The sequence below is a fragment of the Amia ocellicauda genome, chromosome 9, assembly GCF_036373705.1.
Source record: "Amia ocellicauda isolate fAmiCal2 chromosome 9, fAmiCal2.hap1, whole genome shotgun sequence".
NCBI classification, from domain to species: domain Eukaryota; kingdom Metazoa; phylum Chordata; class Actinopteri; order Amiiformes; family Amiidae; genus Amia; species Amia ocellicauda.
In genome coordinates, this window is record NC_089858.1 from 1,472,072 (window position 1) to 1,760,429 (window position 288,358).

At 42.0% G+C, this 288,358-nt stretch overlaps 1 protein-coding gene and 1 long non-coding RNA gene across 2 annotated transcripts; one reads left to right on the forward strand and one right to left on the reverse strand.

Moving 5' to 3' along the window:
• Nucleotides 1–263,804: 263,804 nt before the first annotated feature.
• LOC136758351 (uncharacterized) lies at nucleotides 263,805–270,947 on the reverse strand. Its single transcript, XR_010819960.1, has 3 exons — nucleotides 269,142–270,947; nucleotides 268,817–268,954; nucleotides 263,805–264,484 (listed from the first exon to the last, which is right to left on the reverse strand). It is a non-coding gene; the product is annotated as an uncharacterized LOC136758351 (long non-coding RNA).
• LOC136758350 (ankyrin repeat domain-containing protein 7-like) lies at nucleotides 270,741–273,176 on the forward strand. Its single transcript, XM_066712611.1, has 4 exons — nucleotides 270,741–270,903; nucleotides 272,054–272,168; nucleotides 272,363–272,536; nucleotides 272,700–273,176. Exons 1-4 carry the CDS (start codon nucleotides 270,767–270,769, stop codon nucleotides 273,027–273,029), a joined length of 756 nt encoding a protein of 251 aa, XP_066568708.1. The 5' UTR covers nucleotides 270,741–270,766; the 3' UTR covers nucleotides 273,030–273,176.
• The last annotated feature ends 15,182 nt before the right edge of the window (nucleotides 273,177–288,358 follow it).

A 288,358-nucleotide genomic window follows, 5' to 3' on the forward strand; every position in this document is an offset into this window, starting at 1 on the left:
CAGTGGAGTGTGCAGCTATTGTGCTTTATAAAATACAACAGATGATTCTCTGAGAAGTTGAGGAAAATTACCAAGAAATTAAGACCATTACTATATTATTTGTTCTACTTCCTCCTCTCCCTTCTTGCCTTCGCTTGTAAGTAATGGGTGTTATAGAGACTTCACTTGCACAACATCCCTCGGCCTCCTGTGTCTCTGTTTCTCTAGACCCCACCTACGTCAAGAGTCCAGCACATCATGCTCCATCCATCCACAGGTAGAGATACAAACAAAAGTCTCCTCAACATGACTGTAGGAACTTCTTCCTCCAAACCTTGATGCAAGAGAAGCACGTGATGATGGGGTTGTACGTGATGTGAAAATATTGGCGGCCATGATGGGAGAAATGGACGCAAATGTCATAAATGTGGCAATCCAACACAAAATGGAAATGCTATGCACACAAATTGAGCAATCCAAGGAAAATAAGGACAGGCAGGCTATTCACCTAACATTGCATTTGCTATTCACATCAGTAGGATCATGCTAGAGCTCCTTATCTGACCTGATTGTTTTGTAATCTGCAAACTACCTGCGAATGCCAATCTACATTCAGAATATATGCAGCAAAATTATCAGATCATGCACGAGTCAACAAAACACGTTCACTGCAGGCTGATCGGCGAAGAGAACAAACACACCTTGTCAGTCAAATACAGGAAGTGAACCGAACCGGCACTGCTTGATCCTTATCAAATGGTTGAAAAGCAAATGAATACAAACTATCAACAACCTCATCCTCTCCGGTTCCTGTCCTCGACACGAGACCCTGGAGAGGACGCCGTGGCAAAGTCCTTCCCATTCGCTTCTCCACACAACTGAAGCCTCCCCCTTGAATTGAAATCTCAGAACATTTCAGCCGAGACGTTTCTGCAGTACCCTTGGCCCAGCTGTCAGCAGACACCTACCTGGGCCAGCTGGAGGTCCGCTTATTTTAATGCGCGCCTCCTCCTGCAATCTACCAGCAAGAGATAATGCCCACTTAAACAGATGCTGCATTTACGATTGCATGAAGCCTGGCAGGTGGGTGATTTATCAAGCTAGGCAGGACATATTGCCTCCACAGTACCCCTCTCTTCTTTGTTTGCTTGGAACTAATAGCTGGACTTTGCAGTAGAGCATCTTTCTGGATTTCAACGCTATGCCTGCATTCTCCAGTTTTAATTCCCCTAATGCTTCCAAGCCCCATGTCACCCACCAGCGAGGCACAGTGTGGATCAGACTGGATTAAGCCCGTGGTGGCAGCGTGGTTTAGCAATCTCCCGTTCGAGGGGTTGACGAGTCTTTCTGCTGGTCTTTAAAGGGACAAACAGTGGCAAGAATATCTCTACTGCATATTCATTTCAAACACATGCACGCAGATATATATACATTGTAAAAGCACACACCAGGTTCTCGGTACTCAAGTGCACTTGAGGAAGCTATTGGAATTTAAATTTATTTTGAAAGAGCAACAGAAAACGCGCATCCACTGAAAGTTTCGGTATCTAAGGACTAGAAAACACACTTTTGAATATTGAACATCTGCGATAAACAAACATGAAAAGGAGCTTTGCTGTATTAAATATAATATTGTATCCAAGCTGCACGGTTGCTAAAGGCCTCTCCTGAAGAGCACAGGTTGAATGTTTACATCTGAGTGTGTAAAGGAGGATGAATGAATTAATGAATGAATGGGCCATTTTGGACAGTATAAATTCACCGAAAGCTATTTAATCAACATTATGAGGGAGAAAACAGTGCTTGCATCTGTACCAACATTCATACATGAATTAAGAATCACTGGGTAAACCGAAACTTAGACTTCACTTCCTGTTGACAGTAATAGATTTTCACAAGCTTCCCATCTGTATGAGGGCATTTCAGAAGCCCTGGGACTCGTATCCCCCGTACGTCTCTCTCATGAAACAGTACAGCTGAGGAGGAGAGTGTAGACAAACAGCAGAGAACAATCCTAGGGTGGATTATGATTCAACAGAGTCTGTACATGATCAACACACACTCTCGGAAGAGATTTGTCGACGATATTACAAGATGTCTAACTGTGTGCATTTCCTTCACTATTAGTGTCAGGCATGGCTCATTTGCATTCGGCACCAGCGGCCGACGCGATCACTCAGTCCGCAGAGTCAGAGCTCTACGGTGCACAACTCGGAGTGCAGGCTCTGTCACTGGGAGATTTTAACACACAGCCTCATTGCTGTTATGTCTGCGCTTCATTCAAAACACTGCATTAATCCCCATTAACGTAACAAGCTTCAGAGTCGGTCATTAGAGCAAATCAGAGCTCGGATAATCACGGCATCTTGGTTGGATTCCTGGTCTGACTGATTATCAGCCAAGTGCCTAATCTTGACTGACGTCACTCCATGCAGCCAATTCTGGGTGTTGACAGACATGGAAGAGGTGCCAGGACCCAGGCAGGGAACGGCAGGAGGACATTGTTGACGCTGATTGAAAGCCTGGACGCTCAGTGAAACACACAGCTCCCAGCAATCAAGTGTTCAAGTATCAGCCACTGTTTTCTCTTCCCACTTTAAAATCCGTTTAATCTTTTAAATGTGTTATAGTAGAATAGAAAGAAAGCATGAGAGAAGCCCACAGTTGTTTAATGTTATAAGAGTTGTCAATCGAGTTAATGGGGGTACGGGTAAAACTTGTCAAAAACGTCCCATTCTTACAAAGTGACTTTAATGGTTAAACAAGTGTAAGACCCTTTCTACAATCTGAAACATATTTAGAAGAAGATGGAAGGTATATTAAGATATTTGTGGATGTGCTGTCAGCTTTAAATGATGCAGAGACTTCTCGATGTTTTCTCAGATGAAAATTTGCTGTTGCCAATACGATCACCTTACCCTGGTAAGAAAATAATATACATATTTCAAAGGACATTAAACTTGCACCTTAAACTTTATGTTCCACTTCATCTCATCGTGCATCAACCTCTTAAAAATATATCCGTGTTAGTACAGTTTGTGTTTATCTAATCTAATGTATTACTGTAATAATAACAAATGGCCTAAAACAAGAAACTTGCTATTTTTATTACAGGGCATCCGTTGTACACATACGTCTCCCTTTAGTATCTATAGATTTCTGAGTTACAATATAAAAATAATACCAAATTCCCCGTTAGATTGCATGTGATAAACCACCAATTTCGAACAATCTGCCATCTGACATTTTCCCTCGTTGTTTTACTTTTTGTTTTTCATTGGCTTATATTCCTTGAATGTAAATAAACATACTATCCATGCAAGGCTTAAATTAATCTACGCAGAGAGCTGAGAGCCCCTCAGTGTTTCCAACAATGGTTACAGTTGTTTAGAGGCCCATCTGAAGTTTAATAGTTTCCCTCTTACACTTGACGGTTTCCTTTGAGTCTGGTGAACCCCGTGACATTGAAACAAAGAGGCGCCCATCTCTGTGCCATATGGGGGGATATCACATTGGGCTGTTATCACCCTCAAGACGACAGCTCCTGTAAAACAACATCAACACTAATTAAAACCTCGTTAAAACCTTCAAGTTCGGGTAATCAGTCTGCTGATCTGAATGACAGTTGTTGTTTTTTTCTTTCTCTCAAGCCAAGCCTTTGAAACTGCCTGTTTGACACCAATAAGGCAGAGCAAAGAGCCTGTCGTCCCCCCTGTTTAAAAAGCTCAATAATCGTGAGGAGGATGTCAAAGCCAGCACACGGACAGACGCGGCTCGGTCTCGCTGTCACTCAAAGCGCATGACAAAGAAACTGTGTGCTGGAGAGGTTGGGGGGGTGTTTCTCGCTTTCTTTAGGTTAAGTGGGCTGGCACTGATGAACAAGTGTCCTTCAACTGAAGTGAAAGAAAAAACACAACACAAAGTTTAATTTCATGCCCAGGATGTGTCTTCTCGCCCAGGTAAGGAGCGCTTATGAGCTTTACCATCAGGAAGAGGCTGGTGTTTATTATTCATCGCAAGCTGCCGATACCCCAGGTCTCATGCATAATGGATGAGATTTATTTGCTTGGAAGATTTCCAAGAGGTGGGACATGAAAATATCTCACCTCTCACAACAACCTTTGAACTCCTCGTGTTTCCACCGCAATGAGGATATTCTCAGCACAATTAGAAAAGATTCAGATAAGGAAGGCCTCGGCTGTTTGTCATTAGCGGCACGCTTCGCCCGGAACCGTAATAAATGATGACAGAAATACGGCGGTAGCAATAATCCCATGCCTCGGCACTTACAATTGGAAATACATTCAGAGGCACACCTTGAATTCACTTACGAGACCCTGTGGAAAGCGTCTCATTATCTCACCTGCAACCAGCACATCAGACGAGTCCCCGGATGTTTTCATTATGAGACGACTGCTGGAGAAATTGAACGTGGCTGAGTCTGTGCAATCCCCCCTACCCCTCAATTAGAATTAATTTGAGTCCAAGAATAATTATCTAATTCCTTATAATAATGATTATAAATCTCTGCCTCTTATATGAGAAACAAAAGTACATCTCAGTCTTAAGGACCTTAGATACTTTGGTATTGAACAGGTAAAACTTTCTAGGAGCGGCGGTGACTTAAAAGAGAGTTAATATGCTATTGAGACAATTAACAATTACTCAATTAACTTAATTAAAAGTGATATCCTTACTTCTTTATGGTCGGTTATATTCAGTATAATCATGTTCAAGAACGTCAGTAGTTTATTTTATGTTGGCTGAAATAACCATTGTTTATGTTGCTGTTCTTATGCACTTCAATTGTCATCTTTATTCAACAGTTCTTCGTCATCTACTTTTTACTGACTCAAATTACTGCTAATTAATTCTATACCAGACTAATTGAACTCACCTGTCAATTGGTATATTAGCTGTACGGTCTCAGCTTCAGTATGTCCTGATTATGTAGCCAAAATGTTGGTGGATTGCTTGTTTTTGCCTAATAAAATGTATTAATTTTAATCTTGGAGTGCTAAATGAGTGTGGGCTTTTCTTTTCTTTTGGGATTGATCCCCTTGGCTGGCACCTCCACACTTGGGTGTGCGTCCTCCTCTAGATGTATGGCCTTCATAAATCAAGCACTGTGTAGCATTATGTTGGGTGTATTTTGATAAGAGCATTTTAGCTCTGAGCTGAAGCACTGATCTAAAGAAGACCTCTCCCCCCCAAAGTTATCAGATTTCCTTAAAGTGTGGAACTGGTTTACATCAAAGTGACAGTTTTGGGAGGATGGCACCGAGAATAGGCCAAATAGTTTGGAATCCTGCTATGAGATGACTGGGAAAGGGGGCCTGTAGGTGAATTTTAATTAGTTTTTCCCTTTTGTATAATTAGTGTAGTGCTACATTTAGTCTTTGTTTTTGAATAAATTTGACAATTTATATCTTTGGAATTGGTGTCTGCGTCCAATTATTACAGAAATTGAGTTCTACAAGATTCCAGGATTCGTGATAAGGTGATACTATAAATTCACTTCTTTAATTGAAATTTATAAGTGTACCTTACGCTACAACTGGTTACAAAAAAATGGCTAAAAACCTAAGTATACCATTTACCACTATTAGGGCAACATTTAAGGACCAGTGCAATGGTGGTAATTCTGCCAAGTGCCTTGTATCGCAGTGAGGAAGATGGAATGAGGGGGAAAGATTAACCCAATGGACACAGCTGGAGAATTACAGAGCTGGGTGGCATCTTGGGGTCACTAAGTCTCCAAATTTACAATCAGAAACAGGCCTTAATTGAGAACAACCAATCAGTATAAACACCTGGAGTTTTCTCAACGGCATCATCTTAAATGACTAAACAGCCTCTGTCCTGGAGAGGGAAAACAAGGGTGTGAATCATTGTGACACTTATTTCTGGGGAAATAAATGTATAATTTGAGAAATTTGTAATTTTATTTGATTCCCTTCAATCATCAATAAAGTAGGATATATTCCCCATGTTTGAAAGTTACAGTATAGCTCATTATCTGTGTTGTTTATGTTTAACGGCCATTTTTGCTCCTCTTTTGAAGGGTGCCAGTAATTGCGGAGGTGACTTACATGGCCGTGTGCAGAAAGGCTTTGTTGTCTGTTTAGAACTCAATTATAAGAAGTCATTTTACAGACTCTTATCTAAAGCAACTTGCAGAGTCAAGGGTTGGACTTGATTCCACATCAGTCACTTACAATATCTCGATTTGAAATCTCATCTAAAGGACAGAGCTCAAGGTGCTTTCATAATTATGTCCTGTTTTAAAATAGAAGGTAATTCAGGGCTAGAGGTGGGGATTTACTGATAACAATGGCTGTTCTATAACCCGTAGACCACCGCGCTGTCTGGCTATGGTTAACGGCCACACGTGCAGCGTTGCAAGTAAAGGTGATCACCTCTCTGCCGTGATCTGGTTTCCCGCCACACAAATAAAGAGAGACTTTAGGGTTTAACTGCTGAACCTGACTGCAATCGAGTCCGAAGCACAGGGCGATGATCTGAACTGGGCCGCTGGTTTTAAGAGACAGGATTGCTATTCTCTGGGGGATTATTAATCTCTGCAACCATATTCCAGGGAGGAGAGGATAAAAAACAATAATTAATTAGCTGGACCAAGTAAAGAAGTGAGAGACAAAACTTTCCCTGAACAAATTAATTTTCACATTGGAATTGTTGAGATTCCTGGGGGACTTTTTATAAGCAGACATCTATTGAAGTAAAAAAAAAAAAAAAGAAAGAAAGCAAATGCTAAGAAAAAAAAACATCTCCAGTTTATCGTCTATCATGTACAGCGTGTGATTAGAGAGTCTCTCAAAAACCCTTTCCAGACGAGAACAGGACTTCAACTGCTGTGTGGCTACAATTATGTTTCAGCAGCTGAAGGAAGAATGTGATTGTGTTGGCGATTGCACCCTCAAGTCACACAGACCACAATCAAGCTGTGGGAAAAGAGTCAACTAAATACATACATGCATACATACATACATAATGAGCAAAACAAAAAACAAAAACAAACAAAAGATAAACTTTGGTCACTGGATAAACATCCCAATTTTACAGAATGTATGTGTTTTGTTAAAGCACCTCCATCAGCCAACACAACTCCTCAGGAAGTGGAATGAGTGATATTTAAAAACGCACAAACTTTCACACTCTGCCTTACTTTGGCTTTATGTCACCACAAGCCTCTGTTGTGTGTCATTTTATTCCACACAAGCTCCATTAGCAAACACAGCCTTTTTTCTGTGAATCTGCCCCTCCGGCTCTGCACCAACTTCCACAGTGCTGCTCAGAGCTCAAGGAGTGGGTCAGTTGCTATCGGTCTTGATCCCCCTACTAGATCTGCATGCAATCCTGAATCCCGTGCCGCGTCTCAAGGTCAAACACACTGCCAGCCGAGTTGCAGAGTCAATATGAGAGCTTGGAGCCACTGCGGTGCTGGACGCGCATGCTGAGTGCTCCCAGAGGCGATCATCGACGGGGCAACGGTTCCCATTATTGGAGGCATTTGAGCAAAACGCTTTTGGAGTGTGCGCTGAAATGAAAACAACAACAGCAACACACAACAATAGAGCAAGAGGATATTTGCATCCTTTGACGTTCCTGCCTTACTGCTTTTCACACCAACCCTTCGGCTTCCGTGTGCCATTCAACCTCCAGCGCCGGCCTTTCCCGTGTCTTCATGTCCGTGCGCCATTCAACCTGTGCCGCCCGCCCTGTCCCGTGTCTGCCGTGATGAAGCGCTGTCCTCCCACTACACTGCACAGTGGAGAGAGGAGTCAGCCAAGGTCTGGGAGCTGATATCAGCCATCGCCTCCACGCCACGCAACAGACTGAACAATTAACAAAGCTGCTGTCTAACTATTGATTACCTGGTATAGATTCGGAAAATAGCCCATTAACAAATGCCTTGGGATATGTAAACAGACATTTAACTTAACTGCTTAGAGAAGAAAAATGCAGTACATTGAATCTGGAAACACGTCCCTGGGGTCATTCCACAGCGGTGCACATGCCCCCAAACAGGGACACAGATACGGCCTAAACCCTAGAAACAGAAATGCACAATAATTAAATCTATCGTAGAGTTTAAATCCTTATTAGCAGGCTCTGCAGCTCAAAAGAGAAGGATGAAACTCTGCACTATAATCTGGGTGTTTTATTATCGACATCACTATTATAATTATTATTAAGATCTTGGTGGTATGCACATGGCATCTCATCTGCTTCGACTGATTTTGCCGTTGTCTCTAAGACTTACTTCTATCTGAAGATAAAACGCAGTGTTGAAATTACACGGCCACAGAGACCCAAAGAGCTCTCTTCTAACACTTTTTTATATACGAATATATCTAACGCGGCCTTTAAATGTGTCAACCTGTTTAGATAAAGCAATAAACGTCCAAACATTAGAACTGCTGAGAAATTTATGCTTTCTTTTGGTGCCTCCACTTAAAGATGCTCTGTAGTATTTCTCTCGGCTCTAAAAGCCCCCACTAGAAAACAGATAAATAAAAAAAACACACAGCAGACAATCAGCATTTACTGGTGTCAGCAAAGGCCGGCATAGTTTTCTTTTAATAGGCTCTGTAACTTGGTTGCCATCCGAGGGAACAGACAGTTTCTACGACCAGGATCTCCTGAAAGCGGGACAGTTCAGATTAAAAGAGTCACACTTTTAATTAACTGATGCAGTGCGATCAATAGCTAGATTAAACTTACTAACGATCTGGGCCTGCGGTGAACAGGCAGATCTACAGATAGCCCAGGTCACGTCACCAAGTCTTTTCGGCTTCTGATGTCATAGATCTTGGCGATTTGTGTTGTTATTGTTGTGTTCCAGTGACAGTGCACAATGCTTTGTCCCCACTGTCCTTTCTCCCCGCTCTGATTTCCTTCCCTAGATGATTTCCTTCGTACGCTCGTTACGGGTGGTCCTGCTCAGAAGGCCGGTTCCCAATCCCGTCCCCTCAGCTTTGCCACCTGTCACAAATCACACGTGGGCAAAGGATCAAAGCGTGGCATTCGAAAGGGAACAATACAGAGGACGACGCGATGGAGAAACAGACGCTTCTCTCCAAGTCAAATGGTTCTCTAGGCAACAACCACAGCCTGTCACTCATCTTCATATTTCAGGAGAATGTCTCACATTCTGCACAAGAAAAACAAATCCTTTATTTTTTTGAGTAAACTTGCATTCCCCCCCACCCTCATATGCCTCTTTCTGTGCAGTTTTCGAGTGGTATACCTCCTCAGCAACTGATGTTTCTGGTCGACAACACAAACTAGCATCAAATGTCTGCAGTTCCTTAAGGAAACAAACACACACACACACACACACAAGAAAAACATAAAGGATACACTAAGCTTGAATTCTACACATGTTCTTAAAAACCAAAAATGTGATTTTCCCAGTAACGTGTCAGGCCAGCTTGTGTTGAAATCTCCACATCACAGCACAGCCTTGTCTTTGTGTTGCAGGTGTGTGTGGTTTGGATTCAAATTGACTGTGCTCCCACTTTTGTGGCTACAGATGTAAAACCTCAGACAGCGCCAGCAGGGGGAGCCCTTCATTGCAGTTTTATTTCTCAGATGCAGCTTCACGCTGTACACAGACAAAATAAACGGCAACAGCCACAGAATGAAAAACGCGGCACAGTGATGAGGATTTGGCTGATCATATCATCCCAAGTTACAAATTACTCCTGATAAAATGAATGTAATTAAATTAGCATACCCGTCCCTTGGCTGGAAGATGCGGTGAAGGATAAATGTGAACACGGATCCCGCACTCACCGCATACATCAGAATAATTGTTTATTTGTTTATTTCTGCTCTCTCTACATTAATAACAAAATATTAGTGACTGATCATTCCGTCCAGCGACTTTTAATAAATGCAAGCGCATGAAAAGAAAACGTGTCGAACCGCGCTTTATCTTTTTTGAGATGAAAAGAGGCAGCGAACTTGTCAGGAGATGATACACCATCTCGGCGGCTCCCTGGGGTCACCCGGGGGATTTCTCAGTGTATTGAATTACCTCTGGAAGACACATCCAGCCCCGTTTCTGAAAGCTATCAGTCTGAGGCACTATTATCAACACATTAGTTTAAATATTAATATTACTGCTGACTAGTTCTTATCCCTTTCTCCGAGTGAGAAGTGTCACCCCACCCATGTATCACATAGAGTCAGATAACGGCTCCTGCAGTCTTAAAGTGCACTCTGTTTAATGACAGTTAGACTCATCAGCTGCTGCTTTTCTTTCCAGCTTTAACCAAACCTTAGGTACAGACAGGTGAAAGAACGTGGACACGAATATGGTTTACAAGCCCATGAGGCGGAACAGAGAGGACACAGATGGCTGTGTGGTTTCATCTTAAACACGGGATGTTGTAAATACTGATCAGAAACTGAATGTAGGCAGGTAATCATGATTGCAGTCAGGTGGCAGGGGCTTCAGGCGTACAATGACAGCCTTCAGTGGGAAAGATTTATAATTGGTGCCAAATCTGGGCTGCTGGACTTTGGGAAACTGGGGTCTCGTGTAGGAACAACACCACCATTCATCTGGGAAACAGATTATTTTGTCTTTTATGATTCTATTTGATTCCAGTATTTATCGCTGCTATTGGTATGTATTACAACACCAAAACAAAAACAAAGCTCCCCAGGATCTTCTTCAATATTTTTCAATCATGTACATGAGGTGAAGAAGAACTGATATATAGATTAAGGGCAGAAGAAAAAAAAACAGTGAACATCTATTATCTGGGTAGACATTCGGTCTGGTCAATAAAGGGTTTGTTCCCCGTATTAAAACCACGCACCTTCCAATATGGCAGGCCTGTGAGAATATGAAGCATGGAAAGTGTATTCATCACCAGGAAGAATAGTTGTTTTTTCATCTTCATTATTTATGTCTAGGTGAGAACCGGACAAATTGACGCAGTGACTGTGTTGGCCAATGTAGGGTCACTTCTTTGAACTCTCCCCATGACTCCACATTTCTCGGTTTCTGTGTGCGTCACAGCAGATACAACCTGCTTTGTTTTTAAAGAATGATGTTCAGGTGAGTTTTCTTCCTGCACCAAACTAAGCACCAAAAGAGCTGACAGACAGACACAGAAGCACCAAGACTGATGAACGCATACCAGCACGCACTGAACTGACACATGGTTTCGGCACTGCAGGCTTGTGCGGCACTCCACACATTTCAACGAGCTGAGGTGCTGAAAGACGGAGACGAGCTCAAAGGAAATCAAAGGCGGAATAACCCATAAATGAACCCAACATGCGATGTCAGTGTTCTTGGGTGAGACATAATCTGTCTTTGAAGCACTTTAAAATAAAAACAGCAAATTGCTTGAGACGTCCTAAGGAGAATAAGTACGCTGCATTACTAATGCCTGGAGCTGCAGATCATCATCATTTTGAAGACCCTACATTCATTAGTGCCTGCATTTTCATTGTCTTTCTAGAGGTAAAGCACATTGTTACCAATCTTGATCAACAGCTTCACAGATTTCCAGATATGGGTGAGAATAGTGAATATTCAATCACCAAAAATGTTTCTTTAGAGCTGGGTTTGTGTACGTAAGAAAATAACTCAAAAAACAAACCGTCACACAGATTAAAAAAATATCAATCCTGAAATTAGGAAGGATAAAAAACACAGAGGGTAAACTGCGAGTCTTTATCCATGGGACAAACTGTGTATTTAACTAGATTAAATTAAAAATCAAATATAAATTATTATTATTTTTCTGTTTGTAAGACATGATGTTCTGGTCTGTAAATGTCTTGCAGCCATTAGCCCCAGACTGGCTAAATCTCATCTGTTGTTTATTTATATAGATGTATGTCTTGAAAGTGCTCCCTGAGAAACTTGCAGTAAGGTAGGTGAGGGGTTACTTTAATGCAAAATGACAGAATGCACAAATATTTAATTTTATCGGGTCTCCTCAGCCTACATACACGAATTCACCATCAACAGACAACCGCGCTGTCAAAGCAGCCTGGAACGAACTTTAAAGGTCAAAACGAAAATGAACTCCCCAGAAAACAGTAAACAACATCCATTCTCGCCTATCCTGTGTCGAATGCCGAGCTTTCTCTCCATAGTATCATTAGGAAAGGTCTGGAAACAGAAGCGTGGAGTGAGATACATCATTATGAGTTCTCCATGTTGATTCCAATCTGCGGAAAGAGGAATATTTTAAACATTACACTGATGGTGGGGTTTATATGCACTTATACCTAACATAGCATTTACACAGCATGGACACCGGTCAGACAGAGCATGCTAAGGAACAGAATCCATGCTTTCTCACTTTAAATCACTCTATAAAGCCATGTAAACCTGAGTAGGAAACATACTTTGGTCTCATGATATTTAATCGGTTTAATCAGATCCTTGTTATCTGTAGATCCTTCTTGCCTGGTTATTCCCGTGAACACAAGCAGTGACGAAATACCCGGCCCCTCCACCTGCCAAAAAAAGCAAAACTGTCCTCATACTAAGAGTCCTTTCATTCCTGAATCACAAAGCAGACATGCACAGTTAAATATCGCATTGCGTATATGAGCAGGGATTGAGTCATTTTCCTTAATCGAATCACCTCATCAATTATTAGAAATAAAGATATTTCTTCCAATCATTTGTGAAATGAGTTGATTAGTTAACCAGCGCCACGTTACTGTAATTTGCTTTCGTACATACATCGACGTTTTGGGTTAATACGACTAATTAGCTATTTGTTAAATCCCACAGTTTATCAATGTTAAAGGTTTAACTACAAACATCTGTCACACTTAATACTTCAGCAGATTCTCTAACTATGATACCATAATGTTTTATTGATTGCCATCCTTTTACCTCTCTAACTCATCCCAGATTGTGTTTGAATACAAGTTTATTTTTATTTTCTCCGGTTCTCCCCCCCTCTGGCAAACTGTCACATGTTCTGTGATCAGTTTCAATTATTGTTCTCAGCACCTGCTTTTCTCCTCAGCGGACAGAGTAATGATGATGCACACGCTGTCAGTCTCTGTGCAGATATCTATGTGGACACACATCAGGAATTCTTATGGAGGCAGTTATTTGTAAAAGCAGGGGATGACTGCTAATAAAATAAATCTGGTCTCCATCACTTTTAATAGACGTTGAGTATTGTCAGTCAATCTACCCTTTCTACAAGAAAGGAGCCATCATTTTGTTTCACTTTAAAATGTCGCTTTGCATTGTGGGAAACTCCATCACCACTATTCTGCAGGAAGTACCGAGAAGATCGGACGGTACGACCCGATGGCAATTCCAGTGACAGACAGAAGCGGAGAAAGGACCTTGCAGTTTCAATATCTCTGACCTATGAACAGATGATTGACCAAAACACTACTTATTCACCAAATCCATGTCTCATATAATCACAGAAAACACCAAAGAGACTTAAGTATCCTTGAATAATATGTACCCTCCCAATCAATGTGCTATTGAAAACGTGTGCCCCAAACTGCTGAGATTAAATTGTAATGAGATGAATTAGGTAAAAAGTTATCCTAAAGACAACTCAGTCTGGAGGAAAGCTGGACTCTAGTATTGCCGTGCCTATTAGCGATGTGCAGAAGCAGATTTCTGCTGAAATAATGTCAACAACTGGGGGAGTTTCAGTTTGATGTGCCAGTCGCTACAAAGGGACGTTCAGCAGGGGTTGAAATGAATGCAAGCTCAAGGTTTTGTGCTTTCTTTTCCCAAGGAAGGCGCTTGTCCTTTCTAGTATTGATTTGGGAAGAAAGAGGAGGTTGTGTGGCTTCTGCAGCAGCATGGGGCTCCCCTTTTCAACAGCACTTCAAAGGTAAATACCTACTTTGTACATCTTCCATAATGAGACAGTGCAATATTGAGAGATTGGGAACTCAAACAGCCCCGAGAGGAGCCGAGGAGAAACGTGGTTCATGTTTCACTTCTCCTTCATGTGTCTGCTGTGGGTTGATCTCAGCGGGACCTCCCTCAAATTCCCCAAAATAAGGATTGCTATTAAAATTATGTTAAATAGATGTCTGCTTTTCATAGCAGTCGTATGCCTGCTGCCCATTCTACACATATAAGCACATACTCTCATGCCTGCTGCATGTTGCGTTCATATCAGCAAATATTTTAAATCTCACGCCAGCCTTGGCGGCCTCCAACTATCGGGGGTCTGCATCAAAGCACAGATCCCACCAGACAAGTCAGATAGGGAGTGTAAAAGTCTCTTAAATTCAAATAAAACTGTTTCATGTGTTACAGAAATGATCAGAAAGTATTTAAAAGCTTTAAACTTTCATGTTAAAAGTCCGTAAAAACAAATAAATGGGACCACTTTACATTAAGTGTCCTTAATAGCTGTGTATTTACACTGTAATTACTTGGTAATTGCTTTATTTACACTGTAATTGTGCATGGTTACAATGTTTTTACTGTGCTAGGGTGACACTTTACATTTAGTGTCCCTAATTACTGTGTATCTACTTGGTAACTACCAGTGTTATTATGTCTATTTACACTGTAACAAGTAATTAAAGCTTAAATACACGACAATTATGGACACAATGTAAAGTATTAAACTAATAAATAAACACATAAGTATATCTAAATAAATCATTCACAATTTGTAATCAGGTGAAGAAACTTATTACGCATTTTGTTCCAGACAAGACTTCAATAGGAAATGAAGGAATGTAACTTTCATGAACGCACATTCAAAGTAGCTAGGACTAAAGTAAAGGCCAAACAAGGAAAATAGCCTCACATTTTTTTATATAACAATACAGCTTAGCAAATGACCAAAAGAAGGACAAGCGGACGGAGGAGAGAACCTGCCAGGATTATTAACTGACACCCGCTATGCCCACGAGAGCTCCATGAAAACATCCCTTCAATTATAGTGTCTACACATTATTATGAATAATACATACAGAAGGATACAAACTTTAAATGCAAATACACTCCGCTATGTCTTGAATAAAGTTACATCAAATGTGGCAAAGAAAACAGCTTGCAATCTTTACATTTATTAAGTAAAGAAATGCACTATTGCACAATTATCAGAGTTGAGAAAGTCATGGCCACAAACGTGGGAATGTCTGTGTGAAACAAACAAAAACAATGACTGTACTCCCCGAACACCTAAAAAAATAAAGCTGTTTATGGAAAGATTTGCTAGACACTTTCTCTCTGAGGAATTGAGCACTGAACCCAACAATCATCTCAGATCTGAATCACTCACACCCATACAGGAGTCAAGCAAGCATTTTTCATAGCATAAAGCATCCAGTACAACTCTCAGCACCGAAGCTGTGTAATGATACACTCATCCACAATAATCGGCACATTTCAGCTCAGGAGTGAGATGTCACTGAGGGTTGTAAACGCAGACTTACAGACTTACAGACTCCATGTGTGCAGGAAAGCTAAAGACTGAGGCACGCAGAGGGGTGGTCTTGGCTCAAAGATTACTATGTTTAGTATTGATACAAATGAAAAGCCCACCTCCATCAATAAAACATTACATAAGAAATACACAACAAAGCATGATCATGACTTTTCAGATATTACAAAGTTTCCATTCTTGACCTGCTGTGATTAAATGGCTGCAGAGTTTCACCTCCTAAATGGCCGTTTCGATGCACTTCCATTGGCAAGGCAAGCGATACACCTCTGGATTTTCTTTGGCAATGAACATAAATATAATTTTATTGATCGTTTACCTTCTCTATATGGAATATTATGGACAATATGAACAATCCCAGGAGATCTCTGAGCAGCCCACTCTGCAGGGGAGTCTCTGGGTAACTTCAGAGAAAACACAGAACCTCTCTAAAGCACGAAGAACATTCATCGATGGCATCGCTAGCAAGAAACGCCAATTGTGAGGTCTACATTTAATGTAGCTGCACTGACATGTTTTTCTCCTTTCTCTTGTCACTGATGAGAGGGAAAAAAACCTGCAGCATTATTCTCTGCACAACAGAGAATGAGAAAACATGATACAATCTCAGTGTAGCTGATTTTGGGCAAAATAAAGCAGATAAGAGGCAATACAAATGGTGACATGAGAAACCACAGGCTGCCCCATTTCAGATCGCTTCATCACAATGCTCATGCCTGGAAAAGCGTGGAATCAAGGGAATGATTAACCCTCCTTTTGTGAAATACTTCAGTACTCCAATACTCCTTGAATCACGTAAGAATTACCTGAACAGTGCTGAGCTGTGTTAGAGCAAGGGCTCATGAGCTTAGCTGGAGTATTGTATTGTTACTGTACTCCCTTTGTAAATACTATGATTTTAAATGAGCGTGAAACTACTCAACTCAAAATGAGATGCAAAAGAAACCCGTTGTGTACCTTTTCTTTTATTTCTGGAGCAGCATGGCCCCTGAAAAATAAACGCACAAGATTTGTGCATTTTAAACAGGGTGCTGAAATGGAGAAACCTTCTCAGAGAAATGCATGGCTGGAATTTAAACATGCAAACTCCGCACGGGCAGACGCAGGTAGAACATGCAAACTCACAACAGGCAGACATGGGTAAAACATGCAAACACCACACAGGCCTGCATGGTACCAGTGTCTAAGAAGCCGTGAGGAAGCAGAGCTAACCACTGTGCCACCGTGCCACCCTAATTTATGCTTTCAATAATAAAAAATATCCAGCGCAATAAAACTCCTGTGTTTCCACCAGTTTTTTGGCTCCCCCTTCTCTTTATTTTTGTATTGTGGCCTCAGCCAAGGTCAGTTCGAATGAAATGAATTAAGCACTTTGATAAAAGCATGTTGTCTGAAAGTCCATGATCCTAACCTGAATTACGACAGGCAGCAATCTCAGCGTGGCTGGCCTCACAGAGATTTCATTGCAAGTCCTTCACAACATGAGAGACTGATGACTTTCTATGAATTTTTAGTCCAGCAATCCTAGAATGAAAGCCATAAAAATAAGTAAGAAGACAGAGAGCGATTATGATACGTTTTAGAGTAAAGAGTCATATGACATTGAAGGGAGGTCAGAGTGAAATGAGTTACACTGTGCTTGTAATTTTATTGTTCCCCACAACATTATAATATTTAAAATTTTCATTTTGAATAATAATCTTTAGCTTTTTTCTCCAGAGGTTATATTGAATCTCCAAGGTATTTACTAAGTGCAGTGTCTTAGCAGGTGCTTGTAAAATTTAAATCCAATCTTCTAATTTCTCAGGCTGTTTCGAACTGTATCTCGATGTGTATGGGCGAACACGGATAAGGAGAGTTGGGGGAAAAACATACATTAAATTAGTGGAACTAAATTAATTTAGGCCACTGAAAAATACACCACAACAGAAAGACTCTAGGTGGCCATGGGAGGAAAAAAAAAAAGTGAAAAAAAAGAAAATGTCTTCTAATGGGTAATTAACTCACTAGGCAATCATGTGTCAGACATTCCACCCCACTGTTCCGTTCATGTAGGATAATCCCAACATGATTAATACACCCACAGCTAAACAACTCAATTTTAAAATTCCTAAGAAACCATTTGCATAATATATTAAAAAGTAAGCATTAACAGATTCCCTGCTTATTTGTACGTCTCTTGTCCCAACTGAACGCCGTTTCCATCTGTTTTGTGTCAAGAGAAACAGGGGAAAAATTTGTCCTGTAACAGTTTGAACATATTAAAGTGTATTTAATTTGAATTATAGATTAAATGTATGTATTCAATTGGCAATGGTGAGTTTTCTTTCTTTTTAACCTGCATTAGCTACTAAATATTAACCGAAACTCACTGACTACTAATAATAGACCTTTAATTTGCTTGTGTTTAGGTGTGCAGTGCAGAGCGGAGGTGCTGTGGTTAGTTCTGCTGCCTCTCAGCTCCCGGGAGCCAGGTTTGAATCTGACCAATGGAGTCCGGCAGTGTGGGGTTTGGATGTTCTCCCCATGTGTGTAGACCCTTCACAACCGGAGGTCTTAAAGGAATCTATCCAGCACATGGAAGAATATCCACAGTTGTATTGTTGCTGTTATCATGGCAATAGTAGCAGTTTGTAGTCTATATTATTGCACCTGTCCCAAGCTGAATTAGTATGGAGGGATGAAGGGTCTCAAGTCAGGACACAAAAGTATCTACAGAAGGCAGGGAATCTGGTATGTAATTGAGAGGTTTGAAATGCTGCCGCTGAGCCACATGTATTTGCATACATCATTTCATACAAGGCCTCAGAATGTGAAAAATGTAAAAAACATTAAAGTTTAAATGTGCTCAGGAAACTGGTATGTTAGCCATTGTACTCCAGGTTTCTTGGAATGAGACCCTTAAGATCTGTTACAGAATTCAAAGACAAATAAAATCTGAACACAGAGAACATGGACGGGGTGATCGCAGTTTATTGTTCTTGAGTGCCAGGTAAGAGTTAATATGATGAGATGATCATCCGAGGGCAATTCCAAAGCCAATAAGATATTACAAATCTCTTTATGGAAATTATCATTTAATTATTCATTGGCAATTTGAATTCAATCATGCCAGGAGTCTGATAGGATCAACGGCCAGATTAACAGTTTTTACTCTTGTCAGTCGTTCAGGTAGCGCTGTGTTCCTACATCAGGATCTGAGGATGATACCGATGGGAATTATCACACAATGAACTGGGGTAGATTGGAAAGATAACAATGAGTTCTCATGTGGATTGTTTAGGGTTTATTCTTCAGTGGAAACACTTGGAAGAAGACTTCAAGGCACTGGGAAATATCTTTGTATAGGGTTGCATACCTTGCCTACTGTTATATAATAGGGTTAAATCTGCTATTTCTATATTTAATTTAGCTTATTCTTTACAGCCATGGATGTTACACTGTGTCCGATGGAAGCAGCACAAAACTGTTTAGAACGTAAGAACATAAGAAAGTGTCCAATCGAGAGGAGCCCATTCGCCCCATTGTGCTCATTTGGTGTCCATTAATAACTAAGTGATCAAGGATCCTATCCAGTCTGTTTTTGAATGTTCCCAAATTGTCTCTTCAGCCACATCACTGGGGAGTTTGTTCAGATTGTGACGCCTCTCTGTGTGAAGAAGTGTCTCCTGTTTTCTGTCTTGAATGCCTTGAAGCCCAATTTCCATTTGTGTCCCCGGGTCTATTCAGTATCTTTTCACTGAACACTGAATGACATCATAGATCATTGAGAAACACAGAGCAATTTTGAGTGAAAAAACTGCTACAAATAATATTAAAATCGTCTCGATTCAGAACGTTCACACATAAGAAGTTGTTGCCATAAACTGCAGAGTAAGCAGGATGTGGATTCTGAGCTACAAAAGATGTACTTTCCAATCACAGTGGCAGCTTCAGATTTCAGAAATTAATCTATATTTTACTGTCCCTCTTCATTTAGACTCCTTCGCAAAGCTTCTGCATCGCTCAATATTCATGCTTTTTTTTATCACCAAGTAAGGGTAGAGTCGGAGACAGAGAGAGCGAGCGAGAGAGGATAGCTACTCTTAAGTAAGCTTCGCAGATAGGAGGGGAGAGCAAGTAAATGTGTCCCTGTGGGCCAAACTCAAGCCGAGTGAAGCACAGACCGAAGACTTGCAATTCACTCTGAAATTAGATAAAGGGATTAAGGTTTGAGAATTCACACAAAGCTTTTGCATCCTGGCAGACTATTCCAGTGTGAGTCGCGACCAAAGTGTGGAGGAGTGTGTGTGTGTGTGTATTTGCTATTTCACTCTCTTCAACCAGCAACTCACATTTACAGACTGAACGCCGAGGAGGTGGATCTAATTAGACCTGAAAAACACATCACAAATGGGCCAGTTTGGTAGTAATTCTGTACCGGTTAATTAAAGGAAAAGTAGAAGCAGAAGACGACAGCAGTATTTGTTTGGGAAAGGCATCATATATAAGATGCAATTTTATACTAAAAAGTACTTTCTACACTTCCCATCTATAATTGTAATGATCATTTATTCTGTTACAACATAATGAATGTTAATATTTGTGTTATTATTGTTCAAGAATAATAATATTGTTGGTGCACATAATACCAAAATATTAGTTTCCAGAATCTGAAACTAGATGAAGATTGGTAAGGTATCAAATGCTATAATATATGTTTTTTATTTGATTACAATTGACATGTTTATTTGTGTCTGTATTTTATTTGATGAGAATGCAAACAGGGACACAAAGTAAAGAATGTATTTCCTAAATTACAGTGGCAAGGGCAGAGTAATGCAATTATTATTCTGATCTGAACTTGATTGCATTCAAACGAATGATTGGAGTTGCTGGACGTTGTCTTAAACTTAAGAATTAATCCTTTTTATCGAGTCGGTCATCAAATTGGCCTCTGACCGCTTTATGCCCCGAGTATGTGATGGACTTTTCCTGCATATGAGCTCTTTATTTTATTGACAGCGGCAGGTCAGCCAGGCTGGAACGAGACTCCTGTTCATGCCTCACGCCTCTCAGTTCATGCACAAGTTTGACACAACAAGTGACCTCTGACACAGAGCGAGTCAGACAGGCATCTAGGGACTGAAGAAAAACAACACACACAGGAGGGAATTACCATAATACACAGTGTTGACATTGAGATACAGCTGAACATGTTGGAATTGGGGCGACAACAACAACAAAAAAACTATTGAAACACCATACAAACATCTATAAGGGGTTAATATAGTCCAGAGAGCCTTTGGTTGTGTGGCGTGTTAAGTTGACGACTGCGGAGAGTTGTGCAGGAATTATACTCATATAAACAATGTCTGTTAACCTTCGCCAGCGTCTTCTCTCTGCATTGTCTCATAATTAGGATTAAAGTCCCAGATCTCAGTTCCTGGAGAATCAATGAGATGATTACATGAACTGGGGGTGAGACTTCAAAGACAAAACACAATTCGCAACGTTATGCTAAGAAGAAATGTAATAAAACTGGTTTCCCAGAGGTATAACTCAGAGTGCTGTTGTCCACTCTTGTCACGTTGTTATTATATCTTAGTCTGATAGAAAAAAAGAACATTTACATAATCAATGGCACATTGTTTCTTTAAATACCCGTGAGGAACATGATCAGAGGGAAACAGTCAACGTAAACGGCTACCGAAGCAGACACGACATCAGCGTCCAAAATGCAAATCATGCAAGTGTGCGTAGACTTCACCTCAAACTCAAACTAGACCAGCTCCTGTCACCATCACACCTGAGCACGGTCCTGCTTTAGCACAGCAGGGAGAGATATTGTCCTTTATTGTTCTGAATTATTGTTGATTATATATGATTCAATCAGTAGGACAGATTCTTGAGTGCTTATACAAACAATTTCATACTGTCTGGGTTATTTCCGGTCATTTTGAAGAATCCAGATAAAAGTAATAATTTTCTTTGGATTATTTTGTGATCTTGTCATTTATAAATAGATATGATATGGAACCTGGAGAAGAGGTGCTGAAGATTGAAACACGGGCAATATGATCTTGCGGAGGCCTGCATCCAGGCTGCTGCTCACAGTTAGACACAGTTAGACACAGTCAACTAAATTAACATAACATGCAATATTAATAGAACAGGCATTACATTACATGTTTCATATTATATGGAATATGTAAGATTCGGCTAAAAATAAACTTCCCAGCATCTATAATCACAAGCAGACCAGTATATCACTGTCTGAGCCCTGTTCACCCTGTTTACTGCACTATCTAAGGCCTAATTCCCAGCCAGTTTTCACTTTGACATCATCAACTGCTCTTTTTAATTCCTGTGTCTAAACACGCAGCCCGCCCCACGGCTCTTTAGTCCATGTGACTGAAGACGATGCGATGAGGGAAAAATAATGGTGGGCAGGAAAGCGCTCATAGGAGTTCTAATGAGTTAAACTGTGTTCAGTTCTGGGCTCCACACTTCAAGAAAGATATCGCTGCTCTAGAGGCAGTTCAGAGGAGAGCAACCAGACTTATTCCAGGTCTGAAGTGAATGTCCTACTGAGAGACTGAGGAACTGAACCTTTTCAGCCTGGAACAGAGGAGACTACGTGGGGACTTGATCCAAGTCTTCAAAATCATGAAAGGCATCGACCACATCAAACCAGAGGAGCTTTTCCAGATCAGCAGGGACACACGCACCCGGCGACACAAATGGAAATTGGGCTTCAAGGCATTCAAGACAGAAAACAGGAGACACTTCTTCACACAGAGAGGCGTCACAATCTGAACAAACTCCGCAGCGATGTGGCTGAAGAGACAATTTGGGAACATTCAAAAACAGACTGGATAGGATCCTTGATCACTTAGTTATTAATGGACACCAAACGAGCACAATGAGGTGAATGGGCTCCTCTCGATTGGACACTGTCTTATGTTCTTATGTTCTCAACATACACGTGTGATTCCTAACCATCACGGTTCTAGTGCTGTGTCTATTTTTCTTGAACTTTCTTTCTTGGTCACAGGTTTTTATTTTTTCCTGCTGAAGGGTCAGTAGTTGTGGTCATCTATCTGTGAAAGCACACACAGCTGACAGGCCCAGCTCCTCAGTGTCAACAGAGGAACATCGAGACGATTATTTACAACCAGGGCATGACAAAATGCTCACCGCGGCATTAACAGGAATCTGCAGAAACTACAAAACAAGGGCTTCCCTGAGTAAACCTATCAGGAGATTGGGCTGTCAGGGAAAAGGGCGGATTGCAGGTGACAGACGTCAATCCATCACTTCCTGTGAGCAAAACAAACATTTGAGAAAAATTACTACATCAATAAAGTCTTCTGCTGATGGTCTCTGGTAAACCATAAATAGAGAAGATCAAAAACATAAATTACAAAAAATACCTGAAACTAAAAAAACCTATGAATGTGTTTAGGTTCCTTCGCACCGGCAGCAGAGCAGAGCCAGTTTTTCTCCTCTCAGGGATACATTGTAGCTTGTGAGCAGCGCGTTTAGGAAGAGAAAACGCACTCCGAGGAGAGGGATCATAAATTGTCTTTAACTATCAGTGTGTCATATTCTCCCCAGAAGGACTGCATTATAAACCCGAGGCATTTACCTGCCCTTGACTAGCATTTAATATTTATCATGCGTCCTGCCCAGTGATTTATGGCATTCTCTCAGCCTGGCCCACAATAATTTGGGACCTATATTGTGCCGAGGATCCCCCTTCTCTGGCTCCTCCTGTAAGAGCTGCTGAAGAGCGGAGCTCGCTGGTGTCGGCGTGCCGCGGATCCACACGCATGCTAAATTGGGACGGTCACGTCACGGGGGAGGAGGTTAATTAGACCGTGGTTATTTTCAGAATAGCAGATCAAACAACTACGGTCTAACATGTGAAGTAATAAATTCAGATAAGGAATGAAAGGAACGAGAAAGAAAATATGTACGTGTGTTAAAACATCTTCATTTTTACATTGATGTGTTTTATATATTTGACAAGGATGTATGCTTCTGTTCTGTTTTAGTCCACAGAGATGTCCTGAACTGAACTAAACGATTGTGTTTCTTCTGCACTCTTTTCTCTGAAGAACACTCTCTTGTCCCTGAGCCGTCCTATGGATCCAGGAGCACATAAACATCATATACAGACAGATGGATATCCTGAGGAAGTGCCTCTTACAATATAATATAAGTGATTAAACAACACCTGAAAGTCAAATTTGTTGCACCAGGCCACTGTAATGCAGTCCTAAAAATTGACATACATTATATACAGACCACAGATGGACAAGAGAAGCTACGGAATGGATCCCAAGAGATGGGAAATGACCGATAAAAGACCATATGAAAGATGGGAAGATGAAATAAGACGTGCTGGTGTGACCTGGAAAAAAGACGCTGTACATTGAAGAAGGTGGAAACATCTTGGGGAGCCTTCATCAGACAGTGGATCGATATGGGCTGATGATGATGATTGAGATATGTATATATATTAGTGACACACTGTGGGGTGTCGAATGGGGTGTCCAAGGATTTGGGTGGCGAGCCAAGGACTTTGTAAGAGGATTGTTGGGTTGACAGCATGTTGGCCAGTGGAGACGCTATTAAAAAGTCGAGAAAAAGATAATTCTGTGTCAGGGTCTCAAAAAAAAGGGGGTCGTTAGCCGGAAGATCATTCCAAGTATTTGTCACTCTTGATAGCTCGCCTCTCGTCCTGCCGCCCTCAGGTGCCATGCGATGAGACGGTGCTTCCTTATATGGGTCTATGTGGCCCCGTGGCCCCAGGTGTGTATGATGTGCAGGTTGAGGATTATTATAGAGCAGTGACAGCAGGAGTAGAGAGTCGTTTCAGACTATGCCTCGTGGTGTCAATATATACAGCTCTGGAAAAAGACCACTCCAAGTTCAGAAATCAATGTTAAGCGGTCTCTAAATTTTTTCCAGAGCTGTATATATATACACTCACCTAAAGCATTATTAGGAACACCATACTAATACTGTGTTTGACCCCCTTTCGCCTTCAGAACTGCCTTAATTCTACATGGCATTGATTCAACAAGGTGCTGAAAGCATCCTTTAGAAATGTTGGCCCATATTGATAGGATAGCATCTTGCAGTTGATGGAGATTTGTGGGATGCACATTCAGGGCACGAAGCTCCCGTTCCACCACATCCCAAAGATGCTCTATTGGGTTGAGATCTGGTGACTGTGGGGGCCAGTTTAGTACAGTGAACTCATTGTCATGTTCAAGAAACCAATTTGAAATGATTCGACCTTTGTGACATGGTGCATTATCCTGCTGGAAGTAGCCATCAGAGGATGGGTACATGGTGGTCATAAAGGGATGGACATGGTCAGAAACAATGCTCAGGTAGGCCGTGGCATTTAAACGATGCCCAATTGGCACTAAGGGGCCTAAAGTGTGCCAAGAAAACATCCCCCACACCATTACACCACCACCACCAGCCTGCACAGTGGTAACAAGGCATGATGGATCCATGTTCTCATTCTGTTTACGTCAAATTCTGACTCTACCATCTGAATGTCTCAACAGAAATCGAGACTCATCAGACCAGGCAACATTTTTCCAGTCTTCAACTGTCCAATTTTGGTGAGCTTGTGCAAATTGTAGCCTCTTTTTCCTATTTGTAGTGGAGATGAGTGGTACCCGGTGGGGTCTTCTGCTGTTGTAGCCCATCTGCCTCAAGGTTGTACGTGTTGTGGCTTCACAAATGCTTTGCTGCATACCTCGGTTGTAACGACTGGTTATTTCAGTCAAAGTTGCTCTTCTATCTGCTTGAATCAGTCGGCCCATTCTCCTCTGACCTCTAGCATCAACAAGGCATTTTCGCCCACAGGACTGCCGCATACTGGATGTTTTTCCCTTTTCACACCATTCTTTGTAAACCCTAGAAATGGTTGTGCGTGAAAATCCCAGTAACTGAGCAGATTGTGAAATACTCAGACCGGCCCGTCTGGCACCAACAACCATGCCACGGTCAAAATTGCTTACATCACCTTTCTTTCCCATTCAGACATTCAGTTTGGAGTTCAGGAGATTGTCTTGACCAGGACCACACCCCTAAATACATTGAAGCAACTGCCATGTGATTGGTTGGTTAGATAATTGCATTAATGAGAAATTGAACAGGTGTTCCTAATAATCCTTTAGGTGAGTGTATATATTGTGAGAGAGTGAAGATGTTAAAATGGCAATGGGCTGGACACTCTGTGAGAAGAACAGATCAAAGGTGGACAAAGAAAAGCTCCCTCGATCCCTAGATCCCTAGAAGATGATCACGAAAGAGATGGGATCATGAAGTAATAAACATTGCACCCGTGATGTGGAAAAGAGAAGGTGTGGGTCAAAGCGAGTGGAAACATCTCGAGAAGTGGTACGATATGGGCTGGTGATGATGATGAATATGAAATAAATAAGCAGTTTGCACTCGTAAAGCTCACATCACTTTCAAATTGTAAATTAAAGATGCAGTCAGATTAAGCAAAGCTACTGCTGTATCACAAATTGCGTTATAGACTATGTCTCTGATTTTAATCAGCTTGAAAATTCTCCAAGCCTGATATTTGTGGAAATATATTTAAAAAAAAAAAAGTCATTCTATATTTCATTTCTTTCCCAGACGGTCTTCCCTGGCCTTTGATGTGTTTTTCTCGCTATGCTCGAGTGCTTGTTGAGTGAATCTCTGCTGCACTGTTTAATGGAGCCGCTGAAATTCCACTTTTAATGGCAACTGGGGGGTTTATACTGTGGCTTTGGCTTGAAGCTTCGTTTTTTTTTTTTTTATAGACTGGAACTCATGCAAGACTTGGATTCCATCAGAATACAAACAAAACAGGTCAAGGAAAAAGCGTTCCTAATGAATTCCCTTTGAATCTCTTGTAAACTACTGTGCATAGAGACCGAAAGGAGGTTTTGTAAGTTGGCCGATCGGGACCACAACTATCTGCTCACCGAGACTTTACAAATTGACCCTACTAGTGTTTCAAGTTGAAAACCCATCTTTAAAATGAATTATGAGTGAATAGCATCTAAAGGCAGTATATAAAAAAATCAACTCATCCATAGAGGAAAAATAAGACAAAAAATAAGAAGACGACCAAGACTAAGACTAAGACTAAAGACTTAAGACTTAAGACCAAGACCAAGACCAAGACCAAGACCGAAGACCAGGGCCGGCCCGTGGCATAGGTGGAATAGGCAAATGCTAGGGGCGCCGTCCATCCAGAGGGTCGTCCAAATGAGTTTTTTTTTTTTTTTTTTTACTTTTACAATTTTTTACTAATACTACTTTAACACTATTAATTCAAATATTACAAAAAAGCGAAAGCCCCCACAACAACATTTTCCATGTTGCCTGCAGCGTCACCCCGGTCCGGTGCATCAATCCCCCCCCGCTCTCATAATTAGACTGACCTGATTGTGGGGGAGCGAGTTCAGTTATCTGAAGCAGTGAGTGACACTGAACGCAAAACATGATACATGGAAAGACAATTCAGGTGTTTGGGGAATAACCTAACCTATAACAATTTTGAGAAATACACTTTTTCTTTCAAGGTGCTGCACGAACCATCCACTTTTTTATATTTCGTTTTATGTCACTTGTTTGCTGCAAGAAAGGCAAGGCGAGTAAGGCTGTAGAGCGATGCTACATTATGCATATTGCACTAAGGTGTCTGTAACATAGCTTTTTGTGCAATATTCTTATTTTTATTGCATTTATAATTTGTATTATGTCACTTGTTTGTTTAATACTGTTTTTTTATTTTTTGTTTCTAAAATAAGGAAAATCTCAAAGACATAAAGCTATGCAGTTTCTGTGTGAGTGTATGAACACAGTGATCAGTGGTGGAATTGGCTGCAATGCAGGGGGCACCAGCTAAAATCTTCCCAAGGCAGCAAATTGCTCAGGGCCGGCCCTGACTAAGACTAAGACAAAACATTGTCGGTAATCTGGAGGCTTATTTGATCAACACCAGCAATTTCAAATGGTCACCATGTAATCACTGTCCCCTATATTCTCCCAAGTCCAGTGAGAGCAATTAGTGCTGTGTTTGAATTTGTTTTTGTATGTATTAGCATGTTGGAATTATCAATATTAATAGAGTAATCAATTTCCCTCATCAAATTATTCACATTTTCTCCAACATCAAAGCTCATAATCTACCGTCCCTGGTGATGTTTTTGTGTGTTAACCATAGGTACAAGTGTACAAAAAGACACAGCAGAAAAACACTGTTGCTAATCTTCACTATAACTGATAACTCATTAAATAAAGTTGTATATGCACCTTACAAAACAAATTATGAATGAATAAACCCTCTAGAGTAAAGATAAGCTCCCACTCTCCCTCGTGAGTTAGTCTATTAGTATCAGTAGTTATGAAAGCAGTGTCAATACTAGACGCACGCATGGATGCTCACCAGTTCAGGGACTGTAATATTGCTCCACAAAACCTTTTCTTTTTTTAAATAAGAAAGGCACAGTAAATGCTTGAAGGGATATAGTCTCGCCAGGCACTATGAAACTGACTTAGAGTCCCATCAATGATTATAAAGTAGTACACCCTGCTCTAGAAGCTCGATTGTTCAAGGTCATTTCAGGCTGACTTGTGAAAATGACACCGTATTGATTATTCAGCCGCTGAACTGTATTTATAAAGCAGCTCTTGGCGGAGTCTTTGACAGCTATTTGTAGGGGGGCAGAAGCGATACAGTCTGAAAAGCCTCCACAATGGGGCATTACTCACTGTCAGGAGCAGAGCGCTGCCCGGGACGAATATTACGCCCGTCTTTTTGAGAAATGTTTATACAGCCGGTGCCGTTCCAAGCGCGAGGAGAGGCAGCTCCATTCATCACGGCGGCCTGACGCCCATCCTCGTGCGACTCACGCGCCCACACGGGATGATTTAGTGCTCGTTAATGCAACACACAATGTTCCTCCCTTCCCCTTTCACACGACAAACAAACCCAGCAGAAGCATTTGAAAACATTTGGATTAGCGGATAACGGAAGGAGGGTTTCTCATTCGATTGGATTTGCTCTGGGTGGCTGCGCGCAATACTAATTTGAATTTACTGCTGGTGGCAAACTGTAAAGTAATGAAATTGGCCAGCTCTCTGTAAGGAATTACAGTACTTCTGCACTGCCGGAGAGGAATTGGAGAGAGTGTAGCAGGCACCATTTCATTCGCAAATGAGCAGATACCCTTATTTATCATGTTAGCGCTCATTCTGCTAGTGGTTTGTGCATCACTGGGGTGAAAAAAGAAAAAGAAAAAGACAGTATATCAAATTGGAAAATTGGATGTGACTAAAAGTCTTGTAAGAAATCCCTTCCAACACATCATTCAGCGACAAAACAGTCATGTAAATCTCCTGGAGACGGAGAGATGGATGCGAGTCGATAACAATGGGATTTGCAGGCGACGCCGCACACATCCAATTCACTCTGCTTGGATTTCATTTCGTTTTCATAGCATTTTATTACTATTGAACAACAGAAATTGTTTCTTGGACCAAGAATTTAGTGTTTGCACAACAGACGACATGCACTGAGCAGCGAAACACAATTAGATAATAAAGCAATTCATTCCCACGCAGAGCTGGTTGAAAACAGCCCCCCCCACAGCCCCGAACAAAGAATTGACGAGGATTGATGCACACAAAACAAAATCAAAGCAAGCGACATTAGACAAACGTAACAACATATTGTGCACTTCATTCCGAAAGTGTATTACTGTGCGATTTCATTTTGAGACGTGTTCCCTGCTACCACCAAAGACAAGCCCCTTTCACACGTCCGCCAGGCACGTGACTCCTCTGAGAGCAACAGATCAATTAAACATTGTTCAATTAAGCATTCTCAATATTTATATTGGAGGACGACTTTTGAATTCCCCCAAATTTTTGTTTTTAGATGTTACTGCGACCAAATGTATATGAACTGCAGTAGCAATTTAAAACTTACGGTGAATGGAACATGGGTAGAACCTGTTTCTATGTCTGAAGGCGTTCTGTGTTACATGTCAACACAGGCATTTACAGGTAGTCAACACGTTCTGAGAGCATTAAGAAAAGTGAAGGGGAAGAAAAAAAAAAAGTGTCCGAAGACAATTGTCTGGGGGGCGAGAATCGAGTACCGGTGAAATCCAATCTTCGCTGTGACACCAAATACACTTTCCTCTACCTGAGTATAATCTTTATCTTGCCCTAGAGCATCCTCTTAGCCCTAGCAAGGCTTGACGTGACTTCATTGGTATTTCGAAATTATTTGTGGAGGAAGACGGAGGAGGAGGAGGAGCAGAACGGTGTGGGAGTAAAGTGGGAGGATTGCTAAAATGGCAACACAATGACTGTAGCAATTCAACATGTTAAGGTATCTCTGAATTATTGCGTCTGGCTTGTTGCTGGGTTTGGATTCAAATAAAACAAGTGGCGAACAAATTGCCAGCACCTTTTCAAATCAAAGTGCTTTTGTTTGCTAGGGTTTCACAGAAACAATCAGTTCTGATGGATCGGACACACAGTTGCAGATGTTTGAAAGAAAAACATAAATAAATACAACACAAACTAATAATAATAATAATAATAATAATAATAATAATAATAATAATAATAATAATAATAATAATAATAAAAGTTCTTCCCGGGGATAAGCGAGGTGTTCATCCAAGGTCGCTCGAATTCGTCTGTGTGGCCCTGAAACAGAAAAGCTTGGCGGCTGAACGAGGAAGATAATTCTCTGTACAAATCCAGTTGTCATAACAACAGGGGCGATTTACAATATAAACTTTCAGAGAAACTTTTGAAAGCAATCATTGTGGGCTGTCCTCCTGTTCAGCTGCCCATATTTTATTTCTGGAAGAGTAGATATTATGAAACAGTGGTTAAAGTAGGAGCCTTCAATCTACATTGTCTTCTGTTGAGCACAAATCACACTTACAGGTAATTACCTGCACAGAAAAGCCTGAATCGCACCAGACCCTTGTGTTAATGTAATGCACTTATCCTTCCACTTCACAGGGTGATGCCCCCTCCAATTCAAGCATTGACATCCACACCCTTAATTAGTTAATTAAATAGTAACAAATGTAACAATGACACAGCTACTCTCAAACATTTAATATTCTAAAGCAATCGAACACCTAAATTTTTAGCCACGTGTCGGGGGTTCCTGTTCAATTAAAATGAATCTTGATGTCACCTTTCAGAGAGTCAGAACCTTTCAATGACTTCCACACAAACTCCAAATGCCATTATCCTTCTCTATAGGTCCTTTATAATTGATTTATAATGAAGTATAAAGGAATGATCCAATTTCTCCAATATTATTTAATAACACTAATGTTTGTGTGTCACAGAGGGATGAAGGCCTTCATATTCAGACCACAACTCCCTAGAATCTCAATGAGCCTTGGCTGAAAAACCTGCCAGGGGCAGACTAAACAAACCCACGGAATAAAATAACGGCAACAACAAATCACATACAGGGCAGAAACACACATGAAGAGTTCCCATCCAGGTATTCAAATATGTTTTCTGCAGTTTGTTTCATCCATACAAGAACAGGAAATAAGAAACCAGTTTTTTCATCTGGTCTTGATGACAGTCCAACTGGAGCCCCTTCCTGGGTCTCCTCGAACAGATGACCCACAATCATACACACAACCGGACTCCCCAGGGCTACTCCACCCCACTTCCCTGCCAATAATCTGAGCATGGGACATCGAAACTTCAGCCATCTTGTAACAAATGCCAGGAAGAAGTATACTTAGCTTATGGAGCTTATCTTAGCTGTCTTCCTCAGCTAAGGACTGTGTGAATGTGTGGGTGTGTGTGTGTGTGTGTGTGTGTGTGTGGAGGGGGGGATCAAACACTTGGACCATGTCATGCTTTCCAGCAGACACTTTCAATAGCTATAGATACAACAACCTTTAGTTCAAAGAAGCCATCTCTACATAGTCTCTCAGCACCAAGAAGAGCTCGTTTTCTCTCTTTCAAGGGGACAGTCTCTGGGTTCCTCTAGCTGCGGGCAATCCTCCTCAGAGAGGTCTTTTGTAAAGAAAGATTACAAAGAGAGACGAGCAGGAAAAAAAAACTGTTGGGGCAACACACCACTCTTTCATCCTGATTTCAATCAAAATGCTACACAATCAGCTTTTCCACAACTCTGTGTCAGTTTGCTTCCCAGTCCCTCCTGTCTCTAGGGATGTCAATTGATCAAAATACTTGAGCTGTATTTTATCGGAAGAGGTCTGATATTTGCCTGATACTTCCAATGATGATATCCAAGATGTGCACACCACAGTAACAATGTTGTATTTCAACACCCCTGGTCATAAGAACATAAGACCATAAGACAGTGTCCAATGGAGAAGAGGACATTCACCCCATCGTGCTCGTTTGGTGTCCATTAATAACTAAGTGATCAAGGATCCTATCCAGTCTATTTTTTAATTTTCCCAAATTGTCTCTTCAGCCACATTGCTGGGGAGTTTGTTCAGATTGTGACGCCTCTCTGTGTGCAGAAGTGTCTCCTGTTTTCTGTCTTGAATGCCTTGAAGCCCAATTTCCATTTGTGTCCCCGGGTGCGTGTTTCCCTGATGATCTGGAAAAGCTCTTCTTGAAATGAAATGTCTAGTGCTTGTTTGTAAGTGGAGCTTTTCTGTCTGTCTGTGGGAACACTGTTTCTTATCCCACTGCACTGGATTCCCGAATACCAGAAACCAAGGACATCCAATCAGAGAGCTACTCAGAAAACAACATTGAGATACTCTTGTCTGTATAGATGCAGAGAAAATCTTCTCTTGCTGTAAGAGCTCGTCCATGTTGTTTCCTCGAGGCTGTGACAGAATGTAACTGGGACTCTTGCTTCTACCTCCCTGACAGGTGATAAGACTGATGGGGGCCATGATTAGCAGACTATTAGGCTTTTAAGAGGGAAATTTCGACCAACATAAAACATGTGGTCACCCACGTTCAGATCAATCCCACCGCTGATGGATATTATCAACTGGAAAGTTCACAAGCGCTGCCAGAACAGGGGAGAGAAATGCACCTCATCACCGGGAGTATTGTTAAGTGAAACAAAATGGCTCAAAATCACTGCAGATCTTCATGCCTTTCTTTCCGTGCATTTTGGGTGGTTCGCATATGTTTGCTTTATAAATCCCAGCGGACAGGAAGACCTTAAGAGTGATATACTGTGGTAAAATACCTTGCTCTTTAGAGTAACCCCTTCCTCTGCACAGCTTGAAATCTATCATCATCGGCAGCCGCAGCCTTTATCAATCCACTTTGGGATTGAAATATGTGGCCTATTCTGCACTAGGGTTTGTTACATTTATTATGTGCAAAATACTTCAGAGATAAGACAGGACTGTTCTGTGTTCTGCTTGTGTTGTTTTTCTACTATATGTGAAATGAAACCATTTGAAATACAGTCCATACTTCCTTACTGACACATTCTCAGCTGCACTCTCTCCGTTTTTTTTGTGTGTGTTTTTCGGGAGCAGAAGGTACTTGTTTGTAATGAATTCTAGTTCATTGATCCACAGATGCCAAAGCATATTGCAGCTCTACATGTGAAAAGAAAATTCCAAAACATTTCATTTTAATTCCTCAGATAAGATACCTTAAGGAATCCCAAATGCTGAATCGGTCTTTTGATTCCTGGATTATGAAAACTCTTCTACAGTTACATTTAAAGTCTCTGTCTGATTGTTTTATTATGCTTTAATTATGTTCACCTTCTATTTATAACACTATCTATAATGTTGTCTAAGTATCAATCAAATAAATAATACTACTACTGTGACTATAGTAATAATAATATATTGTCCTTTTCAGAATAAGATTGTCTGTAACACACATAACGTCCTTCACATTTCACTTTCTCAATGTATATATCATGATCTATCTAATTCAAATGAAAGAGAACTAAACTATTTCAAATATGGGACACCAACAAATCAAATATACGGATAGAAATTATACTGGACTTATATCTGGAACCTTTCTTTATTTGGCAGATTGTTAAATATATTGAACGGTCTTTGGAATTAGGAAGTCAGAGATCTGAGGTATGATAAAGCTGAGGGACACCAGTCTAAAGTATAATCAAAATATTTCATTATTTATAATTCTATGTATGTATTTATTATTATATTATTGGTAATCTGAATTCTAGTTTGTTTGGAAGATTGGTAATTAGCAATTAATGAAAACAATCAGCTTCAATCAAAAGTAAAACCCATTCAGCATGAATCACTTTAGTGTTTAAATAATTAGTTAATTGAAAAATGAATTCAGGTATAATGATATTCCTGTATACAAAGGAAAACTTCGGGGAAATCATGTATTTTCTCTATTTAGTAATGAAAACTGTGTTGCCTTTGTAATAATGTTGTATTATATTAATTATTATGTTATTTATTATATTATTATCCTCATCACTATTGAATCCAGCTTAATTAAACACCTTCTTTAAACGAGCAGTAATTAGGTGTCATTTGTGTAGTTTGAAAGTGAGATGTGTGTTAATCCTTGAGGGGTGTTAATTATGAAACTGGAGTTGATACAGAAATAAGTCTTATGACAGATGTCACTTCATAATCACACCTTCACAATCTTTCACACGGGAGAAAAAAACACCCAAAAATGACATCAATCTAATACATTGATGTGTTTTTAAATGTTTTTATCAGCATTTAAAAAAGTTACAATATCATGCAATAATCTATAATGAAAAATGTATGAATGTGATATGCCTGCACTGTACAAAATAAATAAATAATGCTTAATATGTGTGTTTATATCTAAAATGCGAGCTTGGGGAAAAAGCTGAATTGACCGAGTGTTTATATTCATGTTCACAGAATCAGACTGGCTCCCTGCGTACGGGTATCAGCCAGGTTTGGGATGTCTTGTGCGCAGAAACTGAGCCAAACGGGTGAAAATAAGTTACTGTATATGGCAACAATGTATACATTTCATTGAATTAAGTCTATTAAGAATATTGTTGATTTGACAATATGTCGTCTGTAAAGCCTCGCTGATTATCGTTAAAACCGTGTCCTGATTGCTTATTCCTGACACCTTGGCTGTGTTTGAATTGGCATGAACAGACTAATGAACATCACACGCACATTATTGTTAATCTGGAGAGTGTGTTATAAATATCCATATCACCAAAGGAAATGTAAACAGCAGCAGTGCTCACATCGAGGTGAACAGGAGAAAGCACACGCAATATGTATGAGAGCAATCCTCAGCCCCTATCTTCTATATCTGTCTTTCTGTGGGGAAAATGCAGTTCTTACAGAATCCATGATATGCATGATATCTCTCACTGTCATCCATTAAAGATCGCACAACCCGATGAATGGGCTCCTCTCGATTGGACACTCTCTTATGGTCTTCTAAGAGATACCTGGCGCCACATTCAAGACCAGTTAACACGACCCAATCATTTAAAGAAATGCCTACAAGTCCGGAACTTGAAAAATGTTTAGTTTGTAAGAGTTGTGATGTTCAGAATACAAATATACTGGCCTGAGTTTAAAAAGGTCGGAGTCAGCATCTGTGACGAAGTGCACTTTATTACACTTGATTCAAATAAGTCTCTCTAGTAAAGTGGTTGTAGGGACAAAATAAATAAACCTCACAGAAACTCCCCCCCAGGGTTAAATGATTGCACTGGCAGGTCCTTGTTTTTAAAGTACTGAAATAAAGAGTCCAGCTTCCAAAGACCTACAGCAATACTTCATGATGCTTTCCTGCTGTTCTCATAAGTAATATTTGCTGACAACTACTAAAACTTGACTGATACAATCAAAATTAATAAGTGGCACTTTTTTAATCACTTAAGGAGAAAAACAAACGTACAAAACAGATAAAAGAACAATTATAAGAGCAGTAAATCATTTATACGATTCAGCACATTGCACACACTAATGTGACTGTCGGGCCCTAGTTGACAGAGAAAAGAAAAAGCCCAGGTCCACAGATTTCCAGACTTGTTTCCCCATCCACGTCATGACAATTATGCCTCCCGAAAGCTGGAGGAATGCACCTTGGATCTCTGTCAGGGTCTTTTTCAATTGGAGTTGTTGAGCTTGTCTTGTAAATTACACTTCCTGCCCTGAGCTGTCACAATTCCCCCTCGATGGTCTCGTCAAGTTATGCAGAATTTCCCAGATCCGAGGCTTTTAATGCGAGGCCTGGTTTTCCGAGTGCCAGCGCCTGCTAAACCGTCTCCAGCTGTCCAGCGCGGTTGCAGTCACCGGGAGCCGGAGATTTAAATCTGTCACTCAATATGAAAGTCATAAAGAGCCGTAATCAAAGTGTGCTGGTGGGAATTCAATTTTTATCATTGATTGATGTCAGCCAACCCCCCACCCCCACTTCTTTTCCGAGACACACCAGTATCTCTCTCTCGGTGGATGGGGCTGAGAGGCACACGAGTAGGGGGGTGTACAGCTAATTAGGGCTTTAAAACTTACACCAAATTTCCAGCCCTCCAGGTATAAGAATAGTTTGACAGCCAGCACAGCATCAAGAAGAGGTTTTCAATACTTTACACAGACTTCAACATATCAAGAAATGACAAAGACATCAATAAATAAATAAATGCATCCACCCATCCATCCATCTATACATCAACATAAAAGAGCCACTGCTGAGTTTTGATGACTTATTGGCAGATTTTAGCAATGTACATATAGTAAATGTTCTGATCCATACAACATTGATAATACCTTATTTGTGATGTATCTATTCATACACATATATACATATATTATTTAAAAAAATAGTATAAAAAGTAAAAAGTAAAAAATTATGGTAACACTTTATGTCATTAATACATTATTAGTAAATGGTTTATAAAAGAGTTAGGAACCATTAATAATTCTATTTATAAATTATCCATTAAGATATTATTTATAATGTATAATAAATATTTGAAGCACAAGTGTTTTGGCAGCTCTCAAAACTTTATTTTGTTTGAGTTTTCTTTTTTTTAATGATGAATCACATCTTATAAAGGTTTATTGATCAATTATAAACAAAAAATTTCATGTTTTATAAACCATTTTCCAATCATTTATTACTGACACCTTAATCTAAAGTGTTACCAAAATAATTATACAAAGTTCAATTTACTTATCTTCGCCTGTAAATAAATACCAATTCAAACCTGTAATATTGTAGGTGGAAAAATGTATGTGTGGAGTTGTGTGATGTCCCTGGGGGTCTGTTCATATTAAGCACAAACCAGCTTCAGAATTGGGAGAAAAGACAGGATTTCTCACATCCCTGAGACACAGGATTTCTCACATCCCTGAGACACAGGATTCCTCACATCCCTGAGACAAAATGCCTGCCTGCCTGTTTGTAAAGTTACACAAGAAGTGCATGATCCCACAGAGCCATGTCTGAGAGCTGCCAGCCAACATACAACTGCAATCCTTAAATAACACAAACACCACTGGGTAAGACAACACTTGCTGGTTAATGTTTTTATTTCCCCTCACTTGCCTTTGGCCCCACTTGTGTACCCTGAGCGTCTAAAATAAATTGGATGCATGCTAACAGAGTCTTCCCAGAGGAGTTTAGGATCTCTAAGACCTTAACATGTTGGCATAAATGTAGTGCTCAGTGTTCTGTATATAACATGTACTAAAGTGTTTGATATCAAAACCACACCATCTCTTACTCGGTTCAACTAAATGGCAAAGAGGAATTGTTGTAAAAATAAAATAAATCAACGACCTGTTGTGGATTTGGGTTTTTCAAACCTCATCCATCTCTCTATTCCTTCCCCTGCAGAGGCCAAATTAATAGTAATACTGGAATAATATTTTGAAGGGTCCAGAAGCATGTTTCATGTTTCCCCTGTTCATACGCTTTCCCAGCCTCACAACAGCCTTGTATCACCAGAGATTACCTTGATTTCCTCTGCTTGCGATCTCTTATACTCTGCAGAGATTAGTTTTTCTGATGTATCTTTTTATGTATTCATGAATATAAAAAGGACCTTTGTGCAATCAATTTGCCTTATGGTTTGCCCGCCTAATATATATGCTCATAGGACCTTGTTTACTTATGTGGAACAGTTCTCTGAAGTATCCCTTTCAAGATGTAAGACGTTGCAGACTATTTGTGGAGTGTGTGCTGTTATTTGCCAAAGAACCTTTTTGACAAACTAGTCACACACAATCGACTCCATCAGCAGAATAAGAACGGATAAGTCAGGCAGTGAAAACTCCTATCTTCTACAGAATAAGCACTTAATTCTAAATTAAAGTACTTTAAAAAAAATCTGCACGTTGCCAAGAGTTTGAACACTCAGAAATGCTCGAGAAAACAAATTCAATTATTTTTTTTCCCAGAGATGCCTTTTACAAGACAAACTGTTTTCTCTTCATACCCCATATTGTCGCGAATCTGAGCTTTAGCAGTAGTCACATTTAACTGTAGATTAACTTTCACTAGGAAAAGCATTGATTTTATATTTCTGAGATCCAAAAGGTTAAAGAATGTTTACTAACTCAAAGTCGTCTAATCATAGGCAATCAGCAATTAGTTACATTAAAACTATAGATAATTTAAAATGTTACAATTCTGCACAATGTATAAGAACCAGACCAATTCTATGAACGGCAGGAAAACTGTCAACTCAGCAGGATCAGACGAAATGCCAAATATCTGTCAGGACACGAGTGTTGCGTCTCCTCTGGCAGGTCTAGTTGTAAAGCATGTGTTGAAATAACATGTAAACTCGGTAATGACAGGGATTTCTGGGTAAGAAGCACAAGTGCAATAAACACTGTCCGTGTCCCTGAAGGGAATTGAAAATAAAATGCCAAAGAAAACGACAACCTTGCAAGAAGATTAAGCTTAACTGCAGAGAGAGAGAGAGAGAGAGACAGGAGCAGGAAGTTTTGAATTCTCCCCTCAAAGAAGAAACAGCGTCTTGGACATTTGTATTACAAACTCTTCAATCCAAACCCTAAGTTACACTAAATAGTTTATTGATTTTCTCTACATGTTCCTCAGTGAATTGACACAATTAGCTTCATACTGCAATATGATTTGTTACATTGTTTTAATTGAATACAATTCAATTTCCAAGATAATAGTAATTATTTGTCAATTGGACTGGACTGTTGCTGTCAGTTTAATTACAATTGCTACATAAAAGACAACTATATCATTAAGATCTAAAAAATGGTAGACTGTGTATGCAACCCTGGTTATCTGAAAAAGGAAGCACTGCCCAAGGGGGAGGGGTTTCTGCGCACTTCGTAGGAACCCGATTGAAACGTCACTCTATCAAAGCTGCCATTGGCCCCTGCATTCGTCACTCAGAACAGGTCCTTCCACATCCTGTTCTATAAAACGTGACGTCAGTGCAGGTTCGTCCTCTTTTGCCGCGACCTTGCAACTCTTGGCAGTGCTTCTGACCCTGGTTATCTAAAAAAAGGAAGCACCACCCAAGGGTTGCAAGGTCGCGCGGGAGTCCTAGCTCCCGGCAAAAGAGGACTGCTAGGGGCCTCGGCAACATAACAGGGGCCACACCTGTGCTGAGGACAGCAGCAGCAGTCTCTTGCTCTAAGGCACACAGCCAGAGCGGCCACAGACCTGCCGACAAAGGAACGAACTATGTACACAGCGAGGCAGTGAAACTCGAGCGCTATCAGCTGGGAACAGCAGCACTGAGATCCAGTCTACACAGCTACAGTGGAGCCACAGTCCTGCTGTTTACACGTTATATATATATATATATATATATATATATATATATATATATATATGTAGCAGGGACAAGCCAGATGTCTGTACCACCGCAACACAGTGCAATAATGAACAAACTACAGTGCATCTGGAAAGTATTCACAGCGCTTCACTTTTTCCACATTTTGTTATGTTACAGCCTTATTCCAAAATGGATTAAATTCATTATTTTCGTCAAAATTCTACAAACAATACCCCATAAAAAAAAGCACATGTACATAAATATTCACAGCCTTTGCAATGACACTCAAAATTGAGCTCAGGTGCATCCTGTCTCCACTGATCATCCTTGAGATGTTTCTACAACTTGATTGGAGTACACCTGTGGTAAATTCAGTTGATTGGACATGATTTGGAAAGGCACACACCTGTCTATATAAGGTCCCACAGTTAACAGTGCATGTCAGAGCACAAACCAAGCCATGAAGTCCAAGGAATTGTCTGTAGACCTCCGAGACAGGATTGTATTGAGGCACAGATATGGGGAAGGGTACAGAAAAATGTCTGCAGCATTGAAGGTGCCAATGAGCACAGTGGCCTCCATCATACGTAAATGGAAGAAGTTTGGAACCACCAGGACTCTTCCTAGAGCTGGCCGCCTGGCCAAACTGAGCGATCGGGGGAGAAGGGCCTTAGTCAGGGAGGTGACCAAGAACCCGATGGTCACTCTGACAGAGCTCCAGCGTGTCTCTGTGAAGAGAGGAGAACCTTCCAGAAGAACAACCATCTCTGCAGCACTCCACCAATCAGGCCTGTATGGTAGAGTGGCCAGACGGAAGCCACTCTTCAGTAAAAGGCACATGACAGCCCACCTGGAGTTTGCCAAAAGGCACCTGAAGGACTCTCAGACCATGAGAAACAAAATTCTCTGGTCTGATGAAACAAAGATTGAACTCTTTGGCCTGAATTGCAAGCATTATGTCTGGAGGAAACCAGGCACCGCTCATCACCTGGCCAATACCATCCCTACAGTGAAGCATGGTGGTGGCAGCATCATGCTGTGTGGATGTTTTTCAGTGGCAGGAACTTGGAGACTAGTCAGGATCGAGGGAAAGATTAATGCAGCAATGTACAGAGACATCCTTGATGAAAACCTGTTCCAGAACGCTCTGGACCTCAGACTGGGGCGAAGGTTCATCTTCCAACAGGACAACAACCCTAAGCACACAGCCAAGATAACAAAGGAGTGGCTACAGGACAACTCTGTGAATGTCCTTGAGTGGCCCATCCAGTGCCCAGACTTGAACCCGATTGAACATCTCTGGAGAGATCTGAAAATGGCTGTGCACCGACGCTCCCCATCCAACCTGATGGAGCTTGAGAGGTCCTGCAAAGAAGAATGGGAGAAACTGCCCAAAAATAGGTGTGCCACGCTTGTATCATACTCAAAAAGACTTGAGGCTGTAATTGATGCCAAAGGTGCTGTGAATACTTATGTACATGTGCTTTCAAACAAACTTCTTTCACGTTGTCATTATGGGGTATTGTTTGTAGAATTTTGAGGAAAATAATGAATTTAATCCATTTTGGAATAAGGCTGTAACAAAATGTGGAAAAAGTGAAGCGCTGTGAATACTTTCCGGATGCACTGTATATACTTCACTTCACTGTATATACTTCACAAACGCAAAGTGCTGCAGTGCTACATTCCAGCCTGAAACTACAGGGAGTAGCCAACTGTTATAGTTTGGAGTTGCTGGGAGGTGTATGGGTGGGCCAGAGACTGCTGGAATGTCACAGGGCCGCAGCGCAGGGCGGGAAGTGGGCGGAAGTCCGCCAGCTGTCCTCCTGACACATGCCCTGCCGAGCCGCTGGGGGCCAGGACGTAAGGCCAGGTGCCGGGCTGCCGGTTCAAAGACTGGCAGGGGGGCGGGACTGCTGCCTGGGCTGTTGCCGGGGAGCCAAGGTCGGGACCCGTGGACGGTGGAGCGCAGCAGAACTCGGTCCCCAGCCCTGACACTATATTAACACGATTATTATTTTTAAATGTTCTATTCATGATCCGGAATAGAATATTAATATAATATCTATCGAAAACCAAGAACTATGGCTCAGCCATCTAAAGTGCCCCAATTGTTTCATATAACTTGGCTTATGGGTGTAATATCTCCACTTTAAATGTGTGAGCGATTTTTAATGCTGACAATGTTTTTGATATAGATCAATATGACATTAACATTCTATTGATATTGATTTAGCAATCAGTTGAATGATACTAGAGTATCAATTGAATATCTATTGCATATTAAATTGGGCCACATAATCTCAAGCATTACAATTTTTTAAATATAAAAATACAGCACAAATGTCTGCTCTCCTTTTCTTTAAATGATTGATGCTGCAGAATTAATTCAGGGTCTCTTTTTTCTGTTTTATGTGGTTTCATGCTGCTGGTTAAAATTCTAAATAAATGAATATCCAATTAAAGATTTATTCAACTATAGAGACCCTAGTTATACTTCCTAACAGGGAGAATGTGTGTTCTGTCTTCCCCACATAAGATTAATAATACAAATTGAGTTTGTGTTCCTTCAATGACATGGAATAGACGTATTTGCTTGCTTTCAGAAGTGCAAATTACTTGAAAGAAAACAGCCTAAATCTGAACAAAATTAAATAAAAACATCCAAAAATATGGCCTAGTTTCATAAATTCCTTTTCAATATTTTATATATCAATATAAATCTTATATTTATTATTGTAATGCAGGCACTGAACAAAATACAGTTGTGTGTCTAGGTGTTGAGGTTTATTAGGTTATTAGGTGTTGAGGTTTTGTAAGCTTTGCTGTTCACTAAAATTTAGAAAATAACCTGAATCAAATTCTAGCCAGTGTTGTCTCCCACCAGCTATGTAGGCCATTGTGTGGTTGTTTTTTGTTCGAGTTGTTTCTGAGAATTGGGAATTGCTTCCTCCAGCTCCTCAGCGTGTGTCAGAGAAATGTACATCCGGAAAAAAATAAAAATACACAGTCCGGCTTAGTTTAGTACCAGCAGTTTTGACAACTATCTCCTTTGGTCTTCTTCGGGAAACTTCTAAGCCCTGTTTGTTTCGAGCCATGTTTATTTCGCAGTGTAAAGCAGTACATGTCTCAAGCGTAGACTCGTCCCTTCTCTGAAAACCATACAATCCATCCCTTACCAAGACGCCTGTGTATCCCATGCATTCGCCATCACAGCCAGTTGTCCCAAAACAGCTCAATTAAAGAGTTAGAGATACACGCCAGTCATGTCTGTTATTAATGCCTGGAATAAAGTAGTCTATCAACAGGACGAGCTGATTCGTCTCCCTCTCCGGAGGAAGTGAATGCAGCATTGTGCGCGCACCTTTTCTTGCTAGCCATAGCAAAACTTTTCCTCTCCCTCGCCTCTTTTCTACAGAATCGCACTGAAGAGGGAATAGATTTAGGGCTGTCAGACGTTTTTATTCATTGGTGAAAGTTGCTCATCAGTATGTAGAACAGTGCAGAGCCAGCGTTTTCTCTCTCCCCACGCAGAAAGCAATAACTCAAGCACCGGCCCTCGATAAACATACTGTAGATGCACTGTTCCTGAACTGCGTTACTGCAGGAATCCTAATCAAACATTGCTTTCCACATTGACATTCACATAAACCTCCCGGAGACCTTGTTTGCCGAGCAGTCAGACCATGTACTTAAGAGACGGGAGAGGCGGTGGCGCGGCTCACACCTTGTAATGGGAGCACCGTGGACTGGGCTGGGAACAGAGTGCTTTTTAGATTGCTGTATTCAATCTTTATAGAGTCGAGGAGGCAAGGCTGGGCGCCGTTCACCTCGAAATCGAATTGGACCGCGAATCAAATCTCCTGTGGGGGAGGAGGAGGAAGAGGGGGAGGAAGACAATGTGGAAGAAGAAGGGCGTATTGACGGGTGTTTCCAGAATCCCATATTTTTTTCTCTTCCCTGTGGTTTTGGTTGTGTTTCTGTTTTTGCACAGTATCTTTATTGGAAATAAATGTGTGTTGCCGGTGACCTTTGGGAGCTTGACGAGATGCCGGGCTTGATGCTGCTGATGATGTATTCTGCCTTTGAAACCTGCTGGGAGATTTCCTGTCTCCTGAAGTACACAAGACCATTGCTTCCGCTGCGCCAAGTCCGGTTTCAGCCTCGGAGTGAGCTGAGAGCAACGAGGACGGTCGCTCCCGGATGAAAGCGCTGCACTTCAGCAACTGTGATTATTTATTTATTTTCCCCAACATGAAAACAGATTTATGTATTTATTTCTGATCAAAATGTCAGGTCTAATACTTTACACATGATTATTTGCAGGCTTTGACAAAATAGTTGCAGTTGAAAGCAGGAGCACATTTTGATTATTATTTATATACAGTTAGGTCCATAAATATTTGGACAGTGACACAATTGTCATCATTTTGTCTCTGTACGCCACCACAATGGATTTGAAAGGAAACAATCAAGATGTGCTTTAAGTGTAGACTTTCATCTTTAATGTGAGGGTAGTTACATCCAAATTGGGTGAACGGTGTAGGAATTACACCCATTGATGTATGTGGTCCCACAATTTTAGGGGCTCAGAAGTATTTGGACAAACTAACATAATCATGAATTAAATTGTGAGTTTCAATACTTGGTTGCAAATCGTTTGCAGTCAATGACTGCCTAAAGTCTGAACCCATAGACATCACCAGATGCTGGGTTTCTTCCCTTTACTTTTTTAAGGTGAAGAAGTGGAATGTTCTGCAATGGCCAAGTCAATCACCTGAACTGAATCCAATTGAGCAGCATTTCACTTGCTCAAGGCAAAACTGAAGGCAAAACGCCCCAAGAACAAGCAGGAGCTAAAGACACTGCAGTGCAGGCCTGGCAGAGCATCACCAGGGAAGAAACCCAGCATCTGGTGATGTCTATGGGTTCAGACTTCAGCCAGTCATTGACTGCAAACGATTTGCCACACAGTATTGAAACTCGCAATTGAATTCATGATTATATTAGTTTGTCCAAATACTTTTGAGCCCCTGTAATTCCTACACCGTTCACCCAATTTGGATGTATCTACCCTCAAGTTAAAGATGAAAGTCTACACTTAATGCAAATCTTGATTGTTTCCTTTCAAATCCATTGTGGTGGTGTCACTGTCTAAATATGTATGGACTTAACTGTATATATATATTTGTATATTTTACATAAATATAATTCTGTTTATGTATATGTATTTCTGAAGTTGCTGTTGTGGACTCAAGGTGGACTCTTTCACTGACGCCGGAGCACAGGGACACAAAGCCCAGAAATGAATGGTCTGCAGTTAACCTGCGCAGGAGTGACAAATGAACAGATCATTTTTTTGCCTTCAGACAAACTACAGTAACAGTAACATTTAGTAATGTTTTAAAAATGTGTATTAAAAGGTAATTCAAGGTCCAAACTAACACATAGGCTATTTATACTGTGGTGGCCAAAGGCACCAAAAGTCAGTCATGGGCAAAATTAAAGATGGAGCTGGTTGTGTTGTTGTGGGAGACCTAGAAGCCATGCTGGACTTTAGCTTCCCTCCTCCCTCACCACCTCTCTCTCTCTCTCTTTCTCTCTCTCTCTCTCTCTCTCTCTCTCTCTCTATCTCTCTCTTTTCAGCAACAATCCCATTCCAGTGAAACTGTAACGTCTCCTGGAGAAATAAATAAATCACCGCACAGTGCAGATGCTGTGTATTGTGGGAGACGGTGCACGAGCTGAGGGATGCAGGGTTGATGTTTGGGGTAGGGGGGGGGGCAGGACAAAGTGTGATCGTGGTTGGGAAGGCGGGCGTCTGGGATGCGATTGGGGTCGTCCTCCTCCCAAATATCCATATGGAAAATCGGCCACATTGGAGCTGTTAACAGAGGAGTGTAATAGGTGTGGTGCGTGGGTTGTGAGAGGTATCTGAGCAGATTGTAGAGGACACCCATGCTAGATGCTGCCTCTCCCCAGAGTGAGCATAACCAAACCCACATGCATCAGCCCCATGTCCCGGCACACAGGACCCCAGACTGTGTCGGTTTGCTTTCAGAGTTTCCTCGCTGCCCTTTCGAAAGCTTGTACGAGATGTGACTGCCACAGCGACATGTGTGTGTTACAGCACTAATGGAAGCTGAATGACAATAGACATGAAGGATATCAAATGCATTTCCTTTGACAACTATTTATATCTTACCTATTCTGTGTCTGAAGCTCCCCCAGGCCCGATTCACAACATGTCTTATACATTTTTTAACACTTTTTTCAGTTTCTGTACATCTTCACCATCAGTGCTAATTTGGACTTCACAATCAGCTGGAAAGAACCAAAGTATTATTTCTCCATCAATTAAACATTCCCTTCCTGTTGCTGATCAATTTTAGTCAGTTTCCCCAAACATAATGACAATTCAAGCTTTACAGATTATATATTTACAATTAATCAATCAAACTGAAATGAATCCAGAGTCAGAGACAGAATTCAGTCTTTGATTTCATTCGACAGTCCTCTGGAGTTCAGAGACGTGGGATTCAGGCTGCAGCACAAACCCACAGCCTCGGCCACATGTGGAGACCAGACAGGCCTTCACACGCTAGTCCACCAGCCTGATTATAAAAGAGGGCAGAAGACATGCGAGGTGAAGGCTTGTGCCTGGCCTCGAGGGGGTGTGGTAACGTTTCTGAGTGGTTATCAGGTAAACCTGTTTAGTATCAATCGAGTAACTGACTGTAGTGTAAAGTGCCTAGATTCCTAGTTTCACCTTTCATTTCGAAATGTTTTTATTTTCTATATCATTGAAGATGATTGTCCACAGTTTAATCTGCACATCCATATGTTTACTCCTGCTTCCCAGGCTCTCACTACTCCTGCCACTCGCTACTCGCCCACTCCTTCACATCACACACATGATGGCAGTGTATATAATACACAGGTGCACACACACATGCACACGCACACACACACACAAGGGTCTAACCGGTACGCCACCGTGCCGGCGCTGCACCACGAATAACGCCTTGCGTAGGAGAAAAAGGCCTTCCATTCTCGATCTCTGACAGCCTAATTGAAATCGTATCTGGTGATTTCTTCCTCTCCTCGGGGAAATGAAACTGCGCCAGCACTTCACTGGGCGCCTAATTTTGCAGCTAGAGCCGAAGGACTGTAATTTCTGAAGTGGAATTCACCAGAGGCTGGATTACCGAGGCTGCGGCAGAAAGGCATTGAGGGGATAGTTAAATCATTTGTAAAATTTAAGTGTAAAGGGGAGCATATATATATATATATATATATATATATATATATATATATATATATATATATATATATATAAATCTGTCCTGAAGGGACTAGGTTATATAAAAAGAGCAAGTAATGTCATTGCGATCATCTTTGATTACTCTTCTGAGCTCTCTCAGTCACCAAGGGAACGCGCGGCACGGATGGGGAGGCAGAAATAAGGCCTAACTCAGAAATTGTGCCCCGGAGCTAGGTCAGCTCCCACCTCCTCTGTATTTGTATTTACTGTGAAAGTCAGGAACACACCTCTGAGAGAACTGGAAGAAAGTGTATCAGACTCACGATGGCCGATAAAAGCCCATTGCCACCCCCACCCTCAATGAAATCATAGGGGTCAGGGGGGGTCACCTTGCGGCCGGACGCCAGTTATTGTTGATACATGGGTTTCGATACTCAATCAAAAGAGCGGAGACATTGCGGTTATATTTATTACTCAATATATACTGTAGTTTGCTCGGACGCTGTATGAAAGGCCTGCAGACAAAACACGTATTTCTTGTCATTCACTGCTGTGTATGAGGGGCTGGTAGTGTCTCGTCTCCTGCGGAGCTCTCTGGTCAGGGTGGGTGGGATGGATTAATGCAGCTTAGAGTTGTGCGACTGGATTTGCTTATTGACCAGCTTCGCACTGAAAGGAGTGCTCTTGTCAGTGTGCAGTCTAATCTAATTGACATTGGACTCGTCTGAGTTTCATTAGAATAAGTGCTCTTATAGTCGCACACATACAAATAGGCCCAAATTCCTCTGAGAGTCGCTGTGGAGGGCATCCGATGGTTTATCTTCATGTGAAGCTTGGATACGAACCCATCGTGAGTTGGAGGAGGATCCAATGCTTTCCACAACAATAATTCCTCATCCTATTCTCTGTCACATTTGCTCAGCGTGGTTTGCTCTACATAATGTACATTAGGTTTGAATGCACAATCTGCATCTCAAATAGCCAGTGAAGGTCTTCAAAAGCCTCAATAACTGACACAATGTACAATTGTGTGTTTTGACCAATTTAAAAGAAGATCAAGAGAAATCAGGCAGATAAGAAGTATGTGGAAAATGTGAGTTAAACAAATAACTTCTCAACGAGTCGAGCCACTTTCCTGTAAACTATTTAATTATTGAGATAAATGTGTGTAACTGTTATCTTGTTGTCAATAAATAAATGCTTCGCACCCCCAAGGCATCAGCAGTGCCTGCAGTGAAATACATTAGGAGACCTTGAAGAATATTGTGAACTCCTTACATATCAGATTTCAGTAATTTTATTTTGTTCTCGCAAAACAAGGCTGGGGAAGTAAGTGTGCTGAACATAAAGATGGATGTAAATACAATGATTGTCTTTCATTTGCATGCCGAATTTACTGTAAATAATAGAGATCACCATCAAAATAAACACATAAAAGCACAGGTATTCCTAGCAGTTGATTATTGAGTACAGGGTGAGATACGGACACAGTTCTTCATTTCAGATTCTCTTAAAACAGAGAATAAAATCTGCGTTTGACAAAATGGAGGTTCTCAAATGATCTCAATAGTATTACATTACACTTGACCAGAGATTGAAATAAAAAGGCCACAGATTAAATAAACAGAGAGCAGATGTCAATACACTGATAAAGCAAACCCCCTCGAAATTGCAGCATTATTCTGCTTGTACTTAAAACAAAAACAAGTGTTCAAATCTGGTAGAGAGTGGAAGCTGGGTCTCTGACTGAATGTATGCATATTTGTATTGATGAAAACAATAACTCCAAGGAAGAAATGGCATGCCTCCAACATGTGACAAATAGAAACAACTTCGAGCCACATTCATACTTTCCAGAAGGGTGCCAGAGTCAACTGCATCAAAAACAGCACTGAGATCTGAAATAATGAGCAAAAGGTAAGCTGCCAGACCCCAAATGTATGAACAATTCATGGCTCCAGGGATGAGGATTATAAGAAAAGATGCTGAAAGTTGTGAGTACAGAGGTTCAGTTCACACCATCTCACTGGACACGACCTGATGAAACATTGAGCGCCTGAAACGTCTCTGGGGGTCAAAAGAAAAGTGTGCATGTGCATGCGTGCATGTGCGTGTGCGTGTGTGTGTGTATGTAGGCACAGACTTAAAACAAAATACATAAATACAATTTAAAGAAAACTATAAGGGAGACACAGATCAAACCACAGAGAGACACTCTACAACAATTACAAAGATGGATTCTTGAACCTAAAATACAGCAGCTTCACAGAAACAACACTGTTATGGAAAGTTATAAATCAATTAAGACTCTGCAAGTATCTTATGCTCCTTATGCTTCCAAATTCCTCTTCTTAACAACAGGAATATTAAATATCTTCTGAAGGCAGGATGTTGCAATGCTAGAATTACTGCACTGGCTGGGAGATGCGATTAATACTAATATTATTTAAAATGATGTATAGATCTCACATCAAAACTAAATGTGGTAACAAAAACCACATGCAAAATAAAATAGTACAAAGGGGAAAAACCCATTTCCAATTAATATAAATATATCGGCAGTGTTGGTCAACATTTCAACTTCAAATCCTGCACTTGTTACAATATGTTCCCAGATATTGTTGATATTATGTTGATACGACTGGCATTGTAACTGTATTTAACCCTATTCTAGTCATTGTGCCTTTCTCAGGTGGCATTTGGGTTTAATACCATTCAATTCACACTCAATTCACCAGTTAGTAAAGTCTTCCTCATGACAACAGCTGGGCTGAGTGTATGGACTTCAGGAGACGTGGTTAATAATGGTAAATTGCAGGCGTTCACTTACTTTAAATGGTAATGGAGTGCTTTATGGAGGAATCCATCATCCACGCTGGATGGGGAAACGCAGAGTGTGAGTTAAAGGTCAGGAAAGATTTCACAAAACTCCTAGGGGGTGCTTTTAATAAGTTCACGGGTTTATGTCAATACAACTAATATTGATTTAAATTAATGAGGAGAAATCGATCGCAAAACCGCAGATTGAGTGTCTCTCTGAGATCATGGCAGTACAGAGATGAAAAGGTCAAGAAGAAATGTGAAGCTCAAAGCACTACTGAGAAGGCCATCACTGTCGCCCATAACTGTAGGACATTTACAATTCGCCTGTACTGATATAAGAACATAAGAACATAAGAAAGTGTCCAGTCGAGAGGAGGCCATTCGCCCCATCGTGCTCGTTTGGTGTCCATTAATAACTAAGTGATCAAGGATCCTATCCAGTCTGTTTTTGAATGTTCCCAAATTGTCTCTTCAGCCACATCGCTGGGGAGTTTGTTCAGATTGTGATGCCTCTCTGTGTGAAGAAGTGTCTCCTGTTTTCTGTCTTGAATGCCTTGAAGCCCAATTTCCATTTGTGTCCCTGCTGATCTGGAAAAGCTCCTCTGGGTTGATGTGTTCGATGCCTTTCATGATTTTGAAGACTTAATCATGAAAGGCATTGACCACATCAAACCAGAGGAGATTTTCCAGATCCGCCTTTAATAACACAAACAGGTCTGTCTATTGCTTTATTATCGTATCGCACACTTTCATCTGAATGCTCTGATAAGAACCTCTAGACAATCTGGTCTGACAATCGGATCAGTGGAACCCCCTTTGTCTGGGCCTTAGTCATGACTAAACACTTTTCTGAAAAAGTCACAGCATTACAAACCTCCCCTTTAAACCTCCCCATTTGCATACATTAAAAAAGGCTTTCTGAAGTACATGTTTAACTTGGTTTCTTCCATTTTAATTTCTGCCTGGTGGGAATTTGAGGTCAGAAATTCATGTTGTCAGCTTTCGGCTCCAGATTTTGCATATCTCTCCACTCGGCGATTCAAGGAACTAATCTGGATCAGCAGTGAAATTCAACAAAATGTTAAGTTACTGTTATCAAGTACTTACCTTCAAGAGAGATTATTGCTAATCACCCAGAGCAATCCCCCCATTGCCCAGGAGAACCTGAGGCTTAAACCTGCTGTAAGATTGCCTCTGTATTTTACTGCCTGCTTCCGTTGACTTCCATTTCTCCTACCAGTTAAAAATAATGTCTGTGGAGGATTAAGTAAGCACTCGCTTCTTTAAAAAAAAAAAGAAAGAGAGACATCTCTCCATTTATTTTTAATGGAAGAGCATCTGAAGGCTTCTATCTCACCGTATGCTGACCTTTCGGGTTTTCCAAGTGGACCTTATCTGTCCAACTTCAAAGTACTGATTTCAGGTTGTCAGGAGAACTTAAAAAAGAAAAAAGAGAGAAGGAGAAAAAAGAAAAAGTCTCAAATCACTTGAGCGAATGAGCAAATGAAGAAAAAAGAAAAGATAAAAAAGAAAGGCTGGAAGGACAAGATTTAATGACAACAATCTACTGGTGTTAAAGAGACTTCATATGATCTCCAATGCCATTCTGATTCCGGTGCACAAGGCCACATCTTATTGCTCATCATTTTATATCCTAAGGGTGGGGCGAGGGCGGGTGCAGTCCTCTTCTGAAGAAATTAAAATGCGCTTTTCTTTTCGTGTTGTTTTCCTCTGACAGAATTGCTTATGCATCTTCAATAACACAAACGATAAACCAAACAACACCAGCAGAACACAATTCAATAATGAATGAGAAACGCAGCATCGCTTGTCTTCGGTGGCAAACTTGTGTCTCCAGACAGCGCTGGGCACAGACCCATGAGGTGATGCTGCTTAACGCCAGCTGGTCTGCAGACAGAACCGTGGGCTGTGAAATGATCGATCTCTGCCCCTCGGTACCTTGGCAAGAGGAGAGACTTCAGAGGCTGACTGTGCCGCCCAGCATAATGTCCTACTGCAAAATAATGTCTCAGGGTCTGATAAACTTGCCTAGTCAAGCTGCATAATATTATACTGTCATTTGTGTTGGCAAATTGTCCATTTCCATTTAATTTCCCATTGCAAATTGTGTGTTGTGCTCAAACCCACTAGTTTAACCTATTCTAACATCCACACCTGCATCCTTTCAGCCCAAAAAAACAAATAGATGACCTTAAAAAGAGAGATGAGTTTATGATGCTACATAAATAACAAGGACATTATTTAAGAACCACTGAAAGATTAATGCGACAGGCTGACTGATCAATACTCTCAATTTGCATCGACAACAGCTATATTCATCAACACAATATTCTCAAACACAGAAACAAATCTATCACAACGCGCTGGATATTATGGATGTATTATCGTGCGCATCTTCAGAAACATAAACCTCTGTACAATAACATACGGCAAGCTCATCTCTGTGTCTGTTAGAATACAACATACATTTAATTATAAGTAAAAAAGCATTTTATAACAAGTAATTGTATCACACTCACTTCATATCACTGAGGTACAAATTAAATAACTTGTATCCACATTGCCTTTTGCTAAAATTAAGTATTTGCATTAAATAAACGGGTAGATAGATCAATGCTTTCAGACATAAATCAAGTCAACAGATTCCCTGGCTGTTAAAGTGTCATCTTTCAGTGAAGAGATGCTGTTTATTGAAATGTCTGTCTGCTGAGATAAAATGATACCAGAAGATGTGAACCTACATTAGAAGCATCACTATTGTGAAAACAAAACTTAATTCATAACGTTCCCTTTACCAGCAGTTTACTTCACCACAACCCGACAACAAATGTCTAATTATTATTATTATTATTATTATTATTATTATTATTATTATTATTATTATATTAAATAAATAAATTGGGACACAGAAAGCATCCTAGATCCCCAGGAATCCGAATTAATCAAACAATAGTCTCCCCTGTTTAATTGATTGCTTAATTGATTGATTGGTTTGTATGTAATGTTTTTAATTTAACCAGGCTCCGTGGATATTATACAATATGTCGACAACATGATTTGGATAGACACTCTTATGTAATTTATTTTGGTTCGCACAAAGGCCAATATGTTATTTACACAAAGATACATGAATACTAATGAATTCCCTGAGCGCTGATCCTGCGCAGTGTTGTTAGAAAGAGCGAACCGTCTGTTAGCAGTTCGAGATCCCTCTGTCAGCCACCCACCACCCCTCCCCCATATCCCTTGAAATTCAAATAAAATTAGGCCCCCTGTGTTCAATTTTTTAGCACCGAGCTATGCTAGACCTAAGGGTAATGTCATTTAAATAAGCACTCAATGCATATCCAATTACTGCAAATTGCCTGAAAGGAAAGTGTGTGCATTTGTGCTCCACAGAAAAACAGAGACGCTCTCCTCGAATCTCTCGCCTTTTGAACATTTTGCATAACAAACACTTTAACTGTGTTTTTCTTTATAACTTTTAAGCTGCCATTATCTTTGGTCCAACTTCCCTAAATGTAAATGAGTTCCTTCTTGCCCCCGGGAAATGATTCACTGTTGAATTGCGATGCTTTATTGTTTGTGTGTGTGTGTGTATGTGTGTGAGTGTTTTTTGTTTTGTTGTTTCATGTCATCAATAAATAGCAGAAGCAATTTGAATAAGGCGCAAACAGGGAAAAGTTGTTTCACTTGACAGGTTTTGTAACAGAAAACAAATAAACAAACAAACAAAGTAAAAACTGTATAGTAAACTAAAATGACTTGTTCTTTCTTTAAGTGGTATATTTTAAGCCTGGAGGGTCACTACACGCATCAAATGTTAATATTTTAGTTCTCTACACATCATTCACATGTGTCTGTATCATTAATGGTGTTTCTCCGACTCGTTCATGTCCCACTTCAATATCTGGCCGTGCGAGCATCGGAGACACTCTCACTGGGAAGACAATGTTAAATCCCATTAAATCCCAAACAGGCTCCCTGACACTTTGGAAAACTTTACCTGGAGCTGGAAAAAGGACGACCACCTCCTGCTTTGTCTTTTTAAGCCAAGCCTTCTTTCCATCCATCCGTTTCTCCCAAAATGGCAACTCATAAGGACTCGACTTATGGAGAGAATGTGAACTTGGCGTCCTGCAGCGTCTGCAAATATGTGTTACCTAATCGTGTTAATGGCACAGACGGTCTGTTTACACACACCAGAGCCCCATGGACGCCACACCACAGTAACACAGGGACAGTTTGAATCGCACAAGCTTTGAATCGGCACCATCATATCTGGGCACCAGACTGGAGGGCTGGCTCTTCACAACGTGCCACCGGGCTCTGGCCGTTGAGGTTGGTATTTCCCACTGAAAGTATGGCTTAAACATCGGAGCTTGTAGAGGTTCAAAGGATTTTAAAGGTGTGTGTTTAAATGAAGTACTTAAAATGAATAAGCTTATATTTCCCTTTTCAGTCAATTAGTATCTAAAACGCAAAACCAAACACAATGGCTTCAATGATACACAACTGTACAGGGCTGATCCGTGACATCGCGGCTCAAGAGCAAGTCCAAGGCGGAACTGACGCTTTGGCAGCGCATGTGTGGAGGCGTCTGACCCAAGTTGTTTAATTGGACGGATTTCCGTGCCTTGGCCCTGGGGAATTCCCCTGCACATGAAGGCTGGTCAGCCAGGGAATCACACGGTTTCAGGGAGATGCACTGCAGCCAATAAGTAGACATTAGCATCTTTATCATTTTGTACAAACAGAATGTAAACGTGTTATGTGGCTGTTTAATTATTTTCCATGTGCACTTCGAGAGAAAACAACAACACGAACCACATCGTTATTGACACTACTGAATTGTATAGTACTGGGCATTGTTATGCTAAAGGTCAGTGAAATCTCAAGATGATAAAAGGTAAACCTCACCATCCACAATCATTTCTGAACTTGTGAAAAGTGTATTTTCCCACACAACTCTGCACACAACTAAGCTGAGCCTCCCAGTTCAACCCTGTTTCCACATCTGCCTTGTTATTCACAGATTCACACAATGAAGGTCGTGCGAAAGGCTCAGATTATTACACCACGGACACGTAACTTATTGGGGAACAGCGACAATTAAAGACATCAGAATCAGTTACTTCCTTGACAGGCTGAGATGAGAGAGGGAGAGGCCATCAGCATAATGTGTTATCTTTTGTGATGCAGGTTAGAGATCTGAACAGTTTGTTGACATTCACATATCCTCAACACCCTACGGATACATCATTTATAAATCATTAAAATGTCTATTAAACCAAATCCTCGCCTTCACTTAATGACAAAATTAGGCCGAGATTGGAAACTCCGTCGCACTCCGTCTAAACAGTCACTTTAATCCTCGTTTAACCTCTTCCCTGCCAATACTCAGAACAATAGCAATGCCAGGCCACTGTCTGATACATGAGACACTGCATTGATGGTGGCAGAGACTGTTTTCCATGAAACTGGAAGTACAAAACATCTTCTAGTGCCTCTTGAACACCTGCCTGTTCAGATGCTGCACAAGACTTATGTTTCTTTCTTAACTATATTATGTTCTTAAGACACTATGATCTGTCCCTGCTGTACGTCTGTACCATACATAAGAACATAAGAACATAAGACAGTGTCCAGTGGAGAGGAGCCCATTCGCCCCATCATGCTCGTTTGGTGTCCATTAATAACTAAGTGATCAACGATCCTATCCAGTCTGTTGTTGAATGTTCCCAAATTGTCTCTTCAGACACATCGCTGGGGAGTTTGTTCAGATTGTGACGCCTCTCTGTGTGAAGAAGTGTCTCCTGTTTTCTGTCTTGAAGCCCAATTTCTATTTGTGTCCCTGGGTGTGTGTGTCCCTGCTGATCTGGAAAAGCTCCTCTGGTTTGATGTGGTCGATGATTGTAAACTTTCTAGCTGGGATTCTGCAGGGGTATTTCACAGTTTTTGTGTGTTTGTTTTTCAATGTATTCTTTTGTCATCAGTTTGATACGCAACACGTGCACGTCACCTTTGATAGAGACATCCAACCAGATTGATGTTTTACAAATTATACACATTTATGCATATCTGGCCTAAAGCAACAGCTTCTGATAGGTGTGGTCTACAGCTGTAAACACATGTATCTGCCAGTTCACAGGGGTGTATTTATATGTGAGTAGCTTTTACCGAGTGAGTTCAGTTGTTCAGAGAAGGCTTGGCTTTTCTAGTGGCTCAGTGTTACACTATCAAAACAAGCAGACAAGAAATGTGTGTAATGCATTCACACTGACCAACAAAGCTAATCGGGTGTGAGCATTCAAAGAAAATGAAATCAACCAAAACTTGAACCTTAAACATAAACACTTGCCCTTCAATTCTGCCACAAAAGTTGTTGTCAGTCCACAGACATCTGCTTTGTGTCTCTGAATGGAATGAAATGGCCATCATCATGCACCGCACACAGAAACGGGGAAACAATCACCGAAAGGGAGGAGCTCCGGATCAAGTCGTGGTTCGTGAGATATTTACAATAAGTGCTTTGTTTTCCGCTCATGATCTGAAAGTTACGCGATGGTGCGACGGAGCCGACGGGGGGGTTCACTTGCTGTCAATCATGGCCGTGTCAAGAGAGGAGAAAAGCCACAGGGGAGGTGGGGAGGAGGCCAGGAGTCCCATCGATAGGGTTGTTTGGCTGCTGTTGGAATCGAAAGCGACAGGCTAATTAGGGATATAAATGTCCCTGTGGGAAGTTTTGACACTGAGTGATAGGAAAAGTTAGCTGTAGTTAAACATTCTGAGAGGAAGATGTATTGGAGACGTTGGGAATCGGTTCAGTGAGGAAAGAGAAGAGGCTCAGAGCTGCTTTTCATTCAAACCTTGGAAGTGACGGCCAGTGGAACAAGCTGGGGAGGTGGGCGGGAGGGAGGTGAGGTATTTCCACTGGAGAAACTGAGCCATGCGGTTTGGAGAGCATTGTATAGGAACAGGCTTTTACAGAAATGAGCGAAACACCCCCAGTTGTGGCTCGTGACACAGCGGTGGAAATGTGATGAGATCGTGTGGCGAGACCTCGTTAGCATTGTAGCAGTCTGTAAATGTTGCTGTATCTCATGCAATTAGATCAGGATTAGCGCTTAATTTCTGAGCTCATTGCTAACAGAGACGTGGACGTGACATATTGTGAAAAATTACATTTCACTGATTTTCTCTACTTCCTTCTTTCTAGTTTTATGAAGTGTGTTATTGGGCGACGTGCTCTTTCCTCAACAATGCCTCTTAAGCCAAATTAAGCTTTGCTATCAAGAACTGGCAGACATACTGAAATATTCATTGTCCCGGCCTCCACCACACAATATAAATTAAACAAACAAACAAATACAATAGAAAGAATTTCTAGAATTTAATCAAAGTAATAAGAACATAAGACAGTGTCCAATCGAGAGGAGGCCATTCGACCCATCGTGCTCGTTTGGTGTCCATTAATAACTAAGTGATCAAGGATCCTATCCAGTCTGTTTTTGAATGTTCCCAAATTGTCTCTTCAGCCACATCGCTGGGGAGTTTGTTCAGATTGTGACGCCTCTCTGTGTGAAGAAGTGTCTCCTGTTTTCTGTCTTGAATGCCTTGAAGCCCAATTTCCATTTGTGTCCCCGGGTGCGTGTGTCCCTGCTGATCTGGAAAAGCTCCTCTGGTTTGATGTGGTTGATGCCTTTCATGATTTTGAAGACTTGGATCAAGTCCCCACGTAGTCTCCTCTGTTCCAGGGTGAAAAGGTTTAGTTCCTCAGTCTCTCAGTAGGACTCTCCCTTCAGACCTGGAATAAGTCTGGTTGCTCTCCTCTGAACTGCCTCTAGAGCAGCGATATCTTTCTTGAAATGTGGAGCCCAGAACTGTACACATCTTATAGTGACATGCACATGGGTTATGCATATAGTTGTAGTCATAATCTGAAGTTTGCAGGATGTTTACTTTGGTCAATATTTTATTTATTACTAGTAGGAATCCAAGTAGGAAAAAATATATATATTAAAAGTGGTTGTGATATTAATGAAATACATGTAATAGTCAGAAGTGCAATTATTGTATTGTACTGTATTGTATTGTATGTTTTATAAATGGCACAGATGTTTGTTTTGTTTCCAGTTTTGAATCAACTAATATACAAGTTGTGTGAAATCTCCTTTAAATATTTATGGTTTGCTTTCTTGTTTGCCTTTTTAGGTGTTAAAAATGTAAATGTGTCTTTAGTCATCAGGTTGTTTTTTCTCAGGGCATTCAATGTGAGTGACAAACTTATTCTGACCTTAAAGACATTTCAGTTGTGATTAACATTAGCATCTTCATCATGTTGTCCAAACAGCTATTTTTCAAGGACAATCTTGTGTTGTCTCTCCGGCTTGCCAGGCTTATGAGCTAATTTCACTCTGCTTTACAGTCCATTGAGTGAATAATATTATTGTGCATCTTTTCTCAAAGTCAAAGAGCTCCTTGCCTCAGCAAAACAGAGAGGTTTAAAACACTTGTCAACACACTAATTTCTTCCAAATGGAATGACGTTGTGCGATAACTTCAGTCTCCAAATTATAATAAGATATGCGTGGCACTCAATCTGCTGCTGGACAGTCACAGAGACAATCGGTCCACGAATATGATATCCTCATGGAGTTTCATCAGATTATGTGCTATTTCTTATTAGTTAGACCTCACACCTTCAAGGAGAACAAAGTTTTATTAACTTTATTGATGCTTTATTAACTCGAGTACTGGAACAGAGGAGACTACAGTGAGGGAAAAAAGTATTTGATCCCCTTCTGATTTTGTACGTTTGCCCACTGACAAATAAATGATCAGTCTGTAATTTTAATGGTAGGTGTATTTTAACAGTGAGAGACAGAATAACAACAAAAACATCCAGAAAAACGCATTTCAAAAAAGTTATAAATTGATTTGCATGTTAATGAGGGAAATAAGTATTTGATCCCCTATCAATCAGCAAGATTTCTGGCTCCCAGGTGTCTTATATACAGGTAACGAGCTGAGATTAGGAGCACTCTCTTAAAGGGAATGCTCCTAATCTCAGCTCGTTACCTGTATAAAAGACACCTGTCCACAGAAGCAATCAATCAATCAGATTCCAAACTCTCCACCATGGCCAAGACCAAAGAGCTGTCCAAGGATGTCAGGGACAAGATTGTAGACCTACACAAGGCTGGAATGGGCTACAAGACCATCGCCAAGCAGCTTGGTGAGAAGGTGACAACAGTTGGTGCGATTATTCACAAATGGAAGAAACACAAAATAACTGTCAGTCTCCCTCGATCTGGGGCTCCATGCAAGATCTCGCCTCGTGGAGTTTCAATGATCATGAGAACGGTGTGGAATCAGCCCAGAACTACACAGGAGGATCTTGTTAATGATCTCAAGGCAGCTGGGACCATAGTCACCAAGAAAACAATTGGTAACAGACTACGCCGTGAAGGACTGAAATCGTGCAGCGCCCGCAAGGCCCCCTGCTCAAGAAAGCACATGTACAGGCCCGTCTGAAGTTTGCCAATGAACATCTGAATGATTCAGAAGAGAACTGGGTGAAAGTGTCAGATGAGACCAAAATCGAGCTCTTCGGCATCAACTCAACTCGCCGTGTTTGGAGGAGGAGGAATGACCCCAAGAACACCATCCCCACCGTCAAACATGGAGGTGGAAACATTATGCTTTGGGGGTGTTTTTTTGCTGAGGGGACAGGACAACTGCACCGCATCAAAGGGACGATGGACGGGGCCATGTACCGTCAAATCTTGGGTGAGAACCTCCTTCCCTCAGCCAGGGCATTGAAAATGGGTCGTGGATGGGTATTCCAGCATGACAATGACCCAAAACACACAGCCAAGGCAACAAAGGAGTGGCTCAAGAAGAAGCACATTAAGGTCCTGGAGTGGCCTAGCCAGTCTCCAGACCTTAATCCCATAGAAAATCTGTGGAGGAAGCTGAAGGTTCGAGTTGCCAAACGTCAGCCTCGCAACCTTAATGACTTGGAGAGGATCTGCAAAGAGGAGTGGGACAAAATCCCTCCTGAGATGTGTGCAAACCTGGTGGCCAACTACAAGAAACGTCTGACCTCTGTGATTTCCAACAAGGGTTTTGCCACCAAGTACTAAGTCGAAGGGGTCAAATACTTATTTCCCTCATTAACATGCAAATCAATTTATAACTTTTTTGAAATGCATCTTTCTGGATTTTGTTGTTGTTATTCTGTCTCTCACTGTTAAAATACACCTACCATTAAAATTATAGACTGATCATTTCTTTGTCAGTGGGCAAACGTACAAAATCAGCAGGGGATCAAATACTTTTTTCCCTCACTGTATGTGGGGACTTGATTCAAGTCTTCAAAATCATGAAATGCATCGACCACATCAAACCAGAGGAGCTTTTCCAGATCAGGAGGGACACACGCACCCGGCGACACAAATGGAAATTGGGCTTCAAGGCATTCAAGACAGAAAACAGGAGACACTTCTTCACACAGAGAGGCATCACAATCTGAACAAACTCCCCAGCGATGTGGCTGAAGAGACAATTTGGGAACATTCAAAAACAGACTGGATAGGATCCTTGATCACTTAGTTATTAATGGACACCAAACGAGCACGATGGGGCGAATGGCCTCCTCTTGATTGGACACTTTCTTATGTTCTAATCACAGCATAGCATAATGTCATCATTTTACTACACTATGTATTGTTGTGTTTGTATTGTTTTCTTTGCAGTTGTATATAGTTCATGTTATGAACCCTTATGCATTTACTTCTACACTACTCACACAGCAGGGAAGCTGCACCTGTTCCACTAACAGCTCGTTTTCCTGTATTTCAACACAGCGTGAAGCTTTACTTTGACGTGTTCAGGTCTGCAAAGCCGAGTTCTCAGATGTCTGTTGTTCCTCCTCGGCCTCTTTGCGAAGATCACGTATCGAGTAGCGGTGCGGTTCTGACTGCTCTATAGATTCTTATTATGTTTAGGAAAGACCGGATGTTAACCTTTAAATAAAGTACAATATGATAGTGTGACCAGATAGCTGCAAATCCCTGATCAGGGAGTAGTGTACTACACAGCTGTACTAGTGAGTGTGTGAGTTTATTTCTTCCAGACTTTTCTGCACCGGCAGGACCTCACGTTCAAATAGCCGGTACTTTGAGCTTTGACTGTGTTCAGATCTCTCTCATCACTTTAGAACTAACCTCGGAGCTCACATCATCTGTTATGTACAGAATATCTCTCCTCGGCTGCTGAAGAAGGGATATACTGTAGCTCGTGGCTACAGGGTTCAAGAAGAGGCCAGAGCATCATCTTACAGTGTGTGTGTGACAGAAATGTACAGATATGGTCTGATTTATTGTGTGCCATGAGTTGGTTTGATGGTACAGAGAAGGAAAACAGAATTTTATTTAAAAACATAAACTGAAACTGGCCTGGAGAATTTGGCGTTGTGCTTCTTAAAGGTAATGTTCATTTCAATTTGTTTGTGCTGTGTCCCTGCACGTGTACAACACAACATGTTTTCAGTGTCTGTTGGGTCTGAAATCATTAAACACACTTTTCCCTTGCTGACATGCCCATGATATGGAGAGAGAAGCGTGTAAGCTAGAGACATCTCTCGCTGATGAATACAAGCACAGGTACGGTGAATAATCACACATTGTCAATCTGTTCATTGTTTCAAAATCATTGAATCTAATACCAAAGGAAAGCCGATGTTTCCAAGTACACTAACAAAGTGTTGTTGTGAGACCAGTTCACAGATTTTATCAAACAGGAATTATGCACTGTAATGAGTCAAATCATCTCTGTGTACTCTTCTGTCTCCCTCCAAGAGAAGAGTTTCCATGTCAGCCCTGAATCTGAAAGCTTAAAATATTAACCAGATGAATTTCAATGATTTTGCCCCAGTAATTCAGCGCCGCAGGCATTGGCAGTGTATTCAGAAGTGTGTAGATCGCTATAGGGAGATGGAATTCATTAAAGAAGTTCTCATTAGGATTCAAAGTGATGATCACAATGTTTCTTTTTTGGCAATAATACATCTAAATCAGGGCATTTCAGAAACCAAGGACAGGGAACAGAAAACAGTTACGACTAAACTAGAGTTCAGACGACACCGCGGTCCCGAGAAGCAACACGTGACACTTGTCTGTCTGCAAAATATTTCGAAAAAACATATTAAAATGTTAAAGATGGGAGAACATTACATTTTATGTCCAAGTCACTCAGCAGGCCTCTCAAAAATGATAAATTTTGGATAATAATTTGATGCCACCAGGAAGCCATTTTACTTTCCAGCTTTCTGGATTTCAGCTAGTTTGGGAATTTAAGGTGCGTTTCTAAATGTATCCTCCTTCCCACTAATATAAAGCAGTGAAGATTAGCCAAAAGAATATCCATAATTCATACAAAAAAAGGTGCAGCTTCAAACTTCTCATTTAAAATAAATTTCCGATGTGTTTGTATGACATATGACAGAGTTCAAAACATGTATTATCTGAGATTTATCTTCAATGCTGCGAGTTTGAGACTGAGGTATTAATGTAATCAGCTGAGTATATGACTATAACAGCAAACTGGAACTGGGGAAAAAGTTAATTGCTCAGCTGTTCAATATTCGTTACATAGTGACTCCTGACTCATTCTGCTCCATATTGTGTTCTTTCTATTGTGTTTCTTTACCCTCCCAGTAAGGATTTCAGTGCAACAGGTGAGACTGCATTCACTCACGCAAACACTACGAGTACAAGAGAGATTATAGCAGATGTGCGACGTGCCTGTTCTGCATTTACACAGCCACACGTATCCAATCAATACTGTATCAAACTGGGACTGGGAATATCACAGGGAATTATTTATGAAGAGATCAACCCCTTCTTGTGGAGGACCCTGAAACCGAAGTGACTAGCGCGTAACAAGATTCTAGTTTTACCTTCACTCAGAGAAATGTCACTCTTGCATATTGCATTTTACACATTTGTCACAGATAAGTGTTTATTGTAGCTGCGCTCTGTACAACTAAGTAACAGAAGGTGGTTTAAATCAGTCTCTTGCCAACAGTCGTCATTATGAATAGAAAGAAGAAGTAAAAATCTGTCAGTTGAGATGAGATTACTCAACTAAAACCCTTTTCTGTGGAATAAAGAAAAAATGAGAAAAGAATACAGATAATGCATCCATGAAGTCTGATGTCTTGCGGTATCCGAAGACTTCTAATATGCACATAAATGAGTTTGGCATCACACATTTCGAAGATCCACTCCACAAAAACACGATTTGTTCACATTTTATATTCTGTCGCTTTGCTTTGAATTCAAAACCAAAGCTGCAGCCAGCCTTTTACATATTTCCCTGCCTTTACCATTCAGAAACAGATAATTAAGATACACTGTGTGTAAGATTGGATGACTGTGTCTGTCTGCTCGTACCATCAGATTAAAAAACAGAACAATATTGACAATTAACCTGCATTGGTCAATCTCTTCTGTAAACAAAAACACCTCACATATATTATAATCTTGGAAAAGTATAAAGCCACCCAAAATATCCAGTTATAGCCTTTAAAAATTATAATAATTTGTATAATTGTACTACTACTACTGCAACTTCTACAAGTAAATCTTATTTCAACTTAAGTACTGTCCCAGCAAGCACGGGAATAAGACAAGGGGAGGGACAACTTGTTTAACAAGTTTTTGGTTGCCAGATGACTGTTCTACACAACTATTTGGGAAAACATAAAAACTATGACATCTGAAAGTGTGTCTTTGAAATAATACAGACATTTGCCTCCACAATCACATTTCCTCCTGAGTTCAGTCAGACCCAGGCTCCAACGCAATGTCTGAGAGTCGAGGCTTCAGTTGTGATGATTTTCTCTTTAGCCCATCTGTTAGTGAAGATAAGTGTTGTGTTGTTGTTGTTGTTAACAGGTTTCCAGCTTATTAGAGCAACGCAGGAACATCAAGAGCATAATTCCCTCATCAGAAACCACCTGTGTGTAATTCCACATTTTAGGTACACTTAAGGTATTTTGTGGAGTACGGTCTTTGAGCAATCATTACACACGGGAGGCAGCAAATCCCCAAAAAGCCTTGACTATTGTTGCTCTATCTGATGCCAGTCGTGGAATGAATGAGAAATCCAACCGGCTTAAGATCTACTGATTAAAACAAACACAAGAACAATAGTACTAGAAAGCACTGGTGGCTGAATGTGCTAATGATGTGTGATTATATTAACAGTGATGACACAATGGGGTCGCTTGCAAACAAAGCCTACACCTACGCACACACACACACACGTATGTATGTGAATACAATTATGGGCAAAACATTGGAAGTGTTAAGTAACAAGGAAACTTGGACGGAAGGAACTATTAAGACAGTAGGCATGCAGTCTCGTTCATGCCCCTTGCCTGTTGATACACAGTCAGTGCCCAGTGAAGAACATAATGTTCCTGTTGACTTCAGGGCTACAAGGTTCACAGCAGTCATGCCAAGTGTGGTAGGAAGTGTAACAAGCCTCTTCACACAGTCTGGAGAGCACTGTGGCAGGGCACCACAGATCATTGATTTGTGCTTGTGCTCCTTCATATGGGGTATGAGAGCAAGGATTGAAAATGATTGGGCCATTGTGTGGCTTCAAGAATTTATAATTATATCACTTTCTCCATCCAAACAATGTGGGGAAGCAATAAAAAAGGCAAACAGGATGTTAGGGTATATTGTCAAAAGTGTAGAATTGAGAACAAGGGCAGTGATGTTCAGACTGTACAATGCACTAGTTAGAGCTCATCTGGATACTGTGGACAGTTCTGGGCTCCACACTTCAAGAAAGATATCGCTGCTCTAGAGGCAGTTCAGAGGAGAGCAACCAGACTTATTCCAGGTCTGAAGGGAATGTCCTACTGAGAGACTGAGGACCTGAACCTTTTCACCCTGGAACAGAGGAGACTACGTGGGGACTTGATTCAAGTCTTCAAAATCATGAAAGGCATCAACCACATCAAACCAGAGGAGCTTTTCCAGATCAGCAGGGGCACACGCACCCGGGGACACAAATGGAAATTGGGCTTCAAGGCATTCAAGACAGAAAACAGGAGACACTTCTTCACACAGAGAGGCGTCACAATCTGAACAAACTCCACTGAACTACAGCCAGACCATGTATGGAAGATGTTGAATCTCCAGAGGCGTCTGCTGTCGACAGTAAGCGAACACAATAAAAAGAGAACAGGATTAAAGATCAAGGTTGTATCCCAAATGTCCCTTTATCTCAAAACAATGCTCCTCATCTAAACATATGTGTCTACAAGGTTCCATGGTGTCATCAAACACAAACCTTAAAAATGTATCTACACAAGCTCTGTTATCTCATGGTGGTTTGTCTCCACTGTCCCCTGTCCTGCCACGACGGTGCCGTTTTCTTCCCCCTCTCGTGCTCATCGCGTGACAGCAGGGGGTGACATTCCCCCATTGAGACGGGAGGTAATTGTGAAGCCGGCGTTTGGAGTCTGTTTCTCTTTCTCTTGCTCTCAGATTGATCTGTTTGCACGGGTTTAGATGGTGTCAGCAGAGAATAAAAGGTTGAGCTGATATACCCAACACCGCAGTGCAATCGCTCACGGAACAGAGAGGGCTGTGGCAATTAGAAGTGTAATTTGTTGTAATTTCTGTTCGGGCTCCTTCCTGACAGCTGATTTATCCTGCAAATGAGTTCTGCTGAATGTGTTGCATGTCACATTAGGAAGCTTGATACAGAACCATTGTTTTAGATCATACACGTAATTAGCTCTCGGACAGGATCTTACGGTGATGTCAGACCCTCCTGTGTCTCCCTGCCTCTATGAGAGTTGTCCCAGTGGCCCCTTCTCTCTGGGTTTGTGTTAGATACACAGTGGGAGGCAGAGACACCAGTGCTAGCATCGATATGCGACCTTCTCCAACTGCTGTCGCCCCGTTTGCATCGACACAGAATTCATGCGCTGCAGATTGTGTGGGAATTAATTACTTTGTTGTATAAATTAAATGTGACAGATCTGGAAGCATCTGATCAATAAAAATGGACACCAACTTGGCCGTGAAGACAGGTTTTGTGTTCTTTGGGTGTACGGCAACTCATGTTTATAAGCAGCAGGACTCAAAAACTCAAGTATTTTGTGTACCAGTACATGGGGTCATTAGTCCTGTGGACAAAATACATACATACATACAGAGAACATATCTACATACATAGGAGTTTTAGTACAGGCCTCTAAGTTACATCGGGAAGTGGAGAAACAGGTAATCAGGGAGTAAAAGGTTAACCACATATTTATTGTCCAGAAAGGTAAATCGAATGTCACAGGAAGCTGGGTTGTACATTAACATTTAAATTATAGTTGGCTGTTTATTTGCCCATTAAATAATTTATCTTTAGCTTAATTTCACTCCAGAGACGTGAAGCAAAAACGTTTTAACAGCCCGACCTTAAACAGCCTTAAATCGTAAAAAGTAAACATGGAATTGTTAATTACCATTCGGTTTTTACCTCATACCATGTAGTTAAACCTTTAAAGGATATGATCAGGGTGTTATAAACACGTTAGGTTATCGATCAGATATTTTCTGTTAAAGGAGGAAGAAGAAAATAAAAGTCGGACCATCACACCATGCAGTAAAACAAATCGTCCTGCGCGTGACTTTCCTATGCTGGTGATTAGCTGTCCTTCTTTCCTTCCTTTATTTATTGAATGATTCTTTCCTCAACTTTGTGTCTTTGAACCTGATGCTTCTTCTTTGTCATTGAGTTTTGAATTCTCATCCCCCTGGGCTTGCTGTCACCCCAGGCACCCTCTGTCATTTGAAGCAGAGGTTCTTATTTTGTATTTTTCGGGGGCTGAGAACACATCCTGCCGATCGCCTCTTCAGCAGGATCCACATTTCCAGCGCTGAGAGCCACTCTGCAGTTTTTTTTATTTTAAGTGCATGGAAGAAGCCCATTTGCAAACACAGCGTGACAAGCCAATCACCCCCCCCACTTTACTTTCTGCCCTTCGGGTATATGTGTTCTAATAGGCTAATTAGAGTAAAATACACCATTTAGATCACAACTGAAGTGTTTAATAAAAATGTCACCGCGACGCAGCGTGATCGCTAGTGGACCAGAACACTTTAATTCATCACTTTAATCTGAACGCAGAGTTTGACCACGGATAATGTATTGGCAAACAGGCCATTCGGTTCATCTCCAGTCGCTGTGATATCAGCGATACACGCTGTCTTGCCAAAAGTAATGGGACAAGCCTCCAACTACCCACAATGCACTGTGCCGGTGCTAAAATGTGCTTGTCAAGCTTTCATTTAATTTAGTTTTTTTACTGTTATATGTTTACATGTTTAGTTCCTGAGAAGATTTTAAAACACTTTATATTTCAGTGGTAAGCGCACTTCATTGGTACATAGAAAGAAATATGTAATATGCCATAGAAAACACGTATATGATCACTTTAAGAATTGGTGGGAAATGGTGTTGTTAAACTCTGGGAGGAAACAGAAATGGGTGGCTACTAAGACTTATAAACTAAAGCAAACGTATCCTCGGGCAAACCCACATATTGAGTCAGGAAAATATAAACCCATCCTGTACAAAATGCCTGTCTTTACTCTAAGAACAGTCCAGTGTAACGGCTCATAAACACAGAGCTGCACAGGCTGGGGCATCTGAAAGACTTGAATAATAGGACTGTTTCTCCTGTGAGGACCGTGTTACGATCCCTGTTACTCCACATGGGCTTCGTATGGCCAGCTGTGGGGCCGTCACTGTAGGAATAGTAGATACTAAGACATTAGGGATAGTTTGGCAGCTAATGATACATTGCACGTCATTCACAACAACGCTTCAGTTCAAAGTATTTGTAAAAGAGCAGTACAAATCCATGTCGCTTTTAACTAAAGTGCAGGATTACAGAGGCTGTTTCCACTGTAATCCAGGAATTTGACATAACTGATTGACATAACTGGGGTAAAACAAGGCTTGAGTATCTGGGGTACAGTGAACAGACATGCTTCCTCTGCAGCGTACATTAGGGAAGGAAGTCCTTATTGATCAGATTCAAGCACACACTTTAAATATAGATACACAAGAATATAAGAGCATAAGAGAGTGTCCAATCGAGAGGAGCCCATTCGCCCCATCGTGCTCGTTTGGTGCCCATTAATAACTCAGTGATCCAAGGATCCTATCCAGTCTGTTTTTGAATGTTCCCAAATTGTCTCTTCAGCCACATCACTAGGGAGTTTGTTCAGATTGTGACGCCTCTCTGTGTGAAGAAGTGTCTCCTGTTTTCTGTCTTGAATGCCTTGAAGCCCAATTTCCATTTGTGTCCTGGGTGCGTGTGTCCCTGCAGATCTACCAGGGATTTAGGGATTTGTACAAGTCACACTTCCACGGATACACCAGACTCGGTTTAACTTCCAAGGCAGAGAAACGTTATAGGGTATAGCCTCTTTTTGTGTTTTATTATGATTATAATAATTTGTTCTATATTGTATTTGCAGCTTGGTGGTATTCCTGCCCCAGGAGCTGAACATTTCACAGTCATTTCACTACATGAAGCAACACAGACACAAACACCGACTGTGACACAGCCGTTTTGTCAGCTCCTCTCAACGAGTGGTTTTAAGAACATAAAAGCATAAGAACATAAGAGAGTGTCCAATCGAGAGGAGGCCATTCGACCCATCGTGCTCGTTTGGTGTCCATTAATAACTAAGTGATCCAAGGATCCTAACCAGTCTGTTTTTGAATGTTCCCTACACAAGTTTGCTATCTTTATTTTAAACATTTCAAACAGTGCTAAAGGAAAAATAGTCAATTTTATCTAAATCCTCATTTCAAAACTGACTCCTAATTAAAACGGGTCCGGCTCGTCCTCGAGGAAAGGCAGAGTGTGGGAATGACATGAAAGCGTAGCGATTGCTTAGCTTGATTTGTTCATTAGCGTTGGGGAAACGACATCTCCATGTCATAATCAATCCGGCGAGTGCGGAGTAATCAGGGGACGGGGAAGTGACACTCGTTGGATTCACCCATTATTAGAGAGGCTGGTAATCAGAGACTCGAACTGGTTACGGCAAAATATGCAGCAGGACGGCTGGTTGTCATATGGAAATCTGACTCGGTTATTTGACTTTCATCAAAAGCGAAGATGGCATTGTGGTGATAAGAGACACCAGACTCACCCTGCAGGCTTTTGGGGGGCAATAACTCAGATGTAAAGTCACTTGTATATTATTTCACAGCCACCAGTGGACTCCATCTCTCCGGTTCATGTTGAACGCTGGTGCCTTTATTGCCAAGCTTATCAGTTATCAGAGTCTGCAGTTAATGGTTTTATCCTGTTGATCATTTGATAAAATATATACAGTGGCTATAGAAAGTATTCACCCCCTTGGACTTCTTCACATTTTGTTGTGTTACAAAATGATTTTTTGATTTTTCCCCCATGTGATTGACACAACCTACGCCGTACTTTGAAGAGGCGAGAGAATTGTTATTGTGAAACAGTAATTAATGAAAAATACAATACATGTCTTGGTTACGTAAGTTTTCACCCTCGAGTCAGTTCTCGAAGTGTCACAGCAAAGATGGTAAACACTTCTCTAATGAACACCTTTCAGGTTTGTGTTTTCAATTGACTATTTTTCCTTTAGCACTATGTTTGAAATGTTTAAAATAAAGATAGCAAACTTGTGTAGGTTTTTCTCCAAGAGACACATGTGAAGTACCAGGAACGACAAGTTTTGATGTAGAAGAAATCAGGAAGTTTCAACAAAGTATTTCCTTTTTTGCACTGAGCTGAAAAAGGAGAATTAAGAGAATTGAAATCAAAAGGACTGTATCTGTGAGTCAGAATGCATTTCAGATGCCCCTCTGACAGAGACGGGGCAGGAGATTAGCACGCTGGCACCTGAGCATGAGGTGCTGATTGTCCCTCTGTGACCGAGTCTCGTCCTGAAGAGCACGTCGGTAATAATGTCAGAGGCAGGCGTGTCATCATTTATCGCTTCCTGATAGCGAGGCGCACTACAACTGCACAAATCCCTACAGTGGCTCTTGTCTCATGAAAGACAATTTGATGTAGTGTCTTTCCCCCGAGAGCATCAATCACACCTGAGTCGAGAGGATATTACGTTCCTCGGAGGTAACGCAAACTGTGCCTTCGCCCAAAGCCCGACTTATCCTGACAGAGGCAGTGACGAGGGGCTCGGCCAACCTCGCCGCAGCTCACACAGACGTTTGAAGATGAGACAGATCGGGCTTTGATGCTCACAGTGATGGCCTGAGAGAGAGCGATAAGGATAAAGATGAATAAATAGCAGTCAGAACAAAGCGTATTTGTAATTGAAGTGACACCTGGATATGGATTGCTGTCCAGGATGACTGGCTAGACTTTACCCAGATTTCCAGTTACAACAAAATAGACAATTTCGTTCCATTGGCAGCTTAGAAAGACTTTAGAAAACGGAATAGACTTGTTAATAATGGTCTTTTGAACATCCATGCTGCTCCTGTTGATGTGGGTTTGCCATACATTGTGTAGAAGAGAAGCAGCACTCATTGTTTATTTGTGCATTTGTTTTCCTAGAAAAAAAAAAAGAAACATGCAAATTTTAAAGGGTTTGGTTATAATGATATTTTACAACTTGAGCGACTTTAGTTGATGTCTTCCAACAACACATCAAAAGTGGTTTCACTTCTGCTCTCTCTACAAGTAATTTCATATATACATATACACCGATCAGCCATAACATTATGACCACCTGTCTAATATTTTGTAGGTCCCCCTTTTGCCACCAAAACAGCCCTGACCCGTCGAGGCATTGACTCCACTAGACCTCTGAAGGTGTGCTGTGGTATCTGGCACCAAGACATTAGCAGCAGATCCTTTAAGTCCTGTAAGTTGCGAGGTGGGGCCTCCATGGACCGGACTTGTTTGTCCAGCACATCCCACAGATGCTTGATTGGATTGAGATCTGGGGAATTTGGAGGCCAAGTCAACACCTTGAACTCGTGATTTATCAGACCAGGCCACCTTCTTCCATTGCTCCGTGGTCCAGTTCTGATTCTCACGTGCCCATTGTAGGTGCTTTCGGCAGTGGACAGGGGTCAGCATGGGCACCCTGACTGGTCTGCGGCTACGCAGCCCCATACGCAACAAACTGCGATGCACTGTGTGTTCTGACACCTTTCTATCAGAACCAGCATTCACTTTTTCAGCAATTTGAGCTACAGTAGCTTGTCTGGATTGGACCACACGGGCCAGCCTTCGCTCCCCACGTGCATCAATGAGCCTTGGCAGACCATAACCCTGTCGCCGGTTCACCGCTTTTCCTTCCTTGGACACTTTTGATAGGTACTGACCACTGCAGACCGGGAACACCCCACAAGAGCTGCAGTTTTGGAGATGCTCTGACCCAGTCATCTAGCCATCACAATTTGGACCTTGTCAAAGTCGCTCAGATCCTTACGCTGCCCATTTTTCCTGCTTCTAACACATCAACTTTGAGGACAAAATGTTCACTTTCTGCCTAATATATCCCACCCACTGACAGCTGCCATGATAACGAGATTATCAGTGTTATTCACTTCACCTGTCAGTGGTCATAATGTTATGGCTGATCGGTATATACACACTTCTAAGAAACATAAGAACAAAAGAAAGTGTCCAAGTGAGAGGAGGCCATTCACCCCATCGTGCTCGTTTGGTGTCCATTAATAACTAAGTGATCAAGGATCCTATCCAGTCTGTTTTTGAATGTTCCCAAATTGTCTCTTTAGCCACATTGCTGGGGAGTTTGTTCAGATTGTGACGCCTCTCTGTGTGAAGAAGTGTCTCCTGTTTTCTGTCTTGAATGTCTTGAAGCCCAATTTCCATTTGTGTCCCCGGGTGTGTGTGTCCCTGCTGATCTGGAAAAGCTCCTCTGGTTTGAAGTGGTCGATGCCTTTCATGATTTTGAAGACTTGGATCAAGTCCCCACGTAGTCTCCTCTGTTCCTGGGTGAAAATGTTCAGGTCCTCAGTCTCTCAGTAGGACTTTCCCTTCAGACCTGGAATAAGTCTGGTTGCTCTCCTCTGAACTGCCTCACATGCAACACATTCAGCAGAACTCATTTGCAGGATAAATCAGCTGTCAGGAAGGAGCCCGAACAGAAATTACAACAAATTACACTTCTAATTGCCACAGCCCTCTCTGTTCCGTGAGCGATTGCACTGCGGTGTTGGGTATATCAGCTCAACCTTTTATTCTCTGCTGACACCATCTAAACCCATCGTGCGTGCAAACAGATCAATCTGAGAGCAAGAGAAAGAGAAACAGACTCCAAACGCCGGCTTCACAATTACCTCCCATCTCAATGGGGGAATGTCACCCCCTGCTGTCACACGATGAGCACGAGAGGGGGAAGAAAACGGCACCGTCGTGGCAGGACAGGGGACAGTGGAGACAAACCACCATGAGATAACAGAGCTTGTGTAGATACATTTTTAAGGTTTGTGTTTGATGACACCATGGAACCTTGTAGACACGTGTGTTTAGATGAGGAGCATTGTTTTGAGATAAAGGGACATTTGGGATACAACCTTGATCTTTAATCCTGTTCTCTTTTTATTGTGTTCACTTACTGTCGACAGCAGACGCCTCTGGAGATTCAACATCTTCCATACATGGTCTGGCTGTAGTTCAGTGGAGTTTGTTCAGATTGTGACGCCTCTCTGTGTGAAGAAGTGTCTCCTGTTTTCTGTCTTGAATGCATTGAAGCCCAATTTCCATTTGTGTCCCCGGGTGCGTGTGTCCCTGCTGATCTGGAAAAGCTCCTCTGGTTTGATGTGGTCGATGCCTTTCATGATTTTGAAGACTTGAATCAAGTCCCCACGTAGTCTCCTCTGTTCCAGGGTGAAAAGTTTCAGGTCCTCAGTCTCTCAGTAGGACATTCCTCTGAACTTCCTCTAGAGCAGCGATATCTTTCTTGAAGTGTGAAGCCCAGAACTGTCCACAGTATCCAGATGAGCTCTAACTAGTGCATTGTACAGTCTGAACATCACTGCCCTTGTTCTCAATTCTGCACTTTTGACAATATACCCTAACATCCTGTTTGCCTTTTTTATTGCTTCCCCACATTGTTTGGATGGAGAAAGTGAGGAGTCCACATAGACTCCTAGGTCTTTCTCATTCGTTACTTCATCTAGTTCTATTACTCCCATAGTGTAATTATAGTGGACATTTTTGTTACCTGCATGTATTACCTTGCACTTGTCCACATTGAATTTCATCTGCCAGGTGTCGGCCCATAACTGAATATTATCTAAGTCCCTTTGAATAGCCTGTGCTACCGAGATTGTATCTGCTGAGCCGTCTATTTTAGTATCATCTGCAAATTTGACAAGTTTGCTAACTATCCCAGAGTCCAGATCATTAATATAGATTAGAAAAAGCACAGGTCCTAGTACTCCTGGAGTCAGTCTTCTCGAGGACAAAGGGCAAATGTCAGGGCAGAGAGAAGATGATCTACAGGTTGTGCCAAAGGCTGGGTTTAGATGCTGCCTTATTTCAAGGTCATACAAATATATCACAATAATTGTACAGAGTTTGGTTTATAGTGTATTAATCTAAGTAAAGCTTTGGATCTTTCCATTTAGTTTTGTAAAGAAAAATGTAAAAACTAGCCTTACCTTATCCACCTTAGATTAGTCATGTACCTCCAAGGTACATATATTCTAGTATATACACACATTCACATAGACAGTAGAAGCCCTGTCAGGTTACTGTTTTCTCTGCTCTAAAATTACATCTCTTTCATTGATTTCCTATGACTCCTCCTCCTCTGTTTGGTCGAGCTCTTCCCATTATTGAGTGAGATATGAAGGCGATTGTTGTATAAGTATTTGACTTTAATCACAGAATATCTTTCAAGCAGACTAGGCGTGATCTTCCTTTGAAACTAGGCCGACCCCAGGGAGGCAGACCGTTGTTGGAAGGAAGAATTCTTCAAAACAGTGGAAGTTCGTGAATAAAGGGGTCATTGGTGATAACAGAGTTAATTCTCTCTGTGTACCAGAGAAAGATGATTAAAAAAAACTAAATAGATTTTGAAAGCAATATGTGACTTGCATGAATCTGCTGCACGTTACTCTTAATCGATTAACTACAAAGTCTTCTTCCACGTCTTTCTTTCTTTATTATTTTCTGTTTGTTCTTCTTTATTCAGATTTGTTTACATAAAGACCCGTGTCACACCCGGGCATTTTGAGCATTAAATATTAATTTTCTTTCTTTACATTGTTTGGTAGGAAGCAAGCATCCAGGCAGGAAATGGCACTTTTACAAGAGTGGATGCTTCTCAATACTTTTTAATTTCCTTTGACAAATACAAAAGATATTTGATGGAATTTCATATTGTTCTGCTGCATGAGAAATGTATTCTGAAGACGAATAACACAGAAGAATAAAACGTACCTGAAATATCATCTAGGCGCAGGAGTGGGAACTATACATCTATAATATATATGTATAAAAGTCTCTCTCTTTGTAAAGAAATCGGTAAAGATTTGATGGAGTCTCCTTTATTTAAAGTGCGATCATAAATAGACCGCAGAAATCAAACATAAACGATATTTCTAACTACAGATAAGCCAGCTGTCAAAAAGCAGAGATGTGTTGTTTTGTTTGTTTGATTTTATTTGAATATGCTTAGTTGTGTGCGTGCATGTGTGCAGGTAATGGTGTTTGTGTGTGTGTGTGTGTGTGTGTGTGTGTGCGTGTGTGTGTGTGTGTCTCTGTGTGTGTGTGTGTGTGTGTGTGATTAAGTCAAATATACAGCAGTGTACATCTTATAACTGCCTGTCTTAATTTCTGCTGTAAACCATCTAATGCCACATACAAGTGTCTTGGCCTTCTGGACCTTTTTCATCTCCTGAAACAGGCTTTGTGTGTTTGTTTTTCCCAGCTAGCTGTGCTTCGTTAAGATAAGCAGTGTATTAAGACTAGTTCAACTCCCCAACTGAGCCCACATCTTTTAAGAAGAAACTTAAAGGTCTACTGAGAAGTATCTCCTAAAAAAAAGTTGACACTAAGTACTCTGTTGGCTTACTGGTATGAAGACAATGTGAGATGTCATTGCTTGAATAGTGTCTCATGTCTGATGTAGTTGCATCCAGTTGTTACTCATAGCCTGTGCCAGTAGTTCTCAAACCTGTTCCCGGAGAACCCCTGTGATCCTTTGTTCTAGCTGTTTCACTGTCTTAATTAAATGCCGATCTGTACTATCTCTAATCTTTTTACAGCTGACAATAATTAAAAAAGTCAAATTAAGCAATCATCCCCTTCGGTCACTGTGCGCACAATTGTGTACACCACTTCTGTCAGGCGTAAATGCTGACTGTGTGTCTGAAGGGGTTATGGTTTAATTAATCTTCCAATTAACTAATTTAGAGCTCAACTGGAACACAAAAAGAAAACAATTGCAGAGGCAGGGGCAGGAGAGATGCTTCATTATACTATTGTCTGATAAACAATAAGATTATTATAATAAGGTGAATACTGTACGTTATATCTGGTAAGGAATAGGAGAGAAACAGTGCTTCAAAATAATAATAATAATAATAATAATAATAATAATGTTCTATGTTCTGTTATGAGTATTTGTTCTTTCTTCTGCCATTACTTTTGAAATCACTTGCAGGAAACACTTGTGTCTTTTCCTGGAAATGATCAGATGTAATCAGTTTCCTCCACAACTGTAATTTGGCAGATCACAGTAATTGTCATTTCTTACCCCAGGACAGCTTAGCAAGGTCATTCTTTTAACTAGCGATTGTGAAATGAGAGCCATGCCTAAACAGATATTAATCCTCGATAGATCTTATTGCATCGCTGAAGTTAAAAGAACAACAAAGAGCTTCGGTTTATTAACCCAGATCTTCACTTAGAAATCTTAAAACATTTTATTTTCTATTGATGTTTAGTGCTGAGGTTTTAAGGAATGATACATTATTAAATGACAAGGGCTTATAAAATACCTACCCCATTTTCCAGATTAAGTATTATATGTTATACTTTTGTTTTAGGAATAATTAAACAAACAAATAAAATCCATACATACGTAAATCACATTTCACGGTAACAGGCTGCTGTATATGTTAAAAGGTTTAAATTGTAGCCCCACCAATTTATTATTTATCATTAAAGGATTATTAGCAAAATATCTGAAGACTTTTTCTGTGGTTATGAGCTTCAATGAGGCTTAGAGTCCAATTAACGGTAAATAATAAAGCAATCAGACACGTGTGGGGGGTGGGGGGACGTCAATATGTGTAATAATCCCCAGCACTTTTTGTAGTTGCCTTTCATTTTGCCGACCAAAGTGGATATAGCACTTTGGCACAGTTCCCCAATCGGTGCCAAAGCTCAGGTCTGCTCTCCTCACCCCTGCCAACATATAGTTAATGCAAATTAATGATGATGGTTTAATACCTCAGTTGCAAAGAAGTGTGTGCTTTCTGTTGTGATAATAGGAAATAACCACAGCTGTGTGTACATGTAATTCATTAAACTGAAAAAGGCCAGGGAGACAAAGCGGATGGGTGTCATCTCATTTTGCCACAGAAGAGGAGACAAAAACGAACAAAAGCACAAGCAGCTTCACACACAACAGTAATGAGCTGCTGGAGGTGAGTACAGGGGAATAACAGTTTTGAAGAGCTGAGGACTGCACTAACACAAAGGCTAACCTCCTGATGAAGCGCACATCCACGAAGGTGACATTGTGCAGTTGTGCGGGATGCTGGGCTGGGCCTACGCTGCTCAGAGCACTTCCCCAGTGATCCACAACAAAGACAAAATCTGTGAGCAAAATAAATCAAAGAAAATGCAGAACAACAACAAAACAACACACAAGCCTATTTCTGAACAAACCGATGTAGGGATTGAATAAATATTATTTGTGAGAGAAGGCTTGTTGACCAAGTCTCAAGATCTCTGTGTAAGAACGGCCTCCTTATTCTCCTTTATATACACAAGGGATGTTGTAAACCTATAGTGGAAACAGCTGGGGGAGGCCTACATCCAGCTGTGCATCAATAAAGGCTGCTGCTGCCGATGTATATACACTATACATACTGTGAATAATTATATATCACCCCCAGTCTTTATCGATGCACTGCTGGATGGATGCCTCCCCCAGCTGTTTCCACTCGTGTCGATGCACAGTGTATATAATTTGCACTTAATAACGGTTTAAGCTGCGTTTATTGTCCTTCTCGTGCTGGATTCCTATTAAAGCATTAGAAGTTTTAATTCTTTTAGCATGTAAACATTTATAGTGTCCCAGCGGTAGAGAGAGGAGCGCCGGGTAATGTGGAGAAATGGGTCATCTCATTATCAAAGACAGATAATTCACCGATAACGCTTTAAATGATATCCCTAATTAAAAGGGGGGTCAATTAATTAATCTAAGAAAAAGAAGGATTAGACTACAAATTAAATGTTTTTTGAAGACGTAAAATAACATTTCATGCCCTGCGAGTGTTTATGAGAGAGGATGTGGTTATTATGAAGCGATTTTCACAACAGTATCCTCTCGTTACTTTAGATGATTTGTAGGCACGTTTTTAAAATACAATGCAGGTGATCAAAATGGACTGTGTGTGTTTTTCTGAGCCTTTATTAAGACCAAAACCACACAATGCAACAGAGAGTATCTACATATGCTGTAGATCTATAGAATATTGTATTAACCAGGTTGTATAGACAATAAAAAAACATTTAACAAGTATAACAACTGGGATCTGCAGGAACACATCTGGCAGATTTTACACATGGCATTACACAACAAACGCATTATGGGATGCCTCTAACTGTACAGCCAGAGCATAACATTATACAGAACAACAATGATGACCCTGTTGCACAATCCCCCCAGCTGAAAGCATCTGAATGTTGGGACGGCTCTCTGGGTGTCGTTGTGATCCCGTCGTTGTAATTGCCTGTGTGCAATTACTTTGTCTAAATTAATTCCATTGAACGTTTCCTTTTCTTTTTATTCAATAACCAGTGCGCTTCATTATTCTCATCAGTGCGGCAGTGTAATTGTGCCCCGCGGCGATCCGGCTTCCCTTTCAACCCTTAACTACAGAAAAACAACCCGGACAATTGAATTCGGACAATTCAATTTAGCACCATCGAATGCGTGCCTGCAGACAGGGCCTGTGAAGAGACTGCCAGACGAGTGAAACAAGGCAGCAAGGCAAGAGCAGTCGCTCTGTAACGCATGCAGTCATTTTTAATACCAAACATCACAGTTACACAGAAGCACACATCCTCGGAGTTTGCAGTCTCAGTTTTCATTCTAGAAATGAGTGACTGACAATACAACTCAACTCAACCTGAACGGCCATTAGTGTTGTTGTTAAGGTCAGGTCTAGAGCGCTGAAGATGTGTGACCATGATAAGGGAACAGAGGTTTTACTGCTTTTAAAATTGAAAAACATCGACAGGGATACAGTATTTCTGTGCTGGTTTAATAAAGTGGAAATGTTAGCATCAGAAGGGGGAGGGGGGAGGGGACAAGCTGTCTGTTCATCAGATTTCTCAACCAAATCTCTCACAATCCCATTTCAAATAATCCATCAGAGATCTCAGTATATTCATCGTCAGGGTAAGGAGATATGCAAGTGTCTCCCTTTGGCTTGCAGGGCTCTGTTCATCACCATGTAGCCCTCATTGATATTCCCACCCATTTCTTACTTGGAGTGTGATCTTTTTGTGGATGAACTGAGAATCAGCAATGAGAAAAACAACTACAAATAAGCAACACAGATTTAAGACTGAAGACAACAGTTCAGTAAAGGACTGGAATGAAAGGATCTGTAAGTGTAATAGTTGTCAAAGAAGAGTCAGACTCCCCTCTCTGTGCTCACTGTGTTTCCCGGTTCCTGGCACAGCATGATCTCTTATTAAACACAGTGTGAGCGGTGCAACAGCACCATCTCTTGTTTGCTTTTGTCAGACTCGAGTGCTTCTGCAGCCCAGGAACTCACAAACGCATCACTCAAACACACCGGCGTCCTCTACTCGAGAGACGCAGCAGCCCTTGCACACAGAATAAAATGTATAATGGACAGGCTGACCATTACATTTCATAGGTGGTGAGGATTTGGATGCAATTCATTCTTAGCTTTTATTTATAAAATACTATAAATTACATGTAGAGGAGTTGTAACTCTGTTCATACTATACTACATTGTAACACTACCCCTGGAAAACAACTCGCTCTTTTTCTCCCTGAGCACAGCATGGGAGTGAATAATGCAAGAGTCAAGAGAGAGAGGGGCGGAGAGAGCGAGCGAGAGAGAGAGAGAGACAGAGAGAGAAAGAGAGAGAGAGGGGCGGAGAGAGGGGGTCCAGGGGGTGGGTTAGATTTTGCCCCGTCCATGTGACGTATGAGATCGGTGATTCTTCAGTCATGCAGGAACCAGGGTTGACATGTCATATTGTTTATTAGAATCAGAGCCCCACAGTTCAGTAAAGCAGACAAGGGATACTTAACCTTCATACCCATCAGAAACTAGAGTGTTATTGTTAATTAGGTTTTCAAGAAACGTGGTTGCATTCAGGGGAAAACGCGTAAACAGATCAGTGTGAGATGGTCAGTGTGTGAATGTGGTCACTCCTTATCGACACATCTATAGAATAAACATTTAAAAGCCTCATTGGATACAAACATGCCATTCAAAATAAACTGTTCCTTTTGATTTCATTGACTGGCTTTGGGTTAGTTTTCTTGATGGACACATGAGAGAGTTCTTCCTTCCTGTGCACTGGATCGGTACTGTTCACTGCAGTTCCTGTTGTATAAAAACAGCAAGGTTTCTTGAGACCCTTGTGCTGTAAACTCAGCCTAAATATAATTTGCCAAGGTCAAAATGAAGATAGATGTCAGTAGGATCGGATCTTGCCAGGACACAGGACGAATTGCCATCCGTGTGGTGGTTTTCAGTTCCTTAGTGACCCCATGATTGTTGTGAATGATGGAATTGTCTCCTCGCGTTGCTTTAACTGAGGCAATCATTGGAAGAAAGGAAGGCCGGCTGCTGCAATTTTGTGTTGCACTTGATAAGTGTGGGGGGGGGGGGGGTGAATGAACATGAGAAAGCCCAGTGTTCAATTTCAGGAGCACTGATTTCTACTTCTGTCTCATGCAGAGCCCTGTTACCCTCTGGCAGATAACTTCAATCAGTCTCTGCTTTATTAATGCTGTATGGAAACCTGAAAAACTGAAACAAAAACTGAAAAATGGTGCCATACACAACAGCCATAAGAATGTAAGAAAGTGTCCAGTCGAGAGGAGGCCCTTCGACCCATTTCCATTTGTGTCACCAACTTGGTTCAAGTCTTCAAAATCATGAAAGGCATCGACCACATCAAACCAGAGGAGCTTTTCCAGATCAGCAGGGACACACGCACCCGGGGACACAAATGGAAATTGGGCTTCAAGGCATTCAAGACAGAAAACAGGAGACACTTCTTCACACAGAGAGGCATCACAATCTGAACAAACTCCCCAGTGATGTGGCTGAAGAGACAATTTGGGAACATTCAAAAACAGACTGGATAGGATCCTTGATCACTCAGTTATTAATGGACACCAAACGAGCAGGATGGGGCGAATGGGCTAAACTCGATTGGATACTTTCTTATGTTCTTATGCTTTCCTGTGGTTTCCATTAATCAATTCATTAGGAATTGGTGGCCATCATTGTAAAGTGTTACCATAAATACAAAGCGCTCGGCTATTTCATTTCATGTCAGCAATGTGTATTTGAAAAAGTGAATTGTATTTTTTTCCCCCACAAGCTCTTTGCAGTTTTTTCACCGATATTATGATAGATATACTGCTTCCTTACAGGTAAAAATGAATTGAACAAGGAAAACTGAACATGCTTTGAAAGTAACGCACGTGAAATGTCTCTGGTCAAATGACCTATGCTTGTTTCAAAGGATTACAGTCATAACTTCAGTACCGAACTGGGCTGTATTAATATTATAAGCAAATAAAAAAAAAAAAACTCGGGAGCCAGATCAAAACAGGCGCTGCAAGGTCAAAGAATAACAAATTAATTCAATCAAAAGTGTCCTTGAGCCGGGGAGTTGAAATTCAAAAAGGAAATCAGTTGCCTGCGTCCCTGAGTACAGGTCTCCTTTAAACATTTAAATAATAATAATAAGAAGAATGCATTGCTTTGTGAAGCTGTCACCGTTCTGGTAATGTACATTGACAGACCTCCAGCAATCACACTACAATACCGTCCTGCTTCCTCGGTTAAGTCCTTTTCATAAAGGAAGTTGGGGACGGGGGGGGAAGCTGTCCTCTTGTGAGATGAACCTAGGAGTTTGGAAAGCAACTGCGGTATTTATTAAATGGGGACAAGAAGCTTGGAAGTGTTCGTCCTTTTAGATGATAAAAAATATAATTATTATTATATCTTTGTGATCAGTAGCCAGAATACGGAACAAACCGACCTGTCAAACGGAGGCTTTTAAAGGCAGGCACTTCATCACGAGGGAACGTAATTCTGTCTAAAAGAGACATCTGCCTTCAGACTGAGAAGATATGAATTGGTGCCACAGAAAAAGGCAAGGAGGACAATCAGGCCGTTACCGATTCTACCGTCTGCTTCTGGCCAACGCTTATGAATATATAACGCTGGGAAGCAATCTGAATACAGGGGTGTAGCGATAACTCTAACTCGATAGCATTAACAAATTGTGTTTTACCCCCTAAAGAAGAAATACCAACACTGCCATGGCGTCTCTCAGCAACTTACTGCCGAGTGGGACAGGCCTAGTCTTCTTATCAGTACAACGGTTTCAGGTATTTCCAGATACGCTAGATCTTTCTCATCCCATCAGGGACTAGTTGTCTTGGCCATAGAGGAGTGCTAACCGTGTGTTGATAATGCCGACTACAAATCACACGACTCCTCACAGCTTCTTCCTACACAACATGTAAGGCATAAGCATGACTTCCTGCTACATGAGGCACGTCTCCTGGCAGGGAACATACGTCTCTCTGGTGTGAAGAGATGACACACGCGTTTAAACACCTTCCTGTCAGAAGTTCTTTCAGGTTTTGGAAGGAACTTTTTTGTTTTCTATTGCTACGGACCATTGATCGTGATCAATCCCCCCTTGACCGGGTCAGTCTTTTAGGTTGTGCAGTCACGTGGTCGCAGGGCTGTGTTGTGTACCTTTGAACGCTGTTTACACCACAGGTTGGGTGAATACTACAGTAAAGGCTCAGAGCAATAGTATGACCATGTACAGATTTAGTGGCAACTGCAGTAGTGTGATTGGAAGCCTCTCTCTCTCTCTCTAATTCATGGAATTTAATTAACAATTAATTAATCGATACTTAAAACTATACTGATGTATCAATTATAGATTTCCAAAGCTTGTTAAACACTGTTTGGCCTCGAGGAAACTGGAAATATGACAGCTGAAGAACGGGGTTTAGCTCCAATATCGGAGACTACTGCGGAAGAGGCGATACCATCAGGGCAGGATTGTATTTCATTAAAAGTCAAGGAGACCTGAAAATAAGTAAATTAAAGTAATGGGCAGTATACGAGAACTGGAATATGGCAAAGAGTTAAAAGCAGTGAAAAGGCATACGTGGCTCTGAAGCTTTCAAATGAATTACCAGCAACATTTGACTTCACCTGATTAGCACTTTTGTACGGGAATGTAAATCTATTATTTTATTAATGTTTCCAGAGCACAGAATTTCTCTCCGCTCGTCAAGTCATTTAGGTATAAACAAGTAGACAGACTCATTAAAACAGCAGCCAAACTGGGCTGTGCTTATAGCCAGATATAAATCTTAAATTATTAGCCTTACGTTTATTATAGGCGGAAAAACAAAGCAAAAAAAAAAAAACACTGTTTGTTAAATGTGGGCTCATTTGTAAAGTACTTCATAAGGTAGCAGTGAGTTTATGGTTTCCAACATTAACACATCATATGCCTTGATAATCTGCCCCGAGATATTCATAATCATTTATATCATTATGATTGGTGGCATTGGCTTTCTCCATTTCAGTTTGGCGCCCAGAGGGGAGAGAAGTACAAAAACAAATATTAAAAACATATTTTCTTGTCATTACCTGCTGGACTCAAAAGTTGAATTAGAAGATAAGGAAGGAGATATTGTTGCCTCCTAGCTAATAGATGCGACACCAGCCCATGTTTTTATTAGATATACTGGCCGTGTAAAGTATCGAACACTGGGCTTTGTTTTATTTATTTCTGTATGTTTTATATATTTATTGATTTAAACAAACATAAATAAATAAGTACCATTGTCATTGAGCCAACAGCACATTATTCTGATGTTTGCAACGGCCTTTGATTAAACAAGTACAATTTCTTAAAAATAAATACAAACGCCTAACCTTAATTAAATAACAAAAAAAAATTGTCAACTGATACTTTTTCTTTGTACATCAGTGGTTCCCAACCCTACCCTGCTGGTTTTTATTCCAGCCCAGCTCTCAATTACTTAATTGAACCTTAATTGCCCTAACAATCTGCTTAGATTTGACCTATTAAAATGTTTAATAAAATAGTTGGTTCTTTAGTAAGTTATTTATACAATTCTGTCCTTAAATTAAACCCCCCTACTGTTCAAAATAATTAAAAGGCTCTAATTTAGGACATTACTAGTACAATTAAGGGTTCAATTAATTAATTGAAAGCTCGGGTTGAAATAAAAACCAGCTGGCTCCTCCAGGACCAGGGTTGTGGATTCCTAATTATTCTAAAGGAGGAATAACAAATAAGACTATGATCTTTACTCTAACAGGTTTCTTAAGGTTAAGAATATGTTTTCTAAGATGCGCGCCAGATGGGTGAATAAATAGAAAGATGTTTGATTATAATTCTGCCTGTGAAAGACACAAATATCAGGCAAATTCTAAATACATGAAGATGAAAAATGTGAGTATTATATTAGGGCTGATATTCTGGTAACTACATGCTAATTAAACTGTCAATTTCCAATTCCTTGGACTACTAATTGAAAAAAGCAAAAGAAAGGTTACAACTTGTTCTCTTAGTTGGAAGATTTGTGAGAAATAAGAATAGCTTAATATGAGAGCGAAAAAAAAAAAGATGAAGGGCAATTTCCTTGCATTTCCTGAAAAGACTTTTCAATCAAATGTAGGCTTTGAAATTTCACTCAAATTGAAGGACTAATCAGAATGTGCTTGAGAGACAGAGTGTCGATATTAGTGTGACAGCCTAAAAACCATGAATACTTTGTTCTAAACAAGGACAAGTGAATTATTTATTCCGCTCGGTGTCGATGCTATGGCAGGAGGAAGGCTGTTTCCGCAGCGAGTGGACCACCGGGACGGGGCGTTATCAAACACAATCCATTCTCAATGTTGTGTTTGCTCAACTTGAGTGGCTCTCTTCCTCCTCAGGAGGGATCTCTCCCTTCAAGGTTTAATGTAATAGTTTTTAACCCCCCGATGCACAGGAATGTCACAACCGCTCAGCATCAAATCAATACAAATCAGAAGGAAATGTTAAATATTTATAAAGATTATCTCTTTGACCTTTTCAGAGAGAAAGCCCTTACTGCACAATATATGCTGTGATTGAACCGTTTGCAACACAATTGTCCCTGTAAATTCGCTGATTGTGTCGGAGTCGTCCCAGTAGAGAGGAATCTATAACAGGCCGCTCTTCCCAATTGCACCACTCTCCGGCAAAGTTCCATAAACAACGGCAGCCGCAAGTTGTAAACATCTCAATGTAAAAACAAAACCTGTCCCGTCATCCTGGAGGTCAGGGGGGATTGTGTATTGAGTGCCTGCAAAACAGACGTGTTGTATTTCGAATACCTTCACTTGATACGTTGTTATATAACTGCCTCCCCCCCCAAATAAATAATGAGATGTATATTATTGCTGCTACTCTGTTAAAGTAAGGCTTTACAATTGTGTTGCAGTATCATGTCTTCTTACTTTACTTCAAGACAAAGATGATTTAAAATAAAATAAAAGAGGAAATAAACTGAAAAAGTCTATTTGCAACAGACACACATAATTAGATTGCAAAACAAACCTTCAGAGGAATCCCACGGCTGATGCAGATGTAAATGTTACAAATAAAGTATGGAGAATTGTGTGCATGTTTAATATATTAGACAATTAATACCATTTCTCAACTCGCAGCCTGTGCTTTGGAGGAGCTATCTCTCACACTATCATGCATTAAGTTGATTTGCTCATTCAAACATGCAACATTATTTTTGCTTAGCTAGGCATGCAGTGTGAGGTCAATTTATTCAATACGCCCGCTTTAGGAACAGAAAAGCAGAACAGAAAAGGCAAATCTAATATACCAGGTGGTGTATTATTCGAGGTATACGAGTTCAACCAATGTTATTGGTACTATTAACTTAAATTAGGAAATGTAGCTCTGAACATGATTTCTATTTATATATATATTCTTGCAATTCAATCAGAAATCTGAAGATGAGTGAATTAACAAGAAAACTGTTTGCAGAATAATAATTTCAAATTCTTATATGAACAGTAAAATATATATGTGCACCATATTCACTTAGAGTAAATGAATGTCAGTATTTATTATTATGATGTGTATGAGAAGTTTCTAAATAAAGTTAAAGTAGGTAAATGTATTAGATGTTTTTGCAGAATCAAGAACAACAACAAAAAAACTTTCATATGTTAATCAGCCTAAACTAATTTTTGTCAAAAGTAATGCTTTCCATTGCAGTATAGTTATGCATATAGTAGTGTTGTACTGTAATGCTTATTGCAGAACTCAAACATTTCTAACCCTAGCAACACAGTAACACAAATCTCACGTCATTTTCAATACAGGCAAACATTTCACTTAGTTATAAACATTTTACGAAAACCAGAACCTATAACAGTGATAAATTACTCAATCAGGCGAAGCATACATTTATTGCACAGGCAATCAGACACACACAAAGCAATCTATTTTACACATTATGGCTTTCACGTACTTCAGCATAACTGTGAAGCTCAAAGAGTTAGAACGAAATGCTAAAACGCCAAGTCAGTCCTTTTCTTGGAAGGAATAAAACTCCAACTGAGATACCAACAGTGTGATGCTGCAAGTTTTAAAAGGAACAGCACCAGTTATTAAATTAATGTATCACAATACATAAGAGCATAAGTGTAAGCACTTACGATTGCTAAGAATTTAAAGTGCAGCACTTTTTTAGTGCAAACGCCAGTATGACATCATCTATTCCACTTTCGTTACAAAGCTATTTGTCGAGGAGTCATAGTAAAGATGTCTCTAGTTCATCATGTTTTTGACTTTGTGCCCAAATTAAGTGTTTTATATTGAAAAAAGCCCACTGGACTTCACACTACTGTGTTCTAGATCAAGTATCTGCAGAAGAAGAAAAGAAGATACAACATTTTTATGATTAAGTTTAGAAGGATTATGCTTGAAGTTAAATTGAAGAAAGAAGCCGTGGGCAGGGCAATTAAACCCCGAATTAAAGCTTCTACAATTAGAGCAGCTCCTTAATGAAATGGATTCAACGTCATCACTTCCAGGAGAAAGTAAACTCTCTGTTCATTGGTCTGCATCCGTGTTTCGCTACAACACTGACATGCCGGTGATGGATGCGTCTCCCATGTGACCACCTGGTCAGAAAGACTGACAGTGCCACCAGCTCTCCAAATCAGCATAGAGCTGCTTCCTATTGCTGATCTTCATTATTAAGAAAGGTTATTATTATTACTTATATTATTTCTACTATTATTATTGTAGTTATTCTGCAGTGTCACTTGTTTTAGCTTTATCTTGGTCTATACACACACAGCGCACAGGATCAGGATGCCATTTCTGTGTCTGTGCCAGGCTGGACTAAACTGTTGCTCCTTCAGATGGCTATCAGAGGGAGACTTCCTTGAAATGCTCTTGATTTTTGGGATTGCGGTGAAATGTTATCAGCGCCACTGTTTGTAAACTGGAGGAGAAACGCTGTGCTAGAGACTCACTGACACTGTGAGATTAAAACACCTTCGTTAAGAGCGCCGAAGAGGACCATTGGTGGTGAAAAGTCCAGAGAAAAGCTACTCTGCTTTTGCATGCTCTGGAGTTTGTTTTATTCTCTCCTTTATTGGCCATGTTTTATTAGTATTTAAAATATCTTTCTTGTGCAAGCTGGCCAGAGACATAGTAGACAATCATCTTAACTGCATGCACTAAGAGTATTTACAATTTAGTGCTCCTCAAATTCTGCAAAGCACATAACATGAGGACAATTGCGTTTTCTCTGTCACGTGTATTTTGGTCTGTAAATGAAATTGAATTGAAAAGCTGGTTGACGTTTCTACAGATTATGCCTGCCGGGCTACACGGTGTTCCCAGGTGTTCTGTCCTTTTTGCTCGCTGTATTTTCACCTCAGTATTGAGGCTCATTGGATTTACTGGCGAGAGAAGTTTATTTTTGTAGTCATCACTGATGGTGTTGCTGTGTCCTCAGGTGCACTACTGCAGATAAGTCACAGAGCAAGGTAGACATGACTTGGGTGAATTAAAGCAATAGACAGCACTTTGTCATTGCCTGTTCAATATAAAATCATGGAAGCAGACAGTGCCACACTCATGCATGACTGCAGAGTCAATTAAGAAATTCAGGATGAGGTGTCTGTGTTGGAGACCGATTATTTTATTCAAGCTGGATTATTTGACTCTTGGAGGAAATCTCAATGAGTTCAGACATTGCATAGGGTTAATAGCGAATATGATAACAAACCTCAAACCTGGTTTGGACTACACACCTTCCTACCTACTTTAGGGTACTCCAAGATTAGTGCTGATCAAGGTCTGTGAGATCAGATGCAAGACTCTCAAAGATCCCCAAGTCTATGTCTGGTAAATCCAACTCTGTCTGTTTGTGCATTGACTTCTATAAGGTCAGCTTTTACATTGACCAGTGGGTTATGAGAATATCAGGGTTACCTGATCCAACACAATGGCTCATACCAGCAAACTGCCAGTTAGTTTGAACAGTGTTTTAATCTTGACAACATTTACTTAGAGGCATAGCACCATGTGACTCCAGATGAATCTGCTACTGCCTGTCTGTTAAATAATCACTCTGTCAATACAGCCAGTTCATTAGAATAGCTAACAGTTACTTGTCCATTATTGGCATTAATATGTGGCTCTTGTTATTCTGATTGTGGCTGCGGCTCCTCTCTTTGATCCCAAGGCTAAACAAGGTACAGTTCATTCATATTCTGAGTATCGCACGCCCTGTGGTGCCAGTGTGTGGGACTTTTTGAAGTTGCCTCATTGATCACAGCACCCATTCCCTCTCTGCCACCCTTATGCTGCTCTTTATAGCTCTGGGAAAAGAGAGAGAATGACTCTTCCCTGACACTGAATATGAATGTGCGAGAAGCGAGGAGGGCTGCTGTTATGAAGTGTCAGTAGAGGGCTGAAATGAAACGATAAGCCATATTCATAAAACATTGAAGCACATCCACCTTTAAATTAAATGGCAAATGACAATACATTGAGCTGTGTATGTTTCTGAATAAAAGACCTACAGAAAGCAGCTGTAGTTTGACAGAAAGTAGTTGTAAATGATGGTGTAATGGATGCTCTGAGCAGCGGGTGTGATTCTCTTTGGCTCAGCATTAAGACTTTGAGTCTGATGAGCTGATGCCTCGCTGGCAGCCATTCTCCTATGAAGTCTGCTACTCTGCGATGTTAAAAGCACAACAGAGTTTGGCACATTCATACACAATGTAGACACCTTTCCCATGTAAGAGCTGCTGTCCTTGCCAGGCCTAATGTTTTAACTTAAAGTAACAACGTCTCACCATTTTCACAGAGTCTGAATTTAATTTTTTTATAAAAGTGGCAAGTATATCCAGTTGACCAGGATATTGTGGCACAGTGGGGGGTTGAGTTACATGCCAACGGGTTGTATGGGTGGTTGCAAGTAGGAGAAGTCCCCCGACTCAGGCTTCAAACTCTGGCTGCGTTTCATTTAAAAGTCAAGGTTTCTTTGTCTTTTGTCTTTGTCCTTCTCTTCCTGTTTTCCTCAGCTACCCTCCTTGTCCATGTCCACAATGGGTATGACACAAAGAACTTAATGTTTGGGTCCTCCCTTTTATTCAGGCAGCCCTGAGACACCTGTTTCTAGTGGTGGGTCAGCTGACGGCTGGAGTAGGTCAGCTGACACTCAACAGGAAGTTGAGTGCTGGGGTTTGTGGGCAATGTAGTTTTTCCCTGTGTTTGTAGGCCTAGCAGCCAAAAAATGAAAGACACGTGCAGGGATAGATCTGTTCTCTACAACCCTGCCCCACACTGTGTTACAATATTCTCTACCCCATTACTGATACACAAATGAAACACTAATGCTGGTTACTGTAAAGACTTTACAATACACAAATATGTTCCCATTGTGCAGACTACACTTTTAAGTGTAGGTGGTTCGAGCTGTAGCTTTGAGACATTAAGCTTTGTGTATTAAATGTACTGGCAATTGTTCATTTCCAAGATAACAAACATGACGGATTAAATTCACCACTAACTGTGTCTTACTGTGGAAAGTTAAAACTTGTGTTTAGTTTGTTTGGCTATACTAGAAAACACTGAGAAAGAACATTGAAGTAGAGCTCCTGCTAAATTACATTTTAGGTAAGAGCTGTCAGGGCAAATTATATTTGAGACAATTTCCAGAAAAGCAAAGAAATGGAAAGAAACAGAAAAACAGAGGGGGTGACCGTTCACTCATTTCCCAGCTGAAGGCTTTCTTTTGTATCGGCACAGGTCAGAAATGGAAGCACTTGCACTTAATACATTACAGGCATTAGTACACACAATAAAGAAAGAGCAAAAACACTTAGAGAAATGCTTTCAGTTTAGCAGGATCATATCTGGAAAGTCAAATGAAATGGCAACGGCATTCAAATCAAAATTGTAAATGCCCATTCAAAACAGTCAGCAGGAAAATGCCTTTTCTGTGTCTCATTATCACAAACATTAGTCTGCACCACTAACACCTCCAGACCGAGGAACACAGCGACACCAAACTTCTGTGAAAGACAGAAAAAACAATCCCACTAATAACCGTGCTACAGATTTTCCGCGGCATGCTAAACCGACTGAATTGCAATAATTCTGAACAAATGTATACAATCATTTGGTCCTCCACTTTAAATTGCAGCTGTTGACTGCTTTTTAAGAGCCATCATTTTTGCAATGAATGGAACAGAGTAGACTAGAATTAGTATTTAAAAGCATTAGGGGGGATAAAAGCCCCACTCAAGAAGCCATAGAATGACCTGAATGTTGCACACTACTTGATTCGTACTTTACGGCTTGCAATCAGAAAGGCTCTCAAGGTTACTGGGAATTTTTTATTCCTTTCACATTGCAAACTGCCTGTGTGTGTAAAACAATCTCGATAACCTCTCCAAACCTCGAGCTGTGTTGCCATTGGAAATGTTGTAAAAATGTTGCCACTATTATAATATAATTTTAAAACTATATGTTTTTTTTCTTTGTCCTGAAATTTCTTCTGAAGGTACAGGACAGCTTTCGTGTTGCTTTCTAATGATAATAAGAACATAAGAACATAAGAAAGTTTTCAAACGAGAGGAGGCCATTCGACCCATCGTGCTCGTTTGGTGTCCATTAATATCTAAGTGATCCAAGGATCCCATCCAGTCTATTTTTAAATGTTCCCAAATGACATCAACATGACGTTCAAAGGGCTGCATGATGTGAAAGGCTTCATCGCACTTTCACAGCTGCTTTTGCTCCAGTTGAGCCTCAGTCATTGACTCTTAACCTTCACAGTGTCTCCCACCATACGTGTACATCCCTACCCTGCAGGAAACGCGCTGGCCTACTTACCACAGACACTGCCGGCCTGCGTCTCAGCTCTGCGCTGAGGACTATTTCAGCACATAATGGCATTTTCAACTTTTCTAGGCCATACGTTTATATCTCAATAAGACGTCCATCCCACCAGTTGATCACGGTGCAGGTGTTTTAATTTGCAATTTGTTTGCCAGCTTCCCAGAAGACAACGCTGCCAGTAACATTACAGTGCAATTTACAGCTCAGATGCAAACAGTTCAGCAGCTACTTGTCTTCACCGGGTGCTCAGCGGCTCCCAGTCGATTCCATAGCTCATTATTTTGACAGACCCTTGGTTGGCCTTTGACCTGCGAACTTAAAAATTGATAGAGAGCAGAGACAGGAGCAGGGGGATGGAGGCACAAACAAACACTGGAATATGGAAAGCAAGAGTAATTGGGACAAGGTAAAATGTCTATAAATCCTACTGCATTCCTGTCACTTCTGCATTGTGTGTTTTGTTGTGGTTGTTTAAACTAACACTCATGATGTAACACTGCTACCTGTTTTGTGTGTGTGTTGATTGATTGATTGATTGATTGAAGCCAGGTGAACAACTGCTTCCATAAAACGTTTTAGGGGAAACAAAAGACATTCAAAATAAGTTACAAACAAATGAGAAGCCAATTAAGTGTCAGAGCATGACACTCTGTAAACATGAAAGCAACACTTTTCTCCAATAATGAACAAAATCTAAAACAGGATGCAATATCAAATTAGATATACAATAAAAGCCATAAAGAAATTTTCAATGCTAGCTTGAAAAAGCCTGGTAAATACACTCTAATTGCTTCATTTATGTTTCGAGATAAAGTCTCTAAAAATGGATATTCGCCAGTAATACATATTTATGAATATGCCTCATAATGGCAAACTACGCAGCCAACATGTGGATTGTTATGAATTAAACAGGGCATAAAATATCCCTCTGGCCACTCAAACACTAAAATTTTATGACTGAATAAAAGACTCTGATAATGGGAGGCCTGCGATAAAAGAGACGAACATTAATCTATGAAGGAAATCTGCTGCTGTTTGCATGATAAAGATACTGTGTTGGTAGTTCTTTAAGATCTAACCAGTCCTGTACTTTTCCCTGCTTGGACCTCAGATCTGATTAGTTTGTCTCACTGCCCCAGCGTTATTGTTTCTAATGAATCCTCAGCATTATTTTGAGGCCGATGTTGCTGTGGATTTAATTAAAGCCACAGAGCCAGCACATGAAAGCGAAATGTCCAGACAGCACAGGATCCCGGGAAATGGGCGTTCGGCTTCGGCCAGCTGATTGCATCGGTTAGTTGTCTCACGCCCGGCGTTGCTCCATATCGTTAAAATCCATGGGCTGCGCTCGAGCATGGAGAGCCCAGTCACCTGTTAAATTTAGATTTCTTAATTCTGCCAACTGTCTGACAAAATGATAAACAGCCCCAGTTTTTAGTAAAGGTTGTGGAAAGCTCACTCACTCCGTGTTAATTGCTTTGTGCAACTGAACCATAAAAAGTGCAGTGGCAGAGTACCTGAACGAACTCCCAATGACAGAGAACAGGAACGAGTCCCCCCCGTTTTCCCTCTGCTATATTCAGGAACCGAAGGAGGGATTCAATTGAATATTCTCACCCCGAGGTGCCGAACGCAGTCGAATTTCACTCACACCTTGATAAGAGTGAGCACTAATTAGACTGCAGACCTGTGGCAAATATTACTTCATATCTTCGGCGCTGCGCTGGATTGACATGTGGCTTTTCTTTTCTTTTTTAAAAGGCAGACTCTGTGAATTTAGTTCAAGGTTTCAAACCATGTCTCTTCAATTGCACCCGGAATTTCTCACCCGGGGTAAAAACTATGCTGTGCCCTTCTTTCCTCTGTCATTGAAATGCCTGTGATGTATTTTCAGGAAAAGTCACCTCAATGAGGCAGAAGGCAGGGCGTTTTTTTGGCCTAGTTTGATAACAGGCTGTGAAATATGCCTTGAAATATGTTCCTATCTCTAAATGGCATTGCAATACAGTTCAAACAGTCTAGACAGTCTCTGTGTTGAACAATAACATGTATGTATATGATTCCATTAGAATTCAGGCATCGTACGCATCCGTAAATATATTGAATTTGCACAAACATATGAGGTATTGCTTTCAGTTTTAAATGAAGTGCTACGGTGGGGTGATGGGGTCACCAAGGATGCTGGTCTTGCCGACTCAGGGATATTTCTCAATTAGCTTTTTTCTTCATCAGTTCAGCCACACATTAGAGAAACAATACATCAACATCTGGTATCATTTGGCTCAATCAATTGCCAGTTACATCTCATGTATCGGCAGTTTCCTCACAGCACTCTGTTACTCGGCATCCAGCTCTTATAAACTCTGGAGGTAAACAGAGGTTTATAATCGCCCTGCATTGTCCATATCGCAGAAAATACAGCTCAATGCACCCGCTGTCTCAGCTTCAGCTCTGATAATACAAGTCTAAATTCAGTCTTACAAGACAAGACACAGTACAATAATACTTTATGCAGAGTGAATTTGTCCATTAACATTTTCATATAACGATATCATAACTTCCCAAACACACTTTGGAATTAAACTTGGTAGTTTTCATATTTTAAAACATATACAACATTTATTTCTCTGTCTATATATGTAAATATACAATACATTCAAGTACACAACACTGTGTTTTGGACCTTATCAAACTCTTAAGGTACTGACACTCCAGGGCAAAAAGTAAAATAAAAAACAGCCAGATTTGCCACAGCTTTTTCATTCCCATTCTAGATGACAGGTTAAACTGAAACCCTTTTATTTCCTCGCTCTTGCTTTTTAGTCATTAAGTATCCCAGGGAACAATTCCAAAGAATAAACAGGTGTGTGAGCGACTGCTACCCTGTCTGGATCTGAACAAAGGTCAACCTGGTGCCAGCCAGCCTAAACTCCCTGTGATTAATCCTCATGAAAACAAATCCCCATTTCCCCTTCCCCTCCTCCCCGACTCCCCGAGCAATCGGTGCTGCTGTGAAGTGCGGCCGCACAAAAGGCCAGGGGGCCTCTCCCCCGGGCGCCGCTCTGGCAGCTGCTGGCGTGATTCGCTGCACCTGGTTTGCAAGAGAACTGTGGCGGCTGAAAGGTGCTATATAAATTTGAAAGCATCTGAATGTGTTATTCTTTTAGTTAAAGACGTTCCTTGTGTACTTTCTCGGGTCTTCGACTTTATACCGGCCCCGCTCAGGACCTGTTTGGATGCCCTCTAAGAGGACTGTTCTCTCTGTCCCAACCTGGGGAGAATTACAGGAGCTCTGGACTGGTTCGTCTGCAGCTGCTGGGATCCACTCAGGCTGTGATAAGAGTGGGTACTGCTGATCTGGAAAAGCTCCTCTGGTTTGATGTGGTTGATGCCTTTCATGATTTTGAAGACTTGAATCAAGTCTTCAAGTCTATCTGCTATTCCTCTAACTCACAGAATAGCAGATAAAGCCTGTATTGTCCGTGTCAAGGTCCAGCACCATTTCATATACCTATCTTCGCGCAGCATCCAACCATACGCTGAGCCCTGCACTCTGATGCCGATCTTCTGAACACCGCTCTCATAAAGCTACCATTATTGTCTGCTTGTTTCTTTAACTACTATAATAAATATTAAGCACAACCTGACTTTCCTGTTCAACAAACCCAATAATCTGTCTTCCGCTGACTCACTTCCTTGAAAAATGGCATGTATGCAGGGCACTATATATGTGTTAGATAAATCCATCGAAGGAGGAGAGCATTATATTCGCTTCATGAGCACAGCAGACCGCTTTGTGAAGTGGAAAAACATTCGCTGGTGGCGTCGATGACCTGAGATTGAACCCGATGCCCAGGCTTGCTCTCCGCAGGCTTTCCACAGAGTTTGAATACAAAATACAAAACCAAGGCAACAACCTATAAAATATATATAATATATATTTTCCATTGTGTGTGTGTGTACAGATTGATGTCCCTGTCCAAAGAGTAATACATCTGTCTGGATAGATGTCTGAGAGTCCATCACAGACGGCAGAAATAAGGCAACAGAGCTGCGGTTTCCGTTTGACCGGGTCCATGTGCTTTTTCACAGCTGTCCGCACAGGGCACTCAGATTTACTGACCAGCGGAGCCGCACGCTGCTCTGGGGATCAGGATCTGATTTCCCTCTTTGCTCGGCACAGGACAGCAACACAATAAACGCATACTTACATACCTATGTACATAAAGACATACATGAATACAAAAGAAGAAAGGACCAGCTTTAAACTGGAGAAATAGCAGCAGTGTATTATTTCTCTTATAGTCAAAGCCATGTTCCTACACGTTGCTTTGCTTTCTTTTTTTAGAAAAACTTCCCGCACTTTCTCCATTGTATATAACGGTGATATTTAAGGAGGGTACTGCTAATTCCATGAATAGCAGTGCAATACTGTAGACAGTTCTGGGCTCCACACTTCAAGAAAGATATCGCTGCTCTAGAGGCGGTTCAGAGGAGAGCAACCAGACTTATTCCAGGTCTGAAGGGAATGTCCTACTGAGAGACTGAGGAACTGAACCTTTTCACCCTGGAACAGAGGAGACTACGTGGGGACTTGATCCAAGTCTTCAAAATCATGAAAGGCTTCGACCACATCAAACCAGAGTTATTAATCATTTAGTTATTAATGGACACCAAACGGACACCAAATGGACACCAAACGATATTATGTTCTAATATAAACACTGGTCATGTGAGAGGATGTCATGCGCTACGTGCTTCTATGTAAATATTAAAATTGACATTTCATTTAGTCTCCTGTGAGTTATTACTGCACACACAGCAGTGGGGAATGACGGATGGCACAGTTCGAAAACTCAGCCCGGATAAATGACCCGAAAGTGCAGATAAGTTTAGCAATGTATAAATGTTGGGTGGAAACGTTATCATAATTTATGAAGTGCTTACCGTGACAACTTAATAACATGCTTACACAAGGAGGCTTCAACTTAATTTGCCTTAAATTAACTCTTCAGACCTGTATGGGTGCGGAGGACATTAATCAGGTCAGAGCTTTTTAATTCCACTCTTGACGTTTTTATTTGCGGATTTATTCTGGACTATTGTTAATCTCTCGAGTGTAACCCGATCAACCCCTCGCCTCGCCTCGGTTTCCAAATAAAACCAATCCATCACCTTCCAGACCGGACCGGCTCTGCTTGGTGGGGCTCAAGACAACAACACTAATGTCGCCTTTGATTTGGGATGGATTACTCTCCCCCACCTTGCTTTGCATGCGTTTCGTTTTCCTCGGCTCCGTCTCCGGACGTGGGGTGCAAATGCAATCTGCCCTTCACGGGTGAAAATATGAAACAAAGTGACCACACTAGTAAAGATTGCTTCACTTACATGGTTGTTGGCCTTCTGAAGTCTAAGGGCATTGTTGTGTTTGTTTCCTTCCTTATTAGAAAACTTAACAACCATGTATTTTCATCTTCGGTTGCGGTAAACACAGGCAGTTTGAAAGGTCAACTCTGTGAGGTTGAAGGGGCGACAGTGACTGTTTTGTGCCATTGCGGGGGGAGGACCGAGCCGAGAGAAACACAGAACACAAAAACAAACTGGATTGGACTGTGCCGGCTGCCTTCAAGCTGCCCCTCCTGGTTTTCAGGGGTTTATCTACTTATTGAAACGTATCCAGCCAATAAAATTAACCTTTTAATATTTTGAAGTTTATCTCATTTTTAAACTTCTGACGTGTGAATGAAATCTATCACTTACTAATTCTCTTTATATTCATATATAAGATCCCTTTGTCCAATTTTTCTAAAATAAAAAGAAATTTCATTACCATAGTGTTTGAACACACATTTTAGTCCAGTCAGTCAATTTGAACTCTAAACGTTAATGTTGAATCCTCGCCCAAATAGAAATATTCATATTACAAAATACAGGGAAACGCTCCGCTCTCTGACATGTGTGGTACCATGTAGTGTGTGTTCCCTGCTATACAATCTGCGTGAAACATGTAGTTGGTGATATGGCTTGTTGAGATACAAATGTGATTCACAGGTGTTGTGTCAGTACAAAATGTGAGTTTGTTTTTATACATATAAACAATCTGTCGATGTGTTTCGTTATTTATATATACAGTTATCGTGTATTATGTTTAGAACTATAACCCTAACCTTATCTATACATATGTGTGTGTGTGTCCTTTTAAAATTGTGAAAAAGGTGTTAAACGTTCAAAATTCTACTCGTCTCTCTCTATATTACCGTAAAACTTCAATTAAACGCCCCCGCCGTTTATTCCAAATAACTGCAAGAAGCCCCGGCGTCAATTGGAGACCAGCGTTTGTATTAAACATTCATAAATAAAAAGACATATAGTTAAAGTGAGAAATAAATTAATAAAAACATGTGATGGTGTTTTTTTTAAATTAATATACGGTATATATATTTACTGAAAACAAGAAAGATGCAAAAACTAAAAAGCTTATGTGAATATGTTGTGGAAGGTTCTTTCTAATGTGTTAATGCATCTTCAGAAACTGTATCGATTTCCTTTATTTATCAAACATGGTCAAGTCTGTTTTGTAACCCGGCGTTTATTAGAGACCGGCTGCTGTTTGAGACCCGGCGAGTATTGGAAGTTTTACAGTATTTACCCTTAATACATTGTAACAAAAATATGATTTTACAGAACAAATGCAAGTGTTTGGTTCAAATAAATGTAACATTATTCACATTATGATTAAATATTAACAAAACTGCACAAAGCAATATAATTTAAAACAAGTATTTGTACAAAACTTATTTGTATCAAAACGCCTTTGCTAAACTGTATCAAGGGTATGAATAAACATGGAGGCCACTATATATATATATATATATATATATATATATATATATATATATATATATATATATAAAATGCATTTCATCTTTCTCTGTCTGACATTGATGAATGTTCTATGTTCTCACATCCGACATGAACGATTTTCACTCATGAGGAAATGCCCGAGCTGCAAACACAAGGTGGCATTTGGAAACCAAAGCAGACATTGTGCTAGTGTTCCTGTGTGTCAGTTATATGGATAACTGGCTATAAAAATGAACAATGATCTCTCCAGACATCATTTTGAGCAAGTTCCTAATGTTTCATTGCAGTGCCACACAAGACAAATGGCAGTGCACCGTAGACAGACGACGAGGAACCGGTTTAAGAACACCATGGTCAGAGTCACCGGCGAACAGGAGACACCCAGCCATCACTGGCAGCAGAGGAACAACAGTGTGGTTGTTTTTTCCTTTTGAATATAAATGACTCCATATCAGACAGAAAGCATGATGGTGTTTACCATCTCTGACTCCGCGAAATGTCTTTTCTCACAGTTCTGCCAAGGACAGGAACATTCCACTGGTTATTGAAAGTGTGTGGTTTCTAAAAGAGCTAACATATGTTTATAGATATTTGTGTTGCTTTTTTAGTATTCATCATCAATACTTTAAATGATATATTGCTTTAACTCATTCATATATCTAAGCAAGATGATTGTATTTCCTTTATTTACCTGCCGTTTTATTAAAACGTTTTGTGGACTTCAGAGCAAAGTGCTGGCCGCTTGATTCCTGAGATGCTAAGACTGAAGCTCGTCTGGGAAAGCAGTTTTCTAACCTGACAAATGTAATTATTTAGTACTATGAATTTACCCCCCCCACCCCTTGCTTTACAGCATGTATTTTCGATAAAGCACCCCGTGTCACTGCCAAGACGGAATTCCATCAAACTGATGTGGTCTGCGTGCCAACGGCAGCCTAAAAGGTAATTACCAGCGGGCTCTTGAAAATGGGATCCTTGTCATTCACTGTCACAGTCTGGGTATTAGGCATCATTCATTCATACGCGGTATTTTCTATCAAGAAATCAGAACATTGGAAGCAAATTAAACATGTTGTCTGCGGGACGGCGGGAGCGAGGGAGACGGGAGACGAGAGTGATTGTCAGGAGGGCTAAGTCGGTCTGAAATGTGTTAGTGGCGAGGGCTTAGCGGTGAAATAATACCAGTAAAAAGAAAGGGAGGAAAAATAATGCTGATGGAGCAGATAAAAAAAAAGAACCACAACATAAACAAATGCGATATTCTTAAGACCCATAACAGTTGGTGATGCTTTTGTTATGACTATTATGTATGTATTCATATAACCTTAAGACTTTTAGGTCAAGCTTCTACGGCAGTGGTCTCCCACCCCTGAAAACCACGGGGTCTCGAGTGAACCTATCATTGGAAATTGAGCTTCAAGACATTCGAGACAGAAAACAGGAGACACTTCTGGGGTGAATGGCCTCCTCTCGATTGGACATTTTTTGATGTTCTTATGACTTTAATGTTTCTTTTCAGATAAAATATCCAGAGACCTAAAACACTGCATCCTCAGCCCCTTCAAGGACTTCTGAAATGAATATTCCCCTGCGGTCGCGCCTCGCTCCGATGAATAAACATTCCCAGCTGAAGCGATACTGACCGGAACATTGAGCATAATCTGGAGCGTGCGACAGTCCCGCACGAGCGCCGGGCTGCGAGTCTGCGAGTGCTTTACCTGCGAGGACACGGCAGAATTCATACCAACCTGCTGAAAATCAAGCTTTAAGTTGTTGTTTCATGAATTTCTCCTACACTAAAAGCAAAGTAAGAACGAGTGTAAAAAAGTATTCTGTGAGAATGTGAGGCACAGCTGACTATCTCTGAAGGGAATAAATGTCAGTGATTTGTGTAATAAAGGAAAGATGGACACACACCTCCACACACGCACACGCACACGAGGTGAGCCCTGCGTTTTCAGCGAGTCTCCTCCATGCCATGAGCTGCTCTCCAACAAGAAGATGACAAAGTCTCAATGATGAGCTCAATTGGGATTGGGGATCCAGGGAAATCAAAGCTGAGCAGAATTAGTTTCACCTCTTCCCGTTTGATTTATTCTCATTTGAAACGCGTAATGCCTTATGATGTCAAACAAATGGTCTAGAACTGCGACAGACCGCTTGGTTGAGGTTTAACATCAGGGAAATGATCTGTGTGACACTAAACAAAGTGCTCTGTACTCACAGCACATGGATGGCACTGTTTATTGTCATTAATCACTGGAACAGAGGGGCCGGTTAGTGATTATCATTGAAAGCATTGGTAAATAGCCCTGTGAATGAGTGTTTTTCACCAGGAAGTGTAACAGGCAGCAGTTCGCTTTTTAAAAACAGAAACAGCTGCTTCTGTGTGACGTCAGCTCGTATGAGAATGGATTTGGCTTCTCAGTTCTTGGCCTGTTGCTTCAATATTCATTATCTAGTTTCTCCGTCAGTTTACAGCCCTTTAAATCCGCTTCTGCACTGCAGCCTTGAGAGCCTGTCGCTGTGGCAGTGTGGGGCCCTGACTCGCTTCATCACAGACCTGCAGCCAGAGATGCTCTCCTCAGCGCTGTGCGACCGTGTGTTGTACCGCCAGCCAGACACTCATCAACAACCCGGCACACGTGTGGCACAACTCGGCAGCTTGACAACAAACCTGATTCTTGCATCATCTTCACATAAACAAAGAAAAGATCTCCCATCTGCGTAACCATTCTTAATGAATAAGAGCGTTATCCATGGTGACTAATGAGTCAGTTTGTCGAGCCCAGGCAATGGCGGAGTGGGTTGCGATGTTGGCACCGTGCTTCTGCTTCAACACCTGTGACTGCTGTCAGGAGGCTTTACAGGGATTTATACAACTGAATTCTGCACAGTGAGGAGAGATGCCAGCATATTTCCCCCAAAGAACACAGTTCCTGGGGCTTATTTCTACTCTTGATGAATTGTGACGAAGGACAGGCTTCTCACACAGCGCAGTCATCTGGCCGTGCCAAATAAAGACATGAACATTGTGATATTGGGTTAATTTAATGATTTATTGGTAGTTTGAGGCTATCACAATAATTTTAATTGGAGTAAAACTGCACAGAAGGTATGAAGATGACAAATACTCAAGAGTGATGCTTTTAAAAAGAGGAACATATCATGATATGGAGCTATAAGTAGTGTTTGTGTATGTGTGTGTCTGTGTGCTTCATCTTCTGAGAAATCAAGGAACATCACAGTCTGAATCTCCCTTAAGAGCCACTCGACAAAATCATTAATCAGACTCAGACTGACCACTTCAGGTTCTTGTTTTTTAAGCAACACACAAGTGGCAGACCAGCTTGTGAGATAATAATATAAATACAAGAAGTGTTTGATTTTTAGAGCTGAAATTCCAAAGCAGATTTGTGTGACACTGAGTGCTATGGAAGCATTTATAGAGAAGCAACTGTCTCTATCACAAGCAAAATATACATTTCATGTTTGCTAATTGGTTTAAATGACATCAGACTAAAGATCACATTTTATCTGCATTTACAAACTGTTAAAAACACATTAGACATTGTATATTAATTGAGTACATTACATTAACAAGATTATTAGATGCATCTTAATGGTATCTACTACTAATTCAATTTCAGCTGTTCAGACAACTCCAACAGACGTTTGTAGAAGGTCAATAGAGCGTGTTTTGGACTTGATCCACTTGACCAAGGGAACGATGAGCACCACCAGGTCATTGGGCTTAAAGAAACCCTTCCCTCGTTACTCAATACTGAACCGGTGTGAGCAGCCCGGTCGTAGCGGTCGTTTTAAGTGATGGAGCCTCACTGGCGTTTCTCCTTCCAAGTTGCAAACAAAGCACTTGATCAGGGCAGCTTCCTCTCCAGGGATGTGTAATTTATTCTTCTGTTTCTAAAAATAGACGCTGTACGATAATGATAAATTATCTACATTTAAGATAATAAGGTCAGGCATCTGTGAAGCTAAATGCTTGAGTGAGGGAAGGGGGGTGCAGTCCTTTTCCTGTTTATTGAAACCCAGATTGTAAATTATGTAGTTTTTTTTCTATGTTGAGTCTCTATTCATCATAGGAACGAATGTGGTTTATCCATACGTTGTGTCACTCTTCCTCGTTTCTCTACCGAAGTGCATGATGCGACACACACTGTTACAACCTTCTCACCCTGGAACAGAGGAGACTACGTGGGGACTTGATTCAAGTCTTCAAAATCATGAAAGGCATCGACCACATCAAACCAGAGGAGCTTTTCCAGATCAGCAGGGACACACGCACCCGGGGACACAAATGGAAACTGGGCTTCAAGGCATTCAAGACAGAAAACAGGAGACACTTCTTCACACAGAGAGGCGTCACAATCTGAACAAACTCCCCAGCGATGTGGCTGAAGAGACAATTTGGGAACATTCAAAAACAGACTGGATAGGATCCTTGATCACTTAGTTATTAATGGACACCAAACGAGCAGGATGGGGTGAATGGCCTCCTCTCGACTGGACACTTTCTTAAGTTCTTATGTTACTGAGTACTTAAGAGTCTCTGCTTGGAAATAATAGAGCTGTGTTTTGGATCTAGCTTTTTAGTTTTTCCCCCCGTGTTTATCTGAAAGTCCAGACCATCTCACCAAATGCAATATCAGAAGATGGTTTCTGTTTGACACGCTTCTTCTTCCTACTGAACACAAACTCACCGTCAAGCACCGTGTCTTTATTTTGTTACTTGCTGGTGGGTAATATTTCCTGCGAGGTCTTCTCGGATTGGTTTTTTCCTGTTTGTGACACAATATAAGCAGAACTCTGCCATATATTTCACTGATACAGACTGGAGGAAAACAACACAAAGTTATAGACCTGACATAGTGTTCCCATAAACTGTACACCTGGATTAATTTGCCTCAGAAGGGTTGAAGATTGGTCTTAAACTGACAGAGAAACTAGATGTATTGTTTTTAGAAATCTGTATCTGAAGATCCAGTCCTTGGCTTCATTTAAACTGAAGTGAAAATAATAATAATAATAATAATAATAATAATAATAATAATAATAATAATAATAATAATAATAATAATAAAAACACTGGTGTTTGTTCTGTGGTGGCCTCTGATATGGGTGTCAGCACAATTTCAAATCAGGCCTTGTTTTTACTTGGGCCATTGAAAGCATAGCGTTGCATTGTCACAGGTTTACAGCTGCGGACCTTGCGACGTTACACCAAACGAGCACAAAGGGTCGAATGGCCTCCTCTCGCTTTTAGACTTCCTTATGTACTGAGCCGAGGCACTCAGTCCCCAGCCAGATCGCACTGATGGCAGCGGCTACAGTCCGCATTGATAACCACAAACTGATAAACAGCTGATATCAAAAGGAAGTCATCCTAAATGAACACACTAAGATGTAAATGTCTCGGCAGCTTTGTGTTCTGCATCGTCTTCAGTTCTAATTAAACGTTGGCATTTTTAAACAATTCTCCAGTGGGAAACCACAGAATGTCAGATCCCCCCCCCGACACGCACCCCTATATCAGCTCCGACTTTGCTGCTCCCGTTTCTCTCCGCTCAGATCCGACTGCGCTTCTGCATCTCTCATTATCCTAACCAGGGCCATTGTGGTCTGCTGTTGTGATCACAATCGGCAGTGGTTGTACACGAAAATGTCCACATTATTACAAAGAGGATAGAGTTGAATAAGTGAACAGAACATATATTTTTAAAATCTGACATTTCGAGGAGATAAAACCAAATCTGAAATAAAGACAGCACATACTTTAGGGCAGCTATGCTTTGTTTTGATGTGCCACACATATAAAGTGAGCAATTTGGTCAGCTGGTCTTAAGTGTCACTGCTGTCCTGTTTTCGCGTCTGCTTTTGACATTTGCTGCCACCAACCTAAGCGACGGTCAAAGCTTCACCCTCACCAGAACCACAAATGAGGGAGGAGGGTGACCTTCACGCTTGCCCTCAATTATATCAGTCTTCCTTCCCACCAAAGAGCTTACGGCTGGAGTCACCAATGTCACGTGTGAGGTTGTGTTACCAGTGATGTCCCTAAAGAGTTTAAATCAATTTCCCATCCCTTATAAGTTCTGGTTCTGCTTGTCGGCACTTGTTCCTGCTTTTCTACGATTCAGAGAGGTTTTCTGAAGGAACAACAATGCAGAACCACCTGCTTCGACTCAATACGTTCTTCTGAAACTCAATCTGAACTGAAATCAGACCCCCGTGTTTCCCTCAGTGGGTCCCCTGTAGAGAACTGTATGTTACACACAGGCCCTTCCTGGCTTTTTCCTGCCTTTCCTATTTAAACCAAATAGGAAAAGTCACAAAATCTGAAAAGTACCCATTAGATGTCAAGTATGAAAAACAGAACTTAGCAGGCTTTCTGCGAAAAGGTGATTTCTTAAAACATTATGATGCTTTCATCAAGTCTGTGTATGAATGCAAGTAAATATATATGTATATACTTAATGTAAGACAAAATAATATATATGCATACAAGTTACTTTGTGAATCATACTGTCTTCCAACCGCACTAGTTCTCACCACACGGCTGTGTAATATGAATACAGATGCGCAGCTCAATAATTGCCCCTTGGCGCAGTTCTGGGTTTCGAGTAGCACAAATATGAATTTGGATGGCCATCGTCCTTGATTACAAACACAATTAGACTAAAACACATCCAATTGTTCAGGGAGATTATTTAATGAAACAGCAGCCCTATTTTCTTCTGAAGAGATTTTGGTTTTATTTAAATTGGTTGCATAACGTCGCATTTTTCTGCCTCAAGGGTAAAGTCGTTCTGCTGAGACAGCCGAGTCTTTATATGATACTGTCACTGTGGGGTTGTCTGGGGTCGACATGTACATGTTTTACTTACATTCTGCGTGAGCATGGTAAAGCTATCTAAGTGAACCCTATCTCTGACATCTATTTGGACTTTCTTGGGTGTTCGGTCTGCCGAATTGCATTTTGCATTGAAGAAACTAAAAACAAAAAAAACCTCTTAAATAATTATGAAATCCTTCACGCTGTAAAGTGAATCTTATGCTTGCTTGCTTTTGCATTTGCCTCATTAGGCTGCATAAAACAATTTGAATGAACACAAGCTCAGCATCCAAAGCAAGATTAAACACTCCAGTACCTTTTTTCAGTAGCGTTTGCCCACCGGTTTGTGTGGCCGACAAGGATGTTGTGTGAATGGCGGGTGTGGGGTGGGGGGGGTTGGGAGAGAGCTGACGAAATGGTCTGGATCTCTGCAGATACATTCGATATGATGCTTACAAATTCTTCAACACAGTTCACCAAACTGTACATGTTTAAAACACACATTTCCCCATTTTCCCTTTTCTCCTTTGTATGTGTCTTCTTAAATACTATTTTGTGCACTTTTACATACATATTGTTCCTATATTAAAAGACAGTACATCACACAGGAAACACACGGTATATTTGTGTAGCACCACAAACACAGACGGAATATGATACTTTTATACACCACCTAAAGAAAGTCAGTTTCAAGTTTAGGCGTATTTTGTTCATATTTCAAAGTATTTGTGGGAGTCTGTAGTATCTTTCTACCTAGACTCTCAGAGTAAGGCATGGCAGGAAGTCATACACATGTGTAATTAAAAAGCAAATGCAAAGCACTGAGGGCTTGCCAGTCATACAATGCACACATATTTCACACTGGCACACAGCCATCTCTGCTCGTCTTAAAATATAAATAAACTTGCCTTCCTGGTCATGTTGTTACATTTAAACTCTGTGGCTATGACTACTACTGTGACAACCACATTATATCAGATTAATTTACCATTCGTACGCTGCTTTGACCATTAATTCACTATTTAGCTAAGTAAGAAACCATAGAAATGTTAGTTTTTATCATGGGGTGGCAGTGGCTGATGATGGTTATGAAATACTGTGATTCACTGAGTTTGTAAATGTTATTCTTTGAGTAAAACAGCAAAGTGCCTTGAAAGCCTACAGATCCGCCTGTGGACTGTACTTCAGTGTATTAATTCAATGCAGTGTCCTTCTTATTCTAGCTATCAGGCAAATACAAATAACTGTACACTGGGCAAATAAGCAGCTAGTGACATTTCAGAATGATAATCAAGCCCTTATTGTTTAAACTTGGTCCGTCTGATCCTCGCACAAAGCCCGTCCTTCGCCACACGTCAAAAGCCCAACGCAAAACCAAAACATGGCGGTGCGATGGGAGGGGGTTGTGTTGAGATAAGAACAGGTTGTGGAGTCGCGCACTGTTATATCTCTTGTCGTGTTGTTGCCAATTTCCTTCTGGTTTCCCATCTGTTTTCTGCACAGTTTTCCAAAGCTGTTAAATTACTCAACTGCTTCGGTCACATCACAACAGAGCGAGTGCACGTTGTACTCAGCCTTGCCCGATGCCATGGATAATTTAGCCACTTACAATGTATATTTAATGCCTATTCACAAGTAATTGTATAAGCTGCATTAGGGGGGAAAAACCTAATGGTGCACCCATGTCTCGCTCAACAGCTGGTATGTCTTATTAGGTCATTATCATACATGTTGTAATTATCAACAGCAGATAATGTGGGGACTATCATTGCAAGGAAAAATCTACATTACAAAAGGCTTGGCTCAAGCAATACAGATATAATACAGCACAGAACATACAGTATCAATGGATTTATAGTTGGTCTCAGATACTTATCATCTATAAGTGTACAATATCATAAGTCAAAAGAAGTGCCATGATTGTATTGATCCAAAGGTACTAATTATAAGATGTGTATGTAAATTGATGAAAAAGCAGGTTGTACATAAAATGCAGACCCCAATGAACAGAAACAGAGTTTGTACAACTGCAAGTTTGTGTTTTTATGGTTATATCTTTCACACAATCGAACCATTGTGAACTATGGCACACACACACACACACACACACACACACACACGCACACACACACACTCTCTCTCTCTCACACACACACACCCAGGTTATATTAATCATGTGTAAACAGGTTGTGTGTCAACTGACTGCAGGTTTACCGAGTCAAGATATGGCTTGAAAACATGCCCATCACACGTCAAATGTAAATAGATGGCCCATGCAGTCCTCCCAGCAGTCTGGCACATGACAACACAGGTCCTACACACACCGAATGGCTCTGAAGGCATCCTTCAGCAACTGTCTAATGTTGACCAATTGTGTGTGAACACCAAAGGAAGATGGGACACGTCTAGTCTAAGGTCACAGAGGCAATGACTGCCTTGCTTCAATTAGTGAGGTGAAAACAAATTCAGATGAAAATGTGTCTCATTTCACATTTTAATATCAAGAGTAATTGACATGCTAGTTAGCTCTTATTGTGTGTAGTATTTGAAACAGACATACATACAAATGGTGGCGGTGTACAAACGACCGTCCTCTACACAGCAATATTAATTCTGCCGACGAACTGTGAAGAAAACTGACCAGGACTGACATGCTTTCTCATCTCTTATACATTTTAATTGGCTGCCCGCTTTTGTTTCCTGGCACTGAGCCGTGCGGATTAGGGTCCATCCCTTGAAAGATTATGTCAACAATGGCTAATCCTCTGATTTAAGTAATAAACAAACAATGATACCCAAGGCAGGCGGATACGCCAAAGCCAATTTGAGAAATGAGTTTGAAATGTACATTTTAAAGGAAATCTCTAATTAAACAATGTGTGTGAAATGTCTATGGCGTCCCGGTGTTTATACAGTCGAAAAAAAATGAGGTAGTTAACTAATTTGTGCTCATCCTTTCTACGTTTGTGACCACCGTTTAGCAAGACAAGTCCACAAATTACTAATTATCCTGAGATCTAATTCGTGGGCATGGTTTACAAAAGAGAAGCCACAGATTTGAAATGTGTTCACAAAGGCATAAACTGTACCCAGAAATTGCTCTCATGTATTTTTGTTTTTACAGCTTTGTCATCTCTGGGGCAAGATTTACAAAAATAATAATTGTAAATCCAGAGAAGTAAAAACTACACTTTACATTGCTCAAAGGATGTGAAAGTGGTAGGCATAGATATACAGCAAGCCAAATTATAATTTAGAGAAATCTTAATTGAATTTCAGATATCTTTAAACCATTTACAGATATCTAATTAAGGAGCTTTTTAAAGATATCTAAGTGATTTGCAGATATCTCTAAATTATTTAATTATATTTTTAAGCGATATCGGCAAATCATTTCGGGATATCTTCAAATGACTTCCTGTATGTTGGCTGAGATTATCACTTCCTGTTTCCTCTTTCAGTTACATAGACATGAATGAACAAGTGGACAGGAAGTGATGATCCTGGGCTACATACAGGAAGTGATTCGCAGATATCTTTAAATGATTTGCAGATATCTCTAAATGATAATTTGGCTTGCCATATAGATATAACAATAGTAATAGATAGATAGATAGATAGATATATAGATGTGTGTGTGTGTTTTGTTGTAAATCTTTGCATTTAACTGACCCTGAATAGTGAGGGATAAGTTGAGATGAGTTTGATCTAACCATAAAGAAGGCACATACTTAGGGAGCCCCATCACAGTTACATACATTTGGTGCAAGACCAGTATCTTGGTTTCCATTCTCTTAGCGTTTCCTTTCGAGGTCAGGCCTCTACCATGCAGTGGTCCTGAGATTCACTGAAGACTAAATTAAGACCTGGTTTGTCAGCCGAGTCAGATTCCAACTGTGCATCCCGGTCGAACAGGTCCAAATGATCGCGATTAAAAAGACAGCATCCCGATTCACCTAACGAGAAACTTTATTTGTGTGATGCGAGTGTGTCAGTCCTTACTGGAACTCCTGCAGCCAAATCAATATTACTCTCCTAGCCTCGCTGTGATGGACTAGCATTAAAGTAACAACATCTGAAGTGTGTTTCCAGATGATATAACTGCAAACCCCTCGTATATCTGCCTGGCAGCATTCAGGGAATGCTTTTCCATCTCTCAATGCGTCGACACACTGGTGGAGTTGTATTTTTAGTACGCTGCAGACGGTGAGGATTTTCTGTAGTGGGGACGCACTGCCGTGTAGGATTAATAATATTACGGCTACTCTTGTAAGATTGTTCTTGGAGCAGGCGAGATCAATTCCTGTGGCCTCTTTCTCCAGCAGGCCTATCTCTTCCAGAACAGATGTGCTTCGATCTTACAGCGGGACATCTTCTCCCACAGTGAGCCAGGTGAGAACCGGGAGGGTTTATAAGAGGGACGCGTAATTGTTTTCTCCTGCAGAGTAAGACCGACTCTGTGTGTCATATGATGGCCCGTCTCTATATTCGCTGCAGAGTCCTGCGTTTCCAGAGGAGTGGGTCCGCATCACCAACACTGAACTGTTGTGAAGTCCGATGTGTTTCGTGGGCAAGCATGCTCTTATGAAATGCTGCTTCTTCATGGTTTTGTAAGTAGATAAAAAGGACTTAATGTAGATGGTGAACCGGGTGAGAACTGACAGGACTGATAAGATGCTCGCTGTGACTCGGATCCTTGTATTCCTGCAATCATCAGGACAGGTCATTGTTTTCCGGTTAAGTCTACCAAGCCGTTAGACTTTTATTTAATAGATTGATTATCATTATTGTATTTCTTTACTTCCATTATTGTTTCTTCATTGACATGTGTGCCAAAAAATGGCAGTGTCCAGTGGAGAGGAGCCCATTCGCCCCATCATGCTCGTTTGGTGTCCATTAATAACTCAGTGATCAAGGATCCTATCCAGTCTGTTTTTTAATGTTCCCAAATTGTCTCTTCAGCCACATCGCTGGGGAGTGTGTGGAGCCCAGAACTGTCCACAGTATCCAGATGAGCTCTAACTAGTGCATTGTACAGTCTGAACATCACTGCCCTTGTTCTCAATTCTACACTTTTGACAATATACTCTAACATCCTGTTTGCCAGCTCCTCTGGTTTGATGTGGTAGATGCCTTTCATGATTTTGAAGTATAATTTTTTTTCTCATAGAAGTGTGGTCTGTAACTCTCTGGCCGTTTATATATTATGTAACGAATGCAAGAAGGTATTTTTGGTTCAGTCTAACTGGAAAATGAAACAAATAAGCAATATTCAATTTTCTCCATGAACATTTGAAGGGACAGGCAAAAGAGAACTGGCAGCCAAGATCCAATCTCACGGGCCACTTAAACATCACCGGTCGCAATAATCAAAAATCTTTGCAACAAAGAGATTACATTTTCAATACGAGTCATTCTCGATTAATCATTTCCCATTGATGTTTCTTTGTCATAATATCCAGCAGATTCTTGAAATCTGAAGCTGTGAAAGCAAAAGCAATTAAAAAAGAAAAAGGAAAAGCTGAGCCTAAAGATTGGTGTCTCAATAATTTCTAAAAGTCGGATCGTTTCGCTGATCAAACCGTCTCTCGCCCCAGTGATGACTAGGTGTTGGTGAAAGATTGCAATCGGTTTCAAACAGTCAGAGCTACAGTTTCTCAGCTCGCGTGTCCATGAGGAATCAATAATGTATGGAAAGCAATAGTTACGATAATGACATTCAATTAAGTCAAACTGCTTGGTGGAGTGAAGCCGAATTCTCCCCCTCGTTTGTCTTCTTAAATAATGCAGAACCAAACAGAACAGAGAGCGGTTACTGTGTTATAAACATGCCATGCAAACTGTGCCGAATAAATATTTTGAGAAATAATTCACAGTAGAATCTTAAACAAAAATGCAATATGGAGATAAAACTAAATAATAATACAAATATAAAAGCTATTACATCCCTTAGCTAATGGACTCCAGTCACTTCTTGGCACAGATTGTTGTTCTTTTTGTATTATTGTGAAATGGCCTTTATTCACTCAATACCAGCGTCAGTACTAATACAATATCAGAGTTTCTGTATCTGTGATTTGAATGCTGCAGTCGGTTCCCTTCGTTGATGAAGCTGATTGGACTCGGTGGATATTCGCAGAGCTGGCATCCGTAAGGCAAGTAAGATCAGCCAAAAAGATTCCTCTGGGAAGCGGCTGTTTTTTATTATCATTTAACTGTTTTTCTCTAGTTTTCTTATCATCGCTGATAACTGCAGTTGACACCAGGATGTTCAAGCAGACAAGAAATAAATACAATGAGCTTATCGGTAATTCAAAGCACATTGCTTTGGCCTCAGATTCATCTTTAAGAAAAAGAGACACTTGATTTGATGCATCAGAATAATCTGGCAGATTTGAGGTTGATTGGATTTACTGTGAGTCATTTGAATCAATAACCTTGTTCTGGATGCAGTATTTTGAGTCAGTCACCTTCACAAAGAGGAGGCCTGCGTACAAGCAAGCCTTCCAGGAAGTAAATAAGCACTTAATATTATCGAGGAGCGCATCTGCTTCAGTTGTTGGAGCAACTCTCTCTCTCTCTCTCTCTCTCTCTCTCTCTCTCTCTCTCTCTCTCTCTCTCTCTCTCTCTCTCTCTCTCTCTCTCTCTCTCTCTCTCTCTCTCTCTCTCTCTCTCTCTCTCTCTCTCTCTCTCTCTCTCTCTCTCTCTCTCTCTCTCTCTCTCTCTCTCTCTCTCTCTCTCAGAGGAAGGCAAAAGAGGGCAGGAGATCAGACAATGTCCTGTGGCCAGGTTTTCAGGGCATGTTCTCACACAAGGATCGAATCCATCTGCATTAAAAATTATACTATTCCAGAACTCATATACGACACAAGATACTTTTAAGACTAATGTATTAAATGGGAGAAATCGTAAATGATGGCAAACATTTTCTATCACTGCTGTACAGATACTGGCTTTGATCAACATCCAGTGTTGTCCTAGTCCTTCCCATCAGTGGAGCACTTGAGCTCCCTGGACAATATGAATAGAAGCCTATGTGTGTCTCAGTCCGAGAACTTCAAAATAGTTTGCAGCATGATATTGCAGACTAATATTCCTCATGCAGAGCCCCTTCTTTCTATATTACCCTAACCATGGAAAATGCAATCCATTGGATGTTCAGTTCAGTGAAAGCTGCAGGATTGTATCTCCAGGCCTGAAGACCCTTCCCTTCCTTCCCTTATTCCAATTAGACATTCTGAAAAGTGTACACATATCCACATGTACGCATTCACACGTACGGAGACTATCGATCATGTTTAAGGTAAACCTCTTTCTGCTGAACGCAGAGCTCCTCATCAATAGAGTGATCATCCCTAGTAAGAGGAGTTGCATGTAAGGTTTTCAAATTAATTTCCCTGCAGGACTGATCAATGATGCTGTGCCCCCCCATCACAGGAAACACCAGTCTTTAGTTATGAACAGCTGGCAGCCCTGTGCAGGTAAGTCTAGTGTACTTTTGAGTTCACACGATATTGCTCTTATTTCCCCCTGTAATAATTCAGTCTTTGACAATTAAGCAGCACTGATGTTTAGTGAATATCTTATGTCTGAGAAGGATCGATATATCAGTAAATAAACCATGTTAACAAGTACATTAGTCCTTATATTACTATTAAATATTTACCTTTCTACATAGTTAACCCCTTAATTTCTCTGATACTTGCTATTTGGACTTGTCGTTTTCACCTTGGCACCTCTGTAAGTTGTAGTGAATTATCGGTGCTGGATTTCATTGTCACCTGATGGAGATGCAAGCTCCCTGTGGTCCTCCTATCCCGGGTGACGTTGGTACATTTTATTCCCCCATTCCCTTCTTAATGGGTTTCTCGGCAAAGTGATATAATATTCAATTGTTGTGAGGTCCGCCACGGTTCATTTGCTGAGTTAATTGTGCGTTGTATCTCTTTGCTACATGTTTTGGATATCCTCTGTTGTGGAAAGCACCCCGGAGATTTCGCGACGGCTCAGCTCCATCTCCCTCTCTGCGCACATAATGCATATTTCAACCGCATGCTTGAGTGGCACTGTACTCCATCGTGGCCTGCCAAAGCTGGATAACAAATGTCTTGAGGGTTTCCTGTCCATCCACCATAAAGATTTATTGGAAAACTAAACCAGTTTACAAAGTTACACAAAGGTTCCTTAGAAGAGAGAGATTTTAGCCTGTATTTCCTCCGTCTCGTGTTCAGTGCTTCTCTGCGATATCCAGGCCACCCAACGACATCATCAATAATATTTAGAGATTTAACTTCCATCCGTTGATGACTGTACTCTCTCTCACTCTTAAAGTGCTGAGGCGATTATTTCTCAGTTTTGTTCTGCCTTATGCAAGTCTGTCATCATTAGTGTGCCGTTTTTTATCGTTGTAATACAACAACATCCAGTTATCTTTAACTCACAGTGTTTATCACTCCGGCCATGCAATAGATCTTTTTTTTATTTCATCATATCCAAAGCTCAAACATCTGTGATACAAAACTGTTCTACTCAAGCAATGTGTATGTTTTTTCTTTTTGTAGAACAGAAACATTTAAAATCGCTGTTAACCTCGTAGCTCACTTTCACTTTGACCAGTACGTTTGTGTGTTAATGTTGTCATGCATTCAAATGTGCAGGTACCTTATTATAAGCTACCATATATCCCCCCAAGTGGTAGCATCTCCAGACCCACGTTCTCCCATTTTACCCCACAAAAATATAGTTTTGGAGTAATCTGAACAGCTGAAGACAAAGCTAACTTGTGGAGGTGTTCTTTGGCAAAACAGAAGAGAATTGTGACTCAAAAGGGCAGGGGAGTAAAACATGGTGGCATATAACAGAATACATCTCACAACCCTGCTATTTTCCCTTTCAGATCTGTGTGTGTTACTGAACTGAAGCAAGCTATTCTGGAGAAACATATTTGAGTGGTTACAGTTAATTTTCCTCTCACTTTATATGTGATACAAATACATTTCCATAATCTGTTTATGTTTTCTGGATGGTTTTAATTTTCCTTCTAGTAAGTACATTTTCTGAGGCATGTTTTGTGGTGAAGTACAAATTTCTTATTGTGATGCTTTAGTACATTTGTAAGGTTATATTTATGGGGGGGAATGTCTCACTATTAAAATATACAAAAAGTAACTGGTTTACATGAGACAGAAGGTGATTTCAATTATTTAACATGTGCCACTGTACGAATTAAATCCACCCTCCAAAAAGATGTATTCTTCCATTTGTCAGACGTATGCATTTGAATATCTTGCACTAATACATGACTCTCTGTGTCCTGGTGCTTTCACCTGCAGCTCAATTTCACAACAAGCCGACTGGGAAATGAATAGAACAAACAAAAGCATTCGAAGAGAACGACAGAGACTCAATTCGCTCGGAGATTGTGGAAGGTTTTCTAGAAGAGTTCAGCCGAAGTGATTCTCGCTCGATGCCGTCAGTTGCTTTGGCATCTCCACAGACAAACCCCGTTTCTTATGCAGCTTGTGTCTCTGTTGAGTAGATTTAACCGTCGTTGCTTCCATACTTCCAATGCAAACTCCAACAGCCCCGCCTGTGCGCAGGAAGTATGTTAACACGTCATCTCTTCCCAGCCATGCTCTGCTCTGTGTGATGGCACCTGCGATTAGCTGTTTGGGTAAAGGATCCAGGGAGATGGGGGCTGAGCAGATGCACACACAATTACTTGATTACAGCGATGTGATTTATTCCCCCGACTCATAAACTGTCTTGAATAAATTGCATGCTTTCTATAACAGGCTATGCAGATTAGCTGGGAATACAAATACGCAATTCATCACTGGATCACAAGGCAGCGGAAAAAGTAAAGGCAGTCGTCGGTTCTGGGTCAGAACAACGTGTACAGACTGAACACTGTGAAAATGTTCTTACTTTAAGGGTAATCTGGCATGATTGCTTCTGCTATCTGGGCCGTAATCAGAGCCAGGTCGAGCGCAATCATTGACTGGATGCACGAACACACATGAGGGTTTGACTTGCCAGTGCTCTATGATGGAGGGCAGCCACACGCACTACTTATGTGACATGTTTCTCATTGCTGGAATTACTTTGCTCTGCATTTGCAGCTGCTCAACACAATGCAAGGAATGTCCTCTCTGGGATTAAAGTGCCCCCATCTCCCCGGCTTTTCACTGCATTCCTTGTGTGTTTCTCTCGTCTTCTCTGCACGTCTCTCTCCGTTGCCTCGGCACCCGTTTCCTGATGCTCGAGCCACATCGCCCACAGACACACCGACTCGCTTTTGAAACACACTAATAAATAAACCAAAGCTCGGCTGCTCTGTGAATAACGACGTCATGCATACGACCGCTTCCCACTGGACCCTAGAACAGAGCTGGACACGAGTGATCAGGGGGAACAGAACCAGGAAACACAGGCCGGCCATTTCTGAAAGGTTTCCCACAATCATTAATATATATTTGTCTTTCTTTTTTTCTTGTTTATTTTATTTGCACCTTTGGAATTGCAGACTTGAATTAACGTTGAAAGGATTCCCTGCCGAATAATGAGTCAGTTTGTTTAGCTGCTGCACATGTCCATCAATATCCCTGTATTTATTGATCCCAGTTTGGATATACAAAGGACTTATGATGGTAGGAGGGGACTGAGGGCAGAGCTAAACCCCTCATCATGCGATTGCTTCCTTTTGTTAGTTATTGTACGATATTCCCATTTGTTATTGTTTGTAACATTCAAGCAAAGTATCAGCTGATGGGGAAAAGCTACTCTGGTTCATCTGAAGTTCAAAAATAACGAATAGGTACGGAAATAATACGGGGATTGAATAATTAGGCAGTCGGCAAGCTCTGATTAACACCACAAAATAAAATGAACGGGCTGTGAGCACAAACAGTGACCAAGTAATTTTGGCGCCGGCAAATAGAATTGATTGTGGCAAGATGTTAATTGTGGAGTCCATGACAAAGGTCACGCAGGACTGAACTTTTACCTATTTTCGACGGTTATCTGCATTATTAAAGTACATGTTATTGAATTTTAAACACACACACTTCTGCATAAAAACACAGCTAAAGTCTCTGATATATATATTTTTAAATCCTTGTTTTTCCATGATTCAAATATAACATTAAAATGTGGTATTCAAAACATATTTGCAAAACAGTTTTCACTTATGCCATATTTTACGTACAAACCAAAATGGGTATAGTTTGTTGTGGCAAACCTTGACAATAACCAATAACAGTGTAAGACCAATACAGAGACCTGATGCATTTTGAATGATTTTCTTCATACGCCGATGGGTTTTTTACCTCTGGACCTGATATGAATGTGATCGGGGGCGGGACAGGATGTCAGCGCGAGCGTCCATGGGCCAGTGCACTACAGGGTCGACACAAACATGACGCTCACATTCAGAACGGGCGGGAGTGGGCTTTGTGTTTGGAAATCTAGTCTCACTTAAGGAGGTGTCAAAAGCTGTTAAGACTCTGGACCGTCTTAATCCTCACCACCGGCTCTACCCACCTCGGAAGGGCAGGCGAGGAGGAAGAGCAGGCCAGGGCAGTGGGGACCCCAGCGTGGCCGAAAGAAGGTCCCAGGAGAGACGAAGAATGTGAGAGGACAGACGGTGAGAGACAAGGGACGGGAAGTAGGGAAGAGCAAGGTGGCGAAGAGGAGTGTGAGGAGGACACGGGTCTTTTTGTCTTCTATATCTTACCCATGATACATCACGTTTGTACAGCAATGATCTAATATATTCATTGTCTCATCTTTATTTGGCTCCAAAGACTATGGCAAGAACCAGCATGGAATAGCAGTACTTTTTTTTTCTCTCTCATAGTGTTTCCTCGTCCTACAGAACCACATGATTAGCAGATGTATTTCTGTATCCTTAAAAACTAAATAAACAGACTATTTTAAAGCAGCTGACTTGAGCTCTTCCTTGCCATACTTAAATTATTGATTGATCTTCTTTATCAGGTTACTGCAAGGGTCCGGGGTGGCACGGGGAGCCCTGCACCTCACGTTTTAATCCTTACACCTGGCAGTGCCAGTGAATAATCACTCCTATTGCAAACATAGGACTGAGAGCGCACTTCTCCAGCGTGTGGCGACGCATATGTTCAATTCCACATCCTTTCAGATCCCGCCACAAAGAAGCGAGCTCCTCCATCCCGAATAGAAACGTCGTCATCAGCCCCTGCCATAAAGAATTAATACCAGAGTGACAAATGCAGGAGTCAGCTGCGACCTTCAGGATACTGCAGGCTTCATTTTGTTAAATAACAGCAAATTACTTTAGAAAAACAGAATCCAATAAATAACAACAATGGGAGGGTGAAGCGATCGAGACTCCCTCACACCGAACCTGCAGCGCCAAGAGACGCTCGGAGGAGGAATGGGGTGTGGACGTCGGGAACGCTGCCTCCCTCCCTCGAATGACTGCTGAGCTTAGTGTGTTGACTTGAAATGTTGTTGATGCGAGTGGATTGAATGGGTCCGCGACTGCTTGCCAAGTCGAGCACGTTTAGTATGCGGAGTGAAGCCCAGCTCGGCACGCTGTGCATCTGCAAAACAGCCACATCGCCGTTTCATTAAAAGGCTTTTCAAAGGTCAGGAGTATTAAGTTAAGGACTAGAGGTAAAACAGATGGATACGGTCTAATTAACAGAATATACACTGGCCGTGTTTGACTTGTTTGCACCACCACTAATGACCTTTGAAGGGTTCTGTGTGTGTGTACTTTGTTCTCGAACCAAGAGCTGTGGCCTTTGCAGACTTTGAGGAGAAGACCCCATTATTTATAAAAATGTCTGATAGAATCCCACACATCTCCTATTAGGGAAGAGGATAAACACTTACAAGAGGAAGGGCAAATCAATTTGTACGCTCCCCCACTCCCCTGGCCAGCTTCATTGTATATGCATTGACAGCATTTGATGCCGGCCTCTGTCTCCTCTTTAAACGAGGACGGTTATGATCTCTCCTCCTTCGCGGCATAAGGAATGAGGGAAATCACTCCAGAGCAGGTGGCCCGACACCACAACTGCCGAGATGGAAATGATCAGTATGTTCTCACTTACCAAACCTCATCCTCACGACGCGTCAATCTTACTCTAGCTCTACTGCTCTCGATTCACTTTGCATTTCCCACAACATTATCCCCCCCAGGTTGTTTTTGTCAGGAGAGAGGGGACGAGGGAAGAGAGGGAGACGGGGATGCAGCGTTTTAAATTCATAGAGCGGCAATGTGTTTCAGTCCCTTTCCTTCTGAGAAACAGTGTCACAGCAGCATCAATTCAATTAAAAAAGGAGACAAATGCCAAGCAAATAAAAAAATAAATACGCATGTGGATTATATTCTGAACACAGTTATTTCAAACTACATATTGGTTCAACAATCATGTTTCAGAGAAAGTTCCTCGGCCACACCAGGCCGTGTGAGAAATGCTATTAGACCTGACAGCAGGACAGAGACAGCATCTGCAGCTCCTGTGATAGAGACAGTTAGCTGACACAGCGAGAAACCTCGTCCTTCTGAAAACCAGGATAAGAAAACACACTTCATTCTGGTTACTTTTTTATAAGTAGGGCAAAGTAAATGTAGTCACAAGGCACCTATAAGCACTGTTAAAAAGTAACAATAATAAAGTGACAGAGGCAAGGCCACTCCTTCATATGTACAAACATTTTAATCTTTTTATTGCTAAGACTTAATGGTGTACATTATACAGTACAATAACAAATCAACTGCATCATAAGTATCAGCTTTTAAAACCATCTTTTAGTTTGAGAGTCTGAAAGAGAACTGCACTCCTGATCAATTCTGAACTTAAGACAAAGTGTGTGCCCTTCATTTGAACACATTGTGCACTTAAACAGATGCAAAGCTTAAAACACTTGAAGAATAAGTTCAGTTGAGCTTTGTTCTAAGCAGGGAAGGTATTAACCTCAAGCAAAGCTCATTTCTGGGGACAAATACGCTTTAATTTATTAAATATTCTGGTAATACATACAGTTTAACACAGTACACTGAACTGAAATCAAACTGTATTTGGATGTTTTTGTACTGTTGCAGAGACTTTCACTAACAGCTAGATATTGCATCTTAAGTAAATGGGTTAAAACTAAATTGGTGTCAAGGGATATTTCCCTCAGCCCTCGTATGTTCTCCCATGGACACGTAAACAGCATTTTATTCATTTCAGGGAGGAAACACGTCCTTCCACCAGCTTTACATTACCAGTCAAACGTGGATGAGGGTTATTCTGCCTCGGATACAAGTCAAGTGATTTTCCACCCTAGTGAAGGATATGATAGGAGACTAAGGTTAAGGTTTCTCCAGTGCCTTGGTCAGAAATACCTTTTCATCTGCCGACTGCAGTGTGCAAAGGATGCTGTGGACTTCCCTCCCTGGATATTGTGCTTTCAGGACCACGAACTCCATGTCACTTCATGCTCCAAATACCATCCCAGCTCTTGATCAGATTTATGTACTTGATACACAAATTGAATAAATAAATACAGCTTTGAATCAGTGGACATATCTTTAATACTGTTTCAACTACTATCACTTCTACTACTATTCTACTTAGATTATAACTAAGATCTAGCCTGATTGCATGTCACAGGCTCACAGTCATTTCAAAGTGTGTTTTGTTCAATTAAATTCAATTAAAACATTAGGTCAAAATAAATGTCTATTTATTTATTAGGTTTTATTTCAAATCCAATTTCCCAGGCTTGTGACTCAGGGCGCTATATTTGCTGTATAGAGTGCAATATTCTCTACCTTGGTTGAGAACGGTTTCTAATCCCACTGTACCTGTACTGATGTCTGTCAGACCTACACCAAGGGGAGTGTCCCTGACGGAGGAGCAGAGGACCGCGGATGTTTCTACTCCGTGTCTCGAGAGAAAGGAGCACTTCTTGTGGATCGTGTTTCCAGGGAGCCGAGACTTATTGGAACCCGGCCCTCAGGAGGCGCATGCGTCTGGTGAACGGATGTGACACCGTGCCTCGCTGCCGATCTCTGCTTCTGGGGAAGATCACAGTGCCATGTGTTTGACTCGGCAAGATGACCAGATCATTCAGATATATCTCAGCTGAAGCAAGGCTGAGGAACTGAGCATGTGTGCCTCAATATACCAGAGCGTCCGCCTGCTGTCCACCATTGGTGCGTTCGGCTGTTCTGTAATCAAGAGAGTGTGTCTGTGACCTGCCCTGGGGGGTATATTAACAAGAACATGAGACAGTGTCTAATTGAGAGGAGCCCATTCACCCCATCATGCTCGTTTGGTGTCCATTAATAACTAAGTGATCAAGGATCCTATCCAGTCTTTTTTTGAATGTTCCCAAATTGTCTCTTCAGCCACATCGCTGGGGAGTTTGTTCAGATTGTGACGCCTCTCTGTGTGAAGAAGTGTCTCCTGTTTTCTGTCTTGAATGCCTTGAAGCCCAATTTCCATTAGTGTCCCCGGGTGCGTGTGTCCCTGCTGATCTGGAAAAGCTCCTCTGGTTTGATGTGGTCGATGCCCTTCATGATTTTGAAGACTTGGATCAAGTCCCCACGTAGTCTCCTCTGTTCCAGGTGAAAAGGTTCAGTTCCTCAGTCTCTCAGTAGGACATTCCCTTCAGACCTGGAATAAGTCTGGTTGCTCTCCTCCGAACTGCCTGTAGAGCAGTGATATCTTTCTTGAAGTGTGGAGCCCAGAACTGTCCACAGTATCCAGATGAGCTCTAATTAGTGCATTGTACAGTCTGAACATCACTGCCCTTGTTCTAAATTCAATCACTGACTGAGACGTGATGCAGAATTAGTCACACCTAGCATCCTTCTCAGCCGTATACATCACCTCAATGCTGCCGAACCCTGCTTTGAGTCATCCTATACATAAATTACAGCACAGCACCGGGGCTACCGCAGCACGCTGGAGCACAACCGAGCGAGAGAGAATACGACAAATCTCCCCGGGCCCCACTCTGGAGGGGGAGGCCTGTGTGGTGTATTATACAAGCCTGTGCAGCTGAGGCGTCTATAAATCTCGCCCCGTGCACATTGACATGCAGAATGCAGGCGCCCGGGAACGCTGCATTCACATGTCTGGATTTGGGAATCTAATTTAGGACATGGAAAAGGAGGCATCTCTCATGGTGTTTTCAGGGAGGATTGAGCTTCCTTTGTTTTCCTGTTATTTTGGGAAGGATTTAAATCAGCTCAGGAACTCAGGGCAGCTGAGGGTTCAGACTGAGGCCCCTCAAGACACTCGACGTTAACCTTAGTTCTGAGAGGAGAGCACAGCAGCTTCTCTCAGTGTTTCTTCAATGATATAGCGCCTGTGTGATATTATTATTATACAAACACATATAAATACATTGAAAAGTGGTTTTGCTTCAGCCTGTCTTGTCTCACTATATACTTCTTACTTTATATGCATTCATATTGTCTGCCTTAATGGGTGCATTGCCCAGGTAGGTGGTCTATGTAAGGCCATGTGGACTATATGGGCCTCATGAATATATACAGTCTGAGTTTCTGTTTCAAAGCACAGCGAACACAGTGGCGTCAGCGTCTGTTACAGGGAGTGTGTCGCTGCTGAATTGTTTCTCTTCTGTATATAAGCGCACACAAATCAGAGCATCGCTTGGGTCCATTAACTCAGTAATAAACATGACTAATTGTCATACTTTAATTATGGAGCCGTGTTTTCTGGGATATATGTACATAACAACCAAACAAAAACACACACACACACACACACACACACACACACACACACACACACACACACACACAAAACAACAACAGAAGGACACTAGGTATAGAAAACAAACTGCAACATTTAGAATATAGTTACATCCTGCACAGTTTTATGGATAATTTTTACAAAAGTAACTTCTTAGGAAGGACGTGTGAAAAAGGAGAGTCTAAACAAATATTTCCTGTTCTACTTCCACACCTTTGAAAATGTATCTCAACAAAACGAAAATAATACATATAGAAACAATAGAGCCAATAGATGAACAATCAGGAGGATTACAAAAAAAAACTAATATATATATATATGCATATTGTTTAAACTGCTGTGTGTGTGTGTGTCTGTGTGATAGCGAGAGTGTTTACTTGTGAGTGAATGTGTCTATCTGCGAGAGCATGCGTGTGTGTGTGAGTGAGAGTGGGTGTGTGTGTGTGTCTGGGCTGTTCAGGACTCATTCTGGGCCCCTCTCTCTCTCTCTCTCTCTCTCTCTCTCTCTCTCTCTCTCTCTCTGTAAGTGCAGTGTTCACAGCTCCCTGCTTCACTGAAATATGTTCCTTTCTCCCTAATGAAAAAGATGAACATCTGCTGCCGTTACAAAATTAGAAACTAAATAAGAATTTTAATTGAGGAACAAAATAAAATTATTGCTTCTCGCTGCGCTGCAGCTGCACTGTTGACTCGCAATATACTGTGAGGCTTCGGGCTTTACATGTCTTACAGAAAGGCGACCACACATTGTAACAAGTTTCTCCCAGGCGTGCTTCACCGGAGGTCTGCACTTTAAACCATCTTGGACTTCAATTAACATGCAAGGGGGTCGTTTAATCTCAGAGCAGCTAATGCACAATCCAGCAACATAACTAAGATGACAAATGTGCAAGGTATTACATGCCGATAATGGAAATGTCCACTATAATTACACTATGGGAGGAACAGAACTAGAAGGTCTACGTGGACTCCTCACTTTCTCCATCCAAACAATTTGGGGAAGCAAAAAAAAATGCAAACTGGACTTTTTTTGTTGTTGCTTCTTTCAGGTCAGGGCCACCCATCGAGGGTAAAACACAGTCCTACTAACTGTGCATAGCATTTTACATTTGTCAACACAACAAGTGCAATCAGGTCTACAGTCTGACAACAGCGCTCGTCTCAGGGGCTCTGGGGTCCGTGTAGAAGCTAAGGGTTCGACAGAGCGCCTCACAAATAATTAATTTATTTCTCTGTGTGTTGAGGTTTCAATAGTGCGATGTATTATCAAGGAATCCCACATCCCTGCCTCTGTCCTTACCAACGTAAATTCTGAAAGTGTGTATTTGAAATAAGGTAACATTGTATAATAGATATGCATGTATATGTGTTTCAAAATAATCTTGATACACACACTGTTTGGTAAAGATCATCACTATTCTTAATTTTATGCTGAAACATGTTTCTCTTAGCCCTTTTCAGTCCGATGTTTTTAGTTGTGATGGAGTGAACCCATCTCCAATAAAACCACATTAATCATTGCTGGTTTAGTGTGATTCAGTGTGTTGTAGTTAAGAAAACACATTTTTTAAAATGTTTTTAATGGCAGTAATTTGTTGTATGAAAAAAGCTGAAAAATATATTAAAAAGGGCATGGCTGGTATTAATAAATCACTTATGAACTTACCTGTTGTGGAGGGAAAGGGGGAACTGGAGTGAAGTGGAGTGGAGGTTTGGGGTTGGTGTGTGGGCAGCCATGTTGGTGAAGGGTAAAGTGGTTACAGAGGCCACGCTGGAGAAGTGCAATATATGCTTGGCCATTACTATATTTATTGTTAATTCTCTGGCCACAAGGGAAGGGTTCAAGTGGTTGTAGGAAAGGGGTGTGTGCAATAATGTTTTGCTTTATTTTCTTTGTACTAATGCTGGTTTGTTTTTCTTTATGGTATTATATATTATAACTAATGTTATTTATTTATATCATGAGAGTGTGTGATGTACTGTATTTGTGTTTATACTTTTGGATATTGATATATTTATATTTTATTAATGGTCTGTTCTGGGGGGAGGAGTTCTAGATCTTGGGGGATAAAGAGGGAGTGTGAGAACTGCTAGGGGGATAGTTAGGAGGTTGGGTTCCTCCAAGGAGGTGGTCCTGCCATTGAGCGTGTTGTTCCCAATTAACCAGAGTAGCTCTGGTTTTCCTGCTCTCAGGAGTTTTTGTTTTCTCTTGGGAAGAGATAGGTTTGTTACAATCATTGTTTTTTTTTGTTTTGTTTTTTAAGATGGCAAACTGAATTAAATTAGTTTATTTTTGAGAACTGTCTATCTGGTCCTATGTGTTCCCTGCATCATTAACATCTGACCTTGGGTTTGCAGCATTAGTCTTTAGTTTTCTCTAGCGATCAACAAGCTCTGAAAATACAACACAACTCAACAAATATGACTTTACTATATTCATTACTCTAAATGAGTTACTGAAACACTGTTTCTAAAGAAGAGGGGGGTACTTTTAATCCACATGTGTGTGTGTGGGTGTGGGTCACAAGTTTCAAACCTTGATTTCTAAGCATTCGTCCCATATTAGCCTGTTGTCGGTAAAGTCCAGCACAGCTCTATGTCTGACCACTGCTTTTCCCCTGTTTTTTCCCATCACAACTTGAAAGCAATTATAAGCACATTAAAACCGTTAATAGAAAATAAGTAATGGCTTGCTCCTGCACACATCAGGTGTATTGCTTGAGGCGCATATTAAACAGCTGCTACTGTTGTGTTTCTTGCTGGTTTCCAACATGTTCAGCCAAGATGCTCCCTGTGTCCTCGATGACAGAAACGGAGTGGATGTACGAGAGAGAGGGAAAGGCCCGCGATGGGATACGTGTTCCTCCATGGGCCACGTCAGAAACCTCTCCTTCGGCTGACAGTGCCGGCGGTGCCAGAGAAAACACGGTCACGCTTCTTGATGGTCGTCAATAAGAAAGTGTCCAATGGAGAGGAGGCCATTCACCCCATCATGCTCGTTTTCTCTTCAGCCACATCGCTGGGCTCCTGTTTTCTGTCTTGAATGCCTTAAAGCCCAATTTCCATTTGTGTCCCCGGGTGCGTGTGTCCCTGCTGATCTGGAAAAGCTCCTCTGGTTTGATGTGGTCGATGCCTTTCATGATTTTGAAGACTTGGATCAAGTCCCCACGTAGTCTCCTCTGTTCCAGGGTGAAAAGGTTCAGTCCCTCAGTCTCTCAGTAGGACATTCCCTTCAGACCTGGAATAAGTCTGGTTGCTCTCCTCTGAACTGCCTCTAGAGCAGCGATATCTTTCTTGAAGTGTGGAGCCCAGAACTGTCCACAGTATCCAGATGAGCTCTAACTAGTGCATTGTACAGTCTGAACATCACTGCCCTTGTTCTCAATTCTACACTTTTGACAATATACCCTAGCATCCTGTTTGCTTTTTTTATTGCTTCCCCACATTGTTTGGATGGAGAAAGTGAGGAGTCCACATAGACTCCTAGGTCTTTCTCATGCGTTACTTCATCTAGTTCTATTCCTCCCATAGTGTTATTATAGTGGACATTTTTGTTACCTGCATGTAATACCTTGCACTTGTCCACATTGAATTTCATCTGCCAGGTGTCGGCCCACAACTGAATATTATCTAAGTCCCTTTGAATAGCCTGTGCTGCTGAGATTGTATCTGCTGAGCCACCTATTTTGGTATCATCTAGCTGCTTCCTGTAGTCCCGAGTCGGGTTCAAGGACAAATTGAAACGCTGAGTACAGGTGGCCAGTCCATATTTCACGAGCCTCAGCGTGGAAGACAGATGATGACTCGAGAATCAACCCAGGCTAATCACTGTAGTGGTCCGACGTACCTCTCATGATGGATGATCCCCCCACGAAGAAACCAAACAGAAGGAGAGATTCATCACACCCCCCGCCATCCTCAAAGTGGTCATTTCCTAGATTATCCCCCATCTCTAACACAAGAATCACCGCTGCTCCTTGGCCCCTGATCCAGCGATTGTAATTCATGTCACCGCTGGGCTTGTTATGGCTAATGAAATTAGCGCAGTTGTGTTCTGTTGACTGATGACGGTTAAGTAATCACCCAGATGCCGTCGGCACGTGAAGCGCATCACAATCAGGACGTCTGTTCCCCCTTCTCTCGTTTTTATTCCTCTTTTTGAGAAACCCATACATATTAAAGAGAGCTGCGGTTTTGCTCTCATAACCATTTACTTTATACATCTTGAATGGAAATTATTTGATTTTAATTTAATAGGTAGTAATAGGTACTACAGCCATAACTACGTTTGGCACCTTTCAAGGCATTTTATTCTTCTGTCGCACAATACTTAATTTGTCATTGAGAGAGACATCTTGTACTTTGAGTCGGCTCCAAAGCTTGTAAACATGTTAAATTGTTAAATAAGCTGCTATTCAGCTAGATACGGGTGACGGGAGGTTTTTTGGACATGTTCTACAAATTATAAAACAGACGCTATCCTGCTATTTCCTCAACAAATAGTGTTGGTCGACTATTTACCCCTTTGAGAGGAAGACACATGATGTCACACTGCCAAATAAGGCATGTTAAAATCAAAACCGGCATTTCGGTATCTCCAGCAGCACCGCTGTAAGATTTCACATGCTGCATCTCAAATTATGGGCTTGCCACATGTCTCTGTCTGTGAAATACTGTATGTGACACAAGCATGAGGGTTTATATAAGGTGAACTGTTTTAATTTCACCTTTAACCAGGAAAATGGGGAAAGTCTGAAGAACATTAAGTTAAATTGAAAGCTTTTCTGTGGATTTCAAAGGGATCACACACAAATGATGTATAATGTATGATATACCAGCAAGGAGCCCATTGTATTGCCTTACTGTGCAAAAAACCTGAAGCGGCAGCAGAGTCGCCCCGCCGTGCGAGACGAGTTGAAGCGCAGGTGATGGGTTTGCAGCTCATCGACCACCTTCACAAAATCTGCTGTCTAATGTTGTTGTTGTCTTTCTTTCCCTCTAGCTCTAAGCTCTTCCACACCGCACAGGGCAAAACCACCCTGTCAGAGACTCCTGTGTGAAGAGTTGAGTGAAACAGCGTCAAACAGAGGTGTGAATCTGGTCCTTCAGCTGGTGCCAACTGAGCGTGTGTGTGATCGTGCGATGGAGTCGGCTCTACGCACTCCCTCTCCAAGGTGTGAAGAGGCTCATTGCACTGACCGTGATGTCATCCGTGTCTGAGCTCTCTAAAGCGTTCCCTTTTGTTTATTTTTTGTTGTATACTCCCTGCTTAGGTCTACCTAACGTTTTGCAAAAAAAACAAATACAACAACAACAATGAACAAAACTGACACCGAAACCATACTGTATAAATGAGGCACCGTAACAGTTTATAGATGGATGAGAAGAGCCAAAGATGGATAGAAAAGATGGAGGTGATTAAACACACACTGCAAATGACACACAAACACTATGCAAACACATACATATATACGGTACAAAATGCCAGAGTCAGGTTAGTATGGATTCTCTGTTTGAAACATGTTTTCCACAACATTAAGATTAGGTGTTCAGTATCTGAACATCAATATTCACAGACGTGTCTTTCTCTGAATTTGCAGAGCTCCCCGGTGTGTCTCTGGGGCTTTGTGCGGATTCGTTGAAGCCCTGCTCTTACATAATTCTGTGAATAGAAATAAGTATCACAATTCCTGCGTACTTTCTGTTGCAGTCCAGTTATTTCCAATGACACTTTCTCAGGACTGCCTGTGATATAAGCAAGAAATCAAGAGTTTTTTTTTTAATCTAAGCATCTGTATCCCTTTATACTGAACGTTTCCTCCTTACTTTTTTGATCTCTACTTTTTGTAATATTTCCTCATTCAATGTAAAGATGCCATCAGATGATTTTTGAAAAACACTTTTTAAAACTATACCATCAGAAAGCTATTTATTCCTAAGAAGACCAACTCAGTTGTGTGCTTTAAAATAAATATAACATCATTAGTACCATACTATGTGCACAAATCAACAAATTAATTCCTAGCACACATAATTCATAACATTAATGACATTTTTAAATGAAGCTTTTGTAATATTTAAATCGAACAACCCAAACAACAATCTGATTCACAAATCTCTAATACCTGTGACTGTCTAGTGAAACCAACACCTAAAGGTGAAAATGATACAAAGTGAAGAAGACTTTTAAATGACCTTGATGCTCAGATACTGTATGGTTGCTGTATTTTGATTTGTTGTGTTGTGTGTTTAAAATTAGTTTTTGTTTGTTGATGCCGGTCTTGGCCAGGACACTCCTGTAAAAGAGATTTTTAATCTCAGTGAGTTATTTTCCTGGTTAAATAAAGGTTAAATAAAAATACTCAATAAGGGGGTTCAGTATGGGCAGATAGATCTACTGTATTACTTTCACAAGTATTTCAATGTGTATTTTCAACAAAAATTTTGGCAAAAATGGAGAATAGGAAACCTGTCCGGAGCAACACAGTAATCTCTGTCATCAGACAGGAAACATTAGAGCGTCCGTTTAGCGCCGTGCTGGAGCCGTGTTCATGAGAGAATAAACCGTGTTTGTTTTCAGCGACAGTCGTGAAGCTGCATGAAATCAATGATCTGCACTCCTCTTCCAGCTGTGCTTCTAATTCTTTGAAAACCTACATTGTGCTACAGGGATGCTTTCCATTCTGACTTGTACAATCAGTGATCTGCAGTCATGTGCTGTGTTTCCAGTCTGATGTGTTTAAATCAGATACATTCTCAATTGTTTCCCAAGTTTTCATATCTAAGCGAGTGTTAATGCATTTCAAATAGTTTTGCAGGCTAAACACAAGTGCATATCCTAAGTTAAATTGTAACAACATTAATTACAGAGCAAACACAAGATAGAAATTCTGAACTTAGTTTTATTTTTGTAATGGTGTCGTGTCTACTGTAACCACAAGTCAAACTCTAATCCAATGTACAAATTGTGTTTTATCAAGCAGTCTGTTAATTAGTGGACAAATGGAATGTAAGTGTAATTAATTAAATTGAGAAGCACGATGTTACTTGGCTTTTCATGTCATAGTTATGATGAAGTTTAATTGGGATCGAAAAGTCTGGACTGTTTGAACCCGGGACTAGAGGCCGGGTGCACTCGGGGGCAGGCAGGACACAGGGGGCAAATCAACAGATTCACAGGGGGAAATTATTCTGGTCATTAAGAATAGCCACGTTCAACGTCAAATAAATTACAAGTATAGATTTAATTACAAACCATGAAGCAGCACTTTCTTGAGCATAACACCCGCTATGACTGCAGCTCTGCACACAGCGAGAGGGTCGGAGGAAAATGTCAATGCAAATGACTGATTGGTTACACATTCCTCCAAAAAAACGAAATATTACCTGTTCCGGTGGGGGCAGCACCTGCAGCGACTCGGCCGATTTAATCTGCAATACAATAAAAACATATGGTTGTCGGTTAAAAAGTTATTTTGGTCAAGTGAAGCATTACAATTACTGATATTAAACTGCACAAAATCATACAGACACAAAATTCCAACTCGAGTATTTCGTTTTGAAAAACAAGTCTCTTTAGCAACCCTTATCAATGCGGATTTATCTTTACATTTGTATGTAATTGCTCCTCTGAATCGCATATTCACCAAACAAGTTTGAGTTTAAGTTTAATCTTATTTAATGTTTTGATTCCCAACACGATATCCAACTGCGGTCATTTGAATGGTCCTCATACTGAATTAATACAGCATGTCATTTTGCAGTAGCGATTTACTGAAAAAGTCCTGGAGGAATGTTTAATTAAGCTCTAATCGAAGGCTGCATGTGGACAGATTTAAAACATAAGAAAAGTGGCCGGATTTCCTGAAATCCCTGTTCGGGACCCAAATAATCCGGTCCTGACAGATACAAAAATACCATCTCCATGTTCAAAAATATTTCAGATTCCTGATCAATAATTATGAAGCTTTGCTGTAGAAAAATAACCGACTCAGTTCCTTGGGTTCTCTTCTACCAGAACCGGTCCTGAACTTCAGAAATGAGACCTAATGCGAATGGGGGGGAAGGGGGGGTCAGTGCCTGCTAACATATGGCTGCTGTCTATAATGTCCTGTTGATGTAAAGGGACCACAGTGTCTGTTTTCACTACAGATGCTCAGTATGGCAGCACACTAACCAGTCCCTCTAGGACTATAATGTTTAATTGTTATGCTTCCCACAGTGAGGATGGCGATGGCGGTGGTGGCGGGGGGGGGGGGGAGTTCGTCTTCAATAGACATAACTCCAGCCTTAATAAGGTATTTATATAGTGTCCTGAGCGCTCATTCCGTCAGGCACACTTGACTCCTCTCCTCTGAAAATCTATCAAGATACTTAATGACCCTGCAGCCCACTGCTACCTCCATTTATTTTTATTCCCATCTCCAGGGCTGATGACTGCGGCGGACAACGCGGTGTGGGACGCGATGGGGTTTTTAAAAGTGCGAGGCGAGCTGAACAGAGACGGGCGAGAGAAGAGCAGGAGCCTGCAGTCTGTTTCGAGTCTTGGCCTCCAAATAGCATAGAGTACAATTAAGAACATAAGAACATAAGACAGTGTCCAATCAAGAGGAGGCCATTCGCCCCATCGTGCTCGTTTGGTGTCCATTAATAACTAAGTGATCAAGGATCCTATCCAGTCTGTATTTGAATGTTCTCAAATTGTCTCTTCAGCCACATCGCTGGGGAGTTTGTTCAGATTGTGACGCCTCTCTGTGTGAAGAAGTGTCTCCTGTTTTCTGTCTTGAATGCCTTGAAGCCCAATTTCCATTTGTGTCCCCGGGTGCGTGTGTCCCTGCCGATCTGGAAAAGCTCCTCTGATTTGATGTGATCAATTACTTGGGGGCTATAAGCAGGCTATAAGTTTGGCAGTCCATTGGAATTCATTGCTTTGTTAAAAAGTTGTGATTATTATTATTATTATTATGAATTTCATAGCACACGTTCCTATCCATTATGCTATGGAGTTCAAGGAAGACCTAGAAACATCAGTTGTATTCAAAATTTAGATCATGTTTATTCTGGTATACAAAACTGCACATACCTACTAATATATTGAATAAGTAAATGTTGCGACCCGGATTCTAGAACTAGATTAAACAAAGGAGAGCACACTCAACATCTAATTGAGTACATCAGACACACGTGTACAGATCGCAGAGCATCACTCAAAAGGGTGTCTTAAGATTTTCAGAGAGTTATCTGTAGTTTTAATACAAGTATGGAATTGAATGTTGGGCCCAGTTCCATCTAGAGCAGCCTCTTAAATACGACACTGATTCAATCTAAGGAATAATTTAATTTGCATTAATTCACTGCTATATAATGTCAGTGTTGGGACGTGGTGTCCAGAGGAGGTTTGATTGACTCAATCAGTCCGAACAACGGTGACATGGTGAGACGCCGCATTCCTCACAGCGGGAAACGCTACTATCAAAAGGGGTTCATCTAGATCCTGATCAAAGCACAAACTGCAGGGAGATCTAAGACAGTCCAGGAGGAAAAATAAAGGATTCATATTAATGGAGAGCAAGGAATGGGTTGTAAGGGGATCATCAGTTACCATCTGACCATAAAATCACTTCTCACTGAATGTGAGTCATTTTTATCCTACCAGTTATAGTTGCACAATGATTCAAAAAGCTTGACAAATTAAGCAGTCTATACTAATTCCTTGTATTCGACAAACAAACACAGAGACGAGCTTCGTGTCTGATCAGGGCACATCGTGGTTGAGGTTTGACATTGTGTAGACACGCTTTTGTAAAAAACCCACTGAGCCACGGAGACTTCTTTTCTCTGGTCCTCTTGAGTTTTCAATCTTAGCTTAAGATACTCGCCAGCTAAAGCAGTCTAGAAAGACAGGAATTAATCTCTCTGTGTCCTGTGAAATTCTGCCATCAGCATTAAAGCCCCAGTTCCCCTGGTAGGTGGCTACGCTTCTTTGTCACTTTCTCATGCTTGAGAAATGCTGCACTGTCCCAGGCTGGCCGTGAAGCTACCGGCCTCGCCGCGATCGTCCGCTTCTTCAGAGACTCCTCTAATAGTCTTTAGGAGTCCACCGGGGGTTTGTGGAGCCAGAGAGTCAGAGGCCCCCGTGGAAGGACACATTCATCACACCGCTGACGTCTGTGACATCAATTACGGCAGACGGGTTCCCGAGCAACACTTGCTCCTTTGGTTGACATTCATTAGAAAACTTGGGAACTGGAGTCAGGAAAGGACACTTATTACAGGACAATGCCTGCACGTTGTAATTAGCTTGCCTGGAGGGAAGGTGAGCGCTTGGCTCCACATCTCCAGAGGGTTCCTGCCGGCGCTCGGTTCCTCGCCCCTCGGTGCCCTGGGACCTGACAATTATTTAATACTCTGAGGCCATAATCAAGCTCTCCGTGTGGGCGGACGGACGAGCTGCTCTCACTCCTGTGGCCCAGAGCCCTTCTCTAACGATCTCCTGTAGAGATCACCGCTGACAAAAGTTGAACTACAAGGAGGAAATAAGCCGTAAAATGCACTAGTAACGTCTGATGTACTACTTAGAGTTTGTGTCTCAAAATGCAGTTAAATACAGCACCGAACCGATATAGTCCATCTTGTAGTCCATACCCAGATAGAACAGCAGCGTTGGGCCAACTTTGTCCCAACGGATCATGAGTGGTCGGACCGATGTTGGAAGATGACGTTGGGCCGTCGTCTTTTTGCTCATAGTGCCTACGTTGGCCTGATGAGCAACACGACGACTACACGACATCGGTCCAATGTCGGTCGGTATATATCCGTGTTTTGACCTGCAAATATTCATCCCCAAAAGTATCCTTTGCTCTTATCCTGTATCCAGTGTTGCTCGTTGCTTCGCTGTCCTGTAGCTTGCAGTGTTTTCAGAGCCCAGTCTTGCTGTTGTAGACATATTTTGCAGAAAAGCAGAATTAAAGTCACACTGTGTAAATGCTTCGTTTTCTCTCTCCCTGTGAGCTACGGATGCAGGAAGCTTGACAGAGTATTTCTAAAATGTGTATTATACAATACAAAGTTATTTAAAAAGCTGACGTCTTATACATGCTCAACAGAACCAAACCCAATTATATAACGCATTTAATATTAAATAAGTAAATGAGCAGTAGCCACTTACAGATCCCCAGATCAAAACACAACAGAAAGACATGTAAGATCGTATATTCAAATCACTCAGCAGAGGCATTAATGAATAATAAGCACCAATTTTATTCACAAATAGTAGATTAAACATTTAAAAAAATAAACTACAAACGTCTGATCTTGCTTCTCAGTGACTGAGTTCCTGAATCCTCTGGACACGTCTGGCTCAATTCTAGATAAACAGATACACAAAAAAGTTGTCAGTAATTGTCAGTACTATTGACAACTTTTTAAATAGTTGTGTGAATGTTCCCTTCTGTCCTGTAGCCATTAAGTTACATGTATGGCTAATTCAGTGTCCTCTTACAAATACAAACAACTCGTTTCTGTGGCATCTTCACACACAACACCGGTACTTAATGAAACTGGCTCACTGAAGAAAAATACAATGTGAAGAAAATGTGAACACTACTGTTTTTCACTTCTGACAAATTAGTTACAAATTCAAATACATTCGCTACATAATTCATTACTCAACTGGCTATACACTCACCTAAAGGATTATTAGGAACACCTGTTCAATTTCTCATTAATGCAATTATCTAATCAACCAATCACATGGCAGTTGCTTCAATGCATTTAGGGGTGTGGTCCTGGTCAAGACAATCTCCTGAACTCCAAACTGAATGTCTGAATGGGAAAGAAAGGTGATTTAAGCAATTTTGAGCGTGGCATGGTTGTTGGTGCCAGACGGGCCGGTCTGAGTATTTCACAATCTGCTCAGTTACTGGGACTTTCACGCACAACCATTTCTAGGGTTTACAAAGAATGGTGTGAAAAGGGAAAAACATCCAGTATGCGGCAGTCCTGTGAGCGAAAATGCCTTGTTGATGCTAGAGGTCAGAGGAGAATGGGCCGACTGATTCAAGCTGATAGAAGAGCAACTTTGACTGAAATAACCACTCGTTACAACCGAGGTATGCAGCAAAGCATTTGTGAAGCCACAACACGTACAACCTTGAGGCGGACGGGCTACAACAGCAGAAGACCCCACCGGGTACCACCCATCTCCACTACAAATAGGAAAAAGAGGCTACAATTTGCACAAGCTCACCAAAATTGGACAGTTGAAGACTGGAAAAATGTTGCCTGGTCTGATGAGTCTCGATTTCTGTTGAGACATTCAGATGGTAGAGTCAGAATTTGGCGTAAACAGAATGAGAACATGGATCCATCATGCCTTGTTACCACTGTGCAGGCTGGTGGTGGTGGTGTAATGGTGTGGGGGATGTTTTCTTGGCACACTTTAGGCCCCTTAGTGCCAATTGGGCATCGTTTAAATGCCACGGCCTACCTGAGCATTGTTTCTGACCATGTCCATCCCTTTATGACCACCATGTACCCATCCTCTGATGGCTACTTCCAGCAGGATAATGCACCATGTCACAAAGGTCGAATCATTTCAAATTGGTTTCTTGAACATGACAATGAGTTCACTGTACTAAACTGCCCCCACAGTCACCAGATCTCAACCCAATAGAGCATCTTTGGGATGTGGTGGAACGGGAGCTTCGTGCCCTGGATGTGCATCCCACAAATCTCCATCAACTGCAAGATGCTATCCTATCAATATGGGCCAACATTTCTAAAGAATGCTTTCAGCACCTTGTTGAATCAATGCCACGTAGAATTAAGGCAGTTCTGAAGGCGAAAGGGGGTCAAACACAGTATTAGTATGGTGTTCCTAATTATCCTTTAGGTGAGTGTATTTGATGCTGTCAGAATGTGCAGCTTCAGTATTGAAAGCGCTCGAGCCCACAGGCGTCTCCTCAGATGACGTCACACCGAAGAGCTGCTGGAAAGTAAGTTCACCTTCAAGACTATTATTAAAATATTTAAATTTACTGTTGTTTAAATGTACTGAAACGTAGAATATGTAATTGTCTGAAGTACCGGGTTGTATGTATGACACATTAACTGTGGTTGATTTCAAAATAAAATATCAATGATAGGCTTCTAATTTTCTGTATCGCGGAATGGTTTAACAGTGTAAATGACAATATACACTCACCTAAAGGATAATTAGGAACACCATACTAATACTGTGTTTGACCCCCTTTCGCCTTCAGAACTGCCTTAATTCTACGTGGCATTGATTCAACAAGGTGCTGAAAGCATTCTTTAGAAATGTTGGCCCATATTGATAGGATAGCATCTTGCAGTTGATGGAGATTTGTGGGATGCACATCCAGGGCACGAAGCTCCCGTTCCACCACATCCCAAAGATGCTCTATTGGGTTGAGATCTGGTGACTGTGGGGGCAGTTTAGTACAGTGAACTCATTGTCATGTTCAAGAAACCAATTTGAAATGATTCGACCTTTGTGACATGGTGCATTATCCTGCTGGAAGTAGCCATCAGAGGATGGGTACATGGTGGTCATAAAGGGATGGACATGGTCAGAAACAATGCTCAGGTAGGCCGTGGCATTTAAACGATGCCCAATTGGCACTAAGGGGCCTAAAGTGTGCCAAGAAAACATCCCCCACACCATTACACCACCACCACCAGCCTGCACAGTGGTAACAAGGCATGATGGATCCATGTTCTCATTCTGTTTACGCCAAATTCTGACTCTACCATCTGAATGTCTCAACAGAAATCGAGACTCATCAGACCAGGCAACATTTTTCCAGTCTTCAACTGTCCAATTTTGGTGAGCTTGTGCAAATTGTAGCCTCTTTTTCCTATTTGTAGTGGAGATGGGTGGTACCCGGTGGGGTCTTCTGCTGTTGTAGCCCGTCCGCCTCAAGGTTGTACGTGTTGTGGCTTCACAAATGCTTTGCTGCATACCTCGGTTGTAACGAGTGGTTATTTCAGTCAAAGTTGCTCTTCTATCAGCTTGAATCAGTCGGCCCATTCTCCTCTGACCTCTAGCATCAACAAGGCATTTTCGCTCACAGGACTGCCGCATACTGGATGTTTTTCCCTTTTCACACCATTCTTTGTAAACCCTAGAAATGGTTGTGCGTGAAAGTCCCAGTAACTGAGCAGATTGTGAAATACTCAGACCGGCCCGTCTGGCACCAACAACCATGCCACGCTCAAAATTGCTTAAATCGCCTTTCTTTCCCATTCAGACATTCAGTTTGGAGTTCAGGAGATTGTCTTGACCAGGACCACACCCCTAAATGCATTGAAGCAACTGCCATGTGATTGGTTGATTAGATAATTGCATTAATGAGAAATTGAACAGGTGTTCCTAATAATCCTTTAGGTGAGTGTATATTAACTGATTATTATTCATATGTGTGATATTTTAAAGTTATATAGGTCAATGCATTAAAACAAGTTGCACTGATATCGTATCTGTCGACATTTAGTCAGACATGATCCATCTCGCTGATCGTAACTGCGGTCTGACCATGCCAACCATATGCCAACGCCGGCTATACATCAACCCCCCCCCCCGGCGACTGCTGTCCAACCATGCCAACCGTATGATGACGTCGGCCCAACGTCCTGTGCTATCTGGGTATCTTCCTTAAGGATCTTTAAAAGGCCGTGCATAGTTAAACAGGAACATACAGGGGTCCTTTTACGGTTCGTTTTACCGTCTCTGCCCTTCGGTGATGCATCTGAGCGTTTAACTCCAATACAACTGCAATGTCACTTCCACTAAAAATGCATTTTCAGACTCTGAATATTAAATAAGTCCGGCCCATTAAATATGTATCGTATTAGGCGCTTTCTAACCTGTCACTCGATCATTTCCTGGCGGGGTCAGACCGCAGTGGCTTTTATGCTCTTCAAGATGAAGAGTCGGGGGCTCGTCTGATTACAGTTTATGGGTGAGAAATAGCAGATTTGGGATATTACAGCTCTCCGGGGAAAGCAATCTTCCTTGTGATGAAGGTCTAAACGGGCAGCAACATTTCCTGTATCGGGTTACTTCCCGGCTGAAGGACAAATCGTTAGAGTCTCACCTTTTGTTACGGGAATATCTATCAAGATAGTGGAGTTAAAGGAACAGAGAGTGGGATGTGGAGAAACAAATATGACCCTGTCCTCGTGAGGAAGTGGTTTGTCATTGTCAGCACAATGTGCCGTTTCTCTGGGTAACAGTTGTTCGCACTGCGTTTCTCACCCACGATTACGGTTGTGTTGCCAACATCCTACAATAACTCGCGTGGGAGGCTTTTTGATTATCGGATCACATTCCTTTTAGAAAAACAAAGATGAGTGATAAAAGTTAAGCTAAATCCAGAATCTCTCTCCTGGTGGGGATTCCCACGCTTGAACAATATGAGGTGCTGACTGTAATTTGGGCGAATGGCAGAGTCATGCCATGGTGATCTAAAAATAAACATTGAAAAGTGAAGAGGCATCCCTCTTCAACGAGCCACGTTTAATCCCATCGTCTCCCGGTTTGTATATTCGGCGGAAGGCATTCTTTACCTTCACGGCCGATTCACAGAAGTCACCGGAGTTGTATTAATTTGCCCGGCTGTCTGAAGTCAGTGGTTGTCTGAGTAGGAAGCTATTTTTTGATTTGTGCGCGAGGGGAGAAGGGAGTTCGGTGTCACCCAGGACTCGTGTCTTGTCAAGGTAAATGCGGCTGTGGCTTCCTGAGAGAAACCTCGGGGAGGCAGAGCTGACACTCGTGCCCGAGTCCTCGCTGTTTCTATCAGTATTGCTGCAGAGAGCGTCTCTGGTCTAGTCACCTCAGAGGCACCTTCATTCTTTGATTTTATTCACAACAGCTGCATTTAAATTCTCTCCCAGGAAGGTCAATGCGAATGCCAAAGGAGAAAGAGAGGAGGTTAAAGATTTTAGGTCAAGTACATTACTTTGTCATTATGTTATTAAATGATTTACTTTTTAATTCTGAACCATCCAGCATTTACACCCTCTGCATCTGATATTTAAAACTCAGCACAGAGGAATTCAATCTAAGTATATGCATCAGGCCATCCTCTGCTTTCCAAACTGCAAACACACAACCTACGTGTAATGTAAAGGGGCCCACAGAGAGTCGCTGACAGAGCTGTGCATGAGTTGCGATGCTCTGACAATTAATTTCAGTCCAGACAAATACCTGGGCACGAAAAAATAAGCCATGCTCGGTATCTGTGTGTTTTCAGCTGTTTTCCACTGATTCATTTGTGCAAGTTTCAACATAAAAGCATGTTACCTTTAGGAAACAGAAAGGCAATCTTGCAGTAGGGCAGAGATAGTAAAAAGTCACATGACTTCATGCACTGTTGTTCATCAGCTTCCATAATGCTGGCATGAACACGGGAAACCATATGCTTAACTGCAGTTAGAAAAACTACCCCCATCATTAATATATATTGAGCTTTATGGTAAAGACACAGTACCACCCATCATTTAACCCAGTATGAGTGTTTCTGGGCATGGGGGCTTACTGTGGACGTTTAATGCATTTTTTATATATATTTAAGGGCTTTCAATCAATTGTGAAAAAGCGATTTGGGGATCAGATTCAGTTAAAATTCACAAAAGCATCTTTACAGAAAGTATTTAGGAATATACTGTGCCTGATTTGGCCGTGAATGGATACCACCTGGATGATAAGGTGTATAGAAAGCATTCACAATCAAGATCCAGAACAAAGATTAAGCCACACAGCCCTGCAACACAACAGCAGACATGACCAGGTGGCCAGGTGTGCCTTTCAGTTGTCAGGGTCAGAAATCTACCAAGAAGCTCCTGAGTGTCTCAACTGGCAAAGGAGCTTGGAAAATGGGTTTAGGTCCAAGAGTTGACAATTTGCTCATGTGAACAATTCTTCAGGTCTGCTCTTTGCACAGGTGACCTGGAAGTGCTTACTGTAGAGGTCATGTAAGATGTTGTCATCTTTCCTTAATAAATAGTGGAGCTGTGGTAGTGAATAGAGTTGAGGAATCGAAATAAAAGAGTGAAAAAGAGAAAGATCTGCTCTAAATCTGCTTTATTCCAAAAATAGATACGGCTAAATTGCATTACAGAGGATCGAGAAAACTGCGTACAGAGCAAACTGAATTTGAACTTTCTTGACCTGATATTTGTTAGTTAACAAGGGACTGTGGGGGAAAATAAATAAATAATTGGTGCTAAAATGATGAATCTCATGATTCCCTAGCCAGTGTTTAACTGCCTGATCTCAGCAAAACAGAGCCAACATTCAGCCAATCTAAGGAGCGAGTTGAAGGAGCTGGGACGTTCAAGGCTGAACACTAAGGGCTGCAGTTTGGTGATGGTGAGCTGTCAACACACTGTGGGTGTCCAGTCAAGATGACAGTTCTCAGTTTGCTGGAGGAAGTAATTTCAGCCGATTCTCAGGAAGGAAGGTGGGAGTCTACTTAATATGCAAGGCATCTTGAATAGCTGTATGTGTTAAATAATGGCACATTACACCCTTGTTAAACAGGAGGTGTGTGAGAATATGGCGCTGACTTAATGTCCTGAAAACACTTACAGGAACTAAACAGACAGCATAAAAAAGCAACCTGCTTTACTGTATTTGAAAAGAGCTTATTAAGATCATGAAATGGGCGAAATAGCAGGAATGCCCATGTCATCATTGAAATCGGCAGTTCAGAGGAGAGCAACCAGACTTATTCCAGGTCTGAAGGGAATGTCCTACTGAGAGACTGAGGAACTGAACCTTTTCACCCTGGAACAGAGGAGACTACGTGGGGACTTGATTCAAGTCTTCAAAATCATGAAAGGCATCACCACATCAAACCAGAGGAGCTTTTCCAGATCAGCAGGGACACACGCACCCGGGGACACAAATGGAAATTGGGCTTCAAGGCATTCAAGACAGAAAACAGGAGACACTTCTTCACACAGAGAGGCGTCACAATCTGAACAAACTCCCCAGCGATGTGGCTGAAGAGACAATTTGGGAACATTCAAAAACAGACTGGATAGGATCCTTGATCACTTAGTTATTAATAGACACCAAACGAGCACGATGGGGCGAATGGCCTCCTCTTGATTGGACATTGTCTTATGTTCTTATATGATCAACTTACTTGCATAAAGAAACCATATGATTAAAATGGTTTGATATGTTTTCCCTTCAGAATGACTTTGTGGAGAATGATGTTTCTGCGTGTTTTTTGGTGCAGTGAGGCGCTGGGTTTAAACCCTGCGGATATTTATAACACACTGTTTAAAGGGAGCATTGCTAACAGAATAAGTGAAACTAATATAATATAAGTGACAGAAGCAGCGGGGCCAGTGCGTTTCCATGAGATAGTCACACAGCAGCCCAGTCATAAATAGCTGCTTTGCTATCAAGAGATAAAAATGTGGAACTGCATTTTTTTCTCTTTCTTTCTTTCAAGCTTTTTTTTATGATGAGATATGCTGGAGGTCAGCCGTGTCATAGACTGCCTGGTGTTCAAATCTAAGTTAATTTGAAAAGAGAATCTGTAGACTCAGAAAATACAGTTGATATTTTCCAGATCTGTGGATACACGTCTGTGTATTCCCTCCAAACTACATTTCCACAATCACAGACACACATTCGGTGTTGATATGTCCGAGAAGTGCTGACACCGTGAGCCAGAGTTCATACGCAGTGTGTGCAGATATGAAAGCCTCGTCCTTCTGTATTTACTGCTGAGCTGTTTACTAGAACAGCACAAAGGGGATTGCTTTTAATTTAGACATACAAATCCAAGGCATACTCTTGCATATTAAGATTACACTTTTGGATCTTTAAAATACATTTTCCACTTGTATGAAGGTTTATTGTGGTAAATCACAGTACAAGACAACAAGTAAAGTGGTCAAGCAAAGTAAACAAGACACGAATAAACAACGGAAAACAGCTTGCAAGTATACTGCGGAAACATTCCTAAGAGTGTGCATGATTGTAATTATTGTACACTTACATCAGTGCACAGTTTCACTCAAGCGTTTCCCATGGTGCACCTGGCTGAATGCTCGAGCACTGGCTGGTCTGGATGATAACGATTTCTTGAATGTCAAACAGCCGTGTGTGAGATCAAAGCCCGATCAGGTCGAGGGTCACTAAAAATCTCCTCTTACCGGCGAGAGGGAAGCCAAAGTGCAGTCTGCATGCATCACCAGCGATGTGGTTGAAGAGACAATTTGGGAACATTCAAAAACAGACTGGATAGGATCCTTCATCACTTAGTTATTAATGGACACCAAACTAGCACGATGGGGTGAATGGCCTCCTCCAGATTGGACACTTTCTTATTTTCTTCTTATCACTGATGTATTAATGGCACAACATTTTGTCCATGTTTGTCCAATGATCACTTATTTTGCTTCCTTTTACGTCCTAAAATGCAGACGATTGCTGAGTAAAAGTTTACAAGTTTTTGGCCTTTTCTATTCCAGCAAATTAGCAGACATTCAAAGAGAGTTACACTAAATAAAGAATACACTGAACTGTGTTTGGCAATGTGAGATTGTGCTGCTGGTAATTATTTCTGTTTTGCACATCCTAGCTGTGAGCCTGTTGGTTCAAAATGATAGAAGCGTTGTCATTCCATGTTTACTCTCACTTTGCCTCCAGGCATTTGAACCTGAATTTAAGGGTTGTATTACTGAGGCAGGACACAGATTTGTGTGCCATGCCTTTGTTGCAGCCGAGGAAATCCTCTGAGGTACTGAGACAGCGATGGATCCTACCTGACTGCATGGACTCAACCTTAATTCGAACCTGGATGTCAGGATAATAATACACGAGCAGGTAATGAGACTGGGGGAGACCACGAGCGCAATTACGGAGAGTCACCACAGCTCCTGGGCCAAGAGGGCACGTCTCCCTGCTGTCAGAAACCGCGCGGCGCTGTCCAAGAACATGCTGCTAGTGCTGCCATCCTGCTTTATTGTGTGGCAATTATCTCGGAAGGCCATGCAAGGATATCATGGGAGATTAGCCTTCGGTAAATTTAGGTTCTCATTTAGAGCAGCTCTGAATACTTTGGAGTTTAATAAAGCTTTATCTGAAATACTTATTTTTCTCCCCCCTTGTTGTGTTGTGTTGCGTTATGAGCCTTGATGTGTAACGTCCCCAGGAACTGAGGCACTGAGAACAGTTTTTATCCAACTCAAATCCATGGTGGTTTTACTGTTATCATGTTTATTTAACACTTCTTCAGTCCAAGCCATGGTAAGTGCCAATATGTTTGCCAGACTAAATGCTGATTGGAATATAAGTGGATTTTTTTGCTTCACATTCTAGGGATGTGAATTTGTTTTATTGTGTTTTTATATTGGTGTTTCTTGATAGATACACAGATAGATAGCTGACGAGGAGATTATAGCTGAACAAAATCACTCATTAGCTGGACACATTCCTCAGGGTATAATATATTCAGAGTAGCATTCCTACGCATGTTTGTTACCAAACATAGTTGCACATTTGGAAAACTAGTTTCCCTGCAATATGCAGATGGATTTATATTCTGCAACGGGATAACGAGTTGTGTTTCTCTGTACACTTAATTTGCAACCATGACATATTTTTCTCTTTCCTTTCATAAAATATTCCAGAAATATGTGAAAGGGCCAAATTAGTATTGCTGTAGAATTAATTAAGTGATCAAACTTGAAAAAATAGTTGTGTCCCCTTGCAAAACAATTGTGCAAATGTGTGAGACGCCACGCTGCATCTGTTTGAGTCACTCAAACTGATCGCTGACAGCTCTGCTTGGCAGGTTTGGCCGTTACTTACCTGGGAATAGAAGCACAGGGATCTCACTGCTGGCAGACAATCAATGTGCAGAAAAAGTGAAGATTGAAGAAAGAAAAGGAGGAAAAAAAAATCTGTGCAATAATATAGTTAGCTCTAATTATGATTCTTCCATTCACAAGGAGTATTCTCAGTACACTCAATCTTATTCTAAATTTTCCATATTGCACATCATAGAATACAAACTCTGCTCTAGGTTAATGCTGAGAGCCAAGCAATGTCCCGTCTCCTCACAATACTGGCGGGATAATTGTTATCCATGCCAGCCACTTCCCATCCTAATCCAGATTGCTTGGCTTGGCTTGTCCCAACACAAGATTGGCCAATTCACAACCAAACTCCCTGTTACTCTCTGAGTCCAAAATAAAGGCTCTGAGGAAGACCAGGGCTGAGCTGTGAAACAATGGCTGTGGACCAATCCAAGAGTGGACCAAGCACAAATTCCCAGAGGAACCAAAAGCAACACTAGGGTTCTCAAAAGGCGTAGACAACCTCGAGGGAGTTTCCCCATACTTGTACGCTTCTCTCCCTCTCTCTCTCTCTCTCTCTCTCTCTCTCTCTCTCTCTCTCTCTCTCAAGTAACAGTGCCCCCATGTCCCCATATAGATGAAAGTAATATGTGTAGGGATTGGTTAAAGATATAGATAACAGCGCTGAGATTAACTCCCGTCAACAGCCACACACCATTGCTATAACACAAGGGTTTTCATTTCTATTATTACCGATTGTTTGCCGCGACTCTCGTCTGTCAGCCTGTCATTTTTATCTCCTTCATTTTATTTGAAGCTGTGCACCACGGGACACCTCACTTAAGGAGATCGCAGATTGCATTCATTACGGCAGATTATGACATGCTGTCAGAAACGTATGCCTGAAAGTTTCGGGCATTACTTATATTGTGCGTCTGCCCCTCAGGCTCCGGCTGCTCTCACATCCACGGCTGATCAAGGTGCCGATGAGGAGATCAGATCTTCCACAAGCCGTCTGTCAGGGGAGATCAGGCCAAACCTCAGAAAAGACTACAGTCACACATTTGCTCAGATACAAATTCTGCTCTCACGTCACAGTCTGACAGTGTTAATGTTATGGTGAGTTTTACAGAAGTTTCGTGAATTATCCAACACAAAAATACTCCTCTGGTTGATATGGAGCCTGCAGGAATTGTGATGCATGTTTTAGACTAACAAAGGATTCAGCATCCCTCAGCGTCCTTTACCTATATGTTAGTCATTTGTCCTACAAATCCCATATCCCGTCTCAAGTGATACAATCTGAAATCAACATCTGCAGGATTGTATCGATTCCTGTGCTGCCTTGTATGGATAAAGATGAAAATAAGAGCTCAAGAAGAGCTTAAGTCTGGAAAGGCCACATTTTGTGTACCACTAGCTCTTGATTTATCATCTCGTAATTAATGTTGTTGTGTTATAGTTGTTTTTTCACAGTAAATTCATAAAGCACAGTGGTTTACTCACTGTGATTCCTACTACAGGTTCAAAACAATAGACAAGATTTACAAACTGGTCAAAACTGGCAAGATGGGGCCTCAACACTGATCTTATGAGGACGTGCTGCAAAAAACATGTCCACAATGTCTACAACAGCTTAGACTACATTGAAATCCACAGGACATGTCACGTAAAACAGCATTAACAGTTCAACAGTTAACAAAAAATCACCGACCGTTCCCTGCCCAAAAACTGTCTGTACTTTAATAGTCCCTGAACTCTCCGGGCCTCAGTTCACCACCCGTCAGCCTCTCCGAGTGATGGGGGGTCGTCCCACAGCCCTGGTCCTGCGCTCGGTGCCACCGTCTTACACAGAGCCGGTTTATTTTTACACATTAGATTTGCTGTGGATTAAAGCGCTGTAAATCAAAGGCAGCCAAATGCAAACTGTCCAACTGTGAGCTAATCCGCTCTGAAGTGAAGTGAGAGCCAGGAGGCAGACGAGCCGGATCGGGCCGGCGCTGCGGGGAGAGAAGGCCTTAGATGATACAGAAAAGGAATTGCATGAGGCCTTAAAAATATATAAGCTGCATCAGGTAGCGAGTGCAATTGAATGTAGATCAGTTTCATGTGCTTTTTGAACGGCTTATCTGAAGGGACAGTGACATGGATAGCTGGAATAGCCCTTCACTTCGCTCTAGCTAATCTTAGCGTCTGGGTTTTTCCAGTTGTTCCTGCCCCTGTACCTGCGTTTCTTCCAACAACAGCAGCTGCCACAAACCTACACACAATCCATGATTCAGACGGGTATAAATATCTCGAGGGGTTCTTAATATTTTTAAACGCTCGCTTGCTTCACTGGTAACCTGAACCAGCTGTACTAATAATACCAACTTCCCTGGAAAGCGCAGTCCTCTAACCTTGCCAAAGTGTCGTTTCCATCTCCTCAGGTAGTGGACCGACAGCACAGGCCTGGGTCGGGGAGTGCGTCTCTGGAGGACTCGCAAGAAATAACACTTTCCTTTTCCTTAAACATCACAATGAAACAACTGGGCCCTGCATCACATTATTCAGTGTCTGCGCTCTCGTGACTCATCCAGCTGCTACTCTCTGCTGAAAGCACACATTATGTCACGGCTGACTTTGCCGACCCAGAGAGGCAGAGAACTGAGCTCCGGTCTCCCGAGGAGGAAGGGGTCTGGGGGCTTGAAGGAGGAAGAGACATTGTCAGGGTGGCATTGTGGGAGCAGGACCCAGGGGACACTGGGGGTGGGATTGGGCAGCAGACCGTTGGGTTTCTGACACGGTGTCCTGCAGAGCGTAGCGATTCTCATCGCCATCTTCATGAAGACTGGAATGAGGTTAAACACACATGCAGGCAGCAAAGGACACGAGCAAGTTCCCGAAGCTTGAACATCACAGAGGACACAGGAGCTGCTATGTATCATTGTGCATGAAGTCTCCAAAAGCACGTGTCGTCTGATATGAAAAAGCCTTATAATGAGGTCTATGTAACCACAGAGCTGAAAATGTCAACGCTCTCCTCGACGCGTTCCCAACCACGTCTTTAAATGAGTCAAGGACACCTGACTTTCGATTGTGACAGGCAACAGCAGGCAACGCAAAAGGGTGAAGACAGTATTGAGCCACCATTGATAACACCCACGTTTGTGTAAACTCTTGGCTCTGGCATGTCTGTGTGATGCAGGCAGAGATGCTAAAATAGCTGTGAAAATATGTTTTTTCTGAACATCTTCTGCTCTGATGAGTGCATGATTGTCAAGGTTTCGGCAGCTGTGTTAATTAGGTATTGACACGCACTGTGCTTGCTCAAAACATGAGCACAAAGCTATATATATATATATATATATATATATATATATATATATACACATACATAAACAACGACTAACCTGCTGGGGATGACAAATACAGAAAAGAGGTATTAAATAAAGCTTTGCTATTCATGTCACAAGTATACATTAATTTATTTTGTTAGGTAATACATGATAAATGTAAAGAGCTTTTGAATTGAGAAACCCTTTGCCAAGAAGTTACAGCAGGACGGAGACGGATTGCAGTGGACGTTCCTGCATTAGAGCTTGTTACACTGCCTTCATTAGCCCAAGACATGACAATGTTTAACGCTATTGCTATCATACAAAATATATAATTAAACGAGGTCCAATGGTACCTTCGACTGTGTCAGTTTCCTAAATTAGATGCTGTGGAAACTGGTCCCAGCCGTAGCATCCATTAATCAGGTGTTCATTAACAGTTTTAGTCAAAAGTTTGGATCTTCTTATTATCTTCTTACTATCTGATTATGCTATAATGATAATACATAAATATGTAAAATAATAACTTGCTTGTATTATTAAAAGTCAACATGTTAAACAGTATTAATAGCATCAGCTTCTAATCCTACTTTTTCTCATCACCAGCTCATTATTGACTGAACTGGTCAGTTGGCACATTCCCCCTTATTCTATATTTCAAGGCTGTGGACACTCAAACAAGGTCAGTAAATCTCTTATTCTGTTTAGTAAATGTAATGTATTCGAATGTGACCTGAGATCTGCAGCTCGATCCCCAGCCGTGCGAGTCAGTGTTGAACTCTGTGTTGTTGACTGATTTCTCATCGCTGATGCTGTTGTACACATGCGGAGACACATATATACCATAGTCCATTGTTGTCTGAGATGCACTTTTCCACCCTGTGCTAAAGGCAGGCCCTTAATAACACACAGCCAGCTGGGCACGGGTTTTTACACACAACGTCTACATCACCTTCTCACATTCCCACATCCTACAATTACACTTCTGAAATTGAAGACAATTGTTGTTTATGCACCAACCGTTTTGATGTCTTCAGAAACTCATCTGGGCAGCCGTGCGTGAGAACAGATTTAATTTCAGGAGTGTGTATTCGAGATGCAAATTTACAGTTTATCAAGATTTAATAAGTAAGTAAAAACATAAAAAAAGAAAGAAAAACAATTAAACAATCCAACAAGACTCGTTTGAGCTGCTTGGAGTTTGTCCATTTGTCTCATACCGCTTTAATACAACAATTATTACAGTCCTTCAGGACTCAACAAAACACAAAAACACCCCATGAATTGGTAACACACTGATCTATGCAATGTTTGCATGTTGGTGCACTGCCTCTTTAAGAGCTGCAATAAAGGCACAGAGAAATCAGGTCATAATCTCCAAAAGCTATAAACCCATATGTTTCAAATAATTTTCTCGCAATACAAAAATCTGATTTCATAGCTGTTTACATATAAATAAATACAATCTCAACTGGGTGGGGGGTAGCCTTTTGCAAACTGTGTGAAGCTTCAGTCCAGTTGAAACTTTAAATCTATTTTGTAAGAATGTAGTGTTTATTATACTGCCACAATGTTATGTTATTAATGCAATATAAATAGTTTTAACATGACCGTTATTGCTTTGTTTAAAATTGTGTACAATGATTAGTGAGACCTGTGAGGGGTTTAGCACACACAATCCCATCACATTTTTCTCTGATAAAGACCGAAGATATTGAGTTCCTTCTGTATGAGGCAATCCTGCTGTTTCCATGGCAGAACTATGCTAGAGAAAGTTTTCACAGTGCTTATTAGTGTTTTATTACAATTTTAACCTCATGTCCCTCGACTGCAATGTCATAGACTTTTCAATGATGAAAATGATGAATCAACACAAATACACATGTATTTTGAAATCGCTTGCTCTATTAATTTCAGAACCACAATTCTGACACATAAAATACCTGCATTGTCCATTTCCCTTTCTAAAGAGTTAGCTTAATCCAGTTACCTATGGGCTCTTTAAATACATAAACATTGTGTTATTGTATTTTTGCAAGTTTGTGCCTCGTGCTTAGTGTGAAGGTTAGTAAATTATAGTTATTTATGCGGATAGGAAGAGTACTTATTAAATATGGCCTTTCCATAAATCCATGGCAAGACATTGTAAAACCTTCCGCACCAGTGAGTGCGCTTTAAATAAGTACGCAATCATAACCAATGATTGAAAGATACCCCCTATTTATTTATGTTATAATTGCAGGTTAACTTTCATATTTAATGCAGATTTTCAAATGAAAGATCTCTGTGGAAATGGGGGCAGAGCTGTGCGACCGAGACGCCACAGATGCCTTTCAAAGAGCAGAAAGTGCGAGTCTCTGTGGTTTGTGTGTTTGTCGTGTATTTCTTTGTGGAAACTGTAACAGTTACTCAAACATCCAGGGAAAGTCTTATTTCAGCAGTTGCTCTCAGTTTATTAATGCAATATGATGTAGCGAACACTCAGTTACCCAAAGTGGAGCAACAGCAGTTTAAGCCACCTTCCCCCAAGAAAACAACAACCATAAAATAAATAATAACAATTTGAAGAGAAAAGGTATTTGAATCGATGTTGGCTGATGTCATGAAACAACTGTAGCTGCTGGAATATGAGAGGCGATACTGAGAGAGCGAATCTCTTTATCCAATTCTCCAGAGCAAATAGGGAAGACAAACACAGCATCTGCGTGTTATTCCCCTTGGACCTCAGCAATACAGATCGTCTTACAAAGAGAAACTGCTTTTCTGTCAGTCAGTCTCGAGCAGATTCCTGCCTGCCAACCCCAAACAGTAAGGAACACACTTTTATTGTTATATATTTAAGATAAGTATATATGTGAATCCTGTTTAAATATATTGAACTATGAAAAATAATTTAATGTAAGTGGGGTCATCTCAGTTAGTTATTTGTGCACCTAAATCATACAGCGGTTGTATAATATGTGTGCATCAGTTGTAGACAATGGTTTAATGGTTTGGTAATGGTTTGGTTATAGATTACTTATGGCTTATTGACGCGACACACTTAATGCACAACTTATCAATTTAACGCTTTAAACTAAATTAATTCTCTTTTCACTGTTTCAGATAAGGGTCGTCCATCTTTTTTCTCAGATTCCAATTAGTAAATATATCAAAACATAAGAACTACTCTACAAATCTTACATTAGGGGATAAACAGACTACAAGTGAACAATTAAAACAAGATTGTATACTCCTAACTCGGGTTCAATGTGTGTAAACAACACCTTATATTTCTTGTTCATCATAGCATCAATGGAGAGAGAGAAAGAAAAGAAAAGGTATTTCAGATCAGAAACACATTCCTCTAAACGCTGTTTTGTAACGGGCTGCTGTGCGAGAGCGTGATGTCAGAGGGTTGTGTAAGCAGCACTGCAGTGAACCACAGTGATACTACAGCGGGTGAAGTGCTGGAAGCGAGGCACGCACTAAACGGCCTGATGAAATATGACTGTGTGCATTTACTGCACAGGACTCACACTCGGCTCACGAGACCAATGGGCAGGAACTGTAGCCTCAGATTAGAGTTGACTCCCAGGTTGGTGAGGCTGTGAGAAGAGCCCATTACCAGGAGGCTCTTGGTTCAGATCCTGGCTTCCCCTAGGCTCGATTCCCGGAGAGAGAGACTTGGCCTCCCTGTGACCTGTCCTCGAACACTGGACACTCAGCTCCAGCCGACTGTAATTCACCCTGTGAATCTGTCAGCTCACTGGATACAAGGGTCTGATAAATACGTAATTATAATTATGATATTCATTTCACTTTGATTCAGCTGTGAGCTGATGGATCTTTCCAAGCAAAATGCACTTTATAATTATGTTGTATGTATACAGTATATGTAGAGTTACAAGAAAGAATATGAGCAAGTGGCCAAGCGAGAGGAGCCCATTCGCCCCATCATGCTTGTTTGGTGTCCATTAATAACTCAGTGATCAAGGATCCTATCCAGTCTGTTTTTGAATGTTCCCAAATTGTCTCTTCAGCCACATCGCTGGGGAGTTTGTTCAGATTGTGACAACTCTCTGTGTGAAGAAGTGTCTCCTGTTTTCTGTCTTGAATGCCTTGAAGCCCAATTTCCATTTGTGTCCCCGGGTGCGTGTGTCCCTGCTGATCTGGAAAAGCTCCTCTGGTTTGATGTGGTCGATGACTGATTGAAAAGTGTTTTCTTGTGCCGAAACCTGTGTGTCCTTTATGAATGGCTTTGCAAGCATTATGGACTCCCTTGTTTCTGATTGAGCTCTAATTCTGTTAATTGGCAGGTACTTCCTGGACATACAGCAGGGACAATGAATCTACAATTTGGGAGGAGAGGATGAGAGAGAAGCCAGATGCAGTCCTGACACATATGAAGGTGTTGCTGTAATTGTGCAGCAGTGTCTCTTCTATACATTGTGCTTAATTGCAAAGCTCTGCTGTGTGGGTGGCCGAACGGCGCATACCTGGTCTGGAGACTCCAGAAGAGAGAGAGATGTGCTTATAACAGTTATTAAGTGTTCCCTTCTCCTAAATGTCTATTAAGTAATCGCAGACAGTGTATCCTTTATGTGCTGAAAGCCTGGCAATTAGCAGTTAATGGGAAGCCAGCATGGCTCCTGATTGGAGGAAATGTGTCGGCCATGTGACGGTCTCTTCAGTGCACTGGTTTGCAACAAAGCAGAGCCGAGAAGTTTCGGAAATTGGCTTTTAAAGAGCAGACTTAAGCAAATTTCACACAGAGAAAACAAAACACCTACAGCTCTGCTCCCATTATCTTGCTATTGTTGGAGGGGCATTACCAATTTCCAAATGCCAGACGAATTTCCTCCACAGAACATAATTAGACTCACGGCTCCAATTCCAAAACCACACTACAAGGAACTACAATATCCTCAGTACAGAAGGGTTTTGTTCTACATGTACTTTATTCTATCGAGGGAAAAGAAATAATTCGAAAGATTTCATGTTCACAATTGAATGCTAAGCTCAAAATAGATACTAAACACACCCTCCTCAGCTTCCACCAACAACAAAGGAAGCCCCCATCTTGGAGAAGCATCACATGAGACATTACCATCCCTGCCGCTTGGACAAGAAAATGAAAGAGAAATTAAGTATAACAGTTATTAACCCAGAGATCCTGACATGCTGGAAGTAGGGTAGAATATTTTAGAGGACTATCGTTGAAAAAAAGTTCCCTGTGAGAAACATCACTGCCATCAGCGTGAGCTGTGAAGGTCCATTCTCTCTGCCTCCGTCTTCGTTCAGTCTCTGAGTTCAGCAGTTTATCGATATGTCCGATTGGGCCAGTGAAAGCTCAAGGCTGGGGGGCCGACGTTCACCCGAAAGCAGCTGACGGACGTCGACAGGTGAGGACTTGTTCCTGCTGCAGTATGTTCACAGCTGCTGGGTGGATTAAGTTTACAGGTAGCACGATGATAACTCCACTGTAGGAGTCCAAGTGTTTGAAATGACAGCAAGCGTCCGTCACACCAGGCTTGTGTTACTCACAACTTCAGCAGCCAAAAGGGAATTGCAAGCCCCCTTTCTAATGGCCCTTTTTGCTCATCACACTTTTAAAATCATCATGTACACTTTATTTGCTCTTCCAATCACTGTGCGCTCCAAGCCATTGCTCTTTCATAATTTCAAAAGCACCTCAATCTTTTAACAAGTCACTTTACAAAATTGCCCAATCAACTTGGAAAGACGTACATTGTGTACATCAAGACAATGCCTTTATTTATACCAGAAAGAAGTGCATCATCTTCACAGTAACTAAAGTGGACACAGGAATAAATTTATACAGGGTTATTAAACATAGGAGTAGATGTTTAAAAGCACTGCAGTCCAGGGGTGAGTGGCATTAAACCCAGCAGCTGAAATAGATGGCACACAATCACAGATGGCTTCAGGCAAGACTGAGAGGCTCTGTCAGCCATCAGGGTAGTTTCTGTGTCTTTACGAGAAGACTGGTATTATCGATTCGGTCCCAAAAGGACTGACATCTCCCTGTGTGTAAAACTCTCACTGCGGCCTCCTGTTCAGCTCTGATTAAACCACCAAAGGTGCTTCTGCTCTGAAATTAGGTATTTCTTTTCATCCTCATCTTCCGCTGCTTTTGCATTAACTAGGAGGTAAAGAGGGCGAAATGTGATGAAGTTTCTGAATTACTGAATTTCTTTTATTCTGACTTATTCCCCTCTATATCTGGAATCCATTAAACTGAAGTTAAGAAAAAGAAAGTTAAGCTTGATTTAAGCTTTCGTTTGGACAATTTGTCAAGTGTATAAGTAAAATGGAATGGATCTCTATATCAAATAAATAAGTTTATGTATCGGATTAAAATACAGATTGAAGAACAGCAAATCAGAATATCTGTCTTTTTTAAAAGGTCAAAAGGATGTATTTGTTTAATGAACAAATATTTCTGAATAAATATTATGCATCTCTCCTAGTTGTACACATTCCCATATTATCCACGATTATTTTGAATTCTTTGGACCGATTTTCCACATTTTTTGTTTCTTTTTCTCTCCTGAGCTGTATATAAACCACCGTTCCCCAGATCCATCAATCAGCAATTCATTTACACAGATCTGTACCATTCACAGAAGACTTAAATCTCTTCAGAAACGCTGTCAATGAAGAGACATTGTAAACCCTAGATAAACTGACCCCTTCCTGAAACAGTTTCCCTTTTATATACACCAGAAGTCAGCTGCTTATTGTATGTTTTCAGTTTTCATTCTCCTATAGGTGTTTCCTAAGGAAGCCTTTTCATTAAAGGACTCTTAAATAATGTCCCCTTTAAAAGCTGTACCAGGAAGGCCAAAGAGAATTGGCATGGCTGGTTAATGTAGCCCTTATAATTGATCTCCTGGTCTGGTAGCCATTACGAGAGTTGAGCTTTATATGGGAGATACACATGGCTTTATTTATCCTGTATGCCATGATACACATAATAAAGCTCTGAATGTTTTAGATTAATGATTGCCTATATGTGTAAGAATACTATTGCAACTAAATTTGATGTATGAAATGGAAAATGTCTGTAATTATCCATCACTGTGACAGGTTATCGTGTCATTAGTCAGTAGCTGATGTGTTGATCACTTAACAGTTCTTCAGATTAGATCAAAGCTTTAGATTGTGTGTGAAAACCAGGCTGGGCTTTTGAATGAACACATGAGATACACGGCTCTTACTGGCAACAGCCTTTTGGGTTTATTTGGATGACGTTTAATGTGCGACACTTCAGTCACAGACTCCAGGAAGCCCTTTCCCAGTTTTACCGTGTGAGGATTGGGGTTTACAAGGCAAGAGAAATGCCACCGACTGTTTCTTCCCTTGGCAGAGTGTGTTTCTTTTCTTCACCTTTCACACACACACAAATATACTTATGTTTAATTCAACGTCAACATTTTATGAGACAGGATATAAATGGCTGCAGTGCGGTGCCTGGGGGCTGTAAATAAGATGCATTAATATCTTTGGTATTAAGGCATTGTTTGGAACAAAATCTGTAATAAGTTTCTTGGTACTTTGGACAGAGGCATTTATTTTATTTCAGATAAGAAATAAAGGGCAGAAGGAAATACACAAACACCTAATGAATCATAAGCCCAATCATGTGAAGGCTTACTCTTTTTCCGATACAATCTGATTTACTTCAACTATTAAAAAAAAGACAAAACGGTAACAATTTAGTTTTGTACTTTTGCGACCAAGGATAAAACAAGTGCAGCGTAAAGTGCAGGGAAAAAGTGAATCGGACTGAAATCATAAGAACATAAGAAAGTGCCCAATCGAGAGGAGGCCATTCGCCCCATCGTGCGCATTTGGTGTCCATTAATAACTCAGTGATCAAGGATCCTATCCAGTCTGTTTTTGAATGTTCCCAAATTGTCTCTTCAGCCACATCGCTGGGGAGTTTGTTCAGATTGTGACGCCTCTCTGTGTGAAGAAGTGTCTCCTGTTTTCTGTCTTGAATGCCTTGAAGCCCAATTTCCATTTGTGTCCCTGGGTGCGTGTGTCCCTGCTGATCTGGAAAAGCTCCTCTGGTTTGATGTGGTCGATGCCTTTCATGATTTTGAAGACATGAACCAAGTCCCCACGTAGTCTCATCTGTTCCAGGGTGAAAAGGTTCAGTTCCTTAGTCTCTCTGATCAGATCAGCAGATTCGCCCCAATGGGATCAACTCACAAAGACTTTCGTCAGGTTTTTTCTTGTGGTTTTCAGACCCGCAGAGTGATGTCACACAAGCAGCAGATTAGACCAACGTGTCTCCTACAGGATGAAACAGTAACTGAATGAATGGTTCCAAGTGGAAAGCTCTCCTTTCAGAAATGTAGGGAATGATGTCAAAAGATTTAATCTAATTGGCATAGTGCTGCCGGGCAGGAAGGAGGCAGACGTGATTCTTAGTAATCTGAAAATAACACACAGTCACACTTCTGAACCATTAAGAAAAAGCTCAGCAGCCATTAATGTACAAAAACAAAAACAATAGTCTGAAGCCTCCTAGCCGGCCAACACCGAGCCGTGAACCCCCATCTGTTACAGCACGCATTTCTGTGAACTGATGCCATCACAGCCACTCCACTTCCCTTCCAATTACATCCTAATACAAATAAACTGAAAGTGCGGGGTCTTGGGGGACATGTAAAAGCTCCCTGCTCTCTCCCCACCCCCCCACGCCTCTGCCCAGGAGTGGAGAGCAATGAGAGCCAGGCCTCGGCAGTCAGGAGTAATCAGATCTCGATCCACAGAGACCCCCGGCACAGCAGGCGGTGACTGCAGGGGTCTGCGTTCGGAGTCAGAGTGCGCATTTTGATGTGGGCGACAACAACAACACAATTGAGTTTTTATGGCTTATCATTCATGAGTTACGCCCCCCCGTTTTCCCTGCAGCCGAGGTAATAAGAGCGTGTCTTCCTTTCCAACGTGGCGTACGCGAGGAAGAGCTGTTCACCTTAAGTATTGTTGACACTCTTTCATTATGAAGATGTATGGCGGCTGTGTTCGCTCAGAAATGTCAGCGCTCATTCGGATCATCTGCGGATTTTAGAGGATGCACTTAGCACCACGTCTCCCTAATTTGAAACTGATCTTGTCACACGGGCATTCAAATATGTATCATATAGTGTGGAGAGTTAATTAAACAGATGTTGCATGGGAGGGGGGGGTGATCACACACTTTATCTCAGCGTTTGGCAAGAGAGACACACTACGGAGCTAATTCTGCTGGAAACCGTAATTTCCCTTAATTACGAGAGTGTGTAATCAGAGTCAATCGCAGGAGCTCAGATGACGAGAGATCATCGTTGACGCTATTTTTAAGTTGTGGCCTCGGCTGAAGATGTGCAACATCCTGGGATTTCATCAGAGTGCATTCTGGGCTCAGAGTCCGGGCTTAACTGTGTCAAGGTATTACATGCAGGTAACAAAAATGTCCACTATAATTACACTATGGGAGGAATAGAACTAGATGAAGTAACGCATGAGAAAGACCTAAGAGTCTACGTGGACTCCTCACTTTCTCCATACTGTAGAGACAATTTGGGAACATGCAGAAATAGACTGGATAAACTCGTTTGTAAACTTTCTTAATGAGCATCAACAGGCTTGACCCAGGTTGCAGTGTCTTTAAATGGACGATTAAATAGTAGCAATGTCCTCTGGTGAATTGGCCAGTCCGAGTCTGGTGCTGATCTGGTCGGTGAAAGCAGAGAGAGAGAGAGAGAGAGAGAGAGAGAGAGAGAGAGAGTTGTAGTGTTGTGTATAGTATGGGGAAGGGTGTTAACAATCAAAGCAAGACTAGACAGCAGTAATTTCCATTAATTGATCATTAGTGCCGGACTAGATGAGAATCTGTTTCCCTCTTTGAGAAGGTCATGCTTGTTAAACAGAAATCTTGTTCCTCCCAGTGGCAGAGTGGCAAACACACTGGTCTCAATAATACACTAATGTGGCACTGTGGATTTTACACAAGGATTGAAACTGCTGTAAATACTGCTGGACGCGTAACACACTTCTCTCTGTCAGTCTCTTATAATACAACGACTGGGTGTCGTCACAAATAAGCATCATTAACAGAGAAGGGCTTTGCCATGTGCACAGATTGAACATTGTGTCTCAGGGACTTTAACCAGTCTTCTGAATGAAAGTTACCTGTGAAGTTATATATTTATACATTATTATTATTGTGAATAAGTGGAAACTCCTAAATTAATGTTTATCATGTTTATTTTTCCTCAGTGTCATCTCAGTTTTCAACAGTTGTTGTTTCATCCATTTAAGTTGACAGATTGTGGGTTTAATGTTGTGCCAGGACTTCATGGCATCTGTGTACATTGTGTCGATTCATTATTTAAGTAGTTTTTTATTATATATTCAACTACTGTGGGTGATGTTTTGTTCAAGCATTTTACCAGTGGTTACAAAATGTCCAATTTGTCAAATATTGGTCATTGACAGGAATTAATCAATATAATACATTAAGGGCAGGAACAGTAAATAAAAGCACATTCGTGTGAAGCCCTGTGTGTCTGGGGCTGTGGGGCCTCACTAACACATGCAACAACACACAAACTGTGAGTCATTATATTTTGATCAGTGTTAAATACAGTTGTTAATCATTCACTGTTTATTAAAGTTTTGGATCTGTAATAGAAGAGCAAAAGTCCACTAACAAAATCAGTATATAAAAAAACAATGTTTAAATAGTAACAATAGTTGTTACCTTTCAAACAATACTAAGATTGATACCAAATTACTGTTCTTAATGCTTTGTTCTCCTCTCTCTCTCTCTTACACAATATTGTTGACAACAAAAAGAGCCCCAGGAAATCAGCTCGAAGCAACGGGACTCCAGACTTGGGATATATATACCGATCAGCCATAACATTATGACCACCTGCCTAATATTGTGTAGGTCCCCCTTTTGCCGCCAAAACAGCCCTGACCCGTCGAGCCCATGGACCCATGGCCCCATGGACTCCACTAGACCTCTGAAGGTGTGCTGTGGTATCTGGCACCAAGACGTCAGCAGCAGATCCTTTAAGTCCTGTAAGTTGCGAGGTGGGGCCTCCATGGATCGGACTTGTTTGTCCAGCACATCCCACAGATGGGAAATTTGGAGGCCAAGTCAACACCTTGAACTCGTGATTCATCAGACCAGGCCACCTTCTTCCGTTGCTCCGTGGTCCAGTTCTGATGCTCACATGCCCATTGTAGGCGCTTTCAGCAGTGGACAGGGGTCAGCATGGGCACCCTGACTGGTCTGTGGCTACGCAGCCCCATACGCAACAAACTGCGATGCACTGTGTGTTCTGACACCTTTCTATCAGAACCAGCATTCACTTTTTCAGCAATTTGAGCTACAGTAGCTCGTCTGTTGGATCGGACCACACGGGCCAGCCTTCGCTCCCCACGTGCATCAATGAGCCTTGGCCGCCCATGACCCTGTCACTGGTTCAGCGCTTTTCCTTCCTTGGACACTTTTGATAGGTACTGACCACTGCAGACTGGGAACACCCCACAAGAGCTGCAGTTTTGGAGATGCTCTGACCCAGTCGTCTAGCCATCACAATTTGGCCCTAGTCAAAGTCGCTCAGATCCTTACGCTTGCCCATTTTTCCTGCTTCTCACACATCAACTTTGAGGACAAAATGTTCACTTGCTGCCTAATATATCCCACCCACTGACAGGTGCCATGATAACGAGATTATCAGTGTTATTCACTTCACCTGTCATAATGTTATGGCTGATCGGTGTATATATATATACAGTACAGACGCCACTGCTTCTTTTCATTTTCAATTCACCGTTGACCACCAGGCTGTGGGAATGATATGCGCTCATTCTCATTCTCATTTCTCAGCCGGACATAATTTCTGTGACAAATTCATATATCCCTGTACAAAGTATCCAAAGTACAGCCTTGTATTTTATTATTATTATTAAGTCTGACTATAGAGAACATCAGGGTTGTGATTTCAGTGCATGGAAGTGAGCATCAGTGATTTCTCATGGGAGAGTTAACCTCCTTCAGAAGGGAATGTGAAATACACAGCATCACACAGACGCAGATAATATCAACTCTCTACTGGACTAACGAGGAACGCTGAGCCACTCGGTCACAGCGCCGCTCCTGTAAAAAGTTGTTCTCGTTCCGCTTTGAGAGAGAGATATTCTATTTTCTCTGGTCCCAGAGTGCTGAAGAAAACAGAAAGCCACACACTCTTAAAGCAAAGTCAAATCCATTCATCTTATTGAGTAAAAAACACGCCTGTGATGGCCAGTATCGGTACATCTTTAAGCTTTAAAAGACTATTTACTTTTTCTGATTCTGAAACTGTACCAAAATAAAATAAAGTGCATTGGCTCTGATAACTGGACACGGTCATGAGTCGCTGCTCCAATGATCACTCCCACCCGAGCACGTTCATGTGGCACCTCAGTCAGATCACTCACATTTTGGGCTCAGAAGCAGAGAGTTACTTCCTCTCATGGAATTTGCTGTGGACAGAACAAATCTGTTCCCCCGTCAGGGAACCCATCATGAAAATATATTTTAATTCTAACACTTTGTTTCTGTATCTACTGACATCATTCATGCATGAAATGTTAGTGTTATTCCTGATGCTATTTTGAACTAGAATCCATGTTCTCTTTCAAGTATAGGTGATTAGATGAAACCAGCACTTAATACACACACATGCATTTCCGGTGCCGAAGGCTCAAAGTGAACGCCAACTTAATAAACCCAAACTGACTAAGGTTCAAATTGTACACGTTCCAAATGGTAAGCCTGTCAGAGAGAAAACGCTGCTGTAAACCGGTATTATAGACTTTAGTTCTTTCTTCTAAGTCAATGTTTTCCCATATGGAATTAAACAGATTAAGTCGGATTTCGTACGTGTTTACAGAGGTGCTCAGCATTTTTAACATTTGAGTGGATTTAGCAAAAATAAAATGCATAAAGCGCTGATATTACTTCCAGTGAAGGATTGCCGAAAGCTTCTGTTAACTACTTTAGACTACAAAGTACGAATCTTCAAATCTGCGATTAGACCTTATAAATGCATCTCGAAGAGTCTCCTAAAATTGAGCCTTTGAAAGAAGTAGTAAATGATGCACAGTATCGTTCCCTCAGATACTCTGTTCTTCTCTCGCACTTTAAGGAGCGATCAAAGATAGAGAGGCTTCATCGGGTTAACCGATTCCCATCCCACAGTAGACAACAAAAAGCCTTCCAGGACCAAAGGGCCCAAACAGACGAAGAAAACGAGGGATGAATTGGGAATGCGCAGGTGCTCTCTGTGTTTGTCTCTCCAGAGTTGGTACAGCGATAATTCAGATTGAATAATAATTGGGTCTGCCACACTGCGAGGGGGAAAAAATTATAACTGTCAATTCAAAAAGAACAAATTGCCTTTGAGGCTAAAAAGCAAATATCAATCGAGGCAGTGGTGGCCTGATGGACAGAAACAGAACGAGAAGCCCCCCGCAGATAAACACATGCAAAACAGCGCTGATGGGGAGGCGTGTGCGTCAGACGTAATTTTCCTGTCAAGTGCTCACTATCGACACCACGAACCATCCACACATTCCCAATCGCCGGCCTCTGTGGCGCACCTGAATGAATGCGCTTCTCCGAGGAAGGGATGTCTAATAGTCAGAGTGGTGGCTAAGTTTCAGATGAGGTAATTACTTGCCTCGTCAGAGAGAAAAAACAGGGGTCTTTTTCTTCAATGAAGACCCCTGGCCAGAAACAATTTGAGACGCGAAAGCCCAACTGAAAACATTTTGGGAAGCAAGACGTGCGGTGCCCAGTTTAGGAGATGCTGTGATAACAAGGTTTGGGGAATGAGGTGTAGTGTAGTGACATGCCGTGCAAACCATTGTGTGTTTTGTTGTGTTATGGAAAGCACACTCATTACACCAGCACTAACTTTTTCAGCACCGACACTCCTCTGACGGACTCAGTTGACCTCCCGCACTGGAAACCTCCGCAGTTCACGTCTCTCTACAAAGGCCTCGTGGTCGGCATTGAATCCGTGTCCCTCTGTGTCTTGTACATGATTTCATTCCCATGCCCGTTCCTCAGCCTCAGTGATGGATATGCACTGCGTGTTCGTGTGCTTTGCCAGCTGTTCCCATTATCATATTATGATAATCTGTCATAGTCATTGATACTTTTGCAATTTAATCAAGCTTTTTATCCTTGTGTAGGTTTCCCTCCTGAACAGGCGCTAAGTTCTCCATTAGTTTCACTGCAGATGGTTCTTTGACCTGTACTGTTCTACTTATTTTATTTTAATTTATTTTCGTGAAGTGAAATTAGCAACCTGTTGTTTCATTGACATTTTGTTTGTGTCGTCTCCCTTACAAACACTACATTACAATGTATTACCTCAGACTTTCTCCTGCGTGGTTCCCTCCTCATCTTCAGAGGCTTAGAAGAAGTGCATTGTGGGTATAGTGTACTTTTTCTAAGTTGTGTCTTCTCTGTGCTTTCGACTTCCCCTGCACAGTCCCAGCATAAGGGAAATATTAGTTATTAATAGTATTTATTTTCGGAGAGTGAGGACTCTAATTGGCCATCTGCCCAGACGAGAAGTGTTTGCCAAGTACTAAGTGTTGTATCAAAAGCTTTTGCATAAATTAATGCTCACTTGGCTCTGTCGGTATAGTTTTGATATTGGTAAAATGCATTCATTTAAAAAGTCCTTTCAGTGGCATATTGTGAGATACTTTACCTGCAGAGAACACAGGCAAATGGCAGAGATAAGGTGAGGGACTCAGGATCACATTTGGCAAAACTTGGCCAAACTTTTAATTGCATTAGAAACAAACCCCGCTGAAGGTATCATTTATCTTCATCACTCTCGGTGACGATACGATACCGAACTGAAGGATGGCCACAGTACTTTAAAATGCCATTAACAGTTTTACAGCTGCCCAGACTGTTTAATGAACATGTTAAATGTGCAGCTAATTGTGCAATGAAGTATAATCTCGCCAGCTGACAGGGGTGCGTCTCTCCTCACTCCTGGGCTTGTGATCTCAGTATGAAGACAGGCAGTCAGGCTGTCCTGACCTGAGTCCTGAGTGAAATAATGGTGGGATCGGTGATAGGTCTGCTTGAGGGGGGATTTGGCATATAGACAGCCCTTTAAATAACTCGTTAATGTAAGTGTAGGATGTGTATATTGTAATGTGGAGGTTTTAAGATTATACACTGAGGAGAGGAATTTAAATTTCAGACAGATACTAAACGCAATTTAAATTCACTTCTCATCACTACAATTAATGATAGCCATTTCTTAGGGATCAGTATTAGAGCCTGTGCTTTTTCTAATCTATATTAATGATCTGGACTCTGGGATAGTTAGCAAACTTGTCAAATTTGCAGATGATACTAAAATAGGTGGCTCAGCAGATACAATCTCAGCAGCACAGGCTATTCAGAGGGACTTAGATAATATTCAGTTGTGGGCCGACACCTGGCAAATGAAATTCAAGGTATTACATGCAGGTAACAAAAATGTCCACTATAATTACACTATGGGAGGTACAGATCTAGATGAAGTAACGCATGAGAAAGACCTAGGAGTCTATGTGGACTCCTCACTTTCTCCATCCAAACAATGTGGGGAAGCAATAAAAAAGGCAAACATAATGTTAGGGTATATTGTCAAAAGTGTAGAATTGAGAATAAGGGCAGTGATGTTCAGACTGTACAATGCACTAGTTAGAGCTCATCTGGATACTGTGGACAGTTCTGGGCTCCACACTTCAAGAAAGATATCGCTGCTCTAGAGGCAGTTCAGAGGATTTGAATTTGCCCATGTGGTTTGTATCAGAAATATGAATCACTTCCAAGTCAATACGAGAGATCAAGACTCTCAAAGATCTTTGACTTCAGCAAATCCATGAGACGCTGTAGGGTTGTTGGTGTCGTTTCCTGTTTTGTTGTTGTTTAGTGTAGTTGACACATTAGAAAATGAGCAAAATATTGAAAAGAGTGCAAACCTTCACAGAAGTAACCGAGGGTGTTTGAATACAAGAGAGGTATTTCCCATTTAGTGCCGAGGTGTCTATAAGTCCTTTAAAGATACGCGCTTGGCTTTGACAGCCCTCTTTCACAGGATTAATATAAACAGAGAGCGATCAAAGTCTGCTTCCCTTCAATCTCCTCGGAGTTCAGGTGAAGGAAACACCGAATGTTAATTAGCAGAGGCTGTCATAACACGTAATTTAAACAAGTTTTGTGAATTTCTCTCTTTACTCCTTTGACAGCCTTTTCACCACCTTTACTCGTGGTCTTGAGGAGGCCATGGGGTGACGAGACAAGCAGCCGCCAATGCAGGTCATCACAGGGAGTCATTCAAATTAAAAAGCATTCCTTGTTAGTAAACCCATCTTTGACTGCTCCAATTACGCCGGCTTGCTCTTTGTTTGACCTGATTGCACTGAGTGATTGTCAGGCAAGGAAGAAATTTGAGCAGCGATTTCAAAAAATGTTATTAATGCCTGGTGCTCTCGCGAAATAAAGAACACTTAAGAATAATTATAAATGATCACAGTGTTCGCAGTGTTCAATCTGCTGTCATTGCGTGCAATTAAATCAACAAGGACATCTTGAATGCTCAACAAACGCAAGCCGCACTAAGTCAAACGCGGCAATTAAAAGAAAATTAGCAAACAGCATGATTTTAAGCTTGTTTTAATAGCTTTTGAACTAGCAAATAAGAAGCAAATGGATGCTTACCTTAGCAGGATACAGCAATTATCCACATGCATCCTGAATAATAAATCCTCTCCTTGGTGAAGGGATTTGTCATAACAAAGAGCTCGGCTGCGAACACAAAACACTCCTGTGGTAAAAACAGTGCGAGGAGTTGTACCTGACCTGTGCCACACTTGAGTCTGTGATTACAGACGCCCCGGGGCAGCAGGCACGGCGCTCACAATTAAGTACAGTTAAATACGAAGATCGAGGCGCAGCCATGTGTCTGGAGGGCTCCGAACATCGTTCACACACAGCAGAGCGGCTTCTGAGACGTCAGTTCAATATCCGAGGGTTTGAAAAGGTGCGACATGCAGAATCTTCCCTCCCAACAGTGTCATCCGAGTTCAGGGCGAGAGTCTTTCGCTGTTGAGTTTCTTTATCGATAGTTAAACCGCTGTCATTGAAATGCACCTCTATACTAATTACCATAAAATGGTGCCAGTGTTAGTGGAGAGCCAGGCGCAACGGAGGAAACTAAATCAGCGCTAGAGGAGAGCAACCAGACTTATTCCAGGTCTGAAGGGAATGTCCTACTGAGATACTGAGGACCTGAACCTTTTCACCCTGGAACAGAGGAGACTACGTGGGGACTTGATTCAAGTCTTCAAAATCATGAAAGGCATCGACCACATCAAACCAGAGGAGCTTTTCCAGATCAGCAGGGACATACGCACCCGGGGACACAAATGGAAATTGGGCTTCAAGGCATTCAAGACAGAAAACAGGAGACACTTCTTCACACAGAGAGGCGTCACAATCTGAACAAACTCCCCAGCGATGTGGCTGAAGAGACAATTTGGGAACATTCAAAAACAGACTGGATAGGATCCTTGATCACTTAGTTATTAATGGACACCAAACGAGCACGATGGAGTGAATGGCCTCCTCTCGACTGGAACTTTCTTATGTTTCTTAAAGGATAAACAGGATCAACACAGGAAGGTGAAGAGAAGCAGCTTTGATTGGTCAGTTACAGCCAAGTCCCAGTTTACTTGAGGAAGCAAATTGACTCCAAATACAGAAAAGGAACAACATTTGATCAAAAATAAGAACCAAGGAACTGCGAACCCTACTTTGCATATATATATATATATATATATATATATATATATATATATATACAACTTGCATTTGTATCGAATTGTCTCCATCCCAGTGGAGGGACAAAGGTCAAACGCATCTATAATGCAGTAGTGTACTGTAAATCAATGAATCAATAGAGGAATGAATACATACATACGATAAGATTAGCTGCTAATAATAAGGAGGGGGAAACAGAGCACTAGCAGAATTGATAGAAAAATACTGTGAACAAACAGCCTTCATTTAAATCGTTCAGGCCTTTACTCTCAGTATTATTTCTATTTATTCATCATCAACATCATTAATATTATGCCTATTATTAACATATTATACCAGGAGCAATACTCAGGAGATTAAAAAGGACAAGTGTGGCTTTCTGGTTTGATCTTATTATCCCTGATTACCAATTGAAAGGTTACCCTGGAGCCGTTTCAAAGACACCCCAGCCTCCTCGGGTAAAAACGATGTAAACACAGTGTCTCCAGCATGCAGAACGGCCAACGGGAGGCGCTGTTGACTGATACGTCCTCTCACTGTCTGTTACTCCATAAATCAGAGCGACTTTTTCCTTGCTGTCCTCACTTTGCATATTGATGTGCATGTGTGACCTTTATCTCCGCCACACAAACGCCCCGGCTGCCGCTGCCGATCGGAGTCAGGTCCTGAGATGACGTTTTTTCTTAGAGACACTCTTTTTAATAACTCAGAGCCAACTCTCTCTCTAGCTCTTATACTCACTGAGAATCCAAAGCACCAGCTCTGTTGTGGTTGTTGTTTTAATAAAAGAAAAAGGTATCTAGGAAAGGGGCGGCTGTAAAACTTTTTTTATGCCTCGGCAGCTTTATTCCTGTAAAGACCGTTCGTTTAAATTAATTTACTGGCTCTCGATGCTCCCGAGCTTTCCTGGCGGGACTCTCGGCATATGAATGGCACTTCTTGTAAAGCTAACCAAGCAAGCTTCATGTTAATGTGCTATAAATTCTTTATAGCACCTATAAAAGAGTGGGCTAGTTCAGGATTTAATAATGTAACCGTGTTATCAAATTTATGAGGGAAACATTATTTAATAACAGTTAACGATGTTTGCTTTCCTGAGAAGGATTGTGTTTTACAGGGTAATGAGAATGGAGAGGGGATGAGGGGAGAGAAAACCATTCCCCAACAACTAGTTCAGCTCTTAAAACTATTACAGTGATCAGAGAGGATATTGTACGGTTGTCAGTTTGTTTAACGTGATACAATTTACTTCTGATCAATGAGAACGAGAAGTTTTTTATGTTGATTAAAGCTTTTGAAATACTTTCTGAAACACTTTTGAGAAATCCTTTTTTCTTCACATGTCCTGTATTAATCTGGACTCATGTTGTCAGCATCGACATGTTGGCTTGTTGTTATTATTGTGTTGGAGCAACAAACCAATAAACTCTGTGATGTAAAATAATACTTTTGTCATTTTTAAATATTAAACTGAGGCCTAGAAATTGCTGAAAGATGTGGTCAACACTTTGCAGCCAATTAAACAATTAACCAAAAAACTAAAAGAATAGCCATCAGATGAGACTGACCATGAAGATCTGTAGCTTCAGCAGCTTTGCAGTCGAGAGTCCGAGACAGAAACCTTCACCGCATCTATGAATCTGTCAGGACCACACTTGACAATCTGGCGTCCCTGGACTGGCATTCAAACACAGCTTGCTTTGCATGCTGTGGCAAATTGCCTTTTTCCAGCTAGGTTACCAGAACATCCTTCAGGCAACGCTGTTGAAACAAGAAAACAGAAAATAAACCACAAAAAAAGAGGAACTCGCCTCTTGGCAACGAGGACAACTCCTGGGCTGCCACACGCACCATCAAATATGCAAACCTCACTGTGATCCAAGCGGATTAAAATGTTATGCGTCATTGTTCTGCAACTGCCGAAATGGCCCCTTTGGCTACTTCCAGTGCGAGCGCCCCGCGCCTCCCTCTGATGAGTTGTGACATTGCGTCTGGGGAGGCTGCCAGGGGAGGCCCGGACCCCCTCAGAAGCTTTTCTCTTCCATTCCTGACCTCTCTTCTCAGAGGAGGTCATCTAAAAACAAAGCCCACGCGATGTAGGTTGCGTATATTTTAGGTAAAGGGGACAAAAAGAGCAAAGGATAAACACAACCTAAGCGTGTTGGTCATTTTGTGTACAGAGGGCTGGTGGGAATTTGGACGAGAATCGCGGAGCAGTGCATTGTGGGGATTTACAAGGCTTTGAACACAGACGGTTTTCGACAGCATCTGTAGATATTGTGAGTTGTGTATTGAGACTCAGAACTGTTCAATTCAAACTTGTTCCATGAGACAACGTCCAAGTATCTTCCCAGAGCAGGGTTTTTGTTTGGTCGGGGGGGGATTGTTTGCCGATAACAGGTTCAACTGCAAAACTCACAGTTATGCACACTTGTCCATTTTAAATGTAAAATAATTAGAGCTCCACCACCGATACACATTAAAATTATTCTCAACTATTCAGTAAGGGGTTTTCTTACTGAGAGCTCCACGGTTTTGACTTCCTGAACCATTTGTTTTTATCCTGCCCATCACAAAAAGAGTTTAATTAGATTTGTATTATTATTATTAAATCCTGTTATAATAGGTGTAGTAGTGACTGTGTTTGGTTATATATAGCCCTGGATGGTATATGTTTTACCTTTTAATAATTTTTATGCTCAAGTATTTCAGGAAAAAGGCGTTATATGTGTCTCACTGACCAGTACTATTAGTAATAAGCAGTTTCTAATGTTTTCTTGTGATGTCGTTTTGTTTGCAGCAGGTTGTGTAAATGAGATATTCACCTGTGTCATTTAAAGGTTTTCTAATAGTTGTAAATGGTGTAATGAGTTTAAATACAAGGCCGCATCACCCAATCTGTGGTCTGTTCTTGCATTTACCCTGACGGTCCAGTGAAAAACTCAAACAGCGCCAACTGCATTCGTTGCCACGTTGGTGACATATTGAATGGGCTGTCGTTTGATTTGCTGTCTGTCAGACTCTGTTGTGTTCCTGCACTTGTGGCCAATGTCAGGATTTAAGTGCTTGACATTGGCAGTAATGGAGAAGGAAAGCTTTGCCATGTTTAATGAACACAGCCTGTGCGCGTTTTGCTGCGTGATTTGGAAACAACACAAACAAAATGCAGCGCATAGAGTAAAGCAGTCACTCACGACGAGCGAAAGGTAGTGTACCGGAAACCCAATCCCATTATTTAACTCTCATTAAATCTTTAAACTTGCTGTGAAAATTAAATCTGAGCACTTAAAATATGACACAATGGCAAATGAAGCAGGCATTAGTCAACTCGAGGTGGGGATGGAGACGGTGCTGGAATTAATCGGCGTTGCACTGAGACGCCTGTTTACCATGAAGAGGAAAACCACTCTGTGCATTCTCATGTGTGTACCTTACAGGCAATTAATTGTGTACGGTCTTCAAATGTGTGAGACCATTATGTTGGTCACCCTGGATAAGCTGGATAACTAGTATAGTATGTTCAATTTCATACCATATTCAAGACTTCTTCACTTCTTCACACAGAGAGACAATTTGGGAACATTCAAAAACAGACTGGATAGGATCCTTGGATCACTGAGTTATTAATGGACACCAAACGAGCACGATGGAGCGAATGGGCTCCTCTCGACTGGACACTGTCTTAATGTTCTTATTTTCCAATTCCAGTTCACTCCATGTTTATACGTGATACGTAGATATGCTGCTCTGGTAAACCCGTCACTGTACATTAACACAACACAACAGGCAAGGGAGGCACGGAGTTGAGAGCCAAGAGTGTTGGTATTTCCAGCCGCCCCGGGGAGCCGGTAATTATTTCACAAAGAAGAGGATTAGTTATGTGATAAGATGGCCCATGGTAACAGTGTGTGTCACACCAAATCGCTTGGTTGTGGCCTCTGATGAGGCCCACGGAGGTGTAGCAGCTTTAAAGACTGCAGTGCAGTTGGGTTTCTGTCAGGGGCAGGAAACTCAGAAGAGGAGACATAAAAATAGCCAGCATTAAAAAGCATGTAGTGAGCAGATACAAAATACAGCTTTTATAGCATGTGATTGACCGTCTCGTGTGCCTGTAGTGATGGTGCATTGTTCCCATTACAGTACAGTTTCAGTCTTACTCAGTTTATGTTCGCCACCACAGTTAGGATCAAATGTACCTGTAAACCAAGATTTCTTCACGATTTATCAAGCCAAGATCTTTTTATGCCTCTAATAATTTAATTCACTCCAGCTCAGATATCTAGGGGTCGAGAGCGTCTTATACCGGTGAGATTGACTAGGTCCATGTGGGTCTCGGTGCTGAAGCTTTGGTAGAGTTTCAAAGTGAGGAACAGAGGAATTCACCTGATTGTCAAAAGCATTTGAACCCGAGTCTGTCAACCAGAATGTCTTCAGAAATCTTTAACCCAATCTTCTCTGTCCACACAGAAAGGCACCTATGATTGTGGTGTGAAACGCATTGCTCTCAAGATTTTACTGCTTCGCTGCTGTTCCCAGATTTAAGCCCACCCCCACGAGAAGCACGACATTTCATGTGAATTCAAAGCTGAGGATCACGTGTGTTCCAGTGAAGAAACACCAGTTTCACGCCTGAAGCAGAATCATTGACGGTCGATTCCTGACGACAAGCAGCGACAATTAAATGGACAGTGTCTCCCCAGCCCGTGCCATGCCTTCATGCAGGGAGACATTTGCTATTGATGACAAATTACAAATCAAAACATGTGGTCGAGGATCCATAGTTTAGAGATCACAGAGATTTGAAAGAATGTGGTGATTAGAGTAAAATAAAACACTTCCTGGATCCATTTGTCAGCTTAATTACAGGGATGAACACCGACAGCAGTTTAAATTAAACAAACTATACAAAAACTATACTTAGCATCAGATATAGAAATTAGATGTACACTCACCTAAAGGATTATTAGGAACACCTGTTCAATTTCTCATTAATGCAATTATCTAACCAACCAATCACATGGCAGTTGCTTCAATGCATTTAGGGGTGTGGTCCTGGTCAAGACAATCTCCTGAACTCCAAACTGAATGTCTGAATGGGAAAGAAAGGTGATTTAAGCAATTTTGAGCGTGGCATGGTTGTTGGTGCCAGACGGGCCGGTCTGAGTATTTCACAATCTGCTCAGTTACTGGGATTTTCACGCACAACCATTTCTAGGGTTTACAAAGAATGGTGTGAAAAGGGAAAAACATCCAGTATGCGGCAGTCCTGTGGGCGAAAATGCCTTGTTGATGCTAGAGGTCAGAGGAGAATGGGCCGACTGATTCAAGCTGATAGAAGAGCAACTTTGACTGAAATAACAACTCGTTACAACCAAGGTATGCAGCAAAGCATTTGTGAAGCCACAACACGTAAAACCTTGAGGCGGATGGGCTACAACAGCAGAAGACCCCACCGGGTACCACTCATCTCCACTACAAATAGGAAAAAGAGGCTACAATTTGCACAAGCTCACCAAAATTGGACAGTTGAAGACTGGAAAAATGTTGCCTGGTCTGATGAGTCTCGATTTCTGTTGAGACATTCAGATGGTAGAGTCAGAATTTGGCGTAAACAGAATGAGAACATGGATCCATCATGCCTTGTTACCACTGTGCAGGCTGCTGGTGGTGGTGTAATGGTGTGGGGGATGTTTTCTTGGCACACTTTAGGCCACTTAGTGCCAATTGGGCATCGTTTAAATGCCACGGCCTACCTGAGCATTGTTTCTGACCATGTCCATCCCTTTATGACCACCATGTACCCATCCTCTGATGGCTACTTCCAGCAGGATAATGCACCATGTCACAAAGGTCGAATCATTTCAAATTGGTTTCTTGAACATGACAATGAGTTCACTGTACTAAACTGGCCCCCACAGTCACCAGATCTCAACCCAATAGAGCATCTTTGGGATGTGGTGGAACGGGAGCTTCGTGCCCTGGACGTGCATCCCACAAATCTCCATCAACTGCAAGATGCTATCCTATCAATATGGGCCAACATTTCTAAAGAATGCTTTCAGCACCTTGTTGAATCAATGCCACGTAGAATTAAGGCAGTTCTGAAGGCGAAAGGGGGTCAAACACAGTATTAGTATGGTGTTCCTAATAATCCTTTAGGTGAGTGTATATTTAAGAAGTCCTCAATAAATGGACAGTGGGGGCTTGCTTACTGAGGAAACAAAAACACACTCATTTACTTTAAAATTATATGTATCGATAATCAATCCCCATTTGGTGCAGCCCGAACCCTTAGCAAAACACAATGTGAATAAAGAAACCTGCCCCCCACCTGAAGGGCTGAAGTTCTCCATGTAGAAATACGTTCACCATATTTAGAGCCCTGAACAACATGCCCTGCTTTTCTTTCCGTTATGCACAGATCATTCAAATGAATTATTAATTAATTAATTAATTAATTAATTAATGTTTTTCCTTTATTAGTTTTATTTGCGAAGTAGACACCCACACTTCAGATGTCTGCATTGCCATTATTTCCAGCCCAACAAAATGAGATGAGAGAGAGGTTCTTTATGAGCAACACATTAAAGTGTGAACGAGACAAAGTACTTTGCGTCTCTTTTAAAGACTCCAGACTATGCATGTGTTTAATGTGAGAGACGGCTGCACAGATGTGTGTGAAGAGTCTGTGGACTTCTCTCTGGATTCTGAGATGTAAGATGGCGTAATACTGGCATTTGTTGGTGTTGTTGTTACTGTACTCAACATGGACTATAAACTGTCACCGCACTGATGTCTTTGGCGGAGAACTTTTCAAATCCAAGGATCCTATCCAGTCTGTTTTTGAATGTTCCCAAATTGTCTCTTCAGTCACATCGCTGGGGAGTTTGTTCAGATTGTGACGCCTCTCTGTGTGAAGAAGTGTTTCCTGTTTTCTGTCTTGAATGCCTTGAAGCCCAATTTCCATTTGTGTCCCTGGGTGCGTGTGTCCCTTCTGGATCTCCTCTGGTTTGATGTGGTCGATGCCTTTCATGATTTTGAAGACTTGGATCAAGTCCCCACGTAGTCTCCTCTGTTCCAGGGTGAAAAGGTTCAGTTTCTCAGTCTCTCAGTAGGACATTCCCTTCAGACCTGGAATAAGTCTGGTTGCTCTCCTCTGAACTGCCTCCAGAGCAGCAATATCTTCCTTGAAGTGTGGAGCCCAGAACTGTCCACAGTATCCAGATGAGCTCTAACTAGTGCATTGTACAGTCTGAACATCACTGCCCTTGTTCTCAATTCTACACTTTTGACAATATACCCTAACATTGTGTTTGTCTTTTTTATTGCTTCCCCACATTGTTTGGATATGGAAAATGAGGGACAATATAATTATATGAACTTGTCTGGACGCAGACTTTTTAAAGTACGATAAGGAACGATACTTCTTACGATACTAAGCACATTCAAAGAAAATGTAATAATCAAATAAACTGTTTATCTAGCAAATAAAAAAAGTTTTGTATTTCTAATTCACAAAATACCATCACTTTATTTGCTACATTACATTATTTGTCATTTAGCAGATGCTCTTATCCAGGACAATTTACATTTGTACCCATTTATACAGCTGGGTATTTTACTGGAGCAATCTAAGTGAAGTATCTTGCTCAAGGGTACAACAGCACTGCCCCACCCAGGTTTTTAAACCCACAACCTTCTAGTTATGAGTCCAAAGCCCAAACCACTACTCCACAGTGCTGCCCAGATTGTGCTGCTAATTAGTGCTGCTAATTAGATTGGTGTGTGTGTGTTTAAAGGTATAATCCTATATTTTGGGTGCAGTGTTAAGGTTTCACATTAAAAAATATCATTTACATCTGCTGTGTGAAAGAGGAGAACAGCTGTTGATTATGCAGAAAACGTGGAGAAGAATTAATGATAAAACACTGTTCTCAAGAGCCCTTGAAGTGAACCACACATTTCGCATTACATTTACTTTTCAATTGACAGGTGTTTGGGGTTTAAAGATATCGCTTGCAAGAACAAGCTTGAAGAATAGGCCCATCAGCACGACGCAGCCTGGAGTGGGGAGCAACGATGAGAGAGCGACAGCGCCGGTGTTTACGTTTCCACCGCCGGCACAAACCCAGAGCCGACTGCCACGTCAGCGGCCTGATGAGATTTGGGAATTGTGTTCATCCGGGTAATTAGATTCCCTATAATGAGAGGCGAACAGCTCGGTAACCTCTCTTTTCAAATCTCCCTTCCGTGGGGACATGGGAAATATAAGCAAATGACAAAGTGAGAAGACACACTGCTGTTGTGTTTCCCTGCCCGCCCCCTTTATTTGTGTTATTGGTATGACTTGCAATCCTGCACCACGTTGGTTTCCTTAATCAGCTGCCGAAACTCGCCAGCGCTGAACATCGCACTAAATCTTCACAGCAGCACTGTCTCTCTGGAAAGCTTTCTTTGGCTCCTTTCTTCTCTTCAACTTCAAAAAACTTCTCGTCATATTTTAATTCCTGTCTGAATAGATTTCTGAAAGCATCCCTGTAATAAATCTCTTAATTGCTAAATTGGAGTTATATTTGAATGAAGATAATGCAATCTGTGTTCTGGTCACCTTGGCCAGATCATTGACCACTAAAACCTTCTGCAAACATCTCACCAGCAGATGTAATGGTGCAAATGGTCATGATAAACCGAATGACCTTTTCACTGCGGTTTGATGTGGTTTTGATACGAAGCAATTTACCAGTCCTAAGATGGGTGACTTGTAAAAAAAAAAACTTTTGGTTAAGGAACGCTGGTCTGGACAGATTTGTCTACGTGGCGCCGACCAAACAAACACTGTAAAATTTTACCGAATCAATGAGCTATACACTGCTGATTGAAGAGACGCAATCGATATGATAACACTGGGAAATAAAAGCCATGGAATGATTGCTGTCCTCTCTCAAATCGTGTAGTTAACTTTTCCACATAATTCTGTCTTCATCTAACACGTGGCTTTTAAGAGTTGCATACAATACGAGGCCTTTATTGACCGAGCCAATAGAAAGAGAGGAAAAAAAAAACATTGACCACAGAATGGCACAAACTACTTTTACACACGTACTTTCCAGAATAATTTAATCGACCATCAGCTCAAACTGTATCCATTTTCTCTTCAGTCCCAGTATTAAGACTGTAGTGGCGTAAAGGAATGGTTCTCCCTCTACTCTAGGTCGGTCGGTGCCAGATCCTGTAATTGACGTCTCCAGCGAAGCTGTATTCTGGCCGACACAACCACGGCCGACACAGAGTGACCTACACAGCCCGACCTTCTCTAATTTGCTGACCTGTAATATCCCCTCCATGTCGGCAGCTCACTGCTCCTCTGGGTCAAAGAGCTCGATGTAGGAGATGCTCAAGCAAACAATCACGACCTCGCTGTGGACTGTTCTCCTAAAGCGTGGTTAGAGAGCCCCCTTCCCTCTCCTTCACAGGCCTGCCTTTCAAATTCCCCGACACCTTTTTGCCTTTACTCCCACCAGTATGACCGTGCTCTCTGAATGAGTCTGAGCAGCACAGCTTTCCTTCTCAATGCTTACTGACACGTTTAGCTTCCAATACCTTCTTTAATAAATGTGATTAGATCAAATTACAGAGAACTAAACGGAGGCCTTGATAATTTCTCACCGTCGTGCAAATTATTTTTTTATTTGAGGCAATACTTAGCATTTTAGATCTGTCTGCAGCAGTCCAATAAAAAAACACTGATCTGAGGCTGGAAACCCAGGCTGATCTCTGGAAAGTAATCACATTAGACCCATTACTATAAATACACATCAGGTAAACAGTGAAACTACTGTACAGATTAGAGGCACTTTCCCTGAGTGCTTGAGGCATCAAGTGATGATGTTTTCAGATCTCTGCGATTCACTTCTGAAACCAGCGACGCTCCGCAGTTCATCTACAGATACGTGACTGAATGATTAAATAACGGACTAGAAACAACATGACGATTCTCCTCAGTTGCCATTTTAGAAAGTTCCTCGGGTCATCCTACAAACACACAGCTCTTTCACACGTTCATATTGTTCAGTCGTGTCTTACCCCCAGAGCAAACAAATCCCCCTTCCAGTAATGTTGAGGACGAATAACTCCACTTCCTTCACTTGTGTAATGATTTTGATTTCATTTTAATTATCTTTTGTCATGGCATCCACAAAACATACTTAGTTTTCTTTTGCCCTAACTTAGTCTCTTTTTCTCTTCCTCTCTTTTAAACAAGTTATTTACGGATGATTTACCTACTGCCCTGCTCTTAAATGTGATAATTTATACAGGTTGTTGTTGTATTGCTATTCTGTATTGCTTGTATTCACTCTGGTTTTCAGTAATGCTGCCACAGTTACTGTTCCACTTCAGCTCCTGCAAGAATAAATAAGTGAGTGATCTTCAAACCTCTTCTCCCTCTTTCCTTGCCCAGGTGCTTGATGCTCATCTCATCCATTTGCTTTGCTCTCGCCTTCCCAGTTGTCCAGACGGCTTATTAACCCCTAATAATCGCTGTGCATGTGTCTAAAGAAAAGTCTGGATGCTGAACGCCGGAGGGCCAGCACACGAAGTTAAACATCTTGGATCATTAGAGCCCGGCTGAAAATAGACCTGTCATCATCTCTGGCACTTAGCAAACCCCTCATGGGGTGAAGCACTTACGCAGGCTCAAGTAAAAAGATAATGAAGGCAGTGTACCTCGAATGGGGATGAGCTTACCAGAGCCCGGTGCCAATAAGACATTTTTCATTTACCAACCTAAAAGTGCAGTTGCCTCCGAGGCCTTGAGTTGCTAACTCAGCATCCCAGGCAGTGAAAAGCATTACCTCTCTGTCTGCTCTCATGAAGCTTGAGGAACAATGACCGTGCACGTGTGAGTGTGTCTCTGCCAGGACCCCCGTCCAGCATGTGTGTGTTTCTGTTCAGCTCCAGTGGCCGAGATGCCCAACTCCCAGCTGGTTCAATGGCGGCTCGATGTCGCAGTTTGCCCATTATTAAATTGCCAAGCCAGTTGAAAAGGCTCTGAGGAGGTGGAGGACCTGGACAGACACCTGAGAAAGCACAATACTGGATCGCAGAGCAAGAGGATGCTACCAGCCTGGCGTTTTTCTATTTTTGTATGCCGTTTATGTGTTTTCCTTCAATGCGAGATGAGCATGTGCCGTGTGAGACGTCTGCTCTGGCATAATTGAGGACTTCGTCGCCTCAACAACGGTATAAATGAAAAATCATGGAAAATGTCTAAGAGGGGATGGGAAAAGCTCGGTCAACAGCCAGCAAGAAGGTTCGAAATAGGATTTTAAATTGGGTCCAGTGGAGGGGAGAGCCCGGGAAGATTGAGGTTTGATGTAAGTAGGAAGGTTATCCTGCAGGATACGGTTAAAGAAAGCAGGGCTTGGTTGAATGATAAGACTAAGGACTGCGGGTCATGTGGTCTTCTCAGGGATGTGACTGGAGTTAAACACACAGTCGTGCAAAAAGCAATACAGAAACGGAGTAAGAAATGCCACTTATGCCAGAAATAACATCCCCCCGAGGATTGCCATGGTGTCTAAAGATAAACCAGCTCCTCCTCAGTTAAGAGACTCAAGTATACACTCACCTAAAGGATTATTAGGAACACCTGTTAAATTTCTCATTAATGCAATTATCTAACCAACCAATCACATGGCAGTTGCTTCAATGCATTTAGGGGTGTGGTCCTGGTCAAGACAATCTCCTGAACTCCAAACTGAATGTCTGAATGGGAAAGAAAGGTGATTTAAGCAATTTTGAGCGTGGCATGGTTGTTGGTGCCAGACGGGCCGGTCTGAGTATTTCACAATCTGCTCAGTTACTGGGATTTTCACGCACAACCATTTCTAGGGTTTACAAAGAATGGTGTGAAAAGGGAAAAACATCCAGTATGCGGCAGTCCTGTGGGCGAAAATGCCTTGTTGATGCTAGAGGTCAGAGGAGAATGGGCCGACTGATTCAAGCTGATAGAAGAGCAACTTTGACTGAAATAACAACTCGTTACAACCAAGGTATGCAGCAAAGCATTTGTGAAGCCACAACACGTACAACCTTGAGGCGGATGGGCTACAACAGCAGAAGACCCCACCGGGTACCACTCATCTCCACTACAAATAGGAAAAAGAGGCTACAATTTGCACAAGCTCACCAAAACTGGACAGTTGAAGACTGGAAAAATGTTGCCTGGTCTGATGAGTCTCGATTTCTGTTGAGACATTCAGATGGTAGAGTCAGAATTTGGCGTAAACAGAATGAGAACATGGATCCATCATGCCTTGTTACCACTGTGCAGGCTGGTGGTGGTGGTGTAATGGTGTGGGGGATGTTTTCTTGGCACACTTTAGGCCCCTTAGTGCCAATTGGGCATCGTTTAAATGCCACGGCCTACCTGAGCATTGTTTCTGACCATGTCCATCCCTTTATGACCACCAATGTACCCATCCTCTGATGGCTACTTCCAGCAGGATAATGCACCATGTCACAAAGGTCAAATCATTTCAAATTGGTTTCTTGAACATGACAATGAGTTCACTGTACTAAACTGGCCCCCACAGTCACCAGATCTCAACCCAATAGAGCATCTTTGGGATGTGGTGGAACGAGAGCTTCGTGCCCTGGATGTGCATCCCACAAATCTCCATCAACTGCAAGATGCTATCCTATAAATATGGGCCAACATTTCTAAAGAATGCTTTCAGCACCTTGTTGAATCAATGCCACATAGAATTAAGGCAGTTCTGAAGGCGAAAGGGGGTCAAACACAGTATTAGTATGGTGTTCCTAATAATCCTTTAGGTGAGTGTATGTAGACCTTTGCCCAAGAGTCTCTTTCCACTCTTGACTGGGTGGAATTTGTGCTTTTCACCTCAAACAACTTTAGGACAAAGTTTCTCTGATGCACTTCTGTAACTTAATTCTAGGACATTTTAATTTTAACTTAGAAAAAGAAAAACGAATAAAGATGATTGGTTTCACTCTTTAATTAAGATGTATGGGAGGAATGTCAACTTGCTTTTGAAATAAACCCTAAATATAGAAGGCTGGCTGGATTTTTGTTGTAAATTGAAGTACCTTATCTAAAGGCACCAGATATATTTTTGTGCTGAAACATCAGCTCGATAAGGTAGTGTTTTGTAAATGTAAAGGGAATTAGAGTTATTCTTGGTCAAGTCAGATGGTATTGCTTAGCCCTTATCCACGACAAAGTCACACCACGAGTGAACTGGAAAATGTGTCCCTCTCCTCCGTTTGTGCAGCAGCTGATGACGACATGAGGAGGAGAAGCTAAACAACACAGAGTCTGTTCCACAAGTAGCCGCAGGACTCCCAAATAATTATACTCCTCACAAAATGCCAGAAACAGTCACCCACTCCAGAGCTGTAACTGTCGCCATTATTTTTCAAATCAATATGACCAGCTATATTAACAGTTTCAGCTCTACATGTGTATCTATTTCTGGTTAAAGTAGTAATACGACAGTATTGCCATATTAAAAAAACACAAATTAAACTTAAATCTACAGATGTGCCTGTGTTCGGTGTGACACTGAGGGAAACGGCTCGTGCTCACAGTAATGATACAACACTGGGGACAGAAATCAGAGTACCTTTCACCATAATAATACAATGGGATGAAACAACAATTTACACTGAAAGACAGCATGCATTACTGTTGGCTACCACTCCTGGAAAGAGAGATTATCATGTAGGATGCTATTTCATTTCATTTATTTTTCAACACATGTATTCCCACAACTCACACAGGCTGTCATCACTGTATGACATGTAATGAATCTGCAACAGAGCCTGACAATCGGGGAGTTTAAACTCGCATCTAAGTGCATCTGTTATCTCAAACTATGTGCGAATAGTTTTAACTTTATATATTATATGCACACACCAGTGCAATTCTGTAACAATTTTACTGTGTAAAATATGTAAAAAATGTAATAAAAATCCAGAGAAAGCTAACGTGTTACTTCAGCAGCAGCACTGTAAATTGTGTTGAGATTGCGGCTCCTCTCCTGGGACTCGGCAGTTTCATGGAACTCAGAATTTGCATCTAAAGTCATCCCTGTAAGCAAGTCTGACATGGACACAATGTGGCGATCGCTGCCGGGGCGAGGATGTGAACAACGTTATTGTGCCGTTGTGTATAATGCTTACTAGCAGAAAAATGAACAAGTCTGCATCTCTATTCCATTTTAAGAGCTCCCAACACTGGGAGTAACATATCAAATTGGAATCTGTGTTCAGCTGAATCTCTATAGTTTTGTTTGTGTCGTTTCGATTTAAATTGGGGTTTGTGTATGTGTCACCTTTTTCAAAAATGTGTATTTGACTTGCTTCTAAAATACATGATTTTAATAATGATATGGCAGATACTTCCATCCAACTATACTGCTGTGTATAATATTTATGTGTTTCCTCCAAGAGCATTACATTAAAATCCCCTGTCTAATACAACTCCGTAGTAAAGTGTGGTCAACGTTCGGGATAGTTAGCATTATTACGTTTAATCATGAATGGATGGCGATTGCGTTACATAAGGTGTGTAGAATTCACCAAAGAGTCCTGAGTGTTTTATGACAAATCCAGACCAAACATCCACATCAGCACCTTTAGGAACAGGACCCAACCGCCCATCATGTGAAAGATGAACCTCCGAAACTGGTGGGAACAGAAGCATCGAACCTAGATTGTTGCACAAGAAATTAGACCAACATGAGTCCTAGACCAACGTGTGTTTTATCTCTAACCCAAACTATATCGCTATAATGACTGCTTTTCTATTGAATACGAGCCACATCTCTGGGATGCCCATCATCTGGTCTCAGCTGGTTTAAACGCAGAGGATTGTGACACAGATTCTGTTGATACCAATACAGTCATCATCCAAGGAGGGGGGAAGGGGAAAAAATCATATCGGGGTGAATAATGATTTGGGAGTATGATTATCCTATCTTTTGGCTGTCAGAGACATGCAAGGAGCGACAAGAGAACTGAAAATGCACTGCAAATAAATAAATAAATCAACCCAGTAGCACATAAAGCTTCCTCCTCGTCTGAATGTGACAGCGGGGGGGAGTGAGAGAGAGAAAGAGAGAGAGAGAGAGAGAGAGAAACAGTCAACCCAATATCTGATAGGAGATGGGAAGATAAATGCAGAGTGCTTTTCTGAAAGCTGAGGGCAGGAGGGAAGGGGGGAAATTTACATGTATAGAGCACCTTTCATCAGTTTAAGATATGTGCTTTACAAACACTGATTGACAGAAACATTTTAGCATCTACTTCTGAAAGAAAGAAAAAAAAGCTTTAAGGGGGTTGTGCGCCAGCCATTTTGAAAAGATCACTGGCCTTCTTTATTGGATTTATTTTATGTATTTTTCACGAGAGGTGCTTGCTGAGCTCATTTAATTTTCACTTCATTGACGTATTTAGGATTGTGTGTGTTTCTTTATTATTCACTTGTTGAAATCACTTATTGTTGCTTTACCTGTTGGCTTAATTCACTAATTGTTTAATTCTTCACGTGTGTTTTCAATTCCTTGCACAAGTTCATTCCAGCACTAAACAAGGCACGCCTGCCCGGACTGAGCGTCCTGCCCTCGCCCAACCAGCACACCTTTCCAATCACCTCTCACTATAAGACTAAAACTCTCGTGGTGTATAAAGACTGCCTGAAACACACGCAGGGGAGCACATTCGGGAAGTGCAGGTGCAGGGCAGCAGACCTCTTCCCCAAATCACTGCAGTCCCTCCTCATTCTGGGAGATGTTTAGTTAATTTCAGAGGTAGCCAAAATGGCCACCTTAAAAATGTGGTGTCTATCAAAGCTGGGTGCCACATCAGCAGATCAAAGATAGCCGCTGATGTTTGATTTGAGAGGTCACGTGATTGGGTGAAAAGGATTATTGGAGAACAACCCTACATAATGTTGAGGCCTTAGGAGAGAGAGAAAAATGATTTAGTAGTGCACCCCTGAAAAGTCAAGCCCTGTCACATGACCGGGTGTTCGTTAGCAGCTTTTTAATTCCAGTGCATTCAAAGTCTCTATTTGAATTGTCAGATATTGTTTCCCTTTTCACCTGTTCCCTGTATGTTTATAAACCGTGCACTTCTCCTCCATCCCCCTTAGATATCTATTATTTTGAGTGCCACACAGCAGGACAGTAGTTCGCAGTGGGCTGCCCAGCACTCGGCACTGTTTCATGATCATTAAAGCAGCAGGCATCCTGATATTGCTGCCCGGTCTGAACTCACTGATTTCCCATCAGCGCGAGATGGGGGTCTCTGGTGGATCTATTGTTCGGGAGTGGAGGCAAGGAAATCTGCAATGCCCAGCCCCCATTACAACGTCCTTTCCTCTTCCATATGGGGCGCCAGTGAGATATTAAAGTCCCAGTACCCTGTATGAAGGCCAGACTACAGACCACGGAGATCCTTGATACTCTCACAGAGAACAGACTCACAGACTCTCCCTTAAACACAGCTCGATACTGTTTAGATCTGATACAGTGGTTCAGGGTAAAAGGTAATAGGAATTGTACATTGGTTTGTCATACCAACAGACACCAAATACAGGACCAGGCCTCTCCCCTCGTTGCACCTGAGTCTGTTGTTTTATTAAATCAAAGAGGGGAAAAGTGTATTTGCAGTTCTTTGCACGATCAGAAGGGTTTGAATCCCCGATTAAAGACATGGCTGAAAAGTGACACTGAACGCGCATCTCTGCTTGTGAGCACTTTGCCTGTTTTATCTGCAGGAACAAAAATTACTTTTGAGACATGCAAGGACATCTGAAGGCTGACAGAAATGAGAAATTAGCAAGGTGTCATGTTAACTTTAATGTTCGAAGTGATTACTTTATTTCAAAGACTGCGATGGTTCTACCGAGAATTCAACATGAGCCAATCGCAACGCCGAACACTTGCATAAAGGTATCAAGTTGTTGAATAGCTGCCAACTGTCTTGTAAAGTCATCAACTCATTGTGATCAGAGGCATTTCCCAATCATTACTGCAGTGTAAGTCCAGGTAGTCTGTTTCTTTCTTTGCACAAACTGCTGACACAGCCTTGTAAGAAATGGACAATCAGAATTTAATACAAATACAGACACTTCACACAAAAGAGGGACACAATCAGTGTCGTGGAGAGAGAGATTGATTTTACACCTAGGTGTTGTTTAGGCTAAAATAAAGCATTCTGTAATGCAAAGTCCTTCAGCTCGTAAGAAAAGTAAATAAAGCAACACAGACTATCCTGGTATTTATTTTACCTTCCACATGCTGTTGTCACCTTCACTCAGCTCTGAGAGACAAAGACATGAATGGCCTTCAGACACTGTCAATGAATAGTGCATGTCAGTTTCCTGATGCAAGAGCAAAAATGTGCAATTAAACAGAGAACTGAGTGCATTGTTCAGCACAATCCCAGTGTCTATGCATGCCTTGATTCATTTTCTACAAAAATAACAGCATTAGTGTACAAGAAGTGGTGGCGTGATGAAACACCAGACAGTGAAACCAAGCAGGATCTCTGACTAACGGTAAAGGGGATTGTAAAGATGTGCCAACGAAGAATCGCAGAAATTAAACTGACTGAATACAACTCTCTTCTCCCCCCCACCTCCCCAAGAAGGGATTGCACTAAAAAAGCAATTTAATAACAACATGGTGGGAAGGTGCTCAGTGTGAGGAGATTCAGCAATCGTCTTTGACAGAAATACACATTTTGTGACACTCCTGAAATCTAACAAGAACATGTGTTTATCACAAACACAACAGGTGATCAACGGCCACGTTAAGCACAGATCGACTCCAAGAACCCTACCTACAGCCCTGCATCTGAAAAGGACTAAATAACTGATGGCCCGAGTCTGGGCCCGGTCTCTGACATCTTCCCCGCCGCAGAGCCAATCGCTTCAGTCCCACTCTCCATCACGATCATTGGCGAAGCTTTCAAAAGCTTTTATAACCTGCAGTTCTTCTGATTACAGTTTTTTGCGATTGCTTATACACTTGTTGTGGAATTTCGCTCATTGTGTCAAAACTCTACACACAAGTCAAATAAGACACAACACTTGGAGATAAACATCTCACTTCTTGTCAAAATGAAACTCTGCAATCAAAACCTAACAATCCTTTTTCAAAATGGCATTTTTGCAACAAAATGATACAAGCATGCACCATTTGAATCACTCTTTCAAAGCAGCAACAACACACTGATGTACGTTATACAAAACACTGCTGTCTTTAGTACTTTGTATACCTTTTTAATTTTCTCATACAGGCTTCTGTGAAAGATTGTTCAAGTACATCTACTCACATTTCAATGAACACAAGAATAGAAAGGCTTCAGAAAAAAATATATACAGCTTATTTTTTTGCCATTGCAGGTTTTTACAAGAACAAAAACACACAAAGAAAAGTAGAATTACAGTACAGTAATCAATACAATGTTACTGTAAACTCACGGAAACAAAAATAATTACAGTAAAATTACAGTGCAATGGTAAACAAAAAATAGTATTGTAATTGATTGTAAGGGTTGGGGTGGATGGTTTATGGATCCCGCCTTCTGTTAGGGTCTGGCCACATCTCCACATCACAAGCAATGTCATCCCTGGTTGGCAACGGGGAAAATATCGCCTTGCGTGCCGTATACAACCCTGGAGTGACCCCACCTCAGCGTCTTGCATGCCTCTTCCATTGCTTGCAGAAGAGGCAGGCGGGCATGTGGTTGGCGGTCATACCCTTTCCAAAGCCAAGCCGAAAATAATGTATTATTAATAAGTTATTGTGGTTGGTGAACCAGTCCCTGACCAGAGCAGTCCGGTGGAAACTAACATTATCCCAGATGACAACAAACCTGGGCTGCTCTGTTCCGTCCTGTACAACTGCATTATGTAGTGCATCCAGAAATGTGATTATGTGGTCAGTATTGTAGGGACCTAGGGTGGCATGGTGATGGAGAACTCCTTCTGATATTTCCCCTGCGCTGCCCAGGGACATTCACAATGGCTCTTTGTCCTATAACATTTCGGCCCCGACGCCTGGTTTTAGCTAGATTGAATCCAGTTTCATCAATGAAAATGAACTCATGAGGCTGTGCAGCTGCATCAAAGTCCAGGACTCTCTAACAGAAAATGCATACACTGTACCATGAATAAGGTGTAACTCAAAACACAGGACTACAATGTCTACATTTCCACACAAGGAGGGGGGTGGGTTGCGTCAGACACATTCTGTCAAAACACAGACAACCCCCTGCCTAGGGCACCTGCCTAGGTCACATACTGCTTTGTCTGAATGTATCTATGCAGTGCCAGTAGGACACAATCTACTGCCATTACTGTATCACAGTATAGCACAGTGACACTTACTTGCACATAGTCATAGCGAAGGTCTTTGACTCTAACGCGGTTTCTCTCAAATGGAACCCTGTACAGCTGCGTCATCGTAAGTTGGTGTTGACGCAAGATGCGGCAGAGTGTCGACATACTGATACGGCTGATATTATGCAAGGTTGTGTGATCTGCGATGGCTTGCTCTTGTAGTTGATGTAGGCAGATGGTGTTGTTTGCCAACACTAGATTGACAATGGCCAGTTCCTGTTCATGGGTGAACAGACGTTGCCTTCCACCCTCAGGAGGTCGTCTGGCAGTTTTGTAGAAAATGCAATAATATGATGTCATTGGTTAGGCTCTTTTTTATGTACTGTACTGTCATACTGTACACAGTAACATCAAAACTGTATTACATGTACTTCACAGCACTATACCTATTTTTTTTGTTCACTGAGGAGCTGTGATGCAGAATGATGTGCAACAGTTACACAGGTACAGTCTAGTGTAGAAAGTTGAAGACACACCTGTTCTCCAGTCTAAATGTCCATATTATGGATGCTACCGTGTAGTGACTCAGGTTGGGCTGGACTCTCTGCCCAGCCTCCCTCATCATCAGGACAGGATTTATGACATGGTCCACCAAAGTGGCCCTAATGTCATCGGAAATATGTCTCCGTCTATTGCCTGGTCCCCTTCTTTGTTCTTCTTGTCCTCGTCTCGCTCTCTCGCTCTCTCGCTCTCTCGCTCTCTCGCTCTCTCGCTCTCTCGCTCTCTCGCTGCCTCCATGTTTGCAAAGTTCTCACAAAAGAGGTGAGCTTACCTGAGGTCTATTTGTAGTGCTAAGGCACAGACTAATTGGTGTTTGATTGCTGTATAAGTGTTTTCATGTGTGTGTGGGTGTTGCCAATTTCAGGTATGGTTTGCATTTTGAATAGAAGTGTTTTCTCAATGATTGCAAGAGATTTCATTCTTGAATGAAGTGTCTAATGTAAGAAACAGTGTGTAGTGTGTTGCAGAATTGCAAACAAAGTGCAAAGCACAAAATGTGTTTGTACTTTTGGTGCATTTGTTTAAGGCATGGTTACAAAAGTTAAGGTTTTGATGCTTTTGTCTAAGCATTCACTTTCAGTGTGTAAGCAATCACAAAAAACTGTATTAACATTATGGAGGTAGTCTGGTTATATGTTTAAGATCATTTTCCTTCTAAATCAGAAACCATTTGCCTCCATGTTGCTGACAAACGTCTGGTTTGCATCTTGTCTCCAAAAGGCAATCCCACCGTAAACCTCAAAGCTACCACCATGTACGTGTGTCTGTGTGTGTGTGTGTGTGTGTGTGTGTGTGTGTGTGTGTGTGTGTGTGTGTGTGTGCGTGCGTGTGTGTGTGTGTCTGGGTGTGTGTGTCTGTGTGTGTGTACCTGTGTGCACACTTGTGTGTCTCTCAAAGTTCTTGGTCATGCTCCCTAATATAACGAACTTGTTTGTGGGTGGAGACACCCCTGAATGCAGCTCTTTTCTGGAGTCTCACCACCTTGACACTAGAGAAGGGCGCTGATGTGGGTGTTTGTTGGTATGTTGTCATGCGGTGACCCTTTGATGTTGATGGATATGAGAGAAGACAAGGTCTGTCAAAGCTGCTGGTACAAACATGTGACATTTACAGCAGACGTGTGCTAACAAGCATGCTCAGTCTGTAATTATTGTATTGTTGACCTTTGTCAGTTTATGCAATGCCATTCCTATTAAAGGATCTTTTAGCTCAACGCCGTATATGAAAACCACAACAAACAAACAACAATAAAACACAGCACGTCGACTCCCCATTTATCAAAGGTCCTCATTAGCCAAGACAATATTGATCCGAGCCGGAGAAGAAGAAAGCCTATGGGACCACAGCAGACTCTTCCCAGCATTTTCCTCTGCATCCACGTTCATTCCCCTAATTAGGGGCATCAGAGGTTGTGCGGGAGATGAGTCTGGAGGTCCATGTTCTTGGGGGAATTGCAGGAGGCGGCTCTTATAGATCCAATCGATCATTTGAACATTATCAGGCGAGGCTGAACGGTAATAAAAGTTCAGAATAGACACAGGGATGAAAGAATGAAATGCCCAAAAGGTGAGCTTCAATCTGTGTCCTCAAAGCACAGGAGGGGCCTTGCCGCTCAGGACATAATTATTAGAGATTGAAAGGGTTTTCTCTTTGGAAAACATGATGAATTGAGGGACCCTGCTCCAGAAATTGTGTTTTAGATGTTTACATGCAGCCTTGAACAGCTGTTAACGATACAGGACAGGAGATGCACATTTCCCAATCACTGACACTGACCTCACTGAGGATGAATGCCAGTCAGACCTGGTAAAGATCCCAAAAGCTGCAGTAGCCAGTGTTGGCCACTTGAGGACGGGATATTGATGATTTCTGAGGTTATTATGCTGTTAAAATATCCTCTACAAAGCAAACTATGCACAGGTTCACACGTCTCTGCAGATTAATTAAAAACTGAATAGTGATGTCATGTATATTTACAATAATTATGAAATGGATAAAGTTAGATGCAGGAATGATGTTGATGATGATTATCATTAGATTATTACTGAAATCACACACACATTCTTCTCGAAAAAAGGAATATAAAAAGGAGCAGAAACTTTCAGTGTGAAGGAGACATGGTGCACTGAAATTCTCGACGCTGTGCTCAGACTTCAGATGCCCGTGCGTTGTAACGATGCACCTGGCCTTTACAGCATCTGCATGGCATCTCCATCACAACATGCCATACGTAAATCCCCCTGCTCTAAGATTAGGATTAATTCCAGTGCTGGGGTGTAGGGAGGGGAAAGGAGAGTGAATTCAAACTCCTGTCCACAGCTGGAGTGCGTGGTGATTTCTGAGCCCAGCAGCGTGCATGCTGGGAAAGTGTGTCATGTGTCATTATGCTCACTCTGCCCACTGTAATCCATCCAGATGTGGACGGGTGTTGAATTGCCAAAGGGGTGTGACATTTCTGTGCCTTCTGAAATGGGGGGGATGTGCATTTATTTACTTCCCAGAGTCAGACGCTGATCCCTGCCACAGTCCGTCCAGAAAACCTCTTTATTGTTTGGAAAGGGTTTCAAGGAGAAAGATAGTGAATCTCTCCAAAGCTGTTCAAGCAAAGAGATCATGGGAACATCGAATTGTGTTTCCAGGGCTTTGTGTGGGGGGGGGGGGGGGGGAGTGGTTGGACAAAAATGAAATCCTGTTTATACTCTCAACGTGACAGTTCTCACGTTCCATCCATGCTTTCTGAAAGGGGAGATGAATAAAGAGATGCTTAGATATACTTCGGTACATGAACTTTCAGATGCGTTGCAGTTGACAGATGCTTCCCATTTGTTTGTTTCTTTATTTGTCACTTTATTCATTGACATTTTAGAAACATTAAAAGTTCACAGAGCAATGTGTGTTTCAGAGCTTCAGATACACTGGAAATCCCCGGGATCAGAGAACCTTTTCAATACATGCAATACGTCTTGATGGCAGAAGGCTGTTTGAGTGTGGATAGACCCTTATATACCCTCGCTTCGGTTGAAGTAGGAACGCAAAGAATTGGATAGTTCAGTTAATGTGCGCAGCCCCTTAAAGAAGCTTATTTCCTCCTCGTTTTTTTAAAATAAAATCCCTCTTCTACCAGAACATGACATCACATCTGCTCTCAGGGATTTTAGGCAGGATTACAAGCTAATAATTGCTACTCTTTCTCTGCCATTGACATCATGGTCTGTGTGGTCGAATGTGAGGATCACGGCCTCGTCCAAACAATGACATGGATGCTGTCGATTCAAGGATGAAATAAAAATAAAAACACCCATTTATGTAAAGCCGACAGGAGTCTGAAAAAGTGGAATGACAATCCCATGTGAGTGATGACACAATATGCACGAGCTATGGTTTATATCAGAGGTATTGCCGGCAATTCAAGCAAAGGTGCAATAAACCAAAAAATACTTTAATATCACCAAATAATGTTATGGCTGATCGGTGTATATCTAATAATGAGTCACAAGAGTCAATACAGTGATGTTCACTATATATTGATTGTAGCAACCCACCATGTGAAAACATGCTTCGCCGAGTGTCCGCTCTTGTTGAGATCTTGGTGCATTTCTTACAATTCCACCTTGCTTCTTAAAGAAAGAACCGGAGCAGTTTCCAGAAAAGCAAACGGCCGCGATTCTTTTGGACATTCAAACACATACACAGTTTCCTTTCAGAGAAATAATTTCTAAAGCACACAAGGCGGCGATGTCCTTGAAGTGATGGTCTTGCAGTCTATAGCAACTGATGCTCGCTCCCTCCCTCCCTCTCTCTCTCTCTGTCTCTCAATTCATCGTTCTGGCTTTTGTTATCGTGGAAACTCGCATATAGTAAAATAAAAAAATAAACTGGGGGAATGAAATGAGTTCACGGCGTTTCCGCAGCTCAGGAGAACGGAATACACATTATATAAAGTCCCGGTAATTAGCCCAGCAATCGAGAGCCAAAGAAGACAAGGCCACAGCTACATTTAAGCAACGCACAGAGCTGCAAGCCCATCATCAGGGCTGTAATTATGCCTCATTAGCATGCAGATTATTGACTACTATTATAAAATGACAGGTTAAAATTCAGCATGTCAATTGTTCAATAATCATGTCCTTGAACAGAATATTGGTCGGGTACCAAATTATAGCAATGTCTGCTGGCATCGATGCAGCTGCTTGACCTCGCTCTCGTTTCACAGGGCACTTCATCACAGATTTACCATTGCAGCTCTCACTAGCTGCGACATAGACGTGAACATTAATAATAATAATACCAATCGTAGTAATACATGCATTGTCAAGGTGTAAAAGGATTCCTTGCGCAGGGAATTAGCATTAAAAACCTGTGCTAATAAATATCAGATAAAAGCAGGGACTTCAGTGCAACTCACACACACCTGCTGCTACAGCTGTGTTGTCACAAAGTTGTTTAAATAACATTGTTCTCTCTGTGATTAGGAGGCGCAGCTGAAAGAGAGGTCTGCTGCTGACAGGATCTTATTATTGTCAAAAGAGGGAGGATGAGGACGGAGCTGTTTTAACAATTGAAAGGGGCGAGCATGTTAACCTTTTGCTGTTGCTCTCCTCGCATGGGAGACTTGAGTCTTACTGAAGCATTTATAATTATTCTGACTTGTGTAATGGCAAAATCACACACACACACACACACACACACACACACACACACACACGCATACACACGCACACACACACCTACACACATACACACCTACACACACACACACACACGCATACAAACACACACACACACACTCTCTCTCTCACACTCACACACACACACGCATACACACGCACACACACACACCTACACACATTCACACCTACACACACATTCACACCTACACACACACCTACACACACACACACGCACACTCTCTCTCACACACACACACACTCTCTCTCTCACACTCACACACATAAACGTTTTTGTCTTGAGCAAGAATATATTTAAGAACATTAAAGCGGATGTTCAGCACATCTCTCACCTGCTTTTAATTGCAGTATTATAATCTAATTGGCCGACACTTTTCCCCACGCAGTTTAAACGCGTGCTCGTCTGTACAGCAGACAGTTTGCTCACAAGGCTTGCGCCCTCATTTGAACTCACACGCCTCTGGTTATCACCACGCCGCCACGCCACAGGGCCGCCCCCGTTCCTTCTCTCCTATCTGTATGAAGATGTGTCTTCTCTTTAATCTCATCTCCTCCAAGTAGTCTTTTGGGTTGACTTTGTCAGAATCTTTTCAGCACTTCAAACTAATTCCTTCACTCTCACCTCTGATCAGCACTAAGAGATATTAAATCCCTGATAACCTGCCCGTGTCGGATATTGCTTTGAGGCCAGTCATTATTCTGGGTTCTCAGCTTTTAACTTCGTCCAGGGAACACGTTTCTATTTGTAACACGGAAAGCAAAAGCGAACTCTGATGAAACTTTGTGGAAATTGTACCATGTTAATGAATGCCGTGGAATTCGATACTATGTCTTTCACTGTGTGTGGGATCATTCAGTTGACCTTTCCTATTCCTCCCCGCCTACTCTACAGGTGATTAAGATTAAATAAACATCTTTCTTTAAGTTGTATCTTCAAGTTCATTCCCACACATGTGATCTTTCCAGAGCACATATCTGCAATCTGCAATTACAGTCATACTTTGAAGTTATCAACATTTCATTTCATGTGCCAGAAGTCTGCCCAAAGGAAATTCAACCCCCACCCACCTTCCCTACTGCCATAAAGAGAAGATACAAAGTCAAAGAATGCATGCGGTGTTTATCTCGACTAAGCTGTGTCGAAGTCTCTGTTCTGTCCATACCTTGTCACATGTCTTGGGCAGAAAACCTCACTTTTAATAAGAATGGAGGCATTGAAGTTTCTGATAATCCCTCCTTGTAGAGATCTAGGTTAAAGCCGCTTGGTTTTATCTCAGGAATGGCGGTGCTCGGGTTGGAGAAAGGACTACAGATGTAAGCTATTGACTTGGTATCACAGTTTATTGTTTCTTAATAATTTTATTCAAGGACAATATGCAAACTATTTAATTAGAGGTTGCCCTGACTTTCATACCAGTTGTGGAATCTTGAAAACCCATCCAGAGATTCCATCGTTTCACTGGTCACACCATCCATTGATACTTTGATGGATAAAACATTTTTCATTCATAGGGATTACCATGAAAATTGTGTTGTTCATCATCCTGTGACCGATAGTTCAGCACAACAAATGCGGTTTGACACTCATCGCCATCTCTAGCACAACAGCCCTGCCACCAGTATGAGTAGCTAATGGGAACGAGATGCGATCCACAAAGGTGTCTGCTGTCGCATCTCATGAAGACAAAGGAGGAAACACATATTGATCCGCTGGGCTTCCTATTACTTTTACATCAAGAGTAATTGGCTGTTGAGTCACAGATTAACTGTTTGCAGCTTAACAGGAGTTTTCATCCTAGAAAAAGGACCGTACTGACAGAAATCTGCACAACCCATTTTCAATCACCTACAGCAACATTCAATTGTAAATATTCTGAATTTGTGTGCTTTTAAACTAAAGTGAAAGTCAAATTACCACTGGAAAAAATTACAATTAGCCCTCGTCACATATATTCCGTTCATCTGCGTCTTCCCCGGGTTGTCAGAAATCTCGATCAATCCTCGGTCTCTGCTTTCAGTAATTCATAAGGACAGTGATTAAATGTCTGTGGATGAAACGCACGGCGCAATTCAGACACCTGAAGGCTGGAGAGGAAAAAAGAAAGTGTCATTTATGTAAAACGTAATTGGCGGGTTTCGGAACACACATCTCTTGATTGCTGTCCTAACTCGGGGAAGCAGGGAAGAGTCATGCTTCAAATCCATGTGCAGAAGAAAGAGAGAGGAGAAAGCTGACCCTGAGTTAAGATTGCTGCCGTGTCCGTTGGCTCAGTGTGGAAGTGTATGGTGGTGTGGTGGAGCACACACTGTAATTTTAACATTTTATACTGGCCTTACTAGGCAGTGGAAAACACTGTTCCTGTGGAAAACACAACTCTAGAGATAAAGACACACACAACCCAGCAGACCTTCTCAAGGCTTCTCAACTGAAGGGCAGACAAGAGGACTGGGTCGCTCCCCTCCCTGACTTATTCCACTGACACTGACGCATCACATTGACCTCACCCACATAATTCACTTAATTGGTTTCCTTTCAATTGTTACATTAAGGATGATAAAGAGTAGGTTAGGAAAAAACTATTTACGAATGGCTTCAATTTAAAATAAGTACAGTAGTGTTTACTGAAACCCAATAGGCAACTGTACAATCATGTGTTAGAGACTGGTCCAGATTTTACACACAAACACAAAATCTGTTTTGACAATGCATACGGGAATGACAAAAAAAGATGACCCAATTTTTGTCACAATCCAATATGGTCTACCTGAAGATAAAGTATTGAAAAGGTTCAGGAGTTTGGGCAACCCCAATAAACTTCTGTAGTAGAGTTTATTTTGGCCTGGATTAGCTTGACTGAGGGAACGATGTCCCAGCCATGAGGACGAGGCCGTTGGACCCCCCAACTAGAGGGTAGGAGCTGAAGAGCTGCTGCCAAGGCACTGTGTGGGGTGGAGGAGGGAGGCAGAGGAGTCTTTGGACCACAGCATCTTTTACCACAACTTCTCAAAGTCTCCCACACATCTTTTTGCAATTTTAACGTAGGAGTTTACATGAGCTTTTTCAGAAATGTCTTCCTTCTGGTCACTCTTCCATGCAGAGCAGATTTGTGGAGTGCCTAAGCTATTGTTGACAAATGGACAGTTTGTCCTATCTCAGCCATTGACTGTTGTAGGTCTCTCAGAGTGTCACTGGCCTCACGGTGTCTTCCCTCACCAACACCCTTCTTAACTGACTGCTCAGTTTGGGAGGAAAGCTGTTTTAAATGGATTCTGGGTGGTGCCATAAATCTCCACTTCTTAATAATGGGCTTGACTGTGCTCCAAGGGGTATTCAATGCATTTGAAAGCTTTGTATACCCCTACCCTGACCTGTGCCTTCCATAACTTTATTCCAGAGTTGTTTAGGAAGCCCCTTGCTCTTCATGGTAGTATCCTTGCTTTGGATGCACTACTCTACTGTGGGACCTTACAAAGACAGGTGTATTTAATCTGAAATCATGTGAACCACTTTCACTGCACACAGATGGGCTCCATTCAACTTCCTGTGTGAACTCTGAAGGCAATTGGCAGCACCTGAGCTTATTTAGGAGTGTCATATCAAAGGGGGTGAATACTTATCTAACAAAGACTTTTTGGGTTTTTATTATTAATTGATCAGTTTTTTTCACCACCCCATTTGTCCCCACATTACAATTATGGAGAAGGTTGTGAAACTCAGAAGAAACAAATCCCATTTAAATGCGTCAGGAATTCAGGTTATAACAACACAATGTCCAAGGGGGTGAATACTTCCTATAGGCACTGTATACACACCATTACAAGGGCTTAAAGCATCACTGCACAACATGCACGTAGCAATAAATAGTGACCCAGCTGAACACATCTGATGTAGACATGTATATTTATAAGTCTGAGTCGGCTAATAACACACTGCTAGGTGATGAATGGCTGTTTATCCAGCATTTCAATGGAGAGCTGTCTTATTAAGGTCTGCATCAATAACACAAGTGTGCTTATTCTGCATTCATAAACGGTCACTCATGAACACTGTTCGAGTGTAACAAAACACCTTCGAGGGGGCTGGGAAGCCGTAGCACTCGTCCGCTTCCAAAGCGATAGTCATTCGTTTCAATAATGATCCGGGTTTGACTCCAAACCTGATGGACACAGAGGTGATCGAATCATCTGCGTCGAAAAGCACAGCAAAACGTTCACACACAGATGCTGCTCAACCTGCAGTCTGGCGTCTCCCACCATCCATCACTGACTCGAGCACCTCAAATAAATACCTCCCCCAGTCCAGAGAACATCAGCACAGAGTGCACATCTGCTGGCTGGCGTTTCAGAGTCTCCTCTGCTCGATATGAAGATGTGCTATAGGGTCTGCTGCTAATCACGACGTGGTTATCCAGTTAAAACACTGCCGTCAGCTTCGGATCTCCCTTGCAGCTGAAGCAGATGTTTAATTTCCAGTCGAAGGGAATAGTATTTAATTCCTGAGAAAAATTTACTTTTGAGAAGAGAACTATTGATTTTTGTAATCATGCTGATAGCCATCATATGCAGGACAGTAATATGTGTGTGTGCGTGCGTGCGTGTGTGTATGTGTGCACTTCTTAGGACTTTAGACATGAATACGTACTCTATGAGGACATTTGTGTTTATGAGGACACTTGCGATGTCTTGTGTGTGTGTGTAAGTATTGTAGCATGCCAGAGGGTAGTGTATTGATCTCGAGGTCTGGGCCTTTTAGTGATGCGTTAAGATCGCTGCACTGTGGCGCGGGAGAATGGAGTTTGAGTCCCCGTCATGGCCGCTACCCCTGAAATACTACAGTATATACACTCACCTAAAGGATTATTAGGAACACCATACTAATACTGTGTTTGACCCCCTTTCACCTTCAGAACTGCCTTAATTCTACGTGGCATTGATTCAACAAGGTGCTGAAAGCATTCTTTAGAAATGTTGGCCCATATTGATAGGATAGCATCTTGCAGTTGATGGAGATTTGTGGGATGCACATCCAGGGCACGAAGCTCCCGTTCCACCACATCCCAAAGATGCTCTATTGGGTTGAGATCTGGTGACTGTGGGGGCCAGTTTAGTACAGTGAACTCATTGTCATGTTCAAGAAACCAATTTGAAATGATTCGACCTTTGTGACATGGTGCTATGTTATCCTGCTGGAAGTAGCCATCAGAGGATGGGTACATGGTGGTCATAAAGGGATGGACATGGTCAGAAACAATGCTCAGGTAGGCCGTGGCATTTAAACGATGCCCAATTGGCACTAAGGGGCCTAAAGTGTGCCAAGAAAACATCCCCCACACTATTACACCACCACCACCAGCCTGCACAGTGGTAACAAGGCATGAAGGATCCATGTTCTCATTCTGTTTACGCCAAATTCTGACTCTACCATCTGAATGTCTCAACAGAAATCGAGACTCATCAGACCAGGCAACATTTTTCCAGTCTTCAACTGTCCAATTTTGGTGAGCTTGTGCAAATTGTAGCCTCTTTTTCCTATTTGTAGTGGAGATGAGTGGTACCCGGTGGGGTCTTCTGCTGTTGTAGCCCATCCGCCTCAAGGTTGTACGTGTTGTGGCTTCACAAATGCTTTGCTGCATACCTCGGTTGTAACGAGTGGTTATTTCAGTCAAAGTTGCTCTTCTATCAGCTTGAATCAGTCGGCCCATTCTCCTCTGACCTCTAGCATCAACAAGGCATTTTCGCCCACAGGACTGCCGCATACTGGATGTTTTTCCCTTTTCACACCATTCTTTGTAAACCCTAGAAATGGTTGTGCGTGAAAATCCCAGTAACTGAGCAGATTGTGAAATACTCAGACCGGCCCGTGTGGCACCAACAACCATGCCACGCTCAAAATTGCTTAAATCACCTTTCTTTCCCATTCAGACATTCAGTTTGGAGTTCAGGAGATTGTCTTGACCAGGACCACACCCCTAAATGCATTGAAGCAACTGCCATGTGATTGGTTGGTTAGATAATTGCATTAATGAGAAATTGAACAGGTGTTCCTAATAATCCTTTAGGTGAGTGTATATTATAGACACACACGTAGCTGGGGGGATGAAAAAGCGGCGGCCCTGAAAGTCAGCGGGGAGCACCTGACACACAGGGCTCCACTAATTGGCCGAGCTCTTGCAACAGTGAAGGAAGCCAACATGCCTTTGTGTCGCCGGCGTTTGAGGGAGTGAGGAAGAGAGAAATTATAAAGCAAAGAAAGAGAAACAAAAGTGATTCAAGTCTTCAAAATCATGAAAGGCATCGACCACATCAAACCAGAGGAGCTTTTCCAGATCAGCAGGGACACACGCACCCGGGGACACAAATTGAAATTGGCCTTCAAGGCATTCAAGACACTTCTTCACACAGAGAGGCGTCACAATCTGAACAAACTCCCCAGCGATGTGGCTGAAGAGACAATTTGGGAACATTCAAAAACAGACTGGATAGGATCCTTGGATCACTTAGTTATTAATGGACACCAAACGAGCACGATGGGCAAATGGGCTCCTCTCGACTGGACACTTTCTTATGTTCTTATGTTCTAAACGAAGAGCACCTTGGCCATCCCCCCGGACAAATAGAGTCGAGACGAAAGACTGAAATCATTATAGCGTCATGTTCTTGAAATATTAACATCGGTTTTAGGGATACTTCAGTAAGGCTCTTGTTAAGCCTCCTATAACACATCCTAGCCACAGTGCCGTTGCAGACGAACACGCAGATTAATTTAAAATCCAAAAACAAAACCCAGAAGTAACTTGCTAACAAAGCACAGTGCAAATGTTTGAATAATTAGACTTCCAAAATGTCAAGGATGTCTTTCAGAAAGCAGACACCATCAGCTCTGCAGTGGGTGAAGCTCAACCCTCCTCCCCCCAAACAGTACATTATGCTCTCGGAGCACTGTGATAATTGCAAGATTTCTTTAAACCAAAAGCCTGGATGCCCCATATTCCCCTTTGTAATCAATTTTCTTCAGAGCATTTAGCAACTGCACTTCATTGCTCCAGCTGCCAGTTCCCAGCCTGTTAAACGTGAAAACATTTAATGACAAGTGCAAACCAAGAGATAAATGCAGCAGCCACAGGCTCACGCTAATAGGCAATCTTCAGATTTCCACTGTCAGTTGCGTCAAGATGAGTGAGATCACAGTTAGACAGCAACACAATTACTGTACAATTAAATATCAGGATCTGGATCCGAAACACACATCCATTTGAAAATCCCCATCCATCCTCGTGACTAGACATAAGAACATAAGAAAATAAGACAGTGTCCAGTGGAGAGGAGGCCATTCACCCCATCGTGCTCGTTTGGTGTCCATTAATAACTAAGTGATCAAGGATCCTATCCAGTCTGTTTTTGAATGTTCCCAAATTGTCTCTTCAGACACATCGCTGGGGAGTTTGTTCAGATTGTGATGCCTCTCTGTTTTCTGTCTTGAATGCCTTGAAGCCCAATTTCCATTTTTGTCCCCGGGTGCGTGTGTCCCTGCTGATCTGGAAAAGCTCCTCTGGTTTGATGTGGTCGATGCCTTTCATGATTTTGAAGACTTGGATCAAGTCCCCACGTAGTCTCCTCTGTTCCAGGGTGAAAAGGTTCAGGTCCTCAGTCTCTCAGTAGGACATTCCCTTCAGACCTGGAATAAGTCTGGTTGCTCTCCTCTGAACTGCCTCTAGAGCAGCGATATCTTTCTTGAAGTGTGGAGCCCAGACTTCCCTGTCTGTGAACGATGGAGGAAGTCACAGCTTTCCTGGTTAAGGGCAGACCTTTAGAAGGATTTTAATAGGGTTATAACATATAACATACATATAGGAAGGGATGCAATCTTTCTGCTAGACGTGTCCATAGACTTTAGGATTACCTTTCATTTCACTCATGTACTCTATTATTCTATTATTATTATTCGAACCCCAGCACAAATCCAACCGATTTGCTGCACAGTATAGATTTCCCACAGTTCTCGACAGTTCTGGAAATGTTACTGTACAGGAGACCTGAGCGTCTGCCCACTTGTTTCTGTGGGTCTGTTTTTCGTTTTTTCCTCAGAAAGCCCAACTCTTCGGAGAACGACGTATCAGTCGTCTTGTGTTAAGGAGGTTAATTGGAATATGTACAGCCATGGACAGAGCGATCGTTGCCCTGTGTTTTCATAGCTACAGTAAATGTCTTCCCAATTTAGACAAAGCATCGAGACCTTCGCCAAACAGATGCGATAGCACTGGCGAGGCTTTCGCTCTTCAAGGCTTTATTTCTGTTTTATAAACCAAGGAAATTGGAAGGAAAAAAGGCATTTGTCCTTCGAACCTAGTTGTCATGAACCGAGGGAAAGGTAGTGGATAACGATTTTTAAATGATGTATTGAAAGTGACATCTCCCACTAACACTATTTAATGTACAGATAATTGCAGCAGGAATTTAAAGAAGTGACTCATATGACCTACATCATTGAAATATCAATTTGCTTTTAAAAATACAATCTTACAAAGAAACGCTTAGTCCCTTCTTGTAACAGAGAAGCAAAGCATTATGGGACATAAAATATATAAAAAAGCAGCAACCTGAGCTGCTTTGACTACTAACTCGTACAATCAGAGATTAATTTATCTCAGCAGCAGTGTTTGCAGCAAAGCCCGTAACTGGTCCTCACTGAAATTATATTGAACTCACCTTCTACAAAATCAATTTGCCCTTTTATGTCTTCAGCTGTTTATTTTATGGGTATGACTGAACTGCCAAATTTATAGACACAACTGTCAGAAGATAAACAGCGAATCAAAAGAAGCCTCTCCATTCTGCCCTGTCCCAATTTAGACAAGCATTTACAAAGCATTTAATTTCTTCCAGTTTCAAGACATGTTTGTCCCTCTCTGTAGTCCAGCCCAGTCCAGTCTCTCACGAGTATGAAGATAACGTGGATACCTGTCTGAGGATGACCGCCCAAGGAATCTTACAGCAAACACACGGCCCCTCTTTATAATATTATTTTCATTCCTTGTTTCCCCAACTTTTGCCCTCGTTCCTCACTCCAATAAACCCCAACTAATATGGCAAAATACAGTGAGGGAAAAAAATATTTGATCCCCTGCTGATTTTGTACGTTTGCCCACTGACAAAGAAATGATCAGTCTATAATTTTAATGGTAGGTGTATTTTAACAGTGAGAGACAGAATAACAACAAAAAAATCCAGAATTTGCATGTTAATGAGGGAAATAAGTATTTGACCCCTTCGACTTAGTACTTGGTGGCAAAACCCTTGTTGGCAATCACAGAGGTCAGACGTTTCTTGTAGTTGGCCACCAGGTTTGCACACATCTCAGGAGGGATTTTGTCCCACTTCTCTTTGCAGATCCTCTCCAAGTCATTAAGGTTTCGATGCTGACGTTTGGCAACTCGAACCTTCAGCTCCCTCCACATATTTTCTATGGGACTAAGGTCTGGAGACTGGCCAGGCCACTCCAGGACCTTAATGTGCTTCTTCTTGAGCCACTCCTTTGTTGCCTTGGCTGTGTGTTTTGGGTCATTGTCATGCTGGAATTCCCATCCACGACCCATTTTCAATGCCCTGGCTGAGGGAAGGAGGTTCTCACCCAAGATTTGATGGTACATGGCCCCGTCCATCGTCCCTTTGATGCGGTGCAGTTGTCCTGTCCCCTTAGCAGAAAAACACCCCCAAAGCACAATGTTTCCACCTCCATGTTTGACGGTGGGGATGGTGTTCTTGGGGTCATTCCTCCTCCTCCAAACACAGCGAGTTGAGTTGATGCCAAAGAGCTCGATTTTGGTCTCATCTGAGCACAACACTTTCAACCAGTTCTCCTCTGAATCATTCAGATGTTCATTGGCAAACTTCAGACGGGCCTGTACATGTGCTTTCTTGAGCAGGGGGACCTTGCGGGCGCTGCAGGATTTCAGTCCTTCACGGCGTAGTGTGTTACCAATTGTTTTCTTGGTGACTATGGTCCCAGCTGCCTTGAAATCATTAACAAGATCCTCCCGTGTAGTTCTGGGCTGATTCTTCACTGTTCTCATGATCATTGAAACTCCACGAGGTGAGATCTTGCATGGAGCCCCAGACCGAGGGAGACTGACAGTTATTTTGTGTTTCTTCCATTTGCGAATAATCGCACCAACTGTTGTCACCTTCTCACCAAGCTGCTTGGCGATGGTCTTGTAGCCCATTCCAGCCTTGTGTAGGTCTACAATCTTGTCCCTGACATTCTTGGACAGCTCTTTGGTCTTGGCCATGGTGGAGAGTTTGGAATCTGATTGATTGATTGCTTCTTTGGACAGGTGTCTTTTATACAGGTAACGAGCTGAGATTAGGAGCACTCCCTTTAAGAGAGTGCTCCTAATCTCAGCTCGTTACCTGTATAAAAGACACCTGGGAGCCAGAAATCTTGCTGATTAATAGGGGATCAAATACTTATTTCCCTCATTAACATGCAAATCAATGTATAACTTTTTTGAAATGCGTTTTTCTGGATTTTTTTGTTGTTATTCTGTCTCTCACTGTTAAAATACACCTACCATTAAAATTATAGACTGATCATTTGTTTGTCAGTGGGCAAACATACAAAATCAGCAGGGGATCAAATACTTTTTTCCCTCACTGTATATGTTTAGGTGAAACTGTACAGAATAAAACCCCAGCAACCAAAAATACATGTTGTTATTAGAAACGTATGTTGCTAACTTGCTAGAGTGGCATCTTAAGTGTAATCTTCTACAACTGCCTTCAAGAATCTGAGGAGCAACCTTTTGGTACAGAATTGCGTTTTACACGTGTGTGTATGTTACAGCAATCATGATATTCATAGGCAGACGGGTTGTTAACAATAAATCAGTATTAAAATATATTAAAAAACACCTTAGCTGGCATTATTCAGTATTATTCTGGTAAAATAGCAATACAGTAGATTAATAATCATTAATTATTGACACTGATATTAAATGATGTACAGGCTGCTGTTGATGGGAGAAAAACATCCTCAATAAGACTAACATCAGGAAAAACAAGAGCGCACTTCCCCTTTAAGAAAACAATCTTCGCAAATACAACTCTCGCTATGCAATATGGTGTCTGACATCGCCCTCGCCATTATTGCATATTCATTTAGCGTTCATTAGCCTCCAACTGATGTCCTCAACATAAGTGTCAAAGTTAACACCTCATTTGGCTGACATGCCTTTCAGTGAGATACTTAAAAAGCAGGAGGGGAATATGTTTTGCATTTCTCTGCTTCCTGCGACTGACGCTCTGTTTTCTGGAATGAAGGCGAGAGAAACACACCGCACTGAGCATCGCTGGGAAAGGTCACATGTCTGGAATAAATGCCAGGCCTGCCGTGGCGTCGCACGAAACTCTTTCTGCAACACCGGCTGTATATATGAATGTAACACCTCGTACATATCCCTGCGAGATGGGGAGATATTTAATACAGAATTTTGACCTTTCTTAAAATTGCCCAGCTTGATTAGTGGGTTTGAATCTATGTGGTCGGATATCAGGGAGGTCTGCGGAGACACGGAGGTTAACGTGATGGACTCTCAAAAAGCACGTTCTGGTCAATATCGGCTCTCCAGAGCGATCAGGTTCATCATGATTCACACTTGTAAATGATAGATACATCTGTTAACCCCGTCAGTGGGAATGAAACGCCAGCTAATGACACTGCTAACACAGCCACAGACGAGCATCTATTCTTCATCACAGGTCTAGCAGATTGGGAGGTGTGTCAAGAGAACTGTGTATCTTTCTCTAATTAACTAATGAGGAAAGTAGTAACACACACACACTCAGATATATATATATTACTTGATACAGAGAACAGACTGTTTTATATGAGCATATAAGCACAGTCGTATTTCAGAGTGTTCCCCCCTCCATTCAAAACAGTGTCGCTCAGTCTACCAGATCCATCTCTAGTGTGTTTAGAAGAACATAAGAAAGTGTACAAGCGAGAGGAGGCCATTTGCCGAAACGTCTCATTTGGTGTCCATTAATATCTAAGTGATCCAAGGATCCTATCCAGTCTGTTTTTGAATGTTCCCAAATAGTCTCTTCAGCCACATCGCTGGGGAGTTTGTTCAGATTGTGACGCCTCTCTGTGTGAAGAAGTGTCTCCTGTTTTCTGTCTTGAATGCCTTGAAGCCCAATTTCCATTTGTGTCCCCGGGTGCGTGTGTCCCTGCTGATCTGGAAAAGCTCCTCTGGTTTGATGGGGTCGATGCCTCTCATGATTTTGAAGACTTGGATCAAGTCCCCACGTAGTCTCCTCTGTTCCAGGGTGAAAAGGTTCAGTTCCTCACTCTCTCAGTAGGACATTCCCTTCAGACCTGGAATAAGTCTGTGAATATCATCACATTATAAAACAGATCTAACAGTTTATATATATATATATATATATATATATATACACTCACCTACAGGATTATTAGGAACACCTGTTCAATTTCTCATTAATGCAATTATCTAACCAACCAATCGCATGGCAGTTGCTTCAATGCATTTAGGGGTGTGGTCCTGGTCAAGACAATCTCCTGAACTCCAAACTGAATGTCTGAATGGGAAAGAAAGGTGATTTAAGCAATTTTGAGCGTGGCATGGTTTTTGGTGCCAGACGGGCCGGTCTGAGTATTTCACAATCTGCTCAGTTACTGGGATTTTCACGCACAACCATTTCTAGGGTTTACAAAGAATGGTGTGAAAAGGGAAAAACATCCAGTATGCGGCAGTCCTGTGGGCGAAAATGCCTTGTTGATGCTAGAGGTCAGAGGAGAGTGGGCCGACTGATTCAAGCTGATAGAAGAGCAACTTTGACTGAAATAAGCACTCGATACAACTGAGGTATGCAGCAAAGCATTTGTGAAGCCACAACACGTACTACCTTGAGGCGGATGGGCTACAACAGCAGAAGACCCCACCGGGTACCACTCATCTCCACTACAAATAGGAAAAAGAGGCTACAATTTGCACAAGCTCACCAAAATTGGACAGTTGAAGACTGGAAAAATGTTGCCTGGTCTGATGAGTCTCGATTCTGTTGAGACATTCAGATGGTAGAGTCAGAATTTGGCGTAAACAGAATGAGAACATGGATCCATCATGCCTTGTTACCACTGTGCAGGCTGCTGGTGGTGGTGTAATGGTGTGGGGGATGTTTTCTTGGCACACTTTAGGCCCCTTAGTGCCAATTGGGCATCGTTTAAATGCCACGGCCTACCTGAGCATTGTTTCTGACCATGTCCATCCCTTTATGACCACCATGTACCCATCCTCTGATGGCTACTTCCAGCAGGATAATGCACCATGTCACAAAGGTCGAATCATTTCAAATTGGTTTCTTGAACATGACAATGAGTTCACTGTACTAAACTGGCCCCCACAGTCACCAGATCTCAACCCAATAGAGCATCTTTGGGATGTGGTGGAACGGGAGCTTCGTGCCCTGGATGTGCATCCCACAAATCTCCATCAACTGCAAGATGCTATCCTATCAATATGGGCCAACATTTCTAAAGAATGCTTTCAGCACCTTGTTGAATCAATGCCATGTAGAATTAAGGCAGTTCTGAAGGCGAAAGGGGGTCAAACACAGTATTAGTATGGTGTTCCTAATAATCCTTTAGGTGAGTGTATATATATATATATATATATATATATATATATATATATATATTCAAATTCGTTTCGATCTTAGACTTCCTTTACTCCTGATTTCAACATGGAAAATCTTGGGTTTTCCTTAAAATCTGTGTCTGAGATGTGAAGTGCTATTGAGTGGCTCACCAGGCCGGTCAAGTCCATTGATGTCCACTGTTTGACCTCTGCTGTGGTGGCCATGTAGGTCTGAACTTCTTGAGGATGACTTAAGCAAACAAAAAAGATACTAAATATATTTAGGATATTTTTATCTGGAGTGTTTCCTACCCGTCTCTGTGTTCGTCAGCCGTTCCCTCCCAATCTCAGACACTGTGATGATGCTACTGTGGCACCTCTACTGTGGATTAGAACAGACTGCTACACATCAAGGACCTAGATTCTGAGCAGTTAGAGAAGATCAACTCACTACTTAGTCCTGATGTGGAAAAATAGAACAACTGGCTGCTTTATTGTGCAATATTATGCACTATTCACAACTACACAGGTTTTACAGCCTTGTATTCCCGAAACAAATAAAACGAATAAAGTACACGTCAATAAAGAAGAGCTCTTTGATTATGTTGGAGGTACCTCAAAGTAGCAAATAAAATAAGTATTTTGAACACAGATTAATTGAATCTTTGGGGAAAAAAAACAGAAAAATATCTACCCGGGTAGTTTTAAACAGCAAACAAACCGAAAACATGTTCGAGATCTCTTATCTGAGTCCAGTAAGTGCAAATCCTGCAGATCAGTTCACTCCCAACAGAAGGATCGGAAACCGCTGGCCAGGCCACTTCCAGATGCTCCTGCAGGGCGAGTGCGCTGGGACAGGCTCGTCATCTCTGCTCAAGTCCAACGTTGAATAAAAGCATAAAACAAACCAATCTGCGACAGCAGTGGAAACATAAGCTAAAACTATTCGCAATGAGACCTCATTCAAATATTGTGATTTAATAAACAAAATGTCTGTGCTTATTAATGAACTACATTAATTATTTCCACAGAAATAAAATAAACCTTAAACAGTGCACACATTTGCGATTAGCCTATTTGACCAAACAATGCAGTTTAACTTCATCAAACAAAACATTACAGTTCGATTTTCAAACTGAAACCTAAAGCATCATCCTTTTGATGTTTAATTACAGGATTGTCCACTAATTTTACTATCAGTGAAAGGTTTCTTTACCATGTAAAAACACTTTCATATTCAAGTAGTATATTCCAATAACACAAAAACATTATTTCAATGCTTCCTTTTAAAAGACATAAATAACATTACATTAATCAAATACACACAACATATACCTCTCACAATGCATTATATACATTACTCTGATTGGTTTTAGAAATAATATAACATTACATTTCTTAGAATTTTGTACTAAAATACACTTACTCATGTTAGCTAGCCAGACGCTAAGCTAAAAACAGGTTTAAAAGAAAAATGAAGTTCACCGGAGCTCTTGATAGAAAATAATAATAAAAATGACAAATCAGGGCTTCTTCAAAAAAATAATCAGGTACACTGTCTAATTAACCTTTCATTAATGCAAAATTATGATTAATTATTGTATAATTTATTCTTTTCTGAGTAGATTTTCTTAATGGATGCGTTCCAATAGAGAGCAACTCATGACCTAAAAAAAATTTCTACCCGGAAATTACAAACTACTTCCAGCATCCCACTGGATTAAGGACTTCTTTAGTACCCACATTGTTTATGTGGGCTACAGCACACAGCATCAGTGCTCAACGGACCCTGCACACTGCATCCAAACACTACATCTCACTGGTTTTCTTCCTGCCTGATACAGGTACCAGGCAAACACACATTCTTCCACTAACGTGTTTACAGGATAATATGAAACCAGTTAATCGAGGGGCTGTTGTAAAGAATAAGACATAAACACTCGGGTTGTGTTGCGATGTGAACCCTTCGCTGTGATTCCACATGAGGTCACTCACGACTGACCCTCTGAAATAGTCTCTCAGACCCTTCATACCAATCTCACAGTGAAACAGATTGACTGTAACTGGAAAGGAAAATAAGCTGGGCGACGGTGACCAGTCACTCCCACACTTCATCTTAGACCTTCGTTAGACTTCGATGACTCCAGCTCTGAAAATAAATGTGTTTTTCTCCTGTCCCCAAAAGTAAACATTATTACCGGTAAAATATGACTATAGAAGAAATTTAGGTTTTCCAAACTTTAGAGCTGCATTTGTTTTATTTCAGCTGTTTATTTTATATACCTGTATGTTATATCATCATCTTTAACAGCTGATTGAAAGCAGATCCGTCTCCACTTCCAAGCTGCGTTTGCTCGTGCGATTTATTATCAGAATGGTCAGACGTGTGTTGGTCTCTGTTAACCCTTACAGAAGCATGCTTACAAATATACAGAAAAACACAATCAGTGGTTTGGCTCTCCCGTTGTCATCAACCCGGATAGGACATTATTGCTGTGTTTGCAGCCCAGGAATGAGAGCAATGCTAGTAAACAGATGCAACTGTCATTTATGTGATTGAATGGTTCTTCAGAAAGGGGTGAACTACCTCAAATGATAGAGCTATACATGGAGGCATATGCTGTGCTTTTTTAAAACCTTGCTACGCTCTCTTTAAAGGCACATCTCATACAGTATCACAGAGTTAACCTAGAGGGATAAGGCAAGTTATCTCTGCTTCAGTTATCGCTCATATCAAATGCAAACAACTCTGCTTCAGTTAACCCAAACCGATGGACTACATGAGGCAGCTTTACAGGCAAAAGGAGAAATGGACAGCTGTCATTTAATCACCTTGCCAGAGGCTAATTCCTTACTGATGACCAGAGGAATAAGACTAGTACAACTAATAAGACCACTGTAAGACTCCGCTTGAAAGGCAGAAAGGCTTGTTCTGCTCTCAACAGCAGTCTGAGATGGCATTGTTGTAATACAATAAAACACTGATGACGGAGCCCCTGAGAGCCCTGGTGCGGCTCATCAATCCCGGGCCTGACACAAATAGCTTCTAACAGGTTTCCTTGCAGCTGCTGCCAAGGTCAGCGTTGTGTTTAAGTGGTCTGGGCAACTTCAAAGAGTCGTCGCTCGCACAACATCAAACACGCGCGGCTGAATCACGGGCCGTCGTCTGCCGAGTGACAGGGGTGGCCATCACCGGCGCGGATGTGGACTCGGTTCGATGCTCTTTTCATCGCGGGACCCGGGGGCCTCGGGCACACCCAGCCGGGTAGAGGACAGACGGGCCCGGGCAGGTGGAAACACGGGATCGAGCGCCTCCTGGTGGTTCAGTTCATGCAACACAAGAACATTAAGTTGTCTTCAATTAGATTACTTTGTCTTGTCCACAAACACGGCAGCTCTGGTTACGTGCTCAGTTGCACTAAACCTGTGTGTGTCAGGGGACTGCAGGCAGAAACACTGCTAATGTCTGTTAGGTGTCATGACAAAGACAACAGATTTTAGGAGAGCTTTTGTATACGTATGAACTTCTTTTATTTATGTATTTATTTATTTTAAATCACTGAATGGCATTACATTCACACCTCTCCCGAATAAAGATTTCCTGAACACCTGTCCGTGTCTTTGGTAAATGGGTTTCCTCGGTCATATACGTCTCAGTCTTTAATTCAAATTAATTTATTCTGTGTGTGATCCATGCATGTTGTTAATGTGCTATAGTATTGATATTTATCTATACAGTTCTGACCTACTCAATACACTTACTTTCCAGTGTCTGTGCTTTACAATGGTGGTAAAATGAACCTTTAGGGTTAGACCGTGCCTTTACATCACTGCTTATGATTGCATGTGGTTTTCAACTGATTCATTTTACCATGGGTTTGGTTTCCAACAGTTTGTCTAATACAGTGGTTTTCAACCCAGTCCTGGAGTATCCCATGCCCTGCTGGTTTTTGTTCCAACCGAGGCCTTAATTACTTAATTTAAGAGTAGCTTTGTTAGTTCAATTAAAGATTCAATTAAGCAATTAAGACTTTGGTTGGAACAAAAACCGCCAGGCAGGGGGTACTCCAGGAGTTTGAAAACCACTGGTCTAATACATCACTAATACACTAATACATTTTCATCCCTGAGTTTGCCAATGGAATAATGAAAGCTCTAGTTCTGTATCTGCGTTTTAGTTTTTCAATTAAACACTCAAAACAGAGTGTGTCACAAACAGTCACGTGATTTTAACACACACATTTGCTTGTATATCCCTTAGTCACCACTGCCAAGTCGTGGAAAAGCCTGTATAATCAGATGGCATCTTTGAGAAGTTGTCAGGCGACTCCTGGATGCCCAAGCCCTCACAGCGCCAGAGATCAGAAACAGACGACAAGAAATGAGACAGAAAATCAGGGAATTAGGATGTGACCTTTTGTGGACCTGTTATTTCAGACATTCAAAGAAAGCAGGAAACCAGTGTCACCCCTGAGCCGATGTTTTAAGGCGGTGTTTTGTTTTATTTTCTGTATAAGCCTTAAGTATTCATGTGATCTATTGCTAGAGGATGAAGGTCAAGTCTTCACAGCTCAGTCCAGCACAAACAACTGATTATGATTTCAGTTTTCTTTCTAACATTGTTTTCCTCCAGTTCTGCTTTTTAAATCCTGTAGGACTGCTTTCACAACATCAGACACATAAACACATATCCTCTTTAAGTATGAGCTTTATGGATTGCCGCTCAATATTATGTTTTCCAGAGATATCACTTTGGTAATGAACACACTGCATTAAAGCTCAGGCAGAGGCACTGTGAAGTTTGGGGACAAAAGGAAGACGAGCGATAAATTACGCTTCCTGAAATGCAAACCTACATCATTAATATGCTTTTCTTTTTCTCTTTACACGATTATTTTTCAGTTGAAATAGAGTACAAAACGCCTCAAAGGACAGTTATAAATCATCAAACTCAGGTCACAGGATGCATCGCAGACACAAAAAAAACGTTTGTCCTTTTGTTGTCATACTAAATTAATTAAAATCTGCCATTCGTGTCTCCCGACGGGAGTGTTTTTGCTGCAGACAGAAAGCCATAAAACTCAAAGTGATTAGCTATATTAAAACTGGTTTAGATTAATAAAGTATTCAATTACATTTACTTTGAATCTGTCCTCACACTTGACATCAAAGAAATCCCTGCTATTATGCGGGTTCGGGGAGTGGGGGGAGATTTCCCATAACACACTTCCATTTGTCTAACAAAGTTCTGACGCCGCTGTGAATGCAGTCAGAGGATATAAAAGTCATGAAAAGGTTGCAGAGCTATAAACGTGTTGAACCTGGGGGGCTCAGATAGTGTGAGCACGGTGCCGACAACCCCCAAGTCCCAAATCATAACCTATATTAAACAGACTAGCTTACTATTGGATCGGAGGGCCAGCAACTGCATCGTGGACACCTGGTCTCGCACTACACGGTCATCAGTAGCGGCTCGCGCCCCGACCTGGCTGCTAGTCATGACCATCAGTGCAGATTTGTCAGGAGGGCCACCTTGGGCTCAAATCGAGCTAAAATGCATGTAGTGTGACCTTAGCTCAAGGGTCCCACTCTTTCATGAGAGGGTTGCACCAGCACCCTGCCTGCGTCGCTCTCACTCTGACGCGGGAACAGGTATGGAGGGACAAGCCACTGCCACCAGGAAGCTTGAGGAGTTAAATGTGTAGATTGTGAAGGTCGGCTAAGAGTAAGCATCATCCTTATAAGTTTATAAATGCTCACATGTCAAATTCCAGAAGTTCAGTTCCAACCAGTCATCTCTCTTATCACTTTCCTGAGAGGTTAGACAGAGGTGACAGAGAAATCAGCGGCCGGGTCTCCATCCGCGTCGTAGCATTTGTTCCGACGCTGGCTCTCCTCGGGAGCGGGCGTCTCGCGGCTCGACCAGGGCAGGGTTCACCGGCGCGTGAATATCCTCCTGCAGTGTAATCAAATTATGTAAATAACGCCAGGGTCACGCATTACATTAAGCCTGTCAAGCCCACGAGTGCCGTGCCAGTTTCACACCGCGGCCGCTCGCCGAGACTGCATCTCCCTGTGTCAGCAAAAGGTTATACAGTCTCATCTGTACACAGGGATCCGATTCAGCCGGGCTAATTAGCAATATAAATAGTCTCAGTGTGCATGTCCCTCAAACGCCTCTGCTGTCTTCGGTTTAGCAGGTTGTTAATGAAAGGGCCGGCGCGCTGTTCTCGTCAGATGATCTTCGCGGCGCGTCCAGCTGGAAACGGGCACACAGTCAACGCCTCGGAGTCTGTCATCGGCCCGGACGCGTCCCCCTCTCACCGCGACGGCACAGCACCTCGGAGAGAAGCGGCCATACAGAGAAAACAGGCCGGCTGGGACATGACAGCATCACGCACAACTCTCGTGCTTTCATGCTTAATAGCTCAGCGTCTAGAATGACTTTCAGAAGTAGACAAATTAGCCATCTTATACAGCTACTGATTGTTCTCCCCAATTATGGGCCCATCAGCTAATATACGAGAGAGAGAGAGAGAGAGAGAGAGAGAGAGATAGAGAGAGAGAGAGAGAGAGAAAAAGCTACTTTAAGAGCAGGATTCACGTTTCAATTCAAGGAGGTTAATGTAGACAACAAACAGGGGAATTAAGGTAGACAAGGATTACACCCTCGTATCTCACTACAGGATGGCTGGCCTCTCTGGTTTGCAGGTTCCTGGTCTTGTTGTTATAAAACGAATGCATAGAAAGTGGTTTTGAACAGGTTTTTAATCACAACCATAGTTGAGTGTACAGAGACGGCAGAGAAAGGGTTGCACTCGGGTGAGAGTGTAAACAGAGGGCGAGGGAAGCCCGTGTAGTAATTAGAGGGAGATCGTCTGACCACAGCTGCTGAAACCTTTCTCGCTCAGTCACAAAATATGCAAAAGCCATTCTTTAATACACAGAATGATCTGTTATGCAAAAAGAAAAGAGAGGGGGTCATCACAGGAGGAAGAGAAAGAAAGAAAATAAATAGTGTAACATTACATCGGTCTTATCTCATTAAATTCCTCTGTGATTAGAAGCCTGGCTCATTGCTGTGACTGGGGAAGATCTCATTAAGTTGAGGGATGGATCCGATCGAGGCAGCGTGGCATTCAGGGGGCGTGCGCCGGAGCGCCGCACTGACACGGTGACACCCCGACACATCACCGCGTCAAGGCTGCTGGGTAACGGCCCATTACTGCTGCAAATCCGGCGTGCGTAGGTTCCCAGCGCCGTCGCCAACGCAGACCGGAGCCACAGTCCTGCGTCACATCTGTATGCAGTTTCCAGATGTGTACCGCAGACACCGAGGGATGTTCGCCAGCATAATAACGGTCTTGTGAAGGATTCTGCAGACGCACGTTTATCATTCTTGCTCTATAGGAATCATTGTCATGCCTCTCAGTAGGTTTTCTTCCTTGTTCCCAGTGCATCTGCTGGTTCAGTCCATTCGCCCGAGGTGTCGTCTAATTAAACATCGTGGCGGCACTGAATACAGATGCATCGGGAAAAACGCCGGATTCAGCAGCATTGATGTCTGTGTTGAGCAACTTTGACTCATATTTTCTCAGTTAATTTTCACTTTTTAATAAAGTGCAGGAAGTAACGCCTGAGGGGAAAAAACACTTGATGATATTTGATCAAATGATCATATTATGCAAATGAACTTGGTGTTTTTATGTGCACAATGTTTAAGGAGTGAAGATGTATTTCCATCGTGCACATGAATGCCGTGAAACATCGCTGTTCATGGAAAACTACAGTAAAAAGATTCACTGCTCCTGTTTTACTGTACACTAATCCTGTGAGTCAGACATGAGTTGATGAGGACAGGACGTTACGGCTGTATTTCATTGATTTAAAATACATTATTTTTGCTAAATTGCAGTTAAAGCCACTAGAAGAAAGTCTAGACCAAGAAAGTATGTTATAAAACACTGAACACTGAACATCTACAGGGTGAGAATTATTGCTACAGGTCAAAATCATGCTTTCCTTAAATTCAGCTGTTTTTTCATGCTTTGCTCTCAAACTACTGCTTTAACTTTCACTACAGAACTTCTGACTTTAGGAGATACAGTGAAAGGGATATATTTACTTACATTGTGTATATTTTTCCAGTTACATGAATTACTCTGGGAAGTTGAGTTTTCAGCAGCTAGTGGTTATTGAGCATTTGCACCATCACATCTGTAATCCAGATACCTTTTGTTAAAAATACTACAGTCACACGAATCAGAGTTAAATCCTCTCTAGACCTTGAACACAGCCGACAGATTCTGCCATTTGCCAAAATGATTGCATGGTTTAATTAGCTGGTTAATTTAATTGGAATCTGGGAGTTAAAAGTGACTTTAAAACAGCTACACTAAGTAAACCCAGCATCATGTAAAACATCTCAGCCTTCATGGTGATTGTGGGATAAATGACTGATTTACACACAAGACATCACTGTGGGAAATTGCATTCTGCCTACAACGCCTTCCATTGCGATTATCTCTCGTCTCGGTTCAGAACAACAGACCTGAGGGCTGCCAACAAACTGAGCCACAGACACAATAAAGGCTAACTCGAGCTCAGAAACGCACACTAGTAGCCTCAGTCCCAGTTAAGTGCATGCACTGATACGGCACGAATGGCTCCAACCGGCACAGGGTCCAACTGGCTCCAACTGTCATCGTCCGATCTCCACACTGGGCAGCAGACAGACAGGCCACCGCTTGTCTTCCTGGCATGCTGTTTTGTTGAGCAGCAGCCATACCGCACAGAGACAAGATGGGCAATTAGGCAAAGTAACTCATTCTGCATTTGTACGTTTAATTGCAAGTCATATCAGACCTGCTGCTTTACTATATACAGTTTTAATTGCAAAACTGAAAGTGCAGACATGCCTCGAATTACACCTGCAATGCTGTTCTGAGATCAAGACACGAGCCCCTCCTAACGGTGTTAATTAGCACCGCCTGCATCTCGACAGCCTGGGCACTCTCTCTCCGCAGCTTGCGGCTCCTTCACTGCTTGAATCTCAAACTGAGTGCCGCTTCTCCTTGAACCGAAGATCGCTTTCCTCTCAGTATTACAGTGAGGGAAAAAAGAATTTGATCCCCTGCTGATTTTGTACGTTTGCCCACTGACAAACAAATGATCAGTCTATAATTTTAATGGTAGGTGTATTTTAACAGTGAGAGACAGAATAACAACAAAAAAATCCAGAAAAACGCATTTCAAAAAAGTTATACATTGATTTGCATGTTAATGAGGGAAATAAGTATTTGACCCCTTCGACTTAGTCCTTGGTGGCAAAACCCTTGTTGGCAAACACAGAGGTCAGACGTTTCTTGTAGTTGGCCACCAGGTTTGCACACATCTCAGGAGGGATTTTGTCCCACTCCTCTTTGCAGATCTTCTCCAAGTCATTAAGGTTTTGAGGCTGACGTTTGGCAACTCGAACCTTCAGCTCCCTCCACAGATTTTCTATGGGATTAAGGTCTGGAGACTGGCTAGGCCACTCTAGGACCTTAATGTGCTTCTTCTTGAGCCACTCCTTTGTTGCCTTGGCTGTGTGTTTTGGGTCATTGTCATGCTGGAATACCCATCCACGACCCATTTTCAATGCCCTGGCTGAGGGAAGGAGGTTCTCACCCAAGATTTGACGGTACATGGCCCTGTCCAACGTCCCTTTGATGCGGTGCAGTTGTCCTGTCCCCTTAGCAGAAACCCACCCCCAAAGCATAATGTTTCCACCTCCATGTTTGACGGTGTGGATGGTATTCTTGGGGTCATTCCTCCTCCTCCAAACACGGTGATTTGAGTTGATGCCAAAGAGCTCGATTTTGGTCTCATCTGACCACAACACTTTCACCCAGTTCTCCTCTAAATCATTCAGATGTTGGCAAACTTCAGACGGGCCTGTACATGTGCTTTCTTGAGCAGGGGGACCTTGCGGGCGCTGCAGGATTTCAGTCCTTCATGGCGTAGTGTGTTACCAATTGTTTTCTTGGTGACTATGGTCCCAGCTGCCTTGAGATCATTAACAAGATCCTCCCGTGTAGTTCTGGGCTGATTCCTCACCGTTCTCATGATCATTGAAACTCCACAAGGTGAGATCTTGCATGGAGCCGCAGACCGAGGGAGACTGACAGTTATTTTGTGTTTCTTCCATTTGCGAATAATCGCACCAACTGTTGTCACCTTCTCACCAAGCTGCTTGGCGATGGTCTTGTAGCCCATTCCAGCCTTGTGTAGGTCTACAGTCTTGTCCCTGACATCCTTGGACAGCTCTTTGGTCTTGGTCATGGTGGAGAGTTTGGAATCTGATTGATTGATTGCTTCTGTGGACAGGTGTCTTTTATACAGGTAACGAGCTGATATTAGGAGCACTCCCTTTAAGAGAGTGCTCCTAATCTCAGCTCGTTACCTGTATAAAAGACACCCGGGAGCCAGAAATCTTGCTGAGTGATAGGGGATCAAATACTTATTTCCCTCATTAACATGCAAATCAATTTATAACTTTTTTGAAATGCGTTTTTCTGGATCTTGTTGTTGTTATTCTGTCTCTCACTGTTAAAATACACCTACCATTAAAATTATAGACTGATCATTTCTTTGTCAGTGGGCAAACGTACAAAATCAGCAGGGAAATACCTTTTTCCCTCACTGTATAAGGAAGTTAGTTCTTTCTTGTTGTTTTCAACATGTAAAGTTCATCACAACTTCTTAGTTTCTTGCTTTGGTGTTGTCTAATAGTCTGTGAATCCTGTTTGTCTGTTTTCTTAGGTTCAAACCATTCAAGCTGGACTCCTGGACTATGCTGTTGTCCTCGATTGTAGCAGGAGTTTTCATTAAACACTTTTTTATTATTTTGTGGCATTCTGTAAAATCTATTGAAACGATAACTGCCCTTCTGAAGTGAGTCTCACTTGAATTGTCTACTATACCATCACTAATAATAATACTATCTATAGTGACCTAGGATATATGATGTATTTTTCTTCTGCCTGATTCCTGTTTCTTTTGCAGACTGAATTAAAGTAAAGACAACAGTTACAAGCGATACTTTATCTTTTCCAAACACAGGCATGAGGAAAAGTGCTGAATTAAAAAACGAATATCTAACATTGTATTGTAATAACAGTGTCGGATCACAATATCAACACAAAACATTGTTTACAGCAGTTTAGACAATACTGCATGTATTCCCAAAGAACATCCACAGTTTTTCTATTCCAGTTTAAAAGTAGAATAATACAATATTTCACATGTAGGACATAATTAATTGTACAAGACGGTGTGTCTTGCAGTGCAGGCGCTACACAATGTCTCACACACTTTCCTATCTGATAACAATATGGTTTGACAGGCAAGCAGCCATGGTAACTTATTCCTCTGGTATTGTTTTTCCTTCCTTTTAATATCATATTTTATTTTGTCCCCTATTAAGAACATAAGACAGTGTCCAGTCAAGAGGAGCCCATTCGCCCCGTCGTGCTCGTTTGGTGTCCATTAATAACTAAGTGATCAAGGATCCTATCCAATCTGTTTTTGAATGTTCCCAAATTGTCTCTTCAGCCACATCGCTGGGGAGTTTGTTCAGATTGTGACGCCTCTCTGTGTGAAGAAGTGTCTCCTGTTTTCTGTCTTGAATGCCTTGAAGCCCAATTTCCATTTGTGTCCCCGGGTGCATGTGTCCCTGCTGATCTGGAAAAGCTCCTCTGGTTTGATGTGGTCGATGCCCTTCATGATTTTGAAGACTTGGATCAAGTCCCCACGTAGTCTCCTCTGTTCCAGGGTGAAAAGGTTCAGGTCCTCAGTCTCTCAGTAGGACATTCCCTTCAGACCTGGAATAAGTCTGGTTGCTCTCCTCTGAACTGCCTCTAGAGCAGCGATATCTTTCTTGAAGTGTGGAGCCCAGAACTGTCCACGGTATCCAGATGAGGTCTAACTAGTGCATTGTACAGTCTGAACATCACTGCCCTTGTTCTCAATTCTACACTTTTGACAATATACCCTAGCATTGTGTTTGCCTTTTTTATTGCTTCCCCACATTGTTTGGATGGAGAAAGTGAGGAGTCCACGTAGACTCCTAGGTCTTTCTCATGCGTTACTTCATCTTGTTCTGTTTCCCATAGTGTAATTATAGTGGACATGGCTCATCCTTACACATGGTGTTACATGTGAAACGTGTTTGTATCTTTAAGTGTCACTACACACGTGATCGGTGCTCGAGTGTCGTTGTGTTGAACAGAAAGATGCGTGTTACTTCTGCAACGTTTTCTTTTGTGCGATGATACCTGCAGTAATTGATTTAAACCTGTTTTGTCGGATTGGAGAGATTACTGAAGACGCTAAGCAATGTTGTTTTGATTTCTTCCTAAAACCTATTTCTTTATTCATTTGAACGTGTCATCCTACATTGGTGATACTGGAGCGAAACTGATTCTATACAAGCATTGCAGACGTTTGTATTTGTAATATCCCTACATTTAGTGCTGTTTAGTTATGTATTTTTTCCTTGAGCAATTTTACTGTTAGCACCCGTTTACTGCGCCCTCTCCTGTGCCTATTCCTCAGCCCCCGGCTATTTCAGAGACTGGCCTCTTGCTTGGATTAACTGCAGATTTAAATGTTTTGAAAAACCTTTGTGTGAAAACTGTCCTCCCTGATAACATTTCTTCTTATTATAATTATTACTGTTAATAACAATCACAATCCATTCTACCTTTTCATGCTAGAGTCCTGAAACATCTTACTCTATTATGAAGGCTTGATTGTGAACACGCTTTGTTGCTGCAAATGGTATTTTTTTGAAATTATTAGTCTGTAATTTGAACCTGAAACTCGTAATGATTTTGAGTCATAATCCATGTCTTAAATTGACAATCTGCACTCCATGCCCTTCGATTCATCCCTTTGAGAGACCTTCTTGCTCAGCAATACTGCCGTGTGAAAACTTCCAGGCCGAGAGCATATTGACACACAGAGGGAGTGTGTGTGCTAATGACCACAGGGTGCTACATGCTGCCAGGAGTGATTTTTACACACCCAATCTTATTCAAATGTGATGGGGTAAGTGTTAGCATTTAGCAAGTCTTTTCCATGTTTAAAACTACATTTATATTGCATGGATGTTGAAGCTTAATCCCATTCTTGTAATAGTTATCCATTATTTTATTATTCCCCCCGTTAGATATACATGTTAAAGCTGTCAAAGTCTGGTAGTGTTTTCCTACTTCTATTAACTGTACAATAATCCACTGAAAAGAGAGGAAGGTTAGTCACACCATTCCAGTGGCCTCACACTCCAGTAACTTTTCTTAATTTAATATGTTTTGAATCGAGGACAGCACATTGTGTAATTACACTAACCGACTATGACGGTCTCACGCACTGAAAATAAACACGGCTCGCTTTGTGCCAATGAGGAAATATTCATAATGAGGTTACATTTTTAATGAAAATGACAAAAATGAAGTCCTCTAGACGGGATTAACTGTGTTTGAGAGTGAAAATGAAACAGGAATTTGACAAAGGAAAGGTTGTAGTGAAATGAATGAAGACCCTTTGGTGTAATTGAACTTAGCTTTGTGTTGATGAGGAAAGGTCCATCATGTCACATTTAACTCCTCAGTGTTGGCAGCATGGGAAAAGACAGATGCAGTACACAGAGCATACCTTAACACCTAATTAGCATTTGTAATAGTAATTCTGGGGTCTTCGGCATGTATGGAAACTTTTGTTTTGTTAGTCTTTTTAATGTTTTACAATATACAATGCAAATTAATGTCATATTGCCTTCCACGTAGAGTTTATAATGATTGTGTGTGTGTGTGTGTGTACCTGGTGCCATTTTTTTTCAGTTAATTCACCTATGTTTGTAATCTGAATCAAATTAAATCATTTGAATGAAGTGGTTGATGCAGTAATGCAGTAGCAATGTGATACTGAGGCACAATTATTTCTGCAAGAGGTTATAGTTATAGCAAGATGCTAACATTCGTTTAGGTGAGTAAAAGATCTACCACACGGTGAGCAAATTAATTGTGTTGGTACTAATCCACTCCAATAGGAACGAATCCAGCTTTGTGTTGGTGTTGGTGGCGTTGGTGGGCGAAAGTGCTTCAGTGCTGGTCATGCATTGAGTCAATATGATAGGACCGTGTGTGTTGGCTGGGATGATGCATTTCATAAGAAAAACTATAACCTCTGTAGAGTGCATCACTATCTCAGAACAAAGCCCAGTCCCCTGCTTTTCACCAAAACAGTGTGTAAACCAAGCTCTGGAGAGCGTTGAATGTCTGCCCAGACCCGAGTCGGATGCCAGAGTCAAAGAACCCATTCAATTCCCTGCCCTCGCGTTCATCTCAAATAAAAGAAGAAATGACTCATTGCGATGTTTGTGCAAATATAGCATCTCCGCATGTTCTCCGAGGAAGTCGTGTTTACTGAATCACAGTGTGCCACTTCAATCTGAAAATCAGCAGGTAAAGGAAATAAATACATTGGTGTGTGTGTGTGTGTTAGAGAGGTTTTACATTTCATTCATTACAGGTTTGTGTGTACGGTGAGCTTTTCCTACCTCTTCCAGATAGAACTATGATTAGCTATAGAACGCGAAGCCATCTGCCTTTTAATGTATTAAAGCAAAGTTGCTGGATACTCTTCTGTGTAATTGGTCTCCGTGTGTGTGGATCTGCTCTTATTTGGTTTGTGATTCCAAACATTGACAGGCATTCAGATTTATTTATAAAGGTAGTCTTGATAAACTATCAGAATAACACTAATACTGCTGTAACTATCAACAAGGAACTGATGGCAATGTTTTAGAATAAAATGTAATATGTGAACTTTAAAGTAATGAATGTCAGCAGAAATTATAACACAATGATCCTGTTTTCTTGTGGAAGATTGTGTCTTGGCAACAGTTCACATGATTTTTGTTCCCATTTTATAAATGTCACTTGACAGGGTCTTTCAGTACACCATTTTGCTTTATTAATTATTTTTTTTCAAGTTTCCACCACGTATAATTGATAAATACACACATTTAAGAGCATCAGAGAGTGTCCAATCGAGAGGAAGCCATTCGCCCCATCGTGCTCATTTGGTGTCCATTAATAACTAAGTGATCAAGGATCCTATCCAGTCTGTTTTTGAATGTTCCCAAATTGTCTCTTCAGACACATCGCTGGGGAGTTTGTTCAGATTGTGACGCCTCTCTGTGTGAAGAAGTGTATCCTGTTTTCTGTCTTGAATGCCTTGAAGCCCAATTTCCATTTGTGTCCCCGGGTGCGTGTGTCCCTGCTGATCTGGAAAAGCTCCTCTGGTTTGAAGTGGTCGATGCCTTTCATGATTTTGAAGACTTGGATCAAGTCCCCACGTAGTCTCCTCTGTTCCAGGGTGAGAAGGTTCAGTTCCTCAGTCTCTCAGTAGGACATTCCCTTCAGACCTGGAATAAGTCTGGTTGCTCTCCTCTGAACTGCCTCTAGAGTGTGGAGCCCAGAACTGTCCACAGTATCCAGATGAGCTCTAACTAGTGCATTGTACAGTCTGAGCATCACTGCCCTTGATCTCAATTCTACACTTTTGACAATATACCCTAACATCCTGTTTGCCTTTTTTATTGCTTCCCCACATTGTTTGGATGGAGAAAGTGAGGAGTCCACGTAGACTACTAGTTAAGGTTAAGTTAAGTGTGTAAACCTCAGACTCTCACTCTGGTTATTCTTATCCATTCATAATTCCTCAGGTTCGCTTCTTCTGGGCTTCAATTTAAAATAAAGCGTTTTTGGAGAGAAGTAGTGCTAAAGTAATTAATGCATCGTTTATATATTTCTCTGATTATACACTGGCGCTGAGATTCCCCCAATCCCTATTTATTTAGAAAATGTTTCTTTTTTTATTATATTATTTTTTATTTTTTATTAAAGTGGTCTCCCATGGCAGTTACCAGTTGTGCTTTTGATTAGAAAGCCGAAGGATCTCGATATGAAATATGAGTCAGTGATTTCTGCAGGGATAACCGAGTCGCTGCCAAAGTACAATAGAAAGGCTCATAAAAAGGCAGTTATTTCTCCCATTACCTTCTCATCTTTTTATGCAGTGATTTGCATAAGAAGTTCATTACTTCATTACAATTGCTTTTCAATACTAGTAGGCAGTGATGATATATATATTATATATTGTTTAACTTTTCATTCCTATGGAGAGGTTTGTGTAGTTATGTGCAGGCGGGGATTACACACAAACACACACACACACACACACACTACGAGAGAGTGGGAGAGGATCACATTGGCTATTTTTCTTCACTTTTTTCATATCTTCACATTCCTTAAAACTTAACTACCTCTGCATGATGGCACACCAACACGTGCTCTATTGGGACAGCAGGACCGCCTCATGGGGAGTGTCGTAGTTATGTTTATTATTAATATGATGCCTTCATCCAAGGTGATTTGCACATACAGACTGACCGCATTATTATTATCATCTCCCCGGCTGCATGAAGGCACTCGCTTGGTTTGACAGCTTCTCTTCTTCCCAGCTCCTTCTTGTCGTCTGCAGTTTCTGTATCAGTTCTGCGTTTAGTGACCAGGTTTCACAGCCATAAGTGAGCTCTGGTCATCTGCATTGATTAAATACTCTTCTCTTCAGACAAGTGGGTAGATTTACTTTCAGCAGCCATTTCTTCCAAACACACTCAATCCCAGTTTCACTCATTCGATTTATTCCATAATATCTCAGGCTGCTCTGATTTGTTGCCCAAGCTTGACTTCTGTGGAAGGAAAGTTAGAAATTCAGTTTCTAATACCTGTTTTTCTCTCTTGTATACTTAAGAAAGATAAGGTCAAGCTAGAAGATCAGGCCAGAAGGAAGATTGATTTCTGTTTGTTATTTACGATGAGAATCTTGGAGACAATGTCAAACAGTATGATTGAAGTGCCTGCTCCCTAATCCATGTGTTGATCTATGAACTCTGTCCTATAATGATATATATTCTGCATCGCTAACTTTTAAGATAACATAGTAATGACTTTCTGATTATAACCAGCTCTTTGATCTTTGTGTATAAAAGCTCTGACTGTTAAAATGAAGGCAGAACAACTTTGGGATCTTCTTGATTCACTGCTGTTCTCCACACTGCGTGTATTAAAGGCATTGCAGCAAACGTTCCAACCTGATTGAAGATGATTGTTCTTTGACACTTCTTCAAGTATCCATTGATCTACTTCAATTTTCTTATATATTACAGTGAGTAACGTCATGGTAGAAGAGAAGATCAGCTCTACAGTTGTCATTTAGACCAGTGGTTCCCAAACTTTCTGGGTGGCGCCCCCCAAAAACATTTGGGTCACAGCTCCTGCCCCCTTCCCCCATGTCCCACACATTCATATTTATATTACCATTTTTTTTAAAGCCCTAATGTTTACCAAGGATGAATATACTTAAAACTTGTTTGCATTTCACTTTTCACAATTTTATTTGGCCATTTACATTGGAATCTCTTTATGCATGAACCTATTCTTATTCCATCTAGTACGGATGAGCCTGAATCAACATAGTTACAGAAGATACAGTTACGCTCTCTTTCTATTTTATACAATTTTTCTAGTTATTTTATATATATATATATATATATATATATATATATATATATATATATATATAAAGGATGAGACCGAATAGTCGAAAATTAAACTATTCGTTAAAGATGGCCACTATCGAAAAGTAAATCTAACATTCGGTAGTTAACATAATAATAATAATAATAATAATAATAATAATAATAATAATAATAATTTTATTTTAAAGTCTGTACGATTGATTAGCTCTCTGTAGCTGTAATGAAGATAGACGGGATTGTGGGATTTGTTATTTCTTGTCTGTGATTGGCTGACAATGACAGATCTGCGCGACTCCGCCCATGGGATTGGTGCAATTCTGCAGATCTGCGCAGATCTGCGGAAAAATGCGTCGCTACAAAAGAACGCGACAAATGGTTTCCTCTCAGAGAACTTCTGCATGGAACTACTTTGACAAAGTAAATTAAAACACTGTTAAGTGCATAATATGTGCAGTGCAATTAATATACCACAAATCTACAGCTGGTATATTAACCCACCTAAAAGCCAAACACCCGAAAACGAAAACGAAAAGAGGAGCAACAAACAAACTAATATTATTAAAACACACAGACAGCTATCGATATATATATATATATATATATATATATAGATAGATATATTGTTTTCACTGGAACCTGAACGCACAGGTATGTTTCCAAATGTATTTAATAAAGTTGTTGTGTTAGATGAGTATTTTAAAATAAAGTTCAAACCTTCTTGCAATTGCAAAAATTGTCACATTGCATTATTTTGCATGTGATTTTCCTTTTCAAGATATTGCTGCAGAGAGTCGTGGTTGGTTTCCACTCGATGACATGTGGGAGCAGCAAGTTATTCTTATGTATTTATTTTACCGTAATTATCACCGCATATAAACTGCTGTGTATTTTGATCTGAAACTACCAATCAGCGGCTCACAGACACTGCGCCTGACATCCTCTACTCTGATTGTCCTGGACTGGAGATGGAAGAATCCAATAACCGAGACCCAGTTTTAACCGAGTCGCAACAGTACAGTTTGTCTTTAATGTGTGTAAGTGTGGAAAAAGTCGTTTCACAGAGATAGGTCGATGCAAAAGTGATACGGTTTCAGCGGGGCCGCGATCAACAGTTGTCAGATGCTCTCGTGGATTTCTTGTGTCTCGTCTTTGACTTTTTACACATTCAGCTCTTTCCCCGCGCCCCCCATAAAGGGTCTTGCGCCCCCCCAGGGGGGCACGCCCCACAGTTTGGGAACCTCTGATTTAGACAGATAAAGCGGTACACAGTCTTTCTCTGCAGACAATGCCACGCTCATGGGCAGCAGCTCCTTCTCCGCCTGTGCGGCAAAACAGAAGAAACCCCTAAGCTCAGGCCGAGGTCACCTGAGGAAATGCAAACCTGATCAGTGGACTGCCAGACCATGGCTACCTCAGTCAAGCGAGTAAAGTCGAACATCAATACAATGAACTACTTACACCAGTTCTCAGTGGGGGTTTTAAACTACTGGAATCTAATTCAGACCTCCTGAAGCAATAATGTTGATGCTTTGCTCTTCTTGGGAAGCATCTGTGTCCGTCAAATAGTCAGCTGTAGAAAACTAGAGCAAAACTAAAACACTGGAGTCGGAAATCAGTGCTTTTCTTCCTAATTTGTCCCTTTTGGTTGGTGGAAACTCAAGGCCTGGGCCAGGACTAAGACAACGTCAAGTCTTGATCTGTATGACAGCCTGCCACTGATAACCACCGTCTGACAAACTGTGTAAAACAGTTTACGATCCCATCCATCGTAAACCTGATCCATGTGGAGGCTGAGCTCCTTGAAAGAGCACATCGAGCGGCAGATGTGTGTCAAGAGCCTTTGCATTGGGAAGTCAAAGATGTTGGACTGAACCTTCTGATGAGTTGATCTAGAAGAAGCCCTTTCCCTGCATTGTGTTGTCAGTGAACCATCTCTTAAGTCAAAGACACTGCTGTTTGACAATTCGAAATACCGCACCATTTGATTATCGTTTTCAAGTATCAAACTTAATTATTTTTTATTAAGGCAAACTACTACTTTTTGAAATTGAATCCTACTGGCCTGTCTCACTACATGTGTGGCTCCCATCTCCATGCTGAGAGACCAGCCTCATTGTATTTTTTTCAGGTACGCGTTTAGGGGCCGGAAATGCTGCACAATGTGAATCTGATAAAAAGGTCCTTATGAAGCAACTGAATCTAAAACCTGCAACACAGTGATCCTCGCAATGAAGGCCAGCCCCTCTCCACTATGACTTCTGTGTGCAGCGAGCAACCACTGAACTGCTCTCTGCATTGGCTGCCCCTGCAAGGTCGTGCCGTCATCTGAGAGCCTGTCACCTGCTGCTCCAGCCAGATTCCCACCTTGGGAGTTCAAGCACGAATGAGCTTCACCGCCAGGATATCTGGGACGAGGGAGGGAGAACCTGAGTCTGCGATGGGCAGACCCTACCTGCTTGTACTGAAGAAGAGCTCCATCTGATGTGGAGAAAGGCTACAATGATCAGAAAGCAGACACGGGTCTATTATACAACACTTTAGGCTGACGTGGGGGAGAATAAAAGGTGTCTTTGGTGGTTTTGAAAAGAATAATGTATTAGATATAACAATTTACTTTAACTGTTGCAGTGACCTTTTCATATATGTATTTTTGTGGTTTCCTTTCCATCCAGCAGATCTCATTCCCTTCTCACACTGGAACTTACTTGTCATCTAGACAAACTACCGCCTATGACAATGTTTAATACATGCACCCCCCCATCTCTCTCTCTCTCTCTCTCTCTCTCTCTCTCATTCCTTCATCTCTCCCAGCCTGAGATGCTGTTATATCCAGACTCCTAACACACTGATCTGCCACGAGCCCACTCCTACAAAGTGTAACAGCATACAGTCTGAACCATGTAGAACAAACATAGTGAAATATAAACAGCCTTTGCTCCTGTAAAGAGTGAGACACTTCACCATACACTGAGGAATGAAACACGCGCTGTAAAACGCACTCCAGAGACAGAGCTCCATTATTAATACTATGTTAAGTAGATAAGAAAGTACAGAGAAGTGAAAACCTTTTATATGTCATTCAAAGTCACCTAGGAAGTTGCCCTGGAGCGAAGTTCTTGTCTTCACATTGCCAGAGTCCCTGCTATTTTCAAACCCAGTACGACTGCAGACCCAGCCGTCTAAATAAAAGGATGCAAAATCCACTTCACAGGAATCGGTTTGTCTGTTCAGGATTCTGTTTCTCTAAAACTGTGACCTCCAGGGTATTTGGTCTCCTCTAGATTTTGAACCCTGGTACTGGAGGAGCCCCTAACCTGCTGGTTTGTGTTCCAATCGAGCTCTCAATTACTTAATTAAACCTTTATTGAACTAATCATTTCCTAAATCAGAGCCTTTTAATTATTTTAAACATATTTTAAGGAATACTTTTAATTGTTAAAGTTAAGTACAGAATTGTAGAAAAAAAGTATTAAAGAACCAACTCTTTTATTATAAAATTGTATAAGTCAAATCTAAGCAGATTGTTCTTTCAATTAATGTTCAAATTAAGTAATTAAGAGCTTGAGCAGGGTAGGGGCTCCTCCAGGACCAGGGATGGGCACCCCTCCCTTAAAGACAATGTCCTTTGTGGTGGAAACCTGAATGAATTGTTGCAGGTTGATTCTTGATATATTTAATTGACTTTTATACTTTTGTGAGCAGGAAACGTGCACAGAATTAACAACTCTGAGAATTCATTACGTTTGCAATAACAAACAGCAATAACGATGGTTACCGAAGACACACGGGCTAATAAGGAACAGTGACACTTGCTCTGAAGTTTTTTTTTAAGCAACGATGGACTTGGTGGTGTATCTGCCAACGCCAGGTGTGTCTTGGGCCGGAGCCGGAGTCACCAAATTCCTGTAGGACCAGATATCCAGTCTGTCCCCTCTCTGCTCTATATATGTCCAGTACACATTCAGCCTTCATAAATTAAAACTAGCATTTTTCAATGTGAGAGAGAGAGAGAGGGTGTGGGGTTCTAGTGACAATTTGGGATGCCTGACAATAACAATTCACTGCTTTCATAAGAACATGAGAAAGTGTCCAGTCGAGAGGAGGCCATTCGCCCCATCGTGCTCATTTGGTGTCCATTAATAACTAAGTGATCAAGGATCCTATCCAGTCTGTTTTTGAATGTTCCCAAATTGTCTCTTCAGCCACATCGCTGGGGAGTTTGTTCAGATTGTGACGCCTCTCTGTGTGAAGAAGTGTCTCCTGTTTTCTGTCTTGAATGCCTTGAAGCCCAATTTCCATTTGTGTCCCTGGGTGCGTGTGTCCCTGCTGATCTGGAAAAGCTCCTCTGGTTTGATGTGGTCGATGCCTTTCATGATTTTGAAGACTTGGATCAAGTCCCCACGTAGTCTCCTCTGTTCCAGGGTGAAAAGGTTCAGGTCCTCAGTCTCTCAGTAGGACATTCCCTTCAGACCTGGAATAAGTCTGGTTGCTCTCCTCTGAACTGCCTCTAGAGCAGCGATATCTTTCTTGAAGTGTGGAGCCCAGAACTGTCCACAGTATCCAGATGAGCTCTAACTAGTGCATTGTACAGTCTGAACATCACTGCCCTTGTTCTCAATTCTACACTTTTGACAATATACCCTAGCATTGTGTTTGCCTTTTTTATTGCTTCCCCACATTGTTTGGTTGGAGAAAGTGAGGAGTCCACATAGACTCCTAGGTCTTTCTCATGCGTTACTTCATCTAGTTCTATTCCTCCCATAGTGTAATTATAGTGGACATTTTTGTTACCTGCATGTAATACCTTGCACTTGTCCACATTGAATTTCATCTGCCAGGTGTCGGACCACAGCTGAATATTATCTAAGTCCCTCTGAATATCCTGTGCTGCCGAGATTGTATCTGCTGAGCCACCTATTTTAGTATCATCGGCAAATTTGCTAACTTTCTAATCTCTCTATTGTAGTTCATTTAACATGTAGATGTAGGTGAAGTATAAGAGGGAGAGTGGAGCTGCAACCGGTCTAGACAAAAGAAACCAATAGTTATTAATCTTGTTTGAAGAACAATTCCTCTTGATACACGCGTTGTCAAGGGGAGATGCTCAGCATAATGGTTGATTATGGGAGTAAACCCCCGCTGTGTTCATTATATATGATTCCTGATGTTATTTTCGGTGTACGTCAGGCAGGCGCTTTCTGGGGGCTTCGACTCGGACTGCTCTCTGACAGACGGGGTTCCCGGTGTCCGCGTTGAAGTAATTAAGTTTGAAAGGTGTAAGACATGGGTGGCAGTCAAACAGAAGAACAAGTCATTTGCGGCGTCGAAGGCAGAAGACAAATAAGGTGAAATGGAGCTTAATGTTTAGTTAGCTAAAGCAGGCCATGCACACGCCGCCAGGAGGGTTCCTTAATGAAGCATCGCCTGCTCGGGAGGAGAGGAAACTAATTCTACCTCATAGTCAAATATAGAAGAATAAACTTAAAAATGTCAGGTTCATTTTTTTCTAAGGAAGAGGAATATCGCTGGTCGACACAGAGAGAGGTTTCCCACCCCTCTGTATCTGAGAGCATAAATGCCTCTCTATCCAATAACACAAACCACAGAAATAAGGCAGGCGAAAGCATTGAAATACGGACGACAGAGGAGCCTGTTTTTCTGGTGTCTTTTTTCATGGTTGTTTTTAAAAAGTGCGAGAGATGGTGCTTTGTGAAATCCAAGGGAAGGACTCATGATGAAATACTCCAAGCTTTCGAGATCAACTGTCACTAAGATCGTGGCTCTGCTGTGAACTACGATACAAGTTAAAAATGATGTGCCGAGGTGGGCATTGCTTATGTGAGTGGCGGCCGCTGTGACATCAGTCACAGGCAAATGGGAACCATCCTGTCAGCATTTATTTATTTATTTGTTTATTTATTTAGTGAGATGCAGGAACTTGCAGAGGAAGCAGAAATACAGCATTTGTACTGGATATCAACTGCAGGGCTGTGCCTGAACGCGCCTCGACAGAACAGCACCGCAATGTCTGAAACGCATACTTTTGGGAGAGGACACAACACAACAGCACACAATCCTGGCTTTAAAATAAGAAACATCTGAATGTAATTATATATAACAGGTTTGAATAAAACAGGCATAGATGTGTAAAGTAGTACACTATCTAATGACTGTAAACAATCCTGTTGCCTTCTGTTGAAAAATAATTATGCTCTCTATAAAAACATTGTTTTTAATTTGACTTCTCACTATGCCGAGATAAATTATAGTGTCAGAAAAATTTGGATTTGCTTAGTATATTAATTGTATGCTAAATGCCACAATACAGCATTTGCATAATTTGTATAATTAATAAGCACAGGGTATAATCATCAATGGAAAGCTTTCCAATGCAAATTGGATAAAGATAATGGCAGTGGTAGACATCTGCAAACATTAACAGACAATTTCTCATTCATATGTTTTTGCCTAATGGTTCTGATTGCCAATCAAGGGTCTTAATTTGAGTACAATGTTTCAATAATCGTTTTTAATGGAAAAGGCAAGGGAGGCATTTCGATATAATTTAAAATAATAAAATATGGTTAGCAGGACGGAGCGCAGTGCTTTAAGTATGTTTCTGTGGTCTCAGGCGGTCTGTTTCTCACGGGTCAGGTTACTGATTGGTAATGTAGAAGATCTAAGCCTGGGCTGAGCGACTGGATGGCAGGGCTTTGCTTGAAGTCCCTTTGATTGAGTGAAAAGCGTAGTAACATTTCAATAATGCTGAACTTGCACAATTGCCCTCTTTGCCACACGATTTCCTATGATCTGTGTAGCATTTCAGTATCATTTCTATGTTCTCGTGTAATGAATACTACAGTTTAGCAGAGGTGGGATTCATACCAGAAACAACTTGCTTGGATTCGGGGACTTTGTCGTTGTCATAGTCATATATTGATGAGAGACTTATATGGGGACAATGTGTGGGAATACACAGCCAGTTTACAGAGAAGATAGTTATAATTGTGTAACCGTACTCCTATATTTTTGGGGGGGCGTATTTAAATTATTAAGAGTTCAGCCCACTGGAATTTAGTTGTTCAGATTTGGGCAGGGAAAAGCAAAGCATCCAACTCAAATAAATACGAGATACAGACGGTAAATCGTGTCCACTTGGATTTGAACCACAATCTCGGGGAAACCTCCGCTCCTGATTCATCTGGGCCACACGCTCATAAGCTTCACAACACCACGGGTGAAGAAAGGCTAATAATGTCCTCGGCAGAGTCATCTTACTCTTACAATTTGTACACGGGGAGATCATGCTAGCCTGATGGAAATGTGAGGCTGAGCCTGGAAAAATACCAGAGTAAACAAAATAACTTGTCGCCCCCACAGAGAGTATTGTTTCTGGGCTTATTTCCCTCCTTTCATTTTGTATTGTTCTTTATGAATTATGTATTTCAGTAGTAAGTCAATTCCAGGCAACTCCAGCCATCGGAAAAGGGCTTTTGGATCATTGCATTCGAGGGATAACCGCGCTGGGTGGTATAAACCCTGGTAAGAAATCTATGTTTAATGTAAAGTGACCAATGGGTCTAATTCACAGGAAATAAATATATATAACAGGACGCTGCACTACAGCAATACACAATAAATCATGAGTATAATTGGTCATCAGCTGTCATGAAGTTATGGGACCGATTTCCTGTTTTGACACCTGCCAAGCCTTGCTCCCTAATTGTGCCTGTTTTGTGTATCTGTGCTTTTGCCTGTAATTTGTTACAGAAACTCAAACGTGGAATGGCAGTTTCTTTGTACAAAGGTTTAGAGCATTAAAGCGGTGCTGAAGAAACGGGAGAAGACATCATGGTCCGAGTGAAGAGGATATTAAGGGTTTGTGCCCGTTTTTGTAAAATCACTACCCACAGTTATCAACACAGTGAATCCATTGCAAAGTGTGCAAAACGATGCCAAGGCCTCGGTTTAATCAGGTTTAACCATGTCTTATTACAATGCAGCCCAGGATGGAAACCACGGAGCTGAAGTGTCACCCAGCTGATCGTAAGAGCGACCATGTCTATCAGGTAGGTCCCTCGTAGGTCTCAGGAGCTTGAAATCCACAATTAAACTCAGACACCCAAACCTTACAGTGTGACCCAAATACAGCGATAGGTTTCTGTTGAAAAATGTTGAACCTGATGTTCAGGGCACGCTGTTTGGACACGTGTTGAGTCGTTCTGGCGGTGTGAATGAAAATAGCTCAATTCATGGGCGTATGAGGGAAGGGCGTATTTAAGTGCCAGTCACTGCCTATTAATTTATGAAAAGATGGGTTTCAAAATTATGAAAAGAGCTCCATGCATTGACGTTTGTGTAAGGGTACTCCGCGTGTGGGTAATTTAATTGCGGTGCCAAGTGGACACCTGGCAAAAGCACTAGACTCAGATGCGACTCTGCACCGCTGTAGTGCAGATTTATACCCAATCTTGGTTTATGAACGCAAGCTGCTGAATTGTGTGTTTTTATGTGCAATCCGTGACTAAACTTGCACCGCATGTGTCGTGATTAAAAACTCTCCGGGGAAATGCGTTTTTAATGAACTGAGAGGACAATTCTCATTGACTCCTCATTCTGGAATTCAAATCCATTTACTGCTCCGGCCATAAAACATATCCAATGGCCTCGTATTATGATATTAATACTGTGATTCGAAAAGGAGGTATTTACATTTTACATTTGACTGCCAATAACACTGAGGCTACCGAGTCAATAGTTTTTTCCATTTTGTGCTTTATTTGATTTCATAGTGTGTTTAATTTCTTCTATTACAACCCCTTTCCACATTTATCATTCGAAAGGAGCATTGTGTAGCCTTTTGCATTAGCATGTTCATTTTTTAATTTTTTTCTCTGTGTTTATTACAGTTAGGTCCATAAATACTTGGACAGTGACACAATTGTCATCATTTTGGCTCTGTACGCCACCACAATGGGTTTGAAAGGAAACAATCAAGATGTACTTTAAGTGTAGACTTAATTAGGGTAGTTAAATCCAAATTGGGTGAACGGTGTAGGAATTACACCCATTTTTATATGTGCTCCCCCCAATTTTAGGGGCTCAACAGTATTTGGACAAACTAACATAATCATGAATTAAATTGTGAGTTTCAATACTTGGTTGCAAATCCTTTGCAGTCAATGACGGCCTGAAGTCTGAACCCATAGACATCACCAGATGCTGGGTTTATTCCCTGGTGATGCTCTGCCAGGCCTGCACTGCAGTGTCTTTAGATCCTGCTTGTTCTTGGGGCGTTTTGCCTTCAGTTCAGTTCAGTTTTCACAATCTGAACAAACTCCCCAGCGATGTGGCTGAAGAGACAATTTGGGAACATTCAAAAACAGACTGGATAGGATCCTTGATCACTTAGTTATTAATGGACACCAACGAGCACGATGGGGAGAATGGCCTCCTCTCGACTGGACACTTTCTTATGTTCTAATGTTCTTAACTGTATATCTTATGTAGTGCAGAGTAGATGAGACATTTCAAACAGAAGAGAAAAGCTCTCCCTAGAGAAAATGAGCAGCATCGCCTTCATTTCAGAATGTGAGTTGTGTCTGTACGACTTCCATACTCCATTAATTTGCAATGTAATTAAAATATGCTGCAATGTAGACAGACTCCAGTGAACATGAAGCAGACAGACAAATATGAAAACGGCTTTTTTCTGCAGTTATTTCCAGCCAAGTCGAATCTGTGTCTGATATCATCTCCCGTTCAACACGGTTTTAACTCCTCTGGCATGTGCAGGCATCTCTCAATACCGATGCCCAGAAAAGTAACGACAGTTTATCTATATATAATGTATATGCAAAGATTTACACTTGTATACTTAATTTATTACACCACTCTCTGATAAGTGAACCTTGCACTGCGGTACTACTTACAGTTCTGTCTGTAACACGAGTCAAACGCGACAGTGGCATCTGCCTAATGATCGATCTAAATTCTTTATTAATTGGGTTAATAAAAATGGTATACTTGCTGTCTATTTAAACACTGGGGAATTCAATTAATTTGCTCTCTAATTCAAGGAGAAAAGGGGTCCATTGTATGTGGAGCGTCAACATTTATTGTAAACAATGTCTGTTAACTACAGGATAGAGACCTGTTTTTCACTTGAATAAAACACTCACAATCCCCAAAATAAATGCACACTGCACTGTGCTCTTCCTGTCCAGATTGACCACCCCGGGCTTTAAGAAGAACAGGCTCATTTGGCAACCTTTTTACATGTAATCCCACCTTTCCTCCGTCTGTACAGAACGAGAGGCGCGTTGAAAAGACTGTTTGCGTTTATTCCGTCTTGCCCTTTAGCTGTATATTTTATTGTCTTACTTTTGGTAATTGCCGAGGCTCTGACAGTCGTTCTTCTCCGTGACCTGTTGGTTCCTACCAGTTGTCTGTTATTTGTATTCCCCTCTGCACTGTAACAGCATAAACACTGTCAAGTGAATTCATTAATTTATACAGTGTCTATAATGTAGTGCCTCTGAGGATTTTGATGTTCGGAGAAGGGGTTGGGTGGGAGGATACTGAAGTCTCTCTCCCTGGACGGGCAGCATTTGTTTCTTATAGCACAATCCCCCTGCACGTCCTCTGAGGGGCCGTCGTTTTCCTGCTGTCTGTGGAACGAGACGAGGGGACTGGTCTGGGGGGGGGGGAATAACATGTTTGCTGTGTTGGGCACTGAATCATTAATCCAAGAGGCCGCTGTGCGTGTTTAACTAGAGACTGGTGGGCTTGGTAATAAGAAGAACATTAGAAAGTGTCCAGTCGAGAGGAGGCCATTCGCCCATCGTGCTCGTTTGGTGTCCATTAATAACTAAGTGATCAAGGATCCTATCCAGTCTGTTTTTGAATGTTCCCAAATTGTCTCTTCAGCCACATCGCTGGGGAGTTTGTTCAGATTGTGACGGCTCTCTGTGTGAAGTGTCTCCTGTTCTCTGTCTTGAATGCCTTGAAGCCCAATTTCCATTTGTGTCCACGGGTGCGTGTGTCCCTGCTGATCTGGAAAAGCTCCTCTGGTTTGATGTGGTCGATGCCCTTCATGATTTTGAAGACTTGTATCAAGTCCCTACGTAGTCTCGTCTGTTCCAGGGTGAAAAGGTTCAGGTCCTCAGTCTCTCAGTAGGACATTCCCTTCAGACCTGGAATAAGTCTGGTTGCTCTCCTCTGAACTGCCTCTAGAGCAGCGATATCTTTCTTGAAGTGCGGTGTCATTCCTAATGAAGAGGAATGTCTCCTCTGATCACGGGGAGACCACAGATGATCAATGCGAACCCCAGCTCTTACGAAGCTTGCTAGGACATCAAACATGCAACAGGTCCTAACCATACCTTTTGCAGCTAACTGAGTACAAACCGTTTTACAGCTAATTATCTTGACATCGGGTATTGTGCCGTCCAGATCTGTTTGCATGTAATCTCAGTATTGGAATCATGTTTTGGGAATCAATACCAGTTGCCATAATAACACTGTTTACCTTTCACACCGTTGAGCAGACAAAGAAAGCAAATGTCACTTTAAAATCCATTTCTTTCAGCTTCGATGACAACCAGTTACAACTCCTCACTGTAAACTTACACATCTGTGGGAGCTGAAGGGAATCACTATAGTGTCTTCTATGAATTTATATCAGGATTAATTTGTCCATCTATGATTTGCATATTTGTATATTTATAAGTTTACCTAGAGCTACAGACTTAATAATAATAGATTTTCCTCACTTCTCCGATTTTATTGAAGTTATTGAAGGCATATTCTGAATAAATGGGTTACTTACACTAAAAATATTGTCCTAACTTCTAATCTTAAAATAATGTTCTGTTTATTCTGGTGCCATGTGGGGATGAATGGCTTTGAAGTACAGCATTAACAATTGTAATAATGCAGAAATTAGGACAGATCAGTTCTGTACACAGACACACACACACACATAACACTAACGAATGTGCTACTCAGGTGAAACATTAATTTGATTTAGAAAAAGCAGGCCACAATTAAAACGGTTAATACAAAATATATAATCTAATATTAGAAAGCTTTATAAGCATATTCAATTCTAGTCTCTTGAAGAACGCGTACAATTAAAGATGCAACAAGCTACATATTTAGTATTCAAATGAGAAATAGCAGATTGTTACAGAATACACTAATTAAGCAAAGGCGGGGAGGTGTTCTGCTCCGAAGGGAAATTATTAGAACATCACTGAAATCGATGGCATGTAACACGCTTTCCGAGGGAATAAAATTATACAGAGAAAATTGCTTATAAATTGTAATGTTGACGAGGGTCTTTGCCGCAAATATTTATTCCTTTCCCTTAAGGTTGAGTTATTTTGAGTTATATTAGAACAAAACAATTAAATATGAAATCCCAGAGTCTTGCCTTATCACATTTGCCTCAGAAGGAGAGAGAGATTGTCTGTCTCACTCTGTCTGTAGCCGGTTCTGTGGAAGTCTTTATAGGAAGACCTGGGACCTCCGCGGGACAAATATAAACACATACATCTGATTTTTGTAATGTTCTTCTTGGGGTTTCCGATCTCACACTTCCCTTAGAGCAGCGTCTGAAGGAAATGAGAGAGATGTGCTTGTAAGAGACACGATGCGTTGTTGTTCATCTTTACACACAATATGAATTGTTGATTCACCTCGGCTATCAATCAGTCAGTGTCTGTCCTCCCTCGAGGCGGCAGAGTTGGTCCGATCAGACTTCTCTTTAATGTCACGTGGCTTTGCATCTTTAAATAAATAATACGACTGGGCATGTATTTCCATGCTGGTATTCTGTTTTATATCCTTTTTCATGTTTTCAAATGAAGAGAATAAACAAACCACAACGGGCAAACAATGATTCTTGTAGGGTCTGACAATCAACATGCCTGTCCCTGTCTGGAAGAGATTCAGACACTTAAAATGAAACCCAACGCTCATATTTAACACGACCTCTGATTACACATGGCACGGATTACTGGAATGCCATAGAAATGTGTGTATCAGTGCTTTAGAGAATTGTCCAGGATGTTAGGTGTTAATTCCGAACCGACACAAACTCACACGTGCATCGTGTCTAAATGTTCAGAATAGCACGCGGCCTTGAGGGGTTTGTTAATAAAATGACCTTTACTGCTCGTATTGAAGATCATTTTTGGACAGGAGGGGCCCGGGATCGTGATTAGATGTGACAGCAGGCCCGAAAGGAAGGTGTTACTCTGATGTTTTGACAAATTGCTTTATTTTACTAAGTTTTGGAGGGTTTAGGCCAGCGGGCTTCACAAACCTTGGCCTGGACCATCACCAGCTGCCAATTACAAACACCGTTCCTGGTGGCAGATTTACATTCGGTACAAGGAAGAATCCTCCGTCGACCAGCATGAAGTGTGATTGTCAGGTGAGTTGAGGTCTGGATATGATGTCCTTTAAAATGATAATAAGAAGAACTACAATATTGACCACATCAACCCAGAGGAGCTTTTCCAGATCAGCAGGGACACACGCACACGGGGACACAAATGGAAATTGGGCTTCAAGGCATTCAAGACAGAAAACAGGAGACACTTCTTCACACAGAGAGGCGTCACAATCTGAACAAACTGATGGCATATTCGATTTGGTACCAGAGCAATAACAGTCTCGCGTGCCGGCGTGGGATTTGTAGACCAGCTCGTTTCTTGAACACCAGCAGACGTTCAGCGTTGATGAAGCACGAACCCCTGCCAGAAGCCGTCCTTCTTGGTTGTCTCACGATTCCAGTGAACTAAACTAACAGAAGTCAATCATCTTAAGGACACGTTGCTTTTATCGTTCACTACGCCTTTTCCTCCAGTCGATCCACACAATGACACACCAGGGAAATCGGATCCCGTTCCTGCTCAAACAGAGGCTCGGCTTTCCCACACGAGACCCTGGTAAGTTTGTGTAAATCGGTTTGATTACCACGGATCTGTGTTCACGATGACCTTACCTGCTCTCTATTCAGATCTATTGCATTCTAAACGTTCTCTCTCTCTCAATGTCAGTTTTGAGTTTCCTGATGTATTTTTCCGCTCTTCTGTCAGACCAACATACTTCGATCTCAGCTTTCCATGTGTGATGAGATGAAACTGTTCCGTTTATGACTCGGTATAATAGAAGAGCATTATCCTCTGTCGGTTGCCTTGTATCGAGACGTCCCCCAACTGATTATATAATAATACAAATCATAGTGTTCACCATTGTCGGCTGGGGCTGCATTATGGCGGCACAACTTGAAAGAGTCATTATACTGCCTGACAATAAATAGACGCCGGGGCTGGGGTTGACTGCAGCTTAATCACGCTCTATCAAAGGGTGACAAACACAGTCCAAAGCATCAAAGAGGTTCACTGCCATTGAATTGCTAATATCGAGACACACACCTTTCCCAGATAAATGGCTGTTTTGTTCCCGTCTGGCTTTGAAGAATATATTATCACCCGTGCCGTGATCAATGCCTCCCCCCCCCCCCCCCCGAATCCAACGAAGCCGCTGGTATCACTGTATAATCCATAAACTGATCCTTCGACTAACTTGCGCGTGTCTTGGTTTGAGGTTTGCCAGTCTTACGCTAATGCCCTGGGTTGTGCGTTTGATGTTCCTATCTCACAAACGGCTTAAAGTCCACAAACTCCGAATGTACAATGTAACATCTGTACTCTGGTTTGCACAGCCTCATGGGATTATCATTCAGTGCATCTTACTGGCAGAAGACATCCTGTGGTTGTATAGTGTGCCTCAAGTATCTCCTTTATTAAGAACATTGTAAGGATAATATACATAATGGGACACCATAATCATCAACAAAAGCACACAATTCAAAAAGGCAACACTAAAGGATTTTATGTGTAGCCTACATTTAAACAGACATACAGAAATAGTCTCCCAAAGTGTCATAGCTGTTGTTGACTCTCTTACGAAAAGCCAATGTTGCCCACAGACATTTCACAATATAAACAAATACACGTCAGAAGATGTCATAGGTCATACACACCAAATCAAAATGGAAAAGTCATACCTAAACATCACTTGTCATTCTCCTATTGTCATGTTCAATAGTTTCTGAGTGGGTTTGCTGCATTATATCAAGAGCCACTAACAAACAGAATTATCCAACCATCACAAAACCCAGATTGTGAATATATAGGACACCTGCTTGTATGATTTATGTAGTGACTGTGTCACAACAACACACTATTCTACTGCACTTGACACAATCTAAAGCTGTAGCTTATTAACATGACATATAAATATCAATGGACCAGCGCTGATTGCTATGAGATTGATGTTTGTTTTCGACAATCTAAGTTCTCTCGGCAGCCCTGGAGGAGAGAGTTGTGTCCCCGAGACATTAATTTGTTGTTTCTGACAATCAAATTCCCAGTTAAGTTATGACGGGCATTACTGGGCCTGGGAGGACAGTTCTGAGTGATCTTTGGCCGAATCGAGCTTCTACTGTTGATTCATAGATCCCCTACCAGCTGTCCACGCCGCGCATGGCATCCGTCTCCAGCGGAGGAAGCCCAGACGTCCTCTTGCGGAGATGACACGTCAAACCAGGCGCTCTGAAGTTGCTTAATGGCACAATTTCTCATTAACGGCTTGACAACACTCTCCGCAGCGATGGTTTCTGCAGGACCAGCGCTGCCAGAGAGCCTGAGAGTTTTCATAACAAAAATGTCATTATGGTTGCATTTATGCTAAATGGAAGTGGAAGTGGAAGAGAGGGGGGGGAGCAGTTTTATATCATGATTAAATCTTGGAGCGTCTCAAAGAAAGAAAGGGAGAAAAAAGAAATGTTCTGCTTCAGATTTGTAGGCTGTGTGTGTGTGTGTGTCTGTGAGGAAAATGAGTTTTTCTTTTTTTAAAGATACACAAGCTAGTCAGCAACTGCTCAGCAGACCACAAATTATGCCTTTTGGAGAGGAGGAAAAAAATAATAGCGCAAGTTGTTTCCAAGGACAAAGAAATAGAATTATTTGGGGATTGTATAGTAACAAATTTATGTTGCACCGTAAAACCCTGACTTCAGCAGCAGACCACCGCGCTTCTCTCTGCCAGAGTAATTCTTTCATGTCAGAGAAAATGGGACCTTGCCATCCACTTTTTTGTTTCCAATTTATTTTTTTCTCTCCTTTTTCCGTGGCGGCTACAAAGCTGGGGACTGAGCGAAACCCAGGCTTATGCAAACCAGGGGAGATGCACAAATGTAAATGCTTTTCTCCTTCCCAGACAGAATGCGATTATTCCCCGCTTGTTTACCTTTCATATTTTAAAATTCAATCGGCCCCAGCTTATTTGAAATGTTGCTGACTGGATGCTTATACCAACGCGTGTGTTTGAATGCTTTACTCTCTGGCTTAAACACAGTGTACTGGGCTCCGCTTACATTTCCAAGAATAATCTGCTCAAAATTTCTCCTGTATTTTCCTTAAAGAACTTGATACCAAAGTGTTGCAAACCTTCCCATATTAATATCGGTGTCAGAAATGCATTTGTTCAGTTTGCAAACACTTCATGCTTATTTAGACTCATACATAATACATGCAAAGCTCGTCGTTTGCGGTGCTTCCATTAGAGTGGGTTTTGTCATGAGCTCAGCTGCTCTGCAAGACTTTGAAAATATAATACATACTTTTATGACTGCCAACTACTAATACGAAAAAAACACCTCAGTTTTAATTAACAACTGAGCTCCAGAATAACAACGTTGATTGAATTAAACAACTAAACCATTAATCGTAAAACAATGACGATTTGCAGTTTAAACATCAATTGCCTAATGAATCCTAATGAAAGTTTCTCGAAACCCTGGTGTTTCTCAGCAAGGTTTCTAATTAGACACTCACAAGCTACAGACCTTTTCTGTCTTTTAAAAACGAGCTCCGTTCCGTTCATCACAACCTGACAGGCGTTCCTCACTCACGGCTCCGGACCCCGTCAGTGCCGACGCTTGGACACCGCATTCAGTTGGCAATTAAGGCCCTATGGAGTATAACTAATTTGTGCAAATGCAATCTTATTTAGTTAATTAAACAGTTCCCCCCTCGACCGCACTGAAGGGATCCCTCTCGTTTGTAACCCGAGGCCTACCTGTCAAGTGTCAGCTTTTATTCACTATTCTGTTTCTCGTGTATGTGCCAAAGAGATATATATAATAATAATCACGTGTGTGTTTATAAGCATGGCACTGCAGTACACTAGGAAGTACAGCTGTGGAAATGTCCCTACGGATCATGAGGAGCTATTTCCTGGGCCTTGGTCTTCATAAGAACATAAGACAGTGTCCAATCGAGAGGAGCCCATTTGCCCCATCGTGCTCGTTTGGTGTCCATTAATAACTCAGTGATCAAGGATCCTATCCAGTCTGTTTCTGAATGTTCCCAAATTGTCTCTTCAGCCACATCGCTGGGGAGTTTGTTCAGATTGTGACTTTTGACAATATTCATACTGACGTTACCGTGCTGGGACTGTCAGAGGGCACTATAGCACAGCCATGTTTGGCAACTGGTTTCCCTAACAATCGGATCACGCTGCCCCCTCATTGCGTATTCACACGTTTACTCGGCTCTATCGGGCGACGCTCAGGGTCCACCCGCTGTCACAATTGCTGCAGTTAATATGAAGGGAAGACAATTAGCATTTAGAGCGCAGGCACCAACAGGCGTATTAAACTCAATTATTTGAATCTCATTTCTCTGGCAAATGAAAGATGTTGCATCTGTTTTAAACAGCTGTGTCTAGGGATGGCAGAGCTCTCTGATTTAAATCAAGACCTTCCACGTCATCATTGCATATCCATCTCTAACACTGCTTCAATCCATAGACTTCCCTGTCCATGCAACGTTTTTATCGAGTTCTTCCTCAAAATGACATTCACCGTGGAAATCCATAGTTCCATTTCATGCTGTACATTTGTGGTTTAGTTTACGGGTTTTTATTCCACATTGTTGCGACTGAAACCAGACATCACTTCCAGTAGCATAATCAAATCAAGATGATTCATATATTGTATGAGACTGGGCAGTCGGCAGGTAGTTTGTGATTGTTCAGGTGCCAGGAATGTCTGTCAGACAAATGAGACACAAGACCCATCAGATTAAACACTACAGAAGTACCTATGATAAGCAGGTGGTATTCTTTTAATACTCAGTCAGAAATGTATTTGTTTTACTTTACTAATTTATTCCAAACTTATCCTACGTGTTCAGCTCTTACAGTACATTTCCTGGAATCAATCCATGCTTTTTGTCCTCCCCCATTACCCCATGTTGGATGCACGCTGCCTGAAGTCGCACTGCAGGCACTCATTTACTCCGACCACACTGTGAGTTGTGCAGTTGCGCACCTGTGGGTGATGAAGTGCTTTGCTGCTGACTGTGGAAACCGTGCGGCTCCTGGAGGCCTGACGGAAATCCAGCAGCAGAAAAATGCATTTGCAGACATATGTTGCATATTAGATTTAAAATTCCCTCTGTACGCCGCACTCACAGGGATGGGAGCAGCTTAATGCCCGCCTATAAGAGATGCTCTTGGAGGATGTGAGCGATTTGTCTGTGTGGCTCTGGTGTTAAAACACAGACACACTTCCAACACAACGCACACGGACTCCGGAGAAGCGCTGCTGCTGCGACACATAGATCATTGATGGGACGTCAAGTGCTGGATTCTCACCGCTGCGTCGATCACCAGCGCATCGTTCTGGACCGCCTTCAAAAAGAGGGGAATCGATCCAGCTTCTGTTTGTGGAACCGGTGACGGAGGCTGCAATGCAATCTGGACCCATTTTCACAGTGCCTTCCAACGCAGCAACTGTTTGTTGGTTGCGGAGGGAAAACACTGAGGCATGGAGAGGCTGGCTGGACAGATGTTCGGATGATGGCTTTCAGATTCAGTGTAGACCTGTGTACATGTGTGAATACATTATTATTTTACTTTAATATTGTTTAAAACCAATTCTTGAGCACTTCAGGTTTTAATTCTACCTGAGCTCTGAATTGGTTAATTTAATTGTAATTAGTCACTAAATGTAACGACTTAAATCTAGTTTCTATCTATAATGCGGGTTTGGATCTTAATTTCAGATTGAGCTAGCTGGATTGCAGCCCCCAAAACCTTGGTTTTGTGTCGATCTGTGGTTGCTGGTGAATTTCCCAATTCCAAAATTAGGCCGGTTAAGGTGGTAGAAATGGTTCTTCTGAGATAACCGGAAGAGAGACTCGCCAACGGCACCAAGCAGGTACAGAGTGCTAGGAGACTAGTGACACAATTAAATATCAGTGGAGGTTTTAAAAATCATACAAAAGGAAAGACGTACTTGTATTTTATGTATATTATGTTAAAGGTGCCTAAAAATAATGATTTGGGTTTGAGAGAGACAATGTGAGAATGAGAGTTTGGAATCTGCTTGTTAAATTCAGGAAATGTGAAATTATATTAATATCATCTGACATTACAAATCGTCCGCAGTCTAAAACATCCCACGATATATTTCTCTGTGGAGTGCAGTATGTTCGGAAGTGATATAATAGCATGAGGCAATGGAAACCACATTATATATGAATATATAACTTTATAATCCATTCTATACCATCATGGATCACAGTATTACATTGAGGGAAAAAAGTATTTGATCCCCTGCTGATTTTGTACGTTTGCCCACTGACAAACAAATGATCAGTCTATAATTTTAATGGTAGGTGTATTTTAACAGTGAGAGACAGAATAACAACAAAATAATCCAGAAAAACGCACTTCAAAAAAGTTATAAATTGATTTGCATGTTAATGAGGGAAATAAGTATTTGATCCCCTATCAATCAGCAAGATTTCTGGCTCCCAGGTGTCTTTTATACAGGTAACGAGCTGAGATTAGGAGCACTCTCTTAAAGGGAGTGCTCCTAATCTCAGCTCGTTACCTGTATAAAAGACACCTGTCCACAGAAGCAATCAATCAATCAGATTCCAAACTCTCCACCATGGCCAAGACCAAAGAGCTGTCCAAGGATGTCAGGGACAAGACTGTAGACCTACACAAGGCTGGAATGGGCTACATGACCATCGCCAAGCAGCTTGGTGAGAAGGTGACAACAGTTGGTGCGATTATTTGCAAATGGAAGAAACACAAAATAACTGTCAGTCTCCCTCGGTCTGGGGTTCCATGCAAGATCTCACCTCGTGGAGTTACAATGATCATGAGAACGGTGAGGAATCAGCCCAGAACTACACGGGAGGATCTTGATAATGATCTCAAGGCAGCTGGGACCATAGTCATCAAGAAAACAATTGGTAACACACTACGCCGTGAAGGACTGAAATCCTGCAGTGCCCACAAGGTCCCCCTGCTCAAGAAAGCACATGTACAGGCCCGTCTGAAGTTTGCCAATGAACATCTGAATGATTCAGAGGAGAACTGGGTGAAAGTGTTGTGCTCAGATGAGACCAAAATCGAGCTCCTTGACATCAACTCAACTCGCCGTGTTTGGAGGAGGAGGAATGACCCCAAGAACACCATCCCCACCGTCAACCATGGAGGTGGAAACATTGTGCTTTGGGGGTGTTTTTCTGCTAAGGGGACGGGACAACTGCACCGCATCAAAGGGACGATGGACGGGGCCATGTACCATCAAATCTTGGGTGAGAACCTCCTTCCCTCAGCCAGGGCATTGAAAATGGGTCGTGGATGGGTATTCCAGCATGACAATGACCCAAAACACACAGCCAAGGCAACAAAGGAGTGGCTCAAGAAGAAGCACATTAAGGTCCTAGAGTGGCCTAGCCAGTCTCCAGACCTTAGTCCCATAGAAAATCTGTGGAGGGAGCTGAAGGTTCGAGTTGCCAAACGTCAGCCTCGAAACCTTAATGACTTGGAGAGGATCTGCAAAGAGGAGCGAGACAAAATCCCTCCTGAGATGTGTGCAAACCTGGTGGCCAACTACAAGAAACGTCTGACCTCTGTGATTGCCAACAAGGGTTTTGCCACCAAGTACTAAGTCGAAGGGGTCAAATACTTATTTCCTTCATTAACATGCAAATCAATTCATAACTTTTTTGAAATGCGTTTTTCAGTTTTTTTTTGTTGTTATTCTGTCTCTCACTGTTAAAATACACCTACCATTAAAATTATAGACTGATCATTTCTTTGTCAGTGGGCAAACGTACAAAATCAGCAGGTGATCAAAAACTTTTTTCCCTCACTGTATATGAACTAGGCCGTCTGACATTTCAGGAGCTATAGTATATCATTTACATAAAGTATATTATAAAATGTTCCCTTCAGGAGAGGTTGATGTGAATATTACATGTTCCTTTCATCACATTTTATCAAGAGTTAAAATGCACCAGTCAGTGCCTTCTGTGTCTGGAAACCAGGACTTGAATCTGAAAACAGTGTGTGAAATATCATATTTATTTTGGGGTTGTTGCAGCTCGACAATGTCCCCAAGATAGTTAAAATTACAACGATCTTTAATGTTAAAAATAATTTGCTTAAGAAAAATGCAATTATGTGCCTGACTGCTCCCCAAGTACAATACAGGACAGACGTGTGATTATAATAGTTAAAGATTGCCTTCTGTACACAAGAACCAAAAACATGAATTGCGTTGAATTTCAGGCATTTTCAGAGTTGCATTGGGTGAAATGGTAATCAATCACAGATAATTGACCTATTGTGTCTTTAATGTGCTTTCAGAGCAGAACTATATCCAAAGCCCATGGATTTTCAATCATTAGGCGTGTTCAGCCATTACAGTGTCAATATGGCCATTGTACTGCTGGCATCAGGCACAATCAAGTGTCCTCCAGCACTTTCCCTGACAACAGCACATTTATATTTACACGATTTTATTTTCCATAGCAGTCGAATGCAGTTTCACACTTCTGTTAAAATGAAATTCTGAAGCTGCCTGAAGTGGAAGTCTTCACAGAACAATAATTATAATACAAGTTACAATAGCAATTATAATAATAATTAGTCGTAGTAGTAGGAGTAATATTTGTGTATGATATTTTTATTTGTACATGTAAGAATACTTTCATCTGCCCGTTTTCAGATTTGGGTCAGATTTGGTTTGGGTCACAAACACTAAAAGCTGTCTTTGTCAATTGCAGATTATAAGGTGTACGTACAAGCCATGCCCATGTTCTGACACTATATAATGGATTTAAGTGGTTTGCAATGTGTGATAATGGATCATGCTCTTTCAGGGCCAGCCGGTCGGAGAAATTGTTATCCATTAAAGTAATTAAACAGAGTAGACCTTCCTAACAAGGCATTCGTGGCTAATGCGGAGCACACAGGGACACGTTTGCAACAGACGATACACTTATGTAAAGGAAAAAGTATTGTAGTGGAAATAATTCAATATAAGGGTGAGTTGGCTTTGAAGCTTTCTGCAGGTCCTGCTTGCAGTGGAAACTAATTCCTGCCACAGAAGAAAGAAGGGGGGCTTTAAACAATATTTACAAAGGCAAAAGTGCAGGTGAATATGTTCTCCCGAGGAAAAGAAACACATCTATATCATCTCTAACAATTTGCAAAGCATGATGGGTATTCGCGACTGGAAAAAATGCAAATCAAGTTGTTAATAACGGGCTACTTGGAACGTAAATATCGTAGTCGGTTCTGAATGATGCCGTATGTTTCAGATGCTGGTATATGGACTATTTCCTTAAGGAGTTGCTTTGAAATGGAAAAAAAAATACACATCAGCCAGTAGTACTTTCCTTAGATCACAAAGTGCAGTCATTACCGCACACCATTTACTCCGGCATTATATTGATAAAATGGCCCATTACTGACACCAAGTCTGGAAAAAGCAAAGAAGCCTTCTTAAAATTAATTTTTGGTTCCAACCAGTGCCTGAATTATGACTTCAATACTTCACAGGGCTCTCTCTTGCTGTGAGAGTATTAATACCACACCTGGGTACCAATGTGTTGCAGCAGCCCTTCAAATGCAGCCCTGTGTGTTGAGGTTGTACAACCACCAAGACAACATGTGTAGCGTACTGAACAAGACCTCATTTACTGTAGTTAACAACAGGTGCACCTCCAGACACAATATCTTATTAAATCACGCTGGATGTGCTCTGTGTACGAAGTGTAAAGACAGGTTTTCCTTAACGAATGTTGAGCTAGAAGACACAAATATATATATATATATATATATATATATATATATATATCTGTCGTAAAGTATGGCTGTGATGTAAATATGACACAAGTACACCTTTAAAAGTAGGTTTAGGAGGATATAAGTAAATGTTGATTGCCTAATTAGAATACATAACTGTAACTGTTTACTGTACGTCACACAGATTTAAATGTGTGTTTAAATGTGTGCTAACCAAGCTACTGATACAAAGTTATGAATTACAAAGGGTTTATATATAAGACATGAATCATTAGTAAAGGCCAGTTACTAGGTTAGGTTATTCACAGGTATTCGAGTTTATAAAGAGGTTATAACTGCAGCATCTAAAATGCATCTAAAGTGTATTTTTAGTACCCCTGCAGTGGTTAGATTTTCCTTTCATTATATATCGGACTGCAAATACTGATGTTCAGTCTGTAATCATACAGCGCACTAATGCCTGTGGCAACACAACGCACCACACTGGAGGAAACCCAGAGATGAGCGCTACGAGTCTGGAGTCTAACAACATAAAGACCACTGTGTTTGTATTGCACAAATATGAACCAAATCCCAGGCACTGTAGAGTCCCCAAAGGATCGTGTCAGCGAGGACGGCTCTTACAGTCTGGATGAAACTGTGAATCTGTCCAATAGCCAGTGGAGAAGTGGCACAGCAAAACAAAATACAAACCGAAAAATAAATACCCCAAAAGACAATACAATGACAAACTACAGTGTTTGAAATGGACAGCTGGTATTGCTCTCCAATCAAAGCCTTGATTATGGAGAGGACGGCCCAGATCCACTCGGGTCCATGAGACAGACATGACACATGAGGTATTCCTCTCCTGCCTGGTACCTGGTCCAATTGACATCAGGTCAAGGAGACACACACACACACACACACACACACACAGAGCATAACATATGAGAAAGACCTAGGAGTCTATATGGACTCCTCACTTTCTCCATCCAAACAATGTGGGGAAGCAATAAAAAAGGCAAACACAATGCTAGGGTATATTGTCAAAAGTGTAGAATTGAGAACAAGGGCAGTGATGTTCAGACTGTACAATGCACTAGTTAGAGCTCATCTGGATACTGTGTTCAGTTCTGGGCTCCACAGTTCAAGAAAGATATCGCTGCTCTAGAGGCAGTTCAGAGGAGAGCAACCAGACTTATTCCAGGTCTGAAGGGAATGTCCTACTGAGAGACTGAGGACCTGAACCTTTTCACCCTGGAACAGAGGAGACTACGTGGGGACTTGATCCAAGTCTTCAAAATCATGAAGGGCATCGACCACATCAAACCAGAGAAGCTTTTCCAGATCAGCAGGGACACACGCACCCGGGACACAAATGGAAATTGGGCTTCAAGGCATTCAAGACAGAAAACAGGAGACACTTCTTCACACAGAGAGGCGTCACAATCTGAACAAACTCCCCAGCGATGTGGCTGAAGAGACAATTTGGGAACATTCAAAAACAGACTGGATAGGATCCTTGATCACTTAGTTATTAATGGACACCAAACAAGCATGATGGGGCGAATGGGCTCCTCTCGATTGGACACTTTCTTATGTTCTTATGTGCACAAAGTGCATTTCACCCTATTTGTGGTTGTAGCTGAACCTTTCGCGCACATTAATACAGACACACATCTGAGGGAATTCACCTGGAGAAGCAGCGAGTCCGGCACCAGTATCTGCACTGAGCATGCGCACAGGTGAGCGATTAACCCACCACCTGCCAGGCTGTGGGGGGTCATGTGTGCCAACTCTGAAAAAGAATAATGATACATAAATAAAATGCAAAATAAATAACATTACATAACAAAATAAATAAATTATGAAATAAATGCATACATAGACTACTAAACTCGAAATACATCTATTTATTTTGATGTATTCATTTGTTTCGTTTTTTGTCTATTTGTGTATTTATCTATTCATTTATTTATCTACGCATTTTTTTTTTTTAATATTCTTTATTTATTGTCTAAATAGTGTATTTCCTCCCCTCGTCAATCATTGCTGGTGGGCGGGACCGGACGTGAATCGACGCTCTGCTCACTTGGAGCTGAGAGCTGCCCTGGTCGAGGCGTTTGTTCAGATATAAACCATTAAAAACAGACGACTGTGTGGATCCCTGTTATATCTATTCCTAGAGTATTTTTTGTTTTTATAATCCCACTTTGCTTTATAAGCTTCAGTATAACTAATACACGTTAATTTCTTATCACCACTCAAAATGAAGTCCCTATTTTAGGATTGTGTGTCACATATTAAGCTGTACTCCTGCAGCAGACACTTCTCTCATGTATACTGTGCGTGAGGTGGATATTACACACAGAGCGATCCACAACGGGCCTCCAAAACACAAGACTAGACAAGCGTAGCCTTCAGCTCTGAAATTGTGTCTGACTGCAGGAACACGCTGGACTGCGGGGTTAGGTTTGAATTCGATTGCACACAGGCCCGTGTAGTCTGGAGGTCTGGTCTGAAAGTGAAGAAACTGACAGCACGGGAAACAAATGCCTCTCAGAAGACGCAAGCAAGAGCAATATTAAAAACAACAACTCTGCACCATTTCACTCGGCAGCTTCGTAGCGGTAAACTGAGATAAGGAGCTGCGATTTCGGGAGGTGGGATCATTTGGGCAGGAGCATCATTGTGTTGCACCGTTCTCATTTCCCCTTCCTGTAGTAGGACTGGGCATGAAGAAAATCAACTCTAAATGAAAGTAATATTATGTAATCTTAAAAAGGACACCACATAAATGGACTGGAGATTAATGTGGTTCGTGACCTACTTCACAAAAGCTACACATTCGAGTTTTTTGGAGGACAGGCTATAAAATCACATCTGGGAGAAACAGGAAGTTGGTGTTATGTGTGTGCCTGCTGCCTTGTGGGGGGGTTGTGATGTAATATAGGGAGACGCGGTGCTGCGAACACGGCTCCTCAACATGACGACAACGCACCTGGTTAATCGAGCTGTTTTCAGCACATGTGCTGGAATAGGATACAGGGACATGTTCTTGTGTGAGCAGAGATAGAGTTTAATCATTTTCAAATAATGGAAAGGTCATCACAGCCATATACATATGCATAGCATTGGAGCTTTTCATTTCTGTGTCAAAGACAGCAGTCTAGCACACAACTGATGGTAAAGATCAACAAAATGTTTCTGTCCTGAAAGATGGGTCTTACCCAGAAACCATAAGGTTATCCTAAAACCTCAACCTAAACAAATATCCAAACTATTCATCACAGGTATGTGTGCAGAACAGTGATCTGTATATGTATTTTTTTTTTTTTGCTGTATCAGCTGACACCAACCCAGACACGACCCCTAGAAGAATCCTCTCAAACTCGATGTCGTTAATAGTATTGTTGTCTGTTCAAAATTATTTGTCTTGAAAGTGGCTTCTATTTTGAACAGATTTATTGTTGTACACAATCCATCTCCGAGGAACTATTAACAAAAGCTCTACAATGTATTATTTGCACCTTATATCTTTATAAATACTGACATTCCCTTCCCCCAGCTGCACAGAGCAGTACTGTGAATACATAAAGCATAAATCAATAGAAATGATAATCATTAATGCGGACGAGTAAATTAGTAAAGGCTGAGTATATTATTAAAAGTTCCTTTGGGTGTTTTTATAGTTTGCTAATTGAATATTTAATAAACTATATATATTGTCGCACCATGGGGGGTTGCCACAGTGCGGGGCTGTGAAACAGGCAGGGTCTTCGGGAATGAGACACACAATGCCAGGAAACTGGTGTAAAGATTTATTTGTACAGTGCAGCGGCAAAAGTGTAGGAAGACCAACAAAAACAAATCTCTCTAATCTGGTGTTACTTGGTGATGACTGTCACTGTTTAAGACAATGCACTAGTTAAAGCTCATCTGGATACTGTGGACAGTTCTGGGCTCCACACTTCAAGAAAGATATCGCTGCTCTAGAGGCAGTTCAGAGGAGAGCAACCAGACTTATTCCAGGTCTGAAGGGAATGTCCTACTGAGAGACTGAGGACCTGAACCTTTTCACCCTGGAACAGAGGAGACTACGTGGGGACTTGATCCAAGTCTTCAAAATCATGAAAGGCATCGACCACATCAAACCAGAGGAGCTTTTCCAGATCAGCAGGGACACACGCACCCGGGACACAAATGGAAACTGGGCTTCAAGGCAGTCAAGACAGAAAACAGGAGACACTTCTTCACACAGAGAGGCGTCACAATCTGAACAAACTCCCCAGCAATGTGGCTGAAGAGACAATTTGGGAACATTCAAAAACAGACTGGATAGGATCCTTGATCACTTAGTTATTAATGGACACCAAACGAGCACGATGGGGCGAATGGCCTCCTCTCCACTGGACACTGTCTTCTGTTCTGATGTTCTTTTCTTCCTGTTAAAACTACCTCATTGCACACAATGATGATCTCTCTCTAGGTGTGTGTGTGAAAGCAAGGTATTAATGTCGCTAGTAAAACCACAACACATTGCCGCACATTCTCATGTCTCTCCTGCTTGTTTTGCAAATAAGTCTTCACTGCAAACTGATTATTGTTCGTGCTGAAGTCACAATTAGCACTTTTTTATTTTTAAGGCATCACAACATAAAACTGTAATGTTTTCTTTTGATGCCTCGTGCTGTTTCACACCGTTCCTACTGCACGGCGGAGGTGGCGTTGTACCAGCGCGGGTCTGAACTGTTCCTATGGGGGCGACGGCAGCCTCATGGCACAGAATCAGTTTAATTAAATAGCAGTGTTATCTGGTATCTTAACAATGCAGGTGGTTAATCTGAAAGAAATGACTGCGGAAAACTGAGAGGCCCTTGGCAACCAGAAAAACAGCATTCAGCCTTAGCAACAGCTTCAATAAACATCCACTTTTACCATTTTCATTTTTCTATTTTGGCTGCACTCTGATGCACAAGCAACCCTGCAAGACAATCAGAGTGGCGCTCAGATCCCGTTGCTGTGGTCTGTGTGCAACATCCACACGGACGCACGGTGTGTTTTATTTTAGCTTATTTACTTTATTTGAATGTATGTGTGTATTTATTTGCCTTCAAGGGACTTGAATGAAACAAAGACTTCAAACGTCGAGTTCAATCTGTACATTCAAGTCAAGTCATACCACTTTAAATTGAATCAGAAATTAAATAAAATGGGGGTACAGAGGTTTTATTTTCTCACCACCAAGCATGAAAGCAATTGAACAGTTTGAGATAGATGAGGCTCCCATACAAAACACTTTAAACAAAACTATTTCATTTTATTCAAACTGTCATGTTACTGTCATTATTTTCCTGGCACGTCACGTTTTGTCCTAACTTCTTAAGGTAGTAGTAAATCAGTTATGAATAATAGCGCAGGTGATATTAACAACAGTACAAACACAACCTAAAAATAGCATCTGTATTTTATCTGGATTACATAAATCTTTGATGACTGGATGGCTGGTGGTTTTTCTTCCGCAGTATTGTGTATCGCAACATCCCAGGTGTGTCTCCCCCACTTTTAAATATCTTGTAAATTGAATCTCAGATGTGTTTGGTCTGAAGCTAAATTGCGAAGGGCTTCACGACTTCACAAAACACATCTTTAGGCAGAGTCTGCACACCTACTCTCTCTCTCCATTTAGATTCGTAAATAATACAGGGGGACCCGAACAGTAATCCCTGGAGCTCGCCCAGGCTTCAGTCGCCAGGCTCGAGGTGGATAATGAGCTTTGATATGGTGACATCACTCCCCGCACTCACAATATTGTAGACTTCAGAGGGAAAGATTCGCTCAGGCTTTGTTGATTTCTTGTTTGTCGTGTGGATGAGGCTCTCAACAGTAACACACATAACAGACAGAAAGAGTCATGACACCAAACATCTAATTCATCGACTACGTACCATGTGCGTATCGGGATGACATCAAACTCCCGGAAGCGGACATTGAGAGGCCGGTGAGATCTACACTTCCAGGACACGTGTCTCCGTTCGGTCCAGGTCCTGCTGACCACTTGCTCTAACTTGGTATTCCCGACTGGGACCATTCTCTCTTCTCTCACCGGCGGAAAGCTGGCGTTTCGAAGTACAGGTCACTGTTAGGAGGGTGGGGTGGCTAGTGTGAGGGAGCAGGTGTGTTTAAACGATGACTATTGTGAGTGATTAAATGTGACTGATCTGAGAGCTGGCGCTCGAAACAGAGGAGACCGATGTTCTGTACTCTGTGCCAGTTTAATGTGAAATCAAAAAACACAGAGTACGGACAGGGTGGGCATGTGACATCATGTGCTGAAACGCAGACTCACTCAGAGGACAATGATCGTGGTTTCCTGACCTGAAGGAAAGCAAAGAAAATGCCATTTCAATCCCACTGTCAGTTCACCTTCAAAAAGGCCAACCCTTGTAGAGGGGTGCCTCGAACAGAAAGGCGATGCATTGGAAACAGCCTTAATTTGGAAACAGTTTTGAAACAATGTGTTACTGTAGTGTTCCTATGGCACCTAGTTTACATCGCATATTTAACAAGGCGGTGTCAGTGGGAGAGAAAGGCAGAGATTTAGATCTATTTACTGCGTGCCTTTTGTGCGCCGTGACTCTGATGACACCCGCCACCCTCGAGCGCCTGCAGCAGACCTAAAGTGGGCAATACTGTCTCCAGTGCCAGATTGAGTCACAGATTACCTTTATCATCTCCTGCCTGATTCATTCAAAGATGGCCTGAGTGCGTGTGGTAGACTGTTATTTTCCTTCCTCAAAAAGTCCATAACCTGAAACACAAACCTCACAGTGTGGGCATCGTTTGTTGTGTGCCCCTGTTTAAAAGATATACACACGCAGACGCACACGCACGCACGCACGCACACACACAGACATGCACACACACAGACAGACACACACACACGCATGCACGCACGCACACCCACACGCAGACGCACACGCAGACACGCACACACACAGACACGCACACACATACACAGACAGACACACACACACGCACACACGTGCACACACGCACACGCACACACAGAGTGAGGCTGTTATTCTCTAACAAAACCAAATTTCTCGCTCTCAGCTGCTCTGATACTGTTGATACTACTGCTCCCCCACAAGGCTGAAACAGCTACAGAAAATCCTTCAAATTATGCAGGAAAGAAAGGTTTTGTGGATTTTCTGACTAAAGAATCCTACTGCCAATCAAAGCAGATCATTATGCTTTTGAAACATTGCACCCGAGTTCATCTAACGCTCCTTTGCAAGTCTTGAATAAAACATCTTTCATACCTTGTCAAAACGAACACAGACATCTATCCCTATAATTATCTATTTATTGTCGTTTTATGTATGTATTCATCGCTACAGATCTGGAGGGGAAAATGTGTGTGTTCATTCATATCCACAATATATACCCATTACAGGGAGAGTTTGTCTTTTTTTAGAGATCCAATATCTTTTCACATGTACTTTACAGCTATCTGAGTAAACTCCCATGGCCATTTTAAAAGCCCACAATATCAGAAGCTGATCTGATACATAAGAACATAAGACAGTGTCCAGTCGAGAGGAGGTCATTCGCCCCATCGTGCTCGTTTGGTGTCCATTAATAACTCAGTGATCAAGGATCCTATCCAGCCTGTTTTCTGTCTTGAATGCCTTGAAGCCCAATTTCCATTTGTGTCCCCGGGTGCATGTGTCCCTGCTGATCTGGAAAAGCTCCTCTGGTTTGATGTGGTCGATGACTTTCATGATTTTGAAGACTTGGATCAAGTCCCCACGTAGTCTCCTCTGTTCCAGGGTGAAAAGGTTGAGCTCCCTCAGTCTCTCTGAGTATGATAATTTAGATACACCATCCCTACCTGAGAAAGTCTGGCCAGTCTTGTTCTCAAGGGCTCACAACAAAAACAAAACCAGTCCAATGCTCCCGGAGAGTTTTTAAAGAGGACAAATCGAAGTGGAAATAAGTGGAGCGAGAGAGTCAATTGGACGGTTGTGCAGGTACACAGCAATGTACAATGGGATCTGGATATATAACAATCACTGAAGAAAATACTGATTAGTACCTGGAGCAAACACAGTAACGGCAACTGAAAATTTAGGGAAATACGGGTGAGAGAAAAACTGAGACGGGAGAGAAAAGAAAACCAGCGAGTGTGAAGCATGTGTGAGGAGAGCGCAGTAGAGAACTACATAACTCATAATGAAGAAGTGCAGGCAAGGCAGGAGGAGCGCAGGGCCCAGAAAATGAACAGTTGGGAAACCCGGAGCGACAGGGAAGATGTGATCTGATTGATGAGAAGGTAAGACAGTTAAAAAGAGCAGGGGATGGGAGGTTACGGCAACACAATCATGAACAAGCACAGCAGCTGCTGACGGCACCGGGGGAAGCGAGAGGCATATGGAAGCAATACGAGGAAGGGTTATATAACACGGAGGACAAACATGGGGAGATTGGTTTAGTGGCCGACTGAAATTGAAGGGAAGAGGAGTAGGAGGGCCAGGGACAGATGGAGATGAGATGTCATACAGTATGAGATGGTTTCACGTTTGAGTGCAGGAAGAAATAAAGCCTTCGAGTGTCAGACAACAGAAGAGCAGAGACAACATGAGCTAAACAAGATGAGGAGCAGTTTCTATTCATCTCACCTTAAACTGAACTAAAGCACCTTGATGGACGACTGGTTTCTTTGGGTCCAGCAGAAGAACGTCTTCATTTATTGACTTCTGAGATTGATTGACCTGGGAGAACGTTATAAGGGCATTGCTCGAGCTTTGAGATTAAAGCAACTTGCCTGTCTTCACCATCACTTCACTCTTCAGAGCAGAACAAGGAAAGGTTTCAAAATACAGTCTACGTATGGCGTTGCAGTTCTTTTATTTTTTATTTTTGTTATAAATCCTCCAGGAGGGACTCCAGGCTTGTAGATGACAGAAATAGGGGGAAAATCGCATCAGAGGTCAGCACTTCCTATGTAAAATAAATGAGTAAAAGTCCATTAAAACTGTATTCCCCTTGCTAAGAAGGTCTTTAATAATTTCTGAAAAATAAGTTGCTGACATTAAAAAAAGCCTTTTTTTTAAGTATCGCCTTTTCATAATCACTCCTTCTCCCCCCCTTTCTCTTTTCTTTCACTCCCACGGGCAGTTTAGATCCTGTATACTTTAATTTGAGCAAACTAATAATAGTGTAAACATTACATTTTATTTCCCAGCTGCTTCCCCCAGTGTGGCCACTGAAATAAAAACACTCAGGGAAGGGAGGCAAATTTTTCACAGAGGCGTAAACTGCATATATTTGCAAAAGCTGGCGGTGACTCTTGACCCCGAATGAGTATAACTGCATAAAATATCAATAAGCAGCACCTTCATATAAAGTGTTATTAGCAACACTTTGGATCAGGCGATGCAAATTACACGAACACATGAATACAGAATTATTCGGGAATTATTAGGCAGATACTAACTGACACGCACTAATGATTTACTGCTTGTAATTAACAAATGCCGGAGTTCCCAAGTGTTCGCACTTTATAAATGCATTCCACACTAATAGATTTGTGTATGAATCATTTATAAGCTGGCATTTTGCAACCTCTAAACTGAAGTGTCACCAAAATGTTTGGGGGGAAATTACACATCTACCCACCGGTGGAAGGGGAAATTGCGCTTTCCGAGGTGGGAAATGCTGAACAGTGCCTCGTCTTCCTGGTACGCAGCTATTCTCTTTAAAGTGTTTTAAAGGTGCTCTTGTGCAAATGAGGCGTGGAGAGGAAATGTAATTTTAGCTGACTCGTGTCACTTTCGGGAAGGTAAGATTTAATAATAGATACAAACCAAACGAATGTTATTCAAATGCACCCTGCAGCCCCCAAACCCAAGTCTCAGATGAAACCACAGTTTTTACTTCTGTACTTATCCAATGCTTTGTGTAATTTACCGGCAGCTCCAAAGGGATTTAAACTCATTCTCTAGGGTTTTCATCGGGACACCTAAAGGAGTTCTTTATTTGTAATCATCTCGCATTACAGCTGGTCTCCAGTCTGAACTTGATGCTAACCACTGCCTGTGAAACGGTGGCTAATGGAGTACTGCGGCTGGGAGTGTCTCAGATTAATCATGTGGGGATTTCTGACACCTAGGAAATTAACAGTGTACAGAAGATTGCTCCGATTGATGAATTCAGTCATTTAACAATCTCACAATTACTCATCGCCGACGCTGATAGGACAAGAACTCCGGATTCAGATCTATTCACGGGTATATAGGGGCGCTGCTCATCTGAGAGGAAGAAACAACACACAACTGCTTCAAAAAGTGACAGCCTTCTCATTCTGAGGGTTATTAAACTGGAAAATCAGGTTTTTTTGTTGAATGTTTTCCTTTCTGACAGCTTGTTTGAAGTTCTCAAGCTCGTCTTAAAATAGCCACAAGAAACCGAACTGAAAGTTTCCTGCAAAGTCTCCTAAAAGGGGAGAAGCTTTGTGTGGTTAATATTTGTGTGTCTTTGACTGACCCTAAAGTCATCTCTTCAGTTTCTTACCAACTTCTATTTGGAGATGTTATACAATGTAAATTAAAACCTATTTCACAGTGGTTGTAATGCACACAAACATCCGAGATTGTAAGATACAGGAAGCGACTAACAGACCAAAGAAACTGAATACAAACAGGACAAGTTATAAAAAAGTCCTCTCATAGCAATACCACTAAGATCCATTAGTATATATACTGCCTAACCTTAGAACAAAAGAACATAAGAAAGTGTCTAATCGAGGCCATTTGCCCCATCGTGCTCGTTTGGTGTCCATTAATAACTAAGTGATCCAAGGATCCTATCCAGTCTGTTTTTGAATGTTCCCAAATTGTCTCTTCAGCCACATCGCTGGGGAGTTTGTTCAGATTGTGACGCCTCTCTGTGTGAGAAGTGTCTCCTGTTCTCTGTCTTGAATGCCTTGAAGCCCAATTTCCATTTGTGTCCCTGGGTGCGTGTGTCCCTGCTGATCTGGAAAAGCTCCTCTGGTTTGATGTGGTCGATGCCTTTCATGATTTTGAAGACTTGGATCAAGTCCCAACGTAGTCTCCTCTGTTCCAGGGTGAGAAGGTTCAGGTCCTCAGTCTCTCAGTAGGACATTCCCTTCAGACCTCGAATAAGTCTGGTTGCTCTCAGCTGAACTGCCTCTAGAGCAGCGATATCTTTCTTGAAGTGTGGAGCCCAGAACTGTCCACAGTATCCAGATGAGCTCTAACTAGTGCATTGTACAGTCTGAACATCACTGCCCCTGTTCTCAATTCTACAGTTTTAGATATTTAATTTAATCTAAATTTGAACTCCAATGGTAAACCCTTCATAAGCACAGAAGGCAAGTAAATACATGGTCTCCCAGAGAGAGAAAATCTATCGCACAATAAATGATAACCACATACATCATCTGCCTCTCTCTGTGTAACCTTTGACCCTCTGGTGTGTATTTTAAAAGCCTCTGAAAAATACTATTCTGACCCCAGTCAGCACTAAACGTTACCTTTTTCAAGACTGATTATATATATGTATAATTTGCTTGAGAAGGGTTATTTTGTGTGAGTTGTTTGTTTCTGTCTTTTCTTCTTCTTATTTCCTCTTTCATGGGGATCGGCAAGGGGAGAACACGAGCCAAAAGGCCTGCAGAGACAGAATTATAAAACCAATTAAAAGATAAACACAAAGACCCAGGGTGGCAACACAAATATGAATGCAGTGAAGCCTGCAAAACAAAGAGTGGGGGTGGGGGGGGGCGGCGGCTCATGTGAGACTCGGGGTTCGGGGGATAAAAGGTGCGTTTGGAGAACACCGGCGCCGTTTCCAATATCTGAAATGTGTCTGCAGCTCCGCTTCTATTATTTATTCTTTCTATTTCAAGACGTAGCGCCGACAATCAAGACTCTGGTGGCAGCTGAGACACCGGGAAGCTGAGGTCCGTGGACAATAGCAGTGTAACCTTAGGCAGTCAAATGAATAATGGGCCCCATTTACATGAAAACTGCTTTCTTCATCTCGTTATATTAAACGTAAGATGCATGGAGAAACGCTTTCGAAAACCTCCTTGAAAGATCAATTTAGGGAAAATGCTTTTACATTATTCTGCTGCCGGGTGGCACTTTGCACATTGCCGACACCGAGAACGACTATTTATATCACAGGGGCAAGAATACAATATGGGAGGCCAACGTTTGTACACAGACTGTTGGTAGAAACACAACCAAAACGGTCGGAGCTTTAACTGAAATAAACTGCGTGTCTTCAGACTGGATTGATGTGTCTGGCTTTCAAAAAAAACCTCAGCGATGCTTGTCCGTTGGAAGACAATTTCCTGTCTCTAGAATGAATCGGACAGTCAAAGGACATGAGCACATCGATAGAGAGGGTGCAATCTTGCTTTCATACTCTGCGAAATACAAATGTGTATTATACTCGCGTTGGTTACAGATCTGTGTTAGTGCCTGTATTTCTCAAGAGGGCATTTGTTTTCCCATTATACAATAGCTGGAGCGATTGATAAAAAAAAAAAAAACTCCACACACAAACAAGCACCAGTTCCTCTCCCTCGGCCGCACCTTTGTCATTCTGAGTTCAACACGTGGTTTTCAATGTCAGTGTCTCTTTGATGTGGGGGCTTTATTCTGGTATACATTATTCACAGCGATGCTCATTGTAACCGTGTAGATTTGCATTATTAAAAGCTACACTGTACCGCATGTGAGCGATGGCCTTTTAAGGAAAGCTCTCAGCCGCAGATATGAGCAGTGAAAACGGCCTGAGATATTAAATCAGAATATTATTGATAATAACGAACGCATTGTTAATCCACTTTGAGTGCCGCTGCATTGCATTAAAGTAAGACTGAGAGGATTGTTAATAGCTCTCCTAGCATTGCACAGTGTGATACATGCCAACGGACACAGAGAAAACATTTTAAAATAGATGGACGCTTAACCTACACAATTCTGTGAAATGTTAACTTCAACTGCAGTTGTAAGTCATCCTCCTCTGTGCTTAATATTCTCGCAATGCAGTTTCATTTCTCAGTGCAGTGTAGTTAAAGCAGTTTGCAGTCTCTTTTTGTGTGTGTGTTTTTTTGTGTATTTAAACACACACACACACCATGTAATATACTATAATCGCAGTGTTCATCTGAGGTCCAAAGCACAAAGTCTACAATTTAGTCTGGTACAACTTTTAGGCCCTATATTTCCTAGACTCTCTCTGAACTCATTTCCATGCATTGTAAATCATTCCCCAGTGTTGTGTGTCAATAGTTTGTTGATGAACTGTCTTTTGATATTTTATTGTCCTTTGTTTTTAAATGTGTCTCGTTCACAGGAGAGACATCGGAGCAGTCTGCCTGTCTCATCGGGTCGTATTGATCTGCGAGGGCTCGGTGTGAGGTTCTACGACTGCAGACATGCAGTGAATACACTACACTATTCAGTGATCTTTTTAGAAGATGACTGTTGTCTTTAATCAAGTGATTGGGAGTAGCTCAATACCTGTTCAATGCTGACATGTCTCCATACTGTTGAGCAGAAAGCAAGGTGCACAACATAGACCCCCAAACAAACCCAGCAGAGTTAACTTCCTGAGCATTATCATCTCCTCCAACTCATTAAGCATAATACTGCCTTAATTGTTTCAGGCCACAAGGTATTCAGTGTTGATGAACATAGTGGCACAGATCACATGCATCACCACGAACCAAAACATATCCAGAAGGAGTCCACTGCCAAAAGAACAAGATGACACGATGTCTGTTCCCTCAACAACTCAACACACGTGTTTCCCGTTTGTCCGAGAGACGAGTGACCCCCCCACAAGCTCGCCAGTCTTCAGCTCTGATGGTCTGGGTGAAGCTGCCTAATTGACTGACAAAGCGATGCAACAAGAGCTGCTATTGCAGTGCCTCTGCCGTCAACAAGACTGAAGGCAGACAGACAGCGAAGTTAGTTTGTAACGAGTGAAAACCACAGTTACATTGAATATGTCCTAATAACCCAAGAAGAGATCTACAAGTATATATATATATATATATATATATATATATATATAATCTGTTTATTTAAATGGACTGTAATTAGCATCTTTCCACTGTCATGTTTCATTGCCGGAGCTGTGTTAGCCAGGAATGCAGTGAAGTATACATATTATTATTATCATAAATTATTAACATTATTAAAGTGTTGTGTTTCAACCAGATTATCCACTTAATCACTAACCGGCCTTGCGTCCACGCCCTAAATGTGTGATTATTAAGTCTCAGATTAAGTACCGCACAATTTGCATGGGCTGTGGTAATTAATGCCTTTTAAAGTAAATATTTTGCATTCAGATAATGTAGTTTCACTGCCTCTGAAATGTTATTCATTAATAAATAAACAGTGGAATTATGCACAATCAAAGACTATTAATAAATACTTAATACTTTAAATCATCAGACACTGATGGGGCAACTAGTGCAAATCTGCAGCTGTGTGTGTGTGTGTGTGTGTGTGTGTGTGTGTGTGTGTGCGTGTGCGTGTGTGTGCGTGTGCACGTGTGCGCGCGTGTGTGTGTGTATGAGTGTGTGCGTGTGCGTGTGTGTGTACGTGTGTGTGTGCATGTGCGTGTGTGCGTGCGCGTGCGTGTGTCCAAATAGTGAAATTGAAACTACCCAACTGCAGTTCATTCTTGTCACATTACAATCACCCTCATCTGCTACGTTTGTTAAAGGGTCAGAAATAATTAATATGGCCGATCAAAATGTTTCATATCCAGAAAGCCTCATTAAAGTGTTTTAAATTGGTGCGCTGTCTATGAAATCCTGGAGTAGAAGTCTGATTACTTTTGAGGCCCTAATGAGATAATTAGTTTGCATAGTGTTAAAAATGCGAGGAATTATTCATCCAGACACGCTTTCATTGTTGGAAGTATTACAGGGCATTACGTTTGTATCAATACATTCATTACTCTGGTTTTACCTCTTGATTTCATTATTTATTTGTTCTTTTTTGAGATCTTTGAATTTCTTTTATATGTGTTCAGCACAAAGGGGTTCATAACCAGAATGGAACATGATTAATAAAACATATTATAGACTGAAAATATTGTAAAAAACTTAACTGAACAGAACCTTAAATTAACTCTATAAGAACATAAGAAAGTGTCCAATCGAGAGGAGGCCTTTCACAAGTGATCAAGTTTCCTATCCAGTCTGTATTTGAATGTTCCCAAATTGTCTCTTCAGCCACATCGCTGGGGAGTTTGTTCAGATTGTGACGCCTCTCTGTGTGCAGAAGTGTCTCCTGTTTTCTGTCTTGAATGCCTTGAAGCCCAATTTCCATTTGTGTCCCCGGGTGCGTGTGTCCCTGCTGATCTGGAAAAGCTCCTCTGGTTTGATGTGGTCGATGCCTTTCATGATTTTGAAGACTTGGATCAAGTCCCCACGTAGTCTCCTCTGTTCCAGGGTGAAAAGGTTCAGTTCCTCAGTCTCTCAGTAGGACATTCCCTTCAGACCTGGAATAAGTCTGGTTGCTCTCCTCTGAACTGCCTCTAGAGCAGTGATATCTTTCTTCAAGTGTGGAGCCCAGAACTGTCCACAGTATCCAGATGAGCTCTAACTATATACCTACATAACTCCTATTAAATATATCTACAACAGTGCTTCATCAGTCCAACTCTGCCAAGACACGGACCAGATCAAGATCTGCCAAGGATTACGTAAGACACAAGCTCTCCAGATCTCTTCATTGATATCAGGAGACACTGGGAATCGTTTCAGCTGATACAGGGTCCTGTCGGTACATTAGCAGCTCAACGGTGTATATTTTACATGTCTGCCAAAAGAAACAAAAGCATAAGTTGTACTCTAATTTGCAGAGAGCATTTCATCATGTTTATACTGTAAATCCCGCTGTATCACAGCCCTGTATTAGTGGATATTTTGTCAGTGGACAGATCTTGAAAGTTAATATTATATAGTTCATGAAGGACATAAATTGTAGCAGGTACTGGGGCTTAGAGAATTATTTGTATACAATACAATTCTGTAGTGGATGTCTAGCCTATAGTCCTTTGTGCTGAATCGATGCATCCTCTCGTAGCAACACTACTAATGGGCACAGATATATGAGCCCGAGGAATTCAGCAACTGGCATCTATTCTGAGATCTGTATTTAATTAAACTGTTTAGCACCTATCAAGCGCAGTCTCTTAAAAGCGAGGCTGTCCATCGCAAATAACATCTCTATAGTTTAAGCTCTGATGTTTTTTGTTTTAGTTCTTGCATTGACCTCACTGCCTCCATCCTAAATCCAGAGAACAGTGTCCCTCCCTAGACTATCGGCTGGTTTCTCTTCTGGCAGAAGCAGATCACTCCTGGGTTTGTGAATTAAAACTATACAATTGTCACAGATATCCTTGGGTCCCTCTGCCTGGATGTAATCGTGCGTTCGAACTTCAAAACCCGGCGGAGCACCAGTGGGAACGGCAGGAGAAAGAGCAGAGCAGCGGCCTGCCATTGATTTTATAGCTGGGGCTGCTTGAATTAGAGTGGTATAGAGTTAAATTGATCCCAAAAAAGCTCAGGGTAAGAGGTTTAACTCGGTGCTAAATAGGAAGCTCCAGGATGCCGAGAAAGAGACCACAAGAAGTGCTGCCTCAGCGGTGCACTCTGAGGCACAGAAAGACAAAAGTCAAACACGGATCCCAATGATCGTTCACAAGTCTTACGCTACGCCATTAGAGTATTGTCTTAACGATGAAGGGCAGACCATTATCTCCAGTTTCGAGCAAGATTTTAAAATTGAACTGTGGTTAAAAAAATATATATATGATAGTAAGTCTTGAGGTTTAAATTGCCTCTGTGCTTCTCAGAATGGTGTCAGGCTCCAGTGTGGAGGTTTCCAGGTCAAGCCAGCAAATCTCCCTGTGTTTAATGTATCAAGGTCTTTCCTAATCTTTTGGAATACATTCTATATCTTCTCTTGTCCAATATATTAATTGTGACGCCGTGTGGGTGGAACATGGTCCGGGACTTTTGGCGGTGGGTACAGCGCATAGACGTACAGAGTGCGGGCGCTCCTAAACCCAAAGGGACTTAAACCTAACTCCTTTTAGAGTCTAACTAAGCACCTGACGGGTCCCTCTCTACACAAATAATTTAAACACAAACAAGACAAACAGTTTGTGAGGGTCTCTCACTGTGCTGCCTGGCATAGCATCACTATACATATACTGTATACACCGATCAGCCATAACATTATGACCACTGACAGGTGAAGTGAATAACACTGATAATCTCGTTATCATGGCAGCTGTCAGTGGGTGGGATATATTAGGCAGCAAGTAAACATTTTGTGCTCAAAGTTGATGTGTTAGAAGCAGGAAAAATGGGCAGCGTAAGGACCTGAGCCACTTTGACAAGGGCCAAATTGTGATGGCTAGACGACTGGGTCAGAGCATCTCCAAAACTGCAGCTCTTGTGGGGTGTTCCCGGTCTGCAGTGGTCAGTACCTATCAAAAGTGCAATCCAACCGACCAATCCGATCCAACAGACGAGCTACTGTAGCTCAAATTGCTGAAAAAGTGAATGCTGGTTCTGATAGAAAGGTGTCAGAACACACAGTGCGTCGCAGTTTGTTGCGTATGGGGCTGCGTAGCCGCAGACCAGTCAGGGTGCCCATGCTGACCCCTGTCCACTGCCAAAAGCGCCTACAATGGGCACGTGAGCATCAGAACTAGACCACGGAGCAATGGAAGAAGGTGGCCTGGTCTGATGAATCACGAGTTCATAAACATGGAGCACCATAAATTATTGATCTATTATTCACATAATCATGGAGATGACATACACAAAATAAGAAATAAACCTCATTATTTGTGAAAGGCACTCTCTTTCCTGTCGTGTAAAGACCTGAACACCTCGTCAGTGGGAGCTCTTCTCGGAGTGTCTGTCTGGCTGAAGCGCGGTGATGGTGTTGTAAATGATGCAGAACAAGCACAAAAGAAATTGAGGATCCTACAGATTTGCTGCCATGCAGAACGTATACAATTCAGCAGAGAAAACACAGAAAAATTACCAGGTGCATTCTAGTCGTGTTTGGGGTTTTATTTGCAATTGCTTTCTTTGTTAGATGGGAGTGTATTAAATGATTAGATTCGTCCTTCACAGCACTATTCATTTCCTAAAATAACGCAGAGCTCAAGAAGGATGGGCAAGCTTGGGCAGGATGAAAAGGACACCCGCCCCTCGATGAGGCGTCTCCTATTGTTCATCAGCACTTCCCAACAACAGTCACAAGAAAGTAACTTTGCGATGGTTTTCGTTTTCCTTTATGGAACAAAATCCCATGAATATACTTAATATATTTGATAATATATGTTCAAAATATAGTTTTATGTATCAATTATTGCCGCTTTAGTACATTTAATTTTATACTGAAATTATATGGTAAAATATACTGTATTATATAAGAAAAATATATTTAAACTTTTGTTATATATTTTGAAATATTTTGTCTAATATAACAAATGTAATATTAAGTATATTATAGTATGTTCAGAAATATATGTAAACTTATATTTTTAATATCTTTATCTGTAATATAACATATGTACACTTATGTTATACTAGTAAATACATACAAATACTGGTATGTGCATAGATCAGGGCTCTACAGTGCGAGAAAAATAGTGTTGTGAGTTTGAAATACAACTTGGGCGCACAGTGCCAATACAATTGTTGAACTCTATAAGGAAACACTATAGAGAGTGCTCCTAATCTCAGCTCGTTACATGTATAAAAGACACCTGGGAGCCAGAAATCTTGCTGATTGATAGGGGATCAAATACTTATTTCCCTCATTAACATGCAAATCAATGTATAACTTTTTTGAAATGCGTTTTTCTGGATTTTTTTGTTGTTATTCTGTCTCTCACCATTAAAATTATAGACTGATCATTTCTTTGTCAGTGGGCAAACGTACAAAATCAGCAGGGAATCAAATACTTTTTTCCCTCACTGTAAATCCAAACAAATGGAAATCGTTTGATCTTTAACTCAACTGCACAAATATATCATATTATATTCTAAATATACTGGTAAAATGTATCTGGATAAACTTACAAATGGAAGTGTCACCTAAAGCATGGGATACTTGAGCGTCAATACACTCACAGATCTCACTGAGAGGAACTGAAGACGCTGTACTGACCGTGCTTTTAATTCATGTTTGACTTTAATGATCGAAAACAAACTTCACCTTAAGCAGAATAATAGTTTTAAACTGAGACCCGAGCAGTGCAAAGAAACAACTCGGACAAAAGCGCCTAATAAGTCCTCAACTGTAACACCTATATTTCTCGAAAGGGCTTGTATTACAGATATAAATATGCATCCAAAAAGGTCTCATTTTTAGTTTGAGGAAGCACTATTTCCAGTCACATTTGAGGGTGTCGTTTACAAACAGCTGGGTTGCTCTGCGAGACTTATCCGCTGATCCCTCATTTCTCATTAAAAATACATAAAATGTACATTAATTTGACAAATACCAAATCTGTTACATGCAGACTTTACTAGTACTTGCTCAAATGTATTAGTAGTATTATGTACAGTGCATCCAGAAAGTATTCACAGCACTTCACTTTTTCCACATTTTGTCATGTTACAGCCTTATTCCAAAATGGATTAAATTAATTATTTTCCTCAAAATTCTACAAATAATACCCCATAATGACAATGTGAAAGAAGGTTGTTTGAAATCTTTGCAAATTTATTAAAAATAAAAAACAAAAAAAGCACATGTACATAAGTATTCACAGCCTTTGCCATGACACTCAAAATTGAGCTCAGCTGCATCCTGTTTCCACTGATCATCCTTGAGATGTTTCTACAACTTGATTGGAGTCCACCTGTGGTAAATTCAGTTGATTGGACATGATTTGGAAAGGCACACACCTGTCTATATAAGGTACCACAGTTAACAGTGCATGTCAGAGCACAAACCAAGCCATGAAGTCCAAGGAATTGTCTGTAGACCGCCGAGACAGGAATGTATCGAGGCACAGATCTGGGGAAGGGTACAGAAAAATGTCTGCCGCATTGAAGGTCCCAATGAGCACAGTGGCCTCCATCATCCATAAATGGAAGAAGTTTGGAACCACCAGGACTCTTCCTAGAGCTGGCCGCCTGGCCAAACTGAGCGATCGGGGGAGAAGGGCCTTAGTCAGGGAGGTGAACAAGAACCCGATGGTCACTCTGACAGAGCTCCAGCGTGTCTCTGTGAAGAGAGGAGAACCTTCCAGAAGAACAACCATCTCTGCAGCACTCCACCAATTAGGCCTGTAGGGTAGAGTGGCCAGACGGAAGCCACTCCTCAGTTAAAGGCACATGACAGCCCGCCTGGAGTTTGCCAAAAGGCACCTGAAGAACTCTCAGACCATGAGAAACAAAATTCTCTGGTCTGATGAAACAAAGATTGAACTCTTTGGCCTGAATTGCAAGCATCATGTCTGGAGGAAACCAGGCACCGCTCATCACCTGGCCAATACCATCCCTACAGTGAAGCATGGTGGTGGCAGCATCATGCTGTGTGGATGTTTTTCAGTGACAGGGACTTGGAGACTAGTCAGGATCGAGGGAAAGATGAATGCAGCAATGTACAGAGACATCCTTGATGAAAACCTGCTCCAGAACGCTCTGGACCTCAGACTGGGGTGAAGGTTCATCTTCCAACAGGACATCGACCCTAAGCACACAGCCAAGAAAACAAAGGAGTGGCTACAGGACAACTCTGTGAATGTCCTTGAGTGGCCCAGCCAGAGCCCAGACTTGAATCCGATTGAACATCTCTGGAGAGATCTGAAAATGGCCGTGCACCGACGCTCCCCATCCAACCTGATGGAGCTTGAGAGGTCCTGCAAAGAAGAATGGGAGAAACTGCCCAAAAATAGGATTTGCCAAGCTTGTAGCATCATACTCAAAAAGACTTGAGGCTGTAATTGGTGCCAAAGGTGCTTCAACAAAGTATTGAGCAAAGGCTGTGAATACTTATGTACATGTGTGTTTTTTATTTTAAAAAATGTGCAAAGATTTCAAACAACCTTCTTTCACGTTGTCATTATGGGGAATTGTTTGTAGAATTTTGAGGAAAATAATGAATTTAATCCATTTTGGAATAAGGCTGTAACATAACAATGTGGAAAAAGTGAAGCGCTGTGAATACTTTCTGGATGCACTGTATTACTTAACAGAAGCCCTAGGGTAGGAATCTTAAATATACTTTTGTTCCATTAGTTAATTAGTCATCACTAAATACACAGAGCACAATAAGAGCACACACAGTGAACAACAGGAATAGTCATTTCACAATCGGGTTTAAACCCAATAATAATATTAATGATGTTATTCCCTGTGAATGCACCCTGTTTTGGTCAAATCTTTACTGTAGGAAATAAATGTAAACTGTACAGAAACACTTTAAAACGCGTATCATGTCCACAGACTCGGAGCTTCACGTCTGAAAGGCGAGTCCAGATCCATCTCTCGCATCGGATGTCGGATCGCTGTCAGTTATGGACTGTGATTTCACTGCTGCTGCTGCACTTTGTGCTTTATTTGTAGAAGGTGTGTGGTTAATAGATGTTTATAATTGTAGCCGTTCTACGCAACCGAAGGCACCACCGTCAGATTAGGTTCTTTTTGTTTGGCCCTGGAATAGCTCAAGAGGAAACGGCACGTACAGAATCTGGGTTTATTCAAATTCAGGATGTTTACAAAGGAACAGAAAGGGAGGTAAAAAAATAAAATCACTACAATTCAGTGGGAGTAATTCTGGGATTTTAAAGGCCCTGAAGCACCCTGTAATAAGGCTAACAACTATAAGAGTTGTCTAGCCTCTGCCCAATCCCACTTAACTTGATATCACAGGTGCCCCAGCTATACTATGCTTTTAGCCTATTTAGTTTTCCCCAATTATGTCACCAAATCTGACTACAGATACTGGTGTGCTATGTAGTACCCCCCACTACAGGCAGGGGTGCTAGATAGCACTAGAGGTAAGCAGTATCGTAGTTCTCCCTAATAAATTAAACTACAGAAGGCTGAGAAACTAAAATAAAACAAGTTAACTGAAAATACAATAAAAAGACTGCACATACAACTGTTAAGGACCCCAGTAATTAAAACTAATAAAACCAGTTAAACAATAAAAGCAATTAAAAGAAATAGGAGAGCTGCTGCACTTTGGTTCCAGCCTGCCTGTCCACCGTCCTGACAGAGTTCAGTCCAGTGGTCTCTCTTCTCTTCTTATGCTCTTTCCACTGTAGGGCATGAGTCAAAGCGGCATCAGCAAGACTCAGCACACATGTGAAGACTCACAGTATTAGACAGCAACACAGCCAGGACAGGAACCAAGAACCTTCAATATAAAACACGCAGTCTCAGACAGGCAGCTTCCAAGTTATTTGTCAGTTAAAACCCACACAAAACCCCGTATAACCCCAAACCAACCTTCAATATCAAGCATGCCGTCTCAGACAGGCAGCTTCCACTAACTGGAGTGGATTTGCCTTTTCAACCCTGCTAGTTGTGTTCGTTTCACCCAATCCTGTTCTTTCCAACTCATTCAATATTATTATTATTATTATTATTTTTATTTCTTGGCAGACGCCCTTATCCAGGGCGACTTACAACATAAGTGCAAACAAAGTGCAAAAATACAGAGAAGTACAAGGCATCAATCATTACAAATTCAATTTGGCTAAAACAGCAAATCAAAATACATTTTACAAATTCCAAATTCCAATTTACAATTTACAGTAAGTGACTTCCTACATCCTGGACGGTGAAAGCTAAGTGCTGTCAAGATGTTGGGTCACAGACAAGGGCTACGGGAAACGGAGCAAGGAGGAAAACAATCAAGAACGCGAGGAGCATAATAAAACTGAAGTGCTATCTAGCAGGGATAGAGGACTAATATTACAAGTACTGTCCGAAAAGATGTGTCTTGAGTAAGCGCCGGAATGAGGTCAAGGACTCTGCTGTTTTGACTTCGATGGGCAGGTCGTTCTACCATTTAGGGGCCAGGGATGAGAAAGAGCAGCTTTTGAGGAAGGAGAGTGGAGAGGAGGCAGAGTTAGTCTTCTGGCACTGGAGGAGCGCAGTGGTCTGGAGGGGATGTATGGAGAGACGAGTGTCTGAAGGTAGCTTGGTGCAGTGTGGTCCAGACAGCAGTAGGTGAGGGTCAGTGTCTTGAACTGAATGTGTGCCGCTATCGGGAGCCAGTGGAGGGAGCGGAGCAGTGGGGTAGCGTGTGCGAATCGGGGCAGAGAGACACCAGACGAGCCGCAGAGTTCTGGATGAGCTGCAGCGGCGGGTAGTAGATGCAGGCAGGCCAGGAGGGAGTTGCAGTAGTCCAGGCGGGAGAGGACCAGTGACTGGATGAGCTGCTGAGTCGAGTAGTCGGTGAGGAAGGGACAGATCCGGTGTATGTTGCTCAGGAAGAATCTGCAGGTGCGTGTCAGCGTGGTGATGTGCTGGGTGTAGGAGAGCGCAGGATCTAGGGTGACTCCGAGATTTTTAGCGGAAGAAGAAGGAGAGTGTGGTGGATTCCAAGGGGATCGAGATGGGGAGGTCAGCAGAAGGTGAGGAAGAGTGGGGGAAAAACAGGAGATCTGATTAGAAGAGGTTGAGCTTGAGGTGGTGCGAGTGCATCCAGGCGGAAATAGCAGACAAGCAGGAAGAGATGTGAGAGGGGATGAGAGGGTCAGAAGAGGGAAAAGACATGGAAGATCTGGGCATCATCAGTGTAGAAGTGGTAGGAGAAACCATGGGAAGCGATGAGGGGGCCCAGGGAGCGAGTGTAGAGAGAGAACAGGAGCGGGCCCAGGACGGAGCCTTGGGGAACGCCTGTGAGGAGAGGTTGGGGGGTGGATGAGGAGCCTTGCCATGTCACTTGGTAGGACCGGTCACTGAGGTAGGAAGAGAACCAGGTGAGAGCAGTCCCAGAGATCCCAAGGTCAGCGAGGCAGGAGAGGAGGATGGAGTGATCAACGGTGTCAAATGCTGCGGAGAGGTCAAGGGAGGACTGAGGAGAGGGAGGCACCCGAGCGCGGCTGAGGGAGTCAGTGACAGCCAGGAGAGCCGTCTCAGTGGAGTGAGCTGTGCAGAAGCTGGATTGCAGAGGATCAAGGAGTGAGTGTTGGGACAGAAAGTCAGAGAGCTGACGGTGGACCACCCGCTCGAGAGTCTTGGAGAGGAAGGGAAGTAGGGAGACAGGGCGGTAGTTCTGAGGAGAGGTGGCATCAAGGGTTGGTATCTTTAGCAGTGGGTTGACAGCGGCTTGTTTAAATGCAGAGGGGAAACAGCCAGAGAGGAGTGAGGAGTTGAGGAGGGAGGAGATGAAGGGGAGAAGATCAGGAGCGGTTGCTTGGAAGAGACAAGAAGGGAGAGGGTCCAGGTCACACATTGTGGGTTTGTGACGTAGGAGGAGAGCAGAAACTTCAGCATCTGAGAGAGGTGAGAATGAAGAAAAGGAAGCTTGATCGGTGGGAGGTTTCAGTGTGATGGGAGATGAGGGTGGAGTATTGAAGAGCTTGTGGATGTCTGCAATCTTGGAGGAGAAGGAAGCGAAATCATCAGCAGTGAGAGTTGAGGGAGGAGGAGGGGGAGGGGGGGCAAGGAGAGAGGAGAAGGTGGAGAAGAGTTTATGAGGGTTGTTGACAGTGGATTCGAAGAGCGATTGGAAGTAAGACTTCTTGGCTGAGGTGAGAGAGGACGAGAATGTGGACAGTAGGGAACAGTAGAGTTCGAGGGCGGCTGGGAGTTTGGTCCTTTTCCACTTCTGTTCGGCGGCACGCAGACTAGTTCGGGTTGCACGAAGAACAGAAGAGAGCCAAGGCTGAGGAGGGGAGGGATGGGCAGGATGAGACGTGAGAGGACAGAGAGAGTCAAGGGAGGAGGTTAGGGAAGAGAACAAAGAGGAGGTAGCACAGTTGACAGATGGGAAAAACAGTCAATGGAAGGCAAGAGAGTGAGGGCAGTGGAGGCAAGGGTGGAAGGGGAGACAGAGCGGAGATTACGGCGGAAGGTGACAGAGGGAGTGGGTGGAGAGGGGAGGGAGGGGAGGGAAAGGGAGAAGGAGATGAAGTGGTGGTCCGAGATGTCCATGGGTGTCACGGAGAGTGTTGAAGGGGAGCAGCCTCTTGAGAAGATGAGGTCTAGCTGGCGGCCAGCCCTGTGAGTGGGGGGAGACGGGGAGAGAGAGAAGTTGAAGGAGTGAAGGAGAGGAAGAAATCCGGCACAGTGGGAAGGGTTGGAGAGGTGGATGTTGAAGTCTCCCAGGAGGATGGTAGGTGAGGACAGCAAGGGGAGAGAGGAGAGAAGAAAGTCCAGTTCATCCAGGAAGGAGGTGAGTGGACCAGGTGGACGGTAGAGAACTAGAAGGAAGAGGTGAGAGGGAGAGGTGATTTCCACTACATGGAATTCAAAGCTGTGGGTCGAGATAGAGGAGAGGGGGGGGCGGGGGACAGAGAAGAGGAGAGAAGGGGAGAGCAGGAACCCTGTTCCTCCTCCCCGCCCGGTAAGACGAGGGGAGTGGGACAGGACAAAGAGAGAGGATAAGGCAGCAGGGGTGGTAGAGTTGTCTGGGGAGATCCATGTCTCGGTGAGAGCGAGGAAATCCAGAGACTGGTGGGAGGCGAAGGCGGAGATGAAGTCGGCCTTGTTGGAAGCTGAGTGGCAGTTCCACAGGCCTCCAGAGAGTGGAGTAGAGGAGAGGGAGGAGGAGGGGGGAAGAGGCAGAGAGATGAGGTTGGAGGGATTAGGGAAACAATGGCGTGCAGCTGCACGCTGAGAGGAAGGAGAGAGCAGGACAGGAATTGGAGAGATCGTCATGGTTGCCTGTTGCTGTGCAGCGTCTCCTCGCTGGAGTCCCGCAGCTAGAGTCCCTGCCCTTTGTAAGCGTGGCCCTTCAGAAGGGGGACACTGAAGGCTGCTGGTGCTGACTGCTGGCGCAGAGGGGTGGGGGGCTGTTAAATACGTCACCTGTAACTAATGAGGACAGTGCACACCTGTGTTGTGTTGAATGACACAAGGCTGGTCAGGATGGCCCTCCCTCCTACGCAGGACTGCTAATAGCACAATTACTGGCCGCTTAATATCTGAATACAGACAAAGACAGTGCCAGACACACGCAGTTACACTGAACAATAGCTCGTAGTAATGTTAAACAAATGCTAAATAATCACAGCCTACAGTGTAACGCTTCTGATTGCAGACAGGGCGTGTCGAGTGCGCTAGGTTACTGGCTAAATTCACTGACAAACAGTCGCTGCTTTTCCTACAAAACAGGTGCAAGAGTCACCTTGCTGTTCACAACTATCCCCAGGTGAACCCAATCCCCAATTCAAAAGTGTAACAAATTAAATAAAAAAACAAATCAGTGAATAAAAGTGCAAAAATAACGTGAAGAATAACACAATAAACCAACAAAAAGTGACCGTGTTACATATTCGTCACTTTCTGGAATAAAATAAATATATAGAATGAGCCGATATACGTCTAACAGGTAAACTTGTAAAGTGTGTTTCAATGCTCCTACATCCTTTAATTGAAGGCAATGTTCAGTTTATAAACACATTGTGCGTATTGCAGACACAGTTAACACAGGGCTTTAGTTCAGATTATATACAACACAGTGTTTAAAAGTCACCAAAGCAGTACAACAGAGCAGCTGAATATCTTGCCATACCTTTTTCCTTGGTTTCCTGCTTCGGCTCGTCCTACGATCTGGATCCTCAGAGATGATTCTGTGCGATTCTGTTCACACTGATGTCGGTTTCAATGCCATCCGTGTTCTTCTCAGGTGCCATTGGGACCCTTTCTTTATCTGCAATTAACATTATACTAGATTAGCTACTAATAACGGTCACACAATGAGGCCACTCGCCATGACGTCATCTCACTCACATGTCTGATTCGCACGCATTACTAGTTGAAGCACACAGCACTAGCACACAGGATGCTACTTCACATGTTTAGGAATCATATCGCCGAGGAAATGATGATTTACTCACCTGAGACTTCACTCATCAGTCCAGCCCGGTGTCTCTGCCTGCCCTTCCAGTCTTTGGGGTCAGTTTTCCAGCAGTTGTGCTCCTGTGGAGACGCGGCCTCTGTCTGCTGCTCGTTGTGATTCAGCCAAAGCGCATCTGACACTGTTGTCATAAAAACCACCTTCTGTGGCTTCTCAGAAACAAATCCAGTTTCAAATGTCCCGGTGTGTACGCGGAGTGGATTCAGACTGGATAGAGACCCTTCCAGTGTTCAGTCATAGATATTATCCGTGGATTGATATGCGAACTATATGACAACTCCAAACACTTTGTAAAGAGTGGTAAAGCACTATGGGATTATTATTTTCTTCACAGTTGTAGTAGAGATCAGAAATATGCTGAAAAATAAGCCCTTAGTGAAATAGGTCTGAAACAGCACGACTGAAATGTGAACTCATTACAGCTATGGGACCCAGCTCGGAAGCCACTTTCAAACAATGTGTGTATCATATAGTTTTTGGGTGATCCTATAGTTTTATATTGTTTATATATTTCTAAAATGAAAAGTAAATGTGACTGATGATTTTTTAAAGATGGCAAAATAAAAATGTTTCTATTCCTGCAGGTGGGACATATGAAATACATACATACATACATTAGTAAAGTTAAAAAATGTGAATTCACCAGTGTTTAATTGTACTGCAACACTGCACATATATAGTAAATATTCTAACCTCTAACCCAGTTAGTGTAACTATTTCCTGCTCTTAGGGGAACACCAATAATACTGTAATATATTACAGTACAGATTGTGTGTATTATAATCTATTATATAAAATATATTTTATCTGTGGAATACTCTACAATATATTCTGCTTTGAAGCCTACATATATGGTAAGTATGGCAATATATTTTGAAATACATTGATCGTCAAAACACATTTTAAAATATATATTGTCATATATTTCATGTTCGTCAGGGAGTGCTTATTTAAATATTATAACATTGTCCTCAAGTTTTTCTTTTGACATTGAAAATATAAAAACTGGAGGACCCCCTCCCCTGCTGGTTTGTGTTCCAACCGAGCTCTCAATTACTTAATTGAACCTTTAATTAAGAACATCAAGTGTCCAATCGAGAGGAGGTCATTCACCCCATCGTGCTCGTTTGGTGTCCATTAATAACTAAGTGATCCAAGGATCCTATCCAGTCTGTTTTTGAATATTCAACAATTAGGGAAACATTAGTGAGACACTGCGCTGTGCATTGTGGGATCTGTAGTTCAGGCACTTTTATAGTCACATTTTAGACATAACCAGCCAAATCTGTTAAGACTCAAAAGCTAAACACACCGTGTATGCAAAATAATGCCTTGCTACACTAATGTATAAACACTGACAGTGTGTCTATAAGGTCTTAGGGTATATATATCTCCCTCAGTGTCACACACACACACACACAACAAACTGAGGGAGACGCACACACTTGTATAGACACGTGTCTAGGTGACCATAAACTGCAACTATGACGTCATAATTCACCTGTGCATCCGTCTTTCCATAACTTGTCATAACCGGCGCACACGGCGGACAGACGGCGAGCGACATCATTCATATCACACCCAAGAGCTCAAGAGCAACCGAAGATGTTTCGTTTTCTTAAAAAGAAGGACGAAGATTATATTACCGGAAAGATGCACAAAGCTGCCGCCAGGGGGCATCTGTCCAAGCTGAAAAAGCTGGGCAAGAAGCATGGCTTCAATCAGCTGGACAAAGACAACAGGTGAGACACGTATTATTATCATTATTAATAATAATGATGATAATAATATTACTCGAATCAAATGCCTGTGTTTTATAGAGGGAGCTCCTGCCTTTTTAACACGTGTGTCAAACACCAAATAACTGAGCATCGCAGGGTATTATGGGGGCACATTATTGCTGAAGATCTAGATCAATGTTGTTTAAAAATATAACATATTTCATCAAAACCCACATGCTGCTCACTGTACAGACCTGCCAACCTGGACATGTTGAGCACCTCAACACTTAACCTGTGTCTGCGCCTGCGCAACAGCCCTCAACCCGCGGCAGAAACAACGCAGCCTGCGCGCACTGCGAGTAACGTCTGCTTTAGTACTTTGTGTTTACGCGGCCCTGCTGTGCTGGTATCGGGACAGAGCTCCCTGTGGGCTGATCTCAATATGAAGTCAACACATTATGAATACATGAAAACAGAGCCTCGGTAGCTCCTCGAAAACAAAAGTGTATGCAGCGCATTGCTGTTTGCTTTAGCTCTCAATACAAAGACAGGATTAATGAATAAATAAGTGAGCAGCAGCAGACAATGAACAATAGCTAAAATAATGCACTTTACTAGTAGCCGCGTTGCTCTAATGCTCCGTCTGTGAGTAAGGGCGCTGTACTCGGTGTCCTGTGCGTCTGCGCAGCGCTGCTGTTTGCGGGGACACACTGAGGTCCACTGCAGTGTCCTGTGGGTGGACAGGTGCTGTACAGACCCGTCTCTGCTCGCTGTCCACAGTTCATACAGGTGCGCTGGACTCCAGTGGGCCGGTGGTTTCGAGTCGGCGCTTCTGATCTCCGGGCTCGGACCCGATTAGGACGCATCTGCGCATGCGCGGCACTCTCCGCAGTGCTGTGACTGCGCCTGCGCAGTTGCCAGATTTACTGAAGCGATTAAGCCTGTTCCTGTCAGCGCTGTCTCTCCTCCTTGTCCAGTGTTTTCTTCAGGGATAAAACAGCTCTGTGGTGGCCATCGCTGTGCCTGTGATCTGTTCTGAACTGAGCAGGGTTGAGATGTAGACTCGTGTTTCCTGTTGCTCTATGAATGAGCCTCTCTCTGTATAGTAGTAGTAGTAGTAGTGCTGTAGCGAGAACACAGACAGGGTTTTAATTGCTGTTTCTGTCTCCAGAACACTCCTGCATGTGGCCTGCGTCTCCGGACAGGAGGAGGTTGTCGCTTTCCTGGCCGAGCAGAAGACAACGCTGGACCTGTGCGACGGCCAGCACAGGTCTGCACTGATGAAGGTAAAGCCCAGCGTCTGCGTGTCTGTCTCATCAATACTGTACTCCCTCCCTTTCTAAATGGGACGTCTCCCTAGTTTTTTATTTTTAAACAAAGACAATCAAACCACCCAGCTTCTGATCCACGAAGAGTGTGCAGCGTGGCGCGTCAGAGGCATCGAGGGTAACGCAGCGTGTCTTTGGGGTTTGTGTTGCAGGCGGTGCAGTGTGGGCAGCAGGGCTGCGTGGCGGCGCTCCTGAAACACGGAGCCGACCCCAACGTGATGGACGTGGACGGGAACACGGCCCTCCATTTCGCTGCCCTCGTCCCGTCTGTCGTTCTGGCTGCCCAGCTAGTGCGACACGGGGCGGACATCGAGGCCAGGAATAAGGTACGGCTTGATCGATCTGTGGATTGTGTGCCTTATGGCATGTAACTTCAAATGTATACACAGTAAAACACACAGTCAATATATAGTGGACATGGGATGCAGATCAGCGACTGTAACGGGGAGTTGAATGATGTGCCGTAAAGATGGATGTTCTCACTTTTAGGAAGGCTGCACCCCTCTGCTGCTGGCCACCGCGGAGAACCACATCCGTGTGGTCACCCTGCTCCTCAAGAAAGGGACCGAGATCAACGCCAGGGACAAGTCAATGAAGTGGGCAGCGGTCCATTTCTCTGGACCACAGAATGACTCTGACCTAGAAAAGCGACAGATCTGTGAGAGGGAGGGACGGGGAGTGTCTCCTCTGTTGCTGAAGGGATACCCCGGCCTGGACCGGATCACAGAGCACAGACACGGACCTGATGGCCGTTTAATGTCTCGACAGAATGAACAGTGTTTCTATGAAACGGTTGAGTATTGTCCTGTAACAAGATGATCTGGCTTTTCTCAGGACGCCGCTGATTATCGCGGCAAGCAACGGCTTCCTGCCCTTGGTCTGCATCCTGCTGAGCTACGGTGCGGACGCATTGCTGGAGGACAGCAGTGGACACACGGCTGAGGTCCTGGCAGCAATGCATGGACACCACGGGTGAGACTGCTCTGCAAATCATCTCATCAAGCTGCATTGTTCTGTGGAAATATCTGTCTTATTTTTCTTTAGATTTGCGTTCAAATGCAGCCCTGTGTTGACTCACACACATGTAGAATACATATATGTACCTCTCATGACAATATATGTAATAAAGGTTTTTCAAACTTATATTAGTCTTTATAAGAAATGCTCCTAATGAGAGGAATTTAAAACTGATTCGAATCGCTCTGAAGAGCTTTACCGTGTCACCTCACACTGCGCCTGTGATTGCAGTCTCCGAGTCGGACGAGTGACGGGGGTCTCCTCTCCAGTGCTGCGGCTCTGTGACTCTCACAGGAAGATAACGTGTCTGTTTGAGAGCCCGTCGCCTTTGCCTTTGCTTTCCAGCTGCTCAAATCGCATCCGGACCCGTGGGACCCAGAGCAGACCTGCGCAGTCTCCGCCGCACAGCGAGGGACAGGAGGCCGAGCTCCCCGGCAGCCCGAGCAGAGCAGAGCCGACTCTTGACAGTGCCCGTGACCCCAGCGTTGAAGACGCACAGGCACAGGATGAGGTAAACTCTTCTCTCCCCTCCTGTCTTGGCCCCGTCTGCTCGCTCTGTGACTACAGGATGATGTGGAAGTTGCAGCGACGCCCTGCTGCGTTGTCCCGTGAATTACAACACAGACATGGCTGGCCTGCTCTCAGTCCGGTGCGCTCATGGACCCAAAGTCCAGAGAATACTGAGTGCCAATGAGTCCTAATCCTGTAGATGTGTGTCTTTATCATCTACCTTTTTAATGTCATTTGATCTGTCAGTCAGCTTAATCAATATTGCTCTTTAAATGATACGTACTGATCAGTTCAGTCTTTTCTTAGTTTCCGATCCTGCCGGGCAAACTGTAAAGGCACAGCTTCAGTCAGTGTGTCAGTCAAAGGTCTGCACATCCTCACTCAATCCGCTCCTCACTGTCAGCTCTTTGCCTGTGAGAAGGCAGGCTGTGTCCCCCAGAAACACCAGCCTGTGTCCGAGTGTCGGCTGCGAACTTGGGAGCGCTTGTGTGGAAGTAACATTGGAAATTCCTCTCACAAATGTTTTACTTCATGTATACTTATGAAAGATAAGGTCAAGCCAACAGCCAGGCCAGAAGGTAGTTTGACCCCTGTTTGTTATTTTCGATGAGCATCTTGGAGAAGATGCCAAACAGTTTCTTCCACACTTGCGAACGCCAGACTTACCCTTCCTGTGTCTGTTGTGCTTTTCTATCGTAAAGGTTGCGTCTCTGAAGCGGCAGCTGGCCGAGCTGGAGAACGAGCGCCGCCGGGTCAACCTCTCCCTCATAGAGAGGACCGCTCTCCTGCAGAGGGTGCAGCGAGAGAGATACCAGGCCCAGGCACCCCTGCGGGCCCTGCTGCGAGTGGAGGAGGAGACGCGGTGCGAGACCTCGGCTCTGGAGGAGAGCCTGGCGGAGAGGCTGGCCCGGGCCCAGAATGAGAACCGGCTTCTGTGCCAGCAGTTGGCAGCGGCTGAGGACCAGGGCCTGGTACATGAGAAAGCCCTGGCTGAGGAGCAGCAGCGGACCAGAGACAGCCTGGCCAAGATGAAGGCCAACTGTGAAGACAGGGTCCGGAAGGTGGAAGAACGCAACCGGGTCCTCCTCAGGAAGAACAAGAAGCTGCGGGAGCAGATCGCCAAGCAGAGGAGCGAGGAGTCGGAGAGAGAGGTAGGCGTCCAGGAGTCCCGCTCTCGTTTTGTGCATCACCTCTGCCTGGGAGTAGAAGCTCTTCATACCTGAGGATTGAAGGGAAGGACACTGAGCTGCAAGTGTCTGACACATCTGTAGAAGGCTTTATTTTCCAGGCTCAGTTGTTAAAAGTGATCTGGGACTAAGAGTTCAGGCATTCAGCATGGAAACAATTGTGTATCATGTATCATGTGGTTGTCTCTGCAGATACTCTTGCTTTGACAGCGGTCAGTTGCTTGTCTTGTTTCCTGTATTTCTCCGTTCTTTATCATGCTTGCACTTGGTTTTTGTTTACTGTGAACCGTGTTTTCCAATGGCACAGCACTGCAGTGCTTTATAAAGCGCGGACAGCTTCTGTGTCGTTTAAGAGTCTGGGCAGTCGAGACGAATTCTCGACAGAGAGGACAGTGCTGTTAGGTGTCGTAATGAACTGCTCTGGTGTGCGGCGCTGCTGCGCGGGTCCCTGGGGCTCAGATACAGGAAACAGAGGACCGCATGTCCAGACCGAACTGCACATCCTCGTGCACAAGACTTGCCTTTATAAATGTGTCATGTAAGCAGCAATGAGAGGCAGACGCTCAACTGAGTTCGCTCATTGTGGTTGTTTTATGGTAGACCATATTTCAATGCATTTATGACATTTTTAGACAGAGACAGAGAGAGACAGAGACATGGAGACAGAGAGAGACAGAGAGAGACACACAGAGACAGAGACACAGAGACAGAGAGAGGCAGAGAGAGAGAGACATAGAGAGACAGACAGAGAGAGACAGAGAGATGCAGAGACGCACAGAGAGGCAAAGGCAGAGAGAGACATAGAGAGACAGACAGAGAGGGACACGGAGACAGAGAGGCAGAGACACACAGACAGAGACACAGAGAGAGAGACAGAGAGGCAGAGACAGAGAGAGGGACACAGAGACAGAGAGAGGCAGAGACACACAGAGAGAGGCAGAGACAGAGAGAGGGACACAGAGAGAGACATAGATAGACAGACAGAGAGGGACACGGAGACAGAGAGGCAGAGACACACAGAGAGACATAGAGAGACACAGAGTGACAGAGAGAGGCAGAGACAGAGAGAGACAGACAGAGAGAGGCAGAGACATAGAGAGACAGAGTGACAGAGAGAGACAGACAGAGAGAGGGACACAGAGACAGAGAGAGGCAGAGACACACAGAGAGACATAGAGAGACACAGAGTGACAGAGAGAGGCAGAGACACACAGAGAGACAGACAAAGAGACAAACAGAGAGAGAGACACAAAGGCAGAGACAGAGAGAGACAGACAGAGAGAGAGACGCAGAGAGACCCTGACACAGACCGACTGCCCTCCCCAGACAGATTGCTCTCCCCCAGCAGACTACCCCTACCCCACATCCTAGACCCACCACCCCTACCCCCCCAAGACAGACCATCCCCATCCCCCTGTGCAGACCGGCTGTCCCCCTCAGACAGACTGCTCTTACCCCATAACGGAGTACTGCTGCCCAGCCCAAAGACACGGCCCTCCTAATCGACTCCAGCGGGAAGTAAGTGGACATGAGGCGGATGTTCCCAGACAGGCGCGCGTGTAAGCTCTGGTGCCCCACGACCGAGCGCGCTATGCAGCTGCTGAGTGAGTCCACCCTGGGGAGCCCGAGCACCTTCCTCATCCACACCGGCACCAATGACCTGGCCTCACAGTGGGAGGGGCTGAGAGAGCCACACAGCGCACCCCAGGAGCAAAAATAATAATCTCCACCCTGCTGCCCCGAGACGACGTACCCCAGCGCACCATCAGCCACATCAACAGCCACATCTCCAGAGGCTGTGAGCAACTACCCAATGTGCACCTGGCTCACCACCCCACCCTGCGGGCACAGCACCTCTGCGACCACGTCCGCCTCAATGAACAGGGCGTGAAGGTCTTTGCAAAGGCCCTGAAAAGACACACAGAGAGACAGAGACAGAGAGAGAGACACACAGAGACAGAGAGAGAGACACAGAGAAAGAGATACACAGAGACAGAGAGAGACACAGAGAGAGACAGACAGAGAGAGAGACACAGAGAGAGAGAGAGAGACACAGAGAGAGATAGAGAGAAAGAGACAGATAGACACAGAGACAGAGAGACACACAGAGACAGAGAGAGAGACACAGAGAGAGACAGAGAGACACACAGAGAGAAAGACACAGAGACATAGAGAGAGACAGATACTCCAAATACTCCACAGCCAGAGACACGCATCTCCCGAAACTCTCAGCCCAGGTCACAGGCTTCCAAGGGCTCAGTGATGAAGGCAAAATAAAAATCCTGTTAGGAGAGGATGAGCATACAGCAGAGCTGGCTGCTGACTGTGCTTACCTGCCACAAACTGAGAGAGACATTGTAAAAGACACTGTATACTATGTATACATATATAATACCAATTCATGCAGAACTGTTTTGTAAATGTTGTGTTCGATGTATATTAATGTATGTAATGTCTGTAAACTTGTATTGTGTATTGTATGTATGCAGTATTATTGCCCACTGCACTGTTCTATGTTTTGCAAGTGGAGCCCCCTGTACTTGCTTTGGCAAAACGGGTGTAACCTTGTCATGCCAATAAAGCTCTTTTTGAATTTGAATTTGAATTTGAATTTGACAGAGAGACACACAGAGAGACAGAGAGAGAGACACACAGAGAGAGACACAGAGAGACACACAGAGAGACACAGAGACCAAGAGAGACAGACACAGAGAGAGACAGAGAGAGACACAGAGACAGAGACACAGAGAGAGAGAGACACAGAGAGAGACACAGAGACAGAGAGAGACAGAGACACAGAACTCACTGAACCGCCCGGTGGAGGCCGACTGCGCTTCGGCACGGGATCGAACAGAACCGGAAGCAATAAAGAGTCTGAATCTCAACAGCTGTGTCCGTTCTTAATGAGCTCTGTGTTGCGGAGCGGTCTCCAATGCAGTGACTCGCACGGGCGAATATATAGAGAAATGTGTCGCCCGCAGCAAGGACTATTGCAACTATTTTAAACCAAAGACAAGGGCTTTGCTGGAGACACCCTGAGGACCCCAAGGCGAGACGGCGAAGACAGTTCCTGTCAGCCTCACCATAGACACAAACAGGAAACAGGAAGGCACTGTCTGAGTGGCACACGGGCTACAGGCAGCTTGGATAGGAAGGTTTAGTTGACCCCTCCCTTGGGCAGTGCTTTTGAATGAAAAATAACGACACAACTGAATAAACGCCCACTGGGTCAACTGGAACATGACCAGCAAGTGTTTCTTTGGAGAATCGGGATCAGACATTGTTTTATGGTGCTGCAGTGGAGCGGTGTGGTCCACATCACTGCCCTGCGCTCTGCCGGGTGCGTCAGCAGGTCTGTAAACAGCACACGCCACGTGGCTGGAATCCCGCCTCAAGTCGGCGAAAAAAGAAAACTGTGCGTTGTGTTTGAGGTGTTTTATTTGAGAAAATCATTTCTCCTCCTGTGTCAAACACAGAACAGCGCTCAGGCCTGCAGCCTGCAACTCGCGAGACTCCTGCTAAATGAAACTATACAAACAGCACCTCAATAATAAGCCCAAGCACATCATACGATTTAAAATAAAAGCTCAATTCTCCAAAGGGTGTCCTCCTCGGGGTGAAACATGTGAAAGTCATACATGTGTGCGTTGGAGCTTCCATGCAAACTGAATGTGGTAACGTACGAGCCCATTTAATTAAAAAATGATTTGTCGATCAACATGGAACAGCAAATGAGACGTAATTGAACGATCCTCCATTTGCTGTGTGTTGGGCAATATGGTGCCGAGAGCAGAAGACCTTTATCTCGGGACCTCAGACGGTTCTGCTGGTGCTGAGATGACTGATGCTGTTTGAAAGTGGGTGTGAAGCTCGAACGCAGCTGGTGATACCATGTGGGCTCATTTATTACCCCCTGAGGTTCATAATTCACGTATGATTGGATTGTGTCCTAAACGACAGCGAAGATGTCGACGTACTTCATGCAAACAAGGTCCCGTCTTATACACCGACAGCAGCACCCACAAACAATGTGCCTGTGTATTGAAAGTGGGAATTTAAAGCTCAGATTCTGCTTCTGTACATTACAGACCGATTTCCCTCCGCAGGGATCTCAGCCTACCTTTAGATTTGACCTTAAAGTGGTTCGGTGCGCCTGTGAAATGTTAGAAATTACATTAAGAGTAAGATCTCCTTTTTGTGTGTGTGCGCGTGTGTGTGGGGGAGTGGTGTCTAAATTGGATCTGAGCCGAGTTCAGAAACTACTGAAATGAGTGGCATTTAACTCCCAGAGTAATATATGGTTCACCAGGTCACTTCTGTTACATAAGAAATGATTTCCTTGATAAATTTGGAAGGACGGATCATCCATTATCCTGGAATTCAATTTCCTCTGCCTCTCTGCCTCCACAAACACTCCCTAACTGTGTATCCGCCCGCGACATTGATAGTTTGAGGTGCTGTTAAAAAAACCAAAAAAACTGCATAATTCCTTATTTTAGTTTCCTTAACCTCCACCTTTGCCAGAGTTTAGCCTTGGTGGCTCGGCTCCAATTATAATGTGCTACAACCGAGATGCCTTCAGGAAGTTTAATTTATTTCTTCCACTTTGTTTGTGATTGTTTAGCTGCAGAGTCACAGCGCTGTACAGGGGAGGTCAACACCCTGGCATCGGCTGGGAATCGTATTCAAATGCAGCCGAGGAAGAATCGGAAAAATACTATCGATTTGGATTAAAATGTTTTCTGAATGAAATGTAACAGAGTATCTGTGTTTCTCTGGGGCGAGAGTCAAGGGAGTCGGGCACTCGGCTCTCAACATCTGTTTGTTCTGTTGTGCCATAGACTTTCTTTGTTCAGAATTCGATTAGGTTGGACATGTGTGTGTGTCTTTACTATGATATTGTGAAGTGTAGAGCTCTTATGGTTTTAGCTGAAGATGTTTCAGCTGAAGGGCAGTAATGTTCAGACTGTACAATGCGCTAGTTAGAGCTCATCTGGATACTGTGGACAGTTCTGGGCTCCACACTTCAAGAAAGATATCGCTGCTCTAGAGGCAGTTCAGAGGAGAGCAACCAGACTTATTCCAGGTCTGAAGGGAATGTCCTACTGAGAGACTGAGGAACTGAACCTTTTCACCCTGGAACAGAGGAGACTACGTGGGGACTTGATCCAAGTCTTCAAAATCATGAAAGGCATCGACCACATCAAACCAGAGGAGCTTTTCCAGATCAGCAGGGACACACGCACCCGGGGACACAAATGGAAATTGGGCTTCAAGGCGTTCAAGACAGAAAACAGGAGACACTTCTTCACACAGAGAGGCGTCACAATCTGAACAAACTCCCCAGCGATGTGGCTGAAGAGACAATTTGGGAACATTCAAAAACAAACTGGATAGGCTCCTTGATCACTTAGTTATTAATGGACACCAAACGAGCACGATGGGGCAAATGGGCTTCTCTCGATTGGACACTGTCTTATGTTCTTATGTCAGGAAAGTCACCCGTAATTCTGATGATGCATTCGACCTCTAAAAAACAATCAAACACTGGAAAAAATCAACATGAGAGATAATACATCACACACGAATCTCCATACAAACAGCCTGAGCCATTACTCTGGATAAAAACAAAAGTAATATAAAAACCCAGGCCCATTCAAATCCATTTGTTGTCTTTTTGAGGGAAAAATAATGGATCCCTGAACCAATTTAACTGGGCCATGAGTTGTAGAAGAGCAGCTCGATGGCTATTGACGACATAAAACGGGCTAGACTGGAACCAAGGGCAGCCGGAATTGAAACCTGGTGTCGCAGCTAAACACACTGCCATCATTACCAGAGTCGGCTCGTGTGTAGTTAAACACAGGGATCTGTCTAGTAGCTTGTGGGACTCTCGGGAGAAAACGCCTGGCCTACCCAACTAGGATCAAAATATATCGAGTGGAAAATTAATATAAATGGCAGTGAGAATCTCTGAAGGCAAACAACCTGGGTTGTGAAACATCACAACGATAAATCTGGGAAATTACAGTTATCTAATTATGGCAGACAGCTATTCTCAGGCAGTGTTTTTTACTGTGTGGATGTTAGTGCAGATTACCTTTGAATTTCCTCCCATTTGGACTTGTAGCATAAATTTGATCTTTTGCTGGGGAACAGTGGTTTTTAATTCAATTTATGAGATCACAACTACACGAGTCGATTGCCGTCAGCGTCTGAGCGCACGTCCCACTAATCCTAAGTGCCGGTGAGAAATGCACAGCCCGACTCTTTTAATGTACGATGTACTCGATGTACGGCTGCAAAATAAAAACTAAGTCCAAGGTTTTAAAATGAATGCGCTGCAATGAAAGGTGATATCAATCTCTTGGAGAACTTGAAGGAACTCTTTCTCTCTTTTCTTTTTACTTCCTGCATGATTTCAGTCCCGGTATTTGCCAAGGTCTTGCAAGAGAACACGGCACAGAGTTTGAGGCTGAAAAGGTTATTTTTCTAGAGTTCAATATTTCACAATTGCCTTCCCTTTGACTGGATGCAGCTTTATAACAGGAATGGAATTAGCGTTATTGCCGGCATGCTTTCCATCTGAGTGTATCTGTAAGCATTTTGATTGTAAAGAAGCAGGCGTTGTGAGACTTAAGAAACAGAAATGCACCTAGGATTTAAACTAGGGGGAAAATGTTCTTTCACCGGAGCCTTGAGTAACATTATTATAGAACAGCTCACAGGCCACGTCCGGGACAATGAGCAAAGGTTTTGAATGAAAATCCATTTCCTTGAATAAGCGAATGAATCTCTCTGTGCCGAGACAGAAACTCTCTCTCTCTAATGTCTGATGAGCGCGCCGTGCACTCTGGGGTGTCTTCGAGACGTCCTAATCCGGGAACCCCCGTCTGAAAGATTCTGCATTTACTGAAATTGGTCTGAACTGAAATCTACCACAGGGTGACATTGCAGATAAAGATGCACATCAGTTCCTAAATGCCTGGTTTTTAAATATTTCCTACTAAGTTTGCAACTGCAGAAAAGTAGCATTAACTGGATGAACACGTGTCGGGTTGAAAGTTCACAAATTACGCGGCGTTCAAATTAGATAATGAAAGGAAATCGTGACAGTTAGGCCCAGGCTGAGACATTCGAGATCACCTAAAGGCCTGCATGGCTTTAATAACAGTTTAACAACTGTGACATGTCCTAAGGGAATGTCCCTGGACCACCAAACCATGTGGAAAAATGACTGCGAGCAGCAAGAACAATTGGTAGAGCGACTCAAAACATCTCGAGTTGTGTACAACGATAACAAAAAGACAGCACTTGATTAATTGATTTAGAAAGACGAGTAAGCAGCAGTAAAGCCACACAACACTCTCAGGGTTCACAAGAGCAGCGCGTGTGTCTGAACATGCCGACCCCAGGCGACCCACGCCTGCCGCAGCGATGGTGTGTCTGAGTGACGCCTGTCATCTCGCTTGACAAGTCCTGACTCTGCTGAGCAGCACACAGGACATGCCCCTGTCCTACAGCCTTCCTGTTCATTTAGAGATATCTGTACATTATTTTGTAATATCTGCAAGTTCCTTCCTGTATGTAGCCCAATATTATCACTTCCTGTTCACTTTCTATGTAACTGAATGAGGAAACGGGAAGTGATAATCTCACAAACATACAGGAAGTAATTTAAAGATATCTTGAAGTCATTTGCAGATATCTCCAAATGATTTAAAGATATCGGCAAATCATCAAAATAATTTAAGATATCTTTAAAAAGCACCTTAATTAGATATCGGTAAATGGTTTAAATATATCTGCAATTCAATTAAAGATATCTTGAAATAAGTTAGAGACATCTCTGAATGAAATTTGTCTGCCATAGGTTTACTAACCCCACCAAGTCATGGAATAGATCACCTGGATCAGCATTTTAATGGAAATGCGAAATCTCGCCTCCTACTCAGTTTACAAAACCAGTTCACAGTGCAATCGCTGTATTGTCAAAACAAATATCTGGTCCCATTTTAACCAAATGCTAATTAGCCACAGCTTTATGTATTAAGGCCTCTTATCAAGCCGCACTCATTTGTAACAATCACTGAAGTGTTCAGCTGCCTGGCCTGCGACACGCAGTGTAAACAACATCGGGGGACACCTTTCAAGTGCCTAAACCTCCATTCACAACGTCATTGTGCACATATACATATATTTGTGTCTCAGGCTTTGCAAAACGCTGTCGCTACGTCCTAATGCAAAGCCACCTGTCGCCCCAATGTCATCTCCACACATAATTAAGGTCAGGAGATTTGCATGGAGCCTCAATATGCCACGTTTTGACGACACAACATCTGCTAGGAAGCGGTTGCCAACAAAATTAGTTTCATTCCACGATCTAATATGACACAGTGTGATAAATGGTTTCAAATCGATGGCTCTCCGTGCCAGGGGAAGGCCCACAGATGTGAAGCGTGTGGAATAGATCACAGGAGACCGATGTCCTCGTCCGTCCAGCTTACCTGGAGGTTTTAAATGGCTTAATTCCTATTCCTGAGCGATTTGATGCTTGATGGCTAGAGCTGAACACAGAGACCTTGCGTGTTAGAGAGAGGAGACTTTACATGGAGATATTAAGAATGTCACACAAACACAGAGCACACAAGGGAGCGGGCACTAACACAGCAATATCTGTTAGTTTAGCCATATAAAATGCATATTAAGTGACACATTTAAAGGTGAATATACACTGTGGGGCGGCATCTTGGTTTATTTCTTTATTTTAGGATGCAAACAAAGACTTATTTTGACTACACAATGTTCAAACACAACATAAAACAAAAACAGTGTCGGGTTGCTGCAGCAGAAGCCGTACCATTACTGCCCCTCCGACAATCTTAACATCGGACACCACACAGCGAGCTACACGACAGATACAGTCAGAGGATGAAGCCATGACATATATCTGGACTCAGATGTTCCTAAATGCCTTAATTTATCATACTTCTGTCTCCAGCGTGGCTTTGGGGTCTGGGAGATGTGTCCTGCTGTACAGGGGAAATTGTCCGTGTCCAAAGATTCAGAGATCCTTCAGTGGAATATTTATTTTCTCTCTCTCTCAAGTCTCAAGCGCCATGTGTGTTGTTATACTCTCTCTCTCTCTCTCTCTATGATAATCACATTTGCAAAGCATTCCGGTTAACCACCCAATGTTAACGATGTGTAAAACTCCTTTGAGAATGGCAATTAAAATGGGCTCCAGTCCTGTCTGTGTTCGTAGCATTTGCTGGTGAAGGTGTTGTGAGAAATGAAGGCTGTGAGTAAAGCCGGACTGTGTTACTTGGTTACCTAGGATTCGATTAACAATTAGCCTAATAATTTGTTACACTGCCTTTAAAACAACATGATACATTTGTATCTAAAACACTCTTAATTGGTGTTATAATATTAGTTTATTTGCCACTGTGAGCTTTGGAAATCAGGTGAACTTCGAAGGGAAATACATGTAGAGATCAGGCTCTGCTGAAATGAGCTGCGATTCCTCCTGTCTGTGTGTAAAGCACCGACATTGTGGAAGTGTGGTTCGGCCGGACTGCTGCTACACTTGACCGCCCTCTTTTACTGTATTCAGTTACACTGGCTAACATCAGTTGGGATTAAATCAAAACTTTGACCCACCCGCTAATAGAAAACTACAGAACTGTACTCAGTTGCGGCTTCATTTTCTGTAAGATGACACTTTCTTCTAATCAGAAATGTAACCGCTATGATGTACAGGTTTGTAGTTCGCTATTAGTGGGTGGGTCAAAGTTTTGATTTAATCTGGCCCATTGTCTTATTCAGCTATCAAAATAAATCTAAATTTTAGTGAAACAGAGCTTTCCCGTTTCTTCCACCCCGGCCGGAGTCATCCTCACTGCAGGAGGGAGGAGCTTCAAGCCGACGCACACTAACACAACGATCGAGGTCCTGTCAGCGGACGAACTCACAGCTCTACAAACCCAGCCCCAGATGGCATCCTTGCATTAAGCTTGGCCTTCTTTCAAGACACATAACTATCGAGATCCTATTTTATTTTTAATTTACCGACTAAATCTGGCACCTGCCTGGAGAAGAATCATGTTTTCAATCTGTCCTGATCTCTAAAACTCCAGGAATGGGAATTGCACGTTTAAAACTGCAGCATGGCATTAACAGAAACACGCACATTTCTGCGTTAACCTCATGCTCGAGGTTGTGCTTTGCATAGCTTTAATGTGTCCATACGGGGGCTTCGTCTCATTTAATTTGCACGCTGTGTGTGTGTCTTATGCATTACTAATGAGACAGGCTGTTTCAAGCTGTACGCTGTGTGTGTAAAGTATTCATACATGGCTGGTCTCGCAGCGGAGGTGCGGAAGTCTGAAATAGTCAGTTTACATATAGTTAACACTGAGGAACCTTTTAGAAGTTACTTTACGGGACCTGGGGGAGAGCTCATCTGTTTTATTGGAGAAATGAAGAATGCACAAAGATGGATAGAGAGAGAGAGAGAGAGAGAGAGAGAGAGAGAGAGAGATAGATGAAGAATTTAGATTCAGCTTGTTCCTCACGCTTCAGCTATATTCAATATATATTCAATGTATCTTAATTACTGTTAGCAATGGTACCATCAATGCACAACATCTACGCTTCTACACTTTTGCCACAGGTGATCGAAATGGTACAATCTATCTTTTCTTGTTTCCAAACATCTCCTCACTCCTTGTAGGAAATACCTACAAAGGATGAAGAAAACATAAACATAAAAATAACTGTAAAATACATTTTGTTCTCTAGGCAAAACTCAGAGAGAACAGCAAATAGGCCAGGAAGGCAAGAACCATACAGTTGAATTTGTAATGAACTCCCCTGCCTTGAAGTCCCAATCAATACGTATGTGGTTATCTAATCTTTCATCAGTGAACTAGAGAACTGGTCCAGTGGCTCCCATGTGTTTTCACACTGCGGCCTGGCTCTCTGGGGTGTTGAAGCTGCGGGGCACCTCCACAGCACAAGCTACACAGCCGACACTTCTCTCAACACTTAGTCAACATACAGCACGTGTACTTTTACAAAGAAAAAACATGGAATAACCAATAAACAAGGCGATACCAACACAGAACAATCTGAGCACTTGGAATCATGTTCTCGACCAGCAGTGTGAACACACATGGGAGCCACTGGACCAGTTCTCTAGAACATTTGTATTTTGACGTGGATTCGAGATTAATGTGGTCAAGTACAGGTTGAACTACACTACAGACTGGCACCAAGTGTGCCACAGGCCAGCAGCGACCCATGGACTTGTGTTTGGGAACCTGCAGCTCTCTCATAATCCTTAAGTACAACGGACACTTCATGGTCAGTGTCAGACTGCGTTTCAAATACCCCGTATCCGATGTCCTCACTGGACCGAATTCCACATCTCTCTCGTCTTGTCAGAGTTCAGGACCTGAATGCAATTTCGGCGCAGAGTAACAAGCTGCCCGCGAACAGCCCTGCTGGGAAATGACGAGTACTAGGTATTGGATGTTCCCAAAACGATATCGACAGATTCATGAGTCGATCGGAAAGCAATGGAGCTCAGAAAGCAATCAGGGTGATGATTTATGCAAGCGCCTCTATTTTCATAATTCACCTGCCCCGGGACACAGCCGAGATGTGTTGATAACGGTGTCCGAAGTGATCAACGCTCATTCCGGCCACTTCTCGCCACACGTCCCAGCCAGGAACGTCACGTTTATCAAAGGGATCACTTTGCATGGGAGACGATTAGAAAAACTCCCTATTTTTGGCTCCCCCAGTATATTTTCTTATAGGAATCAGATTACAGTTTTGTTATTTTGTTTAAATGTAAAGCCTCAGGTAAATTAAATTCCCCTTGATTCCAAGTGTGACTAAGAGAAAGAAAAATGCAGTTAAATAAATTATTCAATTTCACATCCTGGGAATAACAGTCCTATCTTTTTAACCCTTTCACTGTTCAGTCTTGCCAATTACAAACCTGTGCTGCTTTTTGGAAGATCTGATACATTTTGTTTACCTAAGGTGAAGTATTTAAACTTTTGATAGATAAATGATACAATTATCAATAATAAAAACTGCTCAAACTACTCCTTCAACCTGGTGACATCCCAATGCTTTCAGCTTCCCCTCCCATTCCCGCTCAAAGGTTAATCGGAAAAGTAAAAACAAATTTAAAAAAGAGAGAAAAGCTATATTACCACCTGAATGTTAACAATATTTAAACGTAGTGAAAAAAAGATGTTTGGGTGGAATTGAAAGGACACAAACACACCCACAACCGCAACGACAACAAAAGGTTTTTTCTTCTTATCAGGGATGAAGAGAACAGATCTGTTTAGGAAAAAAACAGCAACAGGGTTCCCACTCTGAGCCACCTGGGCCTCCTGCCATTTCCAGAGGACTCCGCGGTTCAGACTCAGACTCTTCGACAGATTAGACGCGACAAGGATGGCAGAGTAAGCCCCTCCGCGCTCACAAGGGGGTCCCGGTACACCTCGAGCTGCACCTGTGCTTCGACCGCATCTAATGGCAGCCTCGTCTTCATCAGACAGATCCTGACAGCTGAGGTGAGACTGCAGCTGTGAACCTCCCCTCCTCCGGCACCTGGTCCCCATTCACATCAGGTACTTAAGTGCCTTCAATGTTCGCCAGCTTGCAGAGAGGAATGTAGGATGAAATGTATCCCTGAGATCCTGTTAGGATTTCCTCGTGCGTTTTTAGGTAATTATACATTTGTGGTTCCTTCCAATTTTTGGTGTGGAACAAAACAAACACTCGAAACACACTACCGGCACGTTGTGTTCAATTTCAGGTCTTCTTCTCTTTTTGGAGATGGGTCTTAGTAGTGAGGGATATCGTATTCCAAAACAGCAGCAGAATAACGTTTACCTCCAATAGAAACATCAGCCCAGTGTGCGCATACATTATATATGAATATTCACATTACAGGATATTGCGAATATATCTGGGTTGGATGGAAATGTAGCTGTTCATTTCTTACTCATTTTCCTTGTGAGTAGTTTTCCTCATAACATAAGAAATGTGAAGAATGTCCTTTAATGTAGCTTAGATACAGAACATTACTTTAGCAATCCAGTCCTTATAGAGTAATGTATGATTCAATTAACTTCTGTAAAGTCTCTCCTAGAAAAATAAAGAAGGGTAACAGTTTGTCGTTAGAAGAGCTCCCAAGGACACTCGTGGGAAGATAAATTAAACACTGCCAGACATGGGGGGCACGACAACCAGCCAGTGACTTGGCAGTGGCAAGAAAATAACAACAGAGAATTACCAGCCCCATAGAAAAGTCACAGCAACGTTTCCTGGACAGAGTTATCATTTGCATTTGCTTAAATTCTGTCATATTAAAGAACAGTTACCACAAATAAATCCACATCAGAA

What these genes read in the sequence shown, in the direction of transcription:
- LOC136758350 (XM_066712611.1), top strand. Translation starts at nt 270,767, where the DNA reads ATGTTTCGTTTTCTTAAAAAGAAGGACGAAGATTATATTACCGGAAAG. An exon ending in CAGCTGGACAAAGACAACAG is followed by an intron (nt 270,904 to 272,053) that starts GTGAGACACGTA and finishes TTCTGTCTCCAG; the next exon opens with AACACTCCTGCATGTGGCCT. An exon ending in ACATCGAGGCCAGGAATAAG is followed by an intron (nt 272,537 to 272,699) that starts GTACGGCTTGAT and finishes TCTCACTTTTAG; the next exon opens with GAAGGCTGCACCCCTCTGCT.